This window comes from Dipteris shenzhenensis, chromosome 31 (assembly GCF_047967505.1).
Source record: "Dipteris shenzhenensis isolate YYH24624 ecotype China chromosome 31, Dip_SZ_1.0, whole genome shotgun sequence".
NCBI lineage: Eukaryota > Viridiplantae > Streptophyta > Polypodiopsida > Gleicheniales > Dipteridaceae > Dipteris > Dipteris shenzhenensis.
This window is the reverse complement of record NC_141626.1, coordinates 25,555,795-25,843,294: the sequence shown is the minus strand read 5'-3', so window position 1 is coordinate 25,843,294 and position 287,500 is coordinate 25,555,795. Positions and strand designations below refer to the sequence as shown.

At 41.8% G+C, this 287,500-nt stretch overlaps 6 protein-coding genes and 2 pseudogenes across 11 annotated transcripts; 3 read left to right on the top strand and 5 right to left on the bottom strand.

The window, feature by feature from the left end:
• Positions 1–4,699: 4,699 nt before the first annotated feature.
• LOC147881260 (ribonuclease III domain-containing protein RNC1, chloroplastic-like) lies at positions 4,700–15,529 on the bottom strand. The gene is made up of 5 exons (XM_087370250.1): positions 14,709–15,529; positions 14,300–14,504; positions 13,995–14,195; positions 5,888–5,974; positions 4,700–5,621 (listed from the first exon to the last, which is right to left on the bottom strand). Exons 1-5 carry the CDS (start codon positions 15,470–15,472, stop codon positions 5,307–5,309), a joined length of 1,572 nt encoding a protein of 523 aa, XP_087226376.1. The 5' UTR covers positions 15,473–15,529; the 3' UTR covers positions 4,700–5,306.
• A 23,488-nt stretch (positions 15,530–39,017) lies between these two features.
• On the top strand, positions 39,018–39,703 carry LOC147881259 (calmodulin-like protein 3 pseudogene; annotated as a pseudogene).
• Positions 39,704–66,675: 26,972 nt separating this feature from the next.
• Positions 66,676–73,563, bottom strand: LOC147881258 (protein NARROW LEAF 1-like). Of its 2 annotated transcripts, XM_087402315.1 has the most exons (7): positions 72,628–73,563; positions 72,421–72,474; positions 71,519–72,035; positions 68,998–69,141; positions 68,384–68,624; positions 67,781–68,281; positions 66,676–67,576 (listed from the first exon to the last, which is right to left on the bottom strand). In XM_087402315.1, exons 1-7 carry the CDS (start codon positions 72,837–72,839, stop codon positions 67,164–67,166), a joined length of 2,082 nt encoding a protein of 693 aa, XP_087258441.1. In that variant the 5' UTR covers positions 72,840–73,563; the 3' UTR covers positions 66,676–67,163. The 2 variants fall into 2 exon arrangements, with proteins under 2 accessions (XP_087258441.1, XP_087258442.1); XM_087402316.1 differs by lacking the exon at positions 72,421–72,474 and having other exon boundaries at positions 72,628–73,562.
• An 8,260-nt stretch (positions 73,564–81,823) lies between these two features.
• Positions 81,824–82,655, bottom strand: LOC147881257 (uncharacterized; annotated as a pseudogene).
• Positions 82,656–117,982: 35,327 nt separating this feature from the next.
• On the top strand, positions 117,983–143,047 carry LOC147881256 (vacuolar protein sorting-associated protein 2 homolog 3-like). Of its 2 annotated transcripts, none has more exons than XM_087369678.1 (12): positions 117,983–118,215; positions 118,567–118,611; positions 123,989–124,023; positions 124,107–124,157; positions 124,301–124,405; positions 124,624–124,695; positions 124,947–125,018; positions 128,621–128,701; positions 128,982–129,017; positions 129,116–129,173; positions 142,288–142,384; positions 142,514–143,047. In XM_087369678.1, the coding sequence occupies exons 1-11, from the start codon at positions 118,182–118,184 to the stop codon at positions 142,356–142,358; spliced, it is 660 nt and encodes a 219-aa protein (XP_087225804.1). In that variant the 5' UTR covers positions 117,983–118,181; the 3' UTR covers positions 142,359–142,384; positions 142,514–143,047. The 2 variants fall into 2 exon arrangements, with proteins under 2 accessions (XP_087225804.1, XP_087225805.1); XM_087369679.1 differs by having other exon boundaries at positions 117,984–118,215; positions 129,116–129,171; positions 142,297–142,384; positions 142,514–143,043.
• Positions 143,048–148,034: 4,987 nt separating this feature from the next.
• LOC147881255 (uncharacterized) lies at positions 148,035–206,081 on the bottom strand. Its single transcript, XM_087402359.1, has 8 exons — positions 205,929–206,081; positions 149,794–149,903; positions 149,521–149,620; positions 149,369–149,431; positions 149,072–149,220; positions 148,896–148,940; positions 148,705–148,796; positions 148,035–148,195 (listed from the first exon to the last, which is right to left on the bottom strand). The coding sequence occupies exons 1-8, from the start codon at positions 206,079–206,081 to the stop codon at positions 148,035–148,037; spliced, it is 873 nt and encodes a 290-aa protein (XP_087258485.1).
• An 8,957-nt stretch (positions 206,082–215,038) lies between these two features.
• LEW1 (Undecaprenyl pyrophosphate synthetase family protein) lies at positions 215,039–242,411 on the bottom strand. Of its 4 annotated transcripts, XM_087370051.1 has the most exons (6): positions 242,302–242,411; positions 241,929–242,064; positions 241,753–241,832; positions 237,153–237,441; positions 236,834–236,930; positions 215,039–215,339 (listed from the first exon to the last, which is right to left on the bottom strand). In XM_087370051.1, the coding sequence occupies exons 1-6, from the start codon at positions 242,377–242,379 to the stop codon at positions 215,249–215,251; spliced, it is 771 nt and encodes a 256-aa protein (XP_087226177.1). In that variant the 5' UTR covers positions 242,380–242,411; the 3' UTR covers positions 215,039–215,248. The 4 variants fall into 4 exon arrangements, with proteins under 4 accessions (XP_087226177.1, XP_087226175.1, XP_087226176.1 ...); XM_087370049.1 differs by having other exon boundaries at positions 241,929–242,384; XM_087370050.1 differs by having other exon boundaries at positions 236,882–236,930; positions 241,929–242,384.
• A 16,893-nt stretch (positions 242,412–259,304) lies between these two features.
• LOC147881253 (uncharacterized) lies at positions 259,305–266,895 on the top strand. The gene is made up of 3 exons (XM_087369851.1): positions 259,305–260,339; positions 265,486–265,514; positions 265,957–266,895. The coding sequence occupies exons 1-3, from the start codon at positions 259,393–259,395 to the stop codon at positions 266,781–266,783; spliced, it is 1,803 nt and encodes a 600-aa protein (XP_087225977.1). The 5' UTR covers positions 259,305–259,392; the 3' UTR covers positions 266,784–266,895.
• Positions 266,896–287,500: the final 20,605 nt, after the last annotated feature.

Here is a 287,500-nt window from a genome sequence, read left to right as displayed (position 1 = left end):
CTAGGGTAGGCATGAGAAGAATCTATTGTTCCTTCATCCCTATCCATTTTCTTCTCCTCATGAGGTGGATTTGATTTGGAGATTGTGGTATCAAAGCCTATATATTTTCCTTTCCTCATTAGAAGTAATTTGAAGGTGGAGATCGTGGTATCAAAGCAGTTGTGAACATGGTGGTTTGTAACCTACAGGTCATGTACCAGGCTCTATCTCATTTTTCCTCCAAGATAAGGTTCTCGGATGAGCTGGCATATACCCTTGTGGAACCATTGGGCCTCCATGGGCATGCCATATTGGGAATTCTACCCTTCTTGAGTGGGCATGAACTATGTGCCGTGTTGGGAGTCATACTACGAAGCAGGTCTCATTGCGTTTAGGATGTTAGGCAAATACCCACCTCCAAACTGGTCTTGTTGGGATCCAAGAGTCATTGTGGGTGCTTGTTCCCTTTGCATGGTCTCAAATGTAGGAGGGTGGATAATCATTGGATACATTTGTGATCCTTGTTTCCACAAATGGGTTCACTTTCTCACAAGCCAAATCTAGCCTCAAGTCTTCCCATCATACTAGTAAAAAAATTCATTAGTCATCTAGCAACTGAAGGTGTGGGAGATTGTGGTACTAAATTACTGGAGTTTTTTGCCATTGTGTCCATAGCGTTAGCTAGATTTCCCATGCTTATGGAATCCTTGAAACTCAAGTAGTCCCCTTGGTTTGGTCTATGCGCTGAGTAGAGACTGACTGTTGAGCTTCTTGACCTTAAGGACACAAAGCTAGGTATGTAGATAGATAAGATAGTATTTAAAGCACTATCCTCAAGCTCAGGGTCAGCTCTTAGGATTCTTGTTGATCTCAAGTGCATGTTTTGATCAACATAGTTGAGGCCCCAAATCTAGATTGATTTTGGTTTGATGCAGGTCAAGGGGCAATAGCCTCTTCTGGTTTATTTCAATGCGATTTGCATGCAAATTTCATCAATTTTTTGGAGCTCAGGGTGCCAATTTTTAGTTTGTCGAATTACACTCATCTCCTCATGAGGCGTTGAATTAGTGGCTAACTCCACGAGTGCTAAATTAATGCCTAACTCCATGGGCACTGACTTAGTGGCGCATTAGAGGCTAACTCCACGGGAACTAAGTTAGTGTCTAACTCTACAAATGCTAAATTAGTGGCTAACTCCATAGGCATGCTACTTTAAAGGCTAACTCCACAAGGTTGCTGAACTATCACATTAAATGTCTAACTGGCAACAACAGGTGGGTGTGTCAAGGTTAGGTGGGTGTCAGAGCTAATTCAAAAGTTAAAGCTAATTTAGCAGGGTACTGAGCTAATCCTTAATTCATTAGGGGGGTCTATTGTATAGTGTGTCAACTCAAGTTTGGGAATTTTCTGAGAAAATGTGGTTTTTGACTATTATGTTTTGGGCCTTAAGAGTGCTACACTACCTACTCTAGCTAATGAATCAAATGCACGACAAAAAACAACAATTTTTGTACATCTTATGGTGATTTCCTACTTGTCCAAAGGACTGCCTAAGCTCCCAGACTTCAAAAATCATCAAAAAATGCAATTCTAAGTAGATTTTCTAGCTGTTTGTCACTACCACAAGCTTAGCAATTATGTTGCCTTCTTTCTCCTATAATTTCAACTAGTTCCAACAACTAAACACTCAAAAAATCCAAGAAACGTGCCCGTCGGCTCCCTACAACTCCAAAACTAGCCACCTTTCATTATTATATTCGGTAGTGAACAATGGGTAGATTATAAGAGAAGGAATGTGAGTGTAAAGTGTACCTCTACTCCCCAACAACAATGCCAAAAATGTTAAGGAACAAACCACCAACCGATCAGTGTGTCGTGGGGTCTTCGAGGTGTCATCGAAGAAGAGCTCGCCTCGTCTAACCCTCATTTGAGAGCTTACACTTCACAATGCCATCCACGGATATCACCTCCATAGCTCCCAAATCGCATCTCACGAGTTGCTCCACAAGAAAGAGAGAGAGCGAAGAGGGGAGAGAGTGAGCGTGGTGAATGAGGAAGGGAACGTAGGCATGGAAACAACAAGGAGGGAGTAGATACAAGACACCAAAGCTTGGAAGCAAGAGAGCTTGTATTATCTACAATCCATAATGAGCTCCACAGCCAAAAAGTTGGCTTTTTTCCATGACCCTTGTCCAAACCTTAATTTTGACCTAATTGTCCACTAGCCTCTAGTCTCACTCTTTTAGGCCAATGTGACCCAATGACACTATTATTTGCCAGTCCTAGTGGAGGAAGCAAGTTATATGGCTCATCTAATCAATTATATTACATGCTCTTTCTTGCAAATCATCAAATATTTCAAGTATTTCTCTACATATTTGCCAAGACATATTGTTAACCAAATCGGTTAACATCTCGCACACTTGTTGCCTAACTTGAGGACCTTTACCCACTCATGTTTTTCAAATCAATAAGAAATGGCTCGTTTGGCATAAAGAGTGTGAAAAAAGAGCACTTATGTGGAATTACTGAAGAAACGAGGATCAAATGCACGTATAATCTTTCCCTAACTCTATGCCATAAACTATGATGGCCTTGTGCATTCGTTTTGTGACTCAAGACACTTTACCATTAGTAAAAATGCTCCCTATGGAAAAAGGACAGTTTATGATAGAATTGGTCAAGAAAGAAGGGTCTTTACCCACTCGGATTGGCCAAATCCATGAAAAATGGATCTCTTGATATAGAATGTGTGATTCAATACCATGAACAATGGTGTTAGCCAAGAGAGGGGGATCTAATGCACATGTGTACTTTCCACAAGCTTAGTATCATCAAGTATGAGAGTGTTATGCTCCTGTTGCCAACCTCGAGGCCCTTTATCCACTCAAGTTGGCCAGATCAAGGAAAATTGTATCCCTTAGTATAGAAAGTGTGAAAAAAGACTACTTATGGTGAAATTAGTCAAGTAAGGGGGATTCATATGAATTTATCAACTTGAATCGAGTCCCTTTATGCACTTGGGTGGAACAAATCAATGAAAACTGACTCCCATGGTATAGAAAGTGTGAAAAAAGACCGTTTACAATGGAGTTTGTCAAGAAAGGGGATCCAATGTTCATGCGGCCTTGCCACAAGCTCAACTTCACTCTCTTTACCAACTCAAGGCCCTTTACCTACTTTGCTTGGTCAAATCATTGAAATAATGGCTCTTTAGGTATAGAAAGTGTGAAACAATATAGGTTATGGTGAAATTATACAAGCAAGAGTGATCCTATGCTCATGTGGCATGGCCAAAAGCTTAATTTCATCAACCATAACATCACACATACTTGAGGCCTTTTACCCACTCGTGTGTGAAAAATGCCCCCCTTGATATAGTATCAAAAAAGGACCATTTATGGTGAAATTAGTCAACCAAGTAGGATCCAATGCTCATATGTATTGCCAGAAGCTCACTCCCATTAAGTACAAAATCCATCAAGTGTGGTTGCAAGTTGACCACACGTGTTGTGAAAGAAGTTTACAATTTATGGTGAAATTAATCAAGTAAGTAGGATCCAATGCTCACACGTATTGGCACAAGCTCAATCCCATTAGGTACAAAATCCATCAAGTGTGGTTGCAAGTTGCGGACATGTGTTGTAAAAGAAGTTTAAGTAATAAGTCCAATAAATCATAGGAGAGTATGAATAATTTTTATCCTTTTACCGATGTTGATATCGATGGCTTTTTTTTAAGGCTTTGGTTCCGACAAAGCATTGCACAAACACAAGGTGTGTTTGAGGGATGCATTTGAGGAGAGCGGGAAACCAAATGTTTTAGGGGGAGAGGAAATGGGGCTTTAGAGGAAAGAATGAACGATGAAAGAGGGATGGAAAATGGACTGTTACATAAGGGGAAAGAGAATTCTAGGGGAGGAAAGGGAGATGGTATATAGAATGGATTTTTCACTAAAAATGATCCCTTAAATTGAAGCCTAGTTTTACGAGGTTTGGGAAGTACATGGAATCATGGTCTTCAAGGATATTTGGGAAGCAAGACTTTAAAGGATAACCTAAAAGATATTTATGGATCTCAAAGAGTCCATAGATGCATCATTATGGATCAATATGTTCTTTTAAGACCTTATTTATCCCTACAAGCTACTATAAGCCCTACAATTGATTCTTTATTCTCAAAGGCTCCAATACGCGATATGTACGATAGCACATGCAATCATCAAAAATGATTTTTAGAACACACAAATTTATACTTGCAAAGAGACTTCAAAATATGGTTTTTTTTAATTAAACGAAATTTATAAAATACTAGAATCAAATACTTATGTACGTAAAGAGTATTTATATTGGTCCCTCAAACTACAAAAGATACCAGACATCATGGGATTGACTCGTCCATCTTCAGAAACTGTCCTACAAAACTCTTTACAAAACCAACCGCTCTCTTTATCGTGACAAAATCCATGTCCTTTCTTACTTTCAGAATGATAGTTTACACCTACAAGTCAAGATTTTTTATGGGTGTTATGGAAGAGGACTAAACATGTTACTAGATTCCACTTCTACTATTGTCAGGCTTAGGAAGCTGGCACTACCTTCCTGAACAGCATCAGCCTTTTCTGCTGTGATATCAGGAAAGCATAATTTCCTCTCACTTGAGAATAGACAACAGTCGAAAGACAAGCTTCACATATTTTTAGAAGAGGCAATGTATGAAATAGAAGAATTCAATACATGTTATCCAAGTTTTTACAATCACCCACTATCAAGGGCGCTAAGTATGCAGCCAGGGCCCAGAGGATATGCCAACTAAATGTAATTCTCATGACCAAAAGGTTTTTAAGGGTCAAATCTCACATAACATGATTATTGGTGTTGAGATGGAATTTCACCACACACCACTATTACTTAAAGCATGTTTATTGATACAAACCAAAAGACTAGCTTCAAAGCACCTCGTGCAATGAATAACCCTACAGATGTCAGAAGAGTCTCAATTCAACTCCTCTTCCCCATCCCAGCCATCAATGGTACCAACCATAGAGTAATCTCCCTTCTGGAAAGGGCATCACAATTGTCAATATAACACCCTGCACCTCAGTACATGCCAAAAGAGACTCCTTGGAACATGCAGGCTTCTTGCTGCTCTCCGGCGGCATTCATGAAATTAAATTGACTGGCTCCATTAGCAAGATCGAAAAAAGTTGCGATGTCTTTCAGCCCGAGAGACGTTTGCAGACGTTCAAAATCAAAGAATTTGCGAACATTACACATCTGACATCTGAACTGACTGGCTCCCTTTATATGATATAGAAAAGTTCATGACTAGTGTGGAGCCTGCAGACGTTCAAAATCAAGAAGCTGGAACATAATGCGTCTGACTTCTGCCTTACCATAAACTGCATATCCAAGCCCATGCAGTGCATGTGCCACACCTGTCGAAGCAAAATTCCGGAGTCGTCTGCTTTTTTCAACCAGCTCTTGACGATTATCTGAATACAAAATGTACCTCTGTAGTGTCTTTTCACGGAGATATTTTCCACACAGCCTGTTAAAAAGAAGCTTGCGGTGTTTCTCTTGCAGCCAAAGAGCAGGTCCATCTAAGTGCTTCATAAGCAGCTTTTCTGCCATGACAACATCCTGCATAAACCACAGCTTTTGAAACTCTGTTGAGCTTGAGATAGTAGACATGCTAATATTCTTATTGTGCCTTGTCTTAACAACGCTGAGGTTAAAATTCGAGTTATCTTTCACACAACATCTACAAGCAAGTCTTCCAAAGCATCAGAAGAAAAACAGGGAAGATGTGCAATCTGTAGTCAAAGTTCTTATTTGAAATTCGATCCTTCGAACATAATATGACATTTAAATGTTTTGCATAACATGAGAAGCTTGACTCATAATACCTGAATCTTTTGTCCTAAGTACTCTAGCCGCTCATTGCAAAAACGAGGATGGTCCAACTTGTACATTGAAGGATGAAGAAAAGAAAGCTGCATCCAAGTACAGAGCATGATTAGGCTTGGATTCTTATGCATTGCATGGATGTTTATATCGAAGCTATACTTTTATATTATTATAAAACCTTGGCGAAAGTTTATCAAGCTACGTTTTTTAGTTTCATGATATTGACAAAACATAGTACGATTTTATATATTTTCTTTTAAATCTCTAAGAAAATATGTAAATCCTGGCGAAACTTTAAAATTTTTTCATAAAAAGTTTCAAATCTCGGTGAATGTTTCAAAAATTCATTTTCATTAGGGCTGGGCATATAAACTTTCGATGCCTATAAAAAAGTCACACCTCTTAACAAAACTAACATGAAAAAATAAGGGAAGATGCATTGATACCCATTTTTAGACACATGTTATAATTTTCATTATTCTGGGCCTGCCCTTCACAAACCAGGTACAAAACCATATCATCTTATTCAAACATAATTGTGGCAAATGCACTACAGTCGTTAAAAACCTGTTCTACGAATATAAGCTCAAGCAACTGGATACAATAAACCAGCTCACATTATATCTGTAACGAATTCATACTACTACATGTAGAAGCTCCCTGGTGCATTTTACGATTAGGTTGTATAGGCTGTCCTCTGGCCTGATTGATGAACTTTTTAAACCAACCAGCTGGTGTTTTATGTGTGGACAGGTTGTGAGAGTGCATGCAATGCACATCAGCAGAAGCAATCTTTAACCAAGAATAATTCACACATAAGAGGGAGATAGAAGAGACAAGGTAAACCCGTATATACATCACCCAAGCAGGGTGAAACTGAAGCTCCACCACAAGTACGATATCTGAAAACCATGCTCTCTGTTGGATGCAATGGAAGGAAGTTGGAATGCAAAGAGGAGACAACGAGCTGAAGCAATGGAGTGTACTTGCAAGTGGACAATTAGAAAGTACAAAGGAGAGATCATATAGACCCAAGTATGGCCTAGTGTCCTAGGTGGACCATTTGTCCTACATAAATGTACAAGGAGTTCCAAATGGACTAGGAGTCCTAGGTGGCCTACAAGGCCATACCAGGGCTAAGTGGCAACAAACCCCTCTCCATGGTATGGCTTAAGTATCCTGGATCTTAGATATACTTGGAAACTAAATCGGTTGCACATGATCATTCATGATGGATATAGCAACCTAAGAGCTGTCCAATATGCTTGGATTGACTCATTATTATGCCCCCTTCAAACCTGGCAAATTGGATGCCAAGATAGTAATGCAACCGGCCCATATCTGAACATGCCAACTGATTTCTGTAAAAGCATGTCATACACATAAAGAAGTAAATCAGCAAATCTGATCCACTCTTACAAACATAGAGAGTGACCAATGTGGGGCTGTTCTAAAAGCAAAGGCATAACAAATGTGAATGTATTTTAGCATACCATGCCCAGGGGTGCCTGCTTCAATCCATAAAGGGCCTTTTTCAACTGGCATACTTATTTTCAAAACCTTCAACCTCAAAACCTGGAGGTTGGCTGACATAGGCTTCCTCAATCAAATCACATTTAGGGAAAGCTGTCTTAATGTCAAGTTGGTAAACCTGCCAATGCATGTGCGATGCAATGGCTATGACACACTGAATGGTCGTGATGCGTGAAGAGGGAGCAAGGTCTCCTCAAAGTCAAAGCCATTTGCAGAGCATAGCCTTTCACAACAAGGCAGGCTTGCTGCCACTGAGAGTATCCAAGAGAGACCTTGGGACTGTTTTCTGCTATGACAGCCCTCTTCTTTGCAACTGCCTTTTCAATGGCATGATCATCAAGTGGCTGCAAATTAGGCTGAACGTGAGAATCATGAGGAGGCTGTGTACTGCTAGAAACATTGGGATGTGAACCCTACAAGTTCTGATCTAAATCTGTGTTTGATTGAAAGAGGGGCAGCAAGGAATCAAACACATCAGAGGCATCTACTGAAGGCTTTTTTTTACAGTCCAGCGAAGGCAAGGCTGCATGTTCAGCAAAAACAACATCCATGCTGACAAACCTTCCCTATACTAGGCTGGTACAACCGATAGTGCATTTGACATCCTTATCTTCCAGTTTGTGCCTCAACTAACAAGGAACGTGTGCATAGGCCAAACTACCAAATACCCACATGTGTGAAATCATAGGCTTCTGGCCTATCCATGCTTCATAAGGAGTGGTGCTCTATTGAGCACACAGTTGGCACACATAGTTGGCATCCAACCAAAAGTTGTTGGGCAAAGACTCCCCATTAGCATGCAGCTGGCCATTTTTGTTTAAATTTTGATTTTTGAGCTTTGCACCTCCATTCTCTTGTGGAGTATATGGCCTTGTGCACTGATGTATAATAGCTAAAAATAAAAAAACTCACGGTACATTTACTTCCCCACCTGTCCATGCAGAGGGTCAAGAGCTTGTTTCCACTCTCATTTTCAGCCACGGTAAGAAAGTGCTTGAAACAAGAAAAGACATTGGACTTGGCTGTTAAAGGAAAAACCCAAGTATGTCCAGAGAAGTCATCCACACAGGTGACAAAGGATGAGGTAACCCCAAGTGATGCTGTCTGCATCAGTCCGCATACATCATTATGTACTAATTGCAACTTCCTGGATCCACCAACAGTCCCATCATTTGGAAATGAGAAGCAATCCATTTTGCCCAACAAGCAACCCTCACACACATGTTTTGTAAGTGCATGCATTTGTGGAAGGTCCATGACCATGCACTTGGACTGCATTTTCACCAAACTACCATAATTTAGATGTCCCAATCTCTCATGTTATAAATGTGTGTCTGACATTACAGATTCAGCTGCTGCATTTGCTTCCCTCTTTCATAAGCATCAAGATCGTACAGCCCTCAAAAAAGTGTTACAATAAGTACTATGTTGGAAAGGTCACCTCCCCATCTGTAAGCCCCAATATGAGGAGAGCGTGGGGGAGGGAGACCTAGGGCATGTGCCCAAGAGAAAAGAAAGAGACGGGGCTGCCACATGGGCAGCACCTCACATCAAAAGAAGGGAGGAGGGTACCTGGCTGATTTGTAGGAGCATAAGGCGGAGCAGGGTGGCTGATCTGTAGGAGCATAAGGCAGAGCAGAGGACAGCAGCAGGGACTCGAGAAGAGGCTATGAGCTCACAGGTGACGTCAACAAAAGTACAGGATGAAGGCATACACGTGTGGACAGACCAGCACATGGGTCAGCCAAGAGAGAGGCTGGTTGGGCTGCTCGGAGGCAGCCAACCAGGCCTTATATAGGGCAGACCTAAGGGCTGGACCCTTGCCCTGATGTGAGGGCCAGAGCCCTAAAAGTGTGGACCAAACGCCCTAGAAAATATAGACCCACAGGGGCATTTATAGGCAGACCAGGTCAGGGCCTGGTCAGCATGTGTGGGTCGGCCAGAAGCAGCCTGACTGGTCGGTTTTTGGAGCAAGCCCTGGGCCTATAAAAGGGGGCCATTAAGCCCTCACAAATCATCACTTGGAGCAGCCAATATACAGCAGACAGGAGCAGCAATTAGAGCTTCCTTGGGCCTATTCCCAGAGGGTGAAGGAGACTTAAAGGAGCTGCACATTGAGCTAGTAGGTGCTGCCCACCTAGGCTGGTTTCCAGACAGCAAGGTGGAAGGGATCGGGACGGAGAGTCTACATACGCTCGAGGTGGAGCACGCAGGCTTGAGACTAGACATATCCGGCAGATAGTAGAAGTACCTTGTGGTAAGATCAAAGGACCACGCTCTGGTGGGACTTTGGATTTCTCTCTCTTTTGTATTGTGTCCATAGCTTTGGACAGAAATATATATTCTTTTGGTAGCTTCTATATCTGGCTGGATCATTGTCTATTGATGAGTCTACACATCTATGTGATGCACATAAGTTTAAAGAAGTTTGTGATTCCACTCCCCACACACACTGTGTGGGCTCCTGGGCTATTCTATCAGTCTTCCGCTGTGCATACCCTCTGTTGGTCGATTTCTAACATGGTATCAGAGCCCAAGTAGGAGGCTCACAGGTGTGGGAGCTTGAAAGCAGGGACCTTGCTGAAGCATGACCCTGATTCAGAAGCTCTTGGGAATCGACTTCCACGACTGGAGGACAGTGCCTTGCGAGAAGGAGGGTGACTCAAGTTCAATCAAGTGCATACAGAGTTCTGTTCTACGGAAGGTTGAGTTTGTTCGACTGTGCTGTGTGGTTTAGCAGCAGAGATGTCGATCTCAAAAGCCTCTTCAACCCCTTCTCTCCCTTCCTCCTCCCCCAGATTTCTTTCTTTCACTATCCCTAACTTTGGAGAGAGTGGGAAACTGGATGGGACAAATTACCCTATCCGGAAGGTGAGGATCCAGAGTCATTTAGTGGCTCAGAAGCTGTAGAAACTGACAACGGGAGTGGAGGCGAAGCCGAAGGATATGGTGGACAACAAGGGGAAGATACTCATACCTGTAGATGGAGAGGAGCTCGAAGCTTGGAAAGATAGAGATGCCCACGCCCTAGCATTGATCATAGGGACTACAGCGGACTTTGTGCTTCCTCACATCCAAATGGCCGACACGTCAGTAGTGGTGTGGGCCATTCTGAAGGATCTGTAGCTCTACAACCTGGATATGGATGAGGGAGACTTGGTACATGACCACTTCGTCAAGGTGGTGAGAGATCAACTAGCATCGGTTGGTCAAAAGGTGGACTCATGCCAATTGGCCTTGATGGTACTGAGGAGGCTACCTCGGAGTTTCAAAAGCTTTGTTACGATTGTGTCAGAAGGACAGAGAACCAAACCTTTGACTTTTGAGTAGTTGGTCCATTATTGCTCTAGGGAGAAGCTCTACAACAACGACAAAGATGACACGGCATTGTTGGCAAAGGAAAGGGCAAGCCTAACGGTGGCAAGTCCAAGAAGGATGACTCTCATGACGAGGACGCTTCGAAGAGGAAGCAAAAGAAGAAGTGCTTCTATTTTGATATACCAAGCCATTTTGCGAAGGATTGCAGAAAGAAGAAGGCAAATCGGAAAAACAAGAAGAAGGCTTCCAACTCAATTCAGAGGGTAACACAAAAGCCAAAGCTAATGTGGTGATCGAAGAACTGTTCTTGGTGACATCTCCGTGTGTTACTGAGGTCAAATATGCCAACCTAGAAGCCAAAGTGAAGATGTTTGACATTGACATGTGGGGGTCGACGAGGAGTCAGAAACCTTTGTGAAGGTGAAGGACAGCATGGAGTGCTTGGAATCTTCCAGGTGCGTGGCTGTTGACACTGACACAAGGGTGGATTCCATGGAGTGCCCTAGGGTTTCATGTTTAGATGGATGCTGTAATTTAGAAGGGGGCAGTACAAGATTGCACAAGCTATTGGTATGTGCCTCGATTAGATGCATGGTTTGCTTTCAAAGCAAGCACACAGGCAGTACGACGATCTGGTATGTACTTGATGTTCTTAAGTTAAGCCTTTATAGCATGCTATGGAGAGAATCTACTCCTCATTTGTCTCAGGTCATGCGAGATTGGAAGGAATGGGCCTTCTTCGAAGGCAGAAGATGAAGTGTGGGTGCTTCTTCAAATCTCAGACACAGATTGATGGAAGGTGATGGACAAGGTGTACTAAAGCCAAAAGAGTACCTGCTTGAGAGCTCCGTGAGAGTTTGTGGTCCAAGTTATCTGGAGATATTATTTTAGTGCAAACCTTGCCAAAGGAAGGACAGGTTGAAACAGACCCTCCAAGCATGGTGCCTAAAAGACTCCAAATTGTTCACTCATTATGAGGAGGACAACTCGAAGATCGTGGCATCTGGACTGCTCGAGTTCGAAGGCGAGAACATGACCAAAGGTGGTGGTGCCAGGATGTGCTACCAGAGATGGACCTGTGTACTAGGATGGTGTGCGGAAGCGGAACCGAACCTGGTGGAGCAGGAGCCACTGGATGAAACACCAGGAAAAGATTTCGACTTCGAAATGCTCCAGAGGACTACGACCAGGGAGTTACTGGAGTATCGTCATCGGCGTGTTGGCATTGGGCCAAGATGAGAGGGGGTGTTGGAAAGATCACCTCCCCATCTGTAAGCCCCCATATGAGGCCAGCATTGGGAAGGGAGACCTAGGGCATGTGCCCAAGAGAAAAGAAAGAGAGGGGGCTGCCACATGGGCAGCACCTCACATCAAAAGAAGAGAGGAGGGTACCAGGCTGATCTGCAGGAGCATAAGGCAGAGCAGAGGACAGCAGAAGAGACTCAAGAGAAGAGGCTATGAGCTCACGGGTGGCGTCAACAAGAGTACGGGATGAAGGCACGCATGTGTGGACAGACCAGCACATGGGTCGGCCAAGAGAGAGGCTGGTTGGGCTGCTTGGAGGCAGCCAAACATGCCTTATATAGGGAAGACCGTTGCCTTGATGTGAGGGCCAGAGCCCTAAAAGTGTGGGCCAAAAGAATTTTATAGGCAGACCAGGTCAGGGCCTGGTCAGCCTGTTTGGGTCGGCCAGAAGCAGCCTGACTGGTCGGTTTTTGGAGCAGGCCCTGGGCCTCTAAAAGGGGGCCATTCAGCCCTCACAAATCATCACTTGGAGCAGCCAATATACAGCAGACAGGAGCAGCAATTAGGGCTGCCTTGGGCCTGTTCCCAGAGGGTGAAGGAGACTTAGAGGAGCTGCAGACTGAGCTAGTAGGTGCTGCCCACCTAGGCTGGTTTCCAGACAGCAAGGTGGAAGGGATCAGGACGGAGAGTCTACATACACTCGAGGGGGAGCACGCGGGCTCGAGTCTAGACATATCCGGTAGATAGTAGAATACCTTGTGGTAAGATCAAAGGACCACGCTCTGGTGGGACTTTGGATCTCTCTCTCTTTTGTATTGAGTCCATAGCTTTGGACGGAAATATATATTCTTTTGGTAGCTTCTATATCTGGCTGGATCATAGTCTATTGATGAGTCTGCACATCCATGTGATGCACATAGGTTTAAAGAAGTTTATGATTCCACTCCCCACACACACTGTGTGAGCTCCTGGGCTATTCTATCAGTCTTCCGCTGTGCGTACCCTCTGTTGGTCGATTTCTAACATATGCATTATCATGCATGATAGTTGTCATACACCACACAACGATAACCGTCACAAATAGTCTAAAACCATTTGTAGAGATGGCTGCGAAAGAAATCAGAGTCTTTGTAATACCTTGAACATATAACACTTTCAAAAGAGTAACTATATCCCCCGAAACTGAAGTAGCAAGAAATCCCGCTCTTATACCACTGTTGGATGTGGGTAGCAATGGAAGGAAGCTGGAATACCAGAGAGGAGACGACAAGCTGAAAGCAATGGAGTAACCTTGCAAATCACAAATAATTAGGAAGTGAGGGGTCATATAGACACAAGTACACCCTAGTGACCTAGGTGAACCATGTGTCCTACCTAAAAGGACTAACTGGCCAACAAGGCCATACCAGGGCTAAGTGGCAACACTCTTCTCTACTGGATCTCAGTGGTACAAGTCCCAAGACGAGAGGTGAAGGAACAATATGCCACACTACACACTGCCTGGACACTCTTGCTCTCTTCAATTGACGACTCACTTGTGAGAGCTGTATATAGCCCTAGCAAGGGGCTAGTGTGGACCGACCATAGTTACCAGGGAACAACGTTCCGACATCCAGAACGCTGTTCCAGCAAGCAAGCCAGAACAAAACTTGGAATTCTCAAAGAAAACAGCAAATGCAGCGCAGATATGTATCAATATTGGTGCAGAAGCTACCATGACCTGTGTATAAAGCAACTTACATCTATGTTATGAAAATTGGGAGAAATATAGAGCTCATTTCTTCAGACAGGAAGATTTCTAATGCAAGAGCTTTAGATTCAAAAACCTCCCTGACACATTTTCAAGTAAGTTGCAAATCTTGAAAAATGTTCTAATGTAAAATTCAAAACTTATCAGCATTTTAATCCTTTTAGTCAAGGCAATCTACTGTACTTATTATTAATTGAGAATTGCAATAAATTTTCCTGCCATGAAACCACGGGGCATCCTTAATTTAGGAGTGTACACACCTGAAGACCAAGCTCTAGCTCTGCATTTCTGGCAATCGTTATGCTGGGCTCTTCATCCACACTTGGCAGCGGGTATCCCATTATTTTTAACACCTTTGGGAGACTATCTATCTCCCAAAGATTCCCTCTGAAGCGCTTCATACCTGGTGGCACGCAAGCCCTGAAAAGCAGCGGCTTTGCGAAAAGCGCATCATCTGAAGTCTGTGACAGACAACAACGCTATTCAGTCAACCAAACATCAAAGCATGCATCGTCATTATGAAATGCTGCAATAAAAAACTCTTTGGGAGCAGAAGCTATCATGCCTGGATATCATAAAGATCCTGCCAGGTAAATTGCTTTCTATCAAGCTCAGGAAAGACGAAGTCGTCATCTATACGACCCAGCCTGGGTTTCGGCTGGCCATGTTTTGCATCAGGATCCAGCCCAAGCACTTCAAAAAGCAGGCGATAAACTTCTTTCATGCCCATAGCCAGATACAAAGCTCCAATCAAAGCCCAAAATACTGACCTGGAGCAACAATAGTATTTCTATCAGAGCCTGGACCCTGCAGATAATCCACGATTATGAATGCGGCGATGAAGCTTAAAAATTCCCCGGACGACAATGTCTTAAGGTCCCAGATTTTCAGTCAACAGATTTTAGCATTCTATGCTATGTCATAAATATATGCATATCCGTCTCACTCTCTCTCTCTCTTCCCATGACGCCCACCTGATGGTCTGCAGTCGCAAATCCGTCCTTACTGAATCCATGTCCTCCTCAGGAAAGATAATGCAGTCTAGACTTGCCGCTTTAATCAACTTAGGCAGTTCCTTTTTGTTAGTCAAGCCAAATGCCCGCTCTCGTAAACAGGAAGCTATCTCCTTCGGATGTCGTTGTAAAAAGTACTCCGCCAAAGCTAGTTCCACTACAAATTGTCCTAAAAACCACAGCCGAGAATGACCAATCTTCACGTATCTGGCCCGTTTGCTTCTGTCGCTCTCCGAATGCTGAAATGCCAGGTAAAGGAGAGTGTCCAAGTGGAAAAACGGAGAGTCTTCGGCAGGATCCTCCATCCCTTCCAGGGGGTATCCTAGCGCCTGCTTCGCCTCGGGGAGTTTCTCGTCCATCCATTCGTAATCCTGGGGGCGCAAGGGGGCGGGGGGGAGGCAAGAGCTGAGAAGGGGGAGAGTTTTGAGGGCGAGCTGGGGGCTTTGGAGGAAACGTTCAGCGAGGTTCTTGTCATCGAGGGGGGGTTTAAGGAGGGCTTCACGGACACCAACGAAGGTGGAAGATTTGGGGGGGAGGCGACGAGGGGGGGAAGAGGTGGAGACAGAGGTGATGGGAGGGAGGGGATAAGGGAGGTTTAAGGAGGGAAGGTGATGATCGTAGCAGCAATGGGGAAGAAGGGGGGAGGAGAGGGAGGTGAAGGAGGAAAGGGATGAGCTTTCTTTTGGGTTCTTCCATGGAAGAAGAGCAGAGGCAAGGTCCGCCATAGCCAACCTCCAAGCTCTGAGCTCCAAGGTCCAAGCTTTCTGTGTCCAACAATTGCTTCATCTTCCTCTCCATCTTTTTATTAGTTTGCTCCTCCTTTTCATATCCAACCTCCAATTGAATATTTACCCCTTCCATCATTCACATTTAGACTTCGAGTTATTTTTTCACCACCTTTTACTCCATTCCATCTCCCCCCCCCAAGCATTTTATCGGTCGGACGAGCTCGCTCCTATCGCGTGCGCAGCCTTCATCACACACATCTCTTGTGTCAGCATCCCGCCCACCCGTCCCTCCAACTAGAATGCCAACCCTTCACACCATCTCTTAAAAGATGCCCGCCAAGTCGTTTGTACCCAGCCTAAGGCCCACGTTCACACCACCCACCTGACCAACCATGCCTTGCCTTCGACCGTGGTGTTCCGATGACTTGGTAGGCGACAATTTGAGCAAAACATGGGTTCGCCTAGCATCCCCCCTCCCGACCCTTGCCCAAGCAGCGGTCATCTGGATGTGCACCAAAGAAACCTGCACCAATCATTTTGTTTCATGCTATGGTTCTACACTGTGCCACCCACCCCGTCCCACCTCCTCTGAACAGCCAGGCATGACAATAGTCTGGGTTGGTCAGGCGAGTGGTGTGGAGAACTCTTTCCACCCACCTTATGTATTCGATGCAACCTAAAGGATGGACCCTCTTCCAATTAACAAGTAGAGAGCGAAAGACACTTTGAGCTCCACACTAAAACTCCACTAGCCCACGAATGCTCCACTTGAAGAGCAGCCACTACCAAAGAGACCAACTTACATACTACTCCACAAAGGCTTTGAGCAGTTCCATGGAAGGGCAAAGGTAAGGTCTGCCATAGCCACAAGCTCTCTCCCACTATCTTGCAAAAGCTTTACCAACAACTAACACCACCACACTTCCTCTTCTTCTTACTTCGTCAAGCTTTCCATTTTCCTCTTCACTATGTTCACACTTGCCTTAGTTCGAGTATGGCAGCTCTTTTAAGTGGAGCACCTGCCAATTAGTGGAGTCTTAGCATGGAGCTCTAAGCCTCTGTCAAGGTCTTGGTATCTTCTGTGCTCTCTACTTGTTTATTAGAATAGGGGGTCCACACTTCAGGTGGCACATAATACATAAGGTAGGGGGAAAAAGTTCTCCATGAGCAATCTGGTCCATGTAAGTGACACACAGAAAAGCCGGCTCTCACTCGATGGCATAAACTCCATGATGAGGCAATCCAATTAGAGGACTACGGGTGGAATTAGGTATTCACACGGTCCGAGGGCACCTTGAGAGATAGCTCACAACAAAGTTTGGAATATTCTCGTCTAGCCTAGCACCCCCACCTACCCCTCTCCGACACTCTCGAATGCACCAATCACATCCTACATAATCACCAGAAATTTGCAACCATGGAGTTGCATGGCGGTAGCACGACATGTGAATTACTGAGCAACCAGACTTGCTCAAGCATGGTCTGCAAGCAGCAAACGAGGCTAGGAACTCTTCATGTGATGTGATAATTGGTCTCAATTTAACCACATTAAAGGCATGTGATTGGCTTGAGGCATGGAGAGATAATGGATAGCATCCTCCCCCAACATGAAGATGTTTTTTATCTTCCTCAAGCTTCCTTATCAGGATGAGCTACAATTAATCACCTCTTAGCCCATGCATCTCTTCAAGAATGTGGAATGCTCCATTTTCAAGGACTTGGTTGGTAAGAGAGACACATCTCTCATGGGAAGCACAAAAAGACTTCAAAGAAATGGATAGGATGAGGGAATTTCGGCCACAAAGGAATGATACGAGAGTTGTGCTTCCAAAGGCACCATGGATTTTCACCAAAAGGGAGGAGGGAATTGGTAAGAAGGGAACTAACCTTTTCCAAAATATGGACAAGGCACATCAATGACCTAAAGGGTGGTTTTACAAAGAACGATAAGCTTAGTGGTCTCAAGTCTCATGATTGGCACAAGTTCTTACATGTGTTCTTGTCTTTTAATTTGATAAATGGTGATAACAAAATCCTTACCCCAAATCAATGTCCTCCCATTGTAAGTTTGAGATTGGATCTTGCTTTTGTACATAAAACTCATCCTTCCAAATGTGGTGAAAGGGTTCCTATGAGAAAATCTTACAAAAGACATCAATAAGTTCAATGGTGCTATGAGGTATGCTTATCTTGTCCATCATCTAATATCATTTTAATAAATTCATATATCACTGATGCATAATGTTGCAAGCATGTGGAAAATACGGTTCCCTTCAAAGGATATCCCTTATCAAGCATCAATAAGGCTAGGCTAGACATAATCAAATTGTGCAAGCATTACGATAACCCAAGTGCACTTGGTTCTACGCATAGTGGATGAGCTAGTCATTGCATAAAAACTTCAGTCATTGGTGGATGATATTCTTGAAAGGTTCATGAAAACCTTGAAGAGATTTGTGAGGCAAAAGGCAAGACTTAGAGAATATCAAAGGGTTGTGTGGTACAATTGTCATTGGTATATATCATAGAGTTCCTTACATGCATGGATTTTGGTATGCCACTCTATGGGAATACAAGGATGGTGATTACGTGGTGGTTGAGGCTGCTCAAAGAAAAGAGACTAAAAGAAATAAGGGTTGATTTTTGAGAGAGAAGATTAAATACATTTTGTATCCTCAATAGTAGCAAACTACAAGGAGTAGATTTAAATTGAGGCACATGATGCGACCATATCTAGACGACCTTGCTGCCACATCATTAGCTACAAAAAGTTAGGTACAAAAATCTCTTTTATAGGACAATGGAAATAGGGAGAAAGTAAAAGAGTGAGTGAGACGAGAGCCTAAAAGGGGATGTGATCTAGATGTAAGGTCCTTACTTAATTAATTTTACCCTTGCTTGTAATTTGCTTAAGGACCATGGCCACAATCACTATAATGTGCATTCTCACTGCTTCATTTCTTTTTCATTGTAGTTAAAAGGTGCTTCAATGTTTTTTCAAGTGTAGTGCAAATCTTGTGGAGTGCTAGCCTTATATTGGATAGTCAAGCAAGCACATTAGATGCCAATCTTCTTTCCTCATAATTCGTTTGGTACTATCGAACTCCTCACATGAAGTGGCTGAATAAAATAAATCAATGAATGAAGGGCCTCACAGTGGATGTGACATGGTGGCAGATGGAGGATGGCAAAGTGGGGGGGGCAGCCGCCAACATGGCGCTCTTCAAAGCCCACCACATGGCACACAAGACTCCAAATCACTAGCAGCAGACTTTAGACACACCGAGTACATGCGTCGTCTAACCTGCCAGTAGTGTGACATGATGTGAGGAGAGAGAGAGCATAAAGAGGAGAGAGATGAGAGAGACATAGTGAGAGAGGGAAGACAGAGAGTACATCGAGGAGAGAGAGGAGAGAGAGAGAGAGATTTATAGTATATTATATATTTTATTTGATATAATACATTAACATATTGTGTGTGTGTGTGTGTCTAGAGAGAGAGAGAGAATATTATATATATATATATAAAATATAAATATTATATAATATTTAATATAAATATATATATCTTATCTTACTACTTCCTTAAGGAAAGCTTTCCGAGGAAGTTAAGAGAGATGTGCCACGTGGAGGGACAGGAGGGCACGAGCTTGCCATATGGTGCAAATCCTTGCAGCCTATGGTTCCTTTTTGAACACGCCGCTTGGATGAACCCTACTCCTCCTCACTTAGCATGTGTCACACTTTTCATTGTTCATCAACTCTACCCTAGAAACCCCCTCCTTCCTCTCCCACCATAGCCCCTTTAGGATACGTTGGGATGTCTAGTGAGCATTGGGACATGTGGGGAGCTCATGGATGGCTGCCTTTGCCTACCTCATGCCTGTCTTGAATGTTGTAGAGTTGAATTGCTCTGGATACCAAAAGCCTCACTATCAGGCCTCTCTAATTAAGCATGGTCGTCAATAGCCAAGATTCTTCCTCCTTAATTTGAACTTAGCCTCTCACTTTCAGAGTTGAGTCATGCTCATCACTATGTAATGTTTTTGCTTCTTCCATTAGCTATTTAACCCATATTTATCAATGAAGCGAGGAAAATATTTCTAAGTCATGTAATGCAAAGATTGGTTTCCCACCTTCTTGAATCACAAAATACTTCTAAGTTACTTAATGCAAATATGTGTTTCTGTTTCCCACCTTTTCGAATCACAAAAAAAATTTCAAGGAAGTTGTCAAGATGCACTGCCTTCACAACCTAGAAGTAGGTCATAGATGTCACAAGAATGCTATTTAGGGAGATGTACCAGCTCAGATTGCTAGCTCATGTGCTCAATTTCGCCCTACATTGGTCCCATGATCTTTAAGAAGGCCTCCATAAACCTCTCTTCATTGCAATCACCTCCATTATCCCCTGTATCTTCACAACACCACCACCTCCCCTCCCCTCCCCTTGATCATTCCCCCCCAAATCCCCCAAATCCCTTGAAATTAGTCAGTGTCAAGAGCGAGAGAGTTCTAATTAGTCAACATTCGTGAAGCCATCCTGATTTGCGATGGCAAACAAATAGGTGGTGGGTGCCAAGAGTGAGAGAGATCATTAGAATACACAATAAAGCATGATAAAGTCAATTGTCTTTAAATCTGGGGTCTTAAAAGAAGACATTGAAGTCTAGGGAATTTGTTAAGCCACAAAGAAAGCAAGGAATGGAGAGGAAAGGGTGGATCATTGTGAGGAGATGTAGAGAAGATGAATTTTAAAGAATTCCACAATTGAGGAAAGAAGTCGGATGTAACCAAAGTTGGAAAGGAAATTCGGGTTGATGTGGTGTGCACAAAGTTATTCGGTGAGATCCTACATGTTGGGTTGTGAAATATAAAGGAGAGGCAGATAGTAGGAGGCTTAATTGATCAATGGGGAGCCGAGGCATCAATGTGGGGAGTCGAGAAAAGGAGAGAACATATTCACAAAGGGGCAGAAAACACAAGAGACAGAGAGGGGTAGATCAATTAACAATTCAACGATGGATCTTTTTCAGCTCCACCATTAAAGTATCATTGACACCTTTCATATAGTGTGGGTTTTTTGTAGAGTTATAAATACTATTGTTGCTCCAAGTCAGTATTTTGACCTTTGATTGGAGCTGTATGGGCATGAAAAAAGTTTATCGCATGTTGTTCAAAGTGCCTGGGCTCGATTTTGATTATGGAAGCGCTTTAACTCTCTCTCTCTCTCTATCTATCTATCTATCCATCTATCCATCTATATAAAGTTGATGTGGGGCAACAAACCAAGGCAAGGAGAGACTATACTCTTAAAGGGGTAGAAAACACTAGAGATAGAGAGAAGTGTAGATGTATTCCCAATTGAGCAATGAGTTGGTAGAGGAGTCAAAAGAGGAGAACCCAAATGATGGAAAACACAGTGTGTGCTCGAGGGCAGCTGAAGAGAAGCCCAAGTGGTTTATATTTGGTTACCTAAGGGGGATTATAGGCACACCACTAATGACATCTTTGGATGGAAATTATGAGGAACAGGAGGTTTCATAGACACAAAAATTTACACGCATGTTGCACAATCAAGGCTACGTAAACACATACAGACATCTATATATTTACTACTATTATTTTAATAGGAAAGAGTTGCCATGTGGTAGCCAAAGGGGAGAGTAGGCCTAGATTTGAAAGTTTGTGTGTGTATGTGCATGTGTGTTTGTCTATGTGTGTGAGTGGAATAGTCATAAGAGAGAATTTTGTGTGTATGAGAGACAGAGAGACTTTTAACAAGGATGTATGCATGTATGTGTGTGCAGATGTATATGAGAAAGAGAAGCGGGGGAAGGGATGTCCTATGTTTGAGTGTCCATGTGTGCATGCATATGAAGAAAACACTCAAGGGAGAGAGAACACATTTGGGTGTGTGATGGAGAGAGATGTATTATATGTGCACTAAGAGAGAGAGAGAGAGAGAGAGAGAGAGAGAGAGAGAGAGAGAGTAGGGTGGGGGGGATTTCTGTGCGAATGCTTTGCCCTCGATCAACATGACACAGCAACTCACACTCATCTAGCTAAATCATTGAGTACAATGGGCATAGATTCAAGCGAAGCAGTGCCTGCGGTGGAGGGGGTCTTGAAACTTGAAATTTTATTTCTTGAAATTAAAGACATTTTTAAGATCCCACCTTGAGACCCAGTGGAGCGGGTCTGTACCCCTTCATAGACGGGTCATGCTACTCACACACACACATACATATATAGAGTGTGTGTGTGTGTGTTTAGAAGTTTGGTTTAATGAAAGTCTTTTGAATTATTGTAGAACTGAAGATTCTTGAATATGTGTGTGTGTGTGTTTTTCACAAATTTTCTTAAAATTCCTCAAAGTTTGAGATTTATGAATGAAACCTTAAATTTTATAAAGTTTGAGATTTTGAGACCCAGTGGAGTGAGTCTCTAGCCCGTTGTAGATGGGTTACATTACTCGTAGCTCCAATTCTACATGGCCATGGAAGGGGATGTACATTGGATGAAATAGAAGGCATGAGAGGAGCAAACTAATAAATCTTGAGAAGAAGAAGAAGAACTTTTGGACAGAGAGAGCTTGGAGCTTGGAGGTTGGCTATGGCGGACCTTGCCTCTGCTCTTCTTCCATGGAAGAGTCCAAAAGGAAGCTCAGGCCTATTAATATGTCAACTAAATAGTGCTTTTTAGCATACAACTAAATAGCAATTACAAAGGAATGTACTATACCAAATGACAAGCTTTTGAAAGTAACTTGGGGCAAAGCCCTGACCAACATTAATTTTGGATGAAACTCAGGTTGGGTTTAGATGAACACGTGCCTATAACAACCTTGGTCTTTTAAGAGGTATCAAACATGGACATCATATATGACCTTATTCAAATGTTGAGTGTATTGTGTCTCAAGTATATTGACATGAATAGGACAAGCATGGTACCCACTTTTTGACAAATCTACATGCATAAATGTTCATGACACCTCCACAAACTACATAATATATTGTATCACATGAAGCCTCCACAAATATAAAATTAAATATTAGTCTCACCTTCGCATTCTCTGTATGTAGGAAAGAAAAACTTGATCCACATCAAGATTCCCTTGATCAAAACATCATAATTGGCCCTAGATCTCTAGAGATATTAAAGACAAGAATCCCTCTTCGAGCCCTCTCCATAGTATCGAGAGATCCTCTATGAATGATTCCATGTACATGTCGTATTATTTGCCTTCTATTTCCTAGCACAAGGAGGGGAGGCATAAGGTGTCCCTTCTTTATAATCAACCATGGGCGAATGTTGTAATTCACTAAAGCTATTAGCCATATTGAATAAGATGTTGAGCTTAACCCAAAAGGAGTTATGCCATCCATCACAAGCGCAAGATGCAAGTTACACAAATCCTCAAGCCCAAGATGCAAGTTACACAAATCCTCTAAAAACTCTAGCCATATGTTATCTATGTGCTTCTACATAGCATAATTCATAAAAAACCTCTAAGTACATCATTGGAACAATCCATACTATGCCATGTCATATATTTTTATATGGCCGTAATTACAATTGACAATTTGTTGTATCCTATTGATTGTCAAAAAATTCTCAAGACCTATACTAGGATAGTCTCACCCAAAAAGTATTCTTAGGCTACATCCTTCAAAAATTAAATCTTTTCAAGTTGGCACTCTCATGCTTCACTCTTCTCCAATGAGGCTACTTCCCTTAAAGCTCATTGCTATTGACCTCCTTTTGGTGTTCCACAAATCATCGCCTTCATGCTTTCTTGGTCTCTTGTTCACTCCTCGAATCTTTCTCGATGTCTTCTTATGGTTTCATGCCCTTAAGAGCCCCTCCATGCTTGCTCGGCTCCATCCCCTTTCTTTGGGTTTATAGTCTTTTTCCATTTGCCCTTTGTTCTGGCTCATTTGACCATAGACTTTTACATTTGACCTTCAATTGTTGGTATTTTTTCTTTCGAGCCCCACCTTTAGCATGTCCCATTCTATCGAGGGTTTCATTATACCACCAATAGATTAGAATACATATAGGAAAGTTCTCCTTGTCATATCCTTTAGTTATTTTTTCCTACTAGCTTGAATGTAGCATGCAATGACCTATCTACTCCTCTAGCTTTCCTTTATTTTGCTCCCTTACCTTATGGGTTTGCTCGGTGGCATTGGTCTATAGTCTTCACATCTCCTGCTAGTTGCCTCTCTTTGGGTGGTAAGTCATCCTTCATCATCAATTAGATTGGTAGCTACTACGATTTGATGTCTCCTTGCAATAGCTTCTATGCTTGTTTGATTCTTTTTAGCTCTAGTGGCTTCATCTTCATACTCTTTCTCTCACCATCTTATTGTCTACACTCGATACAGCAATGTGGCTTGCACCCTCTCCACAGCTTCGACATGCCCTAACACTGCTTCATCTTTGCTATGATCCCTTGGCTATCTTCATTCATCTCTTTTCTTTGGGTTGGTCTGCATGACATGGAAGCACTCCATCATTTTCTACATAACCTTGGCTTACTCCTATCTCCACGCTTTCAAACTCTTGCCTCCCTTGATTCAAAGTATCCATAATCTGTGATCATCCCTCTTTTTTGACACCTTTTAAGCACCTTTTACACTAGCTTATGCGCTACCATCTTTGAGTCCTTCTTTCACCTCAACACATTGAAAATGGGATCACTACTTAGAATGGTTTACAAGGTCTCCTCCTTGTCTTGCCCATCACCCTTCTATGTTTTGGAGGAATTTTAGTTCATCTTTGCTCCTAGAGTCATTTGGGCTCCTTTTCCACTAGCTATTGTGCCATGACCTTTCCTATCTATTCCTACCTTTTGTTAACGAGATGGTTGCTACGTTCATAGTCTAGGTAGAATAGTGTATGTGCAAACCATTGCCTTTGGACTAATCTTGCTAGGTCCATGAGAGATTGGGTCAGACATTGGAGGTCCGTCTGCAATGTCCCTAGAAATCTTCATCCATCCACAACATCTTCCCTATCCTCATCCTGATTCACGGCACAATGGTAGCAACTCCAACCATTGGAGGATCGACTAGTGGGAGTGGAGGCATAAGTTGAGGCAAGACAACTAAGTTGCGAGAGTGAGTACAAACCAACCTAGAAATCTGGGGTACCAAGGAGGTTGTGGGATACCGGCTTGGGGAATGAGCTACACCAAACACCGTATGCCAAGGCAGGAATCATCAAGCAGATACCATTGAAATATCCCCTCCTATTGGAGGTCAATGAATCATTACTACAGGCCATGGTGAGCATGCCACAGCTCGTATGACCTGTTGTTGGCAAAGGTCCTCCACCTCAACACGTAGCTTACACTTCTCTATGAGCTGCATGCACTTCTAAATGGTGGCAATGTTCTTTTCTCTATTTTAGGATTCTGGAATGGCCATGGACGTAATTGGAGTTGCTCTAGTAGGGGGTGGGGGGTGGTTAGAGGCTACTATGGGGAGGGAGGGTGCTTCGGCTGCATCGTCATTGCTCCTCCAAGAGACTTGGGCTTGCCCTTTGTTGTTGAGTCTTGTTGCCTCCAGAGGGCATCTACTTTGCCCCACAATTCCTCCTTGACTCACTTCCATTCCTTTGCCTCTTCCTTATAGTGGAGGTCAGCTTGCTTCATTAGCTCTCAAGCAGGTCGTAGTTTGTTTGCAACACAAGAACTTGCAACTTGTATACCTCATCCTTGAGGCATTGCGCTATGGAGCTCTGAGCCAAGTTGGCCAAAAAGGCTCGGGCATCTAGTCTAGCCTACTATGTAGCAGGCTATTTGCCACTTCAACAAGGCACATCCAATGTTGCTATTGCGGAATGTGCATATTTATGTGTCCTTGCTGCGGTGGTTCCTTTGCCTATGGCAAGGTTGGTCTTTGTGACTATTGAGTTGGTGCCTATTGTCAGAACAAGCTTTTGGGTTAGCATGATAGATTGGCTAATTGCATCCTGTTGTTCATGATCATCTCACGGGGTAGGATTATTACTATCTTGCAATGGGGCGCTAGGATTACTACTATCTTATAGCGGGGCGCCAGGATACAAGCAAGCTTGTTAATGCACCACTATCACGATTCTATGAGCTCAATGTTCATGGTGTCAATGAGTGCTTCAAGACCATTGGGTTTCATGGAGATGGCCTCTTCACAACACTCCTTGAGGTGGCTCTAAAGTAATGTTCTCATTAGGATTGACTACTCGTTTCCATTCCCTCTTCAACTTTGGACACATACCCATCACCTCACCAAAAGTACTATCTACTTTTCACTGAGATAAATCCTTAACCAAGATGTACTCTTCTTGCTCTTCCCCCAAAATTCAATTGATCACTTTGTACCATCTTTTAGGCCTTCTTACCTTTTCCTTTGCGTGCTTTAGAGGATTGATTTCCATTTGCTTCCCCTTGTTTGGACTAGGACCTATTTCTCTATTGCTTTGAGCTCTAGTTCTCTTTGCAACCGGCATTACTTCTCAAACTTTTGTCAACCCAATCAGATTCACTACCTTACCTTTCCCTTTATCATTCACATTCATGGGGTATACTAGTAGTACCACTAGCACTAGGCTGAGAAGGATCTTGAATCTCCATCCCAAAATAATCAGCCCTAGTGTTGTGTGAGGAAACATGCCACCTCCCATATGAGGAGGATTATCACAATAGGTGTTGTAGTGGCCCCACTCACCACAATTGAAAACATTCATAGCATACATTCCTTGACCTCTTCCTCCTTGCCATGATGGCTGCCCATTCTAATTTTGTGGAGCTCCAACACTCCTACCTCCATAAGATCCTCTTCTCCTACTTGACCTGTACCACTCAACATATTCAAGCTGACATTCTTCATTAATCCAACCATCTGTAGAAGGGTATATTTTAAAGAGTCATTTGGTACTTTGCCACCACCCCTCACACATGGAGAGGTATCTTGGGTGATAACCTTTCCTGTGAGAGCCTCCTATTTTGTCTTAGATGACTAAAAAATAATGTTAACCCCCAAGAGAGAGCAAGCCTAAGCATTGCATATCTATCTTGATAGTAACCCCCAAGAGAGAGAAAGCCTAAGCATTGCATACCTCTCTTGAGATTACTACCCCTAATATATGCAGCAGTCCCAACCTCACTTAAGACTGTGAGGGTCAAGCCCCAATCCCCATCCCCTAGTACATGCAATGGAAAACCTTTCAAATCAACTACAAAAATGCAGGTTTTTGAAAAAAGTACAATCATAGAGGAAAATGTGCCAGTAGTGGAGCACCAAATAATCAAAAACTTTGTCAAAGGATCCATTGCATGAAGACAATCAAGAGAAAATTGATAATTATAGTTACGAACTATAAAATAGATATGTGATGTTGCAATGAGGATTGAAGAATTGATTGAAATCTTTGAAATTGGAAATGAGAGAAAGTGACAACATCTATCATCATCAAAACTACTACAAACACCATTCTCTCTCATCCAATTGGTTAAGGCATAAGCAAAAGCATGGAAGGTTCTCAAAGAGATGTTTGATGTGAACAACAAAGCCTTAAATCCTTGACTAGAGATAGATCTCTACAATATGAAAATGGAGGAGAGGGATCTGATGTAGGATTACATCACTAAGATAAAGGTGGTTTGGGATCAATTAAATACAATTAGTTAAAGAATGGAGCCAAGGATTATGAAACTGGTTTTAGGGCATGCTTTCTACAAGCTACAAGGCTTTCATGATGACCATCATAGTAAGACAAAGGTTGTTGCTAGTTACAGCTAGTTCTATTGCTCTTGTAGGAAGAGTCCCAAGAGAATAAAGCTATAAGCTCTGGAGACAAGGATTTCTTAGATCTATGATATGGCAATTGAAGAACTAGCAAAGATCAAGCAATATGAGGGTTCAATTTTTCACAAGATTGGATTCAACCAAAAGCACAAGAGATGCTTCAACTCTGGTAAACCATGACTCCTTTCTAGGGATTGCCCAAGTAAGAAAAAGGGTTTGCAATGGAACCACCCCAAAAAGTTAGGCCCTATTTCAACTCAATACCTCCTTTCTCGTCTATTGAGGAGGTGGATGACTCACCCAATGTCATTTCACCACGTGTGGACATTTTTTGGCCGGATGCCAAGTCATCATGCCAGGACACCTATTCTTGTCCTTAAGCAAACTTTACCGTAGATCATGTGGGGTGGGCTTCCAAGAAAAGCCATCATAATCCTTCATGCATGCAGCCTCACTTTTAGCACCATCCCCCTATTTCAAAAGCCTCTCTTCCCTCTGGCTCGATGATACTGATCCTCTTGTTGCTCCTCTTTGCTTTGGTTCTTGTTGCCATAGTCATTTGCCTTCTTGCCATCTTTGTGATCCCTCGTAGTAGCAACTCTTTCCCACCCTAGCTTCCTGTAGTTCTCCCACAGCATCACCATGGGGTTATACAAGCTTCTGACCAACTTAAAACTTTCTCCTTCCCATGTTTGCGAATGGCTGAGCTCAGTGCCTCGCATCAAAGTAGCACAACTACCCTAGAATGCCACACCCGCCCTGATGCTAATCACATTCTCACACAGATGGCTCAAGGCAATGATGTTAGTGTGGCGAGTAGGGAATACATACTCTTGGAATAGCTCATGGCTCAAAAAATTGTGATTGCCCATAGATGGGCATAAGAAGGTGCCACCAGCCCTCCCTGCAGAGATGGAAATGATGTTTCGGCACCACCACCGAGGGCTCCAAGAAGCATATGAGTATCCCATCAGTAAGCTTGAGAGTTTTGAGTATATCCGCTACTTTTGCTTCTTCTTGGAGCTTATCTAGTTCAGAACAAGTCCATTGACATATCAGTATAGTAGCGGGTAGGGATGTCTAGCAGGCCACAGCGAGCAAGCCAATGGTGTGGGTGGACCTCTACCTTCAAAAGCTCTGCAAGGAGGTTGACTGCTCCAAGAAGTACACAATGGTAGTGCATGCTCTGGCCTTGTCCAACTTTTTCTGTTTCTCTTTCCTTACCTACAGTAGTAGGCCCAAAACATGCAGTTGGTATTGTGACCCTGCTAGACTACCACCAGTGATGCAATCACTTTCAACCCAGTGGGTCGATGGACCTCGTGGCAAGAAGCTCCAGAATAAACAATGCCAAACAAAAACCATTGAGGTGGAAAGCCTAAAAGATATTGTGGCACACTAGGGCACAAGGAAGACCATTTCTTCAAAAAGAGAGACAACATTGAACAAAAGAACAAAGAAGCTGGAATGCTGTCACAGAAAAGTTTGTTGGAATGTGTGTTGTTGATGGCAATATAGACTATGAAGATTACGTATTTTGAGGTTACAAAATAGTCTCTATGGGACAAATAAGAGTCAATAAAGTTTGTAATAAGAGCCAAAAACACCCAGTAGGGTTGAGGCCTTTAGTGTGTTTAGATTTGGTATGTCAAATTTAGTGGTGTGTCATTCAATCGTGTGAGTGAATTGTGAATTTCTCAAGGCAGCGTGCTTTTGAGTTGGTCTAGTTCCTCAAGTGCATCATTCTGTCAAATTGTATGCAAGGTTTTTTATTAGCAGTTCTTAAGATTCTGCATTCATATACGTGATATCGAAGAGCCGTGCTTTGACGATGCAATGATCAATGATCATCTAAAGATAGGAAGCAGCACCTGCATGGATTCAGAGTTATGCTTTGATAATGATAATACCAGTGCTCAAAGTGGAGCGATTTGTTATGATTCAAATTGGTTGGATGATGATATATGTCTTGGGTTTATTGAGGGAACCACTGGACACGCTTGTTTCAATGATGATTTGCCTTGTAACTTGATGCACTTGGGAGATGATGTTGATGTTTGTGTGAGGACAAAATGAAAGCTGAGAGGGTGAGAGGGAGCTTGAGAGACACAAGTTTTGGTGGGTGTAGAACACCCTAATCTTCTATTTCATCCATATATATATGTGTTTGAGTATTGAACATAACCGAGGTTAAGGTACAGTGGTCTCTAACCCCCACAACCTCCCACTTAAAGGCCAATGTGCCTTTAAGGAGAACAACCAATGAGCATACTATCCAATGCCCATCAATACACGACAATACTCAAACTACTGACTAGGTAGACTCTTTGTTAGCATATCTGCAGGGTTATCATCTGTAAGAACCTTGACAAGCTCTATGCGCTTGTCCTCAAGTACCTCCCTAATAAAATGGCACTTGACCTCAATGTGTTCGGTCTTTGCATGAAAGACCGGATTCTGTCCTAGCTGAATAGCACTCATGGAGTCACTATGCAATGTCGGTACACCTATATGAATCCCCAAATCTCTCACTAGCCGATCAAGCCATATAGCCTCCTTGTAACCCTCTGTGGCTGCTACAACATACTTGGCCTCTGTGGTAGACAAAGCAATGCACTTTTGTGCATGAGACATCCACGACACTGCACCACCTGCAAAGCTGAACACATAACCAGAAGTAGATCTCCTGCTATCCACATGCCTTGCATAGTCAAAATCTGTGTACCCAAATACATGCATCTCTCCTTTGCCAAAGCACATACACACCTCACAATACTCAAATTGCTAACTAGGTGGACTCTTTGTTAGCATATCTGCAGGGTTATCATCTATATGAACCTTGACAAGCTCTATGCGCTTGTCCTTAAGTACCTCCCTAATAAAATGGTACTTGACCTCAATGTGTTCGGTCTTTGCATGAAAGACCGGATTCCGTCCTAGCTGAATAGCACTCATGGAATCACTATGCAAAGTCAGTACACCTATATGAATCCCCAAATCTCTCGCTAGTTGATCAAGCCATATAGCCTCCTTGCAACCCTTTGTGGCTGCTGCAACATACTTGGCCTCTGTGGTAGACAAAGCAATGCACTTCTGTGCATGAGACATCCACGACACTGCACCACCTGCAAAGGTGAACACATAACCAGAAGTAGATCTCCTGCTATCCACATGCCTTGCATAGTCAAAATCTGTGTACCCAAATACATGCATCTCTCCTTTGCCAAAGCACATACACACCTCTTTGGTACCCTTCATGTACCTCATGATGCACTTAACTGCCTCCCAATGCCTCTTTCCTAGATTAGCCATATATCGGCTAACAACTCCCACTGCAAATGCAATGTTTGGTCTAGTAGCTATCATATCATACATAAGACTCCCAACTGATGATGCATAAGGAACCTTGGCCATCATGGCCCTCTCCTCATTTGATTTGGGACAATCTGCCTGATTCAGTTTCACATATGGAGGCAATGGAGTACTTATTGCCTTCCCCTCCTCCATATTGAAATGCTGCAACACTTTTGTAACATACTCCTTCTGTGAAAGCCAAAGGAGTTTCCTACTCTAGTCACGCGTGATGCACATACCAAGAATATGACCTGCAGGTCCTAAATCCTTTATGTCAAAGGCCTCATGCAGCTTGGCCTTCAATGCATCAAGCTCATAAGTGTTCTTGCTAGCCAACAACATATCATCCACATAAATTGCCAAGATTATCAGGCTATTATCCTGAGCCCTTTTAGTGTAGAGGCAGTGATCAATCTCACTTCTTTTGAAACCCTAGGACCAAATGAAAGCATTAAACTTGTGATACCATTCTCTAGGCACTTGCTTAAGGTCCTAGAGACTCTTTTTAGCTTGCAAACCAAATGCTCTTTGCCCTTTTCTTCAAAGCCTTCCGGCTGTATCATGTAAATTTCCTCATGCAAAACCCCATGCAAGAAAGCTGTCTTGACATCCATCTGCATAAGCTCCATATCTTCTATTGCCACAAGTCCAAGTACACATCCAAGTGTGGTCATCTTCAAAACCGGAGAGAATATCTCATCAAAGTCCACACCCTTCTCTTGCTTGAACCCTTTAGCAAACCAAACAGGCCTTGTACTTAGGCACATCATCACCTGTGACCTTCATCTTGTAGACCCATTTGTATGGCAATGCTTTCTTTCCATGTGGCAAAGAAACCAAGTCCCAAGTCTTATTATTTATGAGTGAACTCATCTCTGATTGCATAGCATACTCCCACTTGCATTGATCCTCGCACACCATAGCCTCTCTGTAGCAAGAAGGCTCCCTGCAATCAGTAAGCATCACATAGTCTACCCTTGGAACAAATCTCTCAGGCGGTCTAGACACTCAAGATGTTCTTCTCAAGGGCATTTCAGCTTGCTATCCCGCCTGCATATCAACCACATTTGGCTCATCATTGCCACCAATAGATGATCCATCATCTGCCCTTGATTGTGTACTTGTGGGAGTACCTGCTGGCACCATTTCGGTGCATGGACAGCTTGTTGTCTATCAACATATGTGGGTGGATTCACATCTTGGAAAGTGATTCTCCTCATTTCCACATCCCTCATGGGTGTCTTGTGCATCTTCTTCTCACTGAAGACCACATCATGGCTTCGTATGATTTTCTTTTCTTCTAGATCCTAGAGATGATAGCCCATCTCTCCACTTTCACCATAACCCAGAAAGATGCATTTCCTAGACTTAGGATCTAGCTTCTTCCGAAGTTCTTTTGGCACATGTGCATATGCCTCACACCCAAATATATGCAAATGAGAGTAAGAGAGCTTCTTGCCACTCCATGCTCTTCAAGAACACCATCATCCAAGCTCCTACTAGGTGATCTATCGATCACATGCACTGCAGTCTTCATTACCTTAGCCCAAAAACCACCGGAAAGACTTGCATTGGAAAACATACATTGCAACCTTTCCTGAATGGTGCGATTCATCTGTTTTGCAATTGGATTGTGCTCTGGAGTACGAGGGGATGTGACCTCCCTCTTAATCCCACATGTATCACAGAAATGTTGAAAGTCACGAGAGATATACTCTTCACCATTATCAGTCCATAGGCATTTAAGCATTCTACCTGACTGATTTTCAGCCAATGCCAACCATTTTTGAAATACCTGGAACACATCGCTTTTCCAAGCTATAGCATAAGCCCACACTTTCCTAGTTGCATCATCAATCAATGTCACATACTATTCAACCCCACCTAATGGCCGTGTAGGCATGGGACCACATACGTCTAAATGCACCAAATCAAGCCTTTCAAGCTCTTTCTTTCCCCTTCTTTTATGGGCTGATTAGTCTGCTTCCCATAGAGACAGTGCTCACAAAATTCAAAATAAGAAAAACTCAAATGCAGTACATAACCCAAATGGCATAAGAGTTTCATTCCATTCTAGCTCATGTGCCGCAACCTGTAATGCCGCGAAGTACTTGGCTACTCAGTTATTGCAACAACATGATCAGACACCCCTGATACATGTAAGGGATACAAAGTCCCACACTTGGCACCCTTGGCCAAAACCATAGAGTCCTTCTGAATTTTCAAACTCTGAAAGCCAAAAGTGGTCTGAAAACCAGCATCATCTAGTTAACCTGCTAAAATAAGACTCTTGGTCAACTTAGCCACATGTCTCACATTTTTCAAAACAAATGCAGACCCATTTGCAAAAGAAAACTTTATGTCACATGCATAGTTATTTCCAAGATGCACACAACCTGTCTTTCCATTGTCATAAGTGGAGAACCATTCCCTATGGGGAGTAACATGGAATGAAGTACCAGAATCATGCTTGATGGGTAGCAATAATTTTCCAAGCAAGCCACCTTCAAGGCTAATGAAGTCCTTTAGTTAGTTTACCTCACAAGGAATATTCAATCACTCAGAAGTGCTATGTATTTTTAACCTTCATCCATGACTCTTCTCTAATAAGATATGGGTAAACTAAATACAATGACAATAGACAGAAGGGGGCGCGGCGGGTCACGTTTCATTGGGCCAAGGATTTTATTGAATCTTGCACTTAGTGTAGTTTGTAATGCTACAACCATCTCACAGGTCTTGATTTTCCTAGCTGTGGATGGAGTGCCATCTTGCAACTCAAACGACATAAGGCTACTTGGAAATACTGCATGAAAACATGTCCTCTTTGCCCCCTTAACTCGTCAAAGTACTTGAACATGTCATAGAGCTAGGATGGTGATATATCATTGTAAGAGCTACATTGCAACCACATTAGCATTTTGTAGACGAGATCTTTATTGAAGTATTCAAGACATTCAAATCCCACACAGATTTTATACAATCAGCTCTAGGCCATTCTTCCAAATGGTGATGGTCAATGGCTAGCTTTGCTACGTTGTTGTTATGAAGGTGACCGGTTGGAGGACACCAAAGAGTTGGTAGGATCCATGCCTTCTTCCTCTCCTCCTCCTATTCTCCATTTGTGGCCTCCTACCAACATTTCTTGTGCATTTCTTTGCTTATAGCAGATGTGCACAGTTTTTGAGCGATAATTTTTTACACCAAATATGCTAGTAAATTTCTCAAAGGAATATATAATTATTTCTTAATTTCTCATTTATGGAACCATATACTTACTTATTTATCATTATACCCCTCACTTTAGAGAACATAATCTATATATGAACAAATAGTGAACACTTCTTAGGAAACGCTGTAGAGATGGAATGAACTCTAGCACAATGTGAGGCTAAGAAACACAAAGTAGACACACCGAGCTTCTGACACTATTGTTGTATTTTTTACCTTTTGTCTTGGCATGTCTGTCTCAAAGGAACAATATTAGATTCTCTAAGCAGTGATGGTCACAATTTTTGAAAGGAACAGTTGTATTTACTATAACAATTCACTTTGACTTTCTAATATTAAACCCTCCTTTTTGGGGGGGGGGAATAGTGAGCGTTCTAGAAACTCTTTTGAGGATTATGGTAATTCAATGGATTTAGAAGGGTTTTGCTTAGCTTTAGCAATCCCATATTTGAAGTATTGAGAAGCTTCCATGTAACCATGTATACCATATTCCTTGGATGAGTAGGAAATAGATATTGAAAACCCTCATACCTGAAGCCACTATAGTTTATCATAAATTCATCTCTAATATATTATCAAATATGGGAAGGACAAGGAGGGATTTTCAAAATATTCCCAATACTCCAAACCTAAGTACTTTTAAGGAAATGTGGTCCCTATTGAACTCCTTCCTACCAAATATGAACTAGGGAGAAGTTGTAATTCTCACATACTTCTTGAAATTCCCAATTTATCTCTTCTATACTTCTCAAAATTATACTTAAGGCTACAATTGCATAAAGTTTGAACATTCTTCCTTTTTATAGCTCCTCAATCCAAGCTATGGCGCAAAAATTATGACCCCTTCTTTGTAGGCCCTATAAGGCTATTCCGTCGGTAGAATAGGGTTGGGCAAGCTCTTCAAACCATATTCCTTAAGAAGAATACACTTGGAGGGTCTATTAAAAAGGGTTTTTGTCTTTTTCTGAGATCATCTGAGGAACTATAAAGAGAATATTTGCTCAAAATTTCATGATCTATCAAATGGTGAAAGAAATAAAAAGGATATTTGAAAGTCTTAAAATAAGTCATCACTTGGACATTATATAAAGGTATATTTATATCTATCTCTATTCATTAATATTTCATATGTACTTACATATTCCTTAAAAAAACTTGGAGTTTTGTGCTCCCCAAGAATGACTTGATACTATATATATTGACCCCTCCGACCACTTTTTACTGCTTGTCACTTGGGGGTTTCACTCAAAAAATGGAAACCCATGCTTATACTGATACAGACTGATACTACGACAACTTCATGCCATTGGCATCTATAACGTGGTGGAAGGAAGTAGAGTTCCTTGAATCACAATCGAGGGAATTGAAAATAACATACATAACTCAACTCTTAGGATACCTTTGCCAAAGTCCTCCAAACTTTGATAGAACACAGAATAGGCAGATGACAATGCAAATAGACTTCAAAGCATTGCTCATGCTTGCAGGGATAGACAAAAAAAGGTTCAATACCAAACAGAGCTTTGCAACTAGCAAGATGAATACGAGAATCCAAATAGGAAACTTATGGGCACCCATACTGGGAAGAACTGCATCCACATGATGGGCAACATCTGGCCAAAGTAAGCATCGTTCACTTGGCAAAGGAGGGATCAATAGTTTCAAATAAAAATATGGGACACTTTTTTGGAAAAAAGAATGTAGAGCACTTTGTGCAAGGCAGTGCTAACAATCTTGTACTCAATGGTTATATCTTCTTTTTTGGAAAACAGATGACTTTTTCAAGTGGAGAGGCAACATTTAGCACATCGCCCTTGGACTAGTAAGAAACAACTCAAATGGGCACAACAATCGCTCTTCTCTTAATTCTAATGGTCAATCACACCAACAAACCATGCAAGCCAAACTTAAGCTGAGCTTTAAACTAGCCCTTGATCTTTTTGCAACATCTATCAAATTAAAATAAGGATCAACTATTCTTTTTGTTCAAAAAATTTTGATGGGGAGAAACCAATATGATGACGCTCTCAATCTAAGTACTCTATGCCAATTTTAAATTGTTATGTGCTTAATACAAAGTGATATGAACCAAAGGAAATGCACGTTCCTTGGTCTTATAATTTTTGGAGAGGAAGCATGCTGACTCTCTCCACACAAATGTGTGGTGATGTGCTAAATACCAAGTGCTATGTGTGAAATGCAAAGTTCTATGTGCCAAATTCAAATTGTTATGTGGTAAATTCAAATTGCTATGTGCTAAATGCAAAGTGCTATGTGTAAAATGCAAAGTTCTCAGTGCCAATTCTAAATTGCTATTCGCTTAATGCAAAGTGATATGAGCCTAAGGAAGGGCATGTTCCTTGGTCTTATAATTTTTAGAGAGTTCTAAGTGCTAAATTCAAATTGCTATGTGCTAAATGCAAAGTGCTATATGTCAATGCAATGTTCTATGCTAAATGCAAAGTTCTTTGCCAATTTTAAACTGCTATGTACTTAATGTAAAATGATGGAACCTAAGGAAGGGCACATTCCTTGGTCTTATAACTTTTGCAGAGGAAGCGTGCCAACTCTTCTCCCATAAAAATGTTTGGTTATAAATGCAAAGTGCTGCATATAAGATTTAGAGTGCTATGTGCCAAATGCAAATTGCTAAGTCTAATAAAATTAAATTAATATGTGGTAAATGCAAAGTGCTATGTGCCAAATGGCTTAATGTAAATGAGATGAACCCAAGGAAGGGCACATTTCTTGAAAGTGATAAGTTTTCGAGAGGAAGAGTGCCAACTCCCCTCCCACATAAACGTGTGGATATGTGCTACATGAAGAATGTAAAGTGCTATGGATCATATTCAAATTGTTATCTCACTACTTTTTTAAGAAAGGGTTTTTAGAGGAGGGTGAGGGGGAAGCCACGTGGAGGGAGAGGAGAAGCTGGAATGGAGGAGGAAGGCAAGAGAAGGATGCTACATGGACGAAAAGGAGAAGCTCATGTGCTGGAGTGGATAAGCTCTACGCAACAGCTACAACGAGCAATTTGCCACATGTGGTGTGATACTCATAACAAGGCAGTGCAAACAAAGTGATAGACTCCAAAAGCATGACACGCAATAGCGTGCACCAAAGAGTATATATTTATATATTTATTTATTTATTTATATACTATTAATATATAAATTATATACACTTTTTTTGTGAAATATAAATTACACACACACAAGAGATGTGAGAGATGTGTGAGATGAGAGAGAGAGAGAGAGAGAGTATATATATATACATATGTTAATTTATCTTAAATTATAAAACTATATATATATAATTTCTCTAAGGAGAGATTGTTAGGTGGCACTCAAAGGGAGTCCTCTTCTCAAAAAAGGAGAGTTGTTGTGGTGCCATGTGCTACATAGTAGGATGAGCCTCTCGCAAAGTGCCATTGGTGACTACACTAAATAAAGTAGAGAGCAGCTCAGCACCCGTCATGCTGATTAAACAAGAAAAACTACCAATTTTGGTGGCAGAACGAGCAACACTCATGAGTCTGACAACTAGCACACGCGTGGCACACATCGAGCAGAGATGCAATCTAGCACCTATAGAGTTGTAGACTAGGTAGATAGAAATCTCATAACATGGCACAAGAGACAATTGAGGGCGGCGTGTGGCAGGGACCGGAAGCTCAATGCTTGATTAAACTGGAAGAAGGAGCTCCTGTGGCAGTTGTAGGTTGTGCCTCGGGTTTGGCGCCAGTTTTGCATCAAACATGCACATGTGCCTTATAGCATATGTACCTTTTATATATATAGATATAATATATAGGGGGGGGGGAGAGAGAGAGAGAGAGAGAGAGAGAGAGAGAGAGAGAGGCATGCAATAAGGCGATAGGGTAGTTTTATGTTTTTTACTTATTTTTTGCCAATGTGAACTACCATTTAAGTATGTGGTGGATTTTGAGGCAATAAAAGATCTTAGGCTCAAACGATTGCACATGTAACAAGAGAGGCTAGGACACAAGCAGAGATACACGAGGTGGACACGTGACAAAGTACTACCATGAAAAATAGCACATGTGGTGTTTGTGAGTTGGTCCGACAACGTGCGACCTTGAAACATCTAGCCTCACACACATACACACACACACACACACACACATGCACGCATGTGCACATGTGCACACACACACACACACACACATGGTCGAGCATGTGTGTACTCATGCACACACGCATGCATGTATGTACGTATGTATATGTGCATGTATGTTTACATAAATACAGACATGGTGCTAGAATTAAAGGCATTATAGGCACATGCACGCATGCAGGCACACACACACACATATGCACGCATACATACATGCATATGTGTGTGTGTGTGTGTGTGTGTGTGTGTGTGTGTGTGTGGAGAGAGAGAGAGAGAGAGAGAGAGAGAGAGAGAGAGAGAGAGAGAGATTGCAATTCATAAAAAATAAATATCCCCAACTAAATGCTCTCAATTGAGATTCAATTTAAAAGTTTTTTAAATTTTCTCAAAGTCTGAGATTCATAAAGAAGATCATTACCTTTATTCCTTGAAATTAATGCAACCCGTGATCTCAACTTTAAGACCTAGTAAAGTGGGTCTCGAACCTGTCGTCGATGGGTTGAATGCTACTTGTGTTATAAATTCAAATTGCTATGTGCTAAATGCCAAATGCTATGTGCCAAATGCAAAGTCCTATGGCAATTTTAAATTGCTATGTGCTTAATGCAAGTGACATGAACCCAAGCAAGGGCATGCTCCTTAGTCTTATAATTTTTTAAGAGGAAGCATGCGAACTGTCCCCAACGCTAAGTAAGGTATGTGCTATGTGCATATATAAAATTAGAAGCTTTAACACAATACTAATAACTTTTGTAATTCTTCGAAATTTTTTATTTGAATCTTGGTCACTGAAGTACGACATCATTCAATCAAATTATGAAATTCAAATAAAAAACGTTTTTGGTCACGACAACTACTGCGGGGATCTACTTATATATTTATTTATGTGAAAAGAAAAGAAAATAAAAGAAAAGAAGAAGAAGCACACTTGTGAAGAAGATTCATGGAAGTGTTCAAAAGATTGACTTAAAAGACGATGCGCCTTCACCGCGTCCCGAATTAGATCTGATCTCCAGCCAGAATTTCTGTCATGCAGTCGAGCTTAGACCTCCTCCAATCTTCCGCTGGCGTTGATGCCTTATTCGATGACTTATGGTTGCGACACTCCATCTTCAAATTTAGCCCATCCCCCAAGTACCAAGTGGTTCCTTTCCGCAATCAAATTGTAGACGACCCCGTTCCTGCTGTATGCAACGATCGTTCTCCAAATCATGATCGGGAATCTGGGTTTTCCTATCCATCCAAAAGTGAGGCACACTGGCTCGAGAGAGTCTTTTCTGTCGTCGACAAGGACCAGCAAGGGACAATAAGCTTAGAGAGCCTCGGCCCTTTTCTGTGTAATCTCGGAATGGAGATGTCCGATGACAACGTAAGGTCTCTGTTAGAGTCTGTGAAACCAAAGGTTCCGGGATGTTTGGACTTAGAGGAGTTCGTTCTTCTCTACAGTAGCGCATGTAATTCGTCGAACGATATGGCAGATTTTGGCGATAACGAAGACAAAGATATGTTTGAGACTTTTCTAGTCTTTGATAAAAATCGAGACGGCTATATTTCCTCTGATGAGCTTCAAGCGACTCTATGTAGCTTGGGCTTTAAAGAGGCCGAACATTTGCACCGCTGCCAAGACATGATAGATAACGTAGATGAGGATGGAAATGGTAAAGTAGATTTTTTGGAGTTCAAAAAAATGATGTCTCGACGTTGTTCTTGAGCGAATTACCATTCTTTGTAACTATTCTAGCCGGTAATTTCTTGAACATCACTTGGTTTCATTTCAGAATAATGTCGGTCTTTGGTTTCCTTACTTTTCCTCACTCTGATTATATTCGAGTCATATTTCCATTGTGCAAACATGTGATTCGTATGTCTTCAAATGAGTGCAGTGTGTTGGAACGACAATGTATCATGTTCAATTTAATCGTTCTCTTGGATGCATCTGAAGTTATATTTGTGCATGTCTTTGACAAGTTTAGATTCATTAAAGGCAATTTTAGCGCATAAGTCGATTAAAGCGATCCGCGATTAGCAAATTGAAGCGTTTACTCAAGTGCGTCTCTTACAGATATCGGTTAAGATATTGATTCACAAAGCTTTGCAATGCAAAAGCATGCCACCGCTGGCAGTTTTCCGTCGTCCATCTGAGCTCTTTGGTTTGAGTATCCTGCAAGCTTCTTTTGCGGAGATTGGTGGTGCAAGCCATCTCCTTCATGCGTGTTCGCAAGCCATCTCCTTGCGTGTTTTAATTTGATAGGCTTCGTGTGAGGAGGTGGAAGCTGCAGCTCCGACGGAATTGAAAATTGTATATGTGGGGCAGAACAGTCGCATGGAAACAAGGAATTAGCGTCGGATTGGATTGATGGGTTGGAAGAAGGATCAGAGGAAGTTTCCAGGAATCGGACTTCCATGCGACTTCTTGCAAATTTGTTCCTTACCCAAAAAGTCGATTGTGATATCAAAACTCAACACTTCGACGTGCATGGAATTGCATGGAAGCTTTGCAAGCCACCCACGTGGTACTATGCACAATGATTCTTTCAAAATGCGTGTTTTGCTCCTTTAACAATGGGAGGCTCTTACAATCGTAACAACTTACGTTAATTTCGAGATTATCTACTTCTCATAAGCCGTCTTTTGGCTTCTGGCAAGTGCCCTAACGTTAAAGAATTCTCTCCCCCCCTTTAATAGGGACCCCGATTTGGTGAAAAATGGTATTCTTGAAAGATGGGGGGAAGGGGGAGAGGACGAGATATATTGAGGTAGGGATACACTGGCACGTGTCCATGCTTCAGATTGTTTTGCCCTGTCCTGTGCAAATGCATATAAAGAGAGGACGAGATATATTGAGGTAGGAATACGTTGGCACATGTCCATGCTCCAAATTGTTTTGCACTGTCCTGTGCAAATGCATATAAAGAGAGGGTCGATCATCATGAGCTTCTGCTGCGCCTGCACCTCACCCCTGTCATTTGTTTCGGATGCATACAATCAGAGCGGAGGGAATGAGAGGGCAGTGCGGAGGGAGGGAACATTTGTGGGGAGGGAGGGGTAGCGGGTGAGGAGAACGGGGAGGTGGCAGGGTGGGCTAATCGGAGGGTTGTGAAGTGGACTGGGAGGGAGGGCTCACTTGCCGTAGTGCAGATTCTCACCAAAGTCGATCCTCTGCCTTCTCTCACCCTGGGCACATGGAGCGTTTTTTGGGTGGTTCGGGCAGGGAAGGCAGTTGAAAGCCTACCGGAAGGCAATTGGATATCGGACTCATGCAATCGGACTGCACAGGCAGGCAGGGTCCGGCAAGAGGGGGATATCCAATAGGAATGCTTCTCTCACCTACCGGATTTCAATCCTAGCATGTGCCTATAACTCCGATAGGGTCCGATGAGCTTCAGGCTGACATGTGCCCCTAAATCCGACTGCCTCCGGTAGGAATCTGCTTGATGGAATGCTATCAGAAGAGACACATGTGCCCAACCTATCTCTCTCAGAATCTCGATGCCACTGCTTTCATCTTGGACCTAGTCCGTAGATCATAGCACCGCTTTGCTGATTCTACCTAGTCACACTTGCTAGGCTATAGTGAATTCTATCAAAGGATTTTAGGGAGGCTAAAACGCGATTAGAATATAGTTCAAGGGCTTTGCAAATGGGCATCATGAACACTGGCCAGTGGCCTCTACAAATATCAAAACTATTGACATCCGATTTCATTGGCGTCTAAAAATTTGGCAAGAGTGGAGGAGATATTAAGCGTGCTACTTTTTCTACGATTAGATGTGCAATTGATCCAATGCAATATCTGAATGTGGATTGAATTAAAGCACAAAATTACGAAGCCATTGCAATAAATCTTGTGAAAATATAATGCGGGAATGCACTGGGTATAGATTTTTTGAATAAAGTAGACCCATTAGGTAGATATGCTATTTTTCCCACCATGTTTTGTAAAACCCGTGTGGCTTGATGGTTGACATTGTGGTGTGTGTGTGTTCGATCCCTAGGATCAACATATGATGAACTATCTTTTAGCTTTTGGCAAGTGCCCTCACACTAAACTTCTCTCTCTCTCTCTCTCTCTCTCTCTCTCTCTCTCTCTCTCGATATGGGCTTTGCTTCTTCTGAAGATTTGAGGGGGTTCCATGGCCCTCTTATCTTACTGATGGACGATGGTGGGTGCTTATGCACCAGTGCAACATTTGAAGGACTTGAAGCCAAGGGGGAGAGAAACATAACCATGAAGCAACAATAAGGAGCAACAAAAGCTCTCGGAGAAGTTGATGGAAGGCATAATACATCTTGATTATGATAGGCACTACTACACATTAGTCCATTTCTAACACTTATTTCCCAATGCTTTGCGGGCCTTCGAATGTTTTTTGCACCGCAACTAGCAAATCGTTATTAGTAAGGTTTGTGGGGCCTGCAAAATTGTTGATATAGGTGTCAGTATGTGCATTAGTATAGGCATCGGTATATGCATCGAGCTTATTTTCTATACTGACACTGGCATTTCAAATACCAATACATATGCCTACATGACATTCCCTAGCGAAATTACAAAAAGTAGTTTACAATAGGATCCACAAATCATTTTGACCCACAAGTTTGATTATTTTGAAGATAAAAAATCAAGACTATGCACATGAAGTTTGGGATCAAAATACTTTTATATTCATGATGAACTTAATATATGAATTAACATAGTGTAAGTATAGAATTGGAAGGACCAAGGATACGAAGCTCTCTCAAGTAATATATGAACTTAATATATGATGTAGTGTAAGTATAGAAGTGAAAGGACCAAGGATAGAAGCCTCTCAATGGCAAAAGGATCAATTAATAGCATTTACATGTCCAACATGCCAAATAAGTCATCTCGAGTTATATTCCCAACTGGGCCTATATCATGAAGGTTTATACTACCTAAGAGTTGATGTTCTAATTCATCCTCTTCAATAATATTGGATGATATATGATCCCTATATTCTTCTTTCCAATGTTGTGATCTCCACTGTCCTCTATTATGATGTCATTATTTTCACCTTCTTCTCCCATATAGTGATCTTTGTCTTCTTCTCTAGATCCATTGGCATCAACTCAATCCTTTGGCATTTCTGTGTCCACATTTCTATCTTTGAAAGTCAATTTAGTTCGAAGAGCAACTTGGACCATATACTACCATCTTAGACCATAATGATTCGGATGAAAGACCACCTGTGCTCAATATAAAAATGCATTTAATATCAATTTACACTTAAGTATGAACATGTTACAATTGTTTGAAAATGAAGGCATTAGCTTAATTCATTAATTAGTACGTGCATGTTCATAGTGTTCAGGAAGAACAAAAGCATCACTTCTAACTGTGAGAAAAGGCAATTGGTATCAGATATGTTTGCTCAGCTATCTTCTACATGAAGTTAGCCCCATGATGTCACAATCAAATGTGGCTCTCTTGGAATTGACACAAAAATGTTGTCCATATGACCGTCATGCACTGTACTTTTGAAACTATAAAGGAAAATCATTAAAACAATGAGGATTCATTTGTGACCATGATTAGCTTAAGCAAATCAAAAAGCAAGAAACTTATGTACACAGTAGATCATATCCTCATGCAAACTCTTGCTCTTGCCCAATTACACGCTCTTCATCATCTTTGACTTGATGAAGAGCTTATTGTAGCCAAGCTTGTGACATGTCTTTGGGGAGAAGAGTAAGGTCATGTGGATTGTGGGGGTTAAATGTCACTGTGCCTTTACCCCGATTATGTACAATACTCAAACACATATATAAATGAATGAAAAAGAAGATTAGGGTGTTTTGCACCCACCAAAACTTGTGTGGCTCTCTGTTTCTCTCTCTCTCCCTCTTCTATTCTTGCTTCCGTTGAGAGCACTCTCAACTGGTATCAGAGCCCGGGTGATCTAGCTGAGCGTGCGTGAATGCTTGAAGCTCAGCAACTCTGTGGGAGGAAGGAGAAGCTCTGTGGGAAGCTTTGTGGGGGACTTTACTTGCATTTGAGTGTGTAGAGACCTTGGAGGAACCTTTGAAAAAGTCACTTTGGCTTTGCGAAGTGGTTTTGAGAGCCTATTAAGTGGTTTCAAAGAAAAAGTCGTTTTTTGAGCTTTTCTCTATTCCGTTCGATGACAAAGACTCCGTATTGACTTGTAGAGGCAACTATTGCTTGCTTTTGGTATCCACTTCACTTCAGGAGCTTGGAAACACCTTCATTCTTGAATCTGGGATCATTTCATTGGATTTCTGACTCACTGTGTCAGTTCCTACGTTTTTCTGCCCGGGTGTTGGAACTCAAGTTTGGAGCAACCATTTGTAGATCTGTCAGTTCCAGTGGACTCAGGAGTTCCTAAAACTTCTATGTTGCTCATCATTCGCACTTCGGTGGAGTTTACAAACAGCTCTGTTTCAAAAAACGTTTTTCAACCCGTGTGTTGGACCCAGTGATTGAGACCATGGTTTCCAAAACTGTCTGTCCCATTGCGTTCCAGACACCCAAAAACCCCTACCTATTAGTTCTTGCATGATTCGGTGGAGTATTTTCAGAGTTATAGATCTCAATTTCGTCTCTCTGTTATGCATTTTTCATTCTAAGGTTTTGAAACCTTAGATTTATGCCACATGGCAGTGGATAAGTGTTGACTCCCATTTCTCACTCATCGGTTGGGATTTTGGAGTTTCGCCAGAAGAGAGATATTTGTAGATTTTCTTGCTGAGTCCGATTATGCAATGGCGCCCATGTTTTGAGGCATCTCAGGTTCTATTTTTAGTAGCGGTCATTACCGTAGGACCATGATTTCCTGAGCATACTTTATGCAGATTACTCTGGTTGCAGTTTGAGCAGTGTGCGCTCATTCGTGGTGTGCATTGGGTTGTAGTGGATGATTTATAGGCCATTTGGATGCATCACGGTCCTTATTAGATGCGTTGATAGGCCCAAATTGCCTTGTGGGATGCTATTTTTATGGATACTTTGCACATGGATGTTGTTTTATGCTGAAGGACAGCTTTGACACATTGTAGGTGATGCACTGATAGTGCTATGCTCTCTTGGATGAGATATTATTAATGCATATGCCAGTGGATGGTGTTTATGCTTGAGTCATTTGGCACTTATTGGCATGTTGGATTGCCATTGCAGTTGGCATTTTCTTTTGGGCTAGATTTGCTCATATGGATGCATAGTATATGCACATGAGTCAGATGCATCTTTTGATGCTTTGAGCTTTGAGTTTTGGTGATATTTCACTTTATTGTGGCATACACATTTGGGTGCACCTGGTATTTGGTGTGATTCTCTCTTATAGGCACTAGCATTTGGGATTTTGCTTTATTTGCATCATGGCATCCTCTTCCATGTCTGAAAAGGAGTTTTTCAGCATTAAAAAGTTTGATGGGACAAACTTTTCTTTGTGGAAAGAACAAATAAGGGATGTGCTTATTCAAAAGAAGCAGATTAAACCTTTGGCAGGGATTGAAGCTAAGCCTACAAATATGTCTGAGGATGATTGGAATGAGTTGGATGCATTAGCAAAATCTACTATTAGACTTCATCTTGTAGAGTCAGTTTAGTTCACAGTAGTAAATGAGCAGACTACGGAAGATTTGTGGAAGAAACTGTGTGCCACTCATGAAAAGGAAACTGCCTCTAATAAAGTTTACCTCATGAAGAGGTTGTTTGAGCTGCAGATGAAGGAAGGGGTCTCCATTTCTTCTCACTTGAATGAATTCAATATTATTTTCAGCCAGCTTCAGGCTCAGAAGATGAATTTTGATGCGGAGACTAAGGCAATATTTCTCTTATGTTCATTGCCATCCTCATGGGATACCTTCCGTACAGCTGTCAGTAACTCTGTACCTGGTGAAGTACTGAAATTTGATGATGTTGTGGGTAGCTTGTTGGCCAAGGAGATTAGAAGGAAGTCTATGGACGGCAACAAGCAGGATGCAGCCTTAAACATGCAAAGGGGCAGATCACAGTTCAAGGGGAAGTCCCAGTCTCGTAGCAAATCCAGGGCACGGAACATTAAGTGTTACCACTGTGGCAAGAAGGGCCATATGAAAAAGGATTGCTACAAGCTGAAAAGAGAGCAAAAGTATAAGAAAAAGAATGCAAATTGGGGTGCAAATCAAAAGGAAGAGAGTCCAAGGGAGGACAAAGGAAAAGTGAAGATCGAGGAGATCAATGCAGTCACACATGATAGTGACAATGACGTTCTCTTCATGTCTAGTTTATCTGCAGAGTTGCTTACCACTTCAGATGATGCATATTCCCAGGATTGGATTTTGGATTCTGGTGCTTCATTCCATGTTACTCCCCATAGGGAATGGTTCTCCACTTATGACAGTGGAAAGACAGGTTGTGTGCATCTTGGAAATGACTATGCATGTGACATAGTGGGAGTAGGTGACATAAAGTTTTCTTTTGCAAATGGGTCTGCATTTATTTTGAAACATGTGAGACATGTGCCTAAGTTGAACAAGAGTCTTATTTCAATGGGTCAGCTAGATGATGCTGGTTTTCACACCACTTTTGGCTTTCAGAGTTGGAAAATTCAAAAGGGCTCTATGCTTTTGGCTAGGGGTGCCAAGTGTGGGACTTTGTATCCCTTACATGTATCAGAGGTATTTGATCATGTTGTTGCAATAACCGAGCAGCCAAGCACTTCTTTGTGGCATTGTAGGTTGGGGCACATGAGCCAGAAACTCTTATGCCATTTGGGTTATGTACCGCATTTGAGTTTCTCTGATTTTGAATTTTGTGAGCACTGTCTCTATGGGAAGCAGACTAAATCAGCCCATGAAAGAAGGGGAAAGAAAGAGTTTGAAAAGCTTGATTTGGTGCATTCAGACGTATGTGGTCCCTTGCCTACACGATCATTAGGCGGGGCTGAATACTATGTGACATTCATTGATGATGCAACTAGGAAAGTGTGGGCTTATGCTATAGCTCGAAAGAGTGATGTGTTCCAGGTATTTCAGAAATAGCTGGCCTTGGTTGAGAATCAGTCAAGTAGAACGCTTAAATGCCTACGGACTGGCAATGGTGGAGAGCATCTCTCTCATGACTTTCAGCATTTTTGTGATACACGTGAGATTAAGAGGGAGCTCACATCCCCTTGTACTCTAGAGCAAAATCCAGTTGCAGAAAAGATGAACCGTACCATTCAAGAAAGGTTGCAATGCATGCTTTCCAATGCAAGTCTTTCTGGTGGTTTTTGGGCTGAGGCAATGAAGACTGCAGTGCATGTGATCAATAGATCACCTAGTAAGAGTTTGGATGGTTGTATTCCTGAAGAGGCATGGAGTGGCAAGAAGCCTCTTACTCTCATTTGCATATATTTGGGTGTGAGGCATATGCACATGTGCCAAAAGAGCTTCGAAAGAAGCTAGATCCTAAGTCTAGGAAATGCATCTTTCTGGGTTATGGTGAAAGAGGAGAGATGGGCTATCGTCTCTGGGATCTGAAAGCAAAGAAGATCATACGCAGCCATGATGTAGTCTTCAATGAGAAGAAGATGCATAAGGCACCCATGAGGGATGTGGAAATGAGGAGAATCACTTTCCAGGATGTGAATCCACCTGCATATGTTGATAGACAACAAGCTGTCCATGCACCAAATGTGCAAGAAATGGTACCACCAAGTACTCCCACAGGTATACAATCAAGGGTAGATGATGGATCATCTATTGGTGGAAATGATGAGCCAAATGTGGCTGATATGCAGGTGGGACAGCAAGCTGAAATGCCCTTGAGAAGATCTTCTAGAGTGTCTAGACCGCCTGATAAGTTTGTTCCAGGGGTAGACTATGTGATGCTTACTGATTGCGGGGAGCCTTCTTGCTATAAAGAGACTATGATGCATGAGGATCAACGCAAGTGGGAGTATGCTATGCAATTAGAGATGAGTTCACTTATAAAGAATAAGACTTGGGACTTGGTTTCTTTGCCACATGGAAAGAAAGCATTGCCATGTAAATGGGTCTACAAAATGAAGGTCACAGGTGATGATGTGCCTAGGTACAAGGCCCGTTTGGTTGCTAAAGGCGTCAAGCAAGAGAAGGGTGTGGACTTTGATGAGATATTCTCTCCGGTTGTGAAGATGACCACACTTAGATGCATGCTTGGACTAGTGGCATCAGAGGATATGGAGCTTATGCAGATGGATGTCAAGATAGCTTTTTTGCATGGGGATTTGCATGAGGAAATTTACATGGTGCAGTCGGAAGGCTTTGAAGAAAAGGGCAAAGAGCATTTAGTTTGCAAGCTAAAGAAGAGTCTCTAAGGTCTTAAGCAAGCGCCTAGAGAATGGTATCAAAAGTTTGATGCTTTCATTCGGTCCCAGGGTTTTAGAAGGAGTGAAATTGATCACTGCCTCTACACTAAAAGGGCTAAGGATAATAGCATGATAATCTTGGCACTATATGTGGATGATATACTATTGGCTAGCAAAAATACTTATGAGCTAGATGCATTAAAGGCCAAGTTGCATGAGGCCTTTGATATGAAGGATTTGGGATTTGCAGGTCATATTCTTGGTATGCGCATCATGCGTGATCGGAGTAGGAAACTCCTTTGGCTTTCATAAAAAGAGTATGTTACAAAAGTATTGCAGCATTTCAATATGGAGGGGGGAAGGCAATGAGTACTCCATTGCCTCCATATGTGAAACTGAGTCATATAGATAGTCCCAAATCAGATGAGGAAAGGGCCATGATGGCCAAGGTTCCTTATGCATCACTAGTTGGGAGTCTTATGTATGCTATGATAGCTACTAGACCAGACATTGCATTTGCAGTGGGAGTTGTTAGCCGGTATATGGCTAATCCAGGAAAGAGGCATTGGGAGGCAGTTAAGTGCATCATGAGGTACATGAAGGGTACCAAGGAGATGTGCATCTGCTTTGGTAGAGGAGACATGCGTGTACTTGGGTACATAGATTCAGACTATGAAGGGCATGTGGATAGTAGGAGATCCACTTCTGGTTATGTGTTCACCTTTGCAGGTGGTGCAGTGTCGTGGATGTCTCGCGCACAGAAGTGCATTGCTTTGTCTACCACAGAGGCTGAGTATGTTGCAGCCATAGAGGGTTGCAAGGAGGCTATATAGCTTGATCGGCTAGTGGGGATTCATACAGGTGTACCAACATTGCATAGTGATTCCATGAGTGCTATTCAGCTAGCACGGAATCCGATCTTTCATGCAAAGACCAAACACATTGAGGTCAGGTACCATTTCATCAGGGAGGTACTTGAGGACAAGCGCATAGAGCTTGTCAAGGTTCATACAGATGATAACCCTGCAGATATGCTGACAAAGAGTCTACCTAGTCAGCAGTTTGAGTATTGTCATGTATTGATGGGCATTGGATAGTATGCTCACTGGTTGTTCTCCCTTAAAGGCACATTGTCCTTTAAGTGGGAGGTTGTGGGGGTTAAAGGTCACTGTGCCTTTACCCCGGTTATGTACAATACTCAAACACATATATAAATGAATGAAAAAGAAGATTAGGGTGTTCTGCACCCACCAAAACTTGTGTGGCTCTCTGTTTCTCTCTCTCTCCCTCTTCCGTTCTTGCTTCCATTGAGAGCACTCTCAGTGGATATGGTTGAGTTGCATGCTGCGCCTTGCTCTAAATCTCCTCATCACATTTTCTCTTTCTATTTTAGCTTCTTCATATCTCTGAATCTTGTTTTGCATGTCATTGCTATTGAGGATACAAAACCTGTTGATTTTCTTTGAATCCCTTTCCTTGAGTATCCTTGGCAACAATATGATCATCATCCTTCTTATACCAATGGAGTTTTAGGATCCATGGATACAAGAAACTTAATAAGTGATATATACCAATGACTCTTGCACAACCTAGCCCACTGTTGTGGTTTCCTTCGATCTAGCTTTTTGTCCTACAAATCCCTTCAATTTTTTCATAAACCGTTTGAGGAAAAACATCTAATGACTATGAATGGCTCCTACCAATGGCGGCATCCTCTATTATGTGTACATGCAAGTGCACTTGAGTTATCATAATGCTTGAGGGAAAGTGCTTCTAAGATCTCAAGCAAGCACGCACCTTTGATGGGGTCCACCCTAGCCTTCTTGATGGTAAATAAGAAGATCTCTTTTCAAGAGATCCATCAATTTCACATGTGCATATAAGATTCAAAATTTGCTACTCATTCAAAATTTAATAGAATATAAGGTGATGTGATACTAGGCATACCTCACAATGTCACTGATCTTCTTTTTATAAGCATTCCTTCACTGCTATAATTGGGATGATAGACTATCCAAGTAATAAAGGAGTTATAGCAATGCATCGCAACTATAGTTATAGTAATGCACCGCAATGCTAAGAGGTTTCAAAAATTAATATCAATTTGAAACGCATAGAATACCTATAAGAACTTGTGCCAATCATGGAACTTGAGGCTACTAAGCTTATTGTTCTTTGTAAACACTCCTTTCAAGAAATGCATGTGTCCCATTATAATTTGAAAAGAGGCAATGTTCTTCTTAACCATTTCCTCCTCTCTCTTGGAAAAGATCCATGGTGCTTTTGAGGAAAACTCTATGACCATGCATTTGGGGCCACAAATCATAAGTCTTCTCATGCTCCCCATGTGCCTTTGTCACCAACCAAATGTGCCCAAATAGAAGCTCCCACATTCTTCAAGATATGCATGGGATCCATAAGATGATTGATCTGTAACTAACCCTAATAATAATAAAGCTCATGAAAGATCAATAGCCTCTTCATACTAGGTTGAGGATACTCTCCATTTGCCCGCCATTTGTTATCCAAGCCTTCTACCAATCACTTGCCTTTAAATAAGGTGGTTTAGGACTAGTGATCCCTTCACACTTAGGATCATCATGCATGATCTATGCCCAACACTCCTTGAAGCTTGCCTAAATCTCCTAGAGTGTATGGCTAAGTCAGGTGCAACCATGGGAGGTGTAGGTGCTCTCTCGCCCTCATCCTACATAATGGTTTCATCTAAACAATGTTAGTGTATGTAATATGTATGCAATCATGAAGTTAAACACCAGTGACTCACCAATGATGTACCATTAGTAACATAAAGTATTCAAAAAAGTATCTTGCAAAAACTTCCCATACGCTTGCATGTGGCATTGGACAAGGTGGCGCTAATGTTGAGTTTATTGTGTGCAACATGTGCAAGGACAACAAGGCAATCTCTAACTATGCCACTCCAAGCTGTGGGCATTGGGCCTTCATCTAATGGGGTTCCACTCATCCTATCCATCTAGACATACTTAAAATCATGCAAAATATGGAAATCACGATCCAAAAAGATCAAAATAAGAACAAGTTTGATCAATCAGTCATCGTTGAAACCCTATAGGTGGTAGGCACACGGGCACTTATCTATTAGAAGTTCCTCATGAGTAGTCAGGAAAGAAGCACAAACTAGAGAAACCCCCAAAAGGATTCATGAGCCTCGTGCATACTAAGGGCCACTATGTCAAAACTGTAGCAAAAAAAGTCCGTGAAATAGTTCCCATCGTAGTAGTAAATACACCGCTAATCCACGTTTGATATAAACGAGAGTAGCTACAAAAGGGTGAATTAGGCTAATCATAATGGTAGTGAGTCCTTGTAGACACTCGGGTCCGTTGTGTCACAGAGTATAGAAGCAGTGCCAAACAATGTGACCGAGCCACTTGGATCATCTCCAATCGTGATCCTCTCAGCATTTCTTGTGCTTCACCCCAATAAGCTATAGTTGAGCCTCAGTCCTTCCAAAGGGGGTCCCTTTGTTAAAATGTACCATGTCCTTGACTCAGAGCTATGTAGAATCACCTTGCTTACAGGAATCGAGTATGAGGGGGCCGCTCTATGCTAAGAATCAACAGATTACTTATCGCAACTCGTCTCAAGGCCTCAATGTTAAATATACTATGCTAGTATGTGGCTTAGAGAAGGACTTCTCAACTGACTTGTCCCCACATATCCTTGTGCAAGATCATTGTATGTAGTTTAAAGATGAAAGTGGGGACTCAAAATTGCTAGATATTATCATCGCGCTCAATCAACGCTCCCTTTTAGCTTATAATGTATATTTTGTATATTTGTATGTCCCAGAGAGCCTGCACAAAATCACAAAAAAATAGGAGCTACCAACACTTGTATAGTTACAGGATAGTGAGTATTCTATTCACAGCTATTCTATTTGCAACCATCAGCAAGCTCTTCAAGGTCTCTGTGATAGCAAACATACCTGGTGTCTCCACCAAAAGATGTGACATGAAGTTAGGGGTAATAAACTTCACGCACCTCTTCACTTCCTACTGCTTTTGAACTGAGTGATAGAGATATTCATCACTGGCAAAGGGACATTAAAAGAAGCTTTTATACCAAGAGGCCACACTATACTATCCTCCCTTATATGAGAATGAAGATGGTAACATCCCAAGTGATGTTGTACTCAAGCATAGGGAGAAGGAAAGGATCAGCGGAGGCCATAATCTCAGCAAGCCGGGTCTGCGCCAAAGAGAAGAGCGATACGTTATTGAAAGAAGATCTTGCATCTCAACATGACATGAACTGATATATATCGAGGAGTTTGAAGGGGCTGACTGGGTCAGATGGGTAGGTTTCGAGGAAACATTGCACCTCCTTCATAGATACCTTTATAATTAGCTCAAAACACTCTACAAATTGTCATTAAACACAGAGGCATATAACTTTTAGTAGAGACATGATATCAAATATTCAAACACAAATCAAGATGTGCCATGAAATGGGCTTCCCTCTGATATAAGTTTCGTAAGAAACAGAGAAGTGGTCGGAAAGATATGGGCAGTTTACTGGGCGGGGGTAAAAACTGTTTGAAAAAGAAACAGTCACACACAAAGAGTCATAGAGTTTTCCATACTATCCCATACACATAACTCTCACCCTCCTCTCACCCCATACCAAGGTATTTATCATTCATACACATGGTATTTACAATGATCCATTCCACTCATCCTCTCAATCACATACAATATCTTAGAAAATAGAAATAAGTGAGAGCCGCTAGGCTATCACTTGATACTCAAACTCTTATCAAACATAGAGAAAAACAATACCAATGCCAAATAAAAAATATCAATTTTTGGCATCACAATGAGCATGAAGGCGTCTCACATCTAATGGTGCACTATTCTATGGTGGCTAGTTTTTTCACCTCTATACTCATGTAAGAAAGTGCATGTGCTATTTTGTCAAAGGGGTAGGCATGAGACATGAGCCCTATGCATATCTATGCGGGCCTATAGTGCTTACGAGCTTCATTGTGGGAGACGTGGGGTACGATTAAGAATCTCTTGTCTCATTAATCAATGAGTCTTTTCATGCTAGAGCACTTACCTAGGGGAGGTCCATTAGTAGTCACGCATGTAGAATGAATACTCTCCAAGATCCTTGGTGCGTGAATCCAAGTATCCAATCTTGCTCACTATTTCAGAACATATGGAGTCTCTGGCCTTCTCTTCTCACATGAGTTTGGATGATGTGTAATCAGTATCCGGCCTTCTCTTCTCACATATATGGAGTCTCTGGCCTTCTCTTCTCACATGAGTTTGGATGATGTGTTTTCTTTCATGGGGTGAAGGCTTTGAATGCCCCATTTTTCGAGTAGGATGGAAGTCGTTCTCTGCAACGAGGCATGCTAGTACTCATCTTCATTTACTATTGGCAGCTCCTTTGCCATCCCTCAGCCAATGCAAATCTCTAGCCGAAATCTCTACTTAGGCTCTAGCATTGTCTTCATCAAAATCCGGTCAGTTACCCAAGGTGAACGTTGACAATGGTAGATTGGAAGAGGGACCACTTTTGTCTCAATATATCAGTCCCTTATATCACTCCCATCATCTCAATTTGGCCCCATGAATGTGTCTCCTGTATAAGTTTCTTTATTTGTGGATATCCATTGGTTGGTTTGTCATCCCCATGGTATGTTCGATGGTATGTGATATCTTGATAAGATAAATTTAGCGCTAGATATAGTATGGGCTAGTAATCATATTTCATTATTAATATATAGTCATTGTATGTCCTCATACCTGTATAATATCATGAATTGCAAAATGGGTCATATAGAGAACTAAATTTGTCTAGTCAATAATTTATCATTTGTATCAATATGGCATATTAAAGGGTATCTCATATCATTCATATTAAATGGTATCTCATATCATTCATGACTAAGGTATCACTCCTCTCTCGAAGGTAATCCAATCATGGTTAATGTTTTCTAGGGGAAAAGTTCCTCAATTGGGTAGAAAGTCATGAAGGGTAGCTCCAATGTATAATTCTATTAATAGAGTGACTATAGTGGTCACTCAAAATATCATATCCAAAGGGGGTTACCCAAGCAATCCTAATCGAGCTAACGTCCATTTGGTGTGTTTCAAACCCATAGGGGTCTCACTCTTCTTTAACCATGTATATATGTCAAGTTCATGAAAGTAATTATCTAACTTTTCACTTTAGGTAGCTCCTTTGTGTCAAGGATTCCTTTTCTAAACTATTATAAATTATATTCCATGGGATTCTGACTAATGCCTTCTTTTGCAAGGCTGACTCTTACGATGTCTTATTGTAGGCTCCCTCTATTTTCACATACCAAATTTACAAAAGTAATTACTTCTCTTTTCGTGGTATATATATCTCAACTCCCATATTTTAAGATCCATGGCATATTTTATATTATTTTATGTGACCAAGGTTCATCCCAACAATATTCTCTTTGGGAAGGAAGCACCTTAATTTCAAGTGCTAAATATACCCTCTCCATTGTGTGTGTGTGTGTGTGTGTGTGTGTGTGTGTGTGTGTGTGTGTGTGTGTGTGTGTGTGTGTGTACTATTGACTACACTACTAAATCAATTCTCAATGTACAAGACAAGCAAATGCAACCATATACCAATGCCCTTAACACCACACAAGTGAGAACTATCCATTGCCATATCTTCCCTTCTGACACAGTGTCAAACTGTGAGTCAATTAAAGTACCCACATTCATATCAGTGAAATATAAAAAGTACAACAATACTCATGACTAGTCTCCAACATAAAGTCCAATCCTATTTCTCATTAGCTAGAGATAATCTACCCTATAGTACTCCTCAAAGCTACCAACACCATATCTTCATGCCTTAGACTTTTCAATGCAAAATCAATAGGGGTATGCTGATTCACCTAGCACAATCACAACCAAATGAAAGTCAGAACAATTCATTCAAGTTGTGGTAGCCAGGCTTCAATGCCGACACACTTGGTATCAATGTCACTCTATCTAGACTAGCATAATCAAATCTTTGCATTTTAATATTTGAAAATAATCAAAGGTTGGCATTGATAAGTATCCCTGATAAGCATGGGACTTCCCCAATAAGCACCTCCAAAGGGAACTTAATATAGTAGACATGAAATATTACTAATCAGCATGGAATTCTTCTTATGTAGAAGAATTCCAAGGTTTTATAGAGCATTGTAAAACTTGAAACCCCAAAGCTTAGGCTTTCCAAATACCCAATCTACCTCTTTAGGCAAGTTCCAAAAAAGTCATGACATGGATAAAAGCTTTAAAAAATGATCTCACTATATCAAAAATTGATAAGAAAAAATACAAGTAATGTTTCCATGTTACTACATCAAGAAAAAGATAATTGACCAGGGTTAGAAATCCTTTATTCCTTTAAAGAATTATATTTATCTCCATAAATTGCCATATAGAGTGAGAAAACCAAGGACTCCATAGAGTGAACATAGAATGAAAAAACCAAGGAATCCATAGTGTCAAGCAACTACTCCAACCATCCACGTGTTAAATGTCCATGGACATATACCCTGTTCCAAACAATGTCATAAATTTCAAAGCCAATCCCTGTAATCCTAATAACCAAGACCATCATACCCTCTTCTATTATCATGTCTAAAGGCTCGAAGGATGGTATGAAGCAAGGGATCAGATGCATGAGGAGTTAAAGGTCAAAGAGACCATAAATATATTTCACCACCACCACAAAGGAAATTTCCATGATACTCCAAAGAAATCATATACTTAGGAATTTTTCTAACAATAGATTTCTTCTAATAAAGGAGAATTTCCTAATTTCTATGCCTAAGATTTTATATTTAGGGATTCCCAAAATATACCAAGGACTAATCCAATCCAAGGATCCTAGAATAGAATAATGAAATGTCAAAGTGCTTACTACACAGTAAAGGGATCTACTAGGAAATCCTCCATGTGAACAAAGGTTAAGCATCAATAATTCCCAAAAGCAAATTTCAAGTGGGACTCCCTTGTGTTTCCCCTCTACTTCAATAAGAAACTTTCCCATAACAATATTTTAATGATTTGGTAATCTAGAAAATTTCCCCTAGTAGGAAAAGGTGTCAAGGAAGGATGCTTGTACAGAATGCTAGCTACAGTACCAGATAAGCATGCCATGTCAGCTCAACCGCAACAGATGCCACTATCAGCAAAATGGTACAAGAGATATGGTCATGTTAATTTCAAAAGCTAGCTAGATCTCAGGAATCAGAATATGGCAATAGGGATTCCAAAGCTACAGTTTCTTGGAAAAGTTTGCGAAGCATGCTGCTTCGGCAAACAAAAGTGAAGCAACTTTGGCAGAAGTACCTCTTGAGCATGAGGTATTCTTGATTCGATACATACAGATGTATGGGGTTATGCCCAGACCCACAGCATCAATGGTTGACTTTACTACTTGACTTTCATCCACGACTACAGTAGATATTGTTGGGTCTATTTTCTCAAAGAGAAATCTGAATTGTTTTTCAGATTTCAAGAATTCAAAGCCATGGTAGAAAACCAGACAGGCAAAAAGAAAAGTCATGAGATCAGATAGAGGAGGTGAATACATGTCTTCAATATTCATGAACTTTTTCAAACATCACGACATTCGAAGACGATTCACTTGTGCTGATACTCCTCAGCAAAATGCAAGAGCTGAATGGAAGAATGGTACTTTAGGAGATAGTGCTAGAGCAATGCTTAGTGAGAAGCATCTTCCAAATCAGTATTGGGCAGAAGCAATAGCCACTGCAAACTATTTGCTTAATCAACTTCCTATCGAATCGATTCACGACGGTATGACACCTTATGAAGCATTCACTGGGCATAAGCCACATATTAGGCATCTCTGCATATTTGGTTGCATAGCATATGCCCACATACATGATGATCATTGCAGGAAATTGGATGCGAACTCACATAAATGCATCATGGTTGGCTACAGTGAGGAAAGCAAAGCATACAAGTTGTATGATCCCATCAATTGCGCAAGGTCATTATCTCCAGTATGGTCAAGATTATGATGAGACTTATACTCCAGTAGCAAAGATGAATTCCATACAGTTCTTGATATCACTAGCAACACTCAGCAAATGGAATGTGTACCAACTCGATGTCAAGAATGCATTTCTCAATGGTTATCGAGACAAGGAAGTCTACATGCAACAACCAGTAGGTTATGTTGAACTAAGAAAGGAGAATAAGGTTTGCCATCTCAAGAAAAGTCTCTATGGTTTAAAGCAAGCACCCAAAAGTTGGTTTAGCAGAATCGACAAGTATTTTGCTGATCTGGGATACATGAAGTCCAATGCAAATCATACTCTCTACTACAAAGTTCAAGGGGAAGACATTAGTATTGCACTTCTGTACGAAGATTATCTAATTGTGACTGGAAGCATAGATTGCTTCATCAAATAGTTGAAACAAGACTTATCTCCAGAGTTCGACATGAAAGATCTTGGACTTATGCACTATTGTCCTGGTATTGAGTTATGGAGAGATTCAGACAACACCTTTATGAGTCAGCTCAAGTATGTTGATAGTCTCCTGAAGAAGTTTCATATGGCAGGTTGCAAGATTGCAGCCACTTCCATGGAAGAGAGTTTGAAACTCACTAAAGATTTAGAAAAGCCTACAGTACTGACAGGTACTACAAGCAACTCATCGGATCTCTTATATATTTGACTATCACACGGCCAGATATTTGTTATGCAGTAACTTCACTAGCACAATTTATGGCAAATCCAAAACAGTCCCATTGGAATGCAACAATAAGAGTCTTGAGATACATCAAGGACACAAGACAGTTTGGGATAGAATACAAAGAAAGTCATCCACGGTTGCATGCATACTGTGATAGTGACTACACGGAAGATCATGAGACCAGGAGATCCACACAGGGATATGGATTTTTCCTTGGTCAAGGTGCTATATCATGGTTGTCAAACAAACAGCCAACTATTTCTGTCTTTGACTGAAGAAGAAATAGGGCACTCACTACAGGTGCATGTGAGGCTATATGGCTCAAAAGACTATTGTCAAAAATAGATTACTTTGATGAATCAAAGCCAACAACAATATACTATGATAACCAATCAACTCAAGCTTTGGCCAAGAATCTAGTATATCACTCCATAACAAAGCACATTGATGTCAAAGAGCACTTCATAGAGAAAGAGTGTTACTTGGTGACATCACACTGCAGCATTGTGATTAGCAAAGAGAATGTTGCAAACATCTTTACCAATCCACTCGGTAAAGAGCTTTTCGAGAAACACCAACAAGCTCTTGGTTTGATGCAGAGGAACGAAATTCCCATTAAAGGGGTGTGATGGAATGTAATTCTTATTCCTTCTTCGATTCCCTAGAATCATCATCTTGAGGGAAGGCCTACTTCATGATGTTGATCTTGAGGGAAGGTGTTGAGATCGTGCTCAACATCATGTGATCATATGTGCATAGCATTAACCCAATAGAGTGCTATAAAGGAAAGAATTAGATGCCCTAACCCTAACCCTAAATGGGTTTGTATATATTATACATTTTCAAATAAATCTAGTGTACAGTTAGTCATTTGTGGTGTGCTCTCTAGCTGTGCCCTCTCTCCTCATCTCCACTTTTCTGCTCTTTCCTCTTCATATTTTGTCAGCATCCACAAGGGCATGAGTGTGTGTATGTGTGTGTGTGTGTGTGTGTTACCTACTATTTCAATGAATCTAAATCTCCACTACTCAACATTCTTAGTCATAGCTTCGAAAGGCCCCTGGCAGCCATTGTTTCATCATGACTATAATTACATTTATGTTAATGCTTAAGGGTGGAGCAAAGAGAATCACTGAGCAAGAAGAACTCTATCTAATTACTCTAGCTGCATTTCTAATCAAAAACCCAAGAGAGTAATTTCTAGTTGCATCTCTAATCGAGCATCCAAGAGAATAACTCCTTATCAATTTCCGCAATGTTAAAAACCATAACATAGTTTCTAAATTCAACAAGTTACAAGGTAGTTCAATTTTCAGTTCTCATTGCTAACAAATACACTTCTGTAAGTGTGCATGATAGGGTCGAGAGTACTATATCTCTCATCATAAATCTCCCAAGTGTATCCTTCAAGGTTGCCAACATCCTTTTTTGCAATACCATGCCCAAGACTTTACTTGCAAATCCGATGGAGAGGTGTGCCAACTCATGTGGCACCATCACAATAAAGACGAAAGTTAGGACAATACATTTTTGATGTGGAAGCCAGGCTTCAATGCCGGCACACAGTTGTTATCGCTATCACTCAATCAAGATTAGCATTAATAAAATCTTGGCATTCTTAAAGCAGCTGGCATGTATAACATTAATGAAGTGCATATATAAAATGGTAAATGAATCCCAATGGGCTAAATGAAACCCCACAAGCATGGGATCTGAAATGAAGTTTTCAAGGGCATTTCCTTTGCCCCCGAAGAAAGCAACTCAAACCATAAAGGAAATTGTCCAAGAACATCCCTACTATAGCTTTAAAAACTCCCAAGTGTAAAAGTTCTCAAGGGGGATTTTCCTCATTTGCCTGCTTAAGTAATCCTAAAAAGGTATAGTTCCCTTCACCAATAGACAAGTCTGACCAGTTAGTGAGAAGCATAACAAGTAAATGTATTAGTTTTTCCCATCTTCCTAGGGAAATCATATAGAGCATTGGCCCAAAGATAATGCTCCAGATCCTCATATGTGTGGAGCAATGCCATCATATATTAAACATGACAAGACCCATGTAATATAAAAGAAATTCCATAAAGCTCAATTATAGCATGAATTTCAAGAGCAATGTCACTAAATCTAATCAATAATGAAATAACTCTATGAAGTGAAATGTTATTTATTATTGGCTGCTATCTAGTATTCTAAGGCTATGATAGCTTTATTATATGCAGGTCCAAGTGACCCATCTCAAGGGCTTCAACCAGATCGAAGAAGAACTCATGAGCCCCACCTTTTTGTGTGCACATGCATGGATGCATGCATGCATGTGGCAAGTTATGTATAGATAGAATATGTCTTCCTTGTGGCCATTTAAGATGCATTTAAATTAAATAGAATAATTGCTCTCTACTAACAGCTCATGCTCTGTGGTTTACTTGGATTTCCAGAGATAGTCTGCACACTAAAGTATGTTTTGTTAATTGGTTAAATAAGAAAATTTGAAAATGATGCAAGAAATATAGAAGTTCAGTTGATGATCTCTCTCAACTATAAGAGGACATTCAAGCTCACAAATAAGAAGCAGATTGCGCTCTAAATTCATTTAATACTTGCTGGAGAGCTAGTACACCAACAATGCTATCACATGAATTGAAATGATGCCAAGTAGGAAACTAGTTAGTTAAAGCTAATTTCATTTATGCTATTGATCGAAGCAGCTAGTTGTTTCCAATAATCATAGTCCCAAAGAAGAATGGTAAGCTCCAAGTGTATGTGGACTACAAAAGATTGAATGCCAAAACTATACCAAACCCATTTTCCAAACCTATCCATACATAGCATCTTGGATCAAGTGCTTGAGAATGGAATTTAATCATTCATGAACAGTTGCATCACTTACAATCAAATCTCAAGCACCGAAGAGGATCGACAAAAGATAGCCTTCATCATATAAGGGGTGCATATCTTGCAAGGTTGTGTCATTTGGGCTACACAATGCACCCTCCACATTCCAAAAGTTCATGGTCAACACCTTCAAGGGCTATCTAACCAAATTGCTCACTATATTCTTGGATAATTCTATGTTTATACAACTGAAATTAATCACTTGTATTGTTTGGAAAAAAACATTAGATTTCAAAAAGTAGTCTCCTGTTTTGGCTAAATCTTCATTTGTAGTTCAGGATTTGGAGAGGTGGTTTATATTTGCTTCTCTGTCATGTGTTGGATTGGCTTTCAAGTGGTTAGTGTCTATGCCCCTAATCTTTCTTCTGAGAGGGGTGAGTGCCAGCATCTCTTGAATTCCAAGTTGTCTAGGAGTGTTGGCTACTCAGCAGGGATTGAAACTTCACAAAGGTAGGGGAGGACAGATCTCACCTTGGTGGCTAGGTATCTTCCTTAGAATTAGATACGTGGGAAGATCTATGCCTGAATCATGGCCTTATAGACGGTGTAGAATTGGTCCTCCAGGTTTGCGTGGTTTCTCTTGGTCGAATAGGCATCTAGGTGAGGATTACCGTGCGAAACGGCTTGATAGATGTATGCTTCAACTGAAGGTTGGTGGTTGCTGCCTCCATGGGATAGTATATCACCCGGTTAAGTCTCTCTAACCATCTCCCCCTATTGTGGTTGTTTAGCATGCTGTTGGTGATTGGTTGTTCCCTGGATGTACCTTTTATATTCAACAAGAAGTATCTGTCCTCTTCCAAGTTTTTTGTAGACTAATTTGTTCAACATGGAGACAAGCTAGAGCAGGGTTCTTAGAGCCCTGCAAGAGATGGGATGCCATTGTTCATGCTATAGTCAAGGAAGCCAAAGCATGGGCACGGAAGGATCGGGAGGCAAAAGTCAGGCTATATGATTTATAGTAGATTTGGACAACACTAAAGAGAGACGTGGATCAAAGGCTAGAGGATGTCTATATTGTTACCCTTTTGGTGGAAGTTGAGGCTGCTATTCAACACACTATCAGGGAGCTTGAGGAGGCAGAGATGCAAGACTTAGAAGTAGACAGCCATGGTTGGAGTTGGTGGATTGTCCCTCCAAAGTTTTCTTTCAGTCTACTAAGTGCAACAAGCATCAAAGAGAAACAATGGATAGAGTACTTGACTCCCAGGATAATATGATCACTGAATTTTGACGTATTGCAAAAGTTTTTGGGACTCATCTTCGTGGATTTGTGGGTATGCTAGGTTTGTAGGATGATGCTTGGAGAGATGTTGTTAGTGGTGTGTTGCATGGCCTGCAGGCTAGGGTCTCAGAAACCGAAAGAGCTATGTCAGCCAAGCAGTTCACTCAGCACTGCTGATGAATTATAGGATGCCTTAAAGGTCATGAAGAAAGACTCTTCTCTAGGCCCGTATGGGCTAACCTCAGAGTTCTTTATTGAGTTTTGGGAGGTGAATTGGTAGAGATGCTTAATTCTATAGTAGAGAAATGGGGTCTCTTTGAGGATGTGAATTCAGAGCTGGTCAAGCTTTTTCCAAAGCATTAAAGTAGCCTGCAACAAGCAGGGGACTGGAGACCCATTTCCATGCTAAACACTTCCCACAAAGTAATGGCTAAGGCTTTAGCCTTAACGATCAGGGAGGTCTATCCATAGATTGTGGACAAGGAGCAGTGTGGCTTTGAGAAAGATCGTGGCATTTTTAAATATATATTGAATGTTTCCATAGTTTTGGATTATGCATGTGCATCTGGATAGGATTGCATGCTTATCTAGGTACAACTACCACAGAGTTTGATGGGACTTTATCCTTGTGGTTTTGGAGAAGTTGGGGTTTGGGGTAGAGTTAATCAAAACGATCTTGACCATGTTTTTGAATGCATATGCTATCTTGTGTCTAAATGGAGGAGTGATGGGGAGATTTCACCTGCACAAGTCCATCTGGCAGGGTTGCCCTATGGCCCCTCTTTTGTTTGCAATTGCAATAGTGTCACTTATCCACCATAAGGCAATGGAGGAGGGGCATATCTTAGGTTTTGTTTTACCAAGCCGGAAGCAAATGTGCTCGCAGCTATTTGTAGATGATATTATGGCTTTTTCTCAGGTTTGCGAAACCAGTGTTCAAACATCAATGAAAGTGGTCTCTCAATTATGTGTGGCCTCTGGTTCCATTTGCAGTTGGCAAAAGAGCTTTGCCCTCAGATCCATTTGTGAACATCTTCTTGACTAGGTGGGGGAGCTAGAAATGGAATGGATGAAGCATGGGGAAGTCTTCAGGTACTTGGGGGCCTCTACAGGTCTTGGGATAACATCAAAGTAGTGTTTTGATTGGTTCAAGAAGTGGGTTAATGCAAAACTCAGAGGTTGGCCTTAGGATGAAATGCATGTGCTCTTGTTAATAGCACATCTTGTTGGCTTCTACCACGTATGTTGTGACTATGTAGAATTTCAGACAAAGCCATTGGATAGAACATCCCTTTTGTGCTTTTATGTGGGGCTCATGAGGAAGGTGGTGAAAGACATATGCATTATGTGCCCTTGGAGGCTTTGAAGGCACCCAAACTAAAGGAGGGATGGGGCTACCAGATGTTAGAACCAAAAATACTTTTTTTATTGGGAAATGGCTACCACACTTGTTTGTGGGAGTGGTTCAATGTTGAAGTGGTGAAATGGTTTATTGAGAGAGGTCCTAGAGTCAGGGTTGACTACCTTGGTATGACAAACTTTTTTTTGAGTTCAACAAAAGATATCGGGTTTGGATATGGTTTTAGGCCTGGTTATGGCCTAGAAGGCATGCTACCTTGAGATGACCTAGAAGGGGAAGGCTGGCCTTCGTGGGGATGCAAGCTAGATGAAAGCATCTGGTGGGAAAGAGCTATGATTACAGAGAGGGACACACACGCGTATGTACATACTTGCATATGTAGGTACATGTGTATGCATGTATGTATGTATGTACATATGTATGTGTGTATGCATGCGTACATGCCTACATGTATACATGTATGTATGCATGTGTATGTACATACATGTGTATGCATGCATGCATGTATGTATGTACATACATGTATATGTGTGTAGACATCATGTACATAAGTGCATATGCACATATGTGTGTGCACGCACGCACGTATGTATGTGTGTGTATGTACGTACATATGCGTGTGTATGTACATTGTGCTCTTGTAGAGTATAACAATAGATTCCATGAGACATGTGTAGATAATGTCACTAAAACATTGAGTCCCATGGTTCGATACAAGTTCAAGGAGGGCATCGAAAGTTGGCAATACAAAAAGCTTAACCATGTTTCAAGCATCTATTCAAGACTGCATATCTGTTACATCTATGTACTTCATTAAATAATCTATGACCTGATTATGTATAAGCTTGGGTGTCCTTTATTGACGGTAGATTCAACCAAACTAATGCAAGCCCCATTTTTAAAGGTTTGATATAGTAGAACCAAGGATAGAGAGTTTGAACCCATTTCTAGGGCACATTAGTTTATGGACATGTATGGCATCATTTTGATACAAATGAGAATCTTTCAAACAATTAAGCATCATATGCATGCAACCAATACCTTGAATGCCATAGATAACGATGAGAGCTAGTCTCCCATTATTATTCAATGGCATTCTTTGAGGATTGGTATCGTCTAATGCGACATGTCTCATTAGGACTAGGTGTTTGCTTATCTAATAAAACTTGACTACTATGAGGTGGTAGACACCTTGTTAGATCAAACGTTGATTTTCCTATGGACAAGATGCATAGTCAATTTGTTTGTGTATGAGAATACCTATTAATATCAATGCTCCAATTTTTGAAATTCATTCTAAAAAAAATAAGCTCATCTAGGAGGTCCTTGCCAAGCCTTGCCACAAGCTCACAATTAGTGGCGAATGACAAACTTATAGGCAATGTATGTTCTATTTTTGGAACCAAAACCTTGAAACCAAACTCCTAAAGGAGTAAATTTTGGTGCATGGTCTATTCACCAAGTATAGGAGGGCCCAATGGTGTCAAATTGAGTGACCAACATACACAATATGTGCCTTTAAATATTATGGACCAAAGTTAATGATACTTGTTCTAATTGCATGTTACCACAACTGTAATAGATATCTCTCTTTACTCCCGTTAAAATTTTTCATAGGACCCACACAACATTTAGTGAAGTAGACAAATTCTCAATTCATACAATAATCACCTCTTCTAAATACATACAATACACTCTATTCATAAACATATAAAAAAAGGAAGATTCCATCTTTTCATTAATAATGTGTGAGCCCAAATTTGTTCACCCAAATATGATGCTACATCTACAAGAAAACACAAAGAAAAGCTATACAAAAAATTCATATCCAATTGTGCATCTAAATAGAGGCTAGGTGTACAAGCCTATGGTATATACACAAGAAATCCTTGATACATTCTCATGTGCATCATTTACTAGTATTTTAATGGCCATCTAAGCAAAGTAGAAGCCAATCCTCTTAGAACAAACTTTTTCCATGCTATATGCAGCCTATTCTTGAACAAACTTGTAAACTATGACTATTAAACCCTTAAAAGCTAATCTTTCGCAAGTCTAGCAATCATCCATTTATCTTCCACATCCTTCACCTTTCATTCCTCGAGATAGGCCTACATCTTGCCTGGACTTTGTAAAGCCTCTTGGGCACAAATTTTATAAGGCTCAATAAGATTCTACAAGGTGCATTGCAACAACAAGAGGCCATGACACTTTACACAAAACCCCTTTCTTTATTCTCAAAGCTTGGAACACTTGCAAGCTTTCCAACTCTCATCTCTCATAGGTGCAAACACAACTGGTAAGATTGGATCCCGATGATATTTGCAAGAGGATAAGGCTCAAGCATGGTCAACCCAAGCTCAATAAAAATAGAGCTTTAATCCTTAACATAAGTACTCCTAAATGAATGGATTAGAGAATGAAAAGTGGCCAACAATATAGAGTTAACAAATGTCACATGGGTGGAGGCTTCTTTCTAGAGAGTAGGAAATGAAAAATGCCATTGAACAATGTAGGATATGGTAAAATAGGTGGATCATTTGCAACAATGTTTCTCAACATCAACAACAATTAAAATAAAATATACAACATGGGTTTCCCCTAGAGCACAAGTCTCATCATGTGCCTTATGTCTTCAAGGCCTGAATAAACTTTCTGAATCCTTTATAAATGTTGGTGATATAACATCAGCTAAGGACGATTCAAGGCTTTCTAGAGCTGAAATTCTCGCACATTATTGTTGTATAATTTCCTATATTTCAATGTTTTCAAATCCTCCTTGACAATGTCAGCTATGGACGATTCAAGGCTTTCTAGAGCTGAAATCTGGCCCATTATTGTTGTATAATTTCCTATCTTTCCGTGTTTTCAATCCTACCTCACGATGGCCCATAATAATTGTTGGGAATTTCTTATACTCTATACTTGCCTATCTGATAACTTAAGAGTGCGTGTTTGTAACATGTATTACCACTGATTTACTATAATGTTCCAATCAACATATCTTGAGATGAACATCATGAGACAACTTAAAAAGAAAACACAGACAATCCCAACTAACCTGTGTAATCTGCTTGCTTCTCAAGAATTGTGCTATCTGGATTTTTCAAAAAGAATTAAACAAGCGCAGGAAAGACATCTGTTGCAAAATATGTGGTTTGGTTGTGATCTGCTTGTTTTGGGATTTCCCTGACTTGTGCTGCTGTCTTAAACAGACGCACTGCAATATATGAATCATCATGCTCAAGGATTCCATTTACAAAAGTCTCAGGTAAATGATGCACATGAGGCCACCTCTCTGCAGCTCATCCTTCAAATACAACGCCTCAGGTAACACTACTAGGACACAAACTACGCAATGGTCAAAGCAGAATAGCACAGGAAAAGCATCTGCTTCTAAATGTGATGTGGTTTGAATGTGGTCTGCTTATTTTGGGTGCTACTCTACATACTGCTGCTGTCTTAGATAGATTCTAGATTACTCTCTGCAATATAAATAATTACCACGCTCAAGGTTCCATCTGCAAAAACTCAGGGGCTTCCTCTCCAGAGCTCACTTGGAATAGAAAACCTCAACAGGAATGGGAACCAAACTGTAAACTTGATCAAAGCAGGCACAGTCGAGAAAAATACTTCATTTTACCACATCAGCTTTCTGATGGTCTTCTCTTCTTTGCATCCCTATCAAATAAATGGAGACCAAAGGCAAGGTCTTCACCATTGCCATCATTAAGTGTAGAAGGATCTTGATGTGCCTGTGCCTGTGCCTGTGCCTGTGCTTCCTGGGAAACAAACCCAAAGTCCAGGAGTTCTAGCTCCCTTGTTGGGGTACTGGCATGGTCCAAGCGAGTAATTGGCAGTTCGTTAGTCCTCTCCAAATTTTCACTGGCAGCTTGTGGTTGGGTCTGCATATCGGTATGTGACATTTCTTCAAAACCTGTGGGTTGCATCGCTTCTGCTCTTTCATGTTCCATCCCTCCCCAGGCTCCTGCAGATGTCTCTTCCACAGTTGATCCCACTACCAACCCAGCTGTCCATTGCCTCTGCTCATCAGCTGCTTCTGAAATTATATAAATTTTAAATATTAGAAGTTTAGAATGTATCAACATTGTGAAGCAAGTGGCCAGCTTTGGTAGTGTTGTGCCTTATGCAACAAATATGGAATGCAACTACAAGCAAATATGGAATGCAACTACAAGCGTAGATATCAGAAGAAAAAACACCACACAATATAAATCCACCAAGCTTTATTGAGATTAAGTACCTGCTAGACCAGTGCTGCTTGTGATCAAGGAAAGGTGGAGCTGATCTAGAAGACGGCCAAGGTCAACTCCACTTGTCCAGTTCTCTGGTCCACATCCATTCCGAAGTTTCAAGCGACCTCGATTCGCTGTTCCTCCCCAAATGATACCGACAGGCCTTGGTTTCTCGTCATTTACTTCTGTCATCAGTATGAGGCTTCCACTATCACCCTCTAAATCAAATGCCTGTCTGTTTTCTCCGACAATGAGAAAGTCCGTAAAGAAGCAGATGCCTTTCTCATCATTGTATTCAAGGGCATATGCCATAATGCTGCCTTTCGTCAGACCAGAGCTTCTACCAACCTTAACTACCTGCCTCCCTACAATGCTTCCTATAGGAGCTTGAAGATCAACATTCATGACTTCTCCCATATCACCTACCCCTTTTACACTTGTAGTGACTCTCGGCAAGTCAAAGCCATCTCCAAAAGGAATGAAAGCACCATCAGCTCGCACAAAAGTCTCTGCCATGTCCAAAGAGATAAGAAAGAGAGCTCCTTAGAAAAAGCCTTCAATGAAAGCAATGGAAATGTGCTTGACATTTTATATCCAAGAAAGGTTCAAACCTGGATTCATGCTTGCAAAAATGCCATACCACAAGTCATCAGTGATAAAGGAGGTTGCCCTTTCCACTGCACCCAGATATACACCTGGGCCAAGGTTAGGTGGTAATGGATGGAACATTTTCTGATTTGGGTAATCCAAGTCTACAGCGACATGCCTGTTGGTTAAAAAGCCAACCTGCCGTAGCCCAGTCTTACTCTTAACGATAGCCCCAAGTGTACCATATGTCTCCTGACTTGCCACCTAATAAGGTAGGGAAAATTAAAAGAAAGCGATTCAGAGGCATATAATTATCCACAGCTCTGCCTAAACCAGAGGCAAAAAGATTGAAGGTCTACAGGTCTCAAAAATTATTAATTTACCCACACCTTACACCAAACTTCCATCTTTTGGAAGCAAAGGGCAAAACCATAGTAAATCTACCACAAACCAACTCAACCCACTAATCATAAACATTTTACTCTGGACATTAGTAGTCAAAAAAGTTGGCGCAGCACCATGTGGCAAGGAGCTTCAATTATTGGAAGTAACCACAATTGCATTTTACAGCTCCTCATCCCAGGGAGCTTACATTATCAAGAAAACATCCTAACTGAAAACCAACGATTTTCAATACCTGAGAGCCTGGACCTATGCAAGGATCATTTCCGCGCAAGCCCTCCACCAACTCTGTGTAAACTTGCTCCTTAGGGGTAACTGCTGGAGCCCCATAATAAGAGAACTCCACCACATCCACATCGCACCAAACACCTCCTGGTCCCTGCAACAATGTTGACCACATCTAGTCACATACGTCCTATGCAAATTCCATAGATATAGAGCCTTCTGCAGTGCAGTCAGTGAAAAAAATTGAACTTGAAGCCAGACCTCAATCCAGCATGTAGTGTAAAGCCTGCTTAAAATTTCCTTTAAACTACTGAATTATTTCCAGCATCCCTACGACATATAGCTTGACATTTGACTGAATTATAAGTGGCCCCAGGGATGGAAGGACTATTCTATAAAGTAGTTCTGTAGCATATCGCCAAGAACTGTATCAGATGTAACTGTGGATTCAACATCCTTTACTTCTTTGTACTCTGGACCTTGGCCCGACTTGTTGCGATAATTAAATGCCCTGGCAGGAGAAATTCTGAAACCATTTATACGGCATTTGGAATTATCTAATTGCTGCATCCTTGATTTGCAGTATTCTTATTTCAAATTTGCAGTCTCCTGAAACATTCTCTAGCAGGCAGCCCACATCTCCTTTGGCCTTACAAGTTCATTGGCTATGATTGTACAAACCTCCCTCAATTACAACAAATTCCCTGCTGAATTTGGCAACCAATTCAATATTGTGTACTGCCTTGGCTATCCTTCTTACAGCAATTGGGAGACAAGAAGATCCTAGTCACTTGGCTTTTAATCTTAGTTTAAAAACATGGCCTCATTCTCCACATTCTGTTGCTATCTACCAGATTAACCTTTTGGAATTTATACCTGTAACTCTTCTTGTCTGGCACCAGCATCAAAATGATGAAATTAAAGGAGCTGCTATTCGCTACAGATGTACTTTCTGTGTGCAATTCTCAAATGCATCGCGGAAGGCATATGAATAGCAAAGGGGAATATGTATATGACTGGTGAAAGTCTCAAAAAAATGGACATGTGAAATTGCCACCGGCCTCATTTTTGCAGACTCTTCTCCAAGCATTTATTCTCAGCTACCTCTACCTCCCTTGCCTTCCTGGATTCTCATGCCAATTTCCAGGGGGCTTTTCCCCTCTTTTGGAGGCCGACAGACTGCTGTGATATTTCTCTGAGTAATCCCACACTTTGATACAACTCATTGTATTCTTGTCAATCTTCTTATAGCCCTTTCAACTACTGTCTTCATCATCATAAGTGCTACCCTCGCATTTCTCTTCTTTTACAATAGTAGTTTAAATGCATCATTATCTTTATAGAAGCAAATTGCATGATGGTGACACCTAACGTTTCAGAGCTGTCATTGAAAGATCACTTGCAGATGTCATTTCCACTCCAACATGCAATACATGTCCTACATCGGCACAAACATGCATGTACCATGCATGCAATAAGTTTCTAAAACACACTTTCAACAAATAATGTGACGTCTTGCAAGTTGCATTAGCATGGCAGAACTCACGACAAGCAATACATTAGATGAATTGATGGTCCACATGCTTCGCAAATTAAAGTACACAGAAGACGGTGCAACAAAGGCTTGAGGCTTGAAAGTCTCATTATTACAGGAGATCTCGTAAACATATCTTCATGTTCTGAGACAAATGGCTTCGTGTCGATCTAAAGTCGTATGTGAAGTAATAGAAACATTACACTTAAGTTGGTGACATTAAGAATATGAAGATGCTTGCTTCAATAAAGGCAATAATATTATGCAGAAAGGTGATAGTGCCTCAGACAATTGCTGGGGATAGAATCCAAATGCATTTGAATTGGCCTTCCAGTTGTACAATTGCAACTAAACAATTACCTGCCAATTCATAGGAAAACTGAACTTAGAACCTTCACTGGAACAAAATAGTCAAAATAAACCCATCTTTCTTCTCTCAAAATTTTAAAACAGGCATCTTTGATTAGTTGGGCTTGCCCGAGTAGTTTGACCAACAGCATAAGGTTCCTGAAGTTTGTTGCAAAAGCAAAGAGTACAGCAATAAAAAGTTTTTATGACAAAGGTTATTTGTTAGGTGTCATCCTCAAAAGCACTGCTAGCAGGAACCCAAGGATGTGTGGAAGATAGATTATAGGGTAAAGGCGAGCAAGTGAAAATCTAGTGATTAGAGGAAATGCAGTCACACCTGGACCGTGAACCACAATGTAGTTGTTTCTGGTTACAGTTCATACTACCTAATCAAATAGGGGTAAGTGCTACTGGAATTCAAGGAGCGAACAGTTGACTACGCATATACTATGTGGTACAAGAAACAAGGAGCTTGAACATTAGAGGTACAACGATATCTTCTCTAAGGCGGAATGAGAGGACACCAAGGATGTAGGCGGACGATGCCCTTGAGGAACCTACATCACTCGAGAGACATGATATATTTTGAATCACACCATCATAAACATTTCTAGATTACAAAGCGAATGTGTGGTATAAGAAGCTTCACCTCAAGAATAGGAGGAAGCCTTTGAAATTCATGGAGCCATTCTTTGTGGACTTTCCTGGCTACAAATACAATGATGGCCGGGATATCAGTGAGGAGTCCATTCTTAGTCCGGAATCCTATTGCTGTTCCAAGACTATATCGCCGCAGCACCTTGCTATGAAAAGCTCTAATGGTCATTAGATCCAACAACGTAGTCGCTTGCTGTCCAGATGGTGCCCTCTCCTCTGTCTCAGACTCGACCTCTTTTTGCAAACCACTGAAATAAGCAGCTCTCTCTTCTGCAGTTCCATGAAAACGAGATGATGGAGGCCAGCGGAAATAGGCTGCACTGCTCTCGGAATGCTGAGCACCTGATGCTAATGCTTGCATGGAAGGGCTGTCGGACCGTGGTTGCTTGTTATGGGTGCCAGAAAAGAGGCACAGATCACGGTCCAGAGCAGATTCTTCTGACAAAAGGGAAGTTGATTGTCGTCGTCCAGTGCGAAGCACTCGAGTTATGTCCATCTCCTCGCTGGGCCTACAATCCGCCCCCCCCCTTGTCAATATCTGAACGACAACAAAAGGAAGACATTCCCAAAAAAACGATACATGCCTAACATAACGCGATGAAGAACTCTAGACAACATTTCAAAGCACTGTAAACAATCTCTCACTTTTCTTTCTCATTGTAAAATGCAATATAGCTCTGAATCACAAATCCAAGATTAAATAGATTCCTGCGGAGAGATAATATTTTGGGTCCTCGATTAGCAGAAACAAATACAGGTGCCCTTGCAATAGATCGAAGAGTGTCAATATCTCATGTGAGCTCAGCTAGCAAAGTAGAAATTGTATGAAGAAGATGAGCGACTCGTTCAATTTCTACGTCTAAGAAGGTGGCGGTGAAGGTTGCTGGAGCGTACGACGTATTGTGGTCTCTGTCGCAAGCACTTTGCAAAATGAGCCCGTCGCGACTCCTGTTTTCCAATCAAGCATAGATGGAAGTCTAAGATTTGTCAAAGCCGGCAGTTTTCTGAAGGATTTGGGTACGCTGATGAAAGTTAAGCGAAAATACAGAACTCTCCAAACGGCATCGTGATAGAGGGACCTTCCGGATGATCGTTGCTTACCGGTCCCAATGGCCAGTTTCGTTCGACTTAAACCTCATCTTTTTCTGCACGAATAGAGGGAATCCTGTAGTTGCCTCATGATTTTCGATCTCCTTCCCCGAATCGAAATTCCCTTCAGGTTGAGTTGTATCACTCGCAGCTGGAGTCACGGGTGCGTGATCGGGAGTTTTTTCATCAACCATCGCTGGAGTTCCGGATTTCTCATCAATCATTCAAATGGCGATGACCCACCCAGCTTCCAGCTTTGTATCGATTGAACCACGGAGATACGGCGATCCAGAGATCCCTTGCGCGGCCAACCTTTTATCGTGTATATGCTGAGTTGTGCGCCACACACACAGCACAGCTCGAAAAAGCTCCCGAGAGCGTCGCAGCACAGGACCAGCAAATGATCAAAACTGTGTCCTGTGACCTTCTTGAAGAGACGGGCACATGGCAAAGACTGCAATCTGAACGAGAGCCATGATGTATTCTCCTCAGACGGCTGGGGGGTGCTTTCTGCAAGACATTCTCTCGCCCATCAAGCACCCCTCACACTCCCCGGTTGGGAGTGCGGGTGCTCTTGAGAGCTGAAGAAGACAGCTGCAGGCAGGAGTTTCTTACACGTTAATAATGAAGTGAATGCAGGGACGTAGAAATACGGGAGGAAAGGGATGAGGCGGGGCTAGGGAAGGGCAGGGAAGGAGGGCGTTAAATGCAGGCAATTCAGTGAATGCAGTCTAACGTAGAGCAGCACAGGAAGAATAGCATATTTCTGTAGGCACTGTTTGAACTTTTGAGTGTAGCTGTGCTCGGAGAAAGAAAGAGAGAGAGAGAGAGAGAGAGAGAGTGAGAGAGTGTCATTCCTAAGGTGGCGAAGCTTGATGGAGACATATGGAGGTGACGGGGCCAGGCAAGAGCAAGGGACCTGGACGGGGGTCCGCGTCTCTGCAGGGACGAGAGAGACCAATGATAGAAAGGAGGGCAGCTTGAGGGGCACAGGATGAAACAGCAGAACGGATTTGAGGGATGGCAGGCACAAAGGCAAGGACAATCGAAAGAGTGAGACAGACAGACAGATAGAGAGGGGTTTAAGCAGAGAGAGAGAGAGGGAGGTTTACGCACACTCAGACAGAGAGAGAGATGGGTTTAAGTAGAGAGAGAGAGAGAGCTAGAGAAGGGTTTAAGCGCACACAAACAGAGAGAAAGAGATCGGTTTAAGCACAGAGAGAGAGAGAGAGAGAGAGAGAGAGAGAGAGAGAGAAGCGTTTAAGTAAACACAGACAGAGAAAGAGAGATCGGTTTAAGCACACAGAGACGGAGAGAAGGGTTTAAGCAAACACAGACAGAGATCTCTAGAGAGACGTATTTAAGCACAGAAACAGAGAGAGGGAGATGTCTTTAAGCTTTTACACACAGACTAGAGCAGGGTTTAAGCTCACACAGACAGATAGAGACACTTCGGCCAGGAGAACTAGACAAGACAGCCAGACCAGCTCACAGGGGTTTATAGGCCAGAGCACATGACAGAGAGAGATGTGGAGAGACGCAACAGAAGTAATGCCTGAAGAGCTTAATAGGATTGTGGGCTGCACAGCCTCTATAGGCCAGCAGAGCCTATGTATGACAGGGGAAGAGAGCAAAAAGTAATGTCTGGTGTTTTAGACTAGCAGGAAGGGACTGTACCCAGATGATCTAAAACCAAGGACATAATGCACGGGTTAATCCTGCACAGAGCAAAAGAGTTAAGAGCCCAAAAGAAAAACAGGACAGCAGGGTGGCTGCAAGCAACTACAAAGAAATTAAATTCCTTAAGACAAGGGAAGAGACACAACAGAAGACAAGCAATTGGATAGAGAGACCCATCAGAGAATCCGGCCGGATTGCTCCTGTCCAAGATGGAGGTTTTTTTTCTGTCCTGCAGGAAGTATGTCCCATTATCCTGCAGCAAGAGAGGGGAGGGGTACTGAAGCACAATGAGAAATGGGTGGAAAGCTGGGTTTGTTTTGGAGGGAAGGGGTATCTGCATCAAAAGGGGGAATGGATCATTCAAAGGCTCATCTTTGAGACATCAACCCCCCCTCTTTGTGGTGGTGGTGGTGGTGCCCAATTCTGCTCTCATTGCCCCTACCACCAAGGACAACCCATACCCACCCACATGACTCAACCACACACTTCTTTTCAATGTGCTTCTGTTGCCTTAGGCCTAACTCCAGTAGGCCGTCACATATGTGAATCCACTATTCCTCCATACACATAGTTAATTGTTCGCATCCATCATGCTTGAAATTCCATCTCAATCTGGGTGATCGATCTTTTGTCTGCTCCCCAAAACTGTTCTTAGCTCCCAATTTATTTAGCCTTTATTTTGAAGGCTACATTTTATGCATCGACAACTTGTATCTCATTGATAGCCGATTTGCATTGAATTGTCTTTGTTTTCTCTCTTTGTAGCTCTTGGTGAAATGTATGCACACATACCACTTAGCTTCAAGTTTTTGGGGCCCAATTGTTGATATCTATCTTTTGCCTTCTGTTTCGTCTTCCAATTGTAAGTGGGAAAGTACTAATGCTCACACCTCATGAAATGACCAATCAACACGGCAAACCTTCCTTGTATGTGCACCTCGCTTCAGTACCATGTCCAAAAATAATAGTTGAACATGATGCAATCAACGACTTAGAAATTGGAAGGCTTGTCCTAGAAGTGGTCCCACAAGGGTAACCAGGGTTTGAAAGGGAATTTAACCCAACCAACTGTGTGCAAGGTTCAGTAAGCTTCAAGCTTGGTTTGCATGGAGCCAAGTGTTGTTATAGCTTGCATGGTCTTTTGAGTAGGTTAAATGTGATTTATGTTCTCTCGGGCTACTCTGGGCTCGAGCAATGCCTCGATTTTATTTGCTAAACACAATTCCATGATTCTCATGAGGTGAATAGAGGACCTACTCAACCAACATGAGCTTCGCGAAGTGCATGTTGATGAGAGTTAGACGTTAGCATTGCTATGTTTTTAATGTAAAATAATTAAAGCAAGCTGGTAAGGAAACTTTCTGTTGGCTAGGTCCCAATTGAAGAGAAAATCAATTAAAGCAAGATGGTAAGGAAACTTTCTATTGGTTGGGTCCCAATTGAAGAGGAAATTCAATAGGGCATAGCCCCCAAACTAAACTTTTGTTTTTCAACCATACTATAATTTTTAAAAAATAAAAATTAGACCATTTAAAATTTTAATAAGAATAATAACTAAAGTCTTGGGTACTTTAGTAAAAAATCTCAAGAATTTGGGATAGTCTAAATGTACTCTAGAATGAGCTTCTCAAGTTGTATTTTCTATATATTTTCCTTTCTAATATAAGTTTGTTTTCTTTAAAAAAACACTAAACTACTTTAATTTTTTAATAATAATAACTACACTAATTTGTGAGCCAAATTAGCAAGTTAAAGCTCAGCAAAGCTCGCATAAACCACCTTAGTGGTGACAAAAACCCATTTGAATGACTTTCAAGCATGCATACAACAACTGCCTCATGCTAGAGTCTTGTAGTACATATGGGCAACCCGGAAACAATCACGTTTTTAGCCATATTCTACTCCCTTTGCACGTCCACGGCCAGAGTCAACAAGGGAATTGTGGATCTCCTCGAGTATGTCTCTGCAAGAGAAGCCACTTATGCGATGCTAATCTTCGATTTCTTGGTAGCTTTCTTTTCTTACAATATAATTTCTTTTCTTCGCAGTGTGGAAGAACAAGAAAAACAGGTTGAATACATTCAAAAGGCTTGCCCTAGAAGCTGAGAGAGAGAACAAGAAGAAGAAGAAGAAGAAGAAGAAAAAGAGAGAAGGAGAGAAAGGGGGAGAAACAATCGGCCGGAAGCATGCGTAAATAGAAAACAAAAAAAATCCAAAAAGGCTTGCGCTTCTCCAAGCTGCAGAGCGGTCAATAAGGCTCGGTCAATAAGGCTACCACTCGAAAAGTGGCAGGCCAAAAAAGAAGCTTAGTTAGGCTAAAAAGCAAGGTGGGTGTAAGGGGGGGGGGTGGGGGCCAGGGTGACCAGGGGCTAAGCTTCCAAGGCTGGGAAGCCCAGTATTTCATCATCAGCCCCTCCTTCAACCCATCATGGCATACCCCATTTTTATCTCTTTACATTTTCTCGAAGCCTACCCCACTGTTTGTTCAATTGGGCTTTCCCATCACTCTCTCCCTTCCCAATGTAACCCAGGAAGTATTTCTTTGATAAAATTTCAGAAACCTCCCAATTGGCAAATACAACTCAGTTTTTCTTCAACCCACATCAAGACTAGCCACCCCAGGAAGGAATCTTTACAGGCACGTGACGAAACAAGCGTAAATTGTTGGAAACTCAGTGCTGTTTCAGACTATTGAAAACTGCGGGGCTGATGACAAAAACAAAATCTACAATTCAATTTCAATGACGGGTAGGTGATTGAAGGCGATATGGTAGAGTTTTACACGGCTCCCTTGCCTCCAATGCAAGGATTCCAGCACAGTGTGTCCACTGTAGAAAATTCGACCTGTCTTACAGACCGCTCTCACAACGTTGACAACGTTTCTCCCTGACCGCCACGATTTGTAATTGCATGCGCAGCAGCAGAATGGCTTCACCGTTGTGGTTGCTGAAATCAATTTTAAACAGCTTCTACATGGGCGCATGGCTCTGCTTCGGGTGCATTTATAGCCACTCCACTTGATTTTTGAATTCAGGGGTGGGTCAGCAAATTGCTAGTTTTCTCAAGCTCTGATCGGAAATTGTCTTGTCGCAAACGATTTTCAAATGGGTGCTTGGGATACTCTTACAAGTTACGTTATGCAGAAGAGCCGACAAGCTAGGAAGGAATGATGATGATCATTGGCTTGAAAACTCACAAAGAAGAGGCTATCTACGAAAACCAACGTTCAAAGTCCCTTCGAAAAGCGCTCGAGTCAGCTCGACCATCGTGCAAGTTATATCGAACATCTAACATTGACCAAAATTTTGGACTATTTCTGAAATCACCGCCGAAATCAGCTGCTGCTGCAACACTCTTTTCCAAAGGTATATAGTATATACTGAAGCAGCTGCAGTGGGCAGCTGGGTGACACCACAATGACCACCAAACATCGCAATCTGCTACAGCAATAAGTCGACCGATTCCTGTTCGAGAGGGGCCAAGGGACAAAGTCCCAAGGGTGCTCGAAACCTTGCAACTTTTTGGCATGTGTGTATAGGCATGGCAAAGGGGACAGGATGATGCAAAAACAAATGGGAGGGGAAGCTTGGAAGCTTGAATCTGGTGAGGAGATGCAACGAGGTCAACCAAGTTCTTCCCAGCTAGTTGGATATATACAAAGCGGTCAACCAAATTCTTACAACCAGCTGGATTTTAAGAGGCAAAAGATCGAGCAGAGAGAGAGAGAGAGAGAGACAGAGATTCAAGACTGTCTGTAGTACTTCTCTACAGCGACCGTAGCTTTTACTGCACCAACCAGGCTGCCTTCTCCAGCTTCCGATCACCTTGCTTCCCCCACTCCGACCCAAAGCTCTGTACTCCGGGATCCCAACTAGCCTTTTTTGGGTCTTTTTGGGTGATTCCAACCTCGACCTCTGCTGTCGAGCAGAAGCGAGCAACCCCTTCTTTTATCCCTTTCCGTTTGTTTTTTTTTTGCTTCCTTCTCCCCAGGTGCCTCTCCTCCCCAGTCCCATCCATGAGCCCTTTTCCCCATTCGCTGCCGCGTTTTCTGCTCCCCTCCTTTTTACTGATGGCAAGGAACCCCCCTCCGTCTCTCTCTGTCTCTCTCTCTCTCTCTTCCCCCAAATAAAAATTAAAGTTCAGGTCCTGTACGACTCCCGAATCGCACCCCCCAGACGCCTGCACACACAGCAAATAAAGTAGACCCGCCCTTTCAGTCGCCTGTCGTCCAAGCGAACTGCCCAACTCGCAATTGCAAGCTAGCTCACAGCTCCACTAAAGGAATCCATCTCTTCTTTGTTTGTAACGGCAGCGTGCTTCTCTGCAGCCTTCCAAGCTCCAACCCCCGTTCCTCTATTGCGCATTTACCCTCTCCTTTACATACTAACGGCCGGCACGTAAGTTCGCATACTTGGATAAATTCCGCCTCACTCGCCCAGCTTTTAGCGTCCCATCGAAATTATTTTGGTCTAAAACTCTTCCGCTCACTCCAGGTGAGCTTACAAAGCTTCTTTCTTCGTGTGTGTAACGTCAAAACGTCGCCGAGTACAAATTTGCAAATGGCCAGCGCGCAGACATGATGATATACCCTTCCCATGAATCGCTTACATGCTGAGTTGTGCGCATTTCACAAAGAACATGAGACTCACTAAGATGGATTAAGCGGCATAAGTAAAATTAAGTAAGTGGCTTCAAGGTTGGGTTCAACAAAGAAGATAAAGTTAGTGAATATTGTGGAATGCTCAAGAACTCAGTTATTCTCTCCCTTCATCAATCGTGTGCCTACGCCTAATAGCCTCAGAGGCGGCCTAGGTCGTTACAACTGCATGGCCATGTCACCAAACAGCCACGTATGTTCGGTCTGCATGGATGCCACGTCACAAGTCACTGCCACATCGAAGTCCTACTTGTCATGCATCTCACACCTCCCCCCCCTAAATTGAAGCGACAAGGGGCTTCATTTGGTTTATGTGGGCAAACGTAATGCGACCATTCTCCAGTCTTTGCATCCGATATGTGTATCCGCGGAGTTGCTTCAAGATCTTATTGGGGCTAATCCAACAGTGCATGAGGCTTTCAGCTAGTCCCTTGCGATGTATGGGGTAGTATACGGACACCAGGTCTCCTTCTTGATAGCTCACATCTTGACGGCCTTTGCTGTAAGATTTCTAATGTCTTGCTTGTGATGTGTGTAGATTTCTGTGGCGATTGTGGTTCTGAGAATGGGTTGTACATTTTTCAAATTGTTGTACGAATCGATTGCATCAGTGAACCGTCTGGGTATCTGCAGCTCCAGTAGTTGTGGCGGGAATTGCGGATCTCTGCCATACAAGGCTCTGAAAGGACTAATTTGCGTCAATGCTTGGACTGTGGTACGATATGCATGCAACACAAGGTAAACTTTGATCCCAATTGTCATGTGCGGGATTTACATACATCTTGATCATCTATTTGAGGGTTTTTACCAATCTTTCTATCAAACCCACGGTCTAATGGTGATGTGGACTCATGAAGAAGCACCCTCTTTAGGCCAGTTGATGAGATGGATTTTGGCCCTTCAAGATTATGTTTTTGATTTACAGTATACTCCAGGCCAAGATAATGAGATAGCTGATGCATTGTCACGCTCACCTCTAATCCAAAATGTTCAAACGCATCAACCAATTGATTTGATGCTACGACTAGCTCGTCTCGATCCGCATACTCCACCTAATTTTTATGTCCAAAACAATATTAGACCAGTAGATATGTCTAGTTTTCCCAGAGTCCAACAAAAAGATCCTGCCGTCATTCAAATTATATCCAACCTACGTCAATCAATCCCACACACAGACCAACACAAATTTCAATTGATCAACAATCTCCTTTTTTATGTTAGTGCACACAGAGATCCTCGTCTTTACGTCCCTATCGCATTACGCACTCACTTTACCGAATATTTTCACGCACATCTGCTTTTTGGGCACCTGGGCATACATCGAATATTAGAAATTCTGAGATCATAGTATTATTGGCCTAAGATTAGAAAATTCATCACAGATCATATCCATGCATGCATGCTTTGTCAAGCCACAAAGTCACCAGTCACAAAACCACTAGGTTTTTTGCAATCAATTAAAGTGAGTAGTCCCTTTAAGTTGGGATGTACTTCACCTTTCTTCAGTAACTTGCACAACGGGTAAGTCACTTTTGCATACTTGGGAAGGAATCTAGTACTGAAAATGGTCATCCCCAGAAAACACTGCAATTGTTTGACTGACTGGGATTCGGGGTAATGGGTGACGGCTTTGACTTTCTTTGGATCCATCTGAATTCCTGCTGCAAAAACTATGAACCTAGGAATTTCACCTTTGTCGCGGCCCATTTGGACTTCTTCAATTGTAATTTCAGATTATTCTATTGTAATCTCTGGAGTACTTCTAGAATCTACTAATGTTGCTCCCAAGTGGCTGTATAAATTAAAATGTCATCAATATAAACTACTAATACTTTTTGTTGAAGCAGGTCATGGAAACTGTTCACCATCCACTGAAAGTGCTAGCAGCATCAGAAAGGCCAAATGGCATCACTTCAAACTGGTACAAACCTGTAGGAGTTCTAAAAGTTGTCTTCGCTGCGTCAGGTGGATGGAGTGGTATCTACCAATACCCAGCTGCAAGGTCTAAAGAAGTAAAATACTTAGATGAACCCAGTTGGTCCAACCGATCATCCAAATGAGGCAAAGGATAAACATCATGGACAGTTACAGCATTAAGAGGGTGGAAATCAATGCGGAAATGAAGTTCTCCGTTTGCTTTTTTTGTTAAATGTGGTTCTACATCCCATGGACTGGTTGATGGTTTAATCACTTTCTTTTTTAACATTTCATGTACTGCCTGATTGATGCACTCTTTCTGCTTTGGAGAGCGTCGCCTGATGGCCATCTTGATTGGATGAGTTTTGGTCGTCTTTATGTAATGAAACACTGCTGATGTTGTTCTTGTTGGGAGAGTTGGGTCTGCGGTAGTGTGAGGATATTTTTATAACAATGTTTGGATCTGCTTTGCTTGGATGATGGGTGACACGTTGGAGTTGATTTGGCTACACATCATGTCGGAAAAAGAACCCCATTGGACCTAACGAATATGAAGAGTGTCTCTCACTATCACAAAATGTCTTGAAAAATCTAAAATTGCTTGTTGCTTTTCTAACCAATCGCATCCTAACGTGAGAGGGAACAACTGTTTTGGCAACTGATAAACTGTATGTGTAAACTCTTGGTTTCCCACACTGAATTTGATCTTGGCCAACGTCTCTGAATGGTACAATGTTTGATGATCTCCGAATAAAACCTGAATGCCTTTGCCTCTGTATGTCAGGACACCCAAACTGGTTAACGATTCTGTACTGATTGAAGAAATAGTACTACGTGTATCTACCAAAACTATTACGTCCAACTGATCCATCTTCACTTTAATAACGCACACCTGTATGTTGCTTGATGTAGAGGCTTGAAAATGCGGTTGGTTGGCCTCCATCAACCAATCGCTCAAACGTTTCCCGGTAGTTCTGCCAATGAAGCTGCATATGTCACCTGCACATGTTGAATTTCCTGTCTAGACGCATCTTTTAGAGATCTGCAATACTTAGCTACATGCCCGTATCTGTTGCAATTAAAACAACGCGGTGGCCCTTTCTCATCACGATCCGGAAGTTTGCTTTTGAAATCTCTAGTGAACTTCCTCGGTTGGAACTGTCTAGCCCCATTCTGTACATCCACATCCATGGGAACAACTGTATCCACTCCGGTTTTTTCCTTTCAATGGTTGACGTGTTTTGATTTGTCTTGCATGTATCATAAGACTCAATTCTCTGTGCGATTTGAACGGCTTCGAAAAATGTCTTGGGTCCTTGATCTCTAGCTCTCCGAGAGATATCATGCCTCAATCTTGGCGAAAGAAAAAACAATTTCATCTCCTCAGACATGGTTGAATCTAATCTGAGTAGCAACTGATTGAGTTTGACCACAAATTGCGCGACTAGTTCATCGACCTTCTGCTCTAAATCCTTCAATTGTTGTAGCGCTGTCTGTGTTATATTTGAATGTGCGAAATTTTGTAGCAATTGATGGCGAGGACTTGGCCGATGTTTCTTGATATTTTCATGTTGTTGCACGAACCAAGTAGCGACAATCCCCTTCTAAAACTGTGCGAAGTTCTAGAGCTTTTCTGTCATCGATCCAAGAATGAGTCGGCTATATTCTCAAAATGATCAATCCACACGATAACATCTTCAGTAGGCAGTCCGTGAAAAGATTTAGGACTTACACGATGATCAGTCTGAATGTTGGAGGTTCTTGAATTGTGATTAGCAGTGAGCATGGCCTGATCAGCGTCTGATTGTGATGCAACAATTGATTTAGCAAAGCCATCATGTTGTGCTGGACTGGATCATTGTCTAACATATGATCCTCAGGTGCGGCGAACTATTGTTGTGTAGGGCTGGAATGTTCCATGGATAACTCGACGTCTCCACCAGATGTGGAATGCTCAAAAACTAAGTTATTCTCTGCCTTCATTAATCGTGTGCCTATGCCTAATACCCTCACATGCAGCGTAAGGTCATTACAACTGCATCGCCACATCACCAAACGGCCACGTATCTTCAGTCTGCATGGATGCCACATCACAGGTCACTGCCACTTCGACGTCCTACTTGTCATGCATCTCACATCTCACAATATCATGAAGGACAAAATCAACCTTTAAAACCCCTTGCCACATGGCTAATGCACAAGGGACCAAGCGAAATCTAGGGACTTGAGAGAGTTTTTTTACCTTCAGGGCAATAGTGCCAACAAGTTAATTAAGCTCAAGTCGATGTTGATCTGAGGATCAATCCAACGCACTCACAATGACGAGATCATAACATAATGCGAGGACTACTCACACAGATGGAAATGTTAGCCCTCATGTGTTGTACTCAAGATGAGAGTTTTTCTACTTCAGGGCAATAATGTCAACTAGCTAATTAGGGGGAGATGCCTAACTCTTGCATCCACTACATATAAGGGGCTTGAATACAACATCCTAGCACATAAGACCCATAGTACAAAAAAATCAAGTCAGAGGTTTTTTTTTCAAGAGCATTTATGGGATATAACCACAATGTAACTCAATTAATCCCTGATATTTGCATATATTTCACTATCTAGCCACCTCGAGATATGCACCCACCCAAGACTGAATTGTCTACACGAACAAAGTGAGGTTATGATCATCACCTAGTTTTTGACACTTTTCATAGAAAGGACAACAACATTCTAATGGTTTACCACATATCACAAAAAAAATTATTTGAAAATCAGGCCTAAAAAGTTATTAGAAGGGAGGTATCCTTACATGCCCCACCAACCTCAGACCTAAGAATAAATGGAAACCCCAAAACTGAACCTTTTTAAGGCTCCCAACTCTCACTCACAAGGCACTTTGCAACTAGCCCTCGGATTTCCACCTACACTAGATAATTTAGGTCGAGTGGGTTATGCTAACATCAAATAACCCTAAAAGAGGGCGAGGCCCTCATACATAAAGAAAATAAAGGGATGAACCTATGATGCCGTACTCACTGATGGGAAAAAAATAATGATTTTCTAGGATTTACAAAATAGAAAAATAAACCAAAACTCACAAATCCACTCGAGAGGGGTATGGGGAATTATAAGCACTTCCAATTAGATCCACTAACGAAAATCTAAAATCCAAAACTATTACTCTATTCTCAAACTCAACTCTTATAGTTAATGAGAGGCTAGCTTCTGTCAAATACAAGCAACCCCACCAAGAAATTAAGGTGTTACCTTAGTATTTCGGGAGTATTTCAAGGTTCTCAAGGTGTATGCATTATAGTACTTAGAATATTCAAAGTTCACAAAACCAAAATTCTAAATTTGCAAATCCAAATTTCGGACGCTTAATCATTTCCCCTCCTAAACCATTTCGCTTATTGTCTAAAAATTGCATGGATGATAATTTTGAGGCCTCATAGTTCACCAAGGGTTCACGTTTGACCAACCCAAATTATCTCTCTAGTTAGCTCTATGGTTTGAATTCATTTGAGTCGAGATCCATCTTTGATCCTAAGAAATCTTAGGATACAAATTGAAAAAATGCATGGTGGAAAGACCATTAAAAGTGCTCATCAGCCATTTCAGCATTGGGAAATGGTGAAATGAAGCATACCAATATTTATAAGTATGTATGTCCTTGCAATAAGTGTGACATATATATGATAACTTCAAGCAATCAAATCAATAGACATCTTCTTATATATAGTCTTATAGAAGATTGGAAAGAAGTGCAAGTTTGTAAGGCCATAATTCCTTATATGCATGTACCATACTTGCTCCTCCAGCCTATGATATCATGCATAATACCTTCTGCAGTGCTGCCAAGTATCTTAGTTTGGCAACAACAGCATTTGTCATGACTCAACTTTCAAGAGTAAGTCTTTCTAGTTGCCCCAATCAGCTTCATATCCAGTTTCTATAACTCAGTTGCATAGTTCATAGTAATGTGTGACATATTCTATTTTGGCTCAACCATCTACATGACATAGACTATTTGAGTAATCTTTGATCTAGGAGGATATTTTATTTAGCATAGTTCCATCTTCCTGTCAACTTATTTTCTTGGTTTTGCTTGGATAATTCACAACTTAAGAGGGCAAAAGGAATGCCAAGTCGCACATGTTGTACATGCTCGTACTTTTTTTTACTATGTATAGCTGCCTTTTGGTTTTCTACTTTTAGAGCAGTTTTTACTCCACCGTCATTCGCAAGTGCACTTTAAGAGGGGGTGTTGAGAATGTCAATTAAATTACTGGTACCAAATGGTGTGCATAAGGGATGTATAGGACCTTATTCATTTATCCTCTTACTTGTATATACCCTCTTTCAGTTCACTCCACTAAGCAAAGGAGAGTGGAACATAATACACATCTTGGACATATGGGGGACATCTACTCGTGGTGTCATGCTCTCCTCCTCCTCTCCTCTTCTTTCCATCATGGTGTTGTGATGCTTCTCATCTCTCTTTCTCTCTCTCTCTCTCTCTCTCTCTCTCTCTCTCTCTACTACCCTCCCCCTCATTTCTCCATGGCTAAATTAGGAGGGGACAGATCTTCAAGTTTTATAGTGGAGATGATTTGAACTTTCTACCTTAGGTCTCTAGAGTTTAACATCCCTTATTGCAAAGCCCAAAGGTTCTAGATTCCCTATTGAACCTTTGGATTCCCTATTACTATGATGGGTTTAGATCCCCTATTCCTATGATGGGTGGTTCGTATAATTATACAGATACATATAAAATCCATATACATATCTAAATACACATTCACATGCACATACATATACACAAGCACGTATGCATACAAATACACATGCGGTCACATGCGTGTGCGCGCACTTGCGTGCACACACACACGCATGCCTGCATGTGCGCGCCCACACACAAAATAATTTTGATTAGTCAATGTATCTCACACACATAGACACTTACTTCTTTACACACACACACACGCACACACACACACACATGTATACTTTCCCAACTATGAATTATTCTTTTATGTACCCCCCATGAAATCTCTTATTTACACTCTTTTGACCCACCCCACACACCAAGTACACTAATCCTTCCATACCTCCAGGCAGTCATTCTCTTCTTACTCCACTTGTGACTAAAACTTTTTTTCAATTATCTAAGAATCCATATGGTTGTCTATATTCCTAGATAAAGCGATAACAAGCCAGGGAAAATAGGCATTACCTGTCTACCCAAACGTAACTAACCTCAGAACCTAGACTGCCTGAGGATTTGACATCTTTTTTCAATATTTTGTTTGTCATACTCAATATTATAAAAAATTCTTAATTTTGGTGGAAATTTTTGCAAACTCTAGTTGTTGCATTTTTCAACTTAGATGTCTCAAGCGGGTCTTAAACATTTTTTTCATATATGTTCTCCTTTTTTAAACTTGTTATCCATTTTATGGAAATAATTGTATGGCTCAATCATTGATGGGAATTTTTAATCTAAACACATACTTTGATTTCCCAACTAGCCTTTGGTCAGCTAGTGCCATATAGTTAATTCATATCCATTGGATAATTCTTTAGCATGGATAATCCCTAGTCATTTTGTGATTTGCCTTATTTTTTACTAACCTTTATATCTATTTTGCAAAAATGGTTTACACATTTACTATTGGCATCATTTTCTTATTTTGACACTTATCGTACAGATCCACTTTTATTCACTTATTATAAGTAGGTTGGGAGTAAGTTCCACTTGGTGGGCTTACTCCCCACCATGTTGTCTTACCCTTTAGGTTGGGGGCCCGGGGCCACACACACATAATAATTTTGATTAGTAAATGTATCTCACACACACTGACATGTACTTCTTTACACACACACACACACACACACACACACACATGTATACTTTCCCAACTATGAATTATTCTTTTATGTACCCCCCATGAAATCTCTCGTTTACACTCTAATCCTCCCATACCTCCACTAATCCCTTCTTAACCCATGCACTCGTTCGCTCCTTACTTCACTTGTGACTTAAACTTCATTTTTAACTTAAAATTTTTGTTAATTATCTAAGAATCCATATTAGTGTCTATATTCCTAGGTCAAGCGATAACAAGCCAGAAAAAATAGGCTTTACATGTCTACCTAAACGTAAGTATGATATTCTAACACCTAGTTTATTTGGATGGTGGCTGGTAAGTGGACCTTGAACTTCGAACCTGGGCTACTTGAGGATTCAACATGTTTTTTCAATATTATAATTGTCAAACTCAATATTATAAAAATTCTTAAGTGTGGTGGAAAATTTGACAAACTCTAGTTGTTGCATTTTTCAACTTAGATGTCTCAATTGGGTCTCAAACATTTTTTTTACTTTTTATCCATTTGATGCAAATAATTGTATGGCTCAATCATTGATGGGAATTTTTAATCTAAACACACACACACACACTCCTCCCCCAGGGATATATGTACCTGAAAGGGGATAGGGATGGGATGATTACATGGAATAAAAAAAAGCAAAAGATATAATTAAAGAGGAAACCTTAGCCACAGGGGTTAGTTTGACCTTGATGAAGATCCCAAAGAAAAAAGTCCCTGGAATAGATTTATCCCATATGATGACTTTATGCTTGTGGGTGACCCCGTCTAGAGACATAGCCAGTTTAATGCTAAGCATAGCATATAGAGATATCGCTTGCATCCCCAAGGGAACTCCCATTTATGTAATTGAACTTTACCTTTAGAAGTAATAAATTCAAAAGGTTAAGCCAGGTTTAAGTGATAGAAGGCCCGACCCATGACCAATAACATAATGGGATTGAAAAGTCCGTGCGCACCCCAAGAGGGATGGCCCTTCTTTGCACCAAGGACTCTTACCCTTGAGGGAACTATGTCCTTGAGCAAGAATATATTTGTGGAGAGACTTCTTTCCATAAGACATACCATTGCATTTGAAATCGACATTGAATTGAAGGTATAGTATACAAAAGGCTTGTTGAGATACTTCAAGGAGAACTTGCGATATTCATTACCACGGAAAAAGGCAGAGGAACACCCTTTATGGCCCTTGAACTATGAGGGCTCATGTTTGCATTGTATTAAGAGAGCATGGCACCCTCAATTAAGCCTAGATAGGAGAGGGAGCCCGGCCTTTAGCAATGTTTACTGGCATCAAACCACAACATGGAAAAAGGTGGGATAGAGACCCCAAAATTTTGACCCCACAGAGGGAACACGTTAACTTGGATAAAAAACATTATAGCACATTATCCAAGGGAGAAGGGGACCAATAGCGAGGCCCCAAAGGAGCTCCACGAAATCATGTACTAGAACACGTTCTTTACTACAGTTGAAGGGAATGTGGAGACCAACTAAGGAAATGGCCTTGAGCCCCATGAAGGGATCCCATAGACTAGTATGTACATTTAATATAAGTCGTGTTTTTCCCCTTCCAACATCTATAGAGTGCTCTGGATCCCAGTGCATGCGATTGACAGGATTCTGGACCAATAGCATCCACTCGCGGAGAACATGGAGACAAGCCAGGTCTTCCCTATTATTTCAACAGTCTTTGGAACCTTTCTCTAATGCGTGCTCAAATCATTGAGGAAGCCTTCTCACTCTTGTATCATGAAGTGCTCCCTGCTTGTCAGATCTCGATGTTAGGGCTTGTTGATCACCAAATACATGGTGGCTTAATTTTGAGCACTATATGTTGAGAGATCACGCTCAGCATCATGTGATTATATGTGCATAGCACTAACCCAATAGAGTGCTATAAAGGAAAGGGTTAGATGCCCTAACCCTAACCCTAAATGGGTTTGTATATATTCTACATTTTCAACTAAATCTAGTGTACAATTGGTCATTTGTGGTGTGCTATCTAGCTATGCCCTCTCTCCTCATCTCCACTCTTCTCCTCTCCCCTCTTCATACTTTGTCATGGTATTAGAGAATGGTTTTGCCTTTCGTTGAGGCACCATCCTTCTTGTGAGAGAGATTGAGTGTTCATCCTTCATTCTGTTGATGAAAGGTTTCTGTTCATTTCTGTGAGAGAATTTCCGTTCATTTCTTTGTGTTCATTCTCTTTATTCTTTCATTTCCCTGAGAGATTCTCGGGAGAGAAAGAGAGATAGTTTGAGTTTATTCCGTGAAAGAGAGTGAGATTTTGTTGTTGACAGAGAGACTGAGGTCCTTAGAGAGAGATCTAGTTGTTTGCTGTGCGAGAGAGAGTCCCATGTTTTTCTTCTCTTTGTGTGAGAGACCTAAGGAGAGATCTCTACTCTCCTATCTTACTTTGAAGGGGAGTACTTCAAAGAGTACTCTACAATGACACATGGCCATAGCAACCTCAACGAGAACACTCCTTCAATAGCCTCATCTCCAATAGCTGACACAGCAAGGCAAAATTTCTACAGCCCTAGCCAACTAGCAGCGACACGGCAATCTCTATAGTCCGACTCACTGCTCGCATCTAACATCCAACGTCCACGACAAGAAGGAAGCCAATCAGGAATGTCCACATCCTACTAGCTGCTCGCATCTAGCACAACATCCATCTCCTACAATGCCAGCGTCTACGTCCAAATGCCTCCAAAGCTCAATGCTCAACCCACAACGAAGTAGCCACTCGGCCCTTCCATAGGTGAGCCACCACCAACTTAGCCTCCTGAGCAGCCTCAGTGCTCAGCTGCGTCTCCACCGCCGAACTCTTAGCAATTAAGGCTGCCTCTGTCAACCGCTACAGTGCCAAGCAGACCTACATCTCCATCCCGATAGCTCTACACAACACTCGTTGTCACAGCTCCTTTGAGGCTTCAAGGGCCTCCTTCTCCAACATAAGCGCTCGGCTACTCCTTCCACACCTGTGACCTCTGCTCTCCAACTCCTGCAACGATTGGCTCCACTACTCCCGGCTAGCTTCACAACCATCGGCAGCTCCATCAATGATCCCCTACATGAATGACTCCAGCAAAGTCACCACACAACAATGCAACCAATTGCTCGGGTAAACGAAACCCTGGGTCCTTCTTGATAGGGGTGGTAAAGTTTGTGCCACTTGGCAACCTTATCCACAGGTGCCACATCAGCATCCACATGTTACCTTATCCTACCCCGTCATCACCTGCCACGTGAGTATTTGGGCCTCGTGCCACATCATTAGCTTGCCACCTCATCAGTCTAGTCAGTAGTCCAGTCAGCTACCACATCCCCTGCAGGCACCGTTACTTCTCCACATGCATAGTCTTCCCACGTCATGTGCACACAGGTGTCACGTCATTACACAGTGCTTCCAAGGCACATCCCTTGCTAGGCACAGTTCTTCCCTTTTGGCATGTGACCACATTTTCACTTTTTTTTTGCCCCTCCACCTAGATCAAGCCGTATCTCTTGATCTAGGAGGAATTTGAGGGTGCTACAAAAAGGTGAAACGATCAACTTTTTATGCTCTACGCATTCCTCACATCACACGCACATTTAAGTGCAAGTTTCACCAACTTCTGATCCTTTTTTATAAATCCACTTCCTACATGCACATCAGCCTCTACATTGACACATCTGACCCAGTACACAAAAAGAATAAAAGAAAAGAAATTATTTGTTGTTCTTTCATCAATCGACAGTTGGTATAGATATAGATCAGAGTAGACTAGATCGCCATAGAGGAGATGCTTTGAATTTCTCCAAGTTGCCAATCTAAGCCATGCCCAAAATTCCCGACTAGTTCCTACTCAGAGTTAGTCCCTATGCTCACATACAGTTTCACATCATCACATTACCTAAAACCTGACGTTCATCAGTTTAGTGAGCAGACTTTAGAGTGTTCAGAGGCATTTTCGATTGATTAGTGGGCAGATAGCACATGATTTGATTTCACACACACATGACATCATTGTAAAGCCTATTTGGCTATTTCACGACATTATGCACCTCATTTCAACCTTGTACAACCTCTTGGCTATTCCCGGCATCATTTGCCACAAGCCTTGTAATTCAAATTGGATTATAAATTGCAGTTCTACCTTCACAGTTTAGATTTCACTTGCCATAGTTAGTGTTTTGCAGTTGATTCAGATAGTGATTTTCATGACACTTTGTTCTTGCACCATGTCTACAACTAGCAACCTCAATCTGGAGGCATCTGCTAAGTTAGACAACTCCAATTAAGACACATGGAAATACCGAATGGAGACCATTCTTGTACTTCAGGACAAATGGGAGTATCTCGATGGATCTACACCTAGACCATTGGACGATCCAGCCAGCAATAGCTCTACTCCACTTGTTGTCACAGTACCAGCAACGGGATCTCCAGCTACACAAACAGTTTTTGCACCTGTTTTTGCACCTGTAGCAGATCCTGCCATTTCCTGAGCTCAAGCATAATGGAATAAGAAAGATAAGTATGCATATCATTTGATCAAGCAAAATGTGCAAGATGTCATGCTAGGACAACTCAACACCATTAAGACATCGAAAGAAGCATGGGGTATGTTCGCAGCTCTCACACTGAGAGACCAAATCAACTAGAGTTTTCACAACAGCAACGAAACTGTCATGCTTACGTACTCCAGATCAAAGACTACAACAATCAACTCACAGTAGTAGGAGAGATCATGAATCCCGCATAAATGGTTCAAGTCATCCTGAATGGACTAGGAGAGGGATACGAGAATCTAGTCTAAAATATTGCCATTCAACAGTAAATTTTGACACTAGAAGAGCTTTAGTTGGTCTTACTTGGTGAAGGACTAAGGAATCAGGCCATTTAGGCATGCAAAGGTCATTCTAATGATCAGGCATTCACAGCTTCAGATAGAAGCAGAGGTAGAGCCAAAGGCCAAGGTAGATCATTCTAGAGAAGTTGTCATCACTAGCAACAAAATCATCATCAAAGTTAGAATCAACATCAACATTAACAAAGAGGAAATCATTCCAATTGAGGAAGATTCCAAGGACGAGGGAGTGCATCCACCAATGTGTCAAACATTTAGTGCAACTATTTTCATAAGTTTGGACACTATGAAAGAGATTGCCGCAAGAAGCAGTATGACCAAGGCGGTCAATCCAACAACAATTGAGGGAATTTCCACAGAAGAGGAAATCATCGTGGCGGAGATTCTAGTCATAGTCATTTTGCAAATGAACATGGGAATATGTTTCTTACAAACGAGGAAATGTAGAAGACTGATACAATGTATCTAGACACTAATTTCAATCCAAAAGAGGAATTCAGCTACCAAGTCAATGAAGCAAAACAAGATCCTTGGTACATCAACAGCAGTGCCAAATATCAAGAATGGTTCACAGATTTTAAAACCATTAGAAGGTCAAAAGAATGTCATCTACACAGTAGATAATACACCAAATTCTATTCAAGCAAGCATTATCCCTATGAACAATTTCACTCATATGAAAGGATTGGTGAAAGATGTACTCTATGTTCCAAAGCTTAGTAAGAACCTCTTGTCAGTAGGTCAAATGATGGAACACAACTACTGAGTCATCTTCGATGGAGATGAATGCACTATCAGAGAGAAATCTAGAAGATTTTTGCTAGTAGGTAAAGGAGTCAGGGAAGGACGCTTGTACATAATGCTAGCTACAGTACTAGATTTGCATGCCATGTCAGCTCAACCGCAATAGATGCCACTATCTACAAAATGGCACAAGAGATATGGTCAGGTCAATTTCAAGAGCTTGCTAGATCTCAGGAATCAAAATATGGCACTCAGAATTCCACAACACAGTTTCTTGGAAAAGTTTGCAAAGCATGCTGCTTCAGCAAACAAAAGCAAACCAACTTTGAAAGAAGCACCTCTTGAGTAAGACATATTATTGATTTGATACACATAGATGTATGGGGTTATGCCTAGACCCGTAGCATCAATGGTTCACTTTATTACATAACTTTCATCGACGACTACATCAGATATTGTTGGGTCTACTTTCTAAAAGATAAATTTGAAGTGTTTTCCAAATTTCAACAATTCAAAGCCATTGTAGAAAACCAGACAGGCAGAAAGATCAAAGTCATGAGATCAGATAGAGGAGGTGAATACATGTCTTCAACATTCATGAACTTTTGCAGAGGTCACGGCATTCGAAGACAATTCACTTGTGCAGATACTCCTCACCAGAATGCAAGAGCTAAAAGGAAGAATGGTACTACTTTAGCAGACAGTGCTAGAGCATTGCTTGGTGATAAGCAACTTCTAAATCAATATGACACCTTATGAAGCATTCATTGGACATAAGCCACACATTGGGCATCTTTGTATATTTGGTTGCATAGCATATGCCCACATACATGATGATCATTGCAAGAAATTGGATGCGAAGTCATGCAAATGCATCATGGTTGGCTACAATGAAGAAAGCAAAGCATACAAGTTGTATGATCCCATCAACTACAAGGTCATTATCTCCAAAGACTTAATCTTTGATGAGGAATCAAAATGGAAGACCTCAAACACACAAGAGATAGACACACCAATTTCACAGTCATCTACAAAAATGCTCGATGAAGAAGAGCAAGAATTTCCAGAAACACCCCAAGCAGAGCCGCAGTAGCTCAGGCGGTCTACTAGGGAAAGCACACCTCCAGCCAGATTAACATATGCTCAGAAAGGCAAAGCAATTTAGGTTGAAAGCACTAACTATGCCCTTATGACTACCATCATGGCTACAGAAGAACCAGTGTACTTCGAAGATAACAAGCCAAAATGGAAAACTGCTATGAATGAAGAAATGGATGCCTTGTATAAGAATAATACTTAGGAATTATGCGACCTTCCACCAAGAAAGAAGGCCATAGCAAACAAATGGGTATACAAAGTGAAGTACAATCTAGATGGAAGTATTCAAAGATACAAAGCTAGACTAGTTGCAAAAGGATTTGCACAGCAATATGGTCAAGATTATGATGAGACTTAGGCTCTAGTAGTAGCAAAGATGGATTCCATACAATTGTTGGTATCACTAGCGACACTTTGCAGATGGAATGTGTATCAGCTTGATGTCAAGAATGCATTTCTCAATGGTTATCTAGACGAGGAAGTCTACATGCAACAACTAGCAGGTTATGTGGAACCAGGAAAAGAGAATCAGGTTGGCCATCTTAAGAAAAGTCTCTACGGCTTAAAGCAACAAGCACCCAAAAGTTGGTACAGTAGAATCGACAAGTATTTTGCCGATCTGGGATACATGAAATCCAATGCAGATCATACTCTCTACTCGAAAGTTCAAGGGGAAGACATTACTATTGCACTTTTGTACGTAGGTGATTTGATTGTGACCGAAAGCAAGGATAGCTTCATCAAAAAGCTAAAATAAGACTTATCTACAGAGTTCAACATGAAAGATCTTGGACTTATGCACTATTATCTCTGTATTGAGTTCTAGAGAGATTCAGACAGCACCTTCATGAGTCAGCTTTAGTATGTTTACAGTCTCCTGAAGAAGTTTCATATGGCAGATTGCAAGATTGCATCCACTTCCATGGAATAGAGTTTGAAACTTAAGATTCAAAAAGCCTACAATCAATGACAAGTACTATAGGCAGCTTATCGGATCTCTTATATATCTAACTATCACACGGCTAGATATTTGTTATGCAGTAAGCTACCTAGCATAGTTTATGGCAAATCCAAAACAGTCTCATTGGATGTAGCCCAAAGAGTCTTAAGATACATCAGAGGTACAAGACAGTTTGGGATAGAATACAGAGGAAGTCATCCACGGTTGCATGGGATACTGTGATAGTGACTATGCCGAAGATCATGAGACCAGGAGATCCACATAGGGATATGCATTTTTCCTTGGTCAAAGTGCTATATCATGGTTGTTAAACAAACAACCAACTATTTCTTTATCTTCAATTGAAGCAAATATATAGGGCACTCACTAGAGGTGCATGTGAGGCTATATGGCTCAGAAGATTATTGTCAAAAACAGATTACTTTGATGAATTAAAGCCAACAACAATATACTGTGATAATCAATTGGCTCAAGCATTGGACAAGAATCTAGTATATCACTCTAGGACAAAGCACATTGATGTTAGAGAGCACTTCATTAGAGAAAGAGTGTTACTTGGTGACATCACACTGCAGCATTGTGATAGCAAAGAGAATGTTGTGGACATCTTTACCAAACTGCTCAGTAAAGAGCTTTTCGAGAAACATCGACAAGTCTTGGTTTGGCACAAAGGAAGGACATTCCCAGTAAAGGGGTGTGATGGAATGTAATTTTCAGTCCTTCTTCGATTCCCCAGAATCATCATCTTAAGGGAAGGCCTACTTCATGATCTTGATCTTGAGGGAAGGTGTTGAGAGATCACACTCAACATCATGTGATCATATGTGCATAGCGCTAACCCAATAGAGTGCTATAAAGGAAAGGGTTAGATGCCCTAACCCTATCCCTAAATGGGTTTGTATATATTCTACATTTTTAACTAAATCTAGTGTATAGTTAGTTATTTGTGGTGTGCTCTCTAGCTGTGCTTTCTCTCCTCAACTCCACTCTTCTCCTCTCCCCTCTTCATATTTTGTCACCATACCCTCTCAATTGAGCCACCATTTCCCTTTCTCCCTTCTCTCAATTGCCACACTCCCTCCTGCCTCAAGAATGGATGCCCCCCTCCCCACTACTATCCCTTTAATGAACGTGCTCCCATGCCTTCTTTCATAGATGCATTGTCTCCCCATCTCATTTAGTTAAAAATTGCTTCCATGCATGCCTACACACATGCCTAGACAACTTACCAAAGCTATTAGATACTTGCTTGTGGTATCCAAGACCTTAAGGTCATATCTTAAAATGGATCTACAACTAGCCTTACCCTAGCATAAAAAATGATACCAAGACCTAAGATTATCATAAAGTCTTAGATGTTCTCATGTAAGGCTATAGGTCCATCATGGTAACCTTGAAGTCCCTTTTGCAATAGATACCAAAAGCTAGAAGACCATGTAGCTAGGTATCAACATCTCTAGAGGAAAGCCCAAAATGTAGTAGCTAGGCTGTTAATGCCTATAAGTAAGAAAATTTGAGATATGCAAAGAGAAATTATGCACAAGAAGTAAGGAGGCACTTTAAAAAAAAATAGCCAACCTTTCCAAGTTCAAGTCCCTATGTAGAATCCTTGACTACAAAAGGACCAAGCTTATGATTTAAATTTATGTATTTTGACACATGAGGGGAACCTATTGGAAATATAAAAGAAATGTATTCTATTCATAAATCATACTATCATTTTATCATGGAGACAATTTTGTTTCTAACACTTTGTTACTTTGGTTATATACATCTCAAAAATTAAATCCAATTTGAAAAATTATTTTGGTTTTTGAATATGCATATCTTGTGTTTTCAAAATCTTTCATGGAAGAAGTTTCATTTTATATGATGGTTGCTCTTTTAAATTTTATATAGTCCCTTATGGGCCATTAGTCAAGATATTATGCCTCTTCATATCTTTTTTCATCATTACATCAATTGTTTCAAAGGTGATGGCATGACAAAATTTTAATCAATTTTTAACTCTTTCAAGTTACAACTATGCAACTTAGATAATAGTGTTTTTTTAGTAGTTATGCAAACTAGATAATAGTGTTTCAAAAGTTGGATGTGACATTAATTTTTATTACTTTCTCCTATCCTAGACTCTCTCATGCAAGTGCCACCTCACTCGTTAAACCAGTAATGCATGGGTTAATGGGAATGGTAAGACTATCAACCTGCTCTATTGTTCATGATACTAGGGGAATGAGAGCAGGCATGCAAAACATCCATCGTAATAACTAACAACTAAGAAAACTCAATACAATGATCAAGAAATGAGATTACGAATTGTCAATATATTACACAATCAACAACCCATGTAGAGAGTTACAAATAGACTTCTAGGCTACATGATAACTTGATCTATAGATAACATTGTGTGTGCATGTAAAACATCAAGAACTCTTGAATGTGTGTTTGTGCATCATCATCTAAAGTTCTATTATTTGAAGCCATGAAGTCTAAATAGTCTCAAGCTAACAAGTTCTCCTGTAGATGTCTACCTTTGTATTTATAGACTATGTCGATTCAAGAACTTCCCCTTGCTCGATTATTGCCATGGGGCTCCAAATCAAACACTTGAGATCCTATAGCAATGGGTGCTTTTTATCATTCCATTTGGATGCAAGTTTTAAGATCTTAATATTTCACCTAGAATTAGCTTCAATAAGGGTCTCAACCTTGGGGGTACTCTGGTTTGATTGTTATCGAATGTTAAAGAAGAGAGCTCAGGGTTGTTTTTGTGGCCGTGGTCAAGGTTGGGACTTGAGTTTGTCAAACTAGATTAATTGGATTCCTTCTTGGCTCAAGACATGGGTTCTTATGAGATGCTCTATGGTACCAGGCAAGGAGTCCTTGCTCGAGTGTTAGGGGAATGATGACCTGTATGGGTTGGTGTGTTAGAGCCTTAGAGGTAGGCACTTGACTTAAAAGTGAGGAAGGGGGCTAGAGGGTCAAGTTCCTCTTCTAATGGAGGCTGGGGGTAGATAGCATTAATTCAAGTGTGGTGTCGGGATAGTGGTTCCACTTCCGATTGTATTGCTTGATTACACGTCCCACATTGAGATGGGTGATCCTAAGGTGGGAAAACTTCTATGTTTTTTTATGCATGACTTAGAGAGCAGGACTTAGACAGCAGTTGAAAATAAGAATTTGTGGCAGACGTACTAAACAAATTTAGTGTATCTCCACCAGTGCCACAAATTATCTCCATGATTAAGGAGATGATCACTAATGAAGTAAGTTCTATCAGAGAAGAGATGATTGTTGATGCTAGCAATAAAGTAAATAAAGTTGATCTTTGCATGGAAGTTCTCTCTCTCTCTCTCTCTCTCTCTCTCTCTCTCTCTCTTATGGAAGTTGTTGGTGATTGCAGTAAGGGTAGGAGGCTAGCTAGTACCCGAAGAGGGGGCTTCCCATCAAGCATTCATATAGTAGTATTGCATCAGCCTTAAACTATATGAGATTCGCATGCACTGACAGACAAAACACATTTTTCTCATCTTCATCCATCTGCTAGCAGAATAGATCTTGGAGAGTCTCTATGCTCACTATTCTGGTCCAATCAAGACCAAATACTACATGTAACATTTTGATTTGCAAGTGTTCCAAAGTATGTGTATTCTTCCTTCAAGCTGATCTTCTTGCTGGAGGACTGCAACAAGCTCTTGGTATAATGTAGTGATGCCCTATAGCAAAAGATCTTGTGCTGACCCCTCCGCATCATCATTGGCTTGACCTAGTAGTTGAAGTTCCAACTTGGAAATTCTTGCCTTGTTGTTTTGCCACTCTATGCACTTGTCTTTGTACTTACCTAGTGTGCAGGTGTATGCAAGCTTTAGATTATTGAATTATTGAGCTGCTTTTGGATGCCTTGGCAATTGATCGTTAAGCACACAAGATTGGAGTATCTCTTACACTTGAGCATCCACTTTTGCTTTGATGTTCATAAGCATCTCCCTTGATGCCATGTATTCTTGCTTGAATCTGATGTTTAACTTCTTTGAGGCTATTCTGCAACTCATTGTTTATGTCTATTGTGGCATGGAGTTGATCCTCTTTAAGTAGTAATATTTAATTTAAGTGCATGATTTCCTTCTTGATATCATCACAAGTGACTTGCATTTGGGAGAGGGATAACTCAACCTCTTCCTTTCTGTTCAAAGCATCAGATAGCTATAGGTGTTTTTCTTCGAGAGAAACTGTGGCTTGTTGGGCATCCTTTCTACTTTTTGCTAGAGCATTTTGTGTAAAGAGTTGTTGTTGCATTTGTTCTAGCATGCTTTCCTTGAGCTTGATAATTTCAGTCTCAGCACTTTGCAACTTGGTTTGGAGTGATGGGAGCATCTGCCTTTCCATTTCTCTTTCCTACTCATTTGACGCCATGGTAGCAAATAATTGAGACCATTGTTGTAACTATTGACTGTGATGCTATATGATCTAGAATGTGCTATGGCCTTGCTTGTATTGGAATACAATTGACTCCCATGTGCCTGTGTGGAATTTCGATCTATTTCGTGAACAGTCTGTTGTATGATAGAGCCATTTGGGGGTTGTGACTCTAGAGTCATGGAGTCATCAACATTGGTGACTTGTGATTCTTGAAGAGGCATGCTATTTGGCTCACTTGCAAAGTCAATATGTGGCATGGTCTCCTCTTGGATTTCCACACTCAAGTCCTTCTATTGTGGGAGCAAGAGTAAACTAAGTTGCAGGATTCTTTGGCAGAGTTCCACATTGTCATTCTCTGGAATTGTTCGGATTGTCACCCATCCATGTTATCTGCATTGAGATTAGGTGGAGTGTCTAATTCCCATTCTGGAGATAATATCAATGTTTCAAAGTCCTCTATATCTTGAGTTGAGAGGGTGTAGAGTCTTTCTCTTGCTCTATTGCAAACTCAATTATTATGGCCAATAGATGGCAATGTAGCTTTTGCCATTATGTGTAGTGAATATATAATTGGTTATCAACAAGGATATGTGTTGAGCCCAGTCTTGTAGTTTTTCTCTACAAAGATGTGTAAGAGTTTTTACTAACATATAATTTTTTCTCACTCTTATATGATTGAAAATGTCAGCCAAAAACTTAGCTGCCTCTTTGCATATGGGATCCTAATCATATCATGGCATATTCCCCTACTTCGTGACTTTGTGTTAGGTGGGAATAAATCTTGAATCTCAGAGAATATTGCATCCAAATGTTTGTTTGGATATTCTTCTTGTGCCTTCGGAAATGAGAAAGCCTCCTGCATAGTGGATCTACTTAGTTAGATTTGTAAGAGCTTTTCTTTATATGTTACTGTGCCGTCCTTATCTTTCTCCAACTCTTTGCTTTTATATGATGTTATTAATTGACAAATGTGTTTTGTTATAGCAAGTGTTGGTAAGAAGGATTCCTAGACCCTTTGACTACAAGAAGTTGTAAGCACATGGTGAACGTTGAGACTCGTGGCTATACAAGCTATATTGTTTCATCTATTGCTAGCTCTTTATTGGTTTGGTCATCAAGGTGTTCTACACCTGCATCTTGCATAGTCAATTGCTCTGCCTCGATTTCTCCTGACTCTAGGATCTTAGGTTCTGTGGCGTATCTTCTTGGCATGTTGCATTTATTTGCTCATCAGTATCACTGTCCAGAACTACTAGCCATGGTCGTTTTGATGCTGACCTCTGGGTTGGTGATTTTGGATCGTGTCCTTCTTCTACTCAAATGCTGGAAGAGGTAGAGGCAGAGGTAGAGCAGGCCGATTTGGAGGCCATGGTAGAAATCAGAATATGCAACAAACTCAAGAAAACCAATCCTACGGAGGAGGACGTGGTAACTCTAGAGGCAGGGAGAGCCAAAGAGGTCGTGGTGGATGGTAGAGAGGCCAAAATGCAAACAGCAATGTTGAATGCTACTTCTATGGTAAAATGGGTCATATGGCTAAAGACTGCTATAAAAAGCAGAATGACATCATGAATGGAAACTTGCAGCAAGGGAATTGTGCATCTTCTAGTAGACATGGTGATGATAGAAATGAGCATCTGTTTATGGTGCAGCACATGAGTAATTCTGTGACAAGTGCAAAAGAAAGCAATGATGTGTGATATGTTGACTCAGGTGCATCAAACCACATGACAGGTCATGCAGAATGGATGCAGGATGCAAGGAAAATGGAAAGACCAGGATTTGTGGAGACTGGTGATGATACTGCACATCCTATTGTGCAGATTGGTAAAATTCCTTTGTCTATGCAAGATGGGAAAAAGAAATACCTGTCTGATGTATTTCATGTCCCGAATATCACCAAGAACCTAGTTTCTATTGGTCAAATGGTTGAGTAGGGCTTGCAGGTCAGATTTAATCCTCATGGATGCTTTGTTCAGGATATGAAAAATAACGGTCGCTTGATAGCAAAAGGAAAGAAGAAGGGCAGGATGTTTACGTTGGATGCGGACATGCCTGAATTGAGTGCAGCAATGTTTGCACATGGGACCGGTGTAGTTGCAAATATTGATATCTAGCATAAACACATTGGTCACGTTAATGTACGACTTAAATCAATGCAAGCCTGAAATATTGTTGTAGGATTGCCTAAATTCAAGGTTGCAAAAATGCATAAGGTATGTGAAGCTTGTCAATTTGGAAAACAGGCAAGGAAACCATTTCCTAGACATGTTCAAGAGAGTAAGAAGCCATTGGAATTAATCCACTCTGATGTGTGGACTACTAAAGCTGCATCTATTAGAGGCTGTCATTATTTTGTCACTTTTATTGATGACTACAGTAGAAAAATTTGGGTGTATTTTATGAAAAAGAAAAGTAAAGTGTTTGGGCATTTCAAAACTTTTAAAGCTATGGTTGAAAAAGAAACAGGCCTGCAAATAAAATGCCTAAGGTGAGATGGAGGGGGAGAGTACCTCTCAAATGAGTTTGCAAGGTTCCTGCAGGAGCATGGCATAAAGCAGTAATATTCATGCAGTCATACCCCATAGCAAAATGGACTTGCAGAAAGGAAAAACAGGCATATTGGAGAGGTATCTCGGGCCATGCTAAATGAAAAAGACCTACCGGATTATTATTGGGCTGAAGTAGTTGCTACAGGAGTTTACATGATGAACAGGACTCCTACTGCAGCAATACATAGCATGACGCCAGAGGAGATGTATACTCGTAGGAAACCAGATATTTCTCATTTGAAAATTTTTGGTTGCATTGCCTATGTTCATGTGCCAGATGAGTTGAGGTCCAAGTTGGATCCAAAAGCTGAGAAGTGCATCTTTATTGGTTATTCTCTACAGCAGAAAGGGTATAGATGCTATAACCCTTCTACTCGTAAGTTTAGAGTGAGTAGAGATGTTGTTTTTGATGAGATGAGCAGCTGATATAAACCAGTAAATGTGATTGATGATGTAGATGCACAAAATGGTAATGCTGCATAGAATTCACAGCAGTAATCACAAAATATTAGTGGACTTGGAGTGTCCTCTAGCAGTGGTTCACATACTTTGCCATGGACAGGCAGATTGAGATAAGGAGAATCTCCTCAAAGCAATGCAGATAGTGGTATGTAGGTATCACAAAAAGGAAAAGAGAAGGTAGATCAACCCATTTTGATGTGAATGCAGGTCACTCTTATGTGGATGGTGAATCTAGTGGCTTAGAACAGAGCATTGATAATGAGTTGGGTATTCCTTCTGTTGTCACAACTGGAGTAAGGAAGACCAGGGATGTTTTGAGAGCACCTAGAAGTGAGCCTATTTTGCATAGGTCTACCAGAGCAAGGTATCCTGTGGATAGGCTGAAATATGATGGATTTACAGCCATTCACTATGCCTATATGATCAAAGTGATACAAAAACCAGAACCCACTTCTTTTGAGCAAGTCATGGGTAAAGAAAAATGGGAGAAAGCCATGGATGAAGAAATGGATGCCTTGGAAGCAAATGCTACATGGGAATTGGTGCCTTTGCCTAAAGACAAGAATGCAATTGGTTGTAAGTGGGTTTATAAGGTGAAGCACAATGCAGATGGTTCTGTGAACATATACAAGGCAAGATTAGTTGTCAGGGGGTATGCATAGACATATGGCATTGATTATGAAGAAACATTCAGTCCAGTTGCAAGGATGGCAACCGTAAGAGCAGTCATTGCTATGGCTGCATCAAAGGGATGGTCTTTACATTAGATGGATGTAAAGAATGCCTTCTTGCATGGTGATTTGCAAAAAGAGGTCTTTATGGAGCAGCCACTAGGTCATGTTCATGTTCATCCTGAGTTTGTTTGCAGGTTGAAGAAAGCCTTGTATGGCTTGAAGCAAGCACCAAGATCATGGTCTGACAAGATAGGACAGTATCTTGTCACTATTGGCCTTCAAATTTCCAAGGCAGAGTTCTCACTTTATGTGAGAAAAACAGAGAAAGGTATTATGCTGCTTGTCATTTATGTTGATGATTTGATCATCACAAGTGATAGTGATGAAGATATCCTTCAGCTGAAAATGCTATTGAAGCAAAAGTTTGAGATGAAGGATTTGGGAGAGTTGCATTATTTCTTGGGCATTGAGGTGATTAGATTACCAAGTGGGATACGGCTCTTATAGAGGCAGTATGGATTGGACATGCTGTCCAAATATGGGATGACAGGCTATAAGCCTATTTCTGTTCCTTTGGAGCAGAAGAGAAGCTGAGCACAGATGCAGGTGAGCTTCTGGAAGACCCTACTATGTATAGACGCATAGTAGGAAGTTTGATTTATATGACTATTACCAAGCCAGATTTAAGCTATGCTATTGGATTGGTAAGTCAGTTTATGCAGGCTCCAAGGAAACTGCATTTGGATGTGGCTAGATGCATACTCAGGTATGTGAAGTCCACATTATAGTATGGACTATTTTATGAGACTGGGGTTCAGATACAGTTGCATGGATACACTGATGCTGATTGGGCTGGTAGTATTTCTAATAGATGATCTACTAGGGGATATGTGTTCTCTTTTGGGAGTGCTGCAGTCACTTGGAGCAGCAAGAAACAGCCTATAGTTGCCTTGTCAAGCATAGAGGCTGAGTACAGGGGTGCAACAATGGCTGCATGTGAGGTAGCTTGGTTGCATAAGCTACTTTATGATATGCATCAATCTACAGATGGGCCAATTATCATTTATTGTGACAACATGACAGTATACACTTGGCAAATAACCAAGTCTATCATGCTAGAACAAAGCAAATTCAGGTGCATTATCACTATGTGCGGGAGAAGGTTTTACTAGGTCTTATTGATCTAGTTTATGTTAGCACAAAGGATCAAGTAGCTGACATATTCACGAAGGCATTGGGTGCAGAGAAGCTGCTGCGCAAGTTTAGAGACCTGCTTGGTGTGCAGGAATTGGGATTGAGCTCGAGGGGGAGTGTTGAGATATCGAGCTCCACTCATGATATGCCAGGGTGACCATTGTGCATTTATGTCACCGACTTGTTAGTTGCAGATGTGGTTGGTACACTGCCCATGAATATTAATTGGATGACAGCTATCCTTATGTACTCTAGTTTGTGGCTCAATTAGTATGCCACCTTAGTTAGCTGAGTTTTGTTTGAGACCCACATATAGGGTTCTTCTATTTCTTTGTACTAGAGTTCTTTTGGCTTTCACAACTAAGTAGAGGAAAACCATTTTCAGCCTCCACCTTTGTGTGTATTCCTCCATTGTGTATGTGAGAAAGCTACAAGTGAGACTCCTTCCTTCTCTCCCACTATCTTCACACACCCAACAATGACCCAATTCTCCTCCAGGTCTCATTTTATTTACCAAATCTACCCTTGAACTAGAACCTTGGATAGACATTTCAAATACATGACACTTGCTGAATGAACTATGTTGTGTCTAGGAAACACTACACTTTGGAAATAATTATATCTACAATGTCTTTTCAAGTATAAAATTCCATCTAACCCATCTTACATAGGTCGAGAGTCACATCGACCCTCCTCAATCCATCTTGATAATCTATACACAAACATAAAGTTGGTCAATATTCATTGTCAATAACATAATTTAATAAACCAATGCAATAACAAATATTATGGTAATTACCTTCTTTTGTGGAGCAAAGGTTCACATTGTTTTAGCAAAAAGATTTGCTAAAACAATGTGAACCTTTGCTCCACAAAAGAAGGTAATTACCATAATATTTGTTATTGCATTGGTTTATTAAATTATGTTGAGACAATAACATCCGACATCTTAATCCCATCTTGCACTTTTTTAGACAATAAAGTTTCCAAAATAATGTCTTGGACAATTATATTTTGTATCCCTTTAGGGCATACAGCACCACTAGCCCTCACCATTTCAGAAACTTTGGTTTTAATGGCATCTTTTGTTCTTCTAGTCAAACCATCTCCAACGGGATGATTATGATGGCCATGGTGTATGACTGCACGAGTAAGATTCACACCATCTCTACATTCTGGCATGTAGAGTAACATTTCACAGTAACATCTCTCCAAGCAAATTGGTGGATGATCACAATGTATACATGATAAGGAGCCATATGATTCAATTGACACATTTGCTGGGGCCACTCTAATCAATCTCCCATCCCATTGTGTCTCATTCTCTATCCCAATTCTTTTTTTATAGCCACAAGTTGCATTTATACAATGGAGGTGACCTCCACATTCCTTTCTACGAACCACACTAGGAAATACTATATTTGTTGTAATAGGATCACTCCAAACATGACCATCAAATTTTGACTCCGTACCTTTTGTGCGATGTTTCATTGAAGTAGCTGGTAGCTCAAAGAAAACATCACCATCATAAGTAGAAGGCGACTTATCCACAGTGACGTGCATTTCAACCTTCTCATAGGCCTCACGCAATCTGTTCTTTATAGGTAGTTGCATAATAATCTCAATGACAGTATGTTGTTTGTCATTCTCAATGTTGCTAGCTGAATCATGTTTCCTTGCCTCATCATTTTTGTTGCAAACAGAGTAGAAATATTTTTTGTTTTCGTGCACTAGAGTCTTCTGAAGTTCATTGTCATCAAGCTTGAATCTTTCTCCCTTACGATGAAAATATCACCAAACTGCGCATCAAGGTGAAACATTTTGTATCCATCGTCATGGACTTCGTATTGTAGCTCCATTATCAAATTAGACCCATTATCACCAAAGTGCTGATGGACAGAGATGGACCCAAGTGTGAATTGAAAATGGCTAGCAAGCATCATCTCTGACAACACTCCTCTACCTACGAAAGTGCGAACAAACATATGCAAAGATCTATCCTCATTCTGAATTGTGACAGATTCCATAAGAACAGAATGGTTGAGCTGTGCAACTCAATGAGATGAAAACCAAAGGGTGAGATCAAGAGCAGAGTGTTCGTTTCAAGAACTCGTTTAGAACAAGAGTTTGCCACAAGAAAAGTTGCTCACAAATGCTTTGCACACATTGCCCATTGTTTATACTCACAACTTAGTAAGATAGGTCTTGTGAAATTCGATTGAAGTGTGACAATGGTACTGAACCATGATGTAAATTTTAGCCATCATTTGTTAACAACAATACTATAATTCCATGGACTCTTAGACCTTTTAATCCCCAACCTTTCTTTGACACGTATGGGAGTTATTGCAAGCCATTCTCGCTAGCAATGACATTTCATTATTACTACGTATTGATTCTGGCAATTTGATATAAGTATTTTAAAGTTGATAGATAGATATAAATTATAATTGTGGTGAATAAGAAATGGTTGGTCAGCACATCTCTAACCTTTTGAATATAAATTATGATGTTAAAAATATGCCAAAAGACTGTTTCATCGATGAAAGGGGTCTATTGGACTCTATCTTTCATCAATTATTTATGAAAGATAGAGGCCCATAGACCCCTTTCATCAAAAGACTATTTTGTCGATGAAAGGGGTCTATTGGACTCTATTTTTCATCAATTATTAATGAAAGGTAGAGGCCAATAGACCCCTTTCATCGACAAAAGGGGTCTATGGGCCTCTATCTTTCATGAACCATTAATTAATAGAGGCTATTGGCCTCTATATTTAATTATTTTCTCCAAAAGGGATCTATTGGCCTCTATCTTCCATCAACAATAAATAAAAATTATTTTCTCCAAAAGGGGTCTATTGGCCTCTATCATTAATTGAATATTAATCAAAAAGATATTTAATTATATGGCGACCTCACACAGTAAAATTATCAACCTCACAATTATGAAAAATTATCAACCTCACACAGTAATGATGTTTAATTAAATGATCACTCATCATTGTTGCATTCTCATTAGCAATCGAATTCGTATGATAATCATTATAAGTCATGGTTCCTATTAACATCATAGTTTGGTAGCATTTCTATAGCCACTATGTCGTCCCATCATGGTGAATAAAATAAACGCATTGATTGTAATGATTTGAAATAATAAAAACGAGTGCTAGCTAATAAAGAGGCAATGTTAAGTTCTTGGGTCGGTCGAGGACATGTGGTGGTCCCTTGCTAGCAAAGGTGTTCTTTATCATGGAAGAGGGATGATTATTTCGATGAAAGGGGTCTTTTGGCCTTTCATTTTCTTAAGGGCTTAAGAAAATTGGAGGTCCCCTCCCTCCCTGCCTCCCACTCTCCCTCGCTCTTGCTCCCGCTCTGCCTCCCGCCCTCCATCGCTCTGCCTCCCACTTTGTTCTCGCTCTCCGTCGCTCTCCCTCCCGCTCTGCCTCCCTTGCTCTCCCTCCTGCTCTCCCTCGCTCTCCCTCGCTCTCCCTCCTACTCAGCTTCCCTCTCTGCCTCTTGCTCTCCCTCTCGCTTTGCCTCCTGCTCTCCCTCCCGCTCTGCTATGCCTCCTGCTCTCCCTCCCGCTCTGCTCCCGCTCTCCCTCCCGCTCTGCCTCCTGCTCTCCCTCCTGCTCTGCCTCCTGCTCTCCCCCGCTCTCCCTCGCTTTGCCTCCTGCTCTCCCTCCCTTGCTCTACCTCGCTCCCTCTCTCCCACCCTTGCTCCCTCACTCTGCCTCTCTCCCTCTCTCCCTCCCTCCCTCCCTCACTTTGCCTCTCTCCCTCCCTCCCTCCCTCCCTCGCTCGCCTCCCTCCCTCGCCTCGCTCCCTCCCTTGCTAGGCCTCCCTCCCTCCCTCGCTCCCTCGCTCTGCCACCCTCCCTCCCTCCCTCCCTCCCTTAGTTCTGGTAGCATCGGATCGACTTCTTTAATTTGATTGGCTTTGGCTAGACCTCAGGCAGCAGGAGAGAAGCTATCTTTGTTCAAAGTTGAGCCCACAAACCCATTGCGTTAGAGTCCTCTCACATTGACGGTTGTTGTCAAAGCTAGTAGAGACGAGGCTCGCAAGCAAGTAGAGCGAGCAGGCTTAGTGCTTTTCTTGGTACCCTTTTGACCACCGCCAATCTTGCCCAAGCTGTCACTCATAGGACATCACGACTGTGCTCTTGAAGGTAGGATCTTCCACCTCGTCTAGAAAGCAATTAGTACATGATATAGGATCCTACGATTCATCATCCTTCACAAGAAATTTGAATGTCAAGGACACTTGTAGCTCACTGATGGTGGTGATTTTCTTTTCTTTGGCTTGGAAGTTTTTTTGTAGCAATGTAAGTATTGGCGGGCTCAATCACCATTGCATGGTCAAGTGCTAGGCTACATGGGTTTCCTCTTTGAGTTTGTGGGGTCCTATGAAATGAATCCAATCAAGTGCCACCAATGGCTAGCTTCATTTTGTGGTACTGGGGCTAGAGGTTGATTTCCTTTGTCTGATAGATATTTTCCTTCTTCAACATTAGCACTTCATCCTTTGTCTCAAACATTGTGAGTTTTCAAAATGCAACAACTTGCGAGTATTAGAGGGGAGGCTTGGCCTTTGTGATGGGTGCTAGATTGAACAAGGGAGAGGATTGGAATTGTGAAACAGTGCTAAAGTGAAGAGGGGGGGGGAGAGAGAGAGAGAGAGAGAGAGAGAGAGAGGGAGAGATCAAATCATGGAATTGTTCAATAATTTGTTATTTGTATATCAATACATCAATTTATTTTCTTATTTGCAAAAGTTTGTGCTTGGCTCGTGCACCCATCCATTAATGTGTTACCTCGAAGACATTAAAATCTTGTGCAAGAGTTGACCTTTTCAATTGTTGGTATTTTTTCTTTCGAGCCCCACCTTTAGCATGTCTCATTCTATCGAGGGTTTCATTATACTACCAATAGATTAGAATACATATAGGAAAGTTCTCCTTGTCATATGCTTTAGTTATTTTTTTCTACTAGCTTGAATGCAGCATGCAATGACCTATCTACTCCTCTAGCTTTCCTTTATTTTGCTCCCTTACCTTATGGGTTTGCTCGGTGCCATTGGTCTATAGTCTTCACATCTCCTACCAGTTGCCTCTCTTTGGGTGGTAAGTCATCCTTCAGCATCAATTAGATTGGTAGCTACTGCAATTTGATGTCTCCTTGAGATACCCTGCTACTGCGAGCAGCAATAGGTTGAGATGAGCAATATAATCATACACCCTTCTAGAAGTCACTTGGCCAGGGCATCAGCATAGGACAAAGTATCTTGCGCTTGACATGAGTGAGCATGCACTTTCTTTGATAGAGCTTCCCCCTTAAGCTCCCTCCTTGTCTCATCTACAACTCCCTTAGACTTTGATCCACATGTGCTTTTCCCACACCCGAGAGGACCTACCAATAGTAGTCGCAACCCACATGCACAAGCTCGACTCTCAAGATGAAGCTCCCACTTAAAACTTGTTTATCGTAGAGGCAACCTATATGCATCAGAATGAGATTGAAGATCACGAGGGCCAGCATAAGCAATAGTGAAGCACCGAAGCCCTCTAAAGATAAGACATATGTCCCATCTATGGAGGTTCGGAAGGAATCGCAAGATGAAGAACCGGACTAGCATCACCGGAGTTGATAGGACTAGGAACATCGATAGGTGAGACCATGCGCATAGCAATGGGGGATCTGGTTGGATTGATGTCAAAGTAATGAGGAGCGGCTCGCCAGGTACCTCGTAAGTGCTAGTCCAATCGTGGCCGTGTGGTGGGGACGTCAGAAGCAAAGAAAATACTGCCCACATCTGAAAGTGTGGCCGTCGTGGGTGTCACCATGGTGCATCACAAGGAATATGTCAAGGAGTAGTCCATGCCTCGTCCTTGGTATAGGGTCACCCATGAGGCAGAGGGGTAGTACTTCTCGGTGCGAAGCATGCAAACGACGCACCTGTCGAGTATTGTGACCAATCAGGAGCCCATGGTTGGAAAACCGTGGGTTGTAAAGGCAAGGTGAAGGTTGTTCCTGTTGACCCCCCTTGACCGATGCAGCTGGATTGTGAAGGTGAGGGAATTCATCCTTGTAACAATGCTCATACCTAGAACGTGGCTGAGGTGGTTTTGGGTGCTAATTCGAGCAAGGAGTAGCTTAGTATTTCAAGCAAGGGGGTTGGTGAGTCTCCAGTTGTGTAGGAATCCTAGATCGTTACATAGTCCTGTGATCACGAGGAATTGCAACCTGAAGAAGTTTTGTTATATGCATACTACAAAAAGAGGTTACTAGAGGAGAAGCAATCAGAGAGGAAAGTCCTAGGAGCCATTGGTCAGAATGCGGGCAAGTCGCTACGTAAAAGCATGTGAAAGAGGCTTAAGGAAGCTGCAAGAGGGGCTGGTCAAGGGAAGGAGAACAAATACCATTTTCTTTGTGATGCATACTATGCGATTGCATGCTAAAAATCATCTTTTAATAAGTAGACAAGGAGGGTTTAGAGCTGTTAAGGTTTTTTCTTAGAATATAAGGGCATGTTGCAATCAAAGTAAAACAAAGTGGATGCTTATCGGTGATTAGGAAGGTTGTATGCTTGCAAGAATTAAAATGTGGGGAGCAAGATCAGTTATGGTTCTTGGTGAAAAAGCTTGGGTATACTATTTTTTGAAACTGCCCCGACCATGGCAAAGGGGGTTCAACGATGTTGATTAGGGATACATTGGAGGGTAAGAAGTTGGTTCGGCATAAGGAGGGTTGGTATATTGGAGTCTGTGTTGGGAATAACATTTTTTTTTTCAATGTGTTCTGTATGTATGCCCCAAATTCTTCCAGTGACCATGCGAGTTGCTCATTGGAATTGATTTCTTGTTTAATTGAGGATGCTTGGTTGATAATACGTGATTGGAACTTTACGAAGGGGGAGAGTGGTCGGTCCCACCCCTTAAGATCTGCAGAAAGCTTGGAGTTGGAGGTGTGGGATGATTTATGCATGAAGCATGGATTTATTGATTGTGTGGTTTGCTCTACTAATTTGCAAGGGCACTCTTGGAGTAATAGAAGAAAAGGAGAGGAATACAAGTTAGGAAGGCAGACAGAGCTTATACCTCCTCACGGGAGGGCTGGTGGATGTAGGCTCCCATGAGGGGTGGATATATTACCAGCACTTGCATATCTGATCACATGCCTTTGGTCTAGATTTTTTGCATTCCATGTAGAGCTGGAAGGTCATATGACATGTCCTTCAAATTCAAAAATAGATATCTTGCCTCATCAAGCTTTTGTAAGCACATTAGAGCTATTTGGAGACAAGCCAGTAGCCAAGTTGAGGAGCCATGTGCTAGATGGGATTATGCTATAAGATCAATGGTCAAGGAAGCTATAGCCTCGGAGAAGAGAGATAAGTCCAATTGTTGGAAATTCAAAGACCTTATTGATGTGAGGAACTGACTGATGGGCTCCAGGAAAGCAATCCCTGAGGATTAGTACGCGTCCACCCTGCTCTCTGAAGTAGAGCATGAGATAGCTTCCAAGGCAAGAATTTATAGCACAGCTATGGCTAAAACTAGGAGATCGCCCTTCAAAATTGTTTTTCTAGGCTACCAAAAGGAAAAGGTAATGTGAGACTATAGATAGAACCTTGGGACTAGAGGGCAAGGTAGAAACTGAATTCTAGCATATAGCCAATATTTTTCTTTCCCATTTTAGCAATTTAGTGGGTTTTGAGGTGACTTGTGAAGAGAATTGGGAGAATGACTTAGTTGAGTGCCTGGAAGGCCTATGCCCACGGGTTTTTGAGGAGCAGAGATGTAGGTTGGAAGCTCCTTTTACTCTAGTAGAGCTGGAATTTTCTATGTCAAAGATAAAACTCCTAGGTCTAATGGTCTCACTACTAAATTCTTTGTTTGCTTCTGGGATATGTTGGGATAAGGTCTTTTAGAGATGGCTAATGCCTCTGCTCGCAAAGATGTGTACACTTTCACAAGATGTGAACACGGGTTAGTCAAACTTTTTCCAAAAAGGTAGAATTGTTTGCATGTGGGGGATTTAGTGCCCTATTTCGATGTTTAATACGTCGTATAAGATTATTGCTAAAGCTTTGGCACGTAGGATCAAGGAGGTATGCATGCGAGTGGTGGACAGACAATAAGCAGGCTTTGTAAAAGGTTGAGATATTATTTCCAACATCCTGAATGTAAGTGTTGCTCTTGATTATGCTCATTCAACCAGTTAGAAGTGTTTACTCCTAGGGTTGGACCTTGACAAAGCCTATGATCATGTCCATTGGGAATTTATTCTTGCTGTAATCGATAGACTTGGGTTTAGACTTGGGTTTGGAAAGGAGTTCTAAATAAAAATCTCTATGCTCTTTGGTAATGCCTTGGCTGCTTTATGCTTGAATGGGGGCGTAGTTGGTTCCTCTATCCTCACTCGTTCAATCTGACAGGGTTGCTAGATAGTCCCCTTGCTATTTGCCCTAGTATCGGTTCCTTTGCTAAATAGTATTAAATTGGCCATGGAATCTGGCATGCTGAAAGGTTTGATGCTTCCTCCAGGGAATCAATTCTGCACACAAATGTTTGCTAATGACTTGATTCTACACTCTCAAATCTTTGAGAGTGTTGGAGGCTATTGGGGATGACCATTTTCTGAGTGAAATCTTCCGAGCGTCTGAGCGAAGGGAAAAAAAAAAGCTTTTAACTATGTAAAAATATGCCAAAAATGGATCAGAAGAAAACATAGTTTCACTTATAAATATGCAAAGTATTATAGCAATGCCTATTTTATACACAAATATTTACATGAATCTTTGGGAATGGTGAGTAACATAATGGGATGGCTTTTGAAGAAACCCACATGTAGAGTAGACTTCTCTACGAAAATTCCCTTATGATCCTTCTTAAAACTTTTACTTAACAGGGGATGACATTGAAAACCCTCTCTCAACCTATCTTCATGAAATGGTTTCTCCAAAGAAAACTCATTAAAGCAAGCCATCAAGGTAGTTTTGCCAGTGAAACCTCTTTGAAGTAGGTCTTCCAAGGTAGTTTCGCCAGCAAAACTACTTTGGAAAACACTTTTAAAAGTGACAAAATGTTCACATCCAATGTTCAAATATAGTCATTCAACCATTCAAAATGATTGGAAACCCCCATTTGAGCACATCTATGGGGTTATATTTTGGAAAATCTTGCCTATATAGTATTAAATATTACATGTATTTTATGAGAGTGATATATAAGCCCAAGTTAATACTTATTTATAATAAGTTAAACTTCTTTAGAAACATATCCATAAATATCTTGTTATTTATGCTATAAAAACACTAGAAAGCTTTTTTCATATTGATATAAATGTCTTTAATAAGTAATTATACTGGGTCCCACTGCAAGAACCCAATGGGGGAACCACCATACAACCATAGTCTCCAAGACCCAAGTGCTAGGAGAACAGGGCCAAGATCAAGCTACCACTGAGAGTCCTTGCCCCACTTCATGTAACCTGCAATCCTAACAGGCTGGAAGGCAACCTCCAAAAGAATATCATCTGAAGATCTAAGAAGTCTGCCTCCTCACTGAACATCAAAGACAAGGGTCTCCTCAAGTGCATCCCGCAAGGCAATAACCTGTAAAGGAATACCCACCTCATAAAAGCTCCCAACCAAGTGGACTCTATGATAGGCATGTCATATGTATCTATCCACTGTGCTGGTATGGATGCATCTATTTGTTGCATCCTGACTATACTCCCTCTGAGGTGGCCAATTGATAAGAGCCTTTGATCCTCTCGAAGCTTCCTGAAAGCCTTTCAGGCACCTACTACGGAAGCAGGTCCCCTCTCCCATCTAGACCACTGCATATAATGTGACACTCCTAGTGATCTGCTATGCTCATCCAAAATAGATTCATTCCACATGACTAGTTGCTTGTCTATTTCTTCACAAGAGGAAGGTGGAACTCTCCAAAGAGTGCCTTTGAAGCTGCCTCAAGCTTTCAGAATGGCAGCCATGAGAGGGGAAGAGGGAGATATAAGATGGGCAGAAGTAAAAATCTATCTGGAGCTATCCATCCAATCTCCCCCATGAGAAGGTGTACAAGACTGAATGCTATGCAAGAAAAAATATTTCCAAGGCTCTTGTCTAGGCATCAATCCTACAAACTTGCAGAGCAAGGCCATACACTGCATGTTTGGATCAATAATATTGAGACCTCCTTCCCCTATGGGGAGAATAAGGGTCTCCCAAGCCACCCTGGCTACCACCTATGAGGAGAGATGCCCAACTTGGCATTCGAGGTACTTGATGGAAACACCCCTCTGAATCCACGTGAATCCTATGTCAATCCCCCAGTCCGGAGTGTCCTCATCACTAATCCAAAAGCCATTGGGTTTGTTCCAATTAATATGAGCCCCTGTTGCAGTGCAAAGAAATCCAACATTGTCCTGAACAAAGGTGAGTGTTTGAGGTGTTGCATCCAAACTTGGCATCCAAAAGAATAGCCGTATCATCTGCCAACTCACTATCCAATAGCTCATCCTCCTACCTCAATGGAAGACTCAGCCCTATAATATTAGCTTGAGATCTAAGGTAATAGCTCATAGCTTCGGCCATAAATAAAAGGAGAAAGGGGGCTAAAGGGTATCCCTAACGGACCGATCTAGTAATCTAAAACCTGTCTCCCCTGACTCCACCAATGAGAACCTGGCTATGGGATGATCTGTAAAGAGCTGCCACCCCTCTAATCAATGCATCTATGAATCCAAAGTGAACGAGGGTACCCTCTAGAAAGCCCGGTCTACTCTGTCATAAGCTTTTTCAAAGTCTAGGAGTAGAATGGCAAGCCTATGGCCATTATGCATGGCCCAATTAGAAGCCTCCCAAAATGAGAAGCATAGAAATATGTGGCTACCTACAAGACGGCATTTGGATGTGTCTGTAAAACTCTATCTAAGTCAACAAGCTATGAAATGCTCTCCTTACTATGTCTGGGGCCAAGAGTAGAGAAGAATTGCTTGTTGACCCTACCTCCCGTCTGAGTCCAAAATGACTCTCTGGCAAGAAAGGCATACTCTGCTCTTTGATCTAACAATGACTGCTACTGAGCCCTTGCTGTAGCAAGGCGCTCATGAACCCAAGCATCTGTAGGCCTCTTCTACTCTTCCCTCTAAAGAGCAGCAGCCAACTACTATACCTATCTCTTGCCTGAGGATCTCACCTCTCCTAATACGAGCAACTAAATGATAAAAAGTCACTAATATATGACAGGGCTACAACTATATCTGATGGGGAAAGCTGCCCATCGTGCATGTGAGATACCCTGAAACATCATTTTGAATGGTTTAAGGATAGGATCAAGGCGAAACACAAAAGCTGGTATGATCTCCCTCTCGGTTGGAATGCATGGGCTCTAGTAGCATATCCTCTCAGCTACTACCACTTACCTTGCTTCAGTATGGCATTTTTGGCATAACTAGTGGCTTGAAATTGATACATTATTTTACTCATTCTATGGGCTAAGGATAATGGTACTCACAGAATGCATTATATCCCTTGGAATGCTCTTAAAGCCACTAAATGTCAAGGGGTTTAGGGTTTCCAGATGTGGCTTTTAAGAATGTTTGTTTAATTGGAAAGTGGCTCCCTCGCATATTCAAAGGCGTTGAACCTTGGATTGAGCTGACCAAGTGGTTCATTGAGCCTAGTCATAACCCAATATTGGGTGCTTGGAATGGGCTTTCGTGGTATGAAAGACTCTTTTCTGACTTCCCAGTGAAGATAAAAGGTTCGAAAATTGATTGGGGGAATAGTGTCAGCCTGGAAAGTGGTCATTGGGAGATGCTCTTGGAAATGTTTGGGAGGTCTAAGAGGTAATGCATGTCTGTGTGAGTCCATTTGGTGGAGTAAGGCAGTGGTATTCAATGGGCAGCCTCTAGCCCACATGAATATAGCTCTAGAAAGGTCTGTGCTATTGGTTGCATATTTGTGACTCCAGGAAGGAAGATTGGCTCCCTTTGGTGGACATAAGCTGCAATTTCCTATTGAATACTCATGAGACGGCTCTCATTCATTTAATTCTCAAAAGGATGCCTGAGAACTGGCCTTCAAACTATATCAAAGATGAGGATAGGCATGGATTGCATTCATATGTGGGGAAAGTACAGCTTATAAGAGCTACAACAAGGGTTCTGTATAGACAACTGATAGATGGACAGGTGATGACAAATGACCTCAATAGTAAATGGGGTTTGCATAGGTTGGAGAGTTAAATTTAAGGGGATTTGGCATGGTAGTTGCTGTGGTAGATTCAGTTTTATCCTATGGAAGTTGATGCATTTGTGGTTGCCCTTCAGAGCCAAGTTAGCTAAAAGGAATGAGATTGATCTAAGATGCCTTTTGTGTGGTCATGCTTTGAGTCAGCCCAACATCTGATATGGAGATTCCCAGTGTCCAGGGGTATTTGGCTCAGGATTGAGGTTGCTATAAGAAAGTCAGGGTTGGTGTTTAAGTTCAGGATTGGTAGCAATCATAAGCTTGTTCTGTTAGGCGATTCTGGTGGCCTTCCATCCACCAGGAAGGCTTGTTGGCCTTACATACGGGGGGTGGTCTGCTGGTCTATTTGGTCCGTGAGGAACCAATTAGTCTTTCGAGATTCTAGGAAGGCTGCCTTTGCTGATAGCCACATATTAGTGGTTATTAAGTCCTCTCTAGTTGATATTTCCAAGGTTTGGAACCCACATAGTCCTTGGAGAGTCTTTGTTTGGCTGAGCTGAATCAAGCTCTGAATTAATTGGGCTGGGTCTCTTTTGCTTTCTAAGCGTGGGCCTAGGGCTCTACCCCATCATGTAGGCCAAGTTTTTTAAGGGATTTTTAGGGCTTGTCCACCCACCTTTAATACAAGTTTGCATGTTACCCAAAAAAGAGAGACTCATGTGCTCATTAATTTATTAGGGCATGGCACTAGAGAGCACTTGGATTGCATTTGAGCCCTTATCCCAAACATAAAGGTTGTAATGATTGTAGTAAAAATGTGCTATTCACGTTCTCCATGAATGTAGGGCGATTACACACCTAAGCCTCGCTCGCCCAAATTGCTATATTTTGGCTGGGGCAGAGTTGCATACATGCTACACATGGCTAGGTGGTTAAACCTTGCATTATGTGGTGGGAGGTTGTGTCTTGCAGTGTTACTAGGCACAAATTTTTGTGGAAAAGAAATCTCTTGCCCAAGTGCTTCGGCTGGGGGGTCTTGCTTGCCCTCACTGGGCCGAGCAACAAAAATGGCACCCCTAATTGGGGCACTCAGTGTGGCAGTACTTTTCATTTTTTAGGTGGGTGGGTCAATGTCTACAAAATGTGCATTGGTTTTGAGAGCTTCAATGGCATATGACTGTTTTTGGGAGCATTCAATCATTCAATGGAATTATGGGGGTTGCACATTGAAAGGAGCATGTGAGAGGGCTGAAAGGCGAATGTTTTCTTTTCTTAAAGTTTTTTTTTCCGTTGAAAAGGAAGTATGTATTAAAAGGAAAAAAACAAGTGAAAGAAATGAATGACTTTTGTCATTCATAAGGCCTCCCCAAAATGTAAAACAAAGGAGGTAGTGAATGGAGAGAGAGAGAGGAGGAATGACAATAAAAACGAGGGGCCCTAAGTCTTGAATGCTCACTGCCAAACTCATCTTAAAGCCATTAATGCATGTAACTCCCACTTGATGAAAGCCAATCAAAGCATCACACCTATTGTAGAAGCAAATTAATCTTAAAAAATTCCTGAATTTCTGCTTTACAAAATGAGAACAATTGCTAAGAGGAGCTCCCCACGTGAGCTAGCAGGGCTATGCTAGCTCTGCTAGCAACTTGTTTCCAAGTCCCCGTGTGACTTTAGCCTACTAGACTCAGCATTTGCCTGCTAAGCCAGCATTCCCAAAATCCTCATCTCCAGCCTAGATTCGAAGAACCGGTGGAATGCTGCATTGAATGAAGTTTGGAGCTTTGAAAGAAACTGGATAGACCAGTTTCTACGCTCTACAAAAGGTGCAGTCGGTGGAGTGGAAAATAACTCGATTGTATCTACACACGGGGACGCTCTTTCTCTCAACTTAGGGATACTGAAAGAGCAGCCCTCCTTAGCGGTGTGCTAGTTCATGCGGGGAGCTCCTTCTGAGAGGGGAGGACAAAAATACAAAGGAAGTGGAGTCCTAGAGTAGTTAGGTGTACAATTGGTGACAAGGGACTTAAAAAGTTACTGGAAAAGGTTGCTAAAGGCATAAAAATATTTATATTGTTATTTTTTTACTGTGGCAAATGCACTGAATCACTGTATCCACATTCGAGGTCCCAGCTATGTCGCATCTCGTCTCTACCCAATTTACGTTTTCTCCTTATTGATCATTAGGAAGGGAGATTGCTAACGTTCTCACGTGAGATCTTTACAGACTGCCGGAGCATTCCCGCCTCCCTTCATCTGCCAACATGAACATATTTGCCAAAAAGCCTACTGCCAAAGGTCCGTTTCAAACACTCCATGCTTCCATTGTAGTTGTCGTCACGCAGAATGCCTCAGAACGCCGGCTTTGCGCTAGTTAGAGGATCGCACATCTGAAATCTCCTCTCCGCAGAGGACACCTTACCCAAAATGTCGACGAAATGAAGTCTGCCATCATAGTCATTCATTTTATTGGCATTGTCTTGGCTCGCAAGTTGCAACCAAAAGCGAAGAGTTCTCCTGTCTAATCTTACTTCTCTACCTTCGATTCAAGCTCGAGGCTTCGAAAGGAATTCACTTTGAACAAAATCAAGATTGGCTTGAAACTTTTGATGAGCAGAAGTTTGAGAGCGTTATTATTGGTGGATGCAGATGCTCTACGAACAAGCAAGCGAGAAATGACAGTTGCCACCAGAGGTGAGAGATCCTGCGTGAAAAATTTGTAACGACGTTAATTTTCGCAGCTAAAAATCAGTTCACACATGGGAGCCCTAAATGCTCAGGATTGTGTGTGTATGTATATATGTGTGTGTGTGTGTGTGTGTGTGTAGAGAGAGAGAGAGAGAGAGAGAGAGAGAGAGCAGGTCTTGCGCAGAAGAAAATACTTTTGGAAATTTGAGCATGTCAATTCAAAGGTTTTCAAAATGTAGTTTTCTAAATGCCCAAGGGAAGCGCCATGCCTAGGCTTCTTTTGAAGGATAGAAAGATACAATCATGTACACTTACAGATTATGAAAAAGTGTGTTTCCAAGCAAGCAAAAAAGTTATAGATCAACACGAAAAATATCCATGTGTGCGAAAAATATCCATGTGCACACAAGAGATTCAAGAGAAGTGCCCAAATCAGAGACTGAGGGCTGTATATTCTTATGCTCAGTGGGGCTGTGAATATATGCACAAATTTTTTTTGTTTTTGTGACTGGCTTGGGTAATGCAAGAGGCCTAAACGGGTCTCCACTTAAGGCGGAGCTGGTTGAACATCTGGTCAGCCAGCTGGTCGCTCCAGGCCAGGTTGGGTGGGGGGGGGGGGAGACTCTTTCCAGCCCCAGCCCCATGAATAGGGCTCTCGCTTGAACCCAGTCTTCCTCCCATGATGGGCTTCCCTCCCAATCCACTGACATTTTCTGAGGGGAGGGACCAGCAGCTTGGGGAGCAGTGCCTCCCCAGCCCTCTAAATTGGGCACTCACTTGCCCTCTCCTCAATGAATCCACTAAAGGCAACTCCAAGTCACATTTTCTGAGGAGAAGGGTCAGCAGTTCAGCAGCTTTATACCCACTGTTGGCTGTGATTTGGGAGCAGCATCTCAGTATAATCTTGTCAGTTAACAGATCTCTATTTGTCATGGCTTCATGTTTGCCCAGCCCGGAGGGTACGATAAAGATGTCGAAGCCCTTTCTTTCATCATCAAGTTGATGGAAGACTTGGTGGGCCCTCATATCCAGCTTGCAGAGATGGCCTTTTAAGTGTTGAGTATTTTGGAGGACACGTACGAAAGGATCCACATGAGTGCTCAACTTCCAGGATCAGTTGCAGACTTTGAGGATGGAGGAAAGTGACCCAACGCATGAGCACGTAGAAGGCTTCTATTGTGACAACTCAGGTCACTTTGCGAAGACAACCCCCGGGGTGGATTCAACCAAAAGCAGCAACACCCGGAAGCCTCCAAAAATCAAATCGCAATCTTCCCTGCAGAGCCTGGACAGCCTGATAGCAAATCACAATCTCCTGTGGCAGCCTGGACAGCCTGGAAACACCTGGAAACAGCTCCAGAACAGGACGCAGTCATCTGGCACAGCCCAGAGGACTGGAAGTGAAATCGCAATTTGCAAAGGACACCCTGGCTGAAATCACAATCTGCAATAGGCTCCTGGATCAGGTGTGATTTCCTCTGGCAGGCCCTGGATGCACTGGAACTGGCCCTAGCTGATGACGATTTTCCCTGGCAGGCTCTGGAAGCTCCTGGTGGATGGCGATTTTGCTCTAGCAGCACCTGGCAGGCTCTGGCAGCTCATAACTGAAGATCTGGTTCCTCTGGAACTGATTTTGGCTTTCCGAGCTCAAAAGAAGAGCTCTCTCCCTCTTTTTAGAACCTTGTGCTAAAAATAGCAATTTTTAATTGCACCACTCTTTTGGCCCCCTATTGCACACTTTGGCCCTAGGAATTAATTGCCTAGTAACTAGGCGCACATTCACTATTTCCAAGGGCCCACTAGGGAATTTTAATCCCCTAAGTCCTGCCCCATGGCCGGACCCTCGCGCCCCAGAGCTCAAGGCAGTCACACGCAAATACGGGAGTCACAAATCAAAAGTCCCATAATTTCACGTCCTCGTGACACTGAGGGTCATCCTTACCCAAGGTCCAACTCGGGCATCATGAGGGCTGCATTTGCACTTTCCTTTTGCTGCTATGATTTGGCTGGTTTCCTCCTCCAACTGCCCTTAGGAATGTTCTGCAGTTTTGCATCATTTCTCAGGATTCTTCCGGACTTGTGGGTGCTGCTGCAATTGTTATTTTTGCTACTGTTTTGTCCACCTGTGGGAGCAAGATTTTTGATCAAGGGCTTTCTTTTCGTGTACAAAATACCTGGTCTCTGCTGGAATCACCTTGAGTCCCTCGAATGCAATTGGATGATTATGTTGCTCAAGTATTGTACCAATGATCATTTGCACATCAAAAGTTTGGTTGGAATGTGGCAGGCAATTTTGGCGACCATTTTCACACACAACGGTGAAAGGCAATACTGACAACGAATTTTACTTCAATCTCTCTCTCATTCACTTTCACACACACACACACACACACTCTCTCTCTCTCTCTCTCTCTCTCTCTCTCTCTCTCTCTCTCTCTCCGTGCACACATTAGGGCCCAGAACCAAATTGGGCTGGACCACCCCCCAACAGCCCCCCCCCCCCCAGGTGCTATATTTTACAGATAAAAAGAGTTACAGAGTACAAGCTTTTGTGCAGCTCACAGGCTGCCTTTCCAACGTGAAAAATGAGAATACAATGGGGGATGAGATCCCCTCTCTTGGCAAGTGCCATGTGTCATCTTCCTAGCCATCACAAATTACATGCCACATAGATTGGCAGCTGTGGAGACTTCTAAGCTCTGGGTCACATGCTGATGTAGATCTCTCTTGGTAAGCAACCTTAGCTCTTAAAATTAAGCTACTTCAATCCCTCTTGGTACCTGCAACAAATTACTGAAGCACACCACCATGGCACCCATTAACCGTTAGCTTTTGCATGCAGAATAAACTCTAGACTAATCCTAGTCTTTGTGGGCATCCCCACCAAGCAAACCAAAGTGACGACAAAACATCAATTCTCTGGTTGACCGAGGTCAACCCTCTTTGACCATAATTAAGGGGCTTTGACCAAGGGCCATGGCACCTTAATTGTGACCAAATCTCTTCAACCGTGTTTGGAATATCTTGGTTGACTAAAGTCAACCTTCTTGACCTAAACCAACTCTCCCTGACCGAAGTTTGGCCTTCTTGACTGAAGTCAAGTGTCTTGGACCGAAGTCAATGCGTTGACCACTTAGAAGCACTCTTTGACCATAGTTAAAAAGAAATGAAGAACTCTTTATTTATGATCAAATAAATGGTCAACTTTGTAGTTTACTTGGATTATTTACAGCTTGGTAACACTGGTCCCACTGTGCAAGACCCAAGCATGGGTTTTAATAACTTCTATGTTCAACAACAAGTCAAAGGCTTTAAGGGCTTCCAGAGTAAAGCTGATGGCTGCTTCTGTCTTCACTTCTGGCAATAAACTTTGACCTGATCCTTGAAATGGTGAGATCTGGTTCCTTCTTATAATTGAGAATAATTTCGGTGCCACTACCGAGCTCTCAGAATGATGATTGTTGGCCGTGACCATGCCACCGTCAGAGTTGTGCTGCTGTCTACCCATGCAGAGTTCTTTAGGATGGCAGCTGGCTGTTTTTGTCTCCATGTTGATCTCAACATTTTGGTGAAGGAATGCTCCGTTCAAGGCAACTAATTCCTCGTGGTGGCCGGGTCCTCTTTGTTGTGTCATCGGACAGGTTGCTGTCTGAACTCCTAAACTTTGTCAATTTTGACCACTAGTAGAATTAGAACATGGTGGGAAATGATTGGGTTTCTTGGTGTTCTTCGCGCATTTGTGCAAAATCCCAAATAGGCTCATCTAGATGCAGCTAAAAGAGTTCCTAGGTGTCTCAAAGATACAAGGGATTATGGAGTCAAGTGTGATAGCTGAGGAAACCTTAATTTTTATGGCTTTACTGATACAGATTGGGCTTGTAGTGTGGATGACATGAGGTGTACAAGTCGTTTTTCCTTTAGCCTTGGCTCAACATCTTTGTTCTAATGCCTGCATGTGAAGGAGTTTGGTTCAAGAGCTTCTCTCAGAGATTGAGATTCTTTCTAGTAATCCTACAATACTTTATTTTGGCAACATCCAATAAACAAAGAACTAAATGTTTCATGACACGACAAAGCATATTGAAGTGTTCTATTCCTGGATCAAAGAAAAGTTCTCAGGCATGAGATAGACCTTGCTCATGTTATGGCATAAGAACAAGTTGCAGATATCTTCACCAAGCCACTTATCCTCATCAAATTCAGCTACTCTACAATCAGCTTGGTATTTGCGGACTCAATTACAACTTAAGAGAGATGTGTCGGTGGTGGCAGCTACTGAGTAGTGCGGAGGATGAGGGTAAGGATGAGCATGATAAAAGAATCAGCGCCAGGGAGCCACGGAGGAACGCATGATGCAGGAAAATTTACAGGGAATGGATGCTAGATGACAATATAATCGAGCCTATGGCAAAGTGGATGCAATGGATGAGTCCGGCTGACTTCGGCACCACTATTGATAGATGAGAGGGGAGTGATGGTTAGCTTGTGATTTATGTACATAGTTTTTCGGTTGCACTATATGCATGTAGTTTGTTTTGTCTTCTTTATCATCTTTGTTGCCATAATGCAACATTTTCACTTCAAAATGCCCTGTTTTTTTTCAAAAAAGCCTTTTTGCTCATGTAGTCTAATTTAAGAGGGGTGTTAAGGATGTGGTAGATTGCACTATACTGCTGCATTACCATCAAGCACATGGGAGCAACCCTTATCCACTGAGATGTATAAAATCCCTTTATATTCATTTTCTAATGTAGTGTACAGTTAATCATCTTATGGAGTGAACTCCTATCTCTTTCACCCCTATCTTCCAAGATTATAGTTCCAATGGTTGTGTCCCTGTATCGTGATATTTGTTGCACTTTGGCTCAACAATCTTCCAGTGTAGAAGCATTATCTGAGCCTAGATAGTAAACTCAACGGTATTGTTATGCAGTCAATACTTTAATAGATTTAAAAAGTAAGGGTTTGATTAAGTTCAGTGACTTTGCTTAAGCCAGTACTCTTATAGATAGAACGACCAAGGGTGCTATTCGAATTTGATTTACCTCAAATTTTAAGGATATGGTGTGGTTTGTTTTGATGTGGCATTAGATTGGAGTCATCTAAGCCGTGCTGGCCAGCTGGGACAAATTGAGTGCTGTGATATTCTAAGAATGCATGCATTTGTGTTTGTTTGTCTAATGTAGATATACCTCAAAGGTTTTGAGAATTCAAACATGTCATGTTACAAGGTTTTTTTGTCCTGTGTGTCTTCTGGAGATTAGATGCTGAAAATGATTCATTTGAATAACCAGACAACATATTTCATCTCATTATAATTTTTTCTTCTCTCTAAGACAATAGCAAATTGAAGGTTTAACACGTTTTATGCCCTGTTCTGTAGGGATTGAGCGTGAAATTGGAACGCTACAGCTGGAGGTAGGGATAATGTTGCATCCTTTGGTAGGTGTGCAAAAAACTTGTCCTCTGATAGCGCTATTTCTGTGTGTGGTTTCTTTTAGGAAAAGAAACTTGTTGCAGAAATCAAGAAGACGGCCAAAACTGGCAATGAGGTATTAGGTTCTCATGCAAAGTTCTTTTTCAGAGTTTTCTGTTTTGGTTTGATTATATAGTGAGCTTTTTCGTCCAGAAGTGTTTTCCTTCTTCTTTTGATTTGACTTCTTGAAAGTGTTACCTTGCTGCGACACTTTTCCAGGCTGCAACGAAAATTCTGGCAAGGCAGTTGATCAGGCTAAGACAGCAGATAGCAAAGTTGCAAGGGAGTCGTGCTCAATTGCGAGGTGTTGCAACTCATACACAGGTGGATCTAGATGCTTTTCTGAATATTGATATTTTTGTAGGTCTGAGCTGCGTGTCATGATTTCTAGCACTGTACCTTTTCTTTCCAGTTAGTATGTCACCCTTTATTAAAGTAAGGCTTGAAATTTGAGGACGTCTCTATTTACAGTTAGGCATAGCGAAACAGTTTGCCCAAGTGAACTTTGGTACTAATCCCTGATTGTATGCTTTTTTGAGTAGGCAATGTATGCAAACACTGCTGTTGGAGGGGCCATCAAAGGTGCAAGCAAGGCTATGGCAGTTATGAATAAGGTTAAGAAGCTCAAGTAGATAGATCCTGGACATTGCTGCATATAATATTTGGGCTATTGGCACTTGTTTTGAGCCTGGCAGAATTTTTTACAATTATGGAGTTTGGTGTAGTGGGATGATGAAATTAAGATGATTCGATCTTTGAAATCAGAAATGTGTATAAGCATTCGTTTTTATGCCCAATTTTGTGGGAGCTCTGTAACTGAAGACATTGCCCCCTTGTGTGTGTGGGCACACTGGGCAACTTGCAGAAAATGGAACCAGCGAAGCAGGCAAAAATCATGCAAGATTTTCAAAGACAATCAGCACAGATGGATATGACGGTATGTGAAGCAAACACAAATTTAATAATAATGAAATAGTTCTGGCATTTATGAGGTCAGGTCATACCATGTCTTCAAGCAAATAAATTTTGTTTACCAGATAAAGAGAATTATTGATGTCATGAGGGGTCATTTTGAGGATCTTTCACTTGCCAATCACCAGTGCGGCATTCTGGCTCACCTAAAGCAATGGGAACAGTGTTTAGGATCCTAGCTTACCAGAGAAAAATCTGAAATTTGGGATTTGTTATTCTTAAAACGAATTTTGGAATTATAAAAGCTGGACTTTATTGATCTCAACTTAATGTGGGAGCCATTAAATCAAGGATCGATAGTACTTGGAACACATTTTATTTTTGATGCAAGTAGTATGAAAAGTCCACCTCTAATGAGGAAATGTCATGCCTTGATTTATATGGACATAAATCTTTTAAAGGGGGAATGATGTTTCATTCTGAATAGGGTAACTTGGGGTTGGCATGCCTTAGGTTTGGGACTAGATGGATCGCATTATTGACTTGGAATTCAATCATAGTCTTGCCAACCGAGGAGTAGGGCTAGAGGTAGCATGGATTAGGACTAGAGGAAAACGTGTTAATCCAAGGAGAGCAAGCTAGGATTAGGACTAGAGAGAGCATGGATGAGGACTAGAGGTAGCATGGACGAGGACTAGAAGCCAAAGAATGTGCTAATCTAAGAAAAGCAAGCTATTTGGAGCGTTGCTTTTAATAAATAGGGATTTACTCCCAAGTCTTGCTTAGAGTGGCATAGAAATACAAGCTAGTGGGTTTATTGTGGGACCTGTCACCTTTGGGTAACATAATTCCCAATACAACTCCATGTTTTTGTTGTTCTCCTCTCACCCAAATCCCTTCAATAGCAGGTGATCACCTTACAATTATGTTATTGCCCATAGTCTTATTTCTTCTCAAACTTTATTATCTCCAATGGAAAATTTTGATAAAAGTATGTGGACAAGTTTGAAGTACTCTTGGGAGACAGTTGGGATGAGTTTCTGTGCCATTAAGAAGAAAGTTAGTTGTTTTTTTGAATGCACAAAACACCATGGTAGGATATAGTGCATGATTTGTTAATTCATTTGAACATTGTTACTACTTAAATTCTTGTTATGATGATATTGTGAAGGCCAAAGACATGAACCAAAAGGTATCGAGGCCAAATTGGCTACTTGTTTAGTAATTAAAACGCTTCCTTTGAGGTTCATCCCAAATGTAGGTACCTCCAGGTACTTCCCCTCCCCTCGTGCTGATCTGTCATTGGAAGAGCTATCTTAGCATACTGTTGGGTGAATCTTACATAAAATGTAGACAAACCTAAGAATATTTATAATTTCTTTGGGTTTGTCAGATGTAGCCATCCTAATCCTTAACTTTTCAGGATCCATACGAATCCCTTCTTGGGATATAATATGCCTCGATTACCGTACTTTGTTTGCAAATAATTCACACTTTAGCAAAAAGAGAGTTGTCTCTTAGCATGTTCCATATGCTTCTTTCTTGCTTTACTGCAGATAAGGGTATCATTTAGAAATACTACCAAGATTTCCTAAATATGGCCTCAAAACACTAATCATAACGGTCATAAATGTTGCTAGAGATTTAGTGAAACCAAATGGCATTCTTTAAATTGATATAAATTGATAGACCCATACCTAGTAGGAAAATATACTTCTTATTCTTTTATTCATACCTGGTGATATCCAGAGCTTAAATCAATTTTAGTAAATATTAAACCTCTTGAAATTGATCAGTGCAAGGCAAAGGATATTTATTTTTTATTGCGAGTTTATGTAAAACTAAATAATCTATGCATAAGCGCATAGTATCACTTTTTCTTTACTAGTAAAATTGGTGAAGACCAAGGTGAACTACTTGGTTGAATTTGATCTTTTCTAAAATATTCAGCTAGCTGTCTTTCTACGTCATGTCCTTGCGTTTGACTAAGCCTAGAAGGGGCATTACAAATAGAGGTAGATTCAGGAAATATATATTTTTTATGATCTACTCCTCTTTCAAGGGGTAAACCATCAGGTAAGAGAGAGAGGAAGATTTCTTTACACTCTCCATTAAATCATTGAAAAAAGCTTTATGCTTTTCAACAACATCAAATAAAAGCTTTCGTTTGTCAAGTCTAGAAGAAATACAGTTAGAGGCTGCTAAATAGGCAGCGTCCATTGACAATGGCAAGGCAATGGATGGACCTGCATAAGGTCTATTAAGGCCACAGTGCTGTAGTCTGTAGCAGTAGGTTGATGTGTAGCTGGGCGCTGCATAGACATGCTCTGGACTGCAGCAATAACGTAGAGGTAGACCACGGCTTATTGATAGCAGTACTGTAGTTATGGTGACTCTCGACAGCTCTGCTGCTGGAAGCAGATGAAGCGCTGCTGTGCAACCAGACAGGCGTAAATGTTATTTTCGCCATGACAGCTGCTGGTAATCTCTTTGAGCAATGGCATCAATCCGAGAAAACAAGAAGAAGAAGAAAAAGGGCGTGAGTAGAGAGACAGCACTCCTGTTTGGTGAATCGTTAGTCGCCTTAGGAAAGATAGCAGTAGCTTCCGTTGCAGTCCCATTGCAGAGCAATAGGGCCCCCTAACGTTCCCAAAAACAAAATTCTTGTATTCGCTGTGGAGTGGGAGTGGGAGTGGGGTAAAAGGCGCTTTGAGTGAAAATTCTAGAAGAGAGCTCTAGAGGGGAAAAGTGTTAGCGGCATTTAAAGGTTTTTTGCTAACTATATAAGGTGGAGCAGTAGGAAACAACGAAATCTGGCGTTTAGTCCGTTTGTGGAGCAGCCAGCATCTGCCAAAAATAGTGAAACCTCAGACAACAGCAGTGACAACTCCATCGACGTGCCCTCCGTCTCAGCCATAAGAAACAATGACGGAGAGGGAGTAGTTATAAGCAGAATACTTAGAATGATGGTGCTCTGATACCATGTAGAAACATGGTGGATAAAAGCAAGCTCACATGATGACACAGAGATCGAGGCCATTGAATCTGATAGGATTGAGGTTTTTCTGTAAAGCATTTTACAGGCTGGGGATGGCCTCATTTTATCTCACACATACCTCACACAGGAATCAAATTTTATCTAGACCTTATCTAGAGGCCATGGGTCACTTGACCTTGCGCACACAAATGTATGCTCTTGTTCGGTTATTTTGTAGCCAAGGTGGGGAAACTAGGCTCAGGTATGTGTGTTAGAGAGTTACACCCACTGTTGGGCGCTGATGATGTTGTGGGGATGCCATGTTAGCTAGACCTTGCTGTGAGTGGAGTTTTCGTGAGATTGAAACTACACTACGTGTTGTGCTTTAGAGGATGAGTTTGGGCATGCTCGTTGATTTGTATAGCTATATATTGGTTAAGAGTGTTTTGACATACATTCACAATATTCTTGATGTGAATTTTCTGGAATACAAACAAATTCCTTAGCAGAGTATATCAATAGCTTTGAAGTCCTACGGTTCACATCTGTATGATCTGAGGTTGACAATATGCAATAAACTTCTGAGAATAATAGTGGAACGGAAAGCACTGACTTTCCAAGGATTAATCAGACTGCATGGCATTTTGCAGACAGAGATGATGTCAGATTCCATTGATGATGCATTGGATGATGATGATGCTGAAGAGGAAACAGATGAACTTACTAATCAGGCAAGGCTCTTACTTTTTGTGCTTTTTTCAGCCTTTTAAGCATTTCATAATGGCTTAGACTTTTGCACAGCCTCAAGTTTGCAGCAGAATTGTATGTTCTGGTCTTAACAACTATTTTCATTTCTTTTTCATCTGTAGCCCTTGTGTATATACTTTCCTGAACCTGAATACTTAATTTTTGATGCATTCTAATATGATAATAAATGGATGGTCTTCTTATTTAAGTATCAACTATAAGATCTGCTATAGTTTGGTCTTATAAAGAGAACCTGTTTTGCAGGTGCTCGATGAGATAGGGATTGACATTGCTACGCAGGTCAGCAGAATTTACAAACATGGATAGTGTCTTGACATACTTGAAAAGCATGTAGAAAATGGGGACACTGATTTTTTATTTTTCAATTTATGCCTCAGTTGTCTTCGGCTCCCAAAGGAAAGCTTGGAAACAAAAGTGCTCAAGGTGCTGGCAGGTATTAAATCCAATCACAGAGATTTTCTGCCTGATTGTAATCTTTAATGATTTTATCACAATATGTCATAAGGATATCTTGCTCTTAGTGTCTAATACATAATATCATCTTTCCCTGGGTTTACCTTTTGGTTTGCAGTCTATGTACGCAATGGAGGCATAGAACATATAAAAGTCATTCAATAAGAAAAATGTTGAATTTTATATTTGAGGCAAGGCTATATGGAAAGGGGGGGCAATCTGTCCATACAGAGTCCCAGCTTCGAACCATCCGCGTGTATTGGCATACCAACATCTTTGATCACCTTCAACTACTAATGTCATTGATGTTGATAAGGCTAACCATGGTAGCCTGTGTCGGCTTGGACTCTAGTCCTTAACTTGGTAAAGGTATGTGATCACCTGGAATGCTGTGTCGAGCTATAATGGAGATGATGCCCCAAACTTAGGGAAACCACTTGAGCCCTGTCTACCGCTGATAGATTAGGTTCCCAACAAGGGCTGGTATACATGCCCGCTAGTCCAAGCACGGGGATCTTGGAAATGAGAGTCAAAGCACCACTGCTCAAGTCTAGCGAGTGTGGCATATCCCTTGCTCAACCGTGCCTGCATTGTTAGTCGCATTGTGAAAATCAAGCCCAAAAAAAAAACCCCTTAGGTATGTGTAGGATGTGACAACCTCGACTGGTAGTCCATCTAATGTGAACTGCTCTCTGTGCATGGCTGCTCGAGATATGTTGAAGATCATAACCTTGGTTTTATTAAGGGTGATCTTCAGATCGTGTGTCTTGTAGAAACTACGGGGTGCATCTATTGCTAGAGAGAATAGGACCACATCGTTTGCATAAAGGAGAACTTGGAGCAAGGAGCCGGTGAGAGAGTAGTCTGCTCCCCCTAGTGTCCCAATGAAGGTCTCAAGCTTGCTAGTGTATAGGCCAAACAAGGTTGGTGTCATGTGCACGGATTGGTATCCGACGTGTACTGGGTACACAAGACTAGCTCAGGTAGCCCGGGGGGGCTTAGAGCTAGGTTGGCTTGATTCTCGGGTTGAGTGGCAAGGGTAAGAACCAGTTAGAGGTCTTCGCTATTTTTGGCGCTTGGGGCTCGAGTCTATAGAAGGGGCCCAGAGGTTTAGTTCTCAGTGCGCCGAGGGGAGCAAGTCTCATTCCCAGGTGCTAGGTCTGATCCTGGATTGAGTTGCGGATGCGTGCTTGCATCATAGCGTAGCCCAAGGCCCAATCGCAGATCCCAGGCTTCACAGCGCCACCTGGTGGTATGGGACACTAGGCTGGTCAGGATCTGGTTGGGAGTTCATGCCAGTAGCTCAGCTCGTGGCTCGGAGGGGACATCTCCTGATTCGGGATCACATCCCGTAGATGTCATGGTTGGGTGGTGAGCAGCCTGCTCAGTTTCCTCACGTTGGTGTGTTCTTGTGTTTGCTTCCAGTACTAGGGACGTGTCAGTTGCTGTTCCGGAATAGAAAGATTTGTGTATGAGATGTTCTGGAACTTCAATCCAAGATTCTCTGGGAGTGTCATGATGCTCCTGTTGGAGCACTGAAAGGAAAGAGTAGAGTTGACACAAAATCAGAATACTTGCTTATAGAATGAAGAAGAAAGAGGTCCTTAAGTAGGCACCTCATACAAGGTCACTGACATCACTGATGACCTCAAAGCTCCACAATCATCTCCTCAATCTGCTCCTAGAGTCACTCAATCATCCTATGTGGCTTTTCCACCACCTAACTGTGCTTGTGGGCACCTAACTGTGCCTCTAGCACTCACACATAGAAACATAAGGTGTGCCTGAGGCATACACCTTGAGATATCCCAACAAACCCCCCCTCAAGGAAATGCCTCAGGCTATGTCAAGGATACATCTAGTCTCATAGTTTCTCATGCCATCTCATGGTGGTCAAGGATAAATCTATGGCTAGGTTCTCATGCTAGCAAGGGTTCCCTTGGGTGTAAGGTAAACAAAAAGGGATACAAACAGACCTTCCAATGGTTATCTCCCTTGCATGTACATGCACACAATGTTTGCAAGAGGTACCATGGAACAAAACATACACATGGCCTACATCATAAGGTGACCAGAGGTGTTTACAAAACACACACAACACAATAGTTTATTTTCATTCATTTTGGAGGACTATCCAGGCTGAGTACCTTGACATAAAAAGAAAAGAGATCTGGAGCATACATAGAGATGATTTAAAATGCATAATCTTCATGGGATGCCTCATCTTGTGGAGGCTCATGAACTGTAAGTAGATTTGCATTTTCTGTCTTTGCTTTGTCTCTGAAAAACTTCTCACTATGGTTGTTTTTGCCACAGTGCTTGCATGGATTTACTTTGAAGCAGTCCTTTGAAAGGTGATTTGTCTTTCCACAGTGATTGCAAGGAGAATACTTGCCCTTCTGGAATTTCATAACATAAGCAGTGTCATTGCCTTTCCTTAACTCCATATGTCTTTCTTCTTCTTAGAGAGCTGAGATAATGCCTTCAAGGTTTGGATTGGGAAGATTCTTCAAAGTGCTCACAATGTGATCAAAACTTTCAGGCATACTCTTAAGTAGCACTGCCATAGCATCATCAGGGGTGATAGGAGAGTTGATAGAAGCTAACTGAGTCATAAGACTCCGCATATAGTTGACGTGAGCAGCTAAAGTAGTATCACTTGTCATCTTTAATTCAAAGAAAGAGATTTTAAGTGATAGTTTAGATATGTGAGAGCTTGCACCAAAAATCAAGTCTAGCTTCTGTCATGCTTCCGATGGAGACTCCAAGTCAGATATATGATGTATGTAATCATCACCCAAAGCTAAAGCAATTATACCATATGCTTTTTCTTCTCTTGCTGGATCCCTTGCCGGTCGTGTCGGAGTTGAAGATTCTCCAGCATTTGAGGCCGTAGAAGAAGCGGTAGGAGTAGGTTTGACAGGTCCCCATAAGTTCTCCCGCATCAATGCAAATTTTACCTTCATTTGCCATGTATGGAAGCCCTTTCCATTGAACTTCTCAAGATTATGTAAGGTAGCCATGAGAGGGTCTAACCCAGATATGGGCAGTGTCTGTCTCTCTTACAAGTGATATATGAGCAATAAAAAGGTAATCTTTTCAAAGAGTAACAATCTTGAAATGCAAGATGTCTAAGCAAGAAATGACCAAGTAGATGTTAGAAAAATGAGCATAGCAGACTGAAAATAAATCTTGGTCAAACTATCAGTCAAACTTTGACTGTCCAAGGTCAAACTTAGACTTGCATAGTCAAGCTTTCATGGCCAAAGAGGCAACTCAGAAATCTGCTCCAAATCGTTATGCAAAGGTCAGAATTCAGAGGGCTTTTGTACTGAAGAGAAAGGTAAATAGGTAGAGCTTCTCCCTCAGGAAGGAATTGCGCAGAAAACGGCCACGTCGCCCAGCATTGTAGAGGATATTTGGACTGGTTTTTCGTCGAAAACTACCCGAATACTGCTCCAAAAGAGCTCAAACTTGATGAGCAGGGAGGTCGTGATGTCGCCCAGCTCCCTCTGAGAGGAAATCGACAATGTAGCTCTCTACAGTGAGAACCAGGAAAAAGATCGTCGCGGCTTCCTGAGACAATGCCGCCCAGAAGATGGCGAGATAAGTCGTGTAGCTTGTTCTGGAGGTTCGCCCTGCCCTTGGGAAGACTCTCCTGAAGGATGAGATGGTGAGAATGCAGGTTTGAAGAGAACTTGCACTTCCAAAATCGACTTTGGAAGGGAAAGTGGAAGATGAAGGTGAAGAAGAAGATGATGATGTGGCACCTAACTAGGGCTCAAGGAGGATCAAATGGCTCTGATACCATGTTGGAGCACTGAAAGGAAAGAGTAGAGTTGACACAAAATCAGAATACTTGCTTATAGAATGAAGAAGAAAGAGGTCCTTAAGTAGGCACCTCATACAAGGTCACTGACATCACTGATGACCTCAAAGCTCCACAATCATCTCCTCAATCTGCTCCTAGAATCACTCAATCATCCTATGTGGCTTTTCCACCACCTAACTGTGCTTGTGGGCACCTAACTGTGCCTCTAGCACTCACACATAGAAACATAAGGTGTGCCTGAGGCATACACCTTGAGATATCCCAACAGCTCCTAGTGCTGGACATCCGGGTATACATCGGACTCTCTCTTGTGAAGCATACCTTTTATTGGCCTAAGATGCGTGCAGTTCTTGAAAACTATGTGGTAGGTTGCTGGGTTTGTCAGGTTACTAAGGCAGAACGCCTTAGAAGTGCGGGTTTATCACAGCGATTACAAATTCTAGGTAATAAATGGGAAAGTATTTCCATGGATCTTATTACTCATGACTCCATTTGGGTCATAGTTGACCGTCTGACAAAATGGCTTGATTCTTACCTACTAGAACAACTATTTCAGCTGTTCAGCTGGCTCACGAGTTTGTGGACCACTTGTTTAAGCTGTACGGTTTGCCCTCTGACATAGTTAGTGACAAGGACTCGAAGTTTACAAGTAACTTTTGGACACTTGTTTTTGAGAAGTTAGAAACTACTCTAAGTATGAGTTTCTCAGATCATGCACAATCCGATGGCAGTACGGAGAAGGTCAACCAATTGGTTGAAGATATGCTTTGGGCATATGTTTCCAAGAGACAATCTTCATGGGAAGATTATCTGCCTAGGATAGAATTTGCTTATAACAGTGCAAAGCATTCGAGTACTGGTTACAGTCCTTTTATGCTTATGTACGGAATTCAACCTAAGTCACCAGTTATGGTTGGGTTAAAGGGAATCCAAAATGATGCTGCAAAGACCTTCTTGCTAGACATGTAGGAAATGTTGCAGTTTGCCAAGGAGTCTATTAGAAGTGCCCAAGATCGGGACAGATTTTATGCTAATAGACATCATTCACCTAGAGAGTTCTCTGAAGGAACGATGGTATATTTGCGAATTCCTAAGGAATCCAAGAGCCTAAGTACTGGTTTGGTTCTGAAGTTATCCCCCAGATACTGTGGTCCGTTCAAGGTTATTAAAAGAATTGGACCAGTTGCATATAGAATAGAATTGCCTCCTGATGTTAAAGTACATCCAGTATTTCATGTAAGTAGACTGAAAGAAGTATTGGGTGTAGATGGTCGACTTGTTTCTCCTCAAGAAATAATAGAAGTTACAGATTTGACTTTTATTCCACACAAACCTGAGTGTATTCTTGAATTTCGCGAAAGACAGATTCGTAATAGAACTATCACGAAATACAAGATCAAGTGGAAGGATCGTGTTGAGGAGGATGCAACATGGGAGACATTACAGAGCCTCCAGAGGACATTCCTGGGTTTTTTGGCGAACTTAGGAGTGAGTTCTTAGAGGAGGGGAAGTATGTCATGTGCACGGATTGGTATCCGACGTGTACTGGGTACACAAGACTAGCTTAGGTAGCCTAGGGAGGCTTAGAGCTAGGCAAGCTTGATTCTCGGGTTGAGTGGCACGGGTACGAACCAATTAGAGGTCTTTGCTATTTTTGGCGCTTGGGGCCCGAGTCTATATAAGGGGCCCATAGGTTTAGTTCTCAGTGAGCCGAGGGGAGCAAGTCTCGTTCCTAGGTGCTAGGTCTGATCCTGGATTGAGTCGCGGATGCGCGCCTGCATCATAGCATAGCCCAAGGCCCAGCTGCAGATCCCAGACTTCACAGCACCCCCTGGTGGTATGGGACACCAGGCTGGTTAGGATCTAGTTGGGAGTTCGTGCTAGTAGCTCAGCTTGTGGCTCGGAGGGGACATCTCCTGATTCGGGATCACATCCCGTAGATGTCATGGTTGGGTGGTGAGCAGCTTGCTCAGTTTCCTCACGTTGGTGTGTTCTTGTGTTTGCTTGCAGATCAGAGGTTTTCGAGAGTACTGGGGACGTGTCAGTTGGAGATAACGGCCAACCCGTTTGACCCCAATAGTGCTCATAATGTCCTCTCTCTCAACACGTCTCGGGCAGCTTACCTTTAAGAGCAGTTCAGTTTCGATGGGGCAGCAGTGGAGATTGTTGCATCTTATTAGTACTCAAGAGTTATCTTTTCAGGCTCAATCCTCATGATAAGATGAGCTATGCAGGTTTGACTGAGTAGAGGGTATGCCACACTTGCTAGACTTGAGCGTCAGTGCTTCCAGTCCCACACTCAAGAACCTAGGACTAGGTTTCTCTCTTTGACCCTCTTGTTCACCTTGCCATGATGTATGGCAGCCCCTTTTGTGGCTGAGATCTATTTGAGACAAATGGGTCTCGAGTTCAAAGACTAGTCTACTTTTTAGGCTCTTTGGTTGGACTCGGCGTCTTACCAGTTTATTGAAATCGTGTTTGTATAGCTCTTTTGTAGCTTCTCTTATTTCTTGGGATTTAACTGCCATTTTCTCTCACATTCCCTCCTCGGCACTGCGTCAAATATCTTCTTCGCATCCTTGAAGCAACAATATTTCCATTTTTCTTTCCCGTATAGTAGGAGTCGTCATCTCTCATCTCTCTGAAACTAAAAGTACTTGCTTCCATCTAGACCCTTTTCTCTACTCTTGCTTTCCTCTTGTATTGTCTTCAAATTTTAAGTATTTGTAGGAGAAATGATTTTCATATCTTTCTCTTCAAAGTTCAAATGTGCAATGCACCTTTTTATGGCATGTTCCAATGATCACAATCTTAGCTCTGCCATTTTCATTGGCATACTTGAGAAATGATAAAATCTCTTTGATGCATTTAATTGACATCCTTAGCAAGAATAACCACACCATTTTGAATGTAGTCTCTAGTAAGTTGGACTATGTGCTTGCTTCCATATATGAACTTCACAGTTGGGGAGAGAGGGCATCCTTGCTTGATCCAATGTTGCTGCTTATGTAAGCTCTTTGCTTGGATTCCGTACTATCCACTAAGTGTCTTGTCAGGTGTTTGTATAGCTCATACTTGGCTTCTCTTAGTTCCTTGGGGTTTTAACAGTGTCATTATTTCCCACATTCCCTCCTCGGCACCGAATACCTTCTTCAAATCCTTCAAGCCACAATATTTTCAATTTTCTTTCCGTTTGCTTCTTCTAAGACCCTTATGGTCATGAGATGATCCATTCTCGAAAGCTCAAGTCTAAATCTTGACCTGGCTCCATTGTAGGCCATTCTATGGGCTATCCCTTATTCCTTGGTATGTGCCTTGTAGGCCTAGTTATAGTCAGTCAGGACTATTGGTACAGTTAGTACATGTACCACCTAGGTTGGGATACTTAGTCCAGTTAGGGCAGTTAGCCCTAGGGTTTTGTTATGTTGGTTTTTGGAACAGCTGCTGCACAGGAGACTGTCTTTCGGTGCATTAAATGCTTTGATGCTTTTGGACAGACCTGTTTCGCCCACACGTGACAGTACCGAGCTTTTACAGCCTGTACGGACTTGTTTCGCCCACACGTGACTGTATGGAGCATTTATAGACTGTACGGACCTGTTTCGCTCACACGTGTGACCTGTACGGCTGAATTCGGGACTGTAAAGACCATTTACTGCTGCTGCTTTGCTGTACGGACCTGTCTCGGGATCTGTGCTGGCATTTTGAAGCGTCAGCTGAGCTGACTTGCTCATTTGGTGACCTGCTGCTGCATTTTGAACAGCCTACATCCACCGACTTTAGCTTTGGAGTTTGTTGCTCTCATCTAGGAACCTCTTCTTGCTCTCATTTGCTGGTTTTTCACTTTGGGTTGAGAGCTTCTTACCTCTGGTTGCTGCTACACTCATTTCGAGGTCTTCTCCTCCTTGTGGGAGCACATAATCTTGCTGTAATTCCACTTTCCAGCGATTTTTGGGCATCCTTGATTGGCCATCTGCTGTCCCTTTCATCTCTCCTTCAAGGCAGATTATTTGTGCTCGCATTTGGAGCTCTTTCTTTGCTGCATTTTTGGGTCTACATCACTTGCAGGTACCCCTTGTGACAGAAAAGCTTTGAAGCTTGTGCAGAAATTTGCTTTGGTTTTGGGAGAGTGTCATTCCCTCATTTGCTTGTTAGATTGGTGCCTTTGCCTTGCATTTTTGGCACTATGGCTAGCAGCAAAGATGATCTTTTTGGGATGCTTGGGGCTGATGACAAGCTTAATGGCACCAATTACCCCATGTGGTCATACATGATGGGACATGTTTTGGTTGCCAAGAATTTATGGCATATTGTTTCAGGTTCTTAGGCCAGGCCTATACGTAATGCCACTTCTGATGCTGCACCTACTACCTCGGGTTCTTTTTCAGGTGATGGGTCTTTAGGTGATGGTTCTAATGATACTTCTAGAACCCTTGCAGCTACTGTTACATGTGCTTTGCCTCCTACACGAGCAGATTCAGCGGGATGGTCGTGATACCAAAGCACATGCCTTGATTGCTCTTTCAGTGAACGGGTTATTATCCCTCACATCCGGTCTTGCAAGACAACTAAGAAAGCATGGGATCGGCTTGCATCTTTGTATCAGGTGTGAAATGAGGCGACGGCTGCCTATCTCCGCAAGCAGTTGAAAGATTTGAAGCTTGATGAGGGTGGGAACATGGATGCCTATCTCACTAATGTGAAGGATTTGAAAGAGCAATTGGCCAACATTGATGAGATTATGTCTGATTCTCAGCTTGTTTCTAATACCCTTTGGGTTGCTTGATTCTTATTAAGGCTTTGCTACTATATTGAGGTTGGTTACAGGGGGTAATGCCAATCATTTCTCATTTGACCAGCTGGTTGCTCTTCTTCTTCAAGAGGAGCAAAGTCGTGCGAATCGCAATGCTTCTATGACTAGTGATCAAGCCTTTGCTTTCCAGCACAAACACAAAGGCAAAGGCAAGGTTTCAGCTGGTAGATCCCCTCATTCCCATGCTGATCATTCACATGGTGCCTCTTCTTCAGGGGATAATAAAAAGAAAAAGAGATGTACTTATTGCAGGAAACCTGGGCATGATATTTCTGAATGTAGGAAGCGCATTGCATTTGAAAAGAAGAAGAAAGATTTTGGTCTTGCAGTATTTGGTTTAACACGAGCCCGCTAATTTTGCACAAGTTCGGCATTGGGCTTTCTTGGTTACATGTCAATATAATCCTGATGTTCATGATGCTTGCATCGCAGTTTCAGATATTCATGATGCCTAGTTCTTTGATAGTGGTGCTAGTAAGCACATCACTTCTTGCCGGAAGTTATTCAGCTCATTAGAGCATACATCTCAGGGGGGCAGTGTTACATGTGCCAATAATGAAACATATACCGTGAAAGGTATGGGACAAGTTGCTCTTACTTCTGTCTCTGGTGGTGTTGTCACTCTAGAGAATGTGCTTTATGTTCCAGGCATTCGCAAAACCCTCATTTCTATTTCAGCCATGTGGCTTTCAGGTTCTTTTTGTGTTAGGTGTACAGTGTATGCTGCTACACATGCCTTTACCATGGTCTTGACTGGCACATTGACGAGAGGTCTTTATAGACTTGATGCTTATGACAGATGTTTGGATGATGATGCTGCATTTGCAGATGCACATGCCTTTGCTCTTGATTCTACCATGGCGAATACCCATTTGTGGCATGAGAGGTTTGGACACCTCAAATTTGGAGCTTTGGTGAAGTTATATAAGGATGGTATGGTTGTTGATCTTCCCAAAATGCATATGCCTTCAAAGCATGTTTGTGAACCATGCTTGCTTGGTAAGATGCACTGTGCTGTGTTTCCCAAGGATGGGCGAGTTGGTGCTTCACACAAGCTTTATCTGGTTCATAGTGATGTTTGTGGACCCATGAGGGTTGCAGCTCTTGGGGGCTTCTATTATTTTGTCACTTTTATTGGTGACTTCACCAAGTATGCTTGGATTTTCGCCTTGAAATCCAAATCTGAAGTTTCTTCATGCTTCAAGCACTTTATTGCCTTGGCTGAGAATGAGAGTGGGCTGCACATTGCTCACCTTAATACAGACAGGGGGGGTGAATACATGTCAAAGGAGTTTGCTGATTTTTTGGCTTCCTGTGGCATACATCATCAATGCACAGTGCCTTATACTCCTCAACAAAATCCCGTGGTTGAGCGGAAAAGTAGGTCAGTGATGGAGATGGCCATGTGTATGTTGAAAGGCAAAGATTTGCCTAACAAGTTGTGGCTGGATGCGGTCATGTGTGTTGATTACATCTTGAACAGATGTCCCACAAAGGCATTGCAGACTATCACACCATTTTGATGTCACAATCCAAGTAAAATGGACAGCTTTTGCAACGTTTTCAGTTTGAGGATTGCAAGCTAGTATCCACACCATTAGAGCCTGGTTTTGACTTCTCTTTTGAGGATGGCAGCGGTACATGTGATGTCACTCTCTTCAGTAGGTAGTTGGTTGTTTGATTTACTTATGCCATACGAGACCTGATCTACAGTATGCTGTCTCACAGTTAAGCAGATACATGCATAGCCCATCTATGCATCATTGGCATGCCGTGAACCGTGTTTTCAGATATCTCAAGGGCACACAGCATTTAGGCCTTCTTTATGGGGCTGATACTTCACTTGTCATGCATGGATTCACTGATAGTGATTGGGCTGGTTGTTCAAACACTCATGTGTCACATAGTGGCAACTGTTTTATGCTTGGTACTTGAGTACAGTTGCCACTTCTAGCTGTGAAGTTGAGTACATAGCAACTTTTACAGCTATAGTGGAGTGTGTTTGGTTTCAAAAGCTACTTTCAGATCTTTATGCATGTCAAACTGTTCCTACCGTCATCTTCACTGATAGTCAGAGTGCTTTGGCTGTTGCACGGAATCCTGTTTTCCAAGCATATTGAGGTTCACTATCACTATGTCAGAGAGCGATTGTTAGTAGGTGATATTCAGTTGTCTTTTGTTCCCATTGAAGACAACTTGGTAGATCTTTTTACGAAGGCTCTATCTCGACCTAAGTTAGAGGCTTTTCGGCAAGCTTTAAACTTGATACCTTTTGTAACTTGATCTGTTGTACTCTGTACAGTCATAGGTTGCTATATCCCTATAGGACGAACATGTGCGACCATGACATTAGATGCTCAAGTATCCTGAGCCATGTTCAGGATACTTCAGTCCATACCATGGAGGGGGGTTTGTAGGCCATTCTATGAGCTATCCATAGGTGCCACATATTCCTTGGTATGTGCCTTGTAGGCCTAGTTATAGTCAATGAGAACTATTGGTACAGTTAGTACATGTACCACCTAGGTCAATTAGGACACTTTGTCCAGCAGTTAGCCCTAGGGTTTTGTTATGTTGGCTCACCCTTGAGCCTCCATAGTTGTTGTTGCAGCATTTTCAATACAACAGCTCGTTTTTGGCTCTCACTCATTTTTAAGCTTCCATTGCTTGCCATAGCCAACACCCATTTTCCTCAGAGTCCATTTATTGATCGTTTACTTTAGTATGGTGCCACATAATTTGGATACAAGTCTTCCCTTTGCCTGTAGATATGTGTATATGCGTGAGAGCATATGTTTATGCTATGGTCTATACCCTTCCTTGGCACTGATGACATTGGTGGGGATGTCATAGCAACTAGTCCGTGCTATGACTGATGGAGGTGGGGATTCATGGTAAAAACATTGTGGGTAATTGCTAGAGGTTAAAAATACATTGTTTGTTTTGTTTTTAGATTATGGTTTTGGGCATGTTTTTGCATTCATCTCTCTCTCTCTCTCTCTCTCTCTCTCTCTCTCTCTCACTCATGTTTAGGACTTTGGGTTTCCATTTGTACTCGCCATGTTTGTTTGTTGATGCTCGCTTAGTGGCTCCATTCTCAGCTCAGTGTATTAGTTTCTTTATTAGTCTCATAGACCCTTTGGTCTTTAGAAGACTTTTAATAGAATTTCTTTCTTTCTCTCTCCTGGCCATAGCCAAAAGACTATAGCGGGCCACGCATGTTGACAGCCGCCAGCGTCCCGTTACATGTTTGATGCCACCACAACAGCCTCACATGGCGACTTCTTAGGATTGACGCCTCGCCTTAGTGAGAACTCATCATAGGCATTGATGCACGCTTAGCGGCTCCACCTCTCAGATCATTGTATCAGTTAGTCTTATAGACCCTTTGGTCTTCTAAAAACTCCACGTATCCAGGCTCCATGGTGGCTCTCTGATGAGATGCAAAGAGCTCACGTATCTGCATCTGTCGGGCTGTTTCCCGTGGTGGTGGAGGTTGTGGTCACTTCGATCTTTGGATCCGATGGGCTATGTTAAGGGTGACGCGAGGTGGATCCAATGGGCTATGTTAAGGGTGACGCCTCGCCTTGGTTGATCTCCCTTGAGGAGAGCTGAAATAGGTCGAACCTCGATCGTGTGTGCTCTGGTCACTTATAGAAAATGCTCCTGTGTCTCGAACGCCCCCATCGTGCACAACTTGCAAGTCCGCTGCTCTCTGGGTATGCTTGCAACTCTCCCTGCCTCGATCCTCAGCTTATGAGACGAGACCGCATCTGTCCGATGGTAATCCTCAGCGCGTGTGAGACTCCTGTGTCCTCGAGATACTGAGGTCTGATGATGAGCCCATCCTTTGATACTCTCAGGAAATGGTCATAGTAGAGCTGGGTCTTGGTGGGGAACTCCTGGTCCCCCCCCCCCAAAGTGTCAGATGCGTGGAGCTGAAGGAGATCTAACCGTATGATGCTGTTAATCTCATCCCGTGGGATCAACTCGGGCGGTGCATCCATGCTATATTGAAACGGGGGAAGCCGGTCCATCTGAATGCCGTGATTGGCAAACCATGCGGTGATGCGTGCATACCATGCTGTTCCGACCCATATCTAAAATACCCCCAGGCTGAGACTAACCTTCGGGCTGGGCTAGGGGTTCAACCGAGCTTGGGGTTAGGGAAAGGGAAGAAGGCTTTTGGTGGCACCTCGAACTGAACCCGAACTTGTGCTGGAGCTGACCTTGCTGGACCTGCGCTGGAGTTAGAGCTGCGAAATACTTCGAACTGAAGCAGGACCCTGCTGCTGTGTGAAGGTCTTCATATGGACATAAGCTTGTCTTGGCGGTGGCATGACCTGAAGATGGGAAGGTGGTGACCTAGTTCGATTTGCTTCTGAACTGCACGGGCTGTGTGTGTGTCTGAGAGAGAGAGAGAGAGAGAGAGAGAGCCATTGATTTCTGGTTTTGTGCAGGTCCGAGGTTGACGAATTGGAGCAGCGATTGGCAGCTTTACGCAGCTAAGGTGAATGCATGATGAATGCGTCTCATGGCAGAAACTAGGTACAAAGTAATTCTGTGCTGTCGGATGCTAATAGATTTGATCTGGAGAAAAGGAGAGGGTTTACATTTCCTACATGTAATATTCGTGCCTCATAAATACCTGATGCATTTGCTTTTTGTGTTATGTAGACTGCCTGCCTTGTTTATGAAAGTCACAAGCAGTACTGATATCGTACAATTTATGCTCCAAGTTGGGCTTGGGAGTAGTTGAAGAAGTCTTTTGAGCCCCTCAACAAAGCATGTAGTGAGAGATGAAGATGCAACTGGGTGGGGCCTAACCCTATATGAAGTCAATGCATGCAGTGAGAGTTGAAAACACAAATGAGTTAGGCCTAACCTGAATCCATATGAAGTCCATGCAGTTGAAAGTTGCTAGTATTTAGGTGAATATAACTGCTTGTGATTCATGGACTGTCAGTATGCTTGATTTCCTGAAGTTTGTTTGGCGGAAGGCAACAGCTCTGACTCAACCTCAATGTGTAAGCTTTTTTAAAATTGCTATACCAATGTATATGCCTTCTTCATCATGTGAATCGGGGTAAACAATCATGCCGTTTACATGGATTCCTATTGAAAGTCTCGCATACGATAGTTTCGACAGGAAAATTCATCTATGTAGTAATAACCCTGAAAATAATGTTGTGGAAGAAAGGATAGCATGGCTTGGTTTTTGTTTTTGTTTTCTTTATTGTTTTCTTTAGAGTGGCTTTAACATAGGTAGGGTAGAGTACAGGTGTTCAGCAATGGCCTCGCTAATATATTGAATCTCTTTAGAGGGATGTAAGCTTGGAGGCCAGCCAAACATTGGCTGAAGTCTAGCAATTTTGCATTCAATAATGGATGAATGAAATTGACCTTTTGCTACTTACTCACGTGGCTTAGCAATTTGCATGCACAGTCTCTTTTTGGAATGTGAGCATCCCTTCTCTATATGGCCCTCAAAGTACCAGAGGTCCGTAATATATCCACTAAGAGATTCTTGATGTTGTACTCATGAGATGTACATGTTTCAAATTTTAAAAATGCTCTGTTTACTTTGTGTTTACAATTGAATAAATGACCTATTTTCACATGTATCGTAGCCATAGGAAAGAAGCAAGAACTAGGCGTTCAATGACGGAGCATGAAGAGAGACCAAGCACAAAGTGCACAAGACGAATGCCAAAAACAAGAATTACTTCCAAGAAATGCACTTTTATAGGCCTAGGGATATGTCCCTTATGCCATGCAGTTTGACTTTTATAAAAGTGCTTCTCTTTCTTTCTCCCTCTTCCTCTCCCCAACCATTGATCTCTTTCAAATGATTTTCTCCATCCTTTTATCTTATGCTCGATTATCTTAATTCTAACCTTTTGTGATACATTTATGCTATATTGGAATACCTTATATGTTCATTTTTTCACTCATCATTAAACTCTTATTTTATGTGTGTGTGTGTGTGTGACATTTTCACTAAAAGAAAAGTGTGTGTGTGTGTGACACCTCCTCTCAAGGACAATTTAAGGATGGTGAAAGATTTATTGTTGTATCAATGTTGGATATCTATACTTGTGATGTTGCGGCGAAGTTCTTTTTTGCTTCTTTCAAGCAAGGATGATCTTTGATGATGTTGAAATTACTGCTTTAATTATATTGATGTTGGATCATCCGCTTAATGCTTTTGTCTTACTTGCTTCTTTGATTGTATCTTATAAACTTTGTCTATTTTTGCCTACTTAATGAGTCTTAACAATTTATTGATGCATAGAGGCAAAAAATAATTATCATTGCATTAGATTCAATGCTTGTATCCAAACTTGCTATAGCATGCATTTGTGTTTGAAGCTTATAAACTTTTGAACATGTTTTATTTGTAACTATCTCCCCATATCATACTAACTCGAGAAATGATTTTAGGTTGGCTAGCTTCTTTCAATGCCATATTGACTTGACAATTGGTGGAACTCTCCTCTCCTAGCACTTCAAATAACGAAGGAGTCTTGTCCAAATAAGTATTTTTGTCTATGGATAAAAGCACTTTTAAAACTAGCTACGATTTGGAAAAGCATTAATGGTTGTATTAGTTCTATCATTATGGATTTGCTTCAATCTTTCAATAGATTGATCATAACTTTCACATGTTTTAAATGGGAATTTTTTCTTTTCGTGATCATAGCTGTTTTAATTGAGTTAGCAACATGACATTTTTTACATTTTCCTATGATCTTTATATCAAATTGTGTCAACCACGGTCTTTTATTGCACTATGTACAAAAATGTTGTATTCAAATTGTTATAAATAGAGGATTTATTTTAAGTATCTATTTTTTTGAAATTGCATTTGTAAATGAGATTTATGTCCAAATAGATTTCAGCATGTATATTTTGTTGTGTCAGTATCATATACAATTTTGGTTGGTTTCTCTAGTCCATTTGTCTCAACCTTCCAAGGTGTATCTCACACATATTTCTTATGTATTGCATTTTATCTTTTGCACAATCACATACACATTGAAATTTAGCTCATTCATATTTTTAACTTATTTCTTTTTAGTGTCTTTTCTCTTCCATGTATATGGTTGTTGTAGTGCTCTTGATTATTGCATAGTTCACAACAAAATGGATTAAATTCAAGACTTTGATTTTCACTCTCGGGCCGATCCACGAGACCCCTTTTGCTCACAACTTGAATTTTCACTCTTGGGTCGATCCACCAAGCCCTTTTTGCCTTAAAAAAAAGGATTGGTGGATCGACCCGCGAGTGAAAATTCTCTTTATGCTCGCCCAAAATAAAAAGGACTTGAATTTTCAATTTGTCTATCTCATGCATTTCAAAAAAAGCCTTCAAAGTGTATCTCATGCTTCCTTCCTTTAAACTAATATTGGAGTGTTTATTTCATATTCCATTCTACCTTGCATAATTTCACACTCAAAATTGGGACATGGTTTCTTATGAACATCTTAGCATATCTTCTTCCATACTTAATATTGTTGTGATGTGCTTGACTCTTGCACTAATTCACAATAAAAGTCATGAATGCCAATACTTGAATTTTCAATTTGGCGCCATTAGTTTGGTTTTCATTGGTTTTAGTTTTTACGTCTTATCTTCTTCTAGTTAATGGTTTGTTTGTTAGTTTATTAGAATGTCACCTTGGCTCTAATTTTTTGTTTTCATAGATTTTGTATGTCTTTAGTTGAACTATATGCTATCGTTCAAAAATTAGTTTAATCAATCTGCATCTTCAAGGATTGGGAAAAATTATTTTAACACCGAATAGGGTTGGATACCACACATCTAAAGGAACCCAAAAAGTGCCATCATGCTGGTCAAGATGCGTATTTAGTAAAATCCATGCTTTATGGTGCTAATGGTCCAAGTAGCCTCGATGTTGGCTAAATAATGTGCTCTCTACTCCCCTTGATGCTAATGGTTTTGAGAGACACCCACCACTTTGTTTATGCATGTGAGTTCCCTCTTTGGCATTGGATATAAATTGGCCTTGGGCAACATTTAGCAACAAATGTATACCTATGTACATGAGAAAATCCTTCTAGAGGAAAGGAGATTCTAAAAATTGCTCCAAAACATTTGGCACCATATTGGCCTTGACAACATTTAGCGACGAGTATACCCATGTACATGAAAATATCCCTTTTAGGGGAAGGAGGGTTCTAAACATCTTGCTTCATAACATTTTTTCTCTTGTTTTTTCTAGAGCAATGCCAACTGCATATGTTTCAACTCTTTTGATAACTTTGTTGAAATTATGTTTTTCACACACCAAAAATTGGCCTTCGTAATATGTTTTTGTATTCTGAGGTACTCTTGTTGATAATAAAAACTATCCACGAAAAATGATTAAGAAAGGTGCCAAACCCATACAAGATCACTTTTTGTCATCCTTTTGAATGTCACATTAACAATACCACCAATTAAACAATTCTTAAATATTTAAATGAATAAGTGATACAGATCCCCATCCATATAAACGAGTTTTCATCCCATTTTATCTAGTTCATTTGCTATAGAGGATTCTTCCTATATTCAGATTGAGGATGAGGATGGCAATTGGAGCTCATTTTTTGTGCTATCTAACTTTGATTTAATATAGGGAGGATAGAAAGGAATGGTGATGGGTTTTAGGTTCCTTTTCTATTGATGATATAATTGATCCATCACTTGCATGCTTATTATAGACTATATTCATATGGGCCAGTATATTAGTAATTGCTATGGTGATTACCAATTGCACTACATTTGTGACTTCTTTAGGATAAATATGAAGATGATGTGCTACGAGAATGGATTAAAGACATACATTTGTTGTCTAATATTTTTTTGCAATACTCAAGGGTGCCTTGTGGGTAATTTGTGTACCACTTTAATCATACATATGGAGGACTGTGAATTATGGGAAATGCATAGAATCGTTCTACTATTATCACATTGGATAGATTCTCCTCATGACATCCATAACAAGTCTCTAACAATGGATTTGAATTGAGGAGATGCATAGAAAATTGTAACTTGTTAAGGTTCTCACCCTTTCCTTTTAGTTTATTAGCATTGAAACTATAGAGAGATTTTCAAGAGCTCAATTCGCTAAGTATAGTATTGAATGCCAAAACAAAATGTGGGTACTTACTATCTTATATGGACTCTTTAACTTGTAAGATTTTAAGTAGATATATGAGCAATATATGATATCTATCTTAGGAGTATCCAATTCTTTTGTATTTCAATCTTTGAAATTGAATATCCCTCCTTCTATCATGATCTTATTATGGAAAATTCCTACTTCTTTTTCCTTCCACTTATGTATATAAATAGGGGAATGCAACGTTTTCACATCCTAAACAAACATTGCTTGAAGTGCACCTTGTTTGAAGGTAAGGAAAATAATGTGCTCTATTGGATGTGTAGGATTTAGTCAAGATATAGCACAATGAAGTGATTAGCCAATTTTCTAACACTTCCTCAGTCCTTCAATGTGACTTGAGGGTGGTTTTTCTAGTGTCATATCATCCATGAAGATTTTTAGATCCTTAGAAATAAGGTTTTAGCATACAAACAAGATTTGTCACGAAGAAAATAGCAAAAACTATTTAGTTTTTCGACTTTGTGTATTTCAATATTTCTTTTTAACCTTGTAAATGAAGTCTTCATTCTATTCTTCCCATATACCATGGTTGTGAATGTAGATTCAATATTATAAGTCAAACCATAAACCTAGAAGCTTTGAAAATTCAAATGAATCTTGAACGATTTCTTATTGCTTTAAAACAAATGAACATCATTATGATTGTGCACTGAAGTCAAGACCTATTGTAATCATCTACTACCTTGTATGCATTTCTTAATGAAGCAAAACGGTCTACTATTTACATGTCTAGGTGCAAGTTTTTCTATGATTAATGTCATGAGCTATAATTATAATCTTGCAAAATCTAGAGATTCAAATATTGAGCCCATACAATGCTATTCATGATTCTTTTTTATTGCTTAAAATTTATCACACTACTCTCTCATAGTCAAGATGTCATGAGCTATAATTACATCCCCATATGAGTCAAATGCTCAACATAGGACTAGTCATTTAGTGATATGTAAACATATGACTCATTTCCATAATTACATTTCCATATGAGTTAAATGCTCAACATAAGACTAGTCATTTAGTGATATGTAAACATGAGGTCGAGAGAAGCGTTTGATTGCATTTTCTATGTCTTGGAGTTCTAAGTCTAGATTTGACTTTGTTCGAATTTGACTAGGAGTGTCACAAACCAATGGAAACACGCTAAGTTTCTTCTCGAGGGCTGCCTTATCTATTTTTAAATTTCAAGTTAAGGAGTTAACCATTTAAGCACGAGAACATGTAAACCATTTAGGATCTGAAAGCATGGGAACATGTTCACTACTACTTTTAGCTAAGTTGTCAAAGTTGGGTTAGAAGGCAAAAGGGATGGAGGTAGGAAGAATTTGCATTATGCTTAAGAAGCTTGGGGGAAAGAAGAAGAAGAGAGCTTGCATAGAGAAAAGAGGAGCTTGACATGAAGAGGCAAAGAATAGAAGCATAAGGAGTTACGATAGGCGAACACATTCTAAGGGGGTGAACAAATGCTGGTTGTGTTACTTCATGAGGGTGAAAAAAAGCTTGGTTGTGTTGCTTGATGATGATGGAAGTTTAGAAATGGTAAGCACACGCACTTTTTGATATACACACATCCTAAGCATTCATTTAATGCATCACACAAGAGAAGTCAATTTCTTACCAACAAGGATATGAAAGTTTTTCAAAAGTTCAACATATTACCATGGATATGTGAAAGGATACTGTCACGAAGTGCTTTCAAAATTTCATTCTTTTCATCTTCTTCCATTAATACGTAACCAGGAGGCAAGCGCTCTGATTCCTTGTCTTGCCGCCTGCATGACAATGAAGAAGAGGTATCACTGATCAGGTCTGTTTGTGCAGGAAAATGTTCAGACAGAGAGAGAGAGAGAGAGAGAGAGAGAGTGTCTCACTTCAGTTCAAGTTCCTGAGCTAGCTCAATTTTCCTTCGGATTAGGCTGCAGCATTCATTCAGTTCAACTAGCTGTGAATCTACTTACTTTGCTTCGAATCGATGTTATTACTTAGAATAACATCTTACTAATAACATCTTCCTAGTTTGCAGCATTTGGATAGGAGAGTATCTTACTACGAAGGTATCTTTCCGAAGTTTTCTTTCTGTTTATCACATTCGGGTTCAGGCTTTTTTGGACGGCGAGTGGCGATCTGGGCTATTTCCTTCACATTTCTAGCCACGAAATCAACAGCGTTTTCTTTGGGTCTGTTAGCAATTTGGCACTGGAATGATCGATTTGGTATCAGCTTGAAGAAATGCGTGCACCTTCAAAGAGAGCTAACCCAAGGAATACTTATAAGCTCCCGGAAACATTAGAGGGCTTCATGAGGGACAAGTGACGTGAAGAAACCGAAGGTAGAGGAATCTTACGTCTTCTTTTGGCTTGGACGGTTTAACTGGCGGAGCTGGATTTGGCTCGACATACAAGGCTGCCTGAGCGAAGACAGAAATCAGCGATTGAAGCGTCATCGGATTGCAAGTTTGAGTTGTTAAAGAGGCCATCGTAGAGAAACATAAGTTACTTGTCTCATGACGTGGTTCAAAGCGCTTTTTTGGGCGACTGCAACTCGATTGTCCTTGCAGTGATTACGGGGGGTGATTCCTTTTCTGATCATCAATTCTCTGCAAGATTATTGCGAAGGTTCAGCGTTCTGCGTCCCTTGTGTTTTGTACAAAACAGGAAGCCTATACTCTCCTTCCTGGTTTCTGGTAGAGAGGTTACACATCGGCAAACGTGAGAGCTTAAGGTCACTGGTATTTCTGAATGTACAGAATGTATCTCGACAGAGATTAACCTGATTCCTGGAGGAGGGCTTAAGAGTTGACAAATCTGCGAACTGTCAATATGGCTAGGCAGAGGAGCCCATCTGCACTTGAACTTGGGGATAGCATCTCCTTCAACATCCTGGAAGTGCAAAAAGGTATGGGAGTGATGGAAAGGATTTGGAAATCTCAAATTAACAAAGGCAGCATTGTAGTAATTTGCCATTCGTTAAAGGGTACGCAGGTTTCGGTTGAAGCCGAATCAAAAACTTACGCGTTTGGAGGAAGAGGAGTCTCTCCTGTGGGCGACAATTGGTTCATCATCAGGCATGGTGCGCTTGAGGGCGGGATGCAAGGAAGGAGCCATGGAAAGTCAGCAAAGTATTAAGCATTTAGCAAATGCGAGCATGGCAAATTGAGAAGACGATGATTGAGATGATGACAATTGGGAAGAAGAGAAAACGGGTAGCAAAGAACCCAACAAACAAACTCTACGCCAAGAATCCCTCATAAGAGCCAAGTTAACCACTCTGCATGATCAAGACGCTACTTATCTCCTTGGAACTTTCACATTCACTCCTTCACCACATAAACCTCCCTAGAAGAGTGTGCTTTCGAATGCATGTGGCGGTATATGAGTCGGTCCCATATCAAACACCATGCTGCGAGCAGACTTTCTACATATGCTTATGAAGATAGTTTCGAGGGTGCTAGGGGTACCCCCAACCTCCTACAGGGAGCACCGGATGATGTGGCAACTATCACTCTCAGGGGCGTCCTCTCCACATAGAGCTTGCTAGGGTGGGCATTGAATGTGGGGGTGGGGACATGGAACACTCCCCCTCCTTTTGCACGCACTCCCCCTCCCATACCTCAGCTGATAACACCCTGCACAAGTTGCTACAAATCCTTGTAGAAGCTCATGTAAGGGGATATGGAGGCGACCTCTTATTTGATCTCCTCCCTCCTCATGGGACCTTCACACCCCATGAGATACATGCATCCTAAGGTAGCCTATCTAGGAGAATGATGATAACACCATGCTCAAGACATGGTTTTTGGCTTGGAAACTTCTCCTCCAGTTTTAGTTCCATGAGCCATTCCACCGGTTTTTCACTAAGACACATGGAGAACACACTTACTTTATTTGCATCTCCATTAAGGTAGGAGGGTCCACTTCTCCTGAATACTTTGGTACCAATTTTTTTCTATAATTGCTTGGATTGCAGGCCCTGTGGCTAACAACCCCGGAGCTATTGTATGATCCATTTGATCACAGTTTAACTTATAATCAATGGTTCTAATCATAATCCTTTCTTTTGTACATATCATCAACAGCTTATCCATACTCTAGCCAAAGTAACTTTTGTTGCCGGATTGGACTTGAAAGGGTTCTGGTCAACCTAATATGTTCTCATATCACTTGCATTGTTGGATAGGGGTTTGGATATTTGAAGGTAAGGGGGATTGTAAGAAGGAAGCATCAAATACAAGAGAGAGGTGGGTGTAGGCTAGGCTATTTCATCTATTCACAAATTCTTCCTATGTGAAGAATGCTTGCAAAAGTTTGGATTGGTTTTAGGAACTATGCTTGCTTATTTGCCTTAGACAAGTTGGTGTCCAAACCAAGGTGCCTTTTACCTAGTGGCATCTCCAAGACTTTAGTCTCGACTAGGCTAGAGGATCACACATGGTGTCTCTCCTAGGAATTTGTCCAAGTCCAAGAATCCACTGGCCACGTTTCTTAGGGAATTCTTGTTCGTGCCAAAGCAAACAACTAAACAAGAGTTGAAACAAGTTAATGCACTAAGTTACGAGGCACTAAACATGAAAATAAAAGTTCTAAAAGAGGACATTAAGAGAAAGAGAGAAACTCCAGCTTGGGCCAAAAGATGTTCCCCTTTGAGAAAGTGTCATATACATGGGTTTTTAAACATTAACCCACAACCCTACATCTCTCCCCTATAGGAGAGAAATATCTACTTCAAATCTATGCCTAGAATTATCCTAAAGACCCTAGCTCCTCATGGGCGTACCTCAAAGCCCAAAAATGAAGAGACCTTATAAAGCTACTAGGGTCTAACACCTCTAACTTTCCCTAAGAATACCTTGACGACAAATTTTAAATGCAAAGCTAACTTCCAAATGTGCATGATCCCTATCTACTCGAATGCCCAACTCAAGCTTGTGACTTTTTATTGCCACCACCTTGTGACTTTTCATTGTCACAAAATTTATACTCCATTGCATAGAGGGGATGAAATTGTTGTCACTGCAAATAACACACATCTACAAATCAATGCGTTGAAAATATTTTTGTCAATTTTATCAAGAATTCCTACTATGGTGGATGAGGGTATACATGCCGGAATTTCAAATGACAATATAACTTTAAAAGGAAAACTAGAAGAAAATCTTTTAAAAAGATCCCCAAAACATAAATTTTTCAATACAATTCAAAAATCCCATTAGAAATCTCATATTTAACAGCAAGAATGACTAAGAAAACATGAAAAAAACCATACCTTAGCCCAACCAATATAATCTGCTTTTTGAATTACATGAATTCAATATGAGTATAGCCTAGGAGTCTCCTTTCCAAATTAGCTTCCTCATCTGAGGAACCACACCCTCAAGATTCTTAGTTCTGGTGTTAAATGGTGCGGAAGTTCTTGATCCGTCCTTTTCCTTTCTATTTACATCTACACCATCTGAATCTACTTCTCCATATGATGACCTTTGGCTCGTTATAAATGACATTTTTTGTGTCTAAGGATGGCAATCGTACCTCTTCATCAAAATTGATGCTAGGTAGATTGCAAGCTATTAAGAAACTAGAAGATGTGAATTTCTTATAAGATGAACAATTCAACTTGGGAGCATAAACCTTCATGAAAGGATAGGATATTTGCTTTGAGCTCCTAATCTACAACAATCCATCCATGCTATCATAGGCAGCGATGGACATAATAAATCTATGAGAGGAGGAGGACGAATACATTGCATATATTTCAGTCTCCATAGAGTTCTTAAAGGTTAAATGATGCAATTCAATAGGATGTCATTTTGTTTCTTACCAACCAAATAGGGGATTTGCAAAAACCATTTTAGAGTGATGGAGATCACATCCCATGTGGGTTCAATAATGTAGAATCCATTTTTGATGAGATGGCTGAGAGTGCTCTCAACGGAAGCAAGAATGGAAGAAGAAGAGAGAGAGACAGAGAGCCACACAAGTTTGGTGGGTGCAGAACCACCCTAATCTTCTTTTTCATTCATTTATATATGTGTTTGAGTATTGTACATAACCGGGGTAAAGGCACAATGACCTTTAACCCCCACAACCTCCCACTTAAAGGACAATGTGCCTTTAAGGGAGAACAACCAGTGAGCATACTATCCAATGCCCATCAATACACGACAATACTCAAACCGCTGACTAGGTAGACTCTTTGTCAGCATATTTGCAGGGTTATCATCTGTATGAACCTTGACAAGCTCTATGCGCTTGTCCTCAAGTACCTCCCTGATGAAATGGTACCTGACCTCAATGTGTTTGGTCTTTGCATGAAAGACCGGATTCCGTGCTAGCTGAATAGCACTCATGGAATCACTATGCAATGTCGGTACACCTGTATGAATCCCCAAATCTCCCACTAGCCGATCAAGCCATATAGCCTCCTTGCAACCCTCTGTGGCTGCAACATACTCAGCCTCTGTGGTAGACAAAGCAACGCACTTCTGTGCGCGAGACATCCACGACACTGCACCACCTGCAAAGGTGAACACATAACCAGAAGTGGATCTCCTACTATCCACATGCCCTGCATAGTCTGAATCTGTGTACCCAAGTACACGCATGTCTCCTTTACCAAAGCAAATGCACATCTCCTCGGTACCCTTCATGTACCTCATAATGCACTTAACTGCCTCCCAATGCCTCTTTCCTGGATTAGCCATATACCGGCTAACAACTCCCACTGCAAATGCAATGTCTGGTCTAGTAGCTATCATAGCATACATAAGACTCCCAACTGCTGATGCATAAGGAACCTTGGCCATCATGGCCCTCTCCTCATCTGATTTGGGACTATCTGTATGACTCAGTTTCACATATGGAGGCAATGGAGTACTCACTGCCTTCCCCCCCTCCATATTGAAACGCTGCAATACTTTTGTAACATACTCTTTTTGTGAAAGCCAAAGGAGTTTCCTACTCTGATCACGCGTGATGCGCATACCAAGAATATGACCTGCAAATCCCAAATCCTTCATATCAAAGGCCTCATGCAACTTGGCCTTTAATGCATCTAGCTCATAAGTATTCTTGCTAGCCAATAGCATATCATCCACATATAGTGCCAGGATTATCAGGCTACTATCCTTAGCCCTTTTAGTGTAGAGGCAGTGATCGATTTCACTCCTTCTAAAACCCTGGGACCGAATGAAAGCATCAAACTTTTGATACCATTCTCTAGGTGCTTGCTTAAGACCATAGAGACTCTTCTTCAGCTTGCAAACTAAATGCTCTTTGCCCTTTTCTTCAAAGCCTTCCGGCTGCACCATGTAAATTTCCTCATGCAAATCCCCATGCAAGAAAGCTGTCTTGACATCCATCTGCATAAGCTCCATATCCTCTGATGCCACTAGTCCAAGCATGCATCTAAGTGTGGTCATCTTCACAACCGGAGAGAATATCTCATCAAAGTCCACACCCTTCTCTTGCTTGAACCCTTTAGCAACCAAACGGGCCTTGTACCTAGGCACATCATCACCTGTGACCTTCATTTTGTAGACCCATTTACATGGCAATGCTTTCTTTCCATGTGGCAAAGAAACCAAGTCCCAAGTCTTATTCTTCATAAGTGAACTCATCTCTGATTGCATAGCATACTCCCACTTGCGTTGATCCTCACGCATCATGGCCTCTCTGTAGCAAGAAGGCTCCCCGCAATCAGTAAGCATCACATAGTCTACCCCTGGAACAAACTTATCAGGTGGTCTAGACACTCTAGATGATCCTCTCAAGGGCATTTCAGCTTGCTGTCCCACCTGCATATCAGCCACATTTGGCTCATCATTTCCACCAATAGATGATCCATCATCTACCCTTGATTGTATACCTGTGGGAGTACTTGGTGGTACCATTTCTTGCACATTTGGTGCATGGACAGCTTGCTGTCTATCAACATATGCAGGTGGATTCACATCCTGGAAAGTGATTCTCCTCATTTCCACATCCCTCATGGGTGCCTTATGCATCTTCTTCTCATTGAAGACCACATCATGGCTGCGTATGATCTTCTTTGCTTCTGGATCCCAGAGACGATAGCCCATCTCTCCACTTTCACCATAACCCAGAAAGATGCATTTCCTAGACTTAGGATCTAGCTTCTTTCGAAGCTCTTTTGGCACATGTGCATATGCCTCACACCCAAATATACGCAAATGAGAGTAAGAGGGCTTCTTGCCACTCCATGCCTCTTCAGGAATACCACCATCCAAACTCTTACTAGGTGATCTATTGATCACATGCACTGCAGTCTTCATTGCCTCAGCCCAAAAAACCACCAGAAAGACTTGCATTGGAAAGCATGCATTGCAACCTTTCTTGAATGGTACGGTTCATCTTTTCTCTGCAACTGGATTTTGCTCTGGAGTACGAGGGGATGTGAGCTCCCTCTTAATCCCACGTGTATCACAGAAATGCTGAAAGTCATGAGAGAGATACTCTCCACCATTGTCAGTCCGTAGGCATTTAAGCGTTCTACCTGACTGATTCTCAACCAAGGCCAGCCATTTCTGAAATACCTGGAACACATCACTCTTCCGAGCTATACCATAAGCCCACACTTTCCTAGTTGCATCATCAATGAATGTCACATAGTATTCAGCCCCACCTAATGACCGTGTAGGCATGGGACCACATACGTCTGAATGCACCAAATCAAGCATTTCAAACTCTTTCTTTCCCCTTCTTTTATGGGCTGATTTAGTCTGCTTCCCATAGAGACAGTGCTCACAAAATTCAAAATCAGAGAAACTCAAATGCGGTACATAACCCAAACGGCATAAGAGTTTCATTCCATTCTGGCTCATGTGCCCCAACCTGCAATGCCACAAAGAAGTGCTTGGCTGCTCGGTTATTGCAACAACATGATCAAATACCCCTGATACATGTAAGGGAGTCCCACACTTGGCACCCCTAGCCAAAAGCATAGAGCCCTTCTGAATTTTCCAACTCTGAAAGCCAAAAGTGGTGTGAAAACCAGCATCATCTAGCTGACCCACTGAAATAAGACTCTTGGTCAGCTTAGGCACATGTCTCACATGTTTCAAAACAAATGCAGACCCATTTGCAAAAGAAAACTTTATGTCACCTGCTCCCACTATGTCACATGCATAGTCATTTCCAAGATGTACACAACCTGTCTTTCCACTGTCATAAGTGGAGAACCATTCCCTATGGGGAGTAACATGGAATGAAGCACCAGAATCCAAAATTCAATCCTGGGAATATGCATCATCTGAAGTGGTAAGCAACTCTGCAGATAAACTAGACATGAAGAGAACGTCATTGTCACTATCATGTGTGACTGCATTGATCTCCTCGATCTTCACTTTTCCTTTGTCCTCCCTTGGACTCTCTTCCTTTTGATTTGCACCCCAATTTGCATTCTTTTTCTTATCCTTTTGCTCTCTTTTCAGCTTGTAGCAATCCTTTTTCATATGGCCCTTCTTGCCACAATGGTAACACTCAATGTTCCGTGCCCTGGATTTGCTACGGGACTTCCCTCTTTCTTGGGACTTCCCCCTGAACTGTGATCTGCCCCTTTGCACATTTAAGGCTGCATCCTGCTTGTTGCCATCCATAGACTTCCGTCTAATCTCCTCGGCCAACAAGCTACCTACAACATCATCAAATTTCAGTACTCCACCAGGTGCAGAGTTACTGACAACTGTACGGAAGGTATCCCATGAGGATGGCAATGAACATAAGAGAAATATTGCCTTAGTCTCCGCATCAAAATTCATCTTCTGAGCCTGAAGCTGGCTGAAAATAATATTGAATTCATTCAAGTGAGAAGCAATGGAGACCCCTTCCTTCATCTGCAACTCAAACAACCTCTTCATGAGGTAAACTTTATTGGAGGCAGTTTCCTTCTCATAAGTGGCACACAGTTTCTTCCACAAATCTTTTGTAGTCTGCTCATTTACTACTGTGAAATAAACTGACTCTGCAAGATGAAGTCTAATAGTAGACTTTGCTAATGCATCCAACTCATTCCAATCATCCTCAGACATATTTGCAGGCTTAGCTTCAATCCCTGCCAAGGGTTTAATCTGCTTCTTTTGAATAAGCACATCCCTTATCTGTTCTTTCCACAAAGAAAAGTTTGTCCCATCAAACTTTTTAATGCTGAAAAACTCCTTTTCAGACATGGAAACCATCTCAAAAAATATTGTATTGGGTAATTCCTAAGAGACACAGTGCATCCACGCTTGAAATCAACATACATGCCAGTCCTAGCTTAATGATTAATCATCTCAAAAAATATTGTATTAGGTAATTTGATTGCTAAACCTATTTCAAGTAATCATCTCAAAAAATATTGTATTGGATAATTCCAAGATAACATGTCATAAAAGAAAATATCCCTACTTTCAAGGCACATATTTTCTAGCTACCATCAGTGCTTTGGTAGGAGCATATGTTCTTTTGGGGAGCTTGTGTTAATGTATGCAAACTACAGTGTGTTGCTTTTTAGGGGGGCAGTGATAGCACAAGGTATACTGCTTGCTACACACTTGTATGTTGGGTATTTAAAATTGCATTTCCTATTTTTTGCAATTGTTCATGTTTTGGTTCCCTTGATCTCTTAGATTTATTTAGCGCATTTTTAATAGCCTCTGATGTAGCCTTGTTTGCTTTTTCAATGTATGATGTGCAATATAACACTCCTCTATGAGGGTTTAATATGAATTGTATGTCAGTATTAGATCTCCATATTTTTGATATTGTTAGATTGAAGTTTTTTGTGTATACATGTTTTGGTTGCCTTTTCAAATAAATAGTAGGTTGGTTCAAATCTTAGACCTTAAGCCAATATGTATTCTTCTTCACTTTTGCCAATGTGTTGTAAGGAGTCAAAGTCTAGAGTAAATATGCTAGAGTCTTCCAATGTTGAGAATATTTGTTTTGCATTCTTGGTGAGCATGTTTGCATAGTAGTCATCCTGTAGTGGGAGAAAAATTTTAGTTTCTCGCATGGGTGGTCTTGGGAACCTAAACCTACATCTTTTTATGCTCTTTCATCATGTTCTTTTGTGCTTGTGAGATTGTACATCTTTTTTTGGTAGATCTAGCAGTGCAAGATCCTTTGTTATATATTGGTCAATGCATGGCACCCATAGCCTCTTTGCTATGGACAATGTAATGAAGAATGTGGATGCACCTAGTTGACGTAGCATTGCGAATGAGTTTTTCTTTAGGTTGTTTTTGTAGTACATTGTTATTCGTAAGCATGCAAAGTCCTTGTACCCAATATTTGATTGCAATAGCTTTGAATGTTAGTATTTGCTTCAACATCTTTAGCGTGAAATGTTCTTCCTTTGAGCTTCTTTTTATGCATTCGGACCCATGTTGATGAAAGTACTTGTTCTACCATAATTTTCATTATCTTGAAGAATATGTTCTCTATTTATGTCTTGGTATGATGTGGAAGAGGGGATTTGCTATTTTCTAGAAAATTCATAAAAGAGAGTTGGCAATGCTAGTTCTTTGCAATTTTTGTCTTTGAATATGCTCAAGGGCAAGAAGCCTTGAGAAGGAGCAACCATGATAGTCTTGTCCTCAAAGTTAACTATTTGTTGGCTAGTGTATATACCATGGACTAGAGTGTCAGTGTCAAGGTCCTCTTCTGGTGCTATGTCTTTGGAGGATAGATTATAACTTTTTTTCTTGCATAGTGATGATTGTAATTGTGCTATGTGCTCCACCCAAATTGGGTTAAGCTAAACTTTTTTATTTTTGTAGTATAAAGGCAAGTTGAGAGGCTCTTTCAAAGCACACAGAGTCAAAGTTGGCTGCACAAGATAGCTTAGGTAATTGTAATTGTATTCTAGCTTTCATTACAATATCAGTTATGAAATGGTGCAAGACATGCTCAGCTCTATCCACATTAGCAAACACATTGACAGCACTGCTGTGCATTTCAGATAGGCCGTCATATGAAACTCTCATGATTTGTGAAAATGAAATCTTGATTGAGATGACCTAGCCTTCAATGTTGTTTAATGAAGATGAGCAAATTGTTTATTGAGGAAGCACCATGTTGTTGGTACAAAAGATAAGCAACTTGTTCTTATTGATTTGTTTGGCACATAGTGTGCATAAACATCATTCATTTGATACAAAGTTTTGGTATAATAGAATGTTCTTGCAAGAAATCCCTTGTACCTTTACTTAGCACTTTGAGTTTCCTTGAAAATGTCAAAATTTTGCAATAAACACAAGCAAATCTAGGAGAATCCAATACCTTTATTTGGTATAGTTCTTGTGGTGAAGTGGGTCTTTTCTTTCTTTTAAAGATTCACAGTTGTTGTTCTTTAGAATACAGATTGCCACTCTCAATTTGAAGTATAAAAGAACACTCAAGAGAGTTTATAGTGTTTAATTATTGCTACACTGGACATGGACTTTGTAGCATGTGTGCTGAATTTTACATTATATATATCTTTTTTGTAATACCTTGCACTGTGAATTTTTGGTTGTTGTGTTGCCTTGCATATGCATAACTATTTTCTTTGCAAATAAGTGGCGGAGTGCATGGACCAAATTATGTAATTGTTGCTTATCTTATTTACTCCATAGAACATATCTTCTTTTCTTGATGGTTGTGAGTAGTGGTGAAAGAGTAGTGAGTGCAATGTTTCGTCAGTTAATAGTACATTGCCTTGCTTATTGACATGGTTTACACCAATATCAAGCATGTTTGAGGCATTTTTCCCATTGAAGAGAGAACCTTGTATGAAATGTTGAATTCCTGTGATAGCCATGCAAGGCAATCATAAATTCATAATCATGACGATGAACTAGTTTGAGTGAATGTGGTTGTTGTCATGTGAATTCCCCCTTCCTCCATTCTCTCTACAACTCTTGCTAGTAAGAACCAAGGTGTTTTTTGTATTGTTGGTGATATTGAAATTGAAATATACAAATGATCGAGTAAGACATCATAAGTGGCAAATGGAAGTAACTCCAAAATGCACTTGATGATGTGTTTTGTATTGTGGGCATTAGCCCTGCATTAACATCATTGAAAGCTTTCGTATTTTAAAAGTCATATTCATCTAAATTATTAATGCATTCCATTTGTAAGTACAAGTTTACTTAGTTACATGTTCAAGGCAATAGTTGATTTGAAAAACCTTTAAAAGATATTTATATTATAAAATGAGTACAATGAACAGATGGTAAATGCAAGGTGCCTTTCTTATTCAAGCTAAAATTAGGTGGAAGAGGCTTGATGGCCCTGTTTATTACAAAGGCAAGGCAAAATCATACACCATTGCTATGAATCAAGGGACTCACTCAACGTCAAATGCAATGACATGGCCGAAGCTATTAATAGTGAAGTTCCCTATTGGCTTCATCTCCAATAACATGGAACAAAGGCGTATAACATTATCCTCATGAAGTACAAGAAAGGGTGTCTCCAATGACAAAACATCATCAACATGAGGGTCCATAATCTGCACAAATGCATTTGATCCATCCTATATTAGAGTTCTCCCCTTCAAAGAGGGTGCCTATATAACAACATGTGTGGCATCACATGTGTACCAGAATGGTCTACCAGGGTCCTGACTAACTCAATTTCCTCTATAAGAGAAGCATTGATAATCCACTAGCTGACTATTCAAGCCACTAAAGTTCAAAATCCCATGAACCTGCAAGCATTTAAAGCATGTAGGATTAGGTGTAGAATTATAAAGCATACATCAAACCAAGAGGCAATACTTTCACCTTTCTTCCATAGCCCAACTCAAAAACTTGAGTAATAAAAGCTTGCTTCAACTCCTCCCTCTTTGTGCCTTCTAGTAAGATAGTGAAGTTGTACATGCATGAAGTGTCACGTGCATGCATATAAGATACATTTGCACCATTATTTCACTTTTATTAATCTCCTAGATCAATTATGCTTGCAAGTTCTTGCGCTCATTCATGAATGAAAATTGTTAAACAACATTGTACTAAAGAAAAACTTAAGGAATTCACTTATTGTTGCTCTATCCTCATTACGAGGACCATCAACAATTATGACTTGGTCGTTTTCTCCACATTTTGTGTCAACTTTGATCACAAAAAATACAATCGTGCTAACCACATTGGATATGTTCCCCAATCTTGACTTCATCATGGGATAAAGTCCATGGATAGTAGCATGCAGTTGTCCTTTTTGATAGGATGGAAATGGCTCCCTCAAATGACTCACCCCTGATTACTGTAGTTATAGCATTTACATGCAATGAATAGTTTGTTGTGCCCCCCTCTCCACTATGTTGAGTGATGGCCTCCTCTAGAGATGGCAGTCTAAATAAGCCTTCCCCCCCTAGCTATGGAGGTTTCGATAAGGATTCCCCCTCTAGTGCCCCCAAAGGATCTTCTCCTTGTTTCACCAGCTCCCATCCCATTAGTCTAGTCCTTGTCAATCTTGAGTCTCTTCAAGGAGACATCACCAGTGCTTTGGATACTGACATGCAAGAGCTAGTTCATGATAAGATTGATGCACCAGTCACACTCCTAGGATTCACCTTCCATCTAAAGAATGCAACATGCTATGACTCCAAAAAGGAGATAAGGAGACAAACGCTCTTCAAAAACTTCTTGCGGAGTTCAAAGAAAAACCACCTAGCAGTAACTTTTTTAGTAGTGGTTAGGACAAGGCTCAAAAGCCTCAGTTTGTCACCTTTGCTACAAAAGATCTTCTCTTCAATGGTGCCCCCAATGCACTTGGGCCACCCAAAAGGGAACACCTTGCCAGAGTTGTCGCCGAAAAGCACCTATGTTGGTGCTATCAGCAAAGGTGGCAAAAGACTCTTCAAGGCCTTGTCGCTTCTAAAGCAATCTACCTGGGAACAACTTACCCCATGGTCTAGGAGAATTTTTGATGAATCCTTAGCTAATAGGCATAGAGCCAACAAAGTTCCCTTTCTCCTCTAGTACAAACGGTCCAAAGGCTCCTAAGCTTAGCAAAGGTAAGCTCTCGATAGTTAAGGTTCACAATGGGTTGCTTAATGAAACGACAAAGTGTCTTTATTCATGCATAGTAGTAGGTTATATTCATGGTCCCAAATAATTAGCATTATTTCTTGAAGGATGGGTTCACAACTTTTGGTCTCGCAAAGGCCTTGTAGTTACGACCATATGTTTTCTCAGAAATGGATACATTGTGTTCATCTTTGAAAAGCCCAATATGGCCACATAAGTTTTTCAGAAAGGAACCTGGATGATTAGGAATGTCAGTCCAGCTTTGGGAACCTTCGTTTAATCTAGACTCCCCCCTCCCTCCAAAGCCCCTATTTGGGTTGAATTTCCTGACTTCTCGTTCTCCCTTTTCCCTCAAATTGAGACCCTTTGCACACCTTTGGGTCAGTTTCTTGGAGTAGAAACGGAGAATTTTATCAGTTCGTGAGGAAACCCCCAAGCTTGTGTCCTTATGGACCTAGCATCTGACCCCCCTAGTGCTATTCGGATCCTTAATGGAGATGGCGTAGAACTTATTCAAAAAGTTTTCTTCAAAAAGATACCTAGCTCTTGTTTCCTTTGTGGCATGGGAGGCCATTTTATCAAAGATTGCCATGCTAGAAATAACCAAAAGAAGGAAAGACCAGAGCCCCACCAAGCAAGAATCGCAGGAACCCCAGACACCAACTAAACAACTTGCTGATGTCCCTCCTAGAGAAGGTATTGGGGAACAAAGCAAGGAGACCTCTAAGCCCAATGATAACAGAGGAGGGGAAGCCGAAGGTAACGAGATAAAGAGGTCACTACTGACAGTGAGGTTAAGATGGATGATAGCGTGGAAGAAGAAGAATTTGTTGTTGCTACCCAAGATTTTGAGGCGCAACTAGAACAGGATGAACATGAAACGATGCAACTAGAATAGGATGAACATGAAACAATTGAGAAGGAAGGTCCTCCTTTTACAATTGTCAAAGGTAGAAAAGCAAATAGGTTGGGAAAAGCTAAATCACGGGAAATGCCAGAGGGAAGGAACTTAGTTCAATAGAAAGAGAAAAAAGAATAATGTCAAGAGGGTTTGCTTTATCTCCATAGAACAGCTAGAGGCGAGTGTAGTTTTGGGAGTAGTAGCTCATCTCACCTAGGCAATCACTCGTCCTCTCAGCACTTTTGACACTTTTGGCATAGGAGTTGAGATCTGCCATCCTTAGTCAAATTGTCAGATCTTCTTTGTCTACACCCCTAACTCCATAAGGGAAAGGGCTCTTTTGTGGAATGGCAAGTTCCTTCAAAACAACACTATACCTCTAGGTGATTTCAACATGGTAGAGTTTCGGAGAGATAGATGGAATGGACTAGGAAACACTATCCGAGGTAGTGAATTGTCTTCGTGGAATGCTCTTAAGGACTCCACAAACTTGTTGATATCTTGACAAATACCTCTTTCACCTGGTCTAACAAACAAATTGGTCATCTCCACAGAAAAGCAAGGATAGATAGGGCCTACTTCTCAAGAGACATTGTGGAATTAGCTCTTTGCTACTATAAGAGTGAAGCCCTTGTTTCTCTTCCTTTTTTTGATCATAAACCAATCCTGATCTCTTTAGATAAGAGCCAAGGTAAGAGAAGGAAATCTTGGTTCAAAGCTAGCCTGTTTTTCTTTCGCTTATCTTATGTGCAACAAAAGGTAATCATGATTTGGGATAAAGCTTTTGAGGGAACCGCCGATGTCACTAAAAAATGGATCATGGCTACAAAAAGAACATGTAATCTTCTTAAATCCATTAAAAAGAGTGAAGATATTTCTAGATATGAAAGATGCAATCGCCTTAAGGAACAAATCAAGCACGTGGAGGAGGACGATTCACCCCATGGTTAGGAAAAGATTAAGGCTTTCAGGGATAAGTTGAGAATAGAATCGGTCATAGAGGCTGCACAATCCAAACTCAACCGTGTGCTTTACAGGGAATTTTGGGATCTGGTTCATAGACGTGTTTCTCTTTTTCCTTTTAGTTACTTGGTTATCCTGCTCCGGGATACTCCAAAGAGGGCCCCACATAATCGAAATGTGATTAGATCAGTTATTTGGTCAATATGGATGCAAAGATGTAATAATGTTTTAATGGATACTAAAAGTTTATTTGAAACCTTATGCTTGACTTCAGGTACGAAGGGATAATGTACAAAAGATTGGTCAACTCCACACCCAAATCCAAGAGTGCCTGGTCATAGATGAGAAACTCGCCAATGAAGAGACAGTTCTATTGGATCAAAGCTCTAGCCCTAGCAAAGCTACTGGTGGTATAAAAAGAAGAACTTCTTTGGTGCAGCCACACCCCGTCCCCCACTCCCATCCTGGCCTTGCTTTCACTTTCCTCGGTGCCCCCCTCTTTAGCACCAGTTTCTTCTTTGGGCCCTGTTACTGCCCACCAACATATTACTCCTATGGTCACTCAAGTGGTTACCCCTCCTTATGCCCGCCCCTTCAAAAGACCGGTCTCACGTGCTGGCCCATCCAGTGTCTCATACAAAGTCCGTCGGGAGACATTGTCGGCATAATATTTTTTGGAATATCTGTGCAACTCCTCTGCTCTTTTTCCAATTCTTGTTGTTCCTGCTCATGTTGTGTCCGTCTCTAATCTGCTATTGGCTACCCCAAAATATGAAGTCTTGTGATCAGCTGAGTTGTATAGTTTTGTTGGACTGTAGTGAAGATCTTGTTTTGATATGTCGTGTTTGTTAAAAGTTCTCCAAAATAGCTGTATATATTTGACTTTTTAATATAAACCCTCATTTTTTGGAAAAAAAAACTAAAGATGTAAAAGATAAAGGATAGAATTTTATAGTATGCGGATGTAAATAGACTAAGGATGCCTGTTAACAGGATAAGATGGCCCAATGAGATTTAAAGATTACTGTCAACATTGGACAATTGTTTAAGATGGCTCCTTATTGCAAGTAATTCATCATCACAATTAATGCAAGTAATTCATCATCACAGTTAATGCAAGTGGTGGATAGTCTTAGTGCCATAACTACCACCAAGTATACTCTAGTGGATCATGAGATACCACTTATATCAATAAAGTCACCACCAAGGGTGTCTATATTGATGGTCACTTCTCAGACAATGAATGGGGATTTAATATCATTTCTATGAATTGAGTTGACAAGATTAAGTTTAAAATCTCAAACCTTTACCCTTTTGAGTGTGTATCATTCATTAAGTTAAACTATTCCTAAAGGGAGATTGCAAAATGTATGCCTAAGAGTTGGTGGATCTATTTCACTATGAGTTTGATGGTAATCAATATTAGTTTACATCTTCCTCCCCAAGTGGTGCATCTATTCCTACGAGTTGAACTAGACTATTCATTCAGTTCAAGTGCTCTTTGAAAAAGTGCCATTGGGTGCATCTTGAGTTCAAAGAATCACAACTTCAAGCCAATCTTTGAATGTTTACTCTTTGTACCAAAGATTTTATCTATTTATAGCTGCATCCTTTGTATTATCACTCAACTTGAGAGCTATGATAGCATATTCCTTCTAATTTTTGGTAACTCCATGCCACTTCATTTTCCCTTCTGTTTGGTCTCTTTTGTTATCATTTGCAATAGACGATGGCACCTTTCTCATCGACTTGGGACTTACCTTGGATTGTTAGGTATGAAATGTATTTCTATCAGTGTAAGCTTTTGATTCCATACCAAAGCAAGGTCTTACCTCTTGGCTTGAAGCACAAGGTTAGTTTCTAATTCTTTTTACAAAGAATATTAAAAATCACTCTCACAATACAGATGCATATTTGTGCTCAAGAATTCTATAAGTTTTACATATTCACAATATTGAGAGCTTGCACATTCTATGATTCATATAATGTAGGCATTAAAAACATTGTAAAGGCATCAAATTAATTTTTAATGTAGGCATTGAATTCTAATAGGCAACCAAGTAGTCTTTTCACATAAGCATTAATGTTGTAGATTTGATGATATGCAGAATGTAAGCATTGAAACAATCTAATATTTAATCACGTAATCTTTCCAAACCAAGATTTGATAATAAAAACCATGTCAATGCTATTGCTTATTGGACTAATGTTCATGTGAAGAGAGTGGGAGAGAGGTAAGGAGTCTCACTTGCAGCTTTCTCACATACACAATGGGGGAATACACACAAAGGTGGAGGCTGAAAACAGTTTTCCTCTTCTTAGTTGTGAAAGCCAAAAAACTCTCTCTCTTACAAGAATGAATAAATGAACCCTATATTGGGGTCTCAAACCAAACTCAGCTAACCTAGGTGGCATAGTAACTGAGCCACTAACTAGAGTACATAAAGATAGCTGTCATCTAGCTATTATTCATGGGCGGTGTACCAACCGCATCTGCAACTAACTAGTCGTCGGTGACATAAATGCACAAGAGTCACCCTGGCATATCATGAGTGAAGCTCGATATCTCAACACTCCCCCTCGAGCTCAATCCCAATTCCTGCACACCAAGCAAGTCTCTGAACTTGCGCAGCTTCTCTATGCCCAATGCCTTCGTGAATATGTTAGCTACCTGATCCTCTATGCTGACATAAACTAGATCAATAAGACCTACTAGAACCTTCTCCCACACATAGTGGTAATGCACCTCAATGTGCTTTGTTCTAGCATGATAGACTAGGTTATTTGACAAGTGTATACTGCTCATGTTGTCATAATAGATGACAATTGGCCCATCTATAGACTGATGCATATCATAAAGCAGCTTATAACCAAGCTACCTCACATGCAGCCATTGCTGCACCCCTGTATTCAGCCTCTATGCTCGACAAGACAACTGTAGGCTGTTTCTTGCTGCTCCAAGTGACTGCAGCACTCCCAAAAGAAAAAACATATCCACTAGTAGATCGTCTATCAGAAATACTACCAGCCCAATCAGCATCAGTGTATCCATGCAACTGTATCTGAACCCCAGTCTCATAAAATAGTCCATACTGCAATGTGGACTTCACATACCTCAGTATGCGTCTAGCCACATCCAAATGTGGTTTCCTTGGAGCGTGCATAAACTGACTTAATAACCCAATAGCATAGCTCAAATCTGGCCTGGTAATAGTCATATAAATCAAACTTCCTACTATGCATCTGTACATAGTAGGATCTTCCAAAAGCTCACCTGCATCTGCACTCAACTTCACATTCTACTCCAAAGGAACTGAAATAGGCTTATAGCCTGTCATCCCATATTTGGACAGCATGTCCAATCCATATTGCCTTTGCAAGAGCCATATCCCACTTATGGATCTAATCACCTCAATGCCCAAGAAGTAATGCAGCTCTCCCAAATCCTTCATCTCAAAATTCTGCTTCAATAGCATTTTCACATGAAGGATATCTTCATCACTATCACCTGTGATGATTAAATCATCAACATAAATGACAAGCAACATTATACCTTTCTCTGTTTTTCTCACATAAAGTGAGAAATCTGTCGTGGAAATCTAAAAGCCAATAGTGACAAGATACTGTCCTATCTTGTCAGACCATGCTCTGGGTGCTTGCTTCAAGCCATACAAGGATTTCTTCAACCTGCAAACAAACTCAGGATGAACAGCATGCACATAACCTAGCGGCTGCTCCATATAGACCTCTTCTTGCAAATCACCATGCAAGAAGGCATTCTTTACATCCATCTGATGTAAAGACCATCCCTTCGATGCAGCAATAGCAATGACTGCTCTTACAGTTGCTATCCGTGCAACCGGAATGAATGTTTCTTCATAATCAATGCCATATATCTGTGCATACCCCTTGACAACTAATCTTGCCTTGTATCTGCTCACAGAACCATCTGCATTGTGCTTCACCTTATAGACCCACTTGCAGCCAATTGCATTCTTGTCTTTAGGCAAAGGCACCAATTCCCATGTAGCATTTGCTTTTTCCCATGGCTTGCTCAAAAGAAGTGGGTTCTGGTTCTTGTGTCACTTTGGCCATATAGGCATAGTGAATGGCTGTAAACCCATCATATTTCAGCCTATCCGTAGGATACTTGACTCTGGTAGACTTGTGCAAAATAGGCTCACTACCAGGTGCTCTCAAAACACCCCTGGTCTTCCTTACTGCAGGTGTAACAATAGAAGGGATACCCAACTCATCATCAATGCTATGTTCTGAGCCACTGGATTCACCATCCACATAAGAGTGACCTTCATTCACATCAACCATGGGTTGATCTACTTTCCCTTTCCTTTTCGTGATACCTGCATACCACTATCTGCATTGCTTTGAGGAGATTCTCCTGATCTCAATCTGCCTGCCCATGGCGAAGTATGTGAACCATGCTAGGGACAATACAGGTCCACTAATATTTTGTGATTGCTGCTGTGAATTCTGTGCAGCATTACCATTTTGTGCATCTACATCATCCACCACATTTACTGGTTTATACCAGCTGCTCATCTCATCAAAAACAACATCTCTGCTTACTGTAAACTTACGAGTAGAAGGGTTATAGCATCTATACCATTTCTACTACAGAGAATAACCAATAAAGATGCACTTCTGAGCTTTTGGATCCAACTTGGATCTCAACTCATCTGGCACATGAACATAGGCAATGCAACCAAAAACTTTCAAATGAGACATATATGGTTTCCTACCAGTATACCTCTCCTCTGGTGTCATGCCATGTATTGCTGTAGTGGGAGTCCTGTTCATTATGTAGATTGCTATCGCAACTGCTTCAACCCAATAAAAATCTGGCAGGTCTTTTTCGTTGAGCATGGGATGAGATACCTCTCCAATATGCCTGTTTTTCCTTCTGCAAGTCCATTTTGCTGTGGGGTATGACTGCATGAATATTGCTGCTTTATGCCATGCTCTTGCAAGAACCTTGCAAACTCATTTGAGAGGTACTCTCCCCCTATATTTGACCTTAGATATTTTATTTGCAACCTGTTTCTTTTTCAACCATAGCCTTAAAAGCTTTTGAAATGCCCAAGCACTTCACTTTTATTTTTCATAAAATACACCCAAACTTTTCTACTATAGTCATCAATAAAAGTGACAAAATAATGATAGCCTCCAATAGATGTAGCTTTAGTAGTCCACACATCAGAGTGGATTAATTCCAATGGCCTTTTACTCTCTTGAACATGTCTAGGAAATGGTTTCCTTGCTTGTTTTCCAAATTGACAAGCTTCACATATCTTATGCATTTCTGCAACCTTGAACTTGGGCAATCCTGCAATAATATTTTGGGCGTGCATTAATTTAAGTCACTGTACATTAACATGACCAATGCATTTATGCCAGATATCAATATTTACAACTGCACTGGTCCCATGCGCAAACATTGCTGCACTCAATTCAGGCATGTCCACATCCAATGTAAACATCCTGCCCTTCTTCTTCTCTTTTGCTATCAGGCGACCTTTATTTTTCATATCCTTAGCAAAGCATCCATGAGGATTAAATCTGACCTGCAAGCCCTACCCAACCATTTGACCAACAAAAACTAGGTTTTTGGTGATGTTCAGAACATGAAATACATCAGACAGGTATTTCTTTTTCCGATCCTGCATAGACAAAGGAATTTTACCAATCTGCATGATAGGATGTGCAGTATCATCACCAGTCTCCACAAATCCTAGTTTTTCCATTTTCCTTGCATCCTGCATCCATTTTGCATGACCTGTCATGTGGTTTGATGCACCTGAGTCAACATACCACACATCATTGCTTTCTTCTACACTTGTCACAGAATTGGTCATGTGCTGCACCATAAACAAATGCTCATTTCTGTCATCACCCTGTCTACTAGAGGATGCATAATTGCCTTGCTGTAATTTTCCATTCATAATGTCATTCTTCTTTTTGTAGCAGTAGTCTTTAGCCATATGACCATTTTACCACAATAGTAGCATTCAACATTGTTGTTTGCATTTTGGCCTCTCTGCCATCCACTATGACCTCTTTGGCTCCCCCTGCCTCTAAGGTTACCATGTCCTCCTCCATAGGACTGGTTTTTTTGAATTTGCTGCATATTCTAATTTTTGCCATGGCCTCCAGATCAGTCTGCTCTACCTCTACCTCTACCTCTACCTCTACCTCTTCCAGCATTTAAGACAGTTTCTTTTGAAGTTCCTCCTGAAGAAGATGGACCACCATTTCTCTGCTCTTTAGAAATTAGAAGAGCAATCAACTCCTCAAAATCAGGAAATTTTTCACGGACGGCAATGGATGTCCGGAATTGTGCATAATCCTTTCCTAGACCATTCAAGGTCATAGAAACTAAATCATCATCTTCCATTGGCGACCCAATGGAAGCAAGTGCATCTGCAATCTTCTTCACCTTCATGTGGTAGTCATTGATGCTCATATTTTCTCTTTGCACATTGTGCAACTCTTGCTTGAGCTACATTTTCCTGGCTTGCATATTTGTGTTGTACATTTTTGCCAAAGTATCCCATGCCTCCTTTGGCATGCTTGCATCCTAAATATGCACAATCATAGAATCTGAAATACTGATAGACAGCCAGTACATAACTTTTCTAGCTCTCTCATGCTAGCCTTTAAATGCTTGCATTTCCTATTGATTGGGAACATTAGGAAGAATTGGTTCTTCTTCATTTCCAGTAATGAACTCCCAATAGTCTTTTCCCATAAGGAAATTCATCATTCTAAACTTCCATGCTTGGAAGTTATTCTTTTCAAGCTTTTCAGTGACAATCTGTGAAAGAGAGTCAGACGCCATTACAGAACACTGCAAAATATTCTGTCACTACAAAAAACACAACTTCTATCTCACAAGGCAAATTTGCAAAACTGACGAAAGTGGTATTTGACCACACAATCACTTCCTAGTGACGATTTTGCATCAAGAGGCAATAAGAATGATATTGTCACTCCCAATATCTATGTGCATAGGCATACGATGCAGTTTCTGTGGCAACTTTTCACCAACCTGTAGAACAATGGTCGCACAGCCAAAATAGGCCACTTGTCTGAGTGCCTGCAGAAAAACTTTCGCCACCAAAACGGGCCCCGAAACGGCCTCAAATCTCAATCTAAAACGGGCCTCGAAAGGGCGTCTCAGTTTAAGACAGTGCACTCTTGCACTTTCCGGGTGTGCTACCTGCAGAGATTTGCTCCCAAACTCAAGAAAGGAAAGCAACACTAATCCTCTTACCAAGACACTGTGAACTTGGTTTGCCTCCTTGAGCTCCTTATCACGAACCGAGCTCTAATACCATGTGAAGAGAGTGGGAGAGAGGTAAGGAGTCTCACTTGCAGCTTTCTCACATACACAATGGGGGAATACACACAAAGGTAGAGGCTGAAAACAGTTTTTCTCTTCTTAGTTGTGAAAGCCAAAAGACTCTCTCTTACAAGAAGGAATAGATGAACCCTATATGTGGGTCTCAAACCAAACTCAGCTAACCTAGGTGGCATACTAACTGAGCCACTAACTAGAGTACATAAAGATAGCTGTCATCTAGCTATTATTCATGGGCGGTGTACCAACCGCATCTGCAGCTAACAAGTCGGTGACATAAATGCACAACGGTCACCCTGGCATATCACGAGTGGAGCTCGATATCTCAATAGTTCATACTATTAGCAATGTAGACAAGTTGTAGCAAATAATCTCTATGGTGATAACTTGAATCATAATTCATAATGAGATATAAATCTTATTATATCAATGCAATCCCAAGAAGTTTGCCAACCCAATCTTGAAAGTAATCATTAAGCATTAGCTTCTATGATGGAACCAAGTAGCAAATCTTCTATATATAAGATAAATCATGACAAATTCCCACCCATCAAAAAGCCAAATTGGTTGGATGTGGGTAAATAAGTAGCTCTATTATAGCAATTTCACAATTGGAAGAATTGAAGGTAAGGTAAAAGTTAACCAAAAAATTTAAAGTGCTTTCTCGTTGTACCTACTACACAATAGGACCATGTACATCATCTAATTGCTGAGATGATTAATAACTCCATCTCATAGATCAACAAGTAGCCATAAAAATAGGTCCCACCACTCTTAAGCTTCCTGCAACAAATTCCATTGGAACTACAAATTCATAGCCATAAACCAATTTGAATGGTGTCAGACCTTTTGCTATCTTGTAGGCTGTTCTCAGTGCCCATAAGACTGAATCTAACTTTTGATCCCAACCTGTAGGATTGTCATTGTCCTCTTGAATATTTTCTTCATGATTTTGTTTGTACTTTTAGCTTGACCATTCCCTTGTGGGTAGTAAGGTGTTGATTTCTTGTGAAGCATCATATGTAGTTTTGTGACCTTCCTAATTGTCTTGTTGATGAAGTATGTGTCCCTATTTGACACAATCTCAATAGGAAGACCAAATCTTGTGATAATATTGTGGTATAGAAACCATGCAACAATTCTTGCTTTGTTGTCCTTGAGGGCCACTGGCTCTAGCCACTTTGTGCAATAATCAGTTGCACCTAGGATGTATTAGTTTCCTATGTATTTTGTTGCTAGCTTGATGGGACCTACAAAATCTAGCCCCCATTTTTTAAATTGGCCCAATGCAAGGATGGGCTGATGTGGCATTCTATCAACATCAAGTGGCCTATAATCTCTTTAGCATACCAAACATGACTTTGCATAACACTGATCCTCCATGAGCTTCTACCCAGATAGCCTTTTGCTCATGACTTTGTACACATCTCCTTATGACTTGATCTATCCCCCTCCTGTAGACAACTCCAGCAATGATCACGTAGGGTTTGCTTTGCAAGACAATCTTTTTTCTTTGATCTCTGGTCAAAGATTCGGATCATGAATATTCATGCATCAAGCAGTTCATCGGATATTCCTATTGGATCTTTTCCTGATGTCAATATGCTCAGGTAATTGCAATAGCATTCTGCTTTCCAAGTATTTGCACAATTGAATAATCAAATTCATGTAGCAAAAGAATCCATCTTGCAAGTCTTCTAGTCAATTGAGGTTTGTTCACCAAATATGTTAGTGCTTGATAGTCCACAGGAAAGATAACCTTGTTGCCAAGTAGATAGTGCCTAAACTTGTGTAATGCATATACCATTCCAAGTGCTTCTCTTTCAGTGACTGGGTATAACTCTAACCACATAATTCTTCTCATGTTTGGATAGAATCCTACTTCCATAGTACACTAGTCTAAACCACTTTTCTTTATTTTGCTGCATCAATACTGCACCAACATCCACATTTGATGCATCCACAGAAACATCAAAGGGTAATGTCCAATCAGGTGGCTGGAGTATGGGTGCTACGACCAACATGTTTTTCAAGATATCAAAGGATTCTTGTTGCTCTCTTCCCAATACATATTGTTCTGACTCCCTTGTTAGCTTGGTAAGTGGGAAGCATACTTCATATAAAAACCTTAGAAACTTGTAATGCCATTTGATTTGACCAACAAATCTTTGCAATTTTTTGACATTCTTTGGAGGGTTTTCCTTTTGTATCACTGAGACTTTCTTGGGATCAATTTTCATCCCTTCTTTTGAGATGATATGTCCCAAAAGGACTGCTCTTTTTACAACAAATGCACATTTAGCAGGGTTGAAGCTGAGCCCTAGCCATTCTACATTTTTCAAAGCATAGTCTAAGATGATCAAGGTGCTCATGTCTTTTTCCAAAAATTGAAAAATCATCCAAAAATACTCTCATGAAAGTTGTTAAGTATTCTGCAAATACAACCTGGATGTACTTTTGGAAAGTTGGTGGTGCATTCTTGAGTCCAAATGTCATTACATTAGATGGAAAGACTCCCCGCTCAGTCACAAATGTTGTTTTGTCCTTGTCTTCTTAGGCCATTATTATCTGACTTTAGCCTTTGAATCCATCTAATAATTTGTAGATTTCATGGCCTGCAATAGCATCTAAGACTGAGTCATAAAAGTGTAGTGGGAACGGATCAGTACATGTGGCAACATTCAACTTTCTATAGTCCACACATATTCTCAATTTGACAATTGGTGATAACCATGTTAGGTGATTTGATGGGGATATATGTATCCAACTTTGAGCACTTTATCCAACTCCTCTTTTACTTGTCTGGCATAGTTGGGGTTTATTCTATACATTTACTGGATCACTGGAGTTGCATCCTTCTTCAGGTTGATTCTATGTTGGTAGAATGTCAAATCTACCCCTTCCATATCTGTATAATGCCATGTAAACACATCTTTAAATTCGATTAGCAATTGTCTGAGGCATTCCTCTTGAAGCCTAGTGCTTACAAGCACTATTTTTGGGGCATTAGGGTCTCCAAGATTCATCTCCTCTAGATCATCCTCTTTTACTCTTGCACTTCTTTTCACATGTTCTTCAAACTATTGCTCTGCCTCAATAATGGCTTGCACATGTGTTTTGTGATTGTCATCTAATGCATCATCCTCATTGTTAGACTCATTTGTATGATTATACTTTGTTTTGGCAGAATCTATATCCGACTTCTGTTTGATTCTATGTGCCTATGAAGTTTCCATAGTCGGATCATATTTTGTGGTTTTCCTTCTTCACTGATGTATTGCTTCACAATGCTTCTCAGATCCACCTCAAATAGAGGTACAACTGATGGGTCCCTTCTCAAGAACGTTTCCTCCTTATCTTCCTCTAGTTCAGCCCATCATGTTGACTCCTTCTGGCTCCAATGGCTGCATATGTCTAGGGAAACTCTTCTTTGTTGTCGGGAGATCTTGAACTTTTTCTTACCCTTTCTGATTGTAATCCTCTCAGCCCCCCAATCTTGCTTCACTTTCGTAGCCCTGAGCCAAGGTCTGCTACCTAGGAGCATGGAGTAGGAGCTGTCTCTTTCCCCCATCCAAAGTACAACAAATGTCACAATGAAACTTTATCCCCATATACTGATTACTTGGCCTCTGAGAATGCCAAGTGGTTATGTCCTTCTCTGATGAGCCAATCTTACCTAGAAGGGTAACTCTTTAGAGCAAAATTTCTTAAACAATTCTTCAAACAATATGTTTACTCCAGTTCCTCCATCATAAGTGCATAAGGGATTCTTTGTCTCTCATATTCCCACTCTATAATCCCTTCTTCCCACGGTTGAGGTGTATATTTCTGCAGCTTCTTCTTCATCCTCTTCGGGCATTCTTTTTGGTGCCTTAGGTAGGTTGTCTTCTTGTAAGCCTTGAAACAATTGTTTTTTGAATGCAGGTACTAGATTCAGTAGTAGGTGATCCAAGGCCATTTCTACTTTTGAGTGTAGTAGTTCTTTGAAGAAAGCCAAGCCAACCCATGACCTTTTGCATTGTGAGCCTTTTCTCTTTTCAAGACCATAGTGTTGTCATTGCATGTCAAACATATTCTCTTGCAAATCCTTTGCTGGTTGTCTATTGTTGCTACTCTCTACTTTTTTATTACTCTCCAATTTAGTTCTGATAGGAATCTGAATCTCTACCTTAAACACTTATTTCATTAATTTTGGACTCATATGTCTACGTTTTGACTATTATTTAAAATCCTTCCCAAATGCAAAGTTTACTTTATGAAAATGTCATTCAAGAATCAAAGTTTACTTTCTGGCATTGTCATTTCCACATAATACATTTCAATATATCTCTTTACAATGTTACACTAATAATGCAAAAACTACTATTAAATCCTAATTTTGTATTTCTTGTTTTCAAGAATCATATTATTAAATTAAAAAATCCCTTGAGTTATTAGTTTAAATCCATGAAAAACCACGCTCTTGATGATTCAAAAAATTTAAAAAAGGTATACACAAGAGACCTGCAAGATTCTATTTACTTTCAATGCAAAAAACCATAACACTCTAGGTTTATATAGACATGAGACATGATGGAAGCCTTTGTACTCTAAAAAATAGCAATAACTATGCTTGCAATTTTACATTATCATAAGCTTACAAGAAATATTGCTATGGATGAGTCTTTGTACAAAGGATCTGCCGTGGCCTTTTCAATAATTTAATTTTACCTTTACCGTGAGTTAAGTACAAAGGATCTGCCATGGCCTTTTCAGACAGCTACTATACAATGTATTGTTATCCTGGTTCTCCTTCCTACCCCTTGGCTCATACCATACCACTGTAAATGTTGTAGCTCTCCCCCGGTCATCCATGCTCACGTCCACTACTTTCACAACCCAAAACTTCACTTTCTCATGTTCATCATCCGATGGTCAAACTACAACAAAACAATGGACGTCTATGTCTATTTGTGGCATAAACTCTCTCTCCTTGGGTCCACAATATGGATGTGGGAGCAGCGATTCAAAGTCATTTTCAAAGAGACCACATGCTAGGCGCAAGTCGTTACCAACATTTGGCCAAAATAAAGGCCGTTTTGCCTTAATATCATTCTCTCACATTTTTGCAAGGTTGTTTATCAATTGGTAGGTCTTGCTAATTACAACACTAGTGTGTTCCTTCCAAAAGGGCTTCCAATCAAGAAATCTTCGGGGCATTTCCTCTTTGTATGTAATAAAAGCTTTTAAGCCTTCTATTGCACCTTTGGATTTCTCACTAAATTCTCTTATAGGAGCCCATGTTGGATGCATTTCTTTGCTCAGAATTGAAGTTAAGAGAGAGTAAGGTTCTTCAAGTTTCCATTTTGTATCAAGAGAATAGTATTGCCACTGCATCACTAGTTTTTCATCCTTTAAGAAAAAGCAAAAATAGTGTGGAGCGCCATGACCTATTAGGGCATCACCACATTTTTGTATGAAAGGTAGAATAAAGCTCTTCCAATCATACATCCATTGAGGATACTATTCCTTCCTTGTGGCCACCAACTTCCCTCCCACATTTTCTTTCAAGTCATCCATCATCTCCATGTCATTGTGTTTTAGTTCTCTTGAAACCATGCTAAATACCTGATCAATATCCTCATGTGTGTGCCCAACCAACGAAAACCCAACTCCAATCTCATTGAAGATTCTATGAGCGATTAGCATTGAGCAGAATGCAAAGAAGAGTACATCCTTATTCTCTCATCTGCAATTGTCTGTCTGTACTCTCAAAGTTACTGGTAGGCGACCCTTTTCTGTATGTACATTATGAATTGCCTTCGTAATGGATGTTACAACTTGATTGCTATCATGTAGATGCAAGGAATCAATCCATATGTCTGTAAAAAACTTAAATCCATGCACTAACACTCCACATAAATGTGTCTTTAAAAAGTATTTTCCTTGTAGCTTAGGTGGAGTGTTAATGAATCGAGGTAATGTTGTTCTATTTTGATCCATACCATCTACAATAACGTACATGTACTCATTTGGATGAGAAATAGCTTCCTCTTTCCAAAATGTATATTTTTTTCTAGAATGTCAAACAAGTCCATGATGAAATTCTCTCTTTTTTTTGTAAGCTTCTTTTTGTTCTAGAGATGTTGCACTCTCAAGTGCTTGCTTTAGATCATCACAATCATTGCACTTTGACATTTTTTGCCTCTTTGGGATTTCAACATGTCCAAAGCTTTTTTTCCAAAGAGTATACAAAGTATGAAAAGATATCGGTGCATGCGCTCTTTGCCTCTTTGTTTCTCCAATAGAGTTAAATACTTCTTTTTTTGTCAAACCTATTGAAAGGTGCAATTCTGATAGATGGGGTTGCGGTAAAGCATTTTCATGAATGTAGTCTTTCAAAATTGCTGTTGCCACAACCGTTGAGGCTCTTGTTTTGGGCCTTCTTGTGTTTCCATGAATGTTAAATTTTACTCCATACTTTGCTTTATTAGCCAAATTCCAATATGTGCCATGTGATAATCCTGTAATAATGCGATATGCATTATTGCAAATACTTTTTCCATTTATAAGAGGCCTTATCTAATGTCCTGAGCTTTGCCTTCTTTTATCATTTATAAGAAAGCAAGATAGTCTCTTGAGTAGGTTTTCATTTCCTCTGCTCCCTTTCCTTTTCTAGACATGTTCTCTACAACCCTTGATGTCATGTAAGTTAATGGATCACATACATCTATGCTTATAGCATGTAGATCACATTGCTTTTAGCATAACATCTTCAGTCATTCCTCTTATTCTCTTTGGTTGCTTTTCTAGATCTACTGCCTGGACTCGCTTTCATTTCATGCATCTGTATGTCTGTTTTGGGACCTTCTGTACATCCTTATTTGGACTTGTGCAATTCTCCTTGTAAGATTTATTTGTCACTTTGTTTTCATGGGATGTTGCATCCTTGATCTTATCACTTTGATAGTCAAATACTAAATAGTCCTTTGTTGATATCATCCCTGCTTTTGATACATTCATAGAACCATTTATAACATTAACTGTTTCATAGTCAAAGTCAAATACTCAATAGTCCTTTGTTGATCTCATCCCTACTTTTGATACAATCGTAGAACCACTTGTCATAGTGAGCGATAGAGTGTCTAGAATGATCTTCAAACTCATCTATTCCTGAGAGAACATCACTCATTGATGCACTTTCTATGGATTTCATAACTCCATAGTCTTAATACTCCTTTACTCCTGAGACAACATCACTCATTATATCATCATGCATGATTTCCATAATTCCATAGTTACTTGGTTTGACTCCAAGAACTTTATCAGTATCCATGAAGCCATCTATGCTTGATAAGATATCACTTTTGACATCTTTTCCCAAGTTCTCAATGTGCATGAACTCATCCACCCCGGGTAAGGCATCACTTGTGAAATCTTTTTCTTTCTCCAGTACCAATGAACTCATCGACTCTTGATAAGATGTCAGTTATAGTTGAGTGCATTGGAATCATCCATCTCTGAAGGAATAGAGCTTGGTACATTGGCATATTCTTTCAATTCTTTTATGTTGTAGTATACATTTTGCTTATCATTAAAAACCACATGCCAAGTCTTTCTTTAGAAATTGCATGCTCCATCTCAAACCCTTACCTACCTCATAGTAGGGACCATCCAATGAGATTGAGTTATCATCCATACCATCATCAGTAACTTTTTGAATTCTCATCTGTGCAAATGTCTAGTGTTCCACTTGTTTAAATCCCAAGACTTGACCTTTTGCTACATTCTTATTTGCAAATGATAACATTTGTAAAATATCTCCCACTTTAAAATCCAAAGATTTTGTATTCCTGATGACATGTGTTGGATAAGTCTCATCTCTGTCCCATGCAATAAATGCTTTGTTGGAGGTATTATACCAAGTCTTCTAAAGTGACAAATAGAATTTGGATCACTTTCATGGATTGTAGCAAATGCAACTATATCTCTTTTGCAACATAGAATCACCTCCATCCATAGAATAAATTTTGTAGCTATCTCCTTTGTGAGTTTCCTTTGCAAACAAGCTGTAACAACCATTATAAAGAACATTACTCCTTCTCAATAATCTACTTTATTAATTATTTAGAAATCTAGATCTTGTTTAGAAAATATGGGAGGTCTTATTTAGAGATCCCTGTTTTCAATAATGGATTTAAGATTTAGCAATTAGCAATTTGCTAAACCTAAATCCTTTAAACCCTACCCCCTAAAATAAACCCTAAATCCTAAATCCTTAACCCAAACACTCTAAACCCTAATCCTTGCTCTTTAAATCCTAAACCCGAATCTTGCTCCCTAAACCCTAAACCCTAAATCCTCACCCCTAATCCCCAAACCCTAAACCCTAACTCTGGCCCTCGAAACCATAAACCCTAAATCCTAAAGCCTAACCCCTAATCCCTAAACCCTAAACCCTAAGCCCTAAATCCTAAACCTTAACCCCTAACCCCTAATCCCTAATTCCTAATTTTGGCTCTCGAAACCCTAAATCTTAACCCCTTAACCCTTAATCCCCAATCCCTAAGCCCTAAACCCTAAACCCTAAATCCTAAATCTTAAACCCTAAATCTTAAACTGTAACCCCTAATCCCTAAACCCTAAATCCTAATCCTAGCCCTCAAAATCCTAAATTCTATACCCTAACCCCTATTTCCTAAACCCTTACCCTCAAACCCTAATCCCTAATCCCAAAACCTAAATCCTAAACCCCTAAATCCTAATCCGTAAACCCTAACCCCCAATCCCTAATCCCAAAACCCTAAACCTAAACCCCTAAACCCTAACCCCTAATTTCTAAACCCTAAATCCTAATCCTAGACCTCTTAACCCTAAACCCTAATCACTAGCTCTTAAACCTTAAACCTTAATCTTGGCCCCCTAAACCCTAAACTCTAACCCCTAAACCTTAAACCCTAATCTTGGCCTTCTAAAACCTAAACCCTAACTCCTCAACCCTAAACCTAAACCCCAAACCCTAACTCCCAAAGCCTAACCCATAAACCTTAACCCCTAATCCCTAAATCCTAATCCCTAATCCCTAAATCTTAAACCCTAATCTTGGCCCTCTAAACCCTAAACCCTAACTCCTAATCCCTAAATCGTAAACGTTAATCTTGACCCTCTAAACCCTAAACTCTAATCCGTAAAAACTAACCCCTAATCCCTAAACCCTAAACCCTAACTCCCAAACCCTAACTCCCAAACCCTAAATCCTAAACCCTAACCCCAAACCCTAAACCCAAATCCCCAAACCCTAAACCTTAAAACCTATGATTGATTTAAGTAATATTGTTCATTTAAGTAATTGTTTTCATTAGGATTGATAAGTGGGAGTGGAATTGATAGTAGGAATGTGGGAATGGGAGTGGGAGGTGGGGGTGGGAGAAAGGGAGAGTGGGAGTGTGGAAGTGGGAGAGGTGGAGGTGGGCCTGGGAGTGGGAGTGGGGGAGGTGGCGGTGGGGGTGGGGGTGGGAGGATGTGAGTGGGAGGGTGGGAGTGGGAGTGGGTGGGAGAGGGGGAGGTGTAAGAGGGGAGAGTAGGAGAGACCAATGGAAGAGTAGGTACTTGGATGGAGGGGCAAATGGGAGAGGAGATAATGTGATGGAGGGACCAATGAGAGAGCACTTAAAACCCTATCTTTTCTTCATTATACTCTCCTCCTCTCATTGTTTCTTCCATTTCAACAAGGAAGAGCAAGAGGAGAAGCAAAAGGAGGAGCAAGAGTAAAAGCGAGCACAAGCATACATCTCAACTTTCTTCCAGGTATTTTTTTAAATTTTTATTCTAGAGAGAGAACTTAGAGAGAGCAGAGAGAGAGAGGTGGAGGGGAGAGTGAGGGAGGGGAGACGTAGAGAGAGAGAGAGAGAGAGAGAGATAGAGAGGGGGAGAGAGAGAGAGAGAGAGAGGTGTAGGGAGAGAGTGCCGCTGTCCTAGCAGCACGAGAGTGTGTGTGTGTGAGAGAGAGAGAGAGAGAGAGAGAGAGAGAGAGCTCAAAGGATCGAGAGAGGAGAGAGAGAGTGAGAGAGAGTGCCGCTCCTATGGTAGAGAGAGGTGAAGGGAGAAAGTGCCGCTATCAGGTGGCAGCGTGAGAGAGAGAGAGAGAGAGAGAGAGAGAGAGAGAGAGAGAGAGAGAGGGGAGGGCATAGGGGGAGAGAGAGAGTGCAAAGGAGAGGGAGGGGAGAGAGAGAGGTATAGGGAGAGAGTGCCGCTGCCGCGCAGTGCGCGCATAAGAGAGAGAGAGAGCAAAGGAGAGGGAGGGGAGAGAGAGGCATAGGGAGAGAGAACCGCTCCTACGGCAGCGAGAGAGAGAGAGAGAGAGAGAGAGAGAGAGAGAGAGAGAGAGCGTGAGAGAGAGAGAGAGAGAGAGAGAGAGAGAGAGAAATCTAGGGAGGGAGGGAGTGAGAGAGAGTAAGAATGAAAGAGATAGAAAATCTTACCAATGAGAAGGAGAAAGGAGTGTGTGATGATCAAGAAGGGATGTAGGAGAGATATTTTGATGGAGGGATGTGGGAGCTATAATCAATGAGGGATATTAGAGGAGAGATAGTGAAGGAGATTCAAGATGACAATGGGTATACGAGTAGAGGATGCTATCAATAGGAAGAAGGTTAGAGGCTACTAAAGAGAAGATAGGACCCAGTCAACCCAAAACGACCATCTGGAAATAGGCCACCGACCACATGTTAGAACCGTGCGCAGAATAGAGCAACTAACCTACAGTTATGTTCGGCTTAAAGCCATTCGGGATCATCTGGGGCTCCAAACGGGCCCCGCAGCCTGAGAGTGAGCTACCCTGAGAAATGCTCCGTCTACCCTCAGTGTGGTCAGTCATGGGATGCCTTCCCACACTTGCATGTAGCCTAGTTGGCAATGTGCCAACTCTATCTTAAGCCGTCCAACCATCAGGCCACACATGGCCCCCATCTGGTGTCCAAACTAGGACCTACCGGATAACTGAGCTACTCAAATGCCTTCTTCTCATATGGGGGCCTTTACAAGTACAGTTAGCTGGTTCCTGCGTAGTTACACGAGAGTGGAGCATTGATATCTAACATGTTTGACATGCCAAAGAGATTATAGGCCACTTGATGTTGACAGAAGGCCACATCAGCCCATCCTTGCATTGGGCCCATTTCAAAAATGGGGGCTAGACTTTGTAGGTCCCATCAAGCCAGCAACAAAATACATAAACCAATACATCTTAGGTGCAGCTGATTATTGCACAAAGTGCATAGAGGTAGTGGCCCTCAAGGAAAACAAAGCAAGAACTGTTGTATGGTTTCTATACCACAATATTATCACAAGATTTGGTGTTCCTATTAAGATTGTGTCAGACAGGGGCACACACTTCATCAACAAGATAATCAGAAAGGTCACAAAACTACATATGATGCTCCACAAGAAATCAACACCTTACTACCCACAATGGAATGGTCAAGTTGAAAGTACAAACAAAATCATGAAGGAAATATTCAAGATGACAGTGGATGATAATCCTACAGATGGGGATCAAATGTTAGATTCAGTCTTATAGGCACTGAGAACAGCCTACAAGGTAGCAACAGGTCTGCTAACACCATTCCGGCTGGTTTATGATTGTGAAGCTATAGTTCCAATGGAAATTGTTGCAGGAAGCCTAAGAGTGGCTATGGAACACAGAATTTCCCCAAAAGAATCAATCAATTTTAGAGTCCAATAACTATTACCACTAGATGAGGATAGGATACAAAGTTCCTACATTGCTGACATCATTCAAAAAACAAGAGTTGCTTGCATCAATAAAGACATCAAGTTCAAACTCTTTAGAAAAGGTGATCTAGTATTGATGTTCAATACAAAATTGGGAAAGAGGCCAAGTAAATTCAAACTCAGGTATGATGGCCCATTTAGAATAATGGAGGTGTTTGATCAAGGCACTTTCAAGATAGTTGGCCTTCATGGTGATGTCTTTGACAAACCAGCCAATGGATTTAGGGAAGCCCTATGTGGGGCCTGATCCATCAGCACCAAAGATAAATTTGGTGAGTATACAAGGTTATATTGATATCTATCATAATTGTAATCCATGTGATACGGCTACTAGAAGGAAGCAGAAACTGCATTCGACACTGCCAAAGAGTAAAAAATTGAAGAAGATTTCCAATCTACTCCAAAATGGTACTAGCATAAGCTTCAACAAAATGAGCAGCAGCATAAGGATGAGCCTCATGACTAGATTCAGATTCCCCAACCAATACCAATCTAATTCTAGGAGATCGAAGAAGAAATGCAGGCCAACTACCAAAAGCAGTAGAACCTCACCAATGACTCCAACACACCCAACAAGGAAAGTGAATTGGGAGCATGGCGCAACAAGTACAATGCAAGCATGAGAAGGTCAGACATTCGCTTTGAGAAGGCATACTAGGAAAAGTATTCCGACTCATAGCCGTATGGCAAAAAGAAGGTAGACAACTATCCGCAGCCACCGTGCATGTTCATATGGACAAGGGAGGAACCATTGGTGAAAGAGAATAGTCAAAAGCCACATAGCAAGCCATTCCATCGTGGTAAGTAGCACGGAGGAGGAGGTCAGTTGGACAACAATCCAACCACCACGTGGAGTCCAACCCGCCAACAAGACTACAACCGGGCCCACCATCCGTCTATGCTCTGCCAACAAAAAGTTCGACCGAAGTCTGAATTCACTAAGAAAGAGAAGAAGGAGAGGGTCTGCCGACCCCCATCTGCCCATCAACCAAGAAAACACAAGGAAATGCTCAATGGTGCATCCGACTGTACTCCAACAAAACGGCATCTGACTTCTCCAAACGGCTCCAACCACAGGTGGAACGGCTTCAATATAATCACCCACACCAATGATCATATGTCATCAAATCAAACTCATGATTGACAAGCATCCTCCAACAACTTGGGCACACATATCGCGCCACCTCGCACTCCCGATTCGCCACCCCGAGTGAGCATCACCTTTCGGGCAAGTCCATTAGCCGCATGCAATGTTCGACTGTGTGAGGTGCCAACTATAACCCAAAGAAGCAGTTCACTTCAGCTCACACAAGGCGATCTGCAATCCTTGCCGACAAAATACTCGACCCTCAAAGATTCCACATGCAGCTACATGGTCCCCAAGTGCTCACTTCCACTCGCACATTCACTGGCTGAAGGTGAAGAAAGATTGCAATTAGAATTTCTCAATGACACCACAATTGGTGCAGACACCACAACGAAGAAGAAAGGCCAGAAACCCGTGCAAAAAATCCCACGAAAGAAAAACGTTGCAGACCCAGAAACGATTGTAGTCGCAATACTAAAAGAGGAAAAACCAAATGAAGAGGCAATTATGCCCCTAGGTAAGAAGTAGATGATTCAAGCAAGCTTCAAGGAATTTTAGTCGCGGCATAACAAGTGGCTTAAAAAGGTAGGCTTACTTGGCTGTGCTAGCTTAACATGGAACATTTGGAAATCTCAACTAGATGCGATGCAGCAACCTCCCACGAGAAGAGGAGATCTCATATGACAAAGATGTCGAGGCCCACATAAATAGAGAGTTCTCACCTGCGAAGACAGCCAAAATTACTTCTTCATCAATAAGTTGCAAGATCCTTATCGAAGACAAAAATTTGAATGGTATTTGGAGAGGCTCCAACTCCTGGTTAAGACAAACACCATGAGCAAAGAAAACTATGCTATCCTCAGAGTTGCTGAGAGAGGTAGCAAAATTTCTTGGGCAAATCTGCTACACTCAAGGCTGATGAGTGAAGTGATAAAGAAAAACTTGAGCAACACCAATAAACACTCAAAGGTAGGACTTTTTAATCTTGCGGGGTCATGTCATTTGGTATCAGCAGAGCCATCCTATCACAATTGAATTCAAAGTGAGGTATGCAAAAAAGATGTCTTCCAGGTACGCTTTTTGAGATTGCTCTTGCAAATATGAATTTCCACTCAGGTATGGGTTGAATTGTTGGTTGATGATGCATGCTCGTGATTGGGAGAGTTGTGGAAGAAATAGACGTCCATAGGCTGTGTGCTCTCTCTCGGTTGCTACGTGTTTGTAAATTGAGATTCCTTGAGAAGGGTAGGCCATGAGAAGACTTGATGCTTTCAGCAAGAGATATGAGGATGGATTGTTTCTGATCTATAACTTCCCATGCTTGGGTTGTTCATGTGATTGTATGTGTGGGGACGTGTGAGAATGGGTCAGTTAGGGAAAGAATTCCCTATGCATTCTAGTGGATGAGATACCCACCCTAGAGAACTAGATTTGCTGCAGTTGAGAAGTAGGAGGAAAGAGAGGGCGTTCATAAGCCCATTAGAGAGCAGCTTGTCTAGTAGATTTGGGCATCAGGAAAAAGGGCGATGAGATTGGGGCAGACGCTTAAATTTGGAAGGAGTGTGTGGCTGAATTTAGCGAGTTTTGGCTAATTTTGACTGACTGGAGAAAAGTGGGACCAAATCTATTAAAAGCGAGACTATTTTTTGGTCAAAAAGCAGGTTGTTTTTTTGGTTTTCTCTAGCAAGGAAAGCACTTGCTCTAAATCAAGCACCCACCCTAAATTCTTCTAGCTTTTGATGGCCCTTCCTAGCTATTTATGTACCCGGGATTCCTCTCTCTGTCTCACTTCAGCACTTTGTTGAAAGATCACGCTCAACATCATGTGATTACATGTGCATAGCACTAACACATACAAAGTGTTATTAAGGAAAGGGTTAGATGCCCTAACCCTAACCCTAAATGGGTTTGTATATATTCTATATTTTCAACTAAATCTAGTGTACAATTAGTCATTTGTGGTGTGCTCTCTAATTGTGCCCTCTCTCCTCATCTCCACTCTTCTCCTCTCCCCTCTTCATATTTTGTCATGGTATCAGAGCTTCCTTGCCTTCCGCTGAGGAATTGCGATCCGTATGAGAGAGTGTGATTGGTAGACTGTTCGAGAGATTGAGATTCATGCTTTCATTCTGTTGATGAAAGATTTTAGCTCATTGGAAGAGATTTCCGTCCATTGCATTGAGGGGATTCCATACTTGAGAGAGTTTAAGACAAAGTTTCCGCCACTGTGAGATATCCTTCCATTGTGATTCCGTGAGAGAGAGAGAGTGTGTGTCCATTTTGTGAGAAAGAAAGGCTCCATTGTTCAAGCAACGACCAAGGTTGCAGTAGCCTATCTAAACGACTTCAACAGCAACTTCTTCTTCACAACGAGCTTCCTGCTAACAACAAGCAAGTCCTAAAGCAACTAAGTGACCTAAGGCTTCCAATCGACCAGTCTCAACTCGACTTCTTCAATTAGTGGCGGTCGACTCCATGGCACTAGCATCTATAGCTTCTACAGCCATATAGACAAAGGCGACTCTCCTTGTTCCTATTATAGTTCTTCCACAGGAGATAATGCTATCTTAGGAGGGGTCGTCGATGATTTTGAAGGTCTTGAGGAGGAAAGGAGCGGGACCGGGTCTGTGAGACTATCTACAACCACAACAGATAAGACCCGTTGCCAGTGACTCATCTGCTCTTCTACCACGTCATCCCTATCTTGCCACATCAACAGACTGTGTTGGTTGCCATGTCATCACTCCAACGTGACAGCCATGTCATCCATGCCACATTACCTACCACCTCAGTAGGCATAGTCAACATCTACATCATCAGGCTGACCTTAATTGCTACGTCATCCATTAACCAAGTCAAAGTGCCACATCATCAGCATTGACCAATCAAGTGCCACATCACCTTGTCTAGTCAATAGTGCCACATCATCACTACCATGTGGCACTGTCCCCTGTCAGGCACTCTGACTCCTCTGCAAGCACATTGTGCACACTACACATAGGTGAACATCAACACACTGCTCCACTGGCACACTATTGACAGGCATACCCCTACATGTGACTCCTTGACTGCCACATCATCATTGACCACGTTGCACCCTTTTTTGCCCCTCCACATAGATCAAGCTGTATCTCTTGATTTAGGAAGAATTTGAGGGCACTCCAAAATGGAAAATCGCTGGATTTTTTGTGCTCTACACACTCGTCACATCAAGTGCACATTTCAACACAAGTTGCATACACTTTTGAGCCTCGTCGACGACAAATCCACTTCCTACACGCACATCAACCTCTACATCGATGCATCTGACCCAGCACATTAAAAAAACCAAAGAAAAAGAAATTATTTGATGTTCTTTTCTTTGATCAACGGTTGGTCTAGATTTAGAGCAGAGTAGACTTACATGCACATCAACCTCTACATCGACGCATCTGACCCAGCACATTAAAAAAACCAAAGAAAAAGAAATTATTTGATGTTCTTTTCTTCGATCAACGGTTGGTCTAGATTTAGAGCAGAGTAGACTAGATCACCATAGTGGATTTCTCCAAGTTTACAATCTAAGACATGCTCAAAATTCCCGACTAGTTCCTACTCGGAGTCAGTGCCTATGCTCACATACGATTTCACATCATCACATTACCTGAAACCTAACGTTCATCAGTTCAGTGAGAAAACTTCAGAGTGTTCAAAGGCATTAACCGATTGATTAGTAGGTAGATATCACATGATTTGATTTCACACACACATGCCATCATTATAACATTCGGCTATTTTTCGACATTGTGTACATCATTTCAAGCCTTTTAAAGCCTCTTGGCTATTTCCAGCATCATTTGCCACAAGCCTTGTAATTTAGATTGGATTATATATTGCAGTTCTACCTTCACCGATAGTTCAGATTTCACTTGGCACAGTAGACAGTGATTTCAGAGACAGTCCTTGCACCATGTCTACGACTAGAAACGTCAATCTAGAGACATCTGCCAAGCTAGACATTTCAATTACAGCACATGGAAATAGCAAATGGAGACCATTCTTGTACTTTAAGAAAAATGGGAGTATGTTGATTGATCTACACCTGGACCATTGGACGATCCAGCCACTAACAGTAGCTCTACTCCACCTATTGTCATAGCACCAACAGTGGGATCTCTAGCTACATAAATAGTTTTCACACCTATAGAGCAGGTCCTGCCATTGCTCGAGCACATGCAAAATGGGACAAGAAAGACAATTATGCATATCATCTGATCAAGAAGAACGTGCAAGATGTCATGCTAGGATAGCTCAACACCGTCAAGACATGAAAAGAAGCATGGGATATGTTCACAGCTCTCTACGAGTCCAAGAACACTTCTAGGATTCTCACACTGAGAAACCAAATCAATCAGATTTTTTGCAACAGGAGCGAAACCGATCATGCTTATCTACTCATGATCAAATATTACAATAATCAACTCGCAGCAGCAATAGGAGAGACCATGAATCTAGCAAAAATAGTTTAAGTCATCCTCAATGGATTAGGAGAGGAATAGGAGAATCTAGTCCAGAGTATTGCCATCCAACGGCAAATTCCGACACTGGAAGAACTTTAGCTAGTTTTACTTGGTGAAGAACTCAGGGCTCAGGCCATTCATGCACGCAAAGGTCATTCCAATGATTAAGCATTCACAACTTCATATAGAAGCAGATGCAGAGGTAGAGGTAGAGGCAGAGGTAGATCATTCTACTGAAGTGGTCATCATCAGCAAAGTCAGAATCAGCATCAGCATCATCCTCAGCAACATCAGCATTAGCAAAGAGGAAATCATTCCAACCAAGGAAGATTCCAAGGACGAGGGAATGCATCCACCATTGTGTTAAACATTCAGTGCAACTACTGTCATAAGTTTGGACACTATAAAAGAGATTGCCACAAGAAGCAGAACAACCAAGGCGGTCAATCCAACAACAATCGAGGGAATTTCTGTGGAAGAGAAAATCATCGTGGTGGGCATTCTAGTCACAGTCATTATGCAAATGAACATGGGAATATGTTCCTTGTTGCAAATGAGAAAATGCAGAAGACTGCTGATACAATGTATCTAGACACTGATTACAATTCAAAACAAGATTTCAGCTATCAAGTCAACCAAGCAGGTCAGGATCCTTGGTACATCAACAACGGTGCACCATCCCATATGACAAAGCATCTTAGGAATGGTTCATAGAGATGAAACCATTAAAAGGTCATAAGAATGTCATCTACATGGCAGAAAATACACCAAATCTAGTTCAAGGGACATGCATTATCCCTATGAACAATTTCACTAGCACGAAAAAATTGGTGAAAGATGTACTCTATGTTCCAAAGCTCAGCAAGAACCTCTTGTCACAATAGGTCAAATGATGGAACATAACTACTGATTCATCTTTGACAGAGATGAATACACTATAAGAGACAAATCCAGAAGATTTTAGCCAGTAGAAAAAGGACTCAAGGAAGGAAGCATGTTCAGAATGCTAACTACAGTACCAGATTTGCATGCCATGTCAGCTCAACCGCAACATGTCACTATCCGCAAAATGGCACAAGAGATATGGACATGTCAATTTCAAGAGCTTGATAGATCTCAGGAATTAGAATATGGCAATTGAGATTCCTAAGCTACAGTTTCTTGGAAAATATTGTGAAGCATGCTGCTTCAGCAAACAAAAGCGAACCAACTTTGGCAGAAGTACCTCTCGAGCAAGAGGTATTCTTTATTTGATTCACATAGATGTATGGGATTATGCCCATACCCGCAGCATCAATGGTTCAATTTACTACTTTACTTTCATCGTCAACTACAGTAAATATTTTTTGGTCTACTTTCTGAAAGAGGAATTTGAGGTCTTTTCTAGATTTCAAGAATTCAAAGCCATGGTAGAAAACCAAGCAGGCAGAAAGATCAAAGTCTTGAGATCACATAGAGGAGGTGAATACATGTCTTCAACATTCATGAACTTTTGCAGAAGTCATGACATTTGAAGACAATTCACTTGTGTAGATACTCTTTAGTAGAATGCAAGACCTGAAAGCAAGAATGGTACTTTAGCAGACAATGCTAGAGCAATGCTTAGTGAGAAGCATCTTCCAAATCAGTATTAGGCAAAAGCAATAGCCACTGCAAACTATTTGCTTAATCGGCTTCCAACCGAACCAATTCATGATATGACACCGTATGAAACATTCACTGGACACAAGCCATGCACTGGGCATCTCCGCATATTTGGTTGCATAGCATATGTTCACATACATGACGATTATTGCAAGAAATTGGAGGCAAAGCCATGCAAATGCATCATGGATGGCTACAGTGAAGACAGCAAAGCATACTAGTTATATGATCCCATCAACTGCAAGGTCATTATCTCTAGAGATGTAATCTTTGATGAGGAATCATAATGAAAAATCTCAAATACACAGGAGATAGACTCACCGATTACTCAATCATCTACTAAAAAGATTGATGAAGAAGAGCAAGAATTGCCAGAAGCACCCCAAGAAGAGCCACAGCAACTCAAACGGTCTACTAGGGAAAGCAGACCTCTAGCCAAACTGACATATGCTCAAAAAGCAATTCAGGTTGAAACTACTAACTATGCTCTTATGACTACCATCATGGCTACAGAAGAGTCAGTGTACTTTTGAAGACGCAGTTGACAAGCCAGAATGGCAAACTGCTATGAATGAAGAAATGGAAGCTTTGTACAAGAATAATACTTGGGAATTATGCGACCTTCCACCAGGAAAGAAGGCCATAGCAAACAAATGGATATACAAAGTGAAGTACAATCCAAATAGAAGCATCGAAAGATACAAAGCCAAACTAGTTGTTGCAAAAGGATCTGCACAGCAGTACGATCAAGATTATGATAGACTTATGCTCCAATAGTAGCAAAGATGGATTCTATACGGTTCTTGTTATCACTAGCAACACTCAGCAGATGGAATGTGTACCAACTCGATGTCAAGAATGCATTTCTCAATGGTTACCTAGACGAGGAAGTCTACATGCAACAACCAGTAAGTTATGTTGAACTGGGATAGGAGAATCAGGTTTGCCATCTCAAGAAAAGTCTCTATGGATTAAAGTAAGCACCCAGAAGTTGGTACAGTAGAATCGACAAGTATTTTACTGATTTGGGATACATGAAATCCAATGCAGATCATACTCTCTACTACAAAGTTCAAGGGGAAGACATTACTATTGCACTTTTGTACGTAGATGATCTGATTGTGACCAGAAGTAAGGATAGCTTCATCAAGAAATTGAAACAAGACTTATCTGTAGAGTTCGACATGAAAGATCTTAGACTTATGCACTATTGTCTTGGTATTGAGTTCTGGAGAGATTCAGACAGTTATGAGTCAGCTCAAATATGTTGATAGTCTTCTGAAGAAGTTTCATATGGTAGATTGTAAGATTACAACCACTCCCATGGAACAGAGTTTGAAACTTATTAAAGATTTAGAAAAGCCTACATTCAATGACACGTACTATAAAAAGCTCATCGGATCTCTTATATATCTGAGTATCACACGGCCAAATATTTATTATCAGTAAGCTCACTAGCACAGTTTATGGCAAATCCAAAATATTCTCACTGGAATGCAGCCAAAAGAGTCTTGAGATACATCAGAGGTACAAGACAATTTGGAATAGAATACAAAGGAAGTCATCCACGGTTGCATGGATACTATGACAATGACTATGCCGGATCCACACAGGGATATAAATTTTTCCTTTTTCAAGTTGTTATATCATGGTTTTCAAACAAACAACCAACTGTTTCTTTGTCTTCGACTGAAGCATAATATAGAGCACTCACTGCAGGTGCATGTGAGGCTATATGGCTCAGAAGACTATTGTTAGAAACAGATTACTTTGATGAATCAAAGCCAACAACAATATATTTTGATACCCAATCGGCTCAAGCATTGGCCAAGAATCTAGTATATCACTCCAGAACAAAGCACATTGATGTCAAAGAGCACTTCATCAGAGAAAGAGTGTTACTTGGTAACATCACACTGTAGCATTGTGATGACAAAGAGAATGTTGCAAACATCTTTACCAAAACACCTGGTCAAGAGCTTTTCAAGAAACAACAACTCTTGGTTTGACGCAGAGGAAGGACATTCCCATTAAAGGGGTGTGATGGAATGTAATGCTCAGTCCTTCTTCGATTCTCCAGAATCATCATCTTAAGGGAAGGCCTATTTCATGATGTTGATCTTGAGGGAAAGTATTGAGAGACCACGCTCAACATCATGTGATTACGTATGCATAACACTAACACATATAGAGTGCTATAAAGGAAAGAGTTAGATGCCCTAACCCTAAATGTGTTTGTATATATTCTACATTTTCAGCTAAATCTAGTATACATTTAGTCATTTGTGGTGTGCTCTCTAGCTGTGCCCTCTCTCGTCATCTCCACTCTTCTCCTCTCCCCTCTTCATATTTTGTCACACTTCAGCGCATGAAGGAGAATTTTCCACCCTCTTTTCGCCTGAGATCAGCCTATCAGATTCCGTCATCTTTCTTGCTGCCCTCTACCTGCCTTCTTTCTTGATTCCACATAGCACCATATTCTTTCTTGCTCATGTGAAGAGCACGTGTTTGGACGCAACAACTTTTCTTCTAGTCTCTCTCTCGTGCAAGATATATTCTCTAGACATGGAAGGACATTAAAGTAACAAGACAACTACATTGGATTATTGTTTTATCGAGATGGAGGACGAGGCTACATCAAAGATTATTCCTCGTAGACCTCATGACTTGCTACTAGAGAGATGGATTCCTTGATGGTTGAACTCCGGGCAGCTCTTCACTACTATGAAACCCCTCAGTACCAAAAATATATTGAAGAAGGCTCGTGTTGTTCTAAATGTAGACAGCTTGTTTTAGAGTCTTTATACCGCTTTCGAGTTATTGAGAAGCGATGAAGAGGTTGAGATTCTCAGTTTTGACCGACACCCAATTATTTTTTGCTCGATTGGATCTTTTGAACCACTCTTGGTTCAAGAAGCTCCCCAATTTTGTCTGAATTATGTTCTAAATTGTCTTGCTATTAAATTGATTGAGTTTTGGTTAATTTGGTTTTGATTTGTAACTATGTGGCATTTATGATTTGATTGGTTTTTTCAAATTATATAATGTGTACTTTTGTTCCGTATATCTTAAAGTTTTTTAGATATATGGTACATTGAGGATGCCTGAGTCTTTGTTACATCTTAAACTGGACTTAACTAAAACAATTGGATTTTCCTTTCTCGAATCTTGGTGAATAGATTCCTGTTTGGTTTTTATTCAAAGTTTTGATCTCGATGTGATTGTGAGTTATGACGTTTCTTCGAGTTACCGTTGGACATATAAAGGTTCTTATTGATTAGACCAGGATGCGTCTTGTTGGATACCTTCTTTGAATCATGCCCAAAGGCGAGGTCAATCTGATTCTCACTCTTTTAGCTCGAGGTCATGGGTAGTCAGGATTCAAGAGTTGTTAGGGATGCTACATACTTGTTTTCTTCTTTGACCTATTGGTTGGGGTATTGTAACACAAGGGGGTGATATAATCACATTAAGAAAAGGATTGAGAATGGATTTGCCACCCTAACTCACAATCTGGGATCATGTGAGTTGAACAAAGATTGGCTACCCTCATTCACTCATATTGTCCACTGAGTTTTTTATTTGCAGTAAACTTTGGTGGTATGGGACACTAGGTATGTTACATTTAAGATTCTCTGATGTGGTGGTATAATACAGCGTGAAACAAGGCCCAAGGACCTCTAAGGCAAAGTACAAGTAGGCTGAATTGAGTTGGGGGCAACCTGATTAAATTTTTTACGAGAACTGACTAAGATTTTTTACCCTGAGAGAAGCCATGTATTTTTTGGGTTCAACCCTAGAGCTCCATAGTCTAGACTCAATCTCAAGGAGGGTTACCACATCGCTTCTGATGATGGTCTATCAGTGCCTTATTTGGAACTTGGTGTTCCTAGATAAGAGATCCGAAGAACTAGATGATCATGTGATAGGAGCGGTTTATTGTCACAAGTTATACAGGATATCCGAGAGTGGATCTTGTTTTCAGAGATCTCAGATTGTCTATTTCCGTAGTCTTTGGTTCACATAGGATGTTACTCCTATGATGGTTGACTATATACATGTCTAGAATAGTACCATTGACTGGATATAGCCAACTGAATTTTTATTGATTATCCTCATGTAGGGGTATTTCAAGGATACATCAGGGGACCATATCTTTGGTCAGGATTTTGCCATTGATGCTTCCATGAAGATTCTTCAATCATGAGTTATGAACGGATACCTAATTGTTTTGCGATGGAAAATCTGTCATGTATTTCAACCCAAGAATTTGAATTACAAGGGTATTCCATTGAGAGACTAGTCAATTGATGAAGGTATCTCTATATAAGAGGAGGCGACCCTATTGAGAATGAGGGAAAACATTGGGATTAAGTGCATCCAAACAATTAACTTGCAATACGGCGAGGAGTACTTTTAATGAAAGGGTTTGTGTCTTCGTCTTTTTGGTCCAAAAAGTCTATCCACTAGGAGTGCCAAGTGTTGAGGGGTAGTTTCACCACCTGCCAGGTCATCATCCCGAGATGAACTAAGATAGAATAGAATATTTCGATATGTTATCTTGTGTAGTAGTCAGTTATTACTTTAGATTTTGTCCCAACAATGATGTTGTCAGGGACGATTGTTATCGGACTCTTGTAATGTCTCTTGCTTAGTTCAAGAAGGGTGTTCTTGTGGTTTCCAAGACAGAGAATGAATGATAAGTTTTGTATGCAACAGTTGTTGTAGCCTTTGACTCTCAAAATAGGTGTACAATTGATCTTCCATTGTCATTGCCCTTTTTTATTCTGTTCCGATTTTACATTCAGTTCTCAAGTTCCCATCGATTTCTGTGCATGATATTATTGAAGTGTTCTGCATGTGCATACGAAGAAAACATTTGGTCCTTTCTTCCCATTAAATTTTGCTACTTTGACTAATGGGTTCTGCATTCTTATCGGTGGTGGAACAGGTGCTCTCCTTTTTGGTTGGGGTGGCAAGAGATTGAAGTCCAATTGTCTTTGAGCAGAAATGTATAAGTATGTAGCTAAATGTGTGCTGAATGTAGTTTGTAGGAAAGTTTCAGTAGGTGTTGAAGCACTCAACACTCCAAGCTCATTTGTTGCTTCTTGGATTTCTGAGCTGTGAACTGAATTTGTTGATGAACGTTCTCCACTTGGTATGTAGTCAAGATCCTCAAAGATGCTATCACCATCTGGATCTGTCTGACTTTCAGCTTCTCTATTTCTTGTGAAGTATAGTGAGCCAACTTGCTTTGGTGACGGTGGGTTTTCAATTTCTTCCGGCATTTGCTGGGAGTGCCTCCATGAAATAAATTGAGTGTGTCGAAATGTTCTTGACTTGAGTCTGCAACATAGATGCCGATGCTGGTTGCATATAGCATAGCATAGTCAGATTGGATAAGTAGTTGATTTGCAAGTGTTGTCGTCTTTGTCCACCAATCTTTGGTGAAGTTGCTATCTTGATCTTATTTAGAGCTTCTTTACTGTTGACTTTGACTGTTGTTGAGTCAGACATGGTTCCACCTCATTTTTTGCTTCTTTCTTGAGGTATTGACCCAAGATACTCTTAGCACCTTTGCAGCTCTTTCGGCTTGTCCATTGTGCATTGAATACATTGTGGTGACATTCTTAAGCTTCAATCTTGCTTCTTTTACTCGCTCTGCGTCTTTTGTTATGGTCTTTCTTTGTCATGCACCAACTGTTGTCGCAAATGATTGTCGGAGCATTGTCAGATTATTTCAAGGTCTTCTTGACTTTGGACCTCCTTCTTGGCTCCACAAGTTTAGCTAGCGCAATCTTCTTGTGATTCTTTGTCGTTCTTTGGGGGTGGTTTGAATCGTATTCGATTATCAACTCCTCCTCTATTGTTGAAGATGACTTTTTGTTATTGAAGAAGCCTGCTCATCACGTCCGCGTTTCTCTTGTCACGTCTATGTTTACTTGTCACCTGAGCACCTAATTTCTCATCACGTTCACATTTTCTTGTTTCTTCACCTTGAGCTCTTTACTGGTTTTCTTTGCTTGCTTTGTGTTGGCGACTTGTTGCCTTGAGTCGCTCTGTTGGGCTTTGAGTCAAAAAGGTGTCGTATTGTGTCTAGAATCGCCAAATGTGTTCTTGGTATGCATAATGTAGAACACTTCAATAATATCACGCACAGAAATCAATAGGAACTTGAGAAGTGAATGTACAATCAGAACAGAATCGGAAAGGGAAATGACAATGGCAGATCAACTGTACATATATTTTGAGAGTCAAAAGCTACAGCAACTGCTGCATACAAAACTTCTCATTCATTCTCTATCTTGGAAACCACAAGAACATCCTTCTTGAACTAAGCAAGAGACATTTCAACAATCGGACTAAGATAGAATATAATATTATGATATGTTATCTTGTGTAGTAGTTGGTTATAACAATTGGCAAGCCACTACTTAATTTGCGTCTTTGTCTTGGTGCAAGGGCACTCTAGCTCCTGGTCGGCTAGTAATACTTTTGCTGAATTGTTAATGTAATAGAGTTGACTGGTTACTTGTTACTTTTATTGCCCTTTGATTTTATTGAAGGCCAGTTTCATGGTTCCGCTGCCGGGACATCACCAACTTCCTCAAGGGGGGGACATCACCAACTTCCTCAAGGGGGTGAGTCAGTGGTTGCTTTGGTGAGGAGACATCAATGATGTAATTGAGTGATTGATGTAAACGAGTTGCAGCAAGGAGAATTCATCAAGTATGTCATAGAGTGACAAGCATTGGGATGGTGGACAGGAGTCCTCCCAAGATGGGCAATCTTTGTTTGAGGGCATCTAGATCCATTTAGGGAGATGAGGCTTGTTGAAGCTAGAGAGAGATGAGAATGGGCTTTCACGTATGTTTTGTTGATAGGCAACCTTATGGACCTATGCCATTGAATGGACAGCCAATAGCTATGCCAAATGAACAGGGTGCTCCATTGCTATAGTTTCTTCATGGTGCTAGTGTTGATTTGCATGGCGAAGGCAATGATTTTCATGATGAAAATTAAAGATAGCAAGTCATTCAGCTTAGTGCATCCATGATATTTTCGTGGTGGTTCTGTGTTTCAAGTAGTGGTTGGCCAAGTTGGGAATGGTCAAGGAATGCTTGGAAATCATCCTGTTGGTTTTCAGCCTGGAATGCAAGGTATGCAAGGCACTATGCTTGGGGGTGTGCAGGTTGGAATGCAAAGAGTTATGAATGGAAACACAAGCATGCAGCCAGGAAAGCAAAATGGAATGCATGGCATTATGGGAGCTCCTGTGGGCATGCTTGGTATGCAGGGTATTGGGGCTGGTATAACAAACCCTGCTATGGGTAATGGCAATGTTGGTCAGGCTTATGCTGTCCACTGTGATGTATGTGGGAACAACATTGGTGCAATCCTCATGCATAATGGATGAATTGTTGCCTACGAGAGTAGAATGTTGCAAGATGCTGAAAGAAATTTCAAAGTATACAAGAAAGAGTTGTTGGCTGTGGCTCTTGCTCTTTTTGCGTGGGAGCATTACTTGCTAGGGGCTATTTTTACTGTGCAGACAAATCATTAGACCCTGAGATATGTTCCTCACTCAGATTAGGTTGTCTGAGAAGCATATCTGTTGAGTCTTGAGTTGGATGCAATGAAGGACTAGTATGATGGATTGTTGAGTCCTCGGTTGTCTGATGGACTACAACATTTGCATTATACTCTCAGAGATGGATTCCTTCAGATGCATGGTCGTCTCTAGTGTTACAAGCAATTTGGGCCTAGCATGCAGGGCATTGATGTACTTATGCTTTATTGAAAGCACTGCAGACTTTCTTTGGCCAGCTTTGGGACAAGAGATGGATGCTTTTGTAGCGATTTGCATCGTATGTTAGCAAATCAGTGATGTAGCTTAATGTTTGAAGCTACCAGATCTCTGGAGGATTCATAATGCTTGAAATGTGAATCTTCTCAAACCTCTCCAGGAGATGTGCCAGAGGACATGCCTTTTGTGTGTAGCCAGAAGTTGGGGAACTTGGTGATATCTTAGTTCCAGAGCAGGTATTGGCACATAAGGGAAGTCAAGTCCAAGGTAAAGTTTCTCTAGTTTGTATGCAAAGTGGTTGGAAGAGGGTGATCTGGGAGATACACCTTAGTTGTTCCAGGTTTAATTGGAAGCTTTTTGGCTTGAGCCAACTTCGGTTGTGGCTCCTTCAGGCTCAGCATAGCATAGGTCTAGAGCATTGCTTGATGCTCAATAGAGGGGTAGTACCTTTGTCTCTTTGTTACAAACAGGCTCAGACATCTAGAGGTCGCTTAATGGCATTGTATGCTCACCCCAGGTACTGCTTGCTGACAGTATATATGCCTTGGGACTTCTATGGTAATGATGGTATATTCACATGTATTTTAGATGCAATCGAGGATGCTTGCCATGTTTCAAGAGAGGGGTATCTCACGAGGGCGTGATTTTTGGGGCGGCTTGCATGTGGGAAGGGCCTTGGGAAAACAAGGAGCGAGGGCATGGGTTGCTTGATGTGCTAGAACCCCTAGCAAATTGTGCCTTCGGGGTGAATTTGGGGATTTGGGCCCCAAGAGGGGGCAAAGAACCCTTAGGATCCTCAAGTTTGTCATTGGTTTGGTCCCGGGCAAGGGGCAAGTTAAGACGTGGACTGCCACGTGGCAAGCCCATGCACTTGGTTTTGGAAAGAAAGTCTTTGGAAGGCCTCATGAAGAAAAATGGCGCAGAAGAATTACATACAGCGACGAGGAGTGCTCGGAGCTTGCAACAATGGATGCCTACGACCGTATGGCTATACGGGGTGTTCATGACATTGACGAACGGCTGCACGGAGCCTTGGAGTCCCTAGGGGTACGGACTCAGTAGGGCAAGCTGAGGCAGGGCTGCAATCGTTGTACAGGTTGTGTGTATGGAAGCCGTATGGGAATGTATGGATGTACGACAGATCCTAGTACGGTCTGAGAGCAGAAGCAGTACGGACTGTTGTACGGGGGCTTGCATATCACAGGTGTACAGAGGCTCAACCGTTGGTGTACAGGTCACCATAGTACGGACAGCAACGGCTGGCTGTACGGAAGACCATTGTTTGGTATGTGTTCGGACCATGTACGGCAACCGTTGGTGTGCAGGTCACCATAGTACGGACAGCAACGGCTGGCTGTACAGAAGACCATTGTTTGGTATGTGTTCGGACCATGTACGAGAGGTTGTACGGAAGGGAAGCCTCTCTCTATGTTCAAGTGTCCTTGGTTATGTACCTTGTGTTTATGCTTTCTCCCCTTTGTGAATGGCTAAGTGGACACTTGGGTCCGTTGAGGAGGATTGTGTGGTCAGGGCTGTTGGAAGCGATCCATGGCTGAGTGTAAGCCTTTTGGAATTGAAATGGATGCTCTTTGGTTATGCTTGGAAAGCTGAGCCCCAGCATAGTAGATGCATGGGTTAAAGATGCCAAAGCTTTTGGCAGGTATCGTGTTCCGTGTGGGAATATGTTTTTAGAAGATGGGTCACATGCAGGCAGTGGTTGCTCACAAATGGCACATCTTGAGTACAGCCTCGTTGCTGAGTAGGTCGTTGCTGAGTAGGCAGGGGTCGGGAATCCACGATTGGAATGGGAAATATCCCTTGAACCTTGAGAGGGATGATACAGGTGTGACTTCCATAGTGTTTGTTGTGTTGTGATGCCAGTTCTCTTATGAGAAACAAAGTTGTTGTGCAACCCATAGGGTGAGAGACTATTGGTCATGGAAGTCTTGGACAGGGAAGAAAGCTTGTGTATGCTTTCTTTCTCTGCTTTGAGCAAATGGATGACTAGTTGGGCACTAGTGCCATGAACTGAGTGGCTGAGTGGGCTGCTAGTAACAGTTCCGGGCTGTGTGCTTCCTGGACTAGGGATGGAGACCTACTGCCAGGAGTAGAGTGAAATCAGAGAACAGTAAAGGCTTTGCAGGGTATGTGGATGCCCAATGGGATGTGGAATGCCCCAGTTGTAAGAAGAAATATATCCTGTATGTAGCCTGAAATTCCGAGCCTCTCACTTTTAAGTTAAGAAATACCGAAAGGGGTGCCAACGTTTGGGGCCAATTGTCTGTCTTGGTGTAGGGGCACTCTAGCTCCCAGTCTGCTGGTAATACTTTTGTTGAGTTGTTAATGTAACAGTGTTGACTGGTTACTTGTTAGTTTTACTGCCCTTTGATTTTATTGAAGGCCGGTTTCAACTTTACTATCACGTTCATTCATACTATTCTAGATAAGATGGTAGGACATGAAAGGCGTCCGCTCATAGACAGATACAGTGGGTACAATCAGGTAAGAGGATCAAGAGAAGACAACCGTCATCACCAAGTGGAAAGCATTTTCAAGTAGAGTGATGTCATTTCAGGTTGGAGAATTCCCCAGCAACATTCCAAAGATTTATAATAGAAACTTTAAAACTTTTCAAGAATATATTGATGAATTCTGGGGAAAAAAAATCATGATTTCTTTGTTTACAGTACTAAAGCAAACCATTTGGAATTTCTGCGTAAGTATAACAAATCTAGAAAAGTATGGCATTTCAATCAATCCTTATAAATGTAGCTTCGGTGCATTTCCAGATGCATTGCTCAAACACACAATCTCAAACAAAAGGAACATCACAAAGACAACAAAGATCGATGCTGTGAAGAAGATCAACGAACCCACAAATACTGTCGAAACTTCTACACACTAAACACCATTTCCAAAGCTTCTCTGCCTATTATATGTTGTAGTTTCTTTCTCTTTATATAGCCTTACAAAAGGACATAAGGAAAGGGTCCTAAAAGAAGATTTCAATTTCATGGTCAAACTCTTATCATTTTACCCTGAAATTTGGAGCATGTATTCTTGATCCTTGGGCCTACCTCTTTGCAAAAAATATGTTTGTGGGCAGGTGTCTCTATCTTCAGATTGACACGTGTCCGCCTCATGTTGGCTTGATTTTTCCAACTACTTAGATCTGCACAATTACATCATTGAGATTAGGGCTTATCGGGAGATCATAAGCCCTCAAGAATTTCAAGGAAATTCTGCCTTCTGAACCAGAATTGCTCTAGTTTTCTAAAAATGCAACGATTTTGAGATTTGCTGACCCAAATGATGAATTTACATCCATGGAGTCGCCTTAGCTGCCTTAACATCTATACCCATGTTTGAGTCTCACCTGAGTTCATTTGCCCCTCTTTTTGGCTCGAACCGGTTTCTAGCTGGAGCAAGTTGGGGTTTTCTCTACCTACAGACCAGGGAATTGGGTCTTTCGAGTTGTGCATTCTATCCTGCTCTCTATTTGATCCTGCCTCTACCTAAATTGCAGCAAACATTGATAATTGAGCCGTCAAATGTCAGAACTAGGGCAACTGTGCACTGTGCCCTGTACATCTATCCCGTGGATAGTGAATCTGCTATCCTGGCAATGGCATATTCTCTTTAGATAGTGCTTTTCTATAGACCGTGATTTAGCCAGTGTTTCTAATGCCCAAACAATAAACAGTGTTGTAAACAGGGCCTAAACAGTGATTTAGACTGTGACTTTCTATTCAAAATAGAGAATATATTGTCCAAACAGTGTCTGACAATCGCAGACAGTGTTTGGCTACCAATTGATTTGAAATATCAAGGTACCCTCAAGGAGGCCTGGAAGTTGAGGAAATCTGCTTCTAAACTCTGATGGCTCCAAGGAAATGTGACACTAATTCTAAGAAGGGTAAGCTATCTACAGATCTTAGACCTCTAATGGAGTATGAGGAAGTTAATGGGTTATACAGAGGCATTCAGGCCATGAGCATGAGGAGGCAAGTCCTTCAAGATCTCCTAACCAGTCACCTTCTAAGTCCCCTCACCCCAAGACCAAGCTTGATTTTGAAGGTTTCATGGCAATTATGTTGGAACAACAAGAACAAGTGTATGAGAAACAGTGTAAGTTGATGCAATAACTTGTGGACCAACAGCAGAAGCTATTTGGCCAAGTTGGACAACTTAATTCAGTACTGGAACACAAGGTTGAAGGCATGGAAAGAGACTACAAGTTTGATAATGCTTTCACTAAGCTAAGAACTGTTAGGAGTGATGTAAACTTGGTAAGGAGTAGGGTTGATCCAAAGATAAAAAATAAATCCAAAATTAATGAAATGTTTGTATTTAATGCGGAACTTGCTTTGGTAGTTGAGATTAGGAGCACTTAATCTCTTTTAGTTTAGCCTTTATTGTAATGTGGTAACTTTCCCTTATGATAGAATAATGGTATTGTTAAGATAAATGGAATGAGATTGCCAATGTTGGAATGGTCACCTCCCCATCTGTAAGCCCTCATATGAGGAGAGCATTGGGGGGGGGGGTTGAACCTAGGCAGAAAAGATAAGGGAGGGAGCTGCCACATGGGCAGCACCTCACAGGGAAAGGACAGCCATAAGGGGCTGCCACATGGGCAGCACCTCACAGGGAAAGGGCAGCCATAAGGGGCTGCCACATGGGCAGCACATGAGCTGTCATGTGGGCAGCACAGCAGCCTTTCAGAGGCGCTTCAAGGGCTGTCTGTACGGGCTGGAACAGGTCCCAAATAAAGGCAGACAGGTGGCGCTGACATCAGCAAGGGTATGCAGACCCAGGACAGGTGGCGCAACTGTACAGAGCAGTATGGAGGGTGTGCAGACCCGGGACAGGTGGCATGCAACTGTACGAAGCAGTACGGGGCTGGATGAGACCTGTTGGAGCAGAAAAGGAGGCTGCCATGAGGCAGGGACCTGCCTTTATATAGGCTGGGCCATTGCCTTGATTGGAGGGCCAAGGCCCTAGAAGAGTGGGCCCAAAAGGCCCTGGTTTGTGAGCCCTAATAGGGCTGGACCAGCGACAGACTGGTCGGCCAGTTTGGTGCAGGCTGGTCGGCTTTTCCCAGCCCCCTTGGGGCCTATAAGAGGAGGGCCTCCAGCCCTTATTCATCATCACTTGAAGCAGCAGTTGAGGAGCAGACAGCAGCAGCCACAGGCCCACCCTTGGACCTACACACAGGAGGAGAAGGAGGCTGACATAGGGCTGCAGACTGAGCTCAAGGTGCTGCCCACCTAGGCTGGCTTCCAGACAGCAAGGTGGAAGGGATCTAGACAGAGAGTCTACATATGCTCGAGGTGGAGCACGCGGCCTCAGACATCTAGAAGTGCCAGACTTGTAGTAGAAGAACCTTTTGGTATTGTATCTTGTCCTAGTTTCTGGACGGATGGAAAAATATAGAGTTGCTTCTATATTTGTCTCTGAGCATTGTCTATTTACTGGCTTGCACATCTACGCACATAAGTTAAGAAGTTTGTGATTCCACACCCCACATCACACTATGTGAGCTCCTGGGCATTACTATTAGTCTTTTGCTGTGCGTACCCTCTATTGGGTCATTTCTAACATGGTATCAGAGCCCAAGTAGGAGGCTCACAGGTGTGGGAGCCTGAAGGCAAAGACCTTGCTGAAGGATGACCCTGATTCAGACGCTCTTGGGAATCGACTTCCACGCCTGGAGGATTGTGCCCTTGTGAGAAGGAGGGTGACTCAGGTTCAGTCAAGTGTGTTCAGAGTTCTGGTCTACTAAAAATTGAGTTTGGTTGACTTTGCTGTGTGATATAAGAGCAGTGATGTCGCCCTCTTCAGCCCCTGCTCTCCCTTCCTCCTCCCCCAGTTTTGTCTCATTCACTATCCCTAACTTCGGTATGAGGAGAGCATGGGGGGGGCGAACCTAGGCAGAAAAGATAAGGGAGGGGGCTGCCACATGGGCAGCACCTCACAGGGAAAGGACAGCCATAAGGGGCTGCCACATGGGCAGCACATGAGCTGTCATCTGGGCAGCACAGCAGCCTTTCAGAGGCGCTTCAAGGGCTGTCTATACGGGCTGGAACAGGCCCCGAATAGAGGCCGACAGGTGGCACTGACATCAGCAAGGGTATGCAGACCCGGGACAGGTGGCACAACTGTACGGAGCAGTACGGAGGGTGTGCAGACCCGGGACAGGTGGCGTGCAACTGTACGGAGCAGTGCGGGGCTGGATGAGGCCTGTTGCAGCAGCAAAGGAGGCTGCCATGAGGCAGGGACCTGCCTTTATATAGGCTGGGCCCTTGCCTTGATTGGAGGGCGAAGGCCCTAGAAGAGTGGGCCCAAAAGGCCCCGGTTTGTGAGCCCTAATAGGGCTGGACCAGCCAGACTGGTCGGCCAGTTTGGTGCAGGCTAGTCGGTTTTTCCCTGAGGCAGGGACCTGCCTTTATATAGGCTGGGCCGCCTAGATTGGAGGGCCAAGGCCCTAGAAGAGTGGGCCCAAAAGGCCCCGGTTTGTGAGCCCTAATAGGGCTGCACCAGCCAGACTGGTCAGCCAGTTTGGTGCAGGCTGGTCAATTTTTCCCAGCCCCCTTGGGGCCTATAAGAGGAGGGCCTCCAGCCCTCATTCATCATCACTTGAAGCAGCAGTTGGGAAGCAGACAGCAGCAGCCACAGGCCCACCCTTGGACCTACACACAGGAGGAGAAGGAGGCTGACATAGGGCTGCAGACTGAGCTCAAGGTGCTGCCCACCTAGGCTGGCTTCCGGACAGCAAGGTGGAAGGGATCTAGACAGAGAGTCTACATATGCTCGAGGTGGAGCATGTGGCCTCAGAGATCTAGAAGTTCCAGGCTTGTAGTAGAAGGACCTTTTGGTATTGTATCTTGTCCTAGTTTCTGGACGGATGGAAATATAAAGAGTTGCTTCTATATTTGTCTTTGAGCATTGTCTATTTACTGGCTTGCACATCTATGCACATAAGTTAAGAAGTTTGTGATTCCACACCCATCACATTGTGTGAGCTCCTGGGCCGCGAGGAGGGGAAGTGGGCAGTAGTATGAGATGGATGACTCCTTACAAGCCCTCGTCGGGCACCCACCTCTCCTACCGCATAGGGAGGCGGGGTCTATGAGACCCAGACATCTAAGACCCTATCGTGTACCATCTGGAACTGTAATGGTACCTTATGGTCTGAACCAGGGAACTTCTCGGAATCCTATACAGGTCACGACAAAGTCTTTTACACAGAGACACATCAGAGTCCAGAGCACCCAGTACCAATAGTCAGCGGGTTTACATGGGAGTCTGCCTACAGAGATGAGACGAGGGATACACGAGGGGTTCGAAGGTCAGGAGGAGTCGCAATCCTTTACAGATCCACACTTTTGGGGGCCATCTCAGTGGAGCAAAGAGATCCACACTCCAGGTTTCTCTGGATCCGGATTCGACACATGGATAGCCGGGATTTGTTTATTGCAGTTTGCTACTTCCCTCCCGAGACCTCCCGCTTTGTTAGAGATACTCGAGGGGAGGATGAGACATCCCCATTCGCTGCTCTTTACCAGTCCATTGTTGACTTCTCTAGTTGTGGGGAAGTCCATTGTTAACAGTGGGCTCAAACCAACTATGGCTACATGGAAAGAGTTTAAACATGAGGTGGTTGTTACCTTTCTCTCTATCTATCTATCAAAATGGGGAAAGGTGGCAAGGATATGGATAAAGCCGCCAAGAAAGACGACAACAAAGCCAAGAAACAAACACAACTGAAACTCGAAGATGTGAACACACGCTACAACCACAGTGGACTCGGAGTGGACAGCAAGGCAAAGGCGGGACCCACCTCTACCTCAGCTCCAGTCACAGCTTCAGCTTCAGTTTCAGATTCAGATTCAGCTTCAGTCTCAGCTACAGCTTCAGCGTCAGCTCTAGTTCCAGTTTCAACTCCACTTACGCCTACAGTGACAACTACTGGCTCTGACACACCCCTACCCATGACATCGATTACTCCACCCTCCCCTAGGATAGAGGGATTGCCACTGCCACCATCTCTCCCTTCGTCTCCCACTACAATTCTCTCTCCAATTATGACACCTACTTTGGAGGGGTCATACACTGTCCCACACTACTCGACCTTTCTCTCCCCTCTGCCTCTCAATCAGCCCACGCTCCCACACCACGTTGGGATCGCCTTCTCCAGGCCACCATCGTCTCCATATCGCACCCATCTCACCCAGCCTCCAGTCTCATCCTCACACTTCTAGGCCACAATCCTTTCAGTTTCCGTTAGAGCACGGATGAGCTGACCCATCAGAGACTTGGAAGTAGTTGCTGATGGAGGTCCAGAGCATCCGAGAGCGCGAGAGGGAGATGTCACACTTCGCACAGGAGCAGACACGCTTCACCCAGGAACAGGCACGTCTCATACAGGAGCAGTCTCAGGCTATCCGAGTCCAGGCTGATCTTATTCAGGGGCTCAAACAGGAGATCTCACAGCTCCGACAAGAGGTCACTGCCATACGTACAGTCCCAGGGAGCACGCCAGTTGTGGAGGCACAGATTGCGAGCATGCAATCTGCCATAAGCAGACGTCCAAACGGGTTGACGTAGCCAAACGGGAACCTGCAAGGGTAACCATTTCAGCTACCCTCTTGGAGCAGCAACAAAGAGCCAGCAAGGCTCTCAACATCAGAGTACGTGGGATTCCCCACACTGAGGCTACACCGATAACAGATGCGCAGGCCTTTGTGACCACTACCCTAGGGACAGATGAGCATAGGATTGAGAGAGCATGGCGGGTTGGGAGGGACCCCAACGGAGTTCCATGACGCCCAGGCACGACTTTCGGCTTTACGTCGCAGGTCAGCCTTACGAGACCATCCAGCAATCTCCATGGATGAGGACCTCACTCCACTACAGGTTGAGGAGAAGCATTTTTTGTTGCAGCAGTGGAATCAAGCCCACAAGGAGGGGAAGTGGGTAGTAGTACGAGATGGACGACTCCTTACAAGCCCCCGTCGGGCACCCACCTCTCCTATCGCATAGGGAGGCGGGGTCTATGAGACGGAGGCGGGGTCTATGAGACCCGAACATCCGAGACCCTATCTTTTGTACCATCTCGAACTGGAACTTCTCGAAATCCTATACAGATCACGACATAGTCTTTTACACAAAGACACATCAGAGTCCAGAGCACCCACTACCAATAGTCAGCGGGTATACATGGGAGTCTGCCTACAGAGATGAGACGAGGGATACAGGAGGGGTTCGAGGGTCAGGAGGAGTCGTAGTCCTTTCTAGATCCACACTTTTGGGGGCCATCTCAGTGGAGCAGAGAGATCCACACTCCAGGTTTCTCTGCATCCAGATTTGACACATGGATAGCCGGGATTTATTTATTGCAGTTTGCTACTTCCCTCCCGAGACCTCCCGATTTGCCAAAGATACTCAAGGGGAGGATGAGACATCCCCATTCGCTGCTCTTTACCAGTCCATTGTTCACTTCTCTGGCCGTGGGGAGGTCCTCCTAGTTGGGGACTTCAACGCAAGGACAGGGGCTAATCAGGCACCACTTCTCGACTTCAGGGATGATTCTACTCTACTGCCAGACATTGACCTTGAGGAGGCACGTATGCTACAAGTTTCAGCTGACAGATGAGGACCGCTCACATCTTATGGGCAGGCACTATTAGACCTCGGCAGGATGCATGGTCTTATTATCTATAATGATCTTGACAGATGGCCCGCATCCGGTGGCTTCACTTGCTTTCCGCATGGGGGAGGCTGCAGTGTTGTGGACTACATCATGGGATCCCCTGCCTTCACATCTCGCATCACTGACTTTACCGTAGCACCTCCCCCTCCAGAGGCTGATCACACCTATCTTTTCTTTAGCATTTCTACCCCCCGCCGCACAGCACTTTCTACCCCGTTGAGTTCTTACTCCACCTACCATGATATACGCTTTGATCGCGATCACTCACCTACTTACTATGGCCGTCTGTACATACTTCTCGCATACATTGACTTTATATCCCTATTAGAGGATCGCGCTGTCCTAGTCACTCGCTCACTACACGAGGCTGCTCTTCACACCTTCCCCCATACCACCCGCTCCACCTGCCCACCACCACCTGGGACTGTACCCTATAATAGTTGGTACAATGATGAGTGTAAGGCATTACGCGTCGGCTCAGATTCGAAACAAAAAACAGCCTTCCGGGCGAACCAGAGACACTACGCGAGTACCGTCATCTGGTACACAGGAAGAAACTGGACTTTGTGCGTCGGAACGAGGAGGAGCTACTGAAGATTCTACTTAGTAACAGCTCTAAGGACTTCTGGCGGAGATTTCTAGAGGGACGATCCTCCCCACCACTCACTGACACTCAAGTGTGGACTGATTATGCACGCACGCTCTATGATATGCCCCTAACCTATCACATATCCCACGCCCCACATCCTGCACCCTCTTCGCTAGGGGGAGGGTAAAGGATGCCGTGATGAAACTTCATAATGGCCGAGCGAAGAATCATGAGAGACTGTGCAGCACTGAGTTCATTGCATATGGGATTAACCTCCTAGTCCTGCCAATCTTAGGCAAGCTATTTAATGAAGCTGTTTGCTTGGGGTTCCCACGCACCTGAACCATCAACACTATCTCACCCATCCACAAGGCAGGGGATCCCATGAACCCGGAGAACTACAGGACCATTATGATTGGACATGTCATGTCCAAGATTTATGCATCAGTACTTGATTCTGAGGTCAACAGATTTGCAGAGTGTCGAGGACTCAGAGCAGCGGGACAGGCCGGTTTCAAGCGGGATCATGGGACCATGGACCATATTCTCACCCTCAGATGTATCATCGAGGAGGCAAGGGCACGGAAGCAGAGGGTTTACTGTTGCTTTGTCGATTTCCACAAGGCATTTGACACCGTTCCGAGGGCCCACCTCATACAACGCCTACAAGATTTGGGTTACAACTAAGGAGATCATTTGGGCTGTCATGGCACTTTATGAGCGAGTTTCAGGCAGAGTCCGGACAGGATCTGGATGGACAGATGAGATCATGAGCACTATCAGGATCAAACAAGGGTGCCCTTTATCACCTACCTTGTTTGGCCTCTACATCAACAAGCTCGAGACAATGATGCAAGCACAGGGTGGGGTAGGTTGCTCCCTCGCGGGCACGCTGATCCGGATATTACTTTACGCAAATGACGTGGCTCTCTTGTCCTCCTCAACAGAGAGGCTCCAGAGACACCTTGAGTCTCATGATTTGAAGGTCAACTTGGGTTAAACCAAGGTTATGATCTTCAATACATCTCGAGCCATTATGCGAGATGAGCATTTCACATTTGATAGGTCCCCTGTTGAGATAGTTTCATCATATGCTTACCTTGTTTTTTCCAGACCCATCTTCACCATGAGACCCGCGATGCGTACATGCCTGAGCAGAGGATATGCTTCATTGGCTAGGCTAGAGAGATAGTGCTTCTGATCTCACTTCCTGGATCCACGGACCAAAGGGTTGCTTTTTGACTCCTTGGTCCGCCCAGCAAGGATGTATGGAAATCCATGCTGGGGGCCAGACTTGTTGGATACAGAGTGGGCCAGGGTGGAGCGGCTTCAAGTTCACATGTTATCACGGATGATCTGTGGTAAGCCATCCGTCCCTCACCCGATCATTCAGGCGGACTTTGGGTCACCCCCATTACAGCTAGATGCTGCATTTCAAGTCATCACATATCTGTACCGAGTCAGGGAGTATGGGGATTACACATCTGGGCATAGCATGATACCATGGCTAGCATTGTCCTCTTCTATGGCACTTGCAGCAGGGGGGGACCAGAGGTGCTGGTATGCACGCACAGAGAGATGGTTTGCAGGACTCGGGCTCCACATGGACAGACTGCCTCCTTTCCAGTACAACATGGATGCTCCTTTTTCTCCCCTCTTATCACACGAGGTCAACCAGGTTATTCGTAAGGATCTACTACAGCTACACACATTCCGGACCTGGTTGGGCGGCCCGAGTGATCTTCCAGTGAAGCTGGGCTTCTACAGAGATCACGTCTTACATATCACAGTGGAGGGTTTCATTGATCCACCAAGATACATGAAGATTCACCTACCCCACTCGCTGAGGATCTCTCTTGGGCAATTCCGGGTCTCTTCACACAGACTTCGTATCGAAAGCGGCAAAGCGGAGCAGTTATCCATGGAGAGGCGCATATGCACACTATGTGACATGCAGGAGGTTGAGATACAGGAGCATTTCATCTTCAGGTGTCCTATCTACTATGAGATCCGAGGGCGTTTCTACTGCCTCTTCAGAGATAGTTATGGAGTTTTGGCCCATTTCCTCTCCTACCCAAACCAGCAATGTTTGGCTGCTTTCATTCATGAGGTGCTCAGACACCGCGATAGGATACTCCGAGCACGGAGACGGGGGCGGACTTCCTCCTCGATTGATACTTCTCAGAGCTCTATAACGACTTTCTTTCAGCTAGATCACACAGACCCCCACGAGGCGAGGCCTTGACATGACTCTGACCCAAAGCCTGTGACCCGACAGCTCAGACAGAGGTACTTGGGGACATCCCCTCCTTGTTTAGAATCGGAGCCCGACGGGGGTCACAGTGGCCCTGGTCAGACGCAGAGCTACGACCAGGAGACATAACCAGGACTGAACCCTTGGGGGGGCGACAATGCTCTACTGCTGACCTCATGCCTCCACTTCCATAGCTCCATCCATCCTGATGTCCTACTGCTGTTGATGATGATGATGATGGTTATGATGATGTCGACGATGATGCTGAGATTGATATATATATAGTCGAGATATGACTATGTTGTATTTAGGATTTAGTAATGTCATTTTGCATTTTCTGCATTCTGCATTGGTATGGATGCTCGTTTAGTAGCTCCACTACCACAGCTCATTGTATCAGGTTTCTCACAGTCTCATAGACCCATTGGTCTTCCGAAGGCTTTAATAAACTTTCTGTCTTTCTTTCTCACCCTTGATTGTGGATCAATATGTGTGCCAATAGTATGATTTAGTCCAAAATGGGTCAATTAGGCACTATATATATCAATTTTGGAAGCTGTCCTTGTTTGTGAAAGGAGTAGACGAAAAGCAGAGAATGATTTAATTTATACATGGGTTACAATCATCTATTGCTTCAAATGTAATGGCATCCAGATCCAAATTTTCGGATGAGGCTATGCAGCTAGTAGAGTTATAGGAGCCCAAATCCAACTCCAAGGAGAAGTCTATTGGAATTGGGACCTTTCAAAAGTCATCGACTATGGATGATATTTGGGAAAAGCCCATTGGTGAGCAGAAATTTCATGTGGGTTCTACGCCTTCTCAACCTACCTATGGGGTACAATGTAAGATAATTCCCAAGTATCCTACAGTTAAGGTTTCAAAGACTAATATTTTTGGCAAGAGTTCTAAATCTGATGATAGACATCAATATAATGATAAGGAAAAGGAGGTACACATACAGTTATCTCATTCCCTAATGGATGACAGGAGAAAGAAAGGTCTGTGCTTTATGTGTGGTGAGAATGGAGTGTGGAGGCATGCAAAGTTAAATCAGTACTAAGCAAACTAAGTATGCTTATATTCGTCTCGTAATCTGAAAATGCAAAAGAGTTTCACGACTATGGACAGGAGGTTATAAGGGATGATGAGGTAGATGATGACAATTATCTGTTCATCCCAGGTGGCCTCAACCAATGTGAGCTGAGAGCTTTCAATGGCGCAAGGACCTGGAATCTTGAGAATACCTTGGACAATCATGAACCCTGCAAGGAAGCTAAGGGTAATGGGGCTATGAGTAATGAAGAAATTTCGTGGGATACCTAGCCAGAGTTGTACACAATACCTGCCAATGCTTTAAAGGGTGTAAGCAGTCCCACCACCTTCAGGATCAAGGGGCAAGTGTTGGGCAGAGATGCCTATATTCTTGTGGATAGTGGAAGCACCCATAGGTTTATAAATGCTAAGTCCATCCACTCATTGAAGCTTCCAATGGATGACCTCCCACGCAGCTTGAAGGTTGAAGTTGCTAATGGTACTTTCACCACCAGCCAGAGAATCTGTACTGATGTTGTGATTAACTTTTGTTCAGAGCATTCATGTACCATTGATCTATTCGCTTTGGATATTGGTCCTATTGATATTATACTTGGCTGTGACTGGCTCAAAATACTAGGTAAGTTCACTATGAATTTATAGGACATGAGAATGACTTTCCAAGACATGGGCAAGAAGTTTGCTTATCTGGTATTCAACCTCAGAAATTACACTTGGCCAAAGATAATCTTCTCAAGGCACAATCTCGAATGAAGGAGTATGCTGATCAAAAAAGAAGGCATGTTGAATTTCAGGGGAGAGACTGGGTATATCTCAGACTGCACACACATAGATATGCCTCACTGAAGGGAAGTTGGTGATCTAGCCTAACAGTTGGAACTACCTCCTACCACCATGTATTCCATGTATCCTTGCTTAAGAAGCATGTGGGAGCAGAAATTCCAGTTGCAACAGAGTTGCCTCCTATGGATGAATCAGGGCAAATAGAATACATACCAAAAATGATATTAGGCTATAGAGAAAAAATTCTTAGAAATAAGGTTTTGCAGGAGTACTACATTAAGTGAAAAGGGTTACCAGAGGAGGACTCCACATGGAAGCCTGAGAGCATTTTGGAGGAGTTCCCATATATAATGAACTGAACTTAAGTCTTTCCTGTTCACGACAGGCCAGAGTACCCTTACACCCTTCCTTTCAGTACTCATTTTGAGGACAAGATTTCTGTAAGTAGGAGTACCAGTAGTGAATTCTAGGTTAGTAGACAGCCAGATAATAGGCTCTGTAAGCCAATTAAGAGTCCCACTAATTGTAGTTACTTTAGCATTCTTCTTGTACCTTTAGTAGTGTTTCCAGGATTGATTGTGGGCTTGCCACGTGGCAACCCTTTTGTATTATCCCATAAGAAATGGTGTCCTGGCCCACATTTCTGAAACTACATAAGGGGCTTCAGCTGTACTTTCAGGTTCTTTCAGTCACTAATGCAAGTCTATTCTATTCTACGATTGTTGGTACTTTCTAAGCATCCGCCATAGGCTGCACATGCAAAGGAGGACAGCACCAAGCTTTTAGCTTGTGGGATCTGCTAATCCTCATGCTCTCTTCAAGTAAGAGAGACCTAACCCTTCCCCTCTACATCTTTCTCTGGTATTTCTACTAACAGTCCCTAGGTTACCCTAAACTAGTCAATGTTAAACAGAAGCTATGTTTCAGTTACAGAGGGGAGAATTAAACTCTCTCCTGCTCTCAGAGAGAGATGATTATTTTCTAAGGGTTCACTCACGCCCTCAAGCAATTGAATCCATGTATCCTATAAAGCTTCCTTTTCCTTTTCCAGTTAGTGTTTGAGAAATAATACTCAAATCATTCTACTTTTGGGTCACCGTTGCATTTTATTACATATTCTTTGTTGGAATTTAGATGGTCATTTCCCCATTTGTAAGCCCCCAAATCAGGGGAGCATGGGGGAGCTGTACCAGCATAGGTTAGATGCCATGTGGGCAGTGAGTGAGTCTGCGACATGGGCAGATAAAACAAAGAAATGGTACGCTGGCACATGGGGAGCACATGGGCTGCCATGTGGGCAGAGGCAGCAAGTACATCATGTACAAGATCAAATCAGGGCTGCCACATGGGCAGCAGTCAGGCTGCCATGTGGGCAGCAGCAGGGACCTTGCCTGGCTGTTTGGAGAGCATCTGGTGGACAGGATCAGTATGGAACAGAGGCATGGCCAGCAGGACCTGTACGGAGCAGTTTGACGCAGGTGTACTGGCCTGGAAAGGTCAGGAGCAGATGCGATTAATGCTGAAACAGTTGCACAGCGGACAGGTGCTTCAGAAGAAGGCTGCAGAAATGAGTACGGAGCTGTACCAAGGGCCAGAGCAGGGCAGGAAAAAAGGAGCAGGTATGGAACTGCCACGCGGCCGTTAGGGACTCGATTAGATTAGAAAACTGACACTGAAAAAACCTGGAACAGGCGCAGTACCAGGCAGAACCCAACCCAGGCTATTTATAGGCAAGTACCAGGCCAGTCTGTAGGGTTTACAGACTGGGTGGGCTGGTAGGTCCAGATCAATGGGTATTAGGGCTGGGGATCCAGCCTACTGAGTGTGCACGGTAGTCAGCACTCTCCTGATAGAGGGTGGCACACTGAACACATCTTTTGTATCTGATTTGGTCCACATTGGACAATCATACATTGCTGGTTCTAGCGCATTGTTCATTTACTGTCTGCACATATGCATAGTACACATCACGGAAGTGAAGTTGGATTTGAATTTACCACTATATGATTCCTGAGCTATCTCTCTGTGTTTGAGCTTCCACTGTGTGCAGGGAGCATTGGCCTAAGCAAGTAACCTCTCCCACTCTCTTTTCTAACATTCTTCCTTACATTTTGTGTATTTTGGTAGGGAGCCAACCATAAGAAACACTCTTGTGTGATGTGGAATCTCGCTTGAAGAGAAGAGCATATGGACATCATTTTATGGGCCATCTTGAAGAAAGGCTGACGTTGATCAATATCTCCATAATATAAAGGCCTCGCAACCTCGTACTCGACCACAAAGCGCCTCCTCACCTCATATAGGAACCCCAAGGGCAAGTTGCAACCAAAGGCTACTGCTAGAACTACTATGGAAAACTTCAAGGTTGGTGCCTCGAAGAATTGAATCCATGGCATGAGCATTTAGACCCAATGTCCAAACCACAAGACCAAAGCCTTGGAGGCCAAATGCATTTATGACTTCGAACCCTTGTCTATCAACTACAACAAAAAGTAAAGAAAAACCCAGATCCAAACCACAAATCCGCCCATTGAATACTTGAGAACATTTGCCCCTTTCATCATCAACACTTCAAGGTAACAAGGTGGAAATAGTGTATAATCCTGTGCTTCTCCTAGAAAATTCTAGAATTTTCAATAGAGCTGACTTACACATGCTTTGCCTCATAAATTACTAAGTTCAAAAAAACTGAAGTGTGAAAGTACACTAACATTTTTCAGATTACAAAGCAATGTAGTAATTATATAGAGATCGTAAAAAGCTCGCTCACTTTCCATATCGTTGATGTTTATGGGAAAACTCATTCAACACTGTGGATACACAATTCTCTGTCATGCTTCTAATCGAGCCCATGTGCCTGCAAACATACAGGAGTTTAAATAAATAAATTGCTATTTGAGGAAATTATGTAGGGGCTAAGCAAGAAGATGAAATCCCCTTTTTTTTAATGAGGGTGCATGGAAACAAACTGTTTGAGCAGGAAAAATATCATCGTTGCATAACTCAGATGCTAGTCCTCAATTTTTATAACATAAGGAAAAAATTTACATCTTCCTATTTATCATGTGAGTGTGGAGCGAAATTTGTAATAAAATGCTTCCAGTTCTAACTCCAAAACTCTTCACTATACACCTGAACTCATGCTATCTTTACGAGCTTGAAGGCCTGGACTCGGCCAAGTGACAGCAGATTAGATTGGTTGACTCCTAAAGTAAGCTATGGGCCATCAATGCATCTTGAAGTGAGCTTCAATACAATCCTAACGAGGACAACAGAAGAAGATTTCATTGCTTCATAGTCTACCTATTTCTAGCTTAGGTTGGATCAAACAGAGTGGGCTTGAATTTTAGTAAAGTCTCCTACAAAAACAGTTTGCCCTTTTTAGTACACAACAAGAATTGGCTACATAATTTTACAAACAGCTTGTCAGCATCAGCATATCAGTCTCTCACACTCATTGGCATCACTATTGGCAGATAGTTAAAGTTCTTTCTTAGGCATTGTGGCTTCAATGAGTGTGAAAATCCCTAGTTAGTGTTGTAATTTTAATTTTTTTAGTGCAAAGCATTGCTTATAGGATAACACAAGCCTAGGAATATCTGGAGAGGGCTATGTCACTTGAGTTTTGGTTACTTCTTGCCGTGCTTTGATCCATCACTTTGAGAAGCCTACGTGAGAATGCTAACTTAAAACGCATGACCAACCTCAAGTTGGGGATCTTCAGCCGAGATCTCTTATCTTTTCAATGACTGACTTAACATAGAAACTCAAATCCGTGACTCTCTAGTATCCTCGACAAATTTGGGAGCTGGGCTACCACCTCGTTTTGGATGATTTGGTATGCGCACTATAGACTAGTCATGGGTGGGAGAAATGGAAATGGTGGAGCAAGCAAAAGCGTGGAGCTCTGTTGCAATGAAGTTGCAAGAATGAAAGTACAAAGGGCTGTCAACATGACAAAACCCTAAAGACCCTGGGTTAAACCAAGATAGGGTTAAAACTCACATAGACCTAAACTCAACTAGAAAAACCTTAGAAGAAAAATGTGCCCCTAACACTCCTAACTAATCAATACCATTGGTCACTGCCTTAAATATTACAATTATTCCAACACCCCCTTGCAGTGACAATGTTTTGGTGTCCAAGGAGTGATCCCATTCACCAAATGGAAGTGAGCCCAAAGCTTTGCGGAAAGCTTCGAACTTTTCTCTAAATAGAGCCTTAGTGAAAACATCTGCAACATTTTGATGTGTAGGAAAGTAGATCAAACTGACCACTCTTGCATGCAATCTTTCTTTGAGAATGTATCTCAACATGTTTGCTGTGTGCATGAAACATAAGATTGCATGCCACTGCAATAGCACTTTGACTGTCAGTGAGTATGGGAGTAGATGGCTGCAAACCACCATGAAGATTTGCCATCAATCTCCTGAGCCATACACATTCTAATGTAGTTGTTAAGGCTGCCCCATACTCACCTTCACAAGATGATGTTGCCACAATGGATTGTTTCTTGCTCAACCAAGGAATCCATCAACTACCAATAAGGAAACAATTTCCACTGATAGAGTTTTCGGTATCATAATCCCCAGCCCAATTTGAATCACTTAAAGCATGTCAGTCATAGTGCCCTTGGCATAGAATAGAACAACAACTTGCAAGTATCTAAAAAGCTTCTTTTGGGATGATCTACATTTTTTGAATTCCTCTTTGATGGCTGAACTGAATCAGTTGTAGACTAAGAGCCACTAATTTTCTTTTGCCAACAAGGCTTGATCCCCATGATGCACATCAATAATATACATATTCTTCCTTCTGTAATTCTAGCAATTATAGTCCCACTAGTTCTTGAATCTTAGTGAAATGATCTGACATTGACTCAATTTTCTGCATCCTGACACTGTCAAGCTGTCTTTTCTAATAAGAGACCTTGGTCTCATTCCTAGCCTCATTCCTTGTCTAATGCATATTCTCCAAAGTATCCCAAGCTTGTTTGGATGTCCTGGTGGAACGGGCATGAGGTATGATGAACCAACCTCTTGACAAGGGATTGAGAGACAAAGCCTAGACATCTCTGACATCCCATCTTGATCCAGAGCAACAAATGAAGCTAGTGAAGCTCGCCTCACTTGAGCTTGCAATTTATTGTGGGGATTGGGATATGGAGGGGCAGCCCTCCCAGGATGAGCAAGAAGAGCAATCTATCCATGAGGGAGCCTCCCAAGATGACCAAAATGTTGAGGCATGTATACGGTGGAGTCTCAGCCTCCTTGCATAGATCTCTGGCACACAATCATAAGTAGACTTCTGATCCTCGATGAATTGATCGACCACCAGAACTTCATCTTGGTACACAAGACAGGTAGTGGCAACAGCTTGCCATAAACAACTTCGACAGGAGCTTTACCTGTGGAAGAGTGAATGGTATTATTGTATGCAAACTCTATCATACGTAGATACATTTCCCATAGCTGTGGATGATCGTGGACATGACACCACGATAATGCTAGCATGACTTTATTGGCTGCCTCGCTTTGTCCATCTGTCTCTAGGTGATAGAAGATGGAATTCCAGCTTGGTACCCAGATTGTCACGGAGGCATGATATTCTAAATACTTTAATGTACTACAAGACTGTGACAACTTTGGTTTTAAAAGTCCAAGCGTGAGCTTAATAATGTGTAATTAAACGCGGCATGGTGCCTAGCACATAAGTGTAATTAATCCCTGGGCCCAAAGGCATTCCAAGGAATCAAAAGAGTGGTTGTTGGGAAATGATGACGTGGCATTTTTAATGGGCCCCCTAGAGGCCCATGTACCTTCAGTGGCCCCCCTAGAGTTCCAAGTGGCTCTAGTGCCTTCTACATGCTCCTTTGCCATTCCTGGACCTTCCGGGGCCTTCTAAACTTCACATGTGTGGTTTTCTCTCTCATCTTCTCCCTCTGTTGACACTTTGGACTGGTTTTTCAGCCTCCTTCAGCTGAATTCCAATGTTCTTCATAACTCCTCACCCGTTTGGATTCCTCCACTTCCGTTTGGCCTGATGGCTTCCCCTCTGCCTCCCCTTCGCAGTGATATGCTTTTCCCTCCGTGCGTTTGGTAGAACGGGCACAGATGAGCACTTCTTTTGCTGTTCGAATTTGCAAAAGTGGCTTTTTCTGGACCTTTTTGCTTTTATAGCCTCTTGGGCCTCTCCTCTTGCAAAGCTACAGGTTTCTGTTGAATTTCGAGTGGTCCCACACGTTGGTATGGTTTTTCTCAGTTTTGGAGGACTTTCCGGCGATGAAACTTCTCCAAAACCTTCTCAATGCATTCCTCTCTGAAGCACGCTTCTTTTGAGCCCAAGAACTCCCACTTCTTCACGTCAGAAGTGCTTCTTTTCGCATTTTTCAATGGAATTCTCGCTGGTCGGCTCTTGTAAATGCTCTTTCTTCATGCCTTTGCACTCCTCTTTGGCTGAGAATGCAATTGGGCATTGGCTACTATGTTCTCTTGGCGATTGAGGACTTGGTTCAAGTTTTCAGGGATTGGTGAGTTGTGATTTTACTGCTGCAATTTCTTTTTGCCATAAGCTATTGGTTGGCCTCGTGTGCCGCCTCTTCCTTGGTTCACAGGTGCCCAGGCAGTGCTACATGAGTCATTCTTTGGTTGGGTACTTTGCTGATTTTATTTTGGAGCTTTGAAAAGCTTTGTGAATGCCATCTGGAAACCACTCAAAGAGAGTGCAGCTGGGGTGCAATGTGATTGCATCTGGACAGCTAATGGAATTGCACTCGGAAAAGAGAATGCCTTTGGATTGAGCCTATGGGTTAAGTGCACTTATGTGATGGTGTTCTATGCTTGAAAGCCTTGCGAAGGCTCAGTGAATTGGGGCTGCGTGCTGAGTGGCAAGGAAGGTCTCCCAGATGCAACTTGTAATCATTTCACTGTGAAATATAAAGAAATACAGAAAGGGGGCGCGGCGGCGCCACACTGTTTGGGACCAATCGGGTGCACTTGTCTATGTTTATTGAGCAGGGGCATTCTAGCCTCCATCTCTTTTTCAGTGGTTTTGTTTGTGAACAAATGGGTAAATGCCAAATGGTGATCATGCGATGGTTAACGGTTGTGATATATGCTTTGTGAGCTGTAAATAAGTGCTAAAGTAATTAAAGGTTTAGTTCCACTTCCCTTTGAGTAATTAGAGGCCGGTATCATTGGTTCCATTGCCGGGATGCCACACTCTTCCACAAGAGGTGGGTCTCAGTAGTGTGGTGGAAGGATATCTTTGCTGCACTTTTTGACAGCTGAATATTACAGCCATAAACATGGTGAGTACCCATGAGCAAGAGAGCTCCACAACTCCTCAAAGGAGAACGCAGGAGGCAGGAAAGCCTTAATGATCCAGCTAGTGTACAGCTGCACATGTACAGCTGCACAAAGCACAACAAATGCCTTTTGAGCAGGCCACACATGAAGCTACAACTCAGCTCAATGGTGATACTTTCTAGCAGTGAGTCAAATGATGCGACTATGTTGAATGCACAGCTTGCAAGTGCAGTGACTGCTTTGACTCAGCTAACTCAAAACTTGGCTCAGATTGTGCAAACAAATGCCAAGAAGTCTCCTTCGACGACGCTGCTCCTGCTCCTGCGAGCCTCCCCTCCTCCCCCGCCGTACCTCTACCCCCCCCTACTCCTTCCGCTCACCCCCGCCCCCGCTACCCCCTCCGCTCACCCCCGCCTCGCTATCCCGCCCCGCTACCCCCTCCGTTCTCCCTCGCTACCCCGCTCCGCTACCCCCGCTATTCCGCCCGCTATCCCCTCCCGCCCCGCTACCCCGCTTCGCTACCACTACCCCTCCGCTCACCCCCGCCCCGCTACCCCCCCTCCGCCCCAGCCCGCTACCCCCCACCCCGCTACGTCCTACCGCCCTAGCCCGCTACCCCCCCGCCCCGCTACCGCTCTACTGCCCTAACCCGCTACCGCCCCATCCCGCCCGCTACCCCCGCCCCGCTACCGCCCCACCCCAGCCCGCCACCCCCTCGCTCCACTCCGCTCACCGCCGCCAGCCCACTCACTTTTTTTTTTTTTTTCACCTCCGCCTTCCCCTCCCACCCTCACCCCCGCCCCCCCCCCCCCCGCTCACTCGCCCCACCCAGCCCCCTCCGCCTCTCCATTCCTCCCCACCCCCGTCCGTCACCTCGTGCGCCACCTCCGTTCCCGCCACACCCAGGCTCCACCCTCCCGCTTCTACCCCCCCCCGTTTTTGGGTGACAGCCTCTTCCTCATCGGAAGCCTCGCAGTTTGTCTTGGCGGTATGGCGGCTCCCTGCCCGGAACCGGAGGCCCAGACGGTCCCTCCCTCTCCAGATGCCTACCGCGTCATCCTGACCGCGTCATCCTGACTGAGCAGCAGTCATCTCGGGTTCAGGAGGTGGCCAATGACTTTGCTCTTACATCAGTCTACGGCAGAGTCATTGGACATTCCCCCTCCAGATCAGCCATCAGGGACTGGCTCCAGTCCACTCTCATGTTAGAGGACGGCCATATTGTGGAGGTGGCCCTTATGGGAAGGGGCATCTTCTGGCTCAAACTCTCCAGTGCGAAAGCTGCGAGCAACCTGATTGCTGGCTCCCCCACGTCAGTGGACGGGAAGATTATCATGATAGTCCCGTGGTACCGTGGGTTCAGCGCAGCAGATTTTGATGCCCGATTCCGTATACCTCGCCATCCAGTGACGCTGGTTTTTCCTGGTCTTGCTGCTGAGCTGCGGCCGATTGTTAGGGACCTTGGTTCCCACTTCGGCTGGGTTATGCACGATACCTTCGCCGATGCGGTGACTACGGCAGGAGCCCCCCGAGTCCGTGTGGCGGTGGCGGATCCTGCGACTCTCCCGACAGTGATCGAGATCGTGACAGGTGCCGGCAGCATCACCCAGAGCATGGTAGTCACCGGACAGCCAGGACAGTGTCTGAGGTGTCACGGCTTTGGACACCTGGCGGCTGCCTGCCCACGTTTCGCCAGCTCTTCTCGGCCCTCCCCGCCTCCCCCCGCTCCGCCCCCTCCTCCCCCCTCCGGACAGCCACGCCAGGAGGAGCAGAGGCAGCCGGAACCCGGACCAGGAGCTAGCTGGCGGCTGGACTGAGGTTAGAAGAAAAAAGGGAAAGAACAAGAAGATTTCTGATAAAGGCAAGGAGGCAGAGGTTACCCCACCTGTAGCTGCACCCCAGAGACCCGATAGGCAGCCGCCCCAGGGACTTGGGAGAGCATCTTCCTCGACGGTAGCCCGCCCTCCACAGCCTCAGGTCCCCCTCTCTCCCTCTCCCCAGCCTCCCCCCCTCCAGCCCCAGCCCATCCCCCAACGGCACCCCTTGCCTCCCGACCCGCAGCTTCAGCCCCCGCGTCCTCCTCAGTCTTCTTCCCCTCCTTTTCAGTCCCAGTCTCAGTTGCAGCCCCATCCCCCCCCCTCCCCCGCCTCTTTCAGTTCTCCCGCAGAGCTAGTTGCTCCGACGATTCCCCAGTCGAGGGCAGCTCCCGTTCCCCCTCCTCCTTCTCCACCGCCAGCCGCCCCTGAGGAGTCTGAGCTGCCTATTCCCCAGCCTCCTCCCCCTCCCCCTCCGCTGACAGGACACCCGGAGTCTCCACCACCTCCGGTGCAGGCTTCTCCGTCCGCTAGCCCCTCAGTGGCAGACTCTGATGGGCCTCAGTCTCAGGAGAGAGAGAGCTCCCACGCGACTTTTACAGATCTGGCCCCTGGGACTACTTGGACGTGGCCGACCTCGGGACCTTCCCTGCTTGCCTCGACATCAGTATCTTCCTGCTCCGCAAAGGGGCGGATGGGAAGATAGCCGCCTTGGCCCCTAGGGATGGCCCTAGCTTTGCTTTCACGTTCCGCAGTGACGGCACCGAGTCCTGGACAGACGACTCGGTTTGGGAGGCTCTCAGGGAGCAGACGCATGCTCAGATATGTTCCTGGATAGGCCCGTCCAGTGGGCAGCTTCTCGAGACTCAGTGGTCCGAGGGTGACGTGCGCCTGCGGTGGCGTTGCGCCGCCAAACGATTCAGACTGATTGTGATCCTCAGGCCCCCCCTGTCTTGGCCCCTCCCCCAAGATGTCAGAGCCTGGACGCCTCAGAAACTCCGTGCCTTCTACGGGATGTCCACCTCAGAGATCTCGAGCTGGCTCGAGAAAGCCTTTGTTCATGGTACCAAAGGCCTCTCGCCTTTGCTAAAGGTGTTGAAGGACGGGCAGGATGACCCCGCCTCCCCCTCCAAACCTTCCCATAAGCGCCAGCGCCTCTCCTCCGAAATGTCAGCTTCTTCTTCGACCTCGACCGCGAGCAGACAGTTGTTCGCTGCCTCTCAGTCCTCACCATGAGCCTACACCTCGTATCCTGGAATGTGAACGGGTTTCACTCTTCTGGCACCCGTGGTCCCAGGAAGCTCATTCTGAGACAGGAACTTCAGCCAGCAGTGATAGGACGTGTGGATGTACTTCTGCTACAGGAACACAAGCTTTCGGCGGCTCACTCCCGTAGATGTGGGAAGATCCTCACTGGTCGCTCTCACACTTATTGGGAGCCCTCGATCGGTGCACTGGGGAGGAGTGGTGGTGTCTGTACTTCCGTGGGAGAGCAGCTAGCCCAGGGAGTTTTCGATCATGGCACGTTGATTCCAGGTCGTGCCCTTTGGGTAGGCCTGGAATTAGAGGGCTCCAGAGTTGGAATCCTCAACATCTATGCCCCCACAGATCTCCGTTGTAGAGCCACCTTCTGGAGGACACTTACAGGGATTCTCCGAGACATGGATTCCTGGATTGTTGGAGGTGACTTCAACAATTTGGAGACCTTGGAGGACCAGCAGGGCAGAGGACCGGAGTTTACAGGTATGGCTCAGGCAGAGCAGTCCGCTTGGGACTCTTTTATCTTTGCGACAGGAGGAAGGGACTGTTGGCAAGACCCGTCCTTCCGGCGTTGGCACGGGAGCTTGGACTTCTCGTGGGGTTTCCGCAGGGAAGGAGGCAGACTCCTGGAGAGGCTGGACAGATTCTATGTTAGTGATTGGGCCATCAGCAGAGGCGGTCAGGCCGGTATAGTTCCAGGGACGACACTCTCCGACCATGCGCCGGTGCTCTTATCATTAGATTCGGCAGCTCAGACTCTTCCCGCCCGCTCATGCCGGATTCCTGATTCCATCTTCTCGAGGGAGGACGTGCGCAGCAGCATTTGCGATCTTTGGGACAGAGACTGGGGCGAGTGCGAGGACTTGGTTGATTCGGTGGCGCAGGCGTTGCAGGAGTCCAGCCAGATCTGCCAGCTCGCAGCCCTACAGGTTCGACAGGAGTGGTGGGGTAGAGAGAGAGCCCTTCGGAGAGACCTCGCCTCCATTCAGCGGCTCCAGCAGGCATCCCCGGGCTCGGAGGAGCTTCGGATCCAGGCCCTTCGAGCCAGAGCCCTTCTTGAGGAGACACTCCAGCGTCGCTCAGAGTTTTCCTATCACGCCTCTCTCTCCTTCTGGGCTCGGAAGGGTGACCGGATGTGCAGGGAGTTCTTCAGGACACATGGCCAGAGAGCTGCAGGTGATCAGCTTCGGAGTCTCAGGACAGCGTCGGGACACATTGTCACGGATCCGGGAGAGGTCTTGGGACTGGCCACCGACTTTTACAGGACCCTTTTTCATCAGGAGCCACTTGCTCCTCGCACTCGTCATGCCCGCGAGGAGGTGTGGAGACACACTCCTTCCTTGGTCCAGCCTAGCATGCAGGCGACGCTGTTGGCACCGTTTACCACGGATGAGATGCTGGAGGCCTTGATGGCCATCGATGGACAGAGATGCCCAGGTGAGGATGGGCTATCCCGGGCATTCTTCACCTCCTTCTGGGACCAGATCCATCAGCCCCTCTTAGCATCTTTTCAGAGGATTTTCAGCAGCGGTTATATGCCAGAGAGCCTCTCCTCGGGATTGATTTGCCTCATCCCGAAGGGAGGAGATAGACAGGAGATCCGTCGGTGGCGCCCGATCACTCTCCTTACCACTGCGTACAAAATCCTAGCCAAGATGATCAGCGCCAGAGTTCGGCCTCTACTTCCAGACATCATTCACGACACTCAGACAGGCTTTGTTCAGGATCGCAGTATCCTGGACAATGTCTTCACCTTTTCAGAGGCGGCAGAGTGGGCTCAGCACAACGGATCACACCTTGCCATCCTACTTCTCGACTTTGAGAAGGCCTATGATCGGGTGGACTGGTCCTTTCTGGAGGGGACTCTGGAGCGGCTAGGTTTCCCAACAGGTTGGATTCAGGGCATTTCAGCTTTGTACAGGACAGCCTCTAGCAGAGTCATCATTGGAGGCAGGTTGGGAGAGCGTTTTGGCTTGGAGAGATCAGTGCGTCAGGGCTGCCCCCTTGCCCCCTACCTGTTTCTCTTCTTCGCCGAGGCCATGACTTACTATCTCCGGGCGAGGTCTACAGGGATCAGGGGTGTTCGCCTCCCCCTCCGGGAGGACACGGAGCTCTTGGACTCTGAGTACGCGGATGACACAGCCCTGTATGTCCAGGACGATGAGTTGATGCTGGAGAGGGTGAGGTTGGCCCTGGAGGTCTTCTGTTCGGCTGCTGGTGCGAAAATCAACTGGAACAAATCAGTTGGTTTCCTCACAGACCCCGGGGCGCGTTCTCAGTGGGGGAGGTTTTTGGGTTTCAGGTGGATCCCGCGGGGACAGACAGCTAGATACTTGGGTTTTCAGGTCGGCCTGGACATCACGCCAGCTCAGCAGTTTCTCCTGGTGCTAGATTCCATCCGACGGAAGCTGGCTTTCTGGAGCACTGCTAAGCTTTCCCTTGCAGGTCGTGCCTTGGTAGTCAACCAAGTCCTCCTTGCCACGGCTTGGTATGTGGCTTCCTGTTGGTGTTTCTCGAGATCCAGTGTGGCACAGCTTAGGAGGCTGGTTCAGAACTTCCTTTGGTCCGGGGAGGATGGCCTCAGAGATACCAGAGCCAGGGTTGCTTGGCAGACAGTTATTCTTCCGCAGGCTGAGGGAGGCCTGGGAATCATCGATCCAGAGCTGCAGAGTCAGGCTTTGCTAGGCAAGTTAGTCATCCGCGGTTTGACCCCGGGGGGGCAGACGTGGAAGATGCTTCTTCAGCAGGGGGTCGGTTCTTGTGTCCCGCGACGAGGTGGAGAGTGGCTCCCGTCCCTCAGGTGGATCTTCACTTCCGCCCCACTTACTCAGCCCCGTTCCCCACTCGTTCGTAGCCTCCTCATGGTTTGGAGGCGGCTCCGCCTCAGTCTCATCCAGTCCCCTCCCCGCTGTTAGGAGGAGATTGATCGCCAGCCGCTTATCTGGAACGATCAGGTCAGAGATGCCGAGGGCCTTCAGTTGGGGGAGAGATCACACATCAGGTGGGATGGTTGGATGAGGGGGCCAGCCCGGTCCCTTCGAGTTTGGAGGGACACGTACAGATATCTGGAGACGGCTGATCTCGCAGACGCCGCTGGAGGTGTTCGTGGAGCCCAGGCGAGACGCACGGAGATCGACGGAGCGATCCCAGCTGATTGGTTGGTTCCACCGGAGCCTCAGATCCTCATGCCTGGTGACGACCGTTGGCTGGGACAGTTCACCCCCCGTGGCATCCCACTGGTGGTCGCAGGACGTATGGTCGACTCCTCTATCTCTTTCTTCACGGTTATGGGGGATGGACGACTCAGGAGAGAGGATGCACTCATCGACCCCCTACTCCCATGGCAGAGGGTTCGGATCCTAGGCCTTTTGGGGAAGGTCTGGCGTACCGACCCTAGCATTGAGCAAGATCAGCTGCAGCTTTGGCGACTCTGGCTCTGGGAGGGGCGGGCCTTGTCAGAGCTTGAGTGGGACCCAGGAGAGTGGAGTTGGCCAGAGGTTGTGACAGGACAGGGGCCGACCTCCTTCTTCGCCTACAGCACGACTTTGGGCAGGCGAGTTCTTGGGAGGATGCAGAGTCGCCCCCCCACCCAGCGGCCTAGCTGGTATGCACAGGGTATTTCCAGATTCTTTTTGCAGGCCTTCTGGAAGGCCTTGTGGGAGAGCTGGTGGCCGCGGAAGATCTACTTCCTGTGGCTTCTCGCCCACAAAGGTCTTCCGGTGGGGAGCTGGTTGAGACAGGTAGGCCAGGACGGACGCTGTCAGATCTGCCATGTGGTTGAGGAGTCACCAAAGCACTGCCTGTGGAGCTGCCCTCGCGCCCAGGAAGTGTGGAGGTGGACTTTCGGGATTCTCACTCGCGCAGCACCAGAGCTAGGCTTGATCACGTGGGGCGCGTTCTGTTGGTGCAGCACCGCACCTGGTCTACATCACTTATTCGAGGCATGCCAGCAGGACCCCACTTTCCTTATCACGCAGGGTACTTGGGGGCTGCTCGAGGGTATCCCGCAGCACCTAGCAGAGGCGGATACAGGAGTTCCGGAGAGGCAGCCAGTCTGGGAGATTATCAGCAGCATAGCAAGGTGGCACATTTGGACCTCGCGTTGCGCGCAGATCCTCGGCGGCACCTCCTTATCGACTGCCCAGGTCATGACTGATATTTGGTGCGAAATTATTCATACCCTCAGAGGCCAGTGGGACCAGATTCAGGGAGATTCCCGGTCTGGTCAAGAGAAGCGGAGACGCTTCCTTCGGGCTTGGAACACTCAGGGCCTCTTCTTCGAGCACACCTCACAGGGCCTTCGGTGGTGCTACCCACCACCCCGATGGCTGTTCATTCACACTCGCCTTATCCCGACGTGAGAGAGTGATTTATTGTGTTACCTTTTAGGGCTGTGTCCGATTTGTGTACGCAGCCCGTCAGCTACAAGCTGACTTTTTGTATCTTGTTCTCGAAGTAATATAATTAGCACTGTTTTTTCGGAAAAAAAAAAAAAACCAAAAAAAAAAAAAAAAAAAAAAACAAATGCCAAGAAGAAGAAGAATCAAGAAAGCACAAGCACAGAAAGAGTGAGTACACACATGCGTCAGCTTCTCATGGCGGCCAACACACTCATGCATCAGTTTTCCATGAGGGACAGCCATAAAAAATGACTCAGAAAGTGACTTCCAAGAGAGAGGAATCCCCCAAAAGAACACTTGAGAAAGACGTACAAAAAGTACAGCCAGTGCAACAGTATGAGCAGCCAGCACAAGGCCTTGGTTTGGGCACTTCTACTCCTCAAAATAATAATGTGCACTCCATAAATGTGGCTTAGCCACCTTAGCCATATTTGAGGCAGCTACCTGAATATTTTGGTACAGATTCTATCTTTGATGCTATGTTGATTTCACCACCAACTGGGCATAGAAAGCAAGCCATGTATGACAATGTGGGAATGCAGCCAGGCGTGCAAGCCACAGCACATGCTCCCATGCCTAATGTTCAGCCAAGCATGGCTCTCCCTAGTGAAGGGAATGCTGCAAAAATACAGCCATCTTTGGGACAGCCAACATCAAATGTAGATAAAGAATTTAAGGATGGTGGTTCTCATGTCAAGTTTGAGACATATAATGGAGTACAAGACAGGTACAAAGCCCTCACATTCCTTCAACAGCTTGATGCTGCATTTCTTGGGGGTTTGTTTACAGAAGCATCCAAGATGAGGAAGGTTGCCACATTTTTGAAAGGCAATGCACTTAAGTGGTACACCAACCTTATGCTTCATGGAGATGCACCTGCTACTTGGCTGGAATTTAAGCAAGTGTTCTCTTCTACTTGGCTTACTCCAACTTTTGAAGTTGAAGTACTTTCACACTGGCATGACTTGTCATACAAACTTTGCAAGAATCTTGATGATTACACCAAGAGGTTTTGGGATGTTTTGCTGCCATTGAGCTCTTGCAGGCATGTTTCTTTGAAAGAGCAAATAGAGAGGTACTGTTGTGGATTGCCTAGTGAGCTACGTGATTATTGCATCAAAACCAAGGTGGGTTCTATGACTCAATTAATTGAGAATGCAAGGAAAGCATATGCATGGATGCAGGAGAAGAATTTGGGCTTTATGGACAGCAAGAAAGAAGACAGCAAACGGGCTGCCAAACACCAGGATAAGAAGGACATCAAATCTGAAAATAAAAATTATGGCAAATGACCGTTTCAAAAGAGCCCAATTCAAAGCTGGTCAAAGGAGTGGATAGCCTAATAAACAGCCCCGTACCAAGTTATCTGATGAAGAGAAAAAGTCACTCATGGAGCGAAACAAATGTTTTATATGCAAAGGAGAGGGACACCGCTCTTATGATTGCCCATCCAAGAAAAGAGACAGGTCAGATGATGGTAAGAATGATGATAAACAGGCTGATCAGAAGGGCAAAAGGCCTAAACCTTCCGCAGGACTTCTTCCAGATGTGATTGGGAGCTTGCCACATGCACATGATGAAGAGGAAACGAAAAAAACTGAGATGTGCAGAGCATGGGGAAAAATCAGAAATCAGAATTGTTTGTTTTTCTTTGATTCTGGGGCAAAGGCGAATTTCATAACTCCTGATATGGCAGGAAGGCTTGGCATCAAGCCTGAGGAAATGGGGCCATCCGGCATGTGTGATATGGCCAACCCTGAACTCAACACACTTGTCACTCCTATCATTGGCAAGTTGAGGATGCATATCCAGGGATATCAGGATGCAGAGGACTTCTACATTATGCCTTTGTCAGAGTGTGATGCTTTGCTTGGGATGCCTTGGATGTACAGGGTGGGGGCTGAAGTGCAGATGAGAAACAAGAAGATTTCTTTAACTCATAGAGGCAAAAATCATGTACTCGATGTAAAGTTGAAAGGGGAGTCCATCCCTGTAGTTTCAGTTTCTTGTATTTCCAATGTAATAAAGCGTCATATTTCAGTGTACTTGATTTTTGTCAAAGAGGACAGCCAACCAGTTTAAGAAGGCTCTACTCTTTCTGCTTTAGATAGAGAAAGGGCTGCTTTTATTTCAGATTTTCAAGATTGTTTCTCAGATGCACTTCCTCAAGAATTACCTCCCAAGAGACCTGAGGATCATCAAATTGATATAATTCCAGGAGGCTCACCGCCTAATATACCTCCCTATCATGTCAGTAAGGCACAACACGAAGAGATAATGTCACAAGTGAAGGAACTCTTGGAAAAGGGATTAATACAGCCAAGTAATTGACATGACCTTGCAGGATCTGACCCTATCACTAACCTAGAATCTGTCCTCAATCCAACCAGAATCATAGCGCAGGTGCCTTGATCCTCCCGACCACCCCCGAGCACGTGGGCTATAGCTCGACTCATCCATAGGCCCGTATCTAACCCAGGCGTCCCATACCACCTAAACCAGTCCAGAGGACCTTCGATACACCACCTATGATCCGCCATGTAGATGGCCACAGTCCCGACCTGGGTCCAAGCCCCGTCCATCAGTTGAGGAGCGCTCAACTAATCTACACAATAGCACTGGCCCTCCCTCTATATAGAAGGAAACCCGCTATAGATAGCACAATGCTATGAATAGCTCCCTCCACATAAAGTGAGCACTATATATGAATCAATCTCTATATATAGCGATCTCGGCTAAAAATAGCCAACTAGCCCTATGCTATCCCATAACCCACGTTAACCTGCTATCCAACCCTAGGTACACCATGCACATGACATACTCCCCTTCCTCTAAGAACTCACTCCTGAGTTCTTTCCATGAGATTCAAATCAAAGAGAATCTAAGGCCAAAGCCACAATCTTTGATAACTAACCCAAGGAAAGTAAATCTCTCAATCTAAACAAGGTTACATATCGTCGAGTAGTCTCCTCGAGAAATCAAGTAACGCCAAAATCCACAGAGTTAATTCCGTTGACATATCCGTAAACAAGCATAGTAAAATCTGTACCTGAAGGTAAATGATTCTATCAACCTTATCTATTGAGTATCCTTGAACTCAAAATCTTAGGTTGAGATCGAGGAATCATTGTTCGAACAACCCCATCAATTGAACCCCTCGAGGCCAATTTTTGGGTTGCAATTTCTATCAACCCTAATTCTTGAATTACTTAGTATTCAAAAAATCCCTCAACAGAATACCCTTGGAATTCAAATTCTTGGGTTGAAATACATGACAGACTTTCCATCGCAGAATAATTAGGTATCCGTTCATAACTCATGATGGAAGAATCTTCATGGAAGTATCAATGGGCAAAATCCTGACCAAAAATATGATCCCCTTGATCGATCCTCGAAAGGCCCCTACATGAGGATAATCAGTAAAAAAATTCAGTTGGCTATATACTCTTCTAGACATGAATATAGTCAACCATCATAGAAATAGCATCCTATGTGATCCAAAGACTACGGAAACGATCCAATCCGAAATCTCTTAAAATAAGATCCACTACCAAATATCCTGTATAAACTTGTGCACAATAAACCGCTCCGATCACAAGATCATCCAGTTCTTAGGATCTCTTATCTAGGAACATCAAGTTTCAAACAAGGCATTGACAGACCATCATCAGAAGAGATGCGGTAACCCTCCCTGAGATTGTGTCTAGACTATGGAGCTCCAGGGTTGAACCCAAAAAATACATGGCTTCCCTCAGGGTAAAGAATCTTAGTCAGCCCTCGTAAAAAATCTACTCAGGTTGCCCCCAATTCAATTCAGCCTACTTGTACTTCACCCTAGAGGTCCTTGGGTATTATTTCACGTTGGATTATACCACCACATCAGAGAATCTTAAATGTAACATACCTTAGTGTCCCATACCACCAAAGTATACTGCAAATAAAAAACTCACTGGACAATATGAGTAAATAAGGTAGCCAATCCCTCTTCAACTCAGATGATTCCAGATTGAGTCAGGGTGGCAAATCCGTTCTCAATCCTTTTCTTAATGTGATTATATCATCCCCTAGTGTTACAATACCCCAACCAATAGGTCAAAGAAGAAAACAAGCAGGTAGCAACTCTTGAATCCTGACTATCCACGACCTCGGGCTAAAAGAGTGAGAATCAGAATGACCCCGCCTTTGGACATGATTCAAAGAAGGTATCCATCAAGACTCATCCTGGTCTAATCAATAAGAACCTTCATATGTCCAAACGGTGACTCGAAGAAACGCCATAACTCACAATCACATCGAGATCAAAACTTCAAATAGAAACCAAACAAGAATCTACGCACCAAGATTCGAGAAAGGGAAATCCAATTGCCTTTGTTAAATCTGTCTAATATGTAACAAATACTCGGGCACCATCAATGTACCATATATCTAAAAAACTTCAAGATATATGCAAGAAAAGTATAATTTGAAAAAAATCATCAAATTATAGATGCCACTAGTTACAAATCAAACCCAAGTTAACCAAAACCTGGTCAATTTAATAACAAGACAGTTTATAATTCATGCAAAATTGGGGAGCTTCTTGAACCAAACGTGGTTCAAAAGATCCAGTCGAGCCAAAAAATAATCGAATGTTGGTCAAAACTGAGAATTTCAACCTCTTCATCGCTTCTCAATAGCACGGAAGTGGTATAAAGACTCTAAAACAAGCTGTCTACATTTAGAACAGCATGAGCCTTCTTCAATATATTTCTAGTACTGAGGGGTTTTATAGTAGTGAAGAGCTGCCATCCATCAAGGAATCCATCTCTCGTAGCAGGTCATGAGGTCTACGAGGAATAACCTCCGATGTAGCCTCGTCCTCCATCTCAATAAAATAGTAATCCAACGTAGGTGTCTCATTACTTTCATGTCCTTCCATGGCTAGAAAATATCTCGCACGGGAGAGGGACTAGAAGAAAAACAACTGCGTCCAACACGTGCTCTTCACACTAGCAAAAGAGAATCTGGTGCTGCGTGGAATCAAGGAAGAAGGTGGGTAGAGGACAGCAAGAAAGATGGGAGAGAGGGAGAATCTGATAGGCTGATCTCAGACAGAAAGAGGGTGGGAAATTCGCCTTCATGCGCTAAAGTGCTAAAGTGAGAGAGAGAGAGAGGAATCCCCGGTATATAAATAGCCAGGAAGGGCCATCAAAAGCTAGGTGAATTTTGGGTGGGTACTTGATTTAGAGCAAGTGCTTTCCTTGCTAAAGAAAAACAAAAAAGCAACCTGCTTTTTTGTACCAAAAACAGTCTCGCTTTTAATAGATCTGGTTCCGCTTTTCTCCAACCATCCAAAAATAGCCAAAACGCGCCATACGCTCCTTCCCAAAGCCAAGCGCCTGCCCCCAATCATATCGCCCCTATCTCTGATGCCCCAATCTCCTACACAAGCCGTTCTCTGGCTTATGAACACCCTCTCTTTCCTCCGACTTCTCAATTGCAGCAAATCTAGGTCTCTAGGGTAGGAATCTCATCCTTGAGAACCTAGAGCGAATTCATTCCCTAACCAGCCCACTCTCACGCGTCCCCACACATCAACAACCCAAGCGTGGGTAGTTATAGGTCAAAAACGATCCATCCCCATCTCTCTTGCTGAAAGCATCAAGTCTTCTCATCACCTACCCTTCTCAGAGAATCACGATTTCCAAACACGTAGCAACCAAGAGAGCACACAGCCTATGGACTTCTATTCCTTCCACAAATCTCCCAATCATGAGTGCACATCATCAGCCAACGATTCAGCCCATACATGAGCGGAAATTCAGTTTTGCAAGAGCAATCTCAAAAAGCGTACCTGGAAGACATCTTTTTTGCATACCTCGCGTTGAATTCAATCGTGATAGAACGGCTCTGATATCAAATGACACGACCCCGCAAGATCTGACCCTATCACTAACCTAGAATCTCGTCCTCAATCCAACCAGAATCATAGCGCAGGTGCCTCGATCCTCCCGACCACCCCCGAGCATGTGGGCTACAGCTTGACTCATCCATAGGCCCGTATCTAACCTAGGCGTCCCATACCACCTGAGCCCGTCCAGAGGACCTTCAATACACCACCTATGATCCGCCATGTAGATGGCCACAGTTCCGGCCTGGGTCCAAGCCCCATCCATCAGTTGAGGAGCGCTCAACTGATCTACACAACAGCACTGGTTCTCCCTCTATATAGAAGGAAACCCGCTATAGATAGCACAATGCTATGAATAGCTCCCTCCACATAAAGCAAGCACTATAAATGAATCAATCTCTATATATAGCGATCTCGGCTAAAAATAGCCAACCAGCCCTATGCTATCCCGTAACCCACGTTAACCTGCTATCCAACCCTAGGTACACCATGCACATGACAGTAATTCTCCTTATTGTTCCCATGTGTTGCTTGTGCAAAAGAAGGATGGCAGTTGGAGAATGTGTATTGATTATAGGGCTTTGAATAAAGTCACAATTAAGAACCGTTTTCCAATTCCACGCATTGATGATATATTGGATCGGTTGGAAGGTCCCTCAATGTTCAGTTGTATTGACCTTAAAAGTGGATACCACCAAATAAGGATAAAGCCTGAAGATGTCTACAAGACTGCCTTCCGCACTTCATTTGGCTTATATGAGTTCCTTGTGATGCCTTTTGGTTTGACTAATGCACCTGTCACTTTCAATAGAATGATGGACAGAATTTTTAGAGCACACAGAAAGTTTGTGGGCACTTTCTTTGATGATATCATTGTGTTCTCTAAAAATGAGCAGGAGCACAGGAAACACCTCACTATTGTGTTTCAAGAGTTGAAAAGACACGAGCTGTTAATAAACACCAAGAAAAGTGAGTTCTTTATGCATGAGATTCATTTTCTCGATCATATGGTGTCAAAGGATGGAGTCAAGATGGATCCTGCAAAAGTTGAGGCCATAAGGAGTTGGCCAAATCTGAAAAATCCGCATGAAGTCAGAAGCTTTCTTGGGTTGTGTTCATACTATCGGAGGTTTATAAAGTACTTTGCAGAAATTGCTTCTCCCTTGCATGCTTTATAGAAGAAAGCTGTACCGTTTCGGTGGGGACCAAAGGAAAATGTAGCTTTTGAAGAGCTGAAGCAAAAGTTGTGTTTTGAACCCGTTATTATCTTGCCAGATCTTGGAAAACCCTTTGTTGTAACTTGTGATGCATGTGGGAGCAGCATAGGAGATACTTTGAATAAATCTCTCTACCACTGTCCAGATCATATTATGTCCCTAAGGAAGCAGGGTTATGACATTCCTCAATTACCTTTGGCCTCAAATCTGTTGTCACACAGATTCGGTTCTGATTCCATAGATACCCATTGCTGAGGTAGTAATCTTTGTGACCTCCTCCTTGAGTCAATTCATTCCATATGCTGGAGAAATCAGTATCATCCTTGTATTGCTCCTTCATGGCTGAAAGTTCGTCATGATGAGCGGTGGTGAACGCGTAAACTTGTGGCCTGAATATAGATGAACCTTTAGTAACAAAACTGACCCACACATGTACCAACACCTCTGGAAACAATCTCTGAGGTAAGGTGCCAAAGTAGGGCTCTATTTTACTGCATCCTCTGTAGAAACTCTTCCATCTGTGGTCAGCTTCAATAGCTGCTCAAGGCTGAGCACTCCTACGAAAGTTCTATTCAGTTGTTCTTTGTTGACAAACGGTTCCTCTGCAGATCCTTATGCTCTCCTACTGGAAGTTGGTCTGCACCAAGGTCTATTCTGGATCTGATGTGTGTCTGCTCTAACACGAACTGTACCTACCTTTTGCTGCCCTGGAATGTGGCCTAAAGAGAGTGGTCCTTAAATGACTTTGGCCCCTACCTAGGCCCTCTACGTAGGGGAAAAACCCTAGCAAAATAGGCCAATGCCCTTCTAGACCAGCCACCCAGAAACTGACAGACTAGCTGATCATCAGTCTGTCGACAAACAATCTAATATCAGCCTAACTAGCAGGCCTTCTCCACCAACCTGATCTGCTCCCTGCTGTCGACCCACAAGCACTTGTTCAGCACCTATTGGTAGCAGTTCTGCCAATGTAGTCTGCTCTATATTCCTTGCAGACAGCTGGCCATCCTTTGCAGACTGAGGACCTGTGAATAGGCCCTCTGTATTCATTGGCCCTATGTACCTGTGCAAACTAATGTAGACCTTCCATATGGCATCATCTACTGCTACTTATCTGTCGTACAGTCGCAGCCCTTTTTCCCTTCTGATGCTGCGCATTGCTTTGGCTCATGTGTCCCTGATGTACCTGCAGATGTACCAGCCCAGCTAGCTTGAAAACTTCCATGCTTTTCATCTAGCAGTGGATCTACCCACTCCCTACAAATCTAACTACGCATACACATGTTGTTATGCTCCAGTCGAGATAGCGTGACCTCATAAGGGCGGTCGGCATTATCCTTTGGAGGACTGACATTATATAGTATCTTGTGTTGCACTTTATGTATATGGTTAAAAGGATATGATGTCAAGGACGTCAGTGAAAGTGATGGCATGGACTAGATAAGATCTAAGGCCAAAGGCCTTGATGCACCTAATTTTGCAAATAAGCCTAGGGGCAAGTGAATTACTTGTGGATCCCAAGAAGGGGTTAAAAAATGCATCAAAGTTAGGCTTTACTAATATGGCATATGGCATCTAGATCTACCTAGGGAGTTTTGGGGCTTTCCAACTTGAATAAACAAAAGCGTGTATTACACGAACATGCCCAAACTCATCCTCTAAAAACACAACACATAGTGCAGTTTTAATCTCATGATAGTCACTCATAAGGTCATAGTGTAAACATATTTTCTCACACATACTTGAGCATCCATTTCTACAAAGGTCTGTGTACTAAGTTTCTGTCAGCACTCCAGACGTGAAGGGCAGACTCAGCCATAACAAAGGCTAGCACTAAAGAAGAAGACTAATCGAAAAGTAGTCCACATTCTCTTCATTCAAGCTACAACTGCTTGTGAAGACTATACGATTTCATATTAGTCTCTCCCAAACAAGCATCTAAGCAGAAAAAACATTTAAACAATCTAGCTAATAGGGCAATGCACCACTTAAGATAAAAAGAATTTATCGCAAAAACGTATCATTAAAAAATGAGGTTGAGCTGTAGAGTGATATTTTGGAAAAAACAGACTAATATGTCTGTATCACATGCTGAGGTGTCAACCCCCTGAGCTCTCTTTATTTGGGGGCTCACAGGTGGGGCATTGACCCTATTTCTCCAGCAATTCCATAGGTATTCCTCAGCCACTCCACAAGCGTTCTCTAGCTGTTCCATAGGAACAGAAGTTTTCCACAAGGATTGATGAAGAGAAGGAAATTCCAGCATTCCACACGTGCAGAATGGTGTTCTGTAGGTCCTATGCCTCTTTGGCCTCTTTTGTGGATACATTAGGAGGTCAAAAAGGTTATTCAATGTGGCTAAACATTGTTTTGAGTCCTCTTCTACGCACCTTTTAAACACAACAAAGCTGTGATATAATCCCAGAGACAACACAAGAGATAAAACCAAGTAGTCTGACTCACTGAATTTCAGTCAGTCTGAGTCTCCAGACAGGAAATCCATGGAGGCACCTTGCATTGCTGAAAAGAAGTAGCAAATCAGGGTCAGGTCCTGCACCCCCTGCATGTGCATCAATACAGCAAAATGCATCTTATTATGATCTCATTGAGAGGGTAAAGGTTGGACAAAATCAAGAGAAGTTAATAAATTGCGTGCCACGTAAGTCTGTAAGGTTTGCAAGTAGTAGGACTATGAAAATTGAGATCCTCCTAAATGCAATCTTTAAAACATTTCCTAAAGCAGTCATGACAAAACAGTTCCAGAGAAACGAAATCTTAATACCTGTTTCTCTCAGGCTTGTATTAATATCCCCTTCGTTTAGATTTGATAATGCATCTGATTGGAGAGCTTTTAGGCAAATATGCCTGGCAGCTTGAACTATGGTATCCTTGCTATCATGTAGAGACAAAACTTCTACTGTCAGCTTGCCTCTTCTCTTGACGCAGTACATACATTCACCACCTTGACAGTCACCATCAGGCTGGTAACTGTAATGCTGTCTTGATTCCATCGTCTGAGCATACTTGATGGATCTAATTGGAAGTTCATCACCAGACCCAAGTGGATACACCTGATAATTTCAAGAGTTCAGAATGACAAGAGCCAAGCTCAAATGCACACAGTAAAATGTTCACGCATGCAACTCTATGGGATCACTTTTCTTCTTTTGTTGCTTATCAAAATGAATACCTTTTCGAAACCCAATTGCATTCATTGGACACATCTTAAAACAATTTGCCCACATTCTAAAAGTTCCTGTGCATTTCTTTCATCTTATATAAAGAGACAGCAATTGAGAAACCTTGAATGAAACAAAACAGAAACAACATTCTTTGATGCAGTCCCCACAAGATACGATGGTTTTCCCTTCAAGCCTGCCTATGCTTGCAAAGTTCCTCACCAGATTCCTCACTCTGTTTTATCCCCTCTCTGGCTGCTGAGCAAGCATTCCCTCTTGCTACCTGCTCAACCCTGTAGCCCTTTTCCCCTCCCTTATTCTCAGTCAATTGTAATATTCATGAGAGCATCAGTGAATTTTCTCTAAACACCATTTGCATCTGTGACTCTCAGTAGCAAATAGCATTCATAGTAGTAACCTTTTTAGTGGCTGTAATCCGCAGTACCCCCTTTTCTCTTCCTCTTTCCACTGCCTCATCTTTTCCCCTTCCCTCCCATTGCCTCTTCCTTTTGGCTAGCAGAAGCAGTTTTTCTCACTTGCTTATACGAGATTTAATCCTGGTGGTGACCATTTGATCTGGCCAGAGGGCTCTCTTGGCAGCTCCCTGGACTCCCCAAGCCATCTAGAGTTCCCTCTCCCAAAAGGACAAGCAGCAGATGCAAACTGCGGGCAGAGCATTGGTGGGCCGCATAGTGGGCCTCACGCCCATGAAAAGCCAGGTTCGAGATTGTATCCAGGAGGTTACCATCCACAAGAGAGATGTCTCCATGCCTTGGCGGACCAAAGTCCAATCCTCCTCAGCCCTCATCTAGTGTTCATCTTCCCTAGGTATCATGGCTTCACAGTGGATGACATGGATTCGACAAACCCTGTTACAGGCTCCCTAGTCACCCTCACATTCCCCCACCTTTCAAGGGAGTAACGCTCCATTATGCCTTCTATTGGAGGATGCTTAGGAACTATGCTAGACTCGCCGCCCACACAAGCCTCGGTTCTAGCAAATGAAGGGTCCCTCAGCTCAGGGTGATAGCAGAGTGGCCGGAGTCCCTGCAAGAGAAGATCTTCCTCAGGGCAATGCCTACACTGCAGACAGATGAGACACCTTGCAAGAGCCTGCCCAGACAGTATATGTAGAGCCGTCGCCTCATGCAGGACAGCAACGTGAGAGCCATGCTGCCAAACCTCCAACCCCAAAGAGACAGCAGCATACGACCCAGATTTGTGTTGAGCATACTCATGGGACCTGGACTCTGGCAGATCGACAAAAGCTGGGCAATCGTGTCGCAAAGAAGACGTGCACGCCGCCATCAGTAGGCAGGGGTGGCCCCTTGTCAACTCCCACATAGTAGTAGGAGTAGGCTGAGGGAGACCCCTTATGTTAACCATAGACACCTGAGGGGGAGATCTTCTTTGATCTTTCAACAACCTTGGTTCTCCCAATAGCGTCGTAGGGATCCCGCCAAACCCTTGAGCTTGCTTGGGGTCCAAGCTCAGGGGAGATGCCCCCTTCCTGAAGCCCTTGCCCACACTACTCAGCCCCCTCCCTGGCGGCTCCACCCTCTGATTCCATCACCCCACCCCCCCCCTCTCTTTTGCCACCACCAACATCACTTCAGCCCCCACCTCCCCTGTCCCCTCCATTGCTACCATAGTGAGGACCACAATCACCCTCACTACCCTTCCCCATCCCATCCCCCTCATCCCCCCCCCCCCCCAAAGACACCAGGGAACGCAAGCATTACGAGATGGCGGAACATCAAAGGGAGAGTGGGAATGCCGCGTCATATGACAAGGCATCTAATCACATAAATGTATGCCAAAATAACCACTTTTAGCAACTCTAAACTTTCTATTTCAGCTTTAACTTTTAAAAACACACAATCCATAGAAAACTGAAATGTACATTCATGAAAATGTTTGTACAATGCAATTTGCATAATGCCGTAGAATTGCACAATACTATAGATCAAAGAGCATATGATATGCAAAATACAAGAAAAGGAGGACATGCCTTTGGCCTGAAGGCCTTAATACAAAATAGGAAAAAATGACTTGAGTAAAGTACATGATATATAGAAAAAGAGCGGACTGCAGTCAGCCCTAATGGTCTGAAGGTGGCATAGTCATAGAGGCCTCTCCTTCCTCCTCCCAAGCCTCAGCATGATGGTCCTAGGTCTTATCATCATCCTCATGCTCAGGAGAATCCTCAGCTACATCACTGTCTGAGTCCTCGTCAGGCCAAAATCTGATATGACTCAAGAGTGCAAAAACTGCTGCCCCAAACCAGCCTTGGAAGTGGATGATATGAAGGGCCAAGGGGCTTCCCTTATATAGGCCCCTTGGACCCTAAAACTGGTCGACCAGGGGCAGATTCTGACTCAACCTAGGCCAACTGATCAGGTTGGCTCAACCAACCAACCATCAGCTGTTACGTGGCAATCTGCCACATGGTTGCTGATGTGGCAGCCCCGTACAAGTGCTAACATGGCAACACCATACAGGTGCTGACATGCCAATGCCGTACAGGTGCTGATGTGGTGCCTCTGTTGTGCTGACGTGGCATTGTTCTTGTTACTGACATGGCCCTTCGTTGCTACTAATGCGTCAAACTGTAGGGTTGGCTAACATGGCTGCCTGTGTGGCAGCCTGCATGGCCTACTGATGCAGCAACCCACATGGCAGTCCTGCATGCCACGCGCTGACGATGCCCATGACATCCCCTTCTACTGAAAATCAAACTAGGGTATAAAGAGAGCCTTCCAATATCTTGACAGGAGGTGTCTGACTGTGGTATTCTTGGTTCATCAATCCTGCTCTAATGGAACTGAATACCTCCATTAGAAAAGAAGCTACCTCAGTGGTATTTGAAGCCTTTAGAAGACTCACGGGTCACGGACATTCCCGAGAGCAGTTTCGGAGTGCGGCGCTCTCAACGCGACATGAAGACTCCCTCCGTGAACTACGCTATGGTGGCTCAGCTTGAGGAGCCCTGTTCCTTCCAAGAAGCGAAGGATATTCCAGAATGGCAGGCAGAGATGGATGCCATTTTGAAATATGACACCTGGGATTTAGTACCCAAACCAACCAAAAGGAAGGTCATTGGGACTAAATGGGTGTACAAGCTTAAGTTCAAGTCAGATGGGAGCTTGGACAAGTACAAAGCGAGATTGGAGGTGAAAGGCTATGCACAGTCAGAAGGACTTGACTTCGATGAGACCTTCGCCCCCACAACCAGAATGGTGACCATTCGGACAGTCCCTGCCTTGGCTACTCATCACAGTTGGCCTATTTTTCAGATGGACGTCAAGTCTGCATTTTTTAATGGGACCCTGGAGGAGGAGGTATATATGGCATAGCCACCAAGATTTCAGATTCCAGGATCCCCATCAAAAGTCTACAAACTGAAGAAGGCCTTATATGGGCTGAAACAGGCCCCCAGAGCTTGGTACCAGCGGATAGATGTTTTCTTTCAAAAGATTGGGCTTCAGCGAAGTCCATCAGAAGCAAATCTTTATCTCGACACAGAGGGGGATATGCGGTTGGTATTGATTCCATATGTGGATGACCTCATCATTACAGGGGATCATACGAACCCAAGACAACCCCTTCCATAGGCGTTTTGGCAGTTGGTTCCCTAGAACTATTTGGATATTCCAAACGACTTCCCGCTTGCACTAAAGGTGTCAATCCTGACTTTGAAACCCCGAAAAGGGGGTGCCAACGCTGCAGTTCGGAAGCTCGTCATTTCTGGGTCTTCAACTTCATTGCCACGGGTGAGGAGCAGTGGAGCCCGTTCTCTTCGATTTAATGATGCGGTATCAGAGTTCATAATAATGGAGGAGTGGTTGAGGTAATAGGGGAAGGGCAAGGAGCTATGGAGACACAGCTACTTTCTAGTTGGCCCATTGTCACACCCCACTCAAGCCTTCAGTTCAAGGCACACAGGAGAGGAGAGCAGCCTCATTTTGCAGCATCACTTTGTAATAAAAGTGGCACACCAATATAATTTGCAATTTTATCTGTATTTTCTGATCTGAGTTTAGAGACTGATAGGAGAGAGTTGCAAGATCATATATTCTAACATTAGGTTGCTGTCCTGTTTATGACATGCATGTTCTGTCCGAATACTTGGCACAATTTAGTTTATTCAAACACCAATTCGACGCCTTGCTTTTAATTGAATTTTTAAGAATTTGGCCTTACCAATTCATGAGAATAGAATTGCACAGTCGAGTCTCGCCCAAAAGCATCGGCAAGAACAGTGATGGCAGACTTCAAAGCACCTTAGGACAGGAAAACTGCTTTCAGACTAGAACAATAAAAACAACGACGCCCAACACAATGCTTGGCCCGAGAATACGAAAAAGTCGACAAGTTACCTTCCATATCGTAAAGCGACACATGCTGGATACCCAATTGTGCCAACCCTCGGAGCAGTTGAATAATTTTACACGGATACCTTGAGGCATCTTCACTATCAACAACAATTGCGACGTGATGGGGAAGCTTTGCCACCTTGACACCACAGAGGGGAGCTGCAAAGGCAGATTGAAGTCGCAAGAAGAACAAAGCAAAGAAGCTAAAGAAGTGGCAGAAAAGCTGCAGAACGTGCCAGCAGCAGAGCTTGACCCACGAGTATCCGAAAGCTTCCGGCTCCATTAGGCAAACGTGTCGACAGATTGGAGAACTTGGGTCTTAGCTGCGCATCATCACGTTGAATTTGCGTATGTTTTGCGCCATCGCTAAGCTTACCTTGGTGATTTGTAGAGTTCGATAGTATGATTTTCCGTTTGGTGCCGTTGCTCTTGGCCATGCCGGGATGTTTGACATGTTTCCTGATGGACAATTCCTAGCACCCAATTTCCGTTGACCTGGAAAGTGGAAATCGTTGAAGACGCGTGGGTGGAATCCCACTAGGAGATTCGACGCTTTGCAAATGTGCCGCGATAGAGACAGACTGGACGCCTTAGAGCGTGTTCCCGCGTTCTGCTCTGTGCCACGAAATGCCAAGGCCATAGGTGTTCCCCTGCAAAGTGCGCCTCACCGCCATGCCAGAAACAAGCATTGTTCTGCCCTGCTGGAGACTGGTCTTTTGACTCTCCCTCCGGGCGTTGCGGTGCCGATATGTTCTTTCAATGCCTATATAAAGGAAGAGATCTCTAGGAAGGTTGACATCTTGTTGGGCAACCTGAGATTGCGGTGTTCTGACAATCCTAGCACGCACAAAGAAGAGTAGGAAAACCTGGGCACGCGAGAACAATCACTAGCTTCTACCAGGCGTAGCATTTCACTGCCCAGATTTGTAGAGCTAAGCCCATTGCGGGAAGTGCTCTTAGAGGACATCCCCGCGCAGCTGCTGCTAGCACTAGGGAGCCCACTAAGTCACAGCTTGATGGGTTGGAGAAATCATGGCCCCCTGTGTCGCCAATCAATGACAAATGCCTCCAGCACAATAGCTGCACCTGTTGCCATCGGCCGTCTACACCACTTTGATGGTTCTCAGGAAGGAGCAAACCGGCTTTCCCAGTCCAGCGGTCCAATGCTGGGGGCTAGAACATGGCTAGTGGGGCTCCCTCAACCCCACTAGCTATTGTGGGGAGGTCCTCTTAGGCACCCCCGAAATGAGCTGGAAACTGTGGTTAACTGAGTCATGGTCATTCCTTCATCCAGGGATCCTAGAAATGTGCCTAAAAGTGTTGTTTCTCTAATCAATCCCGCGACCTCTCATAAGTTGTGCCTTGGCTACATGGATCATCATGAACATTGGCCCTTTAAAAATTCCCTTGATAATTGTAGGATTGCATGATCTTCAACGGCTCCCCCAAATAAGTGAAACTATGTCTGCAACACCAATCATGAGGTGTTGACATTTCTCTCCTTACAGAATACATCTAGGGCCACTATTTGTCTCTGTAAGCATGCTATCGAGTGAGGATATGAGGACAATAATATTTGTATGTAGTAGTATCTATATCATCAGGTCAGCAACTATTGCTCCCTCACCTCCAAGGCAGTCAATGAAGGTCGCAATCTTATCAATGTAGAGCCCAAGAAGTGTCAATGAGAGGGGACATCCTTCCTCCGATCATGCTCTCGATCTAATCAAATAGGCCATCCATTCATAATCTCCCTCACATTGGCTCATATAGATGCATCATCCCTCAAATCATGACTCCTGATATTTGTTTCTCCTATAGTTTCCTATTCATATGACTGTGGAACTATGTGAAAACTCTTCCAAAATTCTACAAATAAATTGCATACTTTTTGAGATTTTGATCTCCTGTCCTCAATGATGGACGATAGATGAAGATGTGATCTACCATAGAGTGTTGTCTTTGGAACCCAATCGGTCCCAAATCCTATGTCCTTGTGCCTCTTTCAAGTAAAGACCCATAGAGCTTGGCCAAGTGTGTCCAATCATGAGTGTGGTAGTTCCTACTATCCATGGAGTGTATTGGTGGTACTCCAAGTGTGAGGGAAGCCATGGCATATGGCATGATTGAACATTTGTGCTAGGATCAGGACCAAAGATCTCCTACCCCCATGAGAGAGAGAGAGAGAGAGAGAGAGAGAGAGAGATTGGGGGGGAGAGGCATGGAAGATGTGAAAAAAAATAAAACAACCAAAAATCAGAGTGGGGTTAAAGAGAACCCAAAAAAAAAAGCGAGTATTTAGAAGTGATGCTCAATAGAAAATGATAGAAAAAGGCTAAGAGGTTATTAGACAATGTAGGATTTTCTCCTTAACATGGATAAGGAAAATAATTTTATTGTAAGGACACCATCCTCAACTTCATTTGAGTAAAAAAGCATGTGTGACATAGTAATTAGTTGTATTTAACTTAGGAGAGCTATGCATTATTCTTCATTTAAAAAAAACCATCTCTATTTTATCCTTATAAGGCAAAGACATGAGATCAAAGTCTATCGCATTGAAATCCACATGGGAGGTATGAGTAAATCTTGGATTGGCCAAACAAGCAATCATGGCTAAAACCGTACCTTTAATGTAACCAAAAAGAAAAAAAGTGGCATTTTTTATATGCCTCAACAAAGTGCACAGTGACCTTCCAACCACCTTTAATGCTTTTTATGTGCATGCCTTTCATTAATAGAGGCCCTTCTATTAATACATTTGCATGTAAACTTTTTCAAATAGGTCAACATTTGGGAAAGGCCTTGCAAAGCTCCTCACTACTTTTCAAGAGATTAATTTTCTCCTAAACATGGCAAGAGAATAGGAAGAGAACATGGCAAAAGCCTTGTGTAAAGGCAATGGCCCTCTGTTATTCCATATCTTCTCCTCCACAAAGCATAGACTACCATTTGTGCATTATAAATGCACATTTCCATTTATCACTTCTCTTAACCTTGAACCACTCATATCAAGGGCATGCAAAATTCTAAATTCATTTTTGAACATTGGTTTTCTCCAAAATTTTGAAATATACATGTAAGTTTGAAATTTGTGTACTTTATCATCCAAAAAACATATAGTAGCTATGCATACACATTTAAAGCACCCTCTATGCTTTGTTGTTGGTACAAGTTCTGTGTTTTATTGTCAATGTTGTTTCCTCTAAATCTAGAGAGTCATTCATTGTAGCATTGACTTACAATCAAAATACTTTTATCATGGGAAAAAACTTATATTATTCTCACATAAATGTTCATCCTTGAGAATCTTTTTTTGAGAATCTTGATTGAAGGGGGCACCACCCCAACTAGTTAGAGTGGGTGCATCATCTTAGCTAATTCCACTCCTATATGGGGCATTTTCCCAGCCATTCTAGGCATGTACTAGTTCCAAGCACATTGCAAATTAGTTGTGGCTAGGCATAGGAATGCCACATCCTACTCCATTGGGCTATCCTCAAGCTCCTTGAATACTAGTTTTAAGTGTGAAAGGTTGGATGGCATTTTGGAAGGGGGGTTTGGCACCTCGGCAAGAAGCTCATACTCATTCTTACAAGTAATGGGCTCTTAAATGCTAAAGACAAGTATGATTTTGTTTCTACAATTAGAATATTTGTTTTGAGAAGCATAAAACTCATCTTGATGGTAAGGAATGAAACATTTGATGAGCATTTTTAGAGTTTCCATACCCCACATGCTTCATTAAAAATATGCACAAGGTATCTTTTATAATCACGTTTGCCCAATTTACCCACCCATCAAAATTATTCACATAGAGAAGAGAAAGGTGCAAATGAGATTATCAAATCATTGTTTGTAAGTTAGTAGGGACACACAATTCACATGCTTCTTTAAAGAGGTTAATCATTATGTAGCACAATGCAAGGGAATATTATTAGGATCATGTATTAGAATACTAATAAATATTTTACTAGAATTATTAGATCCTAGATTTCAATAAACATATCTCACATGTTTATGGAGGAGTAAGTTTGATTTGGAAGGTGCTTGCATTGTAGTAGACACTTCACATGCCTTTATGTTATGGATGTTAGTTGGTCACATGATTTTTTGGTCGCGTGGATACATCATGTTTGGGAAAATAACCAAATATATGTTCTTTGAAGTCATGCCCAAATGGCTTGATGAACTCTTAAATGAAAAAGGTCTTGTTAAAAAATATCATTGAAATTTCCATACCAAATCCTTGCATCATATTTGGTTTCCATATACCAACACAGTTTTCTTACCTTTAAATGGAGAAGTTTGGTTCACAACAAATAGTATGAAGCTTTTGTGCCAAACTCTTACATTATTCTTGATTTTCAACTTGAGGAAAGTAGATAAGGTCATTGTAGACTTTGTGTGGGACAAAAGCTAGCATCCATTTCATGGGATATTATGATGACTCCTAAAGAAAGGGATGGGTCTTGTTTCTATAAAGAATAAAATTGAAAGTCTTTGTGCCAAATGGATGCTACAGCTGGGTTGAGAGAGCAACCATGGAGTGTAATAACAAGATATTTGATATGCTTGAATGATCCTAAAGGGATCAATAGCCCTTGGTAAGACTAATGGAACTTCCATGGGTCAATCTAATGCTACTATAAGCATGGAACTTCCATGAAGTGCTGGAAATTTCATGCTCCGTGGGACAGACTAGTAATCTGGACTTGTAGAGTCAAGGGGTGTGGAAAGCTACTCCTTTGTTCAAATTAAACTTTATACTATGGAGAGTGCTCATTGGGAAACTCCAAGAATAGCAAGTTGGAACCCAAGAGTTCTAGTAACATGCCCCCTATGTAACCTTTGTCGAGAGACACATATGCACCTTTTTAGGACTGTTCCTTTACGCGTCAGTTAAGTGGAAGATGGTGCTTTTGGGGGATACAGGCTCACTACCGGAGATGTTGTATGATGCATGGCAAATGGTCAGAGGGATCACGATAGTGCACATTTGGAAATTCCAAAACGATGTAGTTTTCCAAAGGCCTTACAACTGGGTGGTTTTGGACTTGGCTATCTTTGAAGAGATAAGGAGAGCCTTGCTTTTTTGGAGAAAAGAAAATGAAGTGAAAAAACATTTTAAAAAGTAAAGTCTTTCCCTTGTCCTCTCCTTAGTCTTGGTGTACTTGCACTTTCCAAGTGATGAGTTGAACTTCCCATCTCTTTTCATTTTGAATCATTTCCTTGAAATTTTCCTTTCTTTGGTGTTGTTGCTTCCCTTTCCTTCTATTGCCCCTCTACCCTAACCTACCCTTCCCTTCCCTTCCCTTTTCTCATCAATTCCCTTAACTATTCCCTTTCATTCATACTTTTCCTCTTACTTTTGTTTTTTTTCAATTTCCTTTTGCCACTTGTTTCTTTTTGCTTTCCTTTTGATTTTTTTAAGTTTCCATTTCCCTTGTCCCCCCCTGTCCCTTACTTTTTCTCCTTTCTTTTACCTTTCCCTTCCATTTAGTTCATTGTCCCTCTATATCCCATCCATTTCCTTTACTTTCACTCCTCTTTGGGCTTCACATAGATTATGAAGAGAGAGGTAAGAAGAAATATGAGTAGGCTCTAAGAGAGGTTTAGTATTTAGGGTTTAGGGTAGCTATATGGGCAATGAGGGAGGGAGTAAAAGGGAAGCATAAGTCCCTCCCCTCGCTCACAACTCGTGCAATCTAGGCTACTAAATTATAGTGAGGGGAAAGGTAAAAAGGGTTTACTCCCTCCCATCCCTTACAACTCGTAGTCTAGGATGCTAAATTGTGAGTCTGGTTGCAAGGTGGGGAGGGAGGAAAAGTGTTAGTAGCTAGGCTTAGGATTTCCCACAACCCTATCCCTAATTAGAAACATGATAATCTATGCAATTTGCATTCATTTGAGATAAAATTTATCATACATCATGCAAAATAACTTGATTTGATGAGCCCTTGCTTAACCAAGAAATACAAGTGTCGGTGAACATGGATCACACATCATGACATCACAGCAAGTTCTCACAGAGCAGTGAACACAAGGATGAGGTCCCTCATAGTATTTCTCCCTGCAAGTAGTTTATCCCCATCAAATGAACGTGGGGATAAGGTCCCTCACTGTAGGTTTTGCAATAATATAAGTGGACCCATAAAACATGTGAAAACTAACAATTGAGCATAGCATAAGATATGGGACCTAAACAGGAGGATTTATTCACTTGTCAAGGATACATCCACTTAGGGTCCTTCACTTGACAAGTGAATTCACTTGTCAAGGTATACATGCACTTAGGGTCCTTCATCTTGATCATGGCACCACTGAAGAGGATCATCACATTTCTCATATGTTGTCAATAAAACATCAAGATCTCAACATGATCTTAGCATGTGGCTACCCCATCATCAATTTGATGCTACTTGAAATCCAAAGAAGAAGCAACACCTAAGGTAAATTCTTCTACAATCTAGATGTTCATCTAGAATAGCAAGAACTCCCAACATGCAAAGTGTAAAATTGCATAACAATAATAAGTAAATTTCTTAATTCTTTGTTGAAGATTTCAAACTTATTTTCCTACCTTCAAGAGAGAAGAATTGACCATAACTAGAAGAAATTGCATAGCAAACAACTTATAGAACAAGACCTTATCACAACATAACTTGCAACACTCAAGTGCAAGAAAAATATATGCAATCCTTGGTCTCATAAAGAATCCAAGAACAATGATCACATACTATCATGCTCATGTATCCCTCATATCCAAGGCATAGTGGAGAAGCACGTAGAAAGAGGGTAATTTTGTAAGAGAGCATTTTATCCACATCTAGGTGATTTCCAACCAGCAAATTAAGGCCATACAATAGGCCAAATCCACCACAACATGTAGATACACAAGGAATGAAAGTGGGGAGTGCATGTGGTAGTCGTACTCAGTGAAAATTGCATAGGAAGTGTCACAAGGAGAGGAGTAACTATAATCAAGGGAATTTGGTTGCATTTGGGTGCCTGCAAAAGGGTGGAGTGGTGCCTAAACAATGATGGGTATCCCATTTATGGAGCTCACAATTTATGGCACAAAGTTTTGGTAGGCCATGGCTTTATGAAACCAAATTTTTGGATAGCCAAATCAAATAAACTTGTCTACCATGAATACCAAACTAAGATTAATCTAGTTATCATGTAATCACTAGATAATCTTTGTTATCATGTAGTCAAACCCTTGCTAGTTCATTCACATGTAATTAAGTGAGTCATGAAATGGTTATCATTTCTCATGAGCATTTACATTCACAACTAGGCATTGATGTTTTTGAGACCTTGGCACATAATAATGCAACATTAACAAAATCTTTTTGTTTATCCATTGGCTAGCGTTTGGCTAATTAGCCTTCATGAGCTTATATCTCTACATGTCACTTCCTTGTCTTCACTTGAGCTATGGCCATCACATGACTTTATCTAAGTTATTGCCATTACATGTCCTATCATGGACTATGCATGTCCTATGGCCATGGCATATCCCATCATGTTCTATTCTTGTGATATGGCCTCAACTTATCTTATATAGTGTTGTTTGCATTCAATTTATCTCCTTAGAGCATATAGAAGAGTTTGTATTCTCCAACTTCAAGGTATGGCCAATATACCCATTAGCCTATCACATCATGGCTATAGCCTTACCATAGGTTGTGTCCATCATCATGTAGTACTCATTGTGGTGGCAGGTCATTGGACATCATCTCCTCATGTACATCATCTAATGACCATCATGGAAATTCAAAGCCCATTTATAGAAACATTACTTAATGTAATTTACCATTCTTGTGTAGACTTTCATTATGGCATTTTTCTTGTATTCTATTCAACCTTGCCATACCAACAATTTAAGGGGCTGTTGGTGATTAGAGGGTTGCTTGCTAATACTTGTATTGCACTAATCCTAGCTCATGGTCAAGATTTACACATGAATTCCAACTAAGTGACCATGAATGTAACTTTCCCTCTCACTTCCATATTAGTGATTGCACAACTAATTGGCCTTAGTATTTTTTAACTAAACAAATATCCATAGCTAATAATAATTAACCTAAGAGACTACATGCCATGGCATCCCATACCACGAAGGCACACATTTTAATATGTCATATGTCCAAAGGCATATTAGAATCACCACTAATGCTTATTTTTTACTTGATTTAGCAAATCCTCATCCCTTGGTTCAGATGTCTTGGTATCCCATACCACTAAGACTCATGCTAAAGGGGTGAATCTAAGAATTTTATTTGAATTTGTTCTCAAAAATAGACCTTACCTTGATACATATGCAAGAATCATCCTTTAGTAGCTCAATAAGGTCATGGAAATCCTCATCTCAATCTAATATGCTAGTCATTACCACCGTCCTAGGAACACTAGGGCAGTTATGTTAGTGCTTACCACTTCATATACACCCAAACAACTAATACAAGTAGTTGTTCCTTCTTGGGATTCATAGAATCTTCTCACCACTTCACATCACAACTCTTCTTGGGGAAACCTTATTCAAAGTTCTAGGGCTCTCATGATAGCTTAAGATTATCCTAGGTCTAGTGACCCTTTAGGCTGTGATTCATATAACTAGATGCTAGCTAGTTTATCTTGATGCCTAAGTAAGAAATTTCCTCCCTAGCACTCTCTAGGCCTTAGCAAGTGTCTCCCCACATGATTTAGGAGTCAATGTTGGCATCCTTTACTAGCGCTCAATTAGGTCTTTGATTAATGTTGGCATTTTGCGAGTTTTTTCGATAGCTCAGGGCATGCCATTAAAGATCGTATGGTGTAGAACTCTTACAACCACCTTGATCTCTAGCTACTTGGCATCGTGTCTTTGTAGCTCGCCCCAGCAAGCTATTGTTTAAAGCTATTTATGCTTGGCTCAATGAATGCATGAATGCAATGACTTGCCTTTATAGATTAATGGTGAGCTATTGATTGGAGGTATTTATGATAAGATATTGTCCTCTAATAGAACTAGCTCCAAGGTTTCCATTGAGTGTTTCCTCTGTTTAAGAAATATATAACCTGGTTTATTAGTATTTATACTTGCATGGTGATATGCAAGAATTATAACTGGGCACTAGCTATAAAATTCACACATAAAAATACTTGAAAAACTTGCGAACTCACAAAAAAACAAACTCACGCAATGTCAAAACCTAAGATTTATGGCTCTCATATAGAATAACAGCTCCATCAATGACCTGTCTAGAGCATTCATACATTTATTTTTTTGAAAATCCCTTTTGGCATGGGGAAATTTTTCATATTTAGCCACCCCATTCTAGTTGACACAATACTTAAATATCCTTCTAGCATCTTCTCAATGTTACAAATTTTTAATATCATTTGGATGCTTGTGCAACTGTGTCAAACTTTGGGAGTTTCTACATTCCTTTTGCATTGGGATTCTTCCCAAAGTAGCTCTTTCATTCCCTTTAGTCGTATATAGTGGGGTGGAAACGTCTCCTTGCTTCATGAGTTCTTATACCTTGATATTTATATGGTGGGTTAGTCCTACTCCATCAATATATTATATAGTGTGTCTCCCCACTTATTGGTGTTGTACTTAGAGGACCCTCAAGTTACTTACATTGGCTTTAGCTAGGTGCATCTTTGTTTGAATGATATAAGCCTCCTCATAGACATAAAATTTCTAAGATCCTTAACACCATACCTTCTAATATAGCAAGCTAAGTCTAAGTCACAATGGACAACATCATGCTAGTATAGCTTGCTACACTCACTCAAGGTTAGCTAGTTGGATATTGCATCAAGTGCATGTGTTTGATGCATTCTAATTAGGTACAGTTGCTGGTGTGCCACATATGATGGGAATAAATCCCTGGATTCTATGAGAAGCCTCTAGGAATCTTCTCACAAGGCTTCTTCCTCTCATGTCCTCGTCTCCTCAGTTAGGGTTATCTACATGTGATGTTCATTGTGTGTTTGCAATCAATTGCTAGACATTGATTTACATGTTTTCATTCTAGCTAGTGTTGGCATTTATAGTGCAAACAAATCATTTGTTTATGTATATATATTCCTACCTATGTGTGGGGTTCATTGCAATCTAGCAAGCCTCCCATCTATTTCTTTCAGAGAAGGTAGGATTAATAAACATAATTTTATCAATAGAATCCCATTTTTATCATCAATAAAACCTGATGAAAATTATGGTAGACCTTTAGAGTCTATTTTTTAGAAAACAACATTTGAGGTTACCACAATCCTCATTAAAGATGTTCCATATGATTTGCATGGCTATAAGGCCATACTTTTTTCACCATCAAGTATTTCCCCCTAACCTCACCATTCAATGGTGCTTTTGTGCTTTTTGATATCCCCACAAGCACCCTGATTTGAGGGCTTGTGAAGACACTCCTTGGTTCACACCTTGATTGTCTATATCCACATCAAGAACTAGCCTCTTGCATTTGTATATCCTAATACATTGGTTGGTTTATCCTCTATATTTATAGATAAGGGAAATTATTTATTTCTAGTAGCATAATGTGGTCCTCTTCTTACTTACTTGACCCTAGTAATCAAGAGCTACTCTCCTATAATCATCTCATACCTTGAATTTTCTCACACTGAAGGGAATATTACGATAGCCAAGAGAAGAGCACCAACTACTTCGAGTGGTTTTGCGTTAGAGGGGAAGCATAATCATCATTTTTGGTTGAATTTAACTATATTTAAGAGAGTAGGCATTATTTCTTTTTGGTATTTGGTACAATTGTGTATTAGAATGTATCAATCATTTTCTTGGATATCTTTACTTTTAGTTGATTGATCTACCCTATCAATCACACATTACACTCAAATAGTCTACGTGATATGCAAGTTAAGGCATGATGAGTCATACCAATGAATCTCCCCTTCTAGAGAGTGCCAAGCTAGATGGAACCAACTATACCATTTGGAAATTCAAGCTTGAGAATATTCTCAAAGATTGAAAGTTGGGGGGCCTTACTGATGGGACAAAAAACAGTCCAAGTGTGAATTTTTGGAGTCATGTTGAGAAGAACAAATAGGCTCATACTCTCATAAAGCTAAACACCAAGGATAACCTTATCCCTATTTCCAAAAACCTAGAAACCCTAGCTTAAGCCTAGATGACATTACTAACCACCTATGAAGATGCTAGTATGCAAAAAGCCTTAGTCACTATAAAAGATAGCTAAGTAGGCTTAGATTTCAAGATGGCAAAATGTGAGTGGACATTTCAATAAACTCAAAAGAACAAACGGAACATCTAGCAATGCATAGTGAGAAGATGCTTGATTAATAGGTAGTTGATCTTCTCAATGGTCTTCTAGACTCATGGGACAAATTTATTACCACTCTCTCTTAAAGAGAGCATCCCCCCACTTTAACTTAGCTAGATGGTTATCTCATCACTTAGAAACCAAAATATAGAGCAAGAAGTTAGGTCTTCAAGATGATATAGACTTTATGGCAAAAAATAGGATACAAATTGGAAATGTTGATCTACCCCAAACTATAATACATATTTACTTCTCAAAATCAATCTAATGATAAATAATAAAGATCATCACAATCAAAATGGCATGAAGAAGAAGAAACTTACATTCATTATACTTCTCTTTGTTGAAAGAAAATGGCATATAAGACTAAACATGGATCTACTTTGAAATAAGGGTTCAAGTTTTGGCCACATGGTGAAATCTTAGCCCCTTACGTGAAAGTGGGACTTGAGAGATTCCCAAATTCTCCAATATAGTATTGGTATACTTCTTGAAGAAGAAGTTTGAGACCCTTAAGTACTTGAATAATTTGTTGCCATGCTTAAAGAAGGATTCAAGACTAGTCTAGATCAAGCATGTTAAGCCTCTTAGATTTGATAAAGAGGTAGAATTTAAGTTACCAAAATTCTTTGAAAATTTTAAAGGTAAAGGCATTGAAAAATAGTTCTCATACTCCCTAGCAAATTTGTGTTGTTGGGTGCATGAACCATGGAGTATATTAAAATCCCATAATATAGCAAACTATTTGTGGGTTATAGTTGTAAATATAGCTACATATCTTCATACCCAGAATGATACAAAGCTATAATAAACAAACTCTTAAAGAGGCCTATACATGTGTAAAGCCTAAAATAGATCTCCTAAAGATATCAGGTTGCATCAAACTAGATAATAGATCAATTAAAGGTACTTTTGTTGGCTATATTGATGATCACAAGGCCTAATCCTAGAGCATGAAATATCATTATAGTAGGGATGTAACTTCTGAGACGAAGGTGGAACTAGTTATACTTCACAATAGGATACATCATTTTATGGTATTGCTAAGCAACCGGTAGCGAGCGAGTGTGCACCACCTATTGTTGAAGGATATTCCATGCTAGAGTTGAGCCAAGGATCATTCCAAGATGATCTATCTAAGAAGGTCAAGATATTGATGAACCCTTGGGCCTCAACTATTGATTCTCATATGACATATGCTCTAATTCTAGATATTTCTTCAATGTTGGATTTGGCCTATGTCATGAGCAATAAGAAGCAAAGTACTATGCTTATCCTTTATGGAAGCTAACCAAAGAGCATCCACTAGCACGTTTAGTGAGGCTATTTGGTTAAGGAGGACCTTAACGATATTAGACTTATTCAAAAGTCCAATATTGATAATCAAGCCTCTAATACATTTTGTATTTCATACTAGAACAATACACATTGAGGTGCTTCATCACTTTATAGGTTAGAAGGTAATGAGGAATGAGATTGAGCTCATCTACTATCCGATAGAAGATCAGGGGGCTGATATCCTAACCAAACGTCTTTGTAGAATTAAGGAAGAGAGTTTTTCCAACTTGATTGACATGAACAGTAATCCATTATTTAGCTTGGGGGAGTATCAATAAATTAAAGCCACAAGTATTGGACCAAATCACCAAAATTATCATCAAAATGAATGCCATAAATGCCATCAATATAGTCAAATATCCATGGTTATATCCACGTTATTTAAATAGAAAAATAGAAATTTTCTTTATGATAAATTTATAAATTCTTATTTTTCAAAAACAAAGATAATAGAGTTTTTTAGAAAAAACCTATCATGAATTGTTCAAATGGTACTAGCAATCAAGGTTTGATGCGTGAGATTTACAAGGAGCAGGGAAGGAGCATGTGTGGTCCAATTTAAATCTATCTTGAAATTTTTGAAATTTTAAAAATGTCTTATATGTCATGAAGCATTCTTTCCCATTTGAATTAGTCGTGTCTATTTTATCTTTTATTTGGTTGAGCTTCATTCATTTGCTTGAGCTTTTCAAATCAACCCCTCATAATTTCAATTTCTTTGTCACCATCTTAAAGATAAGATGTGTTTCTATGTTTATTGTAACTCACGTGTGCATTCTCACTCTATACTTGCTCTATGTCAAGTGCCTCATGTTGGGTTGAGAATTACATTGGATTGAATGATTAGCTACAAATTTGTATTTTCTCTTGCTTGTGAGCTATGATGGATGGATCCATGCAACAGTGGAAGAAGATGATTGCATAGCTTGGAAAAGACATTTAAAGTACATGATTATTAATGTAGCTTATAGGATAATCTGTGAAAGTTTGGGGGAATTATTCTACATGGTTGATGTCCAAAATGACAATAAATTAATGCTCACCTAAAATTTTCAAACAATGATAATTTCTTGATAATTTCCTCTTGGATAAATGGGTTTAAGAAACAATACGGTGGGTGTGAGGAGCTAATATGATCAATGGGTTTAAGAAACAATATGGTGGGTGTGAGGAACTAATACAAATCAAAACATGAGCCAAATGGTCACTTTTGCCACCTTATTTGGTGGTCGAATAGACCTCACATGTAGTTTGGTAAACATATAACTCATTTGGAATTTGTCTAAAAAATATCTAACCCAGAGGCAAGCTAATCATTAGCATTTATATATATATATATATATGTTGGTGAGGTTTTAGCTCATTTGGAATTAGGCTAAAAGCTAATTATTAGCTTATATATACAATAATGGTAGCATTTTGAATTGGATAACTAGCAATGATCTTACTAGCTTGGTCTATTTCCATACACTTTAAGTGGCTACCGACTCACATGGCAATGATAAGAAGCCATTACATCTACTATAACCACTAGAGGGGCATTGGACATGTGACGTCATAGCTTGTGTGGTAAACTAGATGGTCGACCAATTGCATATGTTAAAAGCAAACACTTAGGAAAGGAGTTACGTGATATTATGAAGACCATCTAGTCGATTGTCATAACAACCAAGCTCATTGTACTTGGCACTCTTGAAATCCTATGCATTGATTTCAAAGGTAGAATTTATAGGTATTGGCAAAGAATCATAGTGTCCATGGATGGCTCCATCGGTATAAGCTATAAGAGCATTGTGCCAAGAATTTTTTGTCTTAAGCCATTACTATTTTGCGATCCTTGAGGTTCAAAATGAGAACAATTAAGTTTGATGAACATTACCTTCTATACTTAAAGGCAAATGTTGGTAAGGTTTGCTTTCTTTTTCCTACAAATGTTGAAGGAATTTGGAGCTGAAAGAGAACAAAGAGAAGAGAGAGGGAGGGGAGAGAGAGAGAGAGAGAGAGAGAGAGAGAGAGAGAGAGAGAGGAAGGAGAAGAAGAAGAAGAAGAAGAAGAAGAAGAAGATCATGATGATGATGAAGATGATGATGAGGATGGTGTGGAAGAAGAGTAAATAAACAATAGGAGACCAATGGCCCTACCGTGATATAAAAGAGACAAGGAGGAGATGGTATTTGAAGATAAGGAGAAAGAACAAGAGGGAGGAGAATTAGTGAATTAGGAGCAACACCTTACTGTAGTAGGAAGTCAAGAAACATCAAGGAAGGATTCAAAATTGAAGATGAAGAATGTTGGAGAGAAATAAGGAGCTGTAATAAGTGAAGATGAAACTTATAATTGGGAGAGTAAATGTTGGTGTTAAAGATAAACTAGAGATTTAAAGCTTGAAATTCTAATTTTCAAGGAGAAAATGTAAGATAATTTTGTCTTTTTTTTTTGCAATACATCTCCCATGTTAGTGTTCACGAATATGGCCTTTCTATCCAATAAACATTATTAAGAACTTGGGGTTCCATGTCCCCCTAGTGTTTTCGTTTTAAGTAACAATGGGAATTCATTTATTACGCATTGAGTTTTAGACTGTAAACATGCCACCCAAAGGTGAAATTAGGCAAAGGTATCACAATGCACAATTGTTAGTTGTACCATGCCACATAATTCAATTATTCAAACCCCTTTTCTTTCAAAAGGGACTTTTGTCACCATGCCATTGGATGGCGCTTGAAAGCTTCTTTACAATGTAAATAGTTTGCTAGAAGCCTAGAAAAGTTAGAGTGATATGATCCTATTGATAATGGCTTTCAAGCATTGTCACTATCAAGGTACATAAAGTAGTCACCTATGGTGTATTATTACATTTGTATGCAAGTAATGCTTAACAATAATGAATCGGATGATTTGTCATTCTCATTTCTTTAAAGGTACACCTCACGCTCTACCTTTTTTAGATACGTATATTTGAGCAAAGGCAAACAAAAATAGTGTATCATCACTTGCTTTTACTCATTCTTGAAGTATAAAATCCATTCTGTTAACCTCATCTTTTACTATGGGAGATCATAGAGGAGGCAAATGATGTGGATTTGTAAGCTATCTAGGATAAAGCCATGATGAAACGATTTGGGGAGGCGTAAGGCAATCGTTAGAAAGGATGGATGTGATAGTTGGAGGCAGAGGGAGAAGGGAATTTGTATGGGGAGGAGTGTGAGGAAGCTCTAGGTAGGAGGGCAAGGGCATAAAAAGAAGGGAGAAAACGGGGAGAGGGGGGGGGGACCATGAGATGTGAGATGTTCTCGTTTGAGACGGGGAGGGGACCAACAAGTCAAAAAAGGGGAAGGTTCTTTTGGGGAGAAGGGGACTGCATCAAGGGAAGGGGCAAAAGTGTAGGTTGATATGGGGTTAGAAGTTTGTTTAGGCTGGAAAAAGGGGAGGATTAAGATCTAATAAAGGGAAGGGTCATGTCCCTCTATTTTGAAAAGAGGAAGATTAAGATCTAATGAAGGGAATGGTCATGTCTCAAAAAAACAAAGTGCATTTATTTTATTGGGGAAAGGAGTTCATGCTTTTCAAAGTCATCATTTAAGTCAGGATTCCCTTCCATTGCTCTGGAATTTTGTGATCTAGGACAACACTCTATTTGACATGCATCAACTAGTGTTGCTTCTTCATAACTTTTGTGATCTACACATTATAATCTTCTTTGCCAGTCCTTTTAGCATCCTTTTGTGATTTAAGTGAACATGGGCTGTCTACTCAAAATTGTTCTAAAGTTTATCGCATTTGAGCATTCACACATTGCATAAAGATTTAGACTTTGGGATTGAGAATTTAGAAATAGACAAACTCCAAAAGATTGTAATAGTTATGATGAAGTTGCAAATTTAATATTTATGAAATTCTTTGGTTCTGATAATATTTTTAAGATTAACTTCTAAATGTAACAAATATTGATTTGATATGATAATTCTCTTATGAATTTTTAAGATCTAGTGAAGGGAAGGATTAAGTCCTAATGAAGGTTAGGAAATTTCGGCATTAGATGGACTATGTAAACCCTAATGACATGGTGAGAAAAGGGTTTTTAACTAATTTCTCATGTTAAATATCATAATCTTTGGTGTAATTATTTCAGTTTCAACCCTCAATTGCTTCACAAAGTTTTTTTCCTCACGAAACCATGGCCTCAAGAGCCATTGGTTTTGGGGGACCACATGCCACCTTGGAATTAAATCTCCCATTCCCCACAAAACTACCACAATGAAGACCACACTTCAAGCACATTCCCAAGTAATCTCAATGGATGTTCACTATTTTCACCCTCACCCTTATTTCTCTTTCTCCGTAGTTTAGGCGTGAAGATAAGAGTTCTCGTTAACATCACAAAAATGAAGATAATATGCGTGATGGTAGGGACTTCACGCTTTTCACACTGTTGCAATATCTCAAAGTTGGACCTTATCTGGCTAGAATTGTCGGTATCCGTTCATAGATGTTGGAGTGTTCTCTCCTTAAGGAGATGCTGATTTTGCAAATGCAAGCAAAAAGGCGGGATCTCATAAATTAGATGTGCAGACGAAGGGAAAGGTTAATGAGGTGTAATGAAGGTGGTTAGAAAAATAAGATGTTTAAAATAATAAAAGATTGAAAGATTTGCAGGCCGAACAGTGGCCGTTGTTCTCTATAAAAGTAGCTTATCTTGGATTGAATGTACAGCTCTTGGCAGATTACAAGGTTTGTTCTCCTCCATTGAGAGAAGAGAAGGTTAGCTGATTCATTATCTGTGAGAGAGAAGCAATTCAGCTTGAGAAATCAAGATGGTTTGTGGGTTGCCTCACTGCTCTCATGCTATCTCCAGTTCCTCCTACAAGATGATCGACACCTTGCCTCACGACCCCAACAAAGTCGTCGAAGATCGTCCCCCCTCCATTGATTTCCCTGATGAAATATTTCCTCCCCTCTTCATCCAGCGCCTTCTTTACCTCTATAGCAAAATCTCTGAACTCCAGAGCCTCCGCCCCTCCGAGGAAGTCAATGCTTTGTTCTCCCAGTTGGTGCGCCTCTGCCTCCGCCCCTGCTCCATCGATACCCTCTCTCTTGACCCGAGCATTCAGGAGGTCCGCTCTGACCTCATCCGCCTCTGCGCAGAGGCGGAGGGCCTGCTCGAAAACCACTACGCGGGCATCCTGGGTGCCCTGCCCGAGCCGCTCTCGCAGCTGCACTTGTTTCCATACTACTCCAACTACAGGAAGCTCGCTCTGCTGGAGTTCCAAATGCTCAGCCAGAGCGGAGCGGGAATGCCGAAGCAGTTGGCGTTTGTGGGTTCGGGGCCAATGCCTCTGACATCGATCGTGTTGGCCTTGCACCACATGCCCTTCACCAAGTTCGAAAACTACGACATGGATCCGGAGGCGAACGAGCTGGCGCGAGAGCTGGTGCGCAGCGACGCGGATCTGTCAGGGAGGATGAGTTTTCACACCTGCAACATCAAGAAGGTAAACGAGAGGCTGGGGGACTACGAAGTGGTGTTTCTGGCGGCCTTGGTGGGCATGGACAGAGCAACGAAGGCGGAGATAATAGAGCATCTGGCGAAGAATATGAAGGAGGGGGCGACGTTGGTGGTGAGGAGCGCGCAAGGAGCGAGGGCTTTTCTGTATCCGGTGGTGGACGAGGAGATGCTACAGGTACCAGGTTTCGAGGTGCTCTCCGTGTTCCATCCGACAGACGAGGTGGTGAACTCCATAATCATCGCCAGGAAGACCAAAACTGAGGAGGAAGACGATGGATGAAGGTTGTGGAAGGACGCCATAGCTGGAGGGCTCTTCTTCCTCATATTTTGTGTTTAATGGATGCGACTGGCTGTAGAATCTGTGCCAGACGGCGTGCGTCGACATAGTAATAGAATAAGATAAGACATCTCGATTGTCAATACATTACCCTCAGTGCGAATAGAGATCTTGATTGTCAATACATTTCTCTGATTATCAATGTATCTCTGCTTGATTTCAGCCACCAGTTATCAGGATTCAGGATCATGCGTGATTCAGGATCGTGCGTTTGTCGTGCTTATCTCCCGTCGCCAAGGGTATGATGGAAGCACTAATCCATGGCAGAAACGGCCTTCCTAAAATTAGAATTCAGATTTATAGCTATCGCGGTCATAGAGCTAATTTTTATTTTCAAACTTTTCAAAAAAATTGTGGAAGATCGAAATCTATGAGTGCCAGAGCTTAGGTCAGGTGAGGGCCATTACTAAGGCACTGGGTGTCGAAAAAATGGTGAAAGGAGAGCTTGACACATCATCTTTTTCTATGAAGAGCATTGGGTGGCCCTTGCCTCCCTATTGGGGGGTTGATGACATTTTAAAGGCACCCACCTCTTTACTAGTCCCTTTACCCTAGCTTTATGCAACTCCCCACATGCATTATTGTATTGTTGCGGAAAATTGTTGTTCACGCCGCATAAAACTCGGATCGATTGTCATCATTCATGCAAATCATGAGTTTTTCTTCTCAATTAAAAATTGGTACTCTCCATCATCTATGCTGAAGTTCTTCCAAGAAACCCCTCTTTTTGTACATTTATAGTAATTTACTCAATTCAAAATAAATTATAGAAGAGGTGGGAGAGTGAGAACTCTATCCATGACCTTTAAAAAATCCAAAGTGGTGTCAAATAAAAAAAAGAAAACAATCGGTGACATCCAAAGTGTTGTTAAATGAATAAAAAGAAAACAATCTTTGGTCCTAAGAATGAGATCAATCTCTCAAAAAGTGTCTTTCTTTTTTTTTTGCTTTCTTTTTCCTCTACTTCTAACAAGTACTCTCCTAAACCAATTTGTTCTCTATGATGTAACCCACATCTTGAATTTGTTTATGAGATTTTTTTTCTTCTCTTTCTCTTCCCTTATTTTTCATGGGTACTCCAATTTGTTTTGTATGACGTAATGCGCACATTGGTAATTTCCTATTTGTTTTTGAACATTTTCATGGGTACTCCAATTTGTTCTGTATGACGTAATGCGCACATTGGTAATTTCCTATTTATTTTTGAACATAATGTCTCTGTTGCTTCCCTTACAAGGAGTGGTATAATGGAGAGCTTGATGCTCCTTTTATGAATTTCCATGTATAATTATTAATTTGTAAATAAGGTTATTGAGGTGAAAGGCTAAATTAAACCATAAGGCATATGTGCTTCCGAACGTACTAGGTGGTAGTGCCAACGTGCCCTTGTGCACTCTTGTTATGAATAACAACTTGCATATAGTGGAGCATTGCATTCTTCTTTTGTGAATTTCCACGCATAATTATTATTATTTCAATAAGGCCACTTATGTCAAGCTAAATTAAACCATCGCTTCCCTATATACTAGGTGGTGGTGCCCACGCACACTTGTTATAAATAACAATAGATTGGCCTCTACTTCTAAATCTTAACCCATCACATGCTCATTGACATTCCTTGGATAACTACTTCCTCACGAAGCTTGATTCTCTAACCCCAATGATTGCAACGTTAAGTTACACGTGTGATGATTGAGATGCCTATTAGTCCAAATTTTGATGCGAACATATGAATCTGTCTTATGCTCAAAATGACACCTTTTATTATCATGGATAGCCTTGAATGTTGAAATATAAGCCTAATGTGCCAACTATGATTTGTCTTGTTTTTATAAAGACACAAGCCATGAAGCGGCCTCAAGGCACTTCATTTTTTGTTCGAAGGGGTGACATAATGGGTATAGTTTTCCTTAATCCAGACCTTCGATAAGCATGATACCAAAGCCAAGTTTTTCTATTTTTGTGTGGAAAACTACCATGACAAAACCACTTCAATCTAAAACTTCAAAATTCACATTAATTAGATCTTAATCAGGCACACTACATAACATATGGCTAAATTCACAAGCCCATATAAGATTTAACCTAACCTAATCAAACTTGCCTAGCCTAACCTAAATTAACATAACCCAACCTAAACTAACTAACCCAAACTTATTTTACCCAACCACCTAACCAAACTTCTATAACCCAACCACCTAACCAAACATTATCACAACCTATTCAAACTTACTCATAACCTAATTGCGATAGGAGAGTATGGCATGGACTTGTTGAGGTGCACGGGTTTCGTAAGTGCTCCCATCTGCACAAGTCACAAGTAGCATGACTTGTCCCATCATAGGAGGAAGCTTTGAGGGATGAATACAAGCTGATCCTATTGGGATAGCTAGGCATAGTGGGAAGCACATGAAGCGACTCCATTTTATGCACTAATAAGCAGAGTCTTTTGTTTGAAGTCTTTAAACTCCTTATCATCAAAATTTAAAGCTAGCATTCAAACACCCCATGCCCATAATCGCAAGATCTCCCCGCTTGTAATTCCCCTTTGAAAATTGGATATGGCAACCCAGTTTTCTTGCCAAGATGTGCAAATCGCTCCTCCTCCAGATGCACCTCCTCACCCTTAAACTCGTACATCTAAAATTCATTGTAGGGTGGCCAAGAATCCACCAACCAAACCAATACATCGTTGTCACGCTAGCCAACCTAGCTACCCTATTGACTGGCATTGCCCAGTAGGGTTCATCCGTTCATGCTCAAGATGCAACTTTTCGTTCCATGAAACATAAAAAAAATCCATGAACTTACCATAGAACCACATCGCATCTATGTATTGGACATAATACAATGTGAACGTTTCTAGAGTCAAGCCAGCTTGCTCATCCATAGAACTTTCATCCATATTTCAAGGCAAGGCAGAGTGTCAAATTGAGCTATCCGAGCTCCATATCTCTTTTTTAGCGCCCAATGCATGCTTGTCTCATTGCCTTACTTGGGGGAACTTCTACAATTTGTGGGTCCCTTCCTTCCCTTGCCCCATTTAAGACATGCTCTCAGGGAAAGCATCCTATACATTTCCCTATATAAGTCTATCGTTTGATTGCCTTCTTTTGGGCACCATTCGACTCTTGAGGTTCTGAGTCTGAGGCATCTCAAACCTTTATTTTAAGCATCAAGACATTCTTGCTCTTTTGTGAGACTCTAGTCTTTGTCTACTGATGCAACATGAGTGTTTCTCTGATATAGGCTCCAGAGTCCATGACTTCGCAAATTCATAGATATTACTATTTCAACCCATATCGTGAAATGTTCCACCTTGCATTTGGACAGCTAACCAAAATACGATCGATGATCACAAATGAACAAAAGAGGATGTAATTCATAGTACCGTACTCCAAGTGTTAACACACGATTTAACGTTTCAATATACTATATATAGTGATGAGAGTGAAAACTCTTATCATCACTGAGAGAGCCAAAGACATTGTTGTCTCAATTGTTCTAGTGATTTAGCCCTCACACTTTGACTTTATTCTACTGATGCACATCTAAATAATGAAATTGCCTTCAAGTTACTTTGGGGTCTAAGTCAAGGGCAATGGGACCTTTTATTTACAGAAGGTGTGCCTACTATCCATTGTTCCAATCTTTGTCCTGAGTTTGCTGATAGGATAACAGTTGAAATACATCGGAGCACAACTCTTATTGATAGCCTATTATTTTAAAAAATTACACCTGACATGCATCTTGTAATTTGTATTGATAGATCATCATCTTCACATTCTCTTTTGTAGTTTGTAGAAGATGTAAGGCTTTTCACTCCAATTTTGCAGTTGCTTGCTCCATGAAGATGAATTCTCTCTTTTGTAGTTTGTAGAAGATGTTGCCTTTGCTCTCCAATTTTGCACTTGCTTGCTCCAGGTGATAACTCCCAGTGTAGTAGATGTAGGGCATCGTTTCTACCCCATTCCACTTGGTGGGTTATCTCCTTAATCTTCTGCTTTGTCCTACCAAGATAGATCCTATTCTACTTCAGCATTCTACATGAGATTTCTTTCCCTCTTTTGATATTTTTATGTAGTTGTTTGTTGCTGCGCATCTGCTTAGCTGTCGTAGGTCTGCGGTCAACTTCTGCATCCAAGCTCTCCCTTCCAACAATGCACACACAAGCCAATGGAAACGGTAAGCTAAAAGCTTAGCATTAAGCTCTCCCCTCAAGCTTTTGCGTCTCCATTGGCATGAACCATCCACATATAGGCTGATGGAAATAGCAAGAAGGATATGGCTTCTTGACCTAGCTACGGCAACAAATTCTTTTGCCTTGGCTCTGCTTTTCATGCTGCAGGATCTTTGCGATGTCCTTGGCTGCCTGTTGAGCCCTCCTCTCCGCTAAATGTATATAACGTGCCATCTCCTGCAACCTTGATGTCTAGTAGTAGTGAGCATACAGACCGAGCTCCCGACCACATGGTTTGCTTGCATGGTTGGAGAGCTTGCTTGCATGACACTAAGGAATGTAGCTCAAGGAACTGGGGAGCACCGTGTTTGGTAAGGCACTTGAGATTCTAGAATTTCTTGTGCATGATTGTGCAAGGAGGGCACATTGATGTTCGTGCCGATAATAGATTGAGTGAGTTTTCAAAACCATGGGTGCCCATATGAAAGAGCAAGCAAGAGCTGCAAGGAAAAGGTGCCACATGGCATAGCCCTCTAAGTGCCATATGGCACTTAGCAATAAATATAGATATAGATGTAGGTTTCTAGCACTAACCAAATCTCAATCTCTTTTATTCTACCTATTACCCATAGAAAAAAATTAAAAATTCAAGGCAAGTGTTAAAGGCAGCTTGGAAGAGACTCAGCTTACCAAATGTTGCCATGTGTCACCCTTGGACTATCACTAACTCTTAGATTACCACCCTTTGACTCTTGGACCTTTCCAAACTCATGAACTACCACAAGCCTTGGACTACCACCCTTAGACTCTTGGACTATGAATGGCCCACATATATACACATGCTCATATATACACAATAGTGCACATATACACACATGAAAAAGTGCACACAGAAACACACATGTCCATGCTCACACATATAGATGCACACCACATATATAAATACACATACATACACATATACTCACACAAGTATAGACATGTACATGCACATACAACACTACATACATAGACATATACATGCACATGCAATACATACTCACACACCACACACATACCTAAATAGTTGTAAGCTTATATTATTTGATGAAACAATCATTCAATAGATATCATGCCTCAACATGATATCCATTATTTGCCCTCAATGATGGTGAAATTGAATCTTGCCACTTCATTCCATTCCAAATCATCTAGCCATACTGTTAGCTTCTCGATAGCTCTCGTTTAAAGACACCCACTCAGGTTGTAGCTCGCCTGCATCTCTCTACGTTCCACGATGACTAACGACGAGTCCGAAATCGTCGAAGGCTGCCCCCCAGCAAGCGATTTCCCTGATGAAATATTTCCTCCCCTCTTCATCCAGCGCCTTCTCTACCTTTACAGTGAAATCTCTGAACTCAAAAGCCTCCGTCCCTCCGAGGAGGTCAATGCTTTGTTCTCCCAGTTGGTGTGCCTCTGCATCCTCCCCTGCACCATCGATACCCTCTCGCTTGACCAAAGCATTCAGGACGTTCGCTCTGACCTCATTCGTCTCTGCTCAGAGGCGGAGGGGCTGCTTGAGAGCCATTTCTCGGGCATCTTGGGAGGCCTGCCCGAGCCGCTCTCGCAGCTGCACTTGTTTCCATATTACTCCAACTACAGGAAGCTCGCTCTGCTGGAGTTCCAAATGCTCAGCCAGAGCGGAGCCGGAATGCCAAAGCGGTTGGCGTTTGTGGGTTCGGGGCCAATGCCTCTGACATCGATCGTGTTGGCCTTGCACCACATGCCGTTCACCAAGTTCGAAAACTACGACATGGATCCGCAGGCGAACGAGCTGGCGCGAGACCTGGTGCGCAGCGACGCGGATCTGTCAGGGAGGATGATTTTCCACACCTGCAACATAAGGAAGGTGAAGGAGAGGCTAGGGGACTACGAAGTGGTGTTTCTGGCAGCGTTGGTGGGCATGGACAGAGCAACGAAGGCGGAGATCATAGAGCATCTGGCAAAGAATATGAGGGAGGGAGCGACATTGGTGGTGAGGAGCGCGCGAGGAGCGAGAGCTTTTCTGTATCCGGTTGTCGATGAGGAGATGCTGCAGGCAGCGGGGTTCGAGGTGTTCTCGGTATTCCATCCGACAGACGAGGTGGTGAACTCCATTATCATTGCCAGGAGGAGCATAACCGAGGAGGAAGAAGATGAATGACGGTTGTGAAAGGATGCCAAAGCTGCAGAAATCGCCAAAGCCAAAGCTTGATGGGCCATTGGCTCCTCTTTCTCTTCTCCTTCTTCTATGTTTTGTGTTTCGTGGATGCGACTGGCTGGGGAATCTATGCCAGACGCTGCATCAGCATAGTAATAGATAGAATAAGATGGAGAGCAACATCGCTCTTGTTTGTGAATCCATTTCTCTGATTATCATCTGCGAAACATCGCTCTTGATTGTCGTTCATCCATTCTATCAATACATGTCTCTCTCTGATTTCAACAGATTTTTACTGCTGCAGATCTCACCTGCACCTGTCGCCGTAGCGTAATGCAAGAATCTTATCATCCGAATTGATCCCCACATGCATTATTGTTGCGGGAAATTGTTCGCCGCATAAACTCGGGAGCAATTATTATCAATCACTAGTCACAGGAGTTTTATATGCTGAAATTCAACATCGTTTTTTGGTCTGCCCTTAGGGAAGCGTTAGAGTACGTTCCCACGCTTGGGAGACCCAGCATTTGATCCTAGAAATGCTGGAAATGCCTGAGCTTTGATTCGTTCCCATGTCTCGCCCCAAGACTTTAAGAGCGCCTGCAATGCTGCGGTGGAGACGGGAAAAATCCCTCTCCACTCGGGGATTACGAGGTTAGCTCGAAAAATAATGCATTGGAGCTCATACAGGGAGGTTGATACATCACTTCCAGCTCTAAAGTTCCAGCAATAAAAAGGTTCTACATCAGTGGAAGGCAGTTTTTTGCTCGATGGCTCTCGTGGAAACACATGCCAAGCTATGCCAAGGTGTTGGCATATTTGCCAATCTAGAGAACCGTGGGAAAGCCCTCTTAGCAATGATGAGATTTTGGCAAAGCAGAAATTAGGCATTTCTTGGATTTTTGGAAGTGCATTTTTCTTATTGCCTCTTTTTCAATGTAGACTTTAAAGTGGTTGACTTTCTCTCTCTCTCTCTCACCTCTCTCTCTCTCTCTCTCTCTCTCTCTCTCTCTCTCTTCCCTTCTTTATCTACTAGTCTTCTTACACACGATCTCCACCTTTTCTCCCACACCTCCGCTTCTCTCTCTCTCTCTCTCTCTCTCTCTCTCTCTCTCTCTCTCTCTCTCTCTCTCTCTCTCTCCCCCTCTCTCCCCTTTATCTCCTCCTTCGGTGCACCATTTTCAATGGATTCCCTTTTGTTTACTTTTTTTATCTTGGGCAAGCCTTATGAATGATTGAATATCATTCACCTTGTTTCTCTCTTTTCTCCCTCTACTTTTGTATCTCCTTAATAATCCTGAAAACATTTTTTAAAAATAAATCCTCAGAAGGGAGCTGTATGTTAGAGAGTTGGATTCTCTTTTGTAAATTTTAAATGTAACTACTATTTCTAAATAAGGTTACGGTCATGTCGAGCTAAATTAAATTATACACTCTAAATAAGACCAGGGAGTGCTCTATGTATGAAAGGTATGTACGCTTCCCACTATACTAGGAGGGAGTGCCCATGCTCCCTGTTGCATTCTTCTTAAAATTTTCAATAGGTTGGTGTTATAATATGGTAAGACTTCTTTACTCATGAATCTCAATGTGTCACATTATCGTTGACATTTCCTTGTGCCCTTCGTCACCTTATATGAAGGTCAACTCTCTACCCCAAATGCTTGCAACATTAAGTTACACGTGTCACAGTTTGGTATGCCTATTAGCCCCTATTTCGAAATAGAGGAAGTCAATATGCTAACATCTCAAGTCTTAGGGCATGATGTTCAAAATGACACCTTTTCTTATCATGGAGAGCCTTGAATGTTAATATGCCAACCATGATTTATCTTGTTTTTATGAATCCACAAGCCATGAATTAATTATTGGAGAAACTAACAAAAGGAAATACCTAATGCAAAGTATATCTTTTTTTCTTAAGGCATTTTAATTGATTTATTGTGTAGTATTTACAATCTAAGCTCAAGTCCTTGAGAAATTCATATTATGGCCATTAAAAGTAGGAGTAATATCCTTGCTACATTCTTTCAAAAAGTGGAGTTTGTTATACTTTTTCCAATGCCTTTTAGAGATCAGTACAAGTGCATGGAGATAAAGATGTTATATTTGCTATTAGGCCAAGAAGAATAATTAGAGAATCATGCAACAAATAGAAGAGCACAAAACACTATTAAAATTGGGCACGCTAGATGAGATATAAAATGCATGTTTTGTTGTTTTGTGTCTAATCCAAAGTTCACGCCTTGTTAAATTCATAGACATGGCAATTTGATGCTTTTTGGTGGAGGAACTAGTTCTTTATATAAAGGCAAATCTATTATTTTTCGATATGATTTTAAAAAGTCTTTGGAGGAAATCCTATAATAACAATATTTTGGTTTTATTGATGCAGAGAAACATTATTCTCACAATTTCTTTCCAGCATACAAGTACTATAAAATATTTCTCACTTCTTTCTACCATAAAATATGTTTACTTTTCTCATATATGCATGTAAATGTCTTGTATATACTAATCGAATGTCATCCATGAGTTTGAAACCTTCAACTCCATCATGCACATCAATGACTAGCTTCCATGACATCCCACTACAATGTACCATCAAAATAACTTCTAGAATTTAGTTTCTATAGTTATTTTGATGCTTTTTTTGTTTTGATAATTAATCAACACTCTACATGTGAAGGGTATGCTCAGCCAATGACGAAGGCTAACACTTAATGAGAAGAACGCATGATATAGAAATAAAAATCATCCACATCATGAATAATTCAATGAGGAGGCTACAAATAATCGAGGTGCTGAAAAGGTAGCTCCTAAGGCAACTCAATTACTCTCCTTAGAAGCGGTTGAATATTGTACATAAATAATGAGAAATAAATGTTGCTTGTGGTTTGGCCAAAGTCAATCCTTTTTTTTTTCCACCCAAAACGTCAATACATTCACTTTTTACCCCAAAAAAGTAACTTTACATGTTCTTAGGTCCTAACATGTTTTTGAAATTCTCTTGTCAAGCATCTTAGAGCCCAAAAATTACCTTATAAGATCGATATAAGGCTCACTAATTTTTCATGAATATATTAACTAGATGGGATAAATGTTTATGTGGAATAAGTATAGCATGTTGGAGAGAGAGAGAGAGAGAGTTAAGAAAGTCCACAAAACTAAAGGATAAGGCCGTTGACCATCTTGAGGCTAGGATCCACTACCTTCTTTAAGCTCAAATAATAATAGAGGAAACAAGTACCTAGAACAATGCCGAACAATAATAATAGTCAAATTTTGAAGCATAATGGACAATGCCAGACAATGCCATTGATCTTTCAAAATAATAGATTGATGAGTTGATAAAGTCAAGGATAATTAATGAAATCAATGGTTGAGAAGTACAAGTAACTCATCAAGGTAATCAAGGATCCCAAAAAAAAGCATTGGAGGTAACAAAATAAAGTCTAGCTAGTAACTATTTGACAAAAGGTAAAGATGCAGCAATGTTTATTATGTAGGGACAAGATAGCCATTTGAAGACCCGATAATGCGTTATGACATTGTAATAAATAACATATTGGGAACATTTTACTACAGATCACCAGCTATAGTAGTGAAATGTGAAACCATGCAAAGCATTTGTGCATGTTCAAGTTTTATAGGATCACTCCTAGAAAGTAGGTGCAATTGGTCTAGAAATGCAAACTTAAGTTTTTTTGTATACTAAGATAGACATTGCCAATAACCTTTAGAAAGCTAAACAAATCCTAGGTAACATAATTAAACTTAAATGAAATTTGAATATAAACTTTTCATTAGGAAAAAAGGGAGCTCATTTTGGGGCCTTTTACGGTTTGGAAAAATAAGCTCTCAACCAATCAATAGAGGGCCAACGTAACGTTGAAAATTCACGAAAATAAGAGAAAATAGAAAAAAGAAACAATACTTTATGTAGGTACAAGCGTGCTACATTAATGTGGAGATTGGTTTTTTATTCTCACAAGATCTTTGGACAAGAAGATAGAATCTAAACTGACATTTTATCTGACAAGGGCCTTCCCGCTTCCACCTTCCTTTGAACTTTGAAATGTTGTGCCGCCTTTCGTGCAAAAGATCTACCATTCTATACCATTGCCTCATTGTGCAGCAGCCTTTCTTTTCCAAAACTGCTCCCTTGATCCTGTTTGGCGTAGAGTAAGATGTTTCTCGTCAACTGTCTGTCTGCCCACTTTCTCTTTCTTGAAACTTCAAATTGTTATCTTAGTTACATTACTTTGCTATTGTTACAGATTCAGAAAATCTCCATGGTGAATCAAAACCACGGCCGTTCTTGTGGAAGACGCTCTGTGGATGATGATGCTACGAAGGCAGAATTATACCAAACATCCTTACCCCGTCGACCTGCTTCTTCTATTTCGTCGGTAGAGAATTCAAGTACAGTCAAAACGGAAGGAACTTGGGAAAGGTTTAGTGTTTCGAAAGGAGCATGGGTGCTCATGCAACCTAGCAAAAGAAAAAGACCCCAGACAAAAAACATTTTCTTGGCATCGTGGAAGGGAAGAGTACGAGATTTTAAAATCACCAGAGGGAAGATATCCGTGAAAGAAGTTTTGATTCAGCACGTGTACATGCATAAAGAACTTGTCTTGCGAGACTATCCAAAAAATCTTCCGCAACACAGGCCTAATTGTATATTTTTCTATTGTGGTTTTTTTCTTTACGAGGTGTATGGATTTTTAAGATGAAGCTTTCTCTCTTAGCTTATTGACATTCTTGTGTTGTTTTATTTCAGATTTATATCCTTCATCGTATGAGACATGGCAAAACATCGATTGTATTCTGGGATTTATAGATGTTCTGCATGGATCGATAGGAGAACAACAATACCAAGGTCGATGTGCAACAGAGCTAGCTCAATCGGGTATATTTTTTACTGATCATTTTTATCAGTTACTGGACAAAGCTAACACACATGGTGTATTAATAAAACAAGACCTTCTGGCATGGAATTCAGTGGATTGGCCTCACCCACATTCTAGTGTTACAGAGGCATATAGGGCGAAGCTTTTTACAGAAGTACAGAAAGCTCTGAGGCCCAATATTGCCACTAGGATAGTAAAAATTTCTTTATGCATGCCTCTCACAGTTTTTGTGGACTTGTTTAATACCTTTCCAGTGAAGGTTTCAAAAACAATGTTCACAGTTAAAGCAACAAATTCGGCATGCATGCCACAATTTTTGGATAAAGGTTGGGATAAGAAGACATGTAGTTCAGTGTTTTGTGAGGTTGTCCAACCTTCTATGCAACTGAAGTACATGGTTGCATCACAAAATTTTATTTTCTCTTTTGATTACAAGCGTAGTCGAATGCTAGGCACAAAACTAGTCCCAATGGATCAAGATGAAGATTCTTTTGGTGCAGAAAATAAACTTATTGATATTGATGTTGTTGAGAATGGTGATGTGCTAGTCAATATCTCATTAAGAGAATGTTGCTCCCTAGCTCAATTGCGCAGTGACATTCTGTTTGAGACAGAAGGTTCTATCTCAAACGACTTTTTATTTATCTACAACAACAAAAAGGTACACCATCTGATTTATCCTAGTCTCATTAAGCATTGCTATTAGTTTAATTTACCACTCTGATTCATATTGCTTTTTTGCAGTTGCTCAAAAGAAGAGAGAGCTCAATAAAATGCAAAGACATCAAAAATTTAAAAATTGAGATAACACAAACTCCATAAACAAAGGTTTTGTATTCAATCAAGTAAGATTTTGTACAGAACTGCTTAGTTAGATATGTAGAACATATTTCTGACATCCATTTTCTATTTATGTACAGCTTGATCCAGAGGCTGCTGCTCTACATTTTTTGGAGGATCTTTTTTCTGCTGCTCCATCCTGTCCTGTGCAGTATGTTGGTGTTGCTCCATTATCTCCTCCACTGCCCCAGGAGCATCTCTTTGCTGCTGCTCCACCTTCTCCTCAACAACATTAGCAGTAGGTCTTTGCTCTTGTCTCTTCTCCTCCTCAGCACTATGTGATTGCTCTTGTGGCTTCTGGTCCTCAGCATTAGGTGCTTCATCTGTGGCATCAAGGTATATGACACCTTCTTGTACTTTAGAGCTCTCACCCAGCTCCACAGTAGCTGGTACAATAGGTTTGGGGGAGGCATAGCTCAAAAACCTCCAAATTGTATGAGCTCTAAAATTATGTACATAGTTTGAGCTATCCTCTTTCATCTGCAATGGCAGACGATAATTTAGAACACTTTGTATCATTATGAATTATCTTCAAGCTAAATGAAAATTATTTTTTCTTACAAGGTCTGGCTGTTCCTTCTCAAAGTAGCTTGAAAGTAGATATTTTGCATTGATCAACACTCTCCATCCGCAGCTACTTGAATCATCTTGTTGTGGTGTCTGTACAGTTGGAAAGATATGTTAGAAACTGTTAGCATCTGCACAAAACAAAATTATTCAATAAGTTCAAAGACATAGCATTTAATAGACATCAGTAGAGGGAATGACTTTTTACCTCTAGACTTATTGGCTCTATTGAATCCAAAAGAGAGACATTGGGAGGACAGTGATCCAATGCATCTAAAAGCCTTCTAATACAACTGCAATATGTATAATTTAGTTAGTATGATATCAAAATAATGAAGTTTTAAGTTCAAAAAGCACACACAGCACTTACAATTTCAGCTCTCTGTGTGTGTTTTTAAGAGAGTTGAATAGAAAGCATTGCTTCTGCTGGATGTCAATAGAAACAAAACTCCAGTGGTCACTGCATAAGGAAAAAAGCATAAGGAAATCAAAGGCTACAAGAGTTCCCAATCTTAAAGAAGAATCTTAAAAGAAGTAGTCACCCACATACCTGCTATGGTATGGAAGTAGCAAAACATCAATTACTTCAAAATTGCAGTGTTTGAACCAGCTGGAAATACTAATGGGAGTCTCCTTTGCATCTCTTAATTTAGAAGAAATGGCAGGATCAATAATATGGACTATATGCTGTACAGAGGGGTGAAGCCAGCTTCTCATCATGCTGCATAGGACCAAAAAATAATTAGGGTAGGTTATAAAGGAGGTACAAGGAGGATTGATTTGCAAAAAATGTAAAATAATAGACACTTACTAGAGCATTGCAAGAATGATAGTATCTGAGCAATACTCATTCTTATGAGCCAATGCTGCTAAGCATTGTTTTGTCAAGTCAAAATCATTCACTGAGACTTCATCCTCAATATGGACAACTACATTAGGGCCCAGCTCCTGCAACCTTCTATGTATCTGCAGCTCCTTCTTTCCAGTCTCCACATCTATAACAGATTTTGTTTCTTTTATTTGCTGCTTCAGTGACTCCTCATAAGCAGCCTTCCCTCTGGTGTTCTTTGAGTGCGTTACCTCAACAACCTTTACCTCATCAACCTTCAACTTCCTTGTAGGTGGAATTAGCAATATGTCTCTCATCTTTATGTCCTGCCATTCCACAGGATGAACAAGCTTGTCATACCTCCATCTCACTCTGGACAAATGTTGAAGTCTTTGGCCATCAAAGTCACCCTGTGAGCATGGGCTGCTACAAGCATTGCATCTTCAAAATATTTCTCCAAGTAATCCTCTGCCATTTCCTGTAAGGAAAGAATGGCAGTTCTATTCCACCTGAACCCAAGGTTCCAACTATCACAAATTTCTCTCACCAGTCTTTGAAAAGGTGCCTTGGGTATTGCAAAGCCTATAGCTTTCTGTTGCCTCCTGATCTCCCTTAGCACACCTGCACCATGATTCAATCTTTTGGCCTTTTGCTTGAGCAGGCTCATTGGCTTACCCTTCCTGCCATGTGCAGCTCTTCCCTTTGGAGGCACACTAAATTTCTTGGTACCTGCCCCAGCTGCTGTTGCTGCAAGCCCTGGCCCTTTGCCAACTTTCCTTGCAATTGACTTGGTTCTTGCCATCACTCTGAAAAACTGCATACAAAGGATTGGAAAGAGATTACAGACATGGAGAACATGTTTTGACAAAAAAAAGGCAATCACAGGGGTGGATGAAGCAATATAGAGAAATTTGCAATAAAATGCGATATGAGGAGTTTGAAATTCCAAACAGGTCCAAATCGCGTTTTCCTGCAAATTCCTGAAATGACATGCTGGTGCATTCCTACAGTGATTTCTCTATCTCTACAACTAAATACAGTATTTATGCAAGAAGATTACAGCCATGGATAGCTATGGAAGTCACAAAACCAGAATGACAGGGGTTGATGAAGCAATATTTCAATATTTGCAACAAAACGCGATTTCAGCTGTTTGAAATTCCTAAGGCCTTCTCCTCGCATTTTCCTACAAATTCATGAGGCAGCATGCTGGAATATGCCTTCAGTCATTTGAAGGTGTTTGCATAACCATGCAGGATGGATTGAGTCTATGGAAGGCAAGAAGTGTGCACAGACTGAAGGAAGAACCCATAAGTACAGTTTTACCCTCACATGCAAATATCACACTTGAAGATCTGCATTCCTACAGTGATTTCTCTGTCTTGACTTGAGTCTATGCATTTCCATGCAGGATGGATTGTTTCTATTGCAGGCAAGAAGATTGCAGAGACTAAGGGGAGAACCCATTGTTACTGACCTGGAATCTATCTGTGGATGTGCTGTGCTGCTGATGAGTAACCTGTGCTGAGGATGAACCTGTGCTGCTGGACAGGATGCTGATGTTGCAAAGTATGGAGGTAGGGAGGCAAGAGAGCAGAGACTGGAGGGCAAGAGGTCTAAAATAGGATACCACAAATAAGTGCAAATACAAATAAGGCATCTTCTAAATCCCACACGTGTGGAATGTAGTCGTTTTTCACACGTGTGGATGGGACCCAGATCTCTTGGAGTTTGAAATTTGGCACGTGTGAAAGGTACACTTTATGCCTTGGAACTTGTGCCATTCATGATTTCATAATCAATACCACAACCACTCTTCCCTCCCCTGCCTCCCAATCTTTCATCCCTGCCACGACCCTCGCATCTTCCATTTCCTTCTCTCTGATCCTTTCCTACACAGCACACTCCATCCAGACTGCAACCTGCCTGAAGACTACTACTACTGCCAGATCTCTAGGTTACCTAGAGTGCAGAGTTCAAGCTAGTGAAAGAGTAGGAGATTTACCAGTGCAACTCCAACAGCATGGAAAAGGAAAAAAAAGGTCAGAATTCTAGATTGGTTTCAATGTTTTTTAACATATATTTCTTCCATCCATTGGATTTTTTATGTCCAAATGTCTTCACTCAGCTCCACCCTTCTTGTTACATTTTCAATTTATACTGTCCAAGAATGTGGTAAATCACCTAGGAATTTGATTGGAGATGGATATGAATAGAAACTAGAAATTTGCAACAAAATGCGAGGAGAGTGGTTTATAAATCTCTAAATAGCCCATATCGCATTTTGCTGCAAATTCCTGTTGTTGACACATTCCTCATGAAAAGTTTCACTCAGCTCAATTATTTCTCTTGCATATGAGATCATAGTGTCCAGGAATCACTGAGATGAACCTAGTGTTTGATTTGACATGCACATGAACAGAACTGGAGAATTTGCAACAAAATGCGAGGAGAGTGGTTTATAAATCTCTAAATAGCCCATATCGCATTTTGCTGCAAATTCCTGTTGTTGACACATTCCTCATGAAAAGTTTCACTCAGCTCTAGCATTTCTCTTGCATATGAGATCATAGTGTCCAAGAATCACTGAGATGAACCTAGTGTTTGATTTGACATGCACATGAACAGAACTGGAGAATTTGCAACAAAATGCGAGGAGAGTGCTTTATATTTTCCAAATGGTCTCCCATCGTGTTTTGCTGCAAATTCCTGTGTCTGATTTGGTTCTCACTTCTACCTCATTAATTTGCTATCTTTAGCCCTGTGGAAATCTTCCTTGATGATGAGAAATGTTTTTGCTTTGGAACAACTGGCTCCCAGGCCCCACCTTTCAAGAGGAAGCTGGACTTTTCTGCTGCTATTATTAGACCACAGCAATCACCAGGTGAGTCATGAGATGTCATGAAGGAATTATCTGATGATATCCAATGCATTCACTGATTGCATATGTCAGCATATAGAATTCATAGTATATAAGTTTTTGAACAGGCAAAAAGAAGAGACTGGAGCAGAGTGCTGATTCTTCCATCAAAAAACAAATGGTGATATCCAATGCATTCACTGATTGCATATGTCGGCATATAGAATTCATAGTATATAAGTTTTTGAACATGCAAAAAGAAGAGACTGGAGCAGAGTGCTAATTCTTCCATCAAAAAACAAATGGAACCAAAAGAGGACAATTCTCCAGATTTGCTCCTATTTGAGTTTCTTCACAAATGCAAGGCTCAGAGTAACTTCCATATATACCACAGTATTTTCAACATGGAGTTCACAATGAGCTCTGTACTGGAGCATCACAAAGATTTTCTTTCAGACTATTGGGATACCTTCAAAGAACTGACAGAGGCAGGAAGAATTGTGGAAGGAGAAAAGGTTTTTGTGCATATAAATCATATTGTCTCCAATGACAGGCTGAGGTACCATGTGAACAGAAGATTTGACAGCCTGCCTGATCAATATAAATTCAACTATACTTTGCACACCAGAAAGTGCAGAGTGCTTGAGGAAACCATGGCATTTCTTATGTACATTGTCTTCAGTCAGGAGTCTTTGGATGAACAAGGGCACGAGATAGAAGAAGAAGACACATCTGAAGCAGAGGAAAAGGAGGATGTTTCTTTGGTCACATAAATGGCAGAGCAAGAAGAAGATATCAACCTTCAGGATGAGGGGCTGCAAGTGGCTGCTCTTGACCTTGTTCAACTGAGGACAAAAACTCTGAGGGGAGCAGAGCCAGTTGAAGATTTTGATGTTCAGAGCAGCAACTATGCAGTGCCCATGCTTCCAGGTGTCTTGATTGGTGGAAAAGATTATGTTTTCCTCCATGATATAGAGTGTATGTTCAATTTGAGGGAGGACTATGCCATTTTCCTTATTGCCCAGGCTTCAAGGCTTGACAAGGAGGTTGGCATAGAGGATGACCATTCACTACTGGCTTTGGAAACAATTTTTGATCCTCTAGAGGCCCTTACATTTTGTTTCAAAGAGGCTGAAAAGTTCCAAGAGCCAGATGAAGCTACCTTCCAGCTCACACAGGAAGCTATGAATCTCTCAGCACTATACACAGAAAAGCCTAAAGAAGAGGCTGGACAAGAGGGGAGAGGGATAAATCTTTGGAAAGATGAACTGCTTGTTGCTGATGAAAATGAGAAGGTACTTCAAATCAAATACTTTGAATTCTGCTTAACTTTGTTTTTGTAGGTTGTGTATTGTCTCACTCCAATCTTTTGATATGTGGCAGGTACAAATTGAGGATGACACATTCCTCCAGAGATCAAGTGGAAGCAGGCCGGTTGGGTTTCGCAAAATGTCAGACCTAGCTCATTATATTCATGATCTAGGCAGTGCCAAGATCTTGATTTACCATAGGCAGTTGAGCAACAATGGAGAAGCCATTGTTTACTTCTTAAAATGTTTGTCCAGGGCTTTAGGTGGACATGTTCTTTCATGGCAAAAGGAAAATATCATTTTGATAGAGAGGTTGTCTGCCATAGATATATTTGGAGATTATGTGAATAAGCAGGCCTGTAGGGCCGCTTACTTTTTGTCTTACACTTCTTATGCATTAGCATGTGGTGTTAAGGAGCCCAAATGTCTGGAGGGCTATGGAAAACACCAGCTCATAAGGTTTCGAGAGCCACCCATGATTGCATCAGGCCACACAGTCCAAGAAGAGGAACAGGTGGAGACAGCTGAAGAACAGGATACCCCTCCCAGACAAGCAACAGAGGCAAGCATTGATAAACAGACAGTAGCCAATAAAGAAGAAAAAGACTCCAATCAAGATTAAAAAGAGATTTTCGATCGGCAGGCCCTGGGAGAAATAGGATTTAGTCATCAAATATAGCACAAACATTATATTAAATTTGAACTGATTTGTACAAAGTCTTTGATATCTGGTATGATCTTGTATAAATGAACAATAAGTTGAAGATGAAATGATTTGTATATTTACATAGAGTGGTGTCGTTAAATATTAAACAAACAATATATTGAAATTGTGAACAAATTGTATTAAGTTTAGATCATATGTTTCACAAAAGAAATACTTTTCATGCATAACACCAAGAGTCACTTGTTCCACTAAAAAAATTTCTATTGAATGAGTTTGAAAACATGTGGACATAATACCAATAAGTTACAAATGAGTCCTATTCATGTTTACTTGTCCATTTATGGTTTCTAAATATCTTCGATTCCCTCCATTGTCTATGTCTCTCTGGTGCAATTGAATTGTCTAGAGCTTGTCTTCGTCTTTGCTTTTGGGCTAGAAGAAAAGCAATCTTGATTTTGGAGCTAGCAACTTTTCTTTTAGCATGCAGCCTCTGTAGTATGCCTCGGTAAAACCATTGCAGATGCAAGACCGTAATGCAAGACATGTGAGAATAGACTTTGAGTACATCGAAATCTATAAAATAAAGTGATGGAACACAAGAATGATATAATTATTATATTCTCATCATGATATATTTGTTATATATAATAAGTTAGACTTCGAATAAAGTGAAACCGATTAAATAAATTCATAGAGGTGAGTTGTCGATTGAGTGAATTAAAAGATGCAAGACCGTAATGTGAGAGATACATGAGAGGATAGAGTTTGAATACATTTAAATCTATGAAATAAAGTGATTGAAGACAAGAATAATATAATTATCACACTCCCTTCTTTCGTCCATCCTAGTCCTTCTACAAGCACTTTCTTCTTTCACCACTCTTAATTTATTATCTCCCCACCCCTGGATGTCCTTGGCATCGTCGGCAGACGTGGAGTCCGGAATCGATAGTCTAAAAGAATGGATTGCTGACCAAGGAGCAAGGAGAGATACAAGAATTCGACGAGGCTCTCCATTGACATGAATGGAGAGAGAGGAATTCGATTCACAAAGGCAAGAAAAGAGGGAGGAGACTCAGAAGATAGCAGAGAGCAAAATACTTTTACAATGTATTATAAAAGCACGACAAGATCTCTTAGACTTCTTAAGAAACCTACGTTATTGCAGCACTCGGTATGGCCGATTTGATGCAAATGCTGAAAGAACAATAAGGGCCTTCCAAAGAGATTATAAAGAAACAATCTGTGACTGCTTGAATTTCTTTCTTTATTGTAATTATTTTAAGGATAAGGACGTGGAGTCCATGGAAGATTGGGTTGTTGAAAAGATAACAGATACTCATGATGAGATCTTCTAGTGTGGTCTCGGCCTGTGTGGCCTGTAATAGTTATTAATCTTATTTTGTATTCTCTGCAACAAGCTTGGTAGGGCTGAGTAGATCATATTAGAATTGCTAATACAATTTGTTTTTGGGTAGCAAATTCTCATGCAGTGTGGCTCTTATGACTCTATAATGTTATAAACTTTGACCCGATAGCACGATTTGAGTAATCTTATTGTTTTGAGTCGCAAATTCTCATCAAGTGTATCCATGATAAATATCCCTTATGTATCCATGAGAGAATGCCCCTTATGTATTCACATATAATCAAATAATAATACAAATGGAATAAATATCATAAGTAAATATCCAAATGTATTGTAACATATAACATAAGTTTAAAAAACTCCATCATTAGTCAACACAAATAAGGTAAAAATATTCAAGTACTTATGTTTCTTAGGTCATCTGCATGCTTTACAATGGAATAGATTCTGATGAATCCTCTTAAGGCTGTTGTGATGCTCTAAGAATACATTGAGTCTCTACTTCCTGTGTAGATGGTGTACACTGTTTAAACTTCATCACTACAGAAAAGTATGCTTGTGTTGTCTTGATACCTATCCCTTATTGTCTTAAAGCTTGTCATCACCTCTATCCTTTCCTGCTTTTCCCTTGGTACAATTGCACTCAAGCTTGTGTAGAAGTCAACAAGAATTTCCACTTCCACTTTAGTAGTAGTTCTTTGGAGAGTGGTCACAGGAGAATTAAAAGTTGTCCATATGGTCCTAGCTTTGAGCAACATCTCTGAAGTGGAAGTGATCTTTCATAGTGCATGAATGTCATGATTAAGTCTTTCCGACTCAATTAAATATTTTTTTCTCATTCTTGAAGATACAAATGCTTGCAGAACAGTAGTGGAATTGAGGCACATTCATGAAGGTGTCATAAGTAATTTCTCCTTTGTTGTATGCCCCTCTAGAACACTCATTACAAGCATAGGCATAGTGCTGACCATCTACTACCTCAAATGTGCATTGAGCTAAGAAATTTCTCTTGGCATCCTTTATATGTCGTTCTGGATCATTCACTGAACTTTGTCCTTCTTGAAGTGAGGGAACTTGTTTTCTGTGGAACTTAGTGAATTCCATCTCAAAATCTTGAGATTGCTCGAGAGGGATGGATTGACTAGAACCTCCTTTTGACTGGCCAATATGACCTTGGATGGATTACCAAATTTGAATCAACTGGTTTATTCCCATTAATCAAAGACTAAAAAATCTTTTCAGAATAGTTTGTATCTAAGGTCTTGCTGTTGGTGAAGATGCTTGCTTTCACCATCGTTGAAGGATGTACAACATAAGTCTTCTAGCCCCATATGTATCCTGGATCCTCATCTATCACTGTCTCATTCAAGCGAAGAATTAGGTTCTTCATTGACAACATTTCTACTTCTGAATATAAGTCCATTTTAAGACCCTCTACATCCTCTTTGTCTTCTTCCTCTTCTCTTCTTCACCCTTTCTTTGTAGATGAACAACCTCTTTTCCGAGTACTTGTAGCTATCATAGGACTTGGAACTGTAACTTGTGAAGTACTCGCCTTTTGCATTTGACATCGGGGTTCATTTTTTAGGGACTCTATCTGAACTGCTCTAGATCGCCCTACTTCTTCTTATATTGCTGCCACTTCAAGTGTACTCAAGGGCTACACTTGTTCTGTCATCCCATCAACTTCATGCATTACACCATCTAAGTGAGGAATACCATGAACGAGAGATGCATGTGCATATCCCATCCATCTGATGCATGTCGTGTCTCAGCCAATTCAATTCATGTCTCACATGTAGATCCCTTGTAAGCATACACGTGTACAAGACCCTCATCCAATGCTACATGTTCTATCTCATCCACTCCAGTTCCTCTCTCATTTGTATTACCCTAAATCAAGTCTACATGGCGTGTCTCATCCCTTCCTTTCTCATGTGTGGATTCTTACACCTTAGGTGTCTCATGTGTGGATCCTTTTACTTTAGGTCCCTCAAATGAAGTTGAATCTTGTTCAATGGCATCCTAGAAGTATTCAAGGGTTATCTTTGACTGCATTTTTCCTACTTTCTCAATGGGAAATTCCTCCCAGACGTTGGAGGATCTCTAATGCAGGCACTTATTCAAGAAATCTAGGTGCTTTTGGAGGCGGCATCACAAAGTGAAATTGCATTTTTCTTTGAAAGAAGAAACAATCGGTTGCTCATTCTTGACTATGTAAATCATCATTGTCTTGCTGTCTTTTTCAATTTTTATTCTTAGTAAGGTGCCCCCTTGAATCAAATTTCTCTTTGAGAAAGATACATCCAATGCCTGCTCATCTTTCTCCAGCTCTCTCTTTGTCATCACTAGAATTAGATTGCCTTTGTTCAGTACCAAGAGCCATGATTTTCTTGTGGTGTCAACAACGGTCCAGTTTGTGAGTCCTTCGGGGCATAAACTCTTCCATTGTACTTCAATGTCATACCATTGACAAATGTTCTAGCCTCAAGGTCCATCATGTATTAAAGCATAACAAAAATTTTAGGTACAAATAATATAATACTTTTGCATGAAAACTATAATTACTTTGATAAATCAAAAGTACAATGAGTCCCATTGATACACCTCAAGTTTTCATTCTCCCCAATGGTATAAGTGTCAATTTCATGCTTTGGGAATAGCCTAAAAGGCTTTACAAGGCTTAGATACATGCATAAATGCAGAAAAAAAAAGATTTAGAATGAACTCGTGGATAGTGTAAAATGAAATAAAGTACAATCGGATACAAATCTGAGGTTTGTCTGATACAAGTGCAATATGCTATGTCAACTCCCATAAATGGCACAAATATAATCTGCTCTATCCACTCCCACAATTTCCTATCCACTAATACAACTTCCAATCATCTTGAAAGTTTGATCGTTGCTTAAATGGTAGGGTTGTTATGAGTGTGAAACCGCATGTGAATGAATGGACTGACTCCAATTAGGATCTAGTCGGGAAATTTTGAGCATGGCTTTGATTGGTTTTTTTGGAGTGCTCTTCTCTAAAGATAAACTAATCTATGCAAATCTAGACTACACCAACCGTCGAAGCGAATAAAAGCAAGAAATAATTTCTTTCCCATTGTTCTTTTAAATATGCTTAGGTTGTGAGTTTAAAAAAGACAATTACAATTGAGACAAACAATTTAAAAAATGAGATAATATTTTTTAAGTTGGGTTGTGGTGGATGTAATGGTGCTTGTGGGTGGCATGGTTGTAGTGTCGCTTGTCAGTGTGGTTGTAGGGGAAGCAGTGGTTATGGCTATGGATGTGGGGGATGCAATCGTACTTTAGGACGTGGGTGCATTGGTGGAATGAAGGATGAGGCACCTTTCTTGCCCTTGAAGGCTCGCCATGCATTCTTTATGTATGCGACTTTGGCTTCTACGATGGGACCCTCCCACGTTGTGTCATAGGCAAGGATGTCTCGATCTATTCAACCAAGAGATCACCGACTCTCCAAGGCAAAGTGGTACATGAATTGATCTCTAAATTGTGCTGAAAAAACATCTAAAAATCGTTCAAGTAAGGCCCTCAGTCCACCCTCAACCCCATCATCCTTGCGAGATTTTGCATCCTGCTTTCACCATCTTTGAAAGCGGTCTCAATAATGTCTTGACTGACATCCATTAAGAAGTGCACGTTCTTGTTCTTTAGCACCTTTTTTTGAGCTTTATTGAGATCAGGATGATCTAGCCTTCTCCTCTCTCCTATGTGAGCCATCATGCAACAATAAAGCTACAACATAGAATTCGAAACCAATTCAGTGCCAACAATGACAAGTAACAAACTATGCAATTTCACAGTTGCCCAAACTACATTTTGACTCATCTAAAAGTAAAATCAAATCACAACTCCTCAATTTATGAGACCTTGTGAATTTGCAATGTTGACTAACTGTTTATGTACATCTCATACTAGGTGCTTTAACTGTACAACTAGGGATAGTTGAGTGCTAGACCTATAGTGTCTATGAACACATCACATGATATTAAGCTTAGACTGCAGCACACAACTCTCAAGAAAGACATGAGTGCCATACTAAGTATCTATGAAAACATCTCTAAACTTAGACTGCATCACACAACTCTCAAGATTGATTAGAGAGATGAGTGCCAGACTAAGCGTCTATGAAAAGGTCTCTAAACTTAGATCATCAAACAACTCTCAAGATTGATAAGAGAGATGAGTGCCAGACTAATCATCTATGAAAATTGAGACTTCAACACACACACCTCTCAAGATTGACTAGAGAGATGAGTGCTAGACTAAGTGTCTATGGAAAGATCTCTAAACTTTGACTACATCACACAACTCTCAAGATTGATTAGAGAGATGAGTGCCAGACTAAGTGTCTATGAAAATTGAGACTGCGACACACAACTTTAGCGAGAGAGATGAGTTCCAGTATTATATAAAAAACAAGCATTAAAATCAAAGTGAAGACTACAACACACAACTCTCACAAGAGAGATAAGTGCTAGTCCCAAATGCAAACATAAATACAATACACAACTCTTGTAAGAGAGATGATTGCCAGTTCAAACAGGGAGATGAGTTTACCATAATCTAGGTGCACTATTAGTAGGCAGGTGGGGGCACAAAGCAAGAAGCAAATGGATAGGAGTATTCATCTGAATACAAACTGAAAATGAACATGGAGCTTGTTTATACTCGTTTTATTTGTATGAATAGATGTGTATTCGTACGAATAAAATAAGATAATTCGACTGCTATTTTTTAAATAAGGAAAAACACGTATTTGACCTATTTTTTCGAATACAAATTTTTTTTGAATGAAATATTGCAACTTAGCTTGTTCCTAGGTAAAGCAATAATAAGCTAGGGACCATAGGCATTACCTATGTACCCAAATCAAGCTATAGGGTTCTAACATATGGTTTATTTGGATGATGTGGCAAGTAAGTGGACCCTGACCTCAGAACCTAGACTACATGATGGATTCGACACCTTTTTCCAATCTTGTGTTCCTATTTCAAACTCAGTATTATTACCAATTCTCAATTTTTTTAGAATTTTTACAAACTCTCAATTTGTTGCAATTCCCAACTTAGATGTCTTAAATGTTTTTGTCCTTGTCTCATATATAACTTTTTATACAAATGGTGAAATTAATTGTATGGCTCATTTATTGATGGGACTATTAAATCTAAACACACACACACACACACATGCATGCACTCATGCATGCATGCACACACACACACACACACAGAGTCACTCACTCATGCACATGCATGTGCATGCACACACACATTCATGCACGTACACAATAACAAGATTCAAACTACTCCCAAACACAGCTACTTACTTTGATAAATATTTGCAAGAAGATCGGTCACCACTCTTACAAGTACTTCTTGGATCTTTTTTGGTGGTGTTTGCTGTTCAAGTTGGGGTTTTGTTACTTCCAACTCGACTGTCTTTTGAGATATCAATGTTCTCCTACTTTATAGTAGTTTTTGGCACTCCTATGGTTATTCCCTCTATATCCATGAATACAGTGTTCATCAAGGCATGGCAAACTGCATTTATATTATCTCTTGGTCCTAAACCACTAGTAGTACATTCACTTTATGATTAGCTAATTCCAAAAGAACTTCTGCTACCATTATGTCATCCATATGAACATCCCCTAGTCTTCTCCTAAAAGATTTAATAAATCCTAAAAGATTTAATTTATTAATTTGTTTTCTCTTATAAAATAATACATGTGATTGAAATGGTTTTTTATCCATAAGTTATAGCACACTCCCACTTCTAGGTCCATTTTTCCAAAGTCAATTTGTGTTTGAATAGACCTCTCTTACTTCGACATAGATGTTTTGTGAAATGAAAGACTTATGGTAGCTCTTACTTCCTTCTATAACTATTCCACTTGAATCTAAAGAGCCTTTACTCTTCATGTTTCTTCCTCTTGCATATAGGCATCAAATGGGCTGGCATATATGGCTACCATCCTATCTCTAGCCCTCTACCACATTTCTTGCATGTCTTGACTCAACTCGTGCTGCATATCAGACCATTTTGCATTGCTCTCACAAAATTTCCATCCAACTCCATACTATCATCTTTTGTCAGATTCCAAATCTGAGTTTCTACTATAGTCAAGGCTTCTAATCTATCCTATAACAAGGCATTCTTCGTTATTAGCTTTGAGTAAGCTCCGCTATCTGTCCTTTAATTGTTGATTGCATTTCTTGTAACCACTTTTGAATGTTAGCCACCATGGTTGTTCTTTTCTCTAACTAGCCCTGTAATTCATTAGTCTTCTATTCAACTACCTGCTTTTGAATATCCATTTGTTGAACTAGTGGGCTTCTTGGTGAGTCCCTTCTCAACATGTCAACTTTTGTGAGCCACTTCTCTTTCTCTCCCATCAACCTCTAGTTCTTAGATTGCACCCTTGTGAACCTAGAGTGATGAGCACGTTTTTTTGAAATTTGTGGGCCTTCCTGTGATAACTTTCAAAGCATCCTCTCTGCTACCAATTCTTCCATCACTCTACTACCAACTCTTCCATCACTCTGCTACCAATCCTTCCTGTGATGACTTTTAAAGCATCCTCTCTACTACCAATTCTTTCTTCACTCCCTCTAAGGCTTGTAACTTGGCATGCTACTGATTATTGAACTTCATTAGTATTAATAGAGCATAATTTGTTGTTGCCAAGAGAATATCTTCTTTTGGTGCCCCTAATGGCATTGCACTAGGTTCCACAAACAAGATCACTATTTTCTTGATTGGTGAGGAAACTTCAAAATGACCTCTACTATTGCCTATCTTGAATGGGATATACCAACTTCCTTGGTTGTCTTGCAAATAAGTCCTTGAGTTGATTACTTATCTCTGGTATAACTTGTGGTAGTACAAGCTTCTCTCCTTGGGAATTCTTAAGGCTCAATTTAATGCCTTTTCCTTTATTTGGTGCTTCCCTTCTTAAAGGTGCTACTAGAATAGGGAGAATGGGTCCCTCAATATCATCTATCACCTTGAAACCTATAAACACAAGATTATCTTCTATGATGAAATGGGAAGAGAGAGAGGGAGAGAGAGAGAGAGAGAGAGAGATCACATGATATAGCTACCTATACACTAAGTTGTATTGAACATTATTGTGAATATATACATGACAACAACTTAGGGTTAGAATTAGTGTTTTCCCCTTAATGCCCTTAAGGTATGGTGTAATTTACACCATCCTTAACACTCCCTCTTAAATTGCACTGGGTAACTAGAATGTGTGTATACAAGACCTTTTTGTAGATTTTGTTTGGCACATATGATAGCATCCAAAACTAAAAAGAAAATTGAAAAG

What these genes read in the sequence shown, in the direction of transcription:
- LEW1 (XM_087370049.1), bottom strand. Translation starts at nt 242,208, where the DNA reads ATGGAGCCGGAAGCTTTCGGATACTCGTGGGTCAAGCTCTGCTGCTGG. An exon ending in AATTCTATTCTCATGAATTG is followed by an intron (nt 237,442 to 241,752) that starts GTAAGGCCAAAT and finishes TGAAATTATCAG; the next exon opens with GTGTATCCACTTGGGTCTGG. An exon ending in TACAAGCCTGAGAGAAACAG is followed by an intron (nt 236,931 to 237,152) that starts GTATTAAGATTT and finishes ATGCACATGCAG; the next exon opens with GGGGTGCAGGACCTGACCCT.
- LOC147881253 (XM_087369851.1), top strand. Translation starts at nt 259,393, where the DNA reads ATGGTTTGTGGGTTGCCTCACTGCTCTCATGCTATCTCCAGTTCCTCC. An exon ending in ATCATCGCCAGGAAGACCAA is followed by an intron (nt 260,340 to 265,485) that starts AACTGAGGAGGA and finishes CACATGAAAAAG; the next exon opens with TGCACACAGAAACACACATG. An exon ending in AAACACACATGTCCATGCTC is followed by an intron (nt 265,515 to 265,956) that starts ACACATATAGAT and finishes TTCCTCCCCTCT; the next exon opens with TCATCCAGCGCCTTCTCTAC.
- LOC147881258 (XM_087402315.1), bottom strand. Translation starts at nt 72,839, where the DNA reads ATGATTGATGAGAAATCCGGAACTCCAGCGATGGTTGATGAAAAAACT. An exon ending in GACAGAGACCACAATACGTC is followed by an intron (nt 72,036 to 72,420) that starts GTACGCTCCAGC and finishes GGCGGATTGTAG; the next exon opens with GCCCAGCGAGGAGATGGACA. An exon ending in AAGCAGCACTGGTCTAGCAG is followed by an intron (nt 67,577 to 67,780) that starts GTACTTAATCTC and finishes ATATAATTTCAG; the next exon opens with AAGCAGCTGATGAGCAGAGG.
- LOC147881255 (XM_087402359.1), bottom strand. Translation starts at nt 206,081, where the DNA reads ATGGGTAGGGGTGTGTCAGAGCCAGTAGTTGTCACTGTAGGCGTAAGT. An exon ending in TGAACCACGTCATGAGACAA is followed by an intron (nt 149,432 to 149,520) that starts GTAACTTATGTT and finishes GTCTTCGCTCAG; the next exon opens with GCAGCCTTGTATGTCGAGCC. An exon ending in TTCGGAAAGATACCTTCGTA is followed by an intron (nt 148,941 to 149,071) that starts GTAAGATACTCT and finishes TGAATGCTGCAG; the next exon opens with CCTAATCCGAAGGAAAATTG.
- LOC147881256 (XM_087369678.1), top strand. Translation starts at nt 118,182, where the DNA reads ATGAACATATTTGCCAAAAAGCCTACTGCCAAAG. An exon ending in CTATGGCAGTTATGAATAAG is followed by an intron (nt 124,696 to 124,946) that starts GTTAAGAAGCTC and finishes GGCAACTTGCAG; the next exon opens with AAAATGGAACCAGCGAAGCA. An exon ending in CAGCACAGATGGATATGACG is followed by an intron (nt 125,019 to 128,620) that starts GTATGTGAAGCA and finishes GGCATTTTGCAG; the next exon opens with ACAGAGATGATGTCAGATTC.
- LOC147881260 (XM_087370250.1), bottom strand. Translation starts at nt 15,472, where the DNA reads ATGGCGGACCTTGCCTCTGCTCTTCTTCCATGGAAGAACCCAAAAGAA. An exon ending in AGCTAGAGCTTGGTCTTCAG is followed by an intron (nt 5,975 to 13,994) that starts GTGTGTACACTC and finishes ACTTGGATGCAG; the next exon opens with CTTTCTTTTCTTCATCCTTC. An exon ending in ACTTAGGACAAAAGATTCAG is followed by an intron (nt 5,622 to 5,887) that starts GTATTATGAGTC and finishes TGGTTTATGCAG; the next exon opens with GATGTTGTCATGGCAGAAAA.